Raw genomic sequence first — 288,358 nt, forward strand, 5'->3', positions numbered from 1 at the left:
ACCTTGGTGCCATAAAAAAGGCAGCAGGCCAACAACTGGCGACAAAACTGGAGTTAGTTTCCATGTTTGAGTATCGCCATCGTTCTCGTCCTGCTCTTGGCTGTCTGACAAAAATTTAAAAATGTCCTGCTGCTCGACGAGTTCAAAGTCAATTGTCATTTATATGGTAAAGGGCGACGCATTATGAATTATACAAAACATTTCATATAAATAAGCTCTCAACCTATCGTCTCGATTTTTTTACTCTGCACACAAAAAAGCAAAGATTACTGTGCTTAAACTTCGATAGAAGCGCAAGAGTTTTGAACTTCCTTTAATATCAAATATTATTCGATAACGTGAACGTTTAGGTTTAATTCTATATTAAATTAGTTAAAATTTGAAAATCTTTAGAAATTTAATATGATGTATAAATAAACAAATTAACTCGTTTAAAACTATCATATATCAAAACTTTCATAAAAAGTGGTTAATATAATAATTAAATTCATTGAGACTTCGAAAATAGTTATAGAAAGAAAAAAAATATGTAGGGTAAACTTTTAAAATTTAGTAAGAACAACTTAACAAGTAATTAATTAATATATTAAAATACATTCCGTAAAAATCTCTGTTTCGTTTTTTAACTTATCTTTAGATTTAAATCAAAATGTCAAATATATAAAAAAAAAGGTGTCAACTATTACCATCAGCTAATGCTTTCATACCACATCTAGTAATCTAAGAACTGAAAATTGTATTAATTATTTCTAACTCCATTTCATTTTCCAAGCTTTTCTCAGTTATTTCTGGCACTGAAGAAGGCAGCGAAATGTGTCTGTTTATCAGTCAAAGAGTCGACAAATTAAATTAAAAAACTGCTTTGCACATACTTTAAAAAAGGGCTAAAAAGAAGTAACGCTTGTTGGGGCTTATTACAAAAGTAAAATCACGTGAACTACCCTGAGTGAAAGACAGCACACTGACAATCCCTCATTAAATTCACTGTAAATAAAAACCCGCATTCTTTCCCCGTCCTCTCAAGTGGCATGCGTTAATCCTTTTAAATGGCTTAGGCGAAAGAAAAAAAGCCAAGGAAAAATACCCGAAAAATTGTTGGAAAAATATTTAAAAGAAATCAGTGCGCCAACTTTAGGCGATACCTTCATTATTTTGATGGTTGATTTAACCTGACGCCCGTCGACAAAAGCCTGTGTTCCTTATCAGGAAGTGGCAAGAAAGAACGGATCGAGGGAGAGGGTTGGTTTTTTGTTTTTTTTTTTGCTGGATGCTGCAACAACACGTTGTTTTCATTGCTCATTAGCGGCGACAGCGCGAGTTTAATTAGCTTTGACGTTACGTCTGATTCTCATTACGGACATTCGAAGGGTTAAGGCAAATTGCTGTTGGCATTTGCCAACGCTGCCAACTTCGAATTACTTCCCATAATTAAGGTCTACGGTACGTACCTTGAAGCCAACCAAACAAAACGAAAGCAAATCGAAAGCTGGCCGAAACAAGAAAAATGGCAAATGGCGCAAACGCTTTGATTCAATCAGCTGCTGCCCAAGTCGAGGGTTGCAAGAGCAAAAACTAATTGCCTTCTCGACATGCATTTAATCTCTATTAGAGTACCATCAAATTGATAGAAAACTTTTGCGAGCCACATGTGTGTGGATGTAAGCTCCCAGGAGGGTCAAGATACAACTTCTAGCGTACCTTTTGCTCTTTGCTGTTTCATAAATTATTAAGGGGTTTGATTTCCACACGCTCTTCGGTCCAGTCTTTTGTCCAGTTTTTGGCATTTAAAACAAATTGTTGTTCTACGCTAGTTCGATTATTTGCCCAGGGGGTTGACCGGAGTTTGTGTGTTGATAATGATGGAAGTCATCACGTCTGAGAATGGACCAGGCCAACTGATAGATGCCTTTGAATTGGCCCTCGAAGGTGTGAGCACGCTTCGTACATATCAATAACCTTGTAGTTTGTTGGCACACGTGGAAAGGACTTGCAAGGACTGCGATTCTCTACGCTGTGCAGCAGCTGTGTCGACTGCTGATGACCTTTTAATTGAAGTACCCCAACTCAAACTGAGTCTCAGTGTTTTGCTCTTTTGTTGCTTGTAATTTGATCAGAGAACATTCTGAAAGTTTGCTTCTCCCTTAAGATGCGCAGCCAGGCAAACACAAAAATGCAAATAAACGCGACTGGCATTCAATAAACAATTCGAAATCAAATTTTATGATAAAGCCACGGCCACGGGAATCCTTTAATAAACAGTTCAACAAATTTGTTACACAGAAATGTGTAAGTAGCCAAATTCCGCGCACCAAGCCACGCCCGCTCACCCCGTTTTGTTGGCTCGCAGGCATTTGCCGTTAATTAAACCCTTTGGCCGGGGCCAGTGTTGAGGCAAAAATCTTTTTGGCCAACCACGGCCAAAGTTTTTCCATTACGGCAAACGCCAGTTGAAGTTGAAGTTGGCTTTGGCTTTGGCCGCAAGGCAAACGAAATCAAAAAGTAAAAATTTATGAAGCGTTTAATTGAATTAATTAAAAGCAATAATACCTTGAAATAATTGCGCCTAATAGAAAAAGTTTTGCATGGATGGACTTGCGACGATACTGAGAACGATTTCTGGTCTCAAAACAGACAATGGAAAAACCTTTTTTAGTACGCATTTTTGCTCCTACACATTGACTTTTTGCCAGTGTTTTCTTCTGTCAGGATGAGCTAAGAGAGGTGGAGAGGGGGGTGGTGTAGAAGAAGAGTTCACGAGTTATGTGACAAATCCTGCGCACGCAAAACCCAAGCCATAAGTCAAAATTATCAACAAGATGGCAACGATGGCGTCTGCGGCAGAGCCGTGTGTCGTCCTCTGTGATGTCCTTCTCCAGCTGCAGCTCCAGCTCACTTGTGCCACAGGCAACTACAGGCGATGATTGTGACTCTGTGTGGCAGTGGCAACTGTCACGCACGTAGGCCACGCAACATTGCGAAAAATATGTCTTTGATGTCATAAATCAATTAGGATTGCCAGCGACACACACAGAGTGCTGGGTTCAGGATCTGCGCCTTAACAGCAAACAACTTGTTAGGCAGCTCACTCTCTCTCAGTCTCTGTGACTCCTTGACTCTCGTTTAAGCGCAGCGAATTGGACTTTTTTACCAACTTATTTTCAACTTTTAAACGTGACCAAATTGAGCGCTGAAAATTGCTACAAATACCTTGGATGAAATTCGAGGCAAATGAAGCGCATGAACTTCTAGCTACAACAATCCACACGCACAATTCCCTTTTCTAGCGTAATTATGTCACATAAGTGAGTAAAGAAGGAGGAGGAGTAGAAGGAAGCAAATGAAGTAAGATGTCGTCGAGTGTTAAGTATCAACGTGACATGTGTGGAAAAGTAGAAAGAAAAGAGTCTGCGTTTCCCCCGTTTCTTCGACTCCTTTTGTTGTGCTTTATCAAACATAATTAAGAAGTTCTCTCGGCTTGACAATAACCAGAAGTTTAATTATTTTGCCCAGAGCCAGAGGCAACTGATTAAGCCAAGGCTCACCTTTTGACTTATGATGAGTGTCGCTGTATCTGGCACTGGCTTGATGTATTGCCTGATTTATGACAGCTGACAACTGACAGCTGCCAACAGAAGCACACACCACACACACACACACTCATTCCATCAGTCAGTCAGTCAGTCAGTCATTCAGCCAGTTGTATGTACATCATTAAAGCCTGCCGAGGCAAGTTTTGTTTTGCTTTAAGCCTTAATTGCTGCCCAGGCCAAGTTCGCTCTGAACATTTGCGTAAATCAAACAATTAGTCATGCCGCCACATTACCATCCCAACTATGCGACCACGACTTCGACTTTGGAAACTACTTGTCCACTTTTCCGTAAAAGATTTTCTTTCTTTCTTTTGGCCATAGTTTAATGTGTCCCCGCGGTGTTGTTTTGTGTGCCTCGTCTTACAGCAACAAGAACTGGAACCCGAGGCGAAAACAGCCAAAAGAAGGTGTTGTCCTGCACTATTCTTAATTTATGCGACATTTTGTTAGTTTGCCATTTGCCATAATAACTTCTAATACACTCAAACCCAACAGCGACGACGACCCTTTGGGGGGTTGATCCTGCATACGCATCGCTTTCCCTTTCTTATTTCTCTCCTCTCTCCTCTTAGTCTCGTGTTCTGTGTAGTGTCCTGAGAACAACTTGCCACACGACGACACATTCATTAATTTATGGTTTTGGGTCTTCGAATTTATGTACTGTTCAAAAATACAAAAGTATTTGCTTTAAAATAAAATAAAAGGGGCAAAAACTCGAAGGTGACTGTCATCGCCATATGTGTGAGTTGCTTCCGAATGCGAACAAGACAGTTAAAACTTAAGTTCACAATGAAGATTGCATACTCTTGCGGAATAAAACATTTACAAGTTTTTTGAAGAGTAATAAAATACAATTTTGAGTGGGAGATTAAAGGCTATTACAAAAATCAAATTACGTTTACGAATGTTTATTAAAAAAAAAAATTTCGAAAATTGCATTATAATTACAAACCACCTTTAATATAAATTTGCAAGTGTTCAGATTTAGAAAATAAACTTTTATATTAAGTAACAAATCGAAAATTTGCCTAAAATTATGTTTTATACAGCTTTTAGCTTCAGTATATTTTCAAGCTACAAATTTAAGATTGCTTAACATTATAATTTAATCAAATGAAGACCGCAAATTATTGATGCTTTTTGTGGTTTTTCGAGATTTTACCTATTAAAAAAATAGGTTTTATAAAACTCGATGTGCTTCTGTATACGGAAGAGATTTTGTGCTTCTAATTATCAGCAAAGTTGAACTAAATAAAGCTTTTAATTTATGCAGCATTTGTCAAATTTAAAAATACTCCACTGAGCTGTCAATTAACATTGGCTTCCCATATTTATATTCTTAGCTTCATTTGATTAATTTCTACTCTAAAGTTACTCATTTTGCGGTAACTTTACGTCAGCTTTTTTATCAACCGCTAACATCGTGAGTTACAAAAAAGAAACTTAATAGTCTTTACAGAGAAAGAAGATAAGGTGTTAATAAAAAGTGAATTACATAAGCTTGTCTACCGGGTTTTGCTGTCCACTCGTTATGCGAGAGTTCGCTGCCCCTGCAAAGATATAGATACTATATAGATACAGATATACTGTTTAGCAGTTGTGCCTCCCCATTTGGGCAGCATCCACTTTGGCTGCAGAATTGTGCAACTTGTTCGTTCTAAATGGAAGAACAAAACTCGTTTGCGAGCCTCTAAAGCTCGTTTAAATTTAACATTTTATTAGCGACTCACACCTGGTGTGTGGTTCAATCTCAGTCGCAGTCGCCGTTGCAGTCGGCGTCGCTGTCAACGTCGTTCTGCTCGCTTTCGCCCGCTTTTCGCATTTGGTAATCACAACGAACTCAAAGCTGAAGCTGAACACAGACAACGAACAAGTTCAGTGCCCTCGAATTGTGTTGACTTGATTGGAACTGTGCGCGGTGCTTATGATGATATGTTATGTTTTCTTTCTTTCCACTGTTGACCACACGAATTTGCATTAAAACTGGGTTAAGCGTGTCCAGTTGCTGATCATAGAACCTTTATCGAGCAATCGTTGAGCATCGTGCAGCATGTTTGTTGCATGATTCCCATCAACTATATACTTTATTAATGGATGTTGCTTAATCGTCAGTTATTTTATAGACACACACACAACACACGTTGCTCCACAAATCAACAACAAGAAAACGCAATTAGGCGGCTCCAAAATCCGAAAACTTTGTAAGCTAGAAAATCAAATGTCAATCACGTAGCCCATGTGGAAACCTGTTAACATTTCAATGACTTTGAACTTTTGAGCGCGGCTCACATGAATTTTTCTTCTTTGGTGTTTCGATGTATTTATTTTGTTTTATTTTTTTTGCTGTTTACATTTACATATTGATTGTTTGCTTGACCCATTTTGTGTGGAGCACTCGAGCCCACGCCACTTCCACTTTCGTTGGAGCGCGACTTTCTTTAAGCCATGGCCAAAGCCGGGCCCTAACTTCTGTCTCCAACAAATGCGATATGCGATTGTAATTGTGTTTGAATTTGTTCGAACACAAAACGCCAACTTCAACGTCGACAGCGGCGTCGTCGCCACTTTGTAACCAGTTTCAATTCTCGACGTCGCAAACGATTCTTGGTTGGGCTTTTTATAAAAAGTCTTTGGCCAACTTTCTTGTGCTTCATTCGCGTTTCAGCCGCGATCGCACAAACGTCTCTCTCGTTCGAAATGAAAGCTGCAATCTTGCTGCTCGTCTGCTTCAGCAGTCAAATCTTCTCGCTTCCTTCGCCGGCCAAGGAGGAGCCGCTGCCCAATTGGTTTGCCAGCGAAGCCTCGCAGCTGATTGCCACACAGCTGCTCAAGTTCAACAAAGACATCGATGCCAATCAGGTGCACTCACCACTCGGTGTTGCTTCTATCTTAGCTGTGCTTGCCGAGGCTTCTGAGGGCGAGACCTACGAGGAGTTCGCCAAAGTCTTTGGCTTCCCCAAGGAGCGTGAAGCGTTGAGAGCCGCCTTCGCTGGCATCTTGTCTGGCTATCAGAATCGTGATGCTGCTGTGCCGTTGCCCTCGTTCCAGACTTGGTTCTATGTGTATCGCAACAACAGCGTCAAGGAGGATTACAAGCAGCTGCTGCAGCGTCACTACTACGTCGAGGTGAAGGACATCAATCGGCAGGAGTACGACTGGAGTGAGCCCAACACTTCCCTTCAGCTGGAGGGCAATGAGCAGGAAGCTGCCGCCAACACCGAGCCCAGCAACAGCAAAGATGTCATTGGCTTCGAGACGCTGAAACGTATCAAACTGGACGATGATGATGCGCTGGCGCCCAGCAGCGATACCTATGGCGAGGAAGTGCTGAACAAGGAAGCGTCCAAGTTTGATCGCGACATCGATGACAAGCAGTATGTGGAAAAACCAGTTGCTTTGGCTGAACGCGAGCGTGAACTGACCACCGAGGAGTCGGCAACGGCAGTCAACGATGCGGTGACAGTGGAAAAACAAGAAAAACCAGCTGATATCCCGCTGAACATGCTGGAAAATGCTGGCGATAAACAGCAGAACAAACGCAGCGAGAGCAACGAACAGAATCCCAATGTGGAGGAGAACGAAACGGTGCAGGAGGATGAAAAGCTAAACAAGCCGCTGATCGAGTTGAGTCCCAATCCAGTGACCGCTGGTGAACCCGAGAAGGTGCGTCTACCGCTGCAGAAACTGGAAAATGCCGTGAAAACCATGGTCAAGGAGGGAGCTGATGAGATTATGATTGCCCTCGAATCGCATCTTAGTTCAGTGGCGCGCGTAAGTTTCTCAATTCTTTACTTTAATAACTAACAATAGAATATTGTTTGATCATTCTCTTTTAAACTGTAATAGTAAAGAAAAGTATCTTAGAGCTGAAACTCTGTTGAGCAACATATTTAGGAAAAGAATTCTCATTTTTAGATTCTTTACTTTTAAATTAAAGTGAAGAGAGTCTCTTTAGTTAATGTCGAATTATGATTATCTTCATTTAACAGTTTAATTTTTAACATTCAAGATTTACTTTTATCTTGGAGATACTCAAAAATCAATTTACATTTTAAGTATGGAAATATTGAATTAATGGATTTTGATTTCATTAATATTTCACGAAGTAGTAATTAAAATAATAATTTACATATTCAATGCTGCATTTACCAGCTTCTGCTTATGTTAACTTTGCAGACGGCAATCTTTAATTAGTACTGCTAATAACAAATGTTAACAGTACAGAACAACTATGCCATGCTTACTTATTTTACTTAAACTTCTCTATACTCTTCGTATTCTCTCCCATCTCTCCCAATAGTTCTACAGCGGTCGCAGCTTGTTCCGCCGTGATGACATCGCCTCCGCTTTAAGTGCCAACTCCATCACAGGTCGTGCTATGGGCTCCAAGTCTAAGATGCTGCTCTTCAACGGACTCTACTATCGCGGCAGTTGGGCCCAGCCTTTCTATCAGCTGCGCGATGGCAGCGACGAGTTCTTCTTCATGACCAACGAGGATGCCATGAAGACACCGATGATGCATGCGCGTGGCAAGTTCCGTGTGGCCGAGCTGCCGCATTTGAAGGCGCGTCTGCTGTCGCTGCCCTACGAGAATGCGAGGTACAGTCTGTGTATTGTGCTACCCAATGATTCGGAGGGACTCAGCGATGTCATTGCTCAGCTGCAGCCCAGCGATTACAAATACGCACGCGAGCATGTGGAGGAGAAGGAGCTGCATGTGACGCTGCCCAAGTTCCAGGCCGAGGAGACATCGCGTTCGGAAGCAATGCTTAAGCAACTGGGACTGCAGCGTCTCTTCTCGCGCACCGATGCACAGCTGGGTTTGCTTTCAGATGACGAGGATCTGCATGTGGATGAGATTGTGCAGTTTGTCAATGTGCGTGTGGATGAAGGTGGCAGCAGTGCCAACTCTTTGTCGGCGGCCACAATGCAGGCAAGATCTCCAAATGCTGCGCCTGAAGATGAAGGTTTGCCCGTGCCCGAGCCTGAGCCAGAGCCAGCTGGTGTGGAGCGTTTCGATGTGAATCATCCATTTGCTTACTTCATTTTGGATTGCGAACAGCAGTTTGTGCTTGCTTCGGGCAAAGTTTATGCACCCGAGTTCAAGGATGATCTGCCACCCGTGGAAATCGAGGTGGAATTGGAGCAATCATAGATCATCATCTCAAGCACCATCGCATGCGCATTTATCTCATCAAAACGTTTAGCACTTAAGTTTCGTAACGAATTTTCACCGATTTCATAAATAAACAAGAATTTCATTTTTCCGAAAAACAACTTTTTGCTTTTTCGAATTGAATTTTTCCCAGCCACTTGAGCACAGACAACAAACGTTCAGCGTTCGTCGGCGCTCATTTGCTGTGCAATCAAAACAACAATTAATTCGCTTACTCGACTACAACAAGGACATACAGGAGGCAGGATATCAACCCTCAAATTGTCTGTCTGTAATATGAAATGTATCTGAAGCTGGGCATCGCTAATTTCCGTGCTGCAAATTTGTCATTGCAGTTACTTTGGTGGTGCTTTTTGTTGACTTAAGAGCAGCATCCGACAGAGATTTAGATCCATCCAAAAGTTCGAATTCTCAGGCTACTCAAGCGAAAGGCGCATCCGACACGTGGCTCTGGGCATCAAAACTGGCAGCCCTGGCGAATGAGTGAATGCGTGAATGCGAACTCTTCAAGTGGTCAATGGACTGCAATTAAAAGTCTCATTAGAATGCATGATGTCTTCTTCACAGCGATATTCCTGCTACTGTTATTCCCACCCCACAAAGGTGCTGCCAGGTCTCGGCATTGCGAATACTATGCTAAAATACAACACAATTTCCAGCTGAGTCTGAAGACCTCGTAGACGCCGCAAAGTCAAAGACACGAGAGGGGAAAGAACAAGGCGCCAAGCTGGCGGGCGCCAAAAAACCAGAGGTAAAAACAGGAGTAAATGCGTGCCATGATTATGGTGATGACGACTGCCACCCCAAGCGCACACAGAGAAAGAGAGCGAGAGCAGTGGTTGAAGTGGGCCAGACGATGATGTTTCATCTTTTCCACATGAAAACTCACGTAACAAAAATTATGATAATCATAACTTTTTTTCTACGATTTTTTTTCGCCTTTGCTTTGCCTTTGTGCAAATGCTTTGTTTTGTTAGCCACTCGGACAAAGGAGTCGCTGGAGCTGTCGCAGTTGCCCCTCAAGTTTGGCCAAGCCAAGGCTAAGGTATTTTTGGGCCAGGCTGGCGTCTAGTTTTTGTCTGGACGTTGCTCTATTTTTATGAAGTCTTTGCATATAAATCAATGTTTTCCCTGATATGCAGAGCACCCGCAAAAGGTATAAAAGATTTATAAGGCGCGTCTGCTTTACTTTTTTCTTGATACCCGGCTGCTTTATGGGAAAGCAGGGCTTTTAGCAAAGTGGCAAGAGTAAATACATATATGAAATAAGGTATAAAAAAATGTAGAAATAAAATCTCCCAATGATATCTTTACCAATTCTATGTACATTCGATAGTTATGATAACTTTTCTATTCTTAACATTCAAATGTTATGTAAACTCTGTTAATAAGAGTTGAATACATATAATACAAAAATTACTAATTACTAACCGGGTATCTAACAGCCGAACACTTCGGATGAAAACTTTGCTGATTTTTTCATTTTCTTCCAACTCGTTTAAACATTGTTTAACAAGATAGAAGTTTTGGCATGAATAAAAAGAGAATATAGATAGTACAGCAACTTGAAGAGATGCTTCTGCCCTTACCTCATACCTCCTCCCACACAAGTGGACAAGGGGCAGGGGGTAAGAGATCGCACATAAATAAGGCGAGCGACCATAAATCCATCCATCCAATTGCATCAAAGACAAACATTCACTTGATGGTATAGTAATTTCAACAAAGCGTCATGCTACGACGTCTTCTAAGATTTATGGCCTCGCTTCAAGTCTAATTACAAGTTAAGTTCGTCGAATTAAGAATGTGTCTGCAACAAGTGTGGGAAATCACTAGAAATTTTCAATCGCAACCAGCTGCTTTCTAAGAAAAATCTAAACCGAAACAAGTACAATGTTTTGAAAAATATTCGCTTTCTCCCCCAAAAACTCCCCCTTCAATGCGTTTGTCCCCTAATTTCGAAACATAGGGGACACTTGTGGCGTGAAAATGGAGTAAAGACACATGTGGATGCCAACTGGAAAGTGTGGGAGGCTGCTGCAGCTGGTGGGTGACAAAGAGAAACACAATGCTATAGCCAAAGTCTTTAGTTGAAATTGAAGACAAAACAAAATGCCAAAAAATAAAATTAAATTAATTTCGCAATTCTTCGATACTCCAATGTAAATACAATTTGCTTAGAAGTCTGCAAAGGCTTCCTCGTGTCGCATTGTTTTAGCCTTGGCCTTTTGTTTGCCCTCCGATTGCTTGTCAAAATTGGAAATATCCTCGGCATCTGAAATGGCGGGCAAATAAGGAGCTGGAACAGTTTGATTGAGCAGCGGTATCCAATCGATTTCCTTGAACCACTCGTGATCTTTGATGTCCCGGTTGCCATTAATCAAATTACCAAAACTGCAAAGCAAAGCTTATTTAAAAATGGTAAGAGAATCTATATTGAATACTTGCCGCTTTGATAGATCCACTTGCAACAGATGATCAATCAGATGACGCAACGCACCAGATAATGAGCTGGGCATTTTATATTCACCCTCACAGATCTTATTGTACATTACCATAACATCACGATTATGCGAGGCAAACGGCGAATGGCCGCAAACAAATTCATAGATCAAGACACCAAATGCCCACCAATCCACACTTGTGCCATAAGGCTTCGATTGAATGATCTCTGGTGGCAAATACTCAGGAGTGCCACACAGCGTCATGGTACGTGTTTCTACTCTCTAGAAAAGCATTAGAAAATATTAGAAAAATATTTAAAGAAAATTTCAAAATACTTCATGCCTTTGCAAAGCCAAAGTCAGTGACTTTCAGGTAGCCATTTCTGTCAATCATAATATTCTCAGGCTTAAGATCGCGATAGAGCAAACTGCAATAGTGCAAATACTCTAAGGCCAGAAACACCTGAGCAGCATAGAAGCGCGCTTGTTTCTCCGAGAATTTACGAGATCTAGAATAGAAATTTATAAGATTTTTAACTGCATTTGTCCAACACTCTATTTACTTACTTGCGATGATAGGTAAAGAGTTCACCTCCCAGTATAAGTGGAATAATTAAATACAAACTGTCGTTGTCCTTATACGACGCAATCAAATGTATTGTAAATGGAAAACGTATCGAGTTTAGCACTCGCTTCTCGCTCATCACATGCACAATCTGTTTGGTCTTCACAATTTGATCCTTGCTCAACTGTTTGGAAGCATAATAAGCATCGCCTTCCTTCTCCTTGATCAGCTGCACCTTGCCAAAGGAGCCAGAGCCCAGCGTGGCTTTTATAATGTAACCCTCGAGACCCGTTGTTGGCGATGGCGTATTACGTGAATATTTCTTGCTAAAGTCATCTTTCATCTTACTCAATATGACGGCATAATCAACTTTGGGACTAAAGTATTGCAGCTCAGATGCGGATGTTCGACCCATTATCAAAAGCAGCAGCACACGAAATTACTGAAGCTTGAATAAATATAATACTACAACAATTTCGAATTTTCAAATAAAAAAAACAACAACAAAAGTTTTAAACATTAAAACCACATTGAATCTGATGTTTAAATCTTTGATTTGCAACTCAAGGAATAGATGATTTAAAAAAAAAAGTATTTAACAAACCACCCAAAAGCTAATGAACAAAGTAAAAAGTATCTGGACCAACGTTTAAAAATTATTAAACAAGTCTGGATGGCGATTTATTTTGGACTTCACTTTCGATTTTGGTTCGAAATTCTCGAAATTTGACAAATCTTCAATATTTGACACAGTAGGAATATACGGAGGATTTATCTCCTGATTAAGCAGCACAAACCAATCAACGCCCTGAAACCACGGATGATTCTTAATGTCCGACGATCCTTCGACCGCGTTACCTAAACTAAAGCACAGGCTTCATTCCATTGTGAAATAAATTAGAATATTAAAACTTACCGCTTTGAGGGTTCCACCTGCATGAGATTCTCAATGAGATTCTTCAATTGGGCAGTGAAAAATGATGGCAAACGCATCTCGCCCATGCAGATTTTCGAGTACATCAAAATGACATCGCGATTGTGCATCGAGAATGGCGATTGACCGACAACAAATTCATACAGCAATACACCGAACGCCCACCAATCCACAGACTTATTGTACGGCTTCAGCTGAATGATTTCCGGTGCCAGATATTCAGGTGTTCCGCACAAAGTGCTGGTGCGATTATCAACGCGCTAAAAGGAGAGAAAAATAGTAGATAGGTAGGCAAAAGTTAGGAGATAAAAATGAAAACTTATCAACATCTTAAGAATACATAAAAGTTAAATGATTTAAAAACTCTAATATTAACGTACATAGCTCAAAATATAGGACTTAAATAAATATACTTGTAGTATAGGGAACCAAACTTAAAGAGGTTTATAATAAAGATACTTTTGGAATTACAAAAATTTAATCTGCATATAACTTAGTACAACTTCATCAAATTTTAAAGTCGTAAACCAAAACTCACCTTGGTGAAACCGAAATCCGTCACCTTGATGTAACCCTTGGCATCCATCAGTATGTTTTCGGGCTTGAGATCGCGATACACGAGATTCATGTGATGCAGATACTCGAGAGCAAGCAACACTTGGGCTCCATAGAAACGGGATTGCTTCTCATTGAACTTGCGCACTCTTGGGCAAAGGATTGAGGACACTGTGACTGTGTAATTGTGAAGCAAAAACTACTGAAACTACTAACACTCACTTGCGATGATAGGTGAACAGTTCGCCACCATTGACAAATGGTAGAACTAAATAGAGATAGTCAAAGTCCTTGGTGGAATCAATTAGATGCACCAGAAATGGAAATCGCACAGCACTGAGGACAGTCTTTTCGTTATGAACATGATTGATCTGCTTTAATCGAACCAGATCATCCTTGTTCATCATTTTGGCCGCATAATAATTCTTTCCATGCTTTTCCCTGACTAGCATCTGTTTGAATTTCATTTAGCAATTATAGATTGAAATTAAAATAAATTAAAGCCAACTTACAACGGTGCCAAAGCTGCCATTGCCTAAAATGGCGCGTTGCACATAACTCTCTAGATTTGTGTATGGCGATGGTTCCTGGTGCTGCCAACGTTCGTCGAACTCTGTCTTAAGATTATCGAGTATTGTAGTATAATCGTCCTTAGAATTGAAATATGGCTGCAGGTGCTGGTTACTCATAATCAGAACGCATCTTCCACAATGAGGACGGACAGACACGGAACGGGAATATCTGATAACTTATACACTTGTAAATCGATAAACTGTTAATTTTGATATTCATAATTTTGACGTTTCACAATCGTCTCAATTGGAAACAAGAAAATCAAAACAACCTTTGTCTCGAACTAATTTCAATTATGCGAAGGCTTTAGGAAATTAGGCCAAGGTATGACAAATATCCGTCTACTCCCCAAAAGTCAGACAGACAGACAGACAGACACCGTGACCACATGAAATGCCAATTTCCTGTGCTCAAACACACACTCAGACTCACTCACACACATGTCAAAGTCACCTCGACTTCTCGACGTGCTCTCCGGATGTTTGGACTTGGAAAAGTAAGAAAAATTGCAAAACGTCCACTTGATAAATGATGTTAACCAAGATTACATAAGTTGGTAATTTTCTAGTACATTTATTTCTACATGTCAACTAGTCAGTTGCTCGGCTCGAAACTCAGGACTCACTGGTATCGTGGACAGAGCATTTGCAGTTGGCATGCCGATGATGGACATGTGTGAGTGTGTGCCACAGCCTCAAATCCTGAAACTGATGTGGCTGCGAGACTGATGCTGATAAGAGCGATATGGGCTCCGGATGCTCCGGTTGTTGCCTGGCCGGCTTTTAAGGTAACTGTCAACGAAGGCCACGTTATTGGCCATTTCGAAGGCATGTGGCCACAGACTCTTGTGTACCCAAATTGACAATTAATCATTCAATCTTTCGGCAGAGCCTCTTCACTGTCTTTCTATCTCTATCTCTAATTCCATGTGAAAATTGCTTTCTAAATATGTTTTGGGTTGCACTAATGTGACGGCATTTATTTCTCGGCAAACTTCATTATTGATTGAGCCACTCACGAAAACGCACGACACAAAAGGGTCAAGCAGAAGTGTGTTCACATGTGAGGCAATCTATTTCTTAAATTGGTTTGAGTTGGGGCGGAGAGAATTACTAAATCAAGGGATTAAAATGTTATATATGTGTATATTTGTTTAGCGCCTCACGCTTTATATGCAAATATTGTTTTTAATTCACTTAAAATCATCCATGTAGTCACGTACTTAACATCACACAATTGCTTTCACTTGCACTCTCTCCCGTTCTCTTTTTAGGTTTTTTGTGTGTGTGTGTATCTCGCTTTGGGAATCTTACCAGTAAATTAGAAATCGTGCAAAAACTAAACAATATCACTTAGAACGAACCCAAACCAAGTCCAAAAAGCTGCGCTCATTTAACTTCTAGCCACAAAAGATGAGCGCGTTTTCTCCTCCTCCGCCTCCGTTTCTCCTCTGCTCACATCTGGCGAAGATAAACTCCAGTGGGCTAAGATATGTTAACGACTGCAATAAATAAGCGGATAATATCAGGCGTGCTAGGCCTTCCATAAATACACATATCCACGTCCGAATGGAACTGGAACTTGGTCTTCGTCGTCGTCTTCAGAGAGATGCGTTCGCTAAGCGTCCCAAGACCAGATTAAGTCATACGCACACGTTTCGCTTTTTGGCCGTTTTCTTGTGGCCTGTTTTTGGCAACACTTAAAATTCATTAGCTGTATTAGAAGACGTTCGTTGCTTGGTTGGCTTATGCAAAGTAATTGACGCCCCGATGAACTGTTGACACGCTTGGCATTTGTCTTGTGCTCGTATCCGTTTCTTTTTTGCCTCCCAGTTAGCTAATATTTGGTTTAGTTATCAGTGCCATTTTTCGAGCTTAAGTAGGTGAAAGTGAAAGTCTAACATACAACACACAACTCAACATGGAAAATGGCCAAATTCAATTATGCTGAAAGGTTTCCTTTCGCATCCCATTCTATTTTCCTTTTTTTTTTTTGGGTGAACAGCCCTCGCCATTAGCGATAATCTCACTAAGGCACAATCGCGAATGAATCATGCCACACACACACACACACACACACACACACACGCTTACGATTGATACTCGTTACATACTTGCCACATGGTGCTGCATGTTTGACCGGCAAATGCATTCAATGTGCACAGTTCAACGGGCAGCAACAATGTCGAAACGTATTCCACCGATTTCGTTGTGCAAAAGGTGTAACTAATCCGCAGGCCATGTGACTTTTGTCATGCGCCGATGTCACTCACATCTCGCCCCCTGGAAAACCCTTTGCAAATGCCATTGGTTTCCATTCGAATCCACCCCAAATAATAAAACGCAAGTCGACCTGACTGCGCCACCGTATTATTATTATTATTACTATATGTGGCATCTTCCACCTTCAATCATCGATGTGAACGATTTCTCTTTCTCTCTCCCTCTCTCCATTGTTATATAGTCAATGCTTCCGTTGTAATCCGTTGATTTGGCCAACGCAAGGATACACGGCGGGTGGCCCATCGTCCGACACTTTGCAGCTGGCTGACTTTTAATGCCTCAGCATCATCATCTAGTTTAAGTCGTAAATGCGTAAATAAATAAAAATAAATATATTTCACTAATATTAATATTTTAATGCGCATTTAGTTTTACTGCCAAAAGCTGTGTCATTTTCTTCAGGCTACCTTTTAAACGGTCCTGATCCTCATAAATCAGCCAGCGACCCATTGATGATATCTCGCATATAAATCAATTGCAAATGACATCAGGTTCTACTATGTGCAGACAAATAGCGCAGCACTTTTATGACGCATGCACTGCAAACAATTTTTAGTGGTTTACAGAATAAATGTAATATAGCTAAATATGGCACTAGCATTAACAACGCCATCAGCTTGAAATATAGAGTACGTATATGAATATTATGTAATTTCTATTAGTATGAAAAATGAGGAATTTGTTCTATTACTTATTTCGACAATTTCTAAGGTGTTTTCTAATTTAAACAAAATTCAACTATATTTTGAAAAGCAAAATAAAATAGTAAGGAATGTACATATATGATATAATTGAATTTGCCAAATTGTGTATGATAATAATGTTGGTGAAGCTTAAAATGAAAATCAGTTAAATATAAAAAGAATAAATTGGGTCTGTAGCTGAAATGAGTTGACCAAAGTAAATATAATTTATATAAAAAGATTACATATCAAAATTTTAATTTTATTATAGTTTAAAGAAATGTTTTATCATAATTTTATGAATATAAATAAGTAAACTATTCATAAAATAAATTAATATAATAATAATAACGAAAAAGTGGTAAGAATTCAAAAATATCTTGTAGATGATTTTTGAACACACCACTTTTTCTTGCAGTGCTTTTATACATATTCTAAACAATTTCCTAGCTGCGCTGAATGAAAACAAACGAGCATTGCGGATGCATTGAGCGGGTCTAGCAAATAGCTTTGGCAAATAATAAAACAATGCTGCATATAAACAATTGCTACAATTTTAACATTTTGCCATAAATAAACATGAGCCGGTGGCATTTTACAGTTGCAAGCCGAAAGGAAATGCAGAGCAGGGCGAAGGGGAGGAGAAATGGGAAAGGAGATTGGGCGAGGGAAATGCAAAATGCTGCACATTTTATTGAAATTCAATTAAAGTCGTATTTCAATAATTGGACACGCATGGTGCGCATTTCCGTGCTTTTCCGGTCCGATTTCTAAAACGCCGCTCAAAATTTATGACTTTTCAATTTTAGGCAATTGAAATGTTGCCACTTGGCCGCTGTCCCCTTGCTATTGCCTCCGTTATCCTGTTGCTGACTGGTTGTTGTTCTATTTTGTCCATTTTCCATGAGGGGAAACGGAAATTGGTGCAAAATTGTAGACCACTGCTCTCCCACTTATGAAACTCCATCAGAAAGCTACGGTGCATTAAGCTGCAAGTTCTTATCAGTTGCCTTCACCCCTATGTTGGCTACTCCCCCACCACTTCCCTCTCTACTGTCACCCTTAGCTATAGCTACTCTCACGTTAAGTGTGCAAAATTTTGCGTGATTTGTGCGAATTTCCTCTCATTGGAACTCTGATAAAAGTTGCTATCAAGCGGAGGGTGTCACTCTCTTCTGCCCTTTACTGGAGGGTTGGTTAGTTTCGCCTGTTTTCCGTTGTTGTTGTTGTTGTTGTTGCCATTCTTGTACTTTAATGCCATAAATTCTTTTTTACTTGTCATATCTGTCTCTCTATTTAGCCACAGCTCATTAAGTTTCCACGGCAGTTCGGCATTCTATCAGATTTAAAGACAACCCACAAAAAAAAATATAGAAAACTTCACATGTGTGCTCCATGGCACTATTATGACCATTAATAGACAGATTTATAAATATGCCGCTATTAAAATCTGAACTGCAATCTGCCATGTCTCCTTAGCATTGGTTTCGACGATGCCAAGTTTAATTAACGAGGCGTTGATTGAACATTGCCAACTTGAATTAGCTGGAAATCGATCTACAACGAATTCGTGTATTCCCCGAACTATTTGTAATCAATATTTTGAAACACAAATCAATCGACAGGAAAGAAATTAATCAAACAATTGAAAATAATGGAATACAATAGTAAGAAATTGTATCTATGCAAAGCTTAATAAATAAGTTTACAAAAATTTGATTCAATTCAAAGAAATTTTAAATTTGTAATTTAGCTCCGATTTTTGTATTCTGTTATATAAATAATATATTCTAACAATATTCAATCATAAATTATACTTATTAGCAAGGAGTTGGAAGAAATATTTAACCAATAAATTCGACAGACATAAAATGCAGACCAAATATTAAGGTAATTTTTCGAGTCAGTATAGAGGAAGCTGTCAATATTTATTAGAGTTCCATGCCAAAACATTTTCACAATTTTGTGCTGTGCACAAACTCAGCGAAAAAGAATTTTTCTAGCCAACAAATTTCCGAACTCTCAACCTGAGATGTGTTCAAAGCAAAACAAGTCACAAGCAGGATGACAACATATGAATGATGCTATCTGTTGGGATCCGATGGGATAGATCCAAATACATATAGAATTTTGCATCTACATATAGTATGTGTAGGCAGGGCGTCTTAACGATCGCCTTTAGATCTTCAGACATTATGCCACAAGATTGCTAGCGTGCGTGGTGCGGCATTTAGTTTTGACATGCGTGCGATTTGCACGCTTAATTGAGACAGGTGCCCCGCCAAATGGTGGGGCAAAGTGGTGGGGAGAGAAATGAAGAGAGAGAGAGAGTGGGGTGAATGTGGACACTGAGCAACTGCGACATGTGTTGCGCTGCTGTTGCACAAGCCGCAAGATTTATCATCATGCCACGTGTGTTAGCATTGGATGCTGCCACCGCTGCCGCTGCTGCTGCAACTTTTCACGGGAATAGCGAACGACGCACGCCAAATGCAAAATTAACAACCTAATTAATACCTAGGCCTGTCACACGGCACCTCGACATCGCCCATCCGCTCATCCGCCCAATTCCCCAACACACAGCTGCTCCAAAACTGTTTCGATTGCTGTTGGGTGGGCGGAGAGAAAGACAGAGAAAGAGAGACTGTCGAATTGTTTGCATAGCTGAAGTCGTATACTATTTGTATTTAGTGTGGAACCATGAGATTTTAATTGGTATCTATGGCATATGGTGGTTGGACATGTGCTGCATGGTTACTTTGTCTCGAACACTAAGTGAGCCAGCGAACCGCAAACTAACTAACACTCTAAAAACAGCCGCCGTTTTGCTGTCAGCATCAGCTGTTGCCCTTTCTACAACAACAACCAAAAAAAAAACGGGCTAAAAATGCCAAATTGACTGGGAAGCTGGTTCATATTGAAGGCGTTTGCGGTTGGCAAGCCGGACGTTTATTGAACATTTTTACTTGCGGTCGTTTGGCATCGGAAGATGAAGGTTCGACTTTGTTGGCTGGTTAGCTGGCTGGCACTTTTATTAATTTCGCAGCTTGCAACTCGTCTCGCACAATTTCACGGAGAGTTTAAATGCAAATACAGCTTACAGCTAGCAAAATGGGATTTGCGAGTGGCCCAAAATGTGCTGCGTTAAATTCAAATTGGATAAGAAGTCGTGTCAGACTACAGGCCACACAACTCGCTGATATTGCTGCATGTGGTTTGGTTTGGCCAACAAATAGAAGCACTGAGTATAAGAATAGAAGCAGCATCAGTGTTCAGGCTCAAGGATATCCGCAAGGATATCGCACTCGCATCAGCATCACATGACTGGCAACCGAGGCCGCCGTTTCGTGTTCGTCCAAATGAAAGCGGCGACAAAACTTTAAAGTGGATTACGTTTGCCACAGCCACACAGTTGCCCCTCCCCCTTCCCACAGCTTCCCTTCTCAAGTGAGATAGAGAGAAAGAGAGTCCTGTTATCTGGCAGCGTTTTGCAACATAAATCCGTGAGTTTTTGCGCGCAAATTTATGGCGCTGGCGACACTCTGCTCAAAACTTTGCATTGTTGTATTTATGACCGCGACATGACCTGCTCCTTCAGTGTGGGCTGAAAGTGTTGTACGTTGTACGCGTGTACGTGCAACGCTGCCTCAAGCCGCAAGTCTTAAAACTGCCGCTCGGAAATTGGATTTTCGTTTGGCGACCTAACGCGAATATCAAAATCTGCTCGCCTGTCAATTCTATTTTTTAAACTGAATTTATGCTGCTGCTGCTACTCTAATGAGGCAGCGAGAACAGCGCATTGGCAAGCACTCAAATTGAAGTTAATTATGTGGAACAGCTTGCAAAAATATATATCAATTCATCTGGCTAAGAAAACGAAATCAATTCAACCGGATGCATAGCTTCGACTGACCATTGACCAATCTCATTTTTCTTCACCCCTGACTTCGCCAGGATGTCAATTGTGATTGTGAGAATGCGACGGGCAGCGCTCGCGTTTTGCTTATGGCTGCAAAATCCAATTTGGCAACATTTTTTGCTGTGGTTGTTTGCGTAACGTCTCAGGGCAAATGGCAGCCATAATTATTGTTATGTTAATGGGCAAGGAGGCCGAGTTCGATCAACCGACTGGCCGAATGAAGCTGTCCAACTTACTTTCGGGGTGACTTTTGGCCATTGATTTTTACGTTATGTGTTTGCGCAGCGACTTTGCATAAGAATGGAACCACGAGTGACATACAAAAATATATCCACAAACAAACACAAAACTTACTTCAATTTGTGTAGGCTCATCACTAAAGCACATCTTGGTTGAGTACAGTTTTGTGTTTAAGTTTGAGCTAAACGCCTGCAAGTATGCTACAAAAATGTTTATTCGCTTTGCCATTAACAGCAGCCTAAGTGGGCGTGGCAATCGCACTCCTTTTTTACAATTCGCCACAGTTTTGGTGTCGACGCCTGCCGCCTCCTTCTTTTGCCCACTTCTAAGCTAACCGGCGATAGGTGTGACACATCGTGTGATTGATGAAATGTGGCAGCAGAGGAGGAAAGAAAGGCCTGCGGAGCAGCAACTAATTTCCACATTTTTCACATTTACGAAGACAAATTGAGGTGCGAACTTGGGTCGAGGCAATAAAATTGCCGAATATCAAAACAACAAAATCTTTGCAACAGTCGGCCATAAAAAAAAGCGCACAGCGAAAAAAGGGTTTGAGTTCAAAGAGGGAGAAGTGTTTTTTTGTTTTGTTTGTTGGGATACATTTGACACAGACGCTTCAAGAGCTGAGCTGAGAGCTGAGAGTGTCAGGCATGCGAATGCCAATTGTTTTTCGATTTTGGGCGCTTAAAAATGCGCAAATCCGTGAGCGGCAGGCGGAAGGACGAACGGATGGACGGCGCAGGACTTGGGCCCACTACTATAAAACTCAATATCTACAACAATAAATTTGAAGCGGCAGCAACACACACACACACACACACGCGACTTCAACGACTTTGACTGCACAGCTGGGGAATCGTGGCGAATTGATGCCGTTGCTGCTGCTTCTGCTTTTAGTTTAGTTTTCCATTTCATTTCGTTTTATGTGAGGCTCGCCAAAAGTTGTCAACAACAATTCGCTAGCCATAAACGTGGCAAAACTCTGCCTGTGCCTTTTCAATAAAACTCAACACCAGCCGCAGACAAAGTCTCAAACTCAAACTCACTCTCTCTTCCTTTCTCCCTCCCTCTTCCATCTCCCAAACACAACAAACTGCCATCATTTCTATTAGCATAATGTTGCCGTACACGCTTCGTCTGATCTGATTTCAGGACGCGCTACCATTCGATTTGTTACAATTTTATTTATTGTTTTTTATTTCGTATCTCTGTTTTTTTTTTCCTTTTTGCCCAGGACAAAGTTAAGCATTGGCTGCGCCTCGTAAAAAAACGAAATTACATTTTAAATAGTTCTTGTTTTATTTCTGCACACACATATTTTTTCGTTTTTACTGCTAATTTATGTGCATGTGCAAATTGAAAAGTTGACCACCAAAATGACCGACCTCAAACTTCAAAAACCCAAGACAAATAAATAGCAATGCTTTTTAATTAAAATACTTTCAATGTCGTGTCAATAAAGAACTCAAGCTACGTATACGCAATATATTCAGCTGGTCAGTGTCGAGCGCATTCAATGCCAAGTCAGCAGGCGACCTTGAAACACGACGTGTGCGAAACAAATGAGCTGGGAACCCATTATTATTTTGACGCCTCGATTTGTAACATTTCCCCAATTACCCAAAGAAGAAATTAATGCAAAATGTGGTTCAAGTGCAAACAAAAGGGAAAGACACAAATTGCAGAAAGCAAAAAAAAAAAGAATCAAAAATAGAACAGAACAAATCCAACATCTGTTTCGTATAAAAAACTGAATATCGAAATTGAAATCAAAATCCAAAAAAATTTTATTCAAAGCAGCCAGACAAGCACTTATCAATACTGCCCTTGCCCCTCATGGGCAACGGCTGCCGGCTCCACAAATTTATGAGCCCACGTATCGAAGAGGAGTCAAAGGGATCGACTGTTCCGATGCTGATTTGATATAGCAACGCATTCAATATGAACGGCAATTGTTCATTGCACTTCTGCATGCGCCAACAGTGAAAAACCTTCGAGTGCAAGTTGTGAGTATCGCCGTAAGTGCGACGATATCGCTTGATGAACACCTCACGGAAATTTGCATACGGCGAAGGTTGCAATTCATTTTTGGTCAGTGCCTCCCAATAGTAGCGAAACTTTTGCATTGGCTGCAGACATTCCCACACTTTCAGTTCCGGTGGCAAAGCTTTTTCTTTCGCAGTGTCCGAGTTGATAAAACGTGTGTGAATTCTCTTGGCGGAGGTCTCTAGAAACTTAAGACTTTTCTTACTAAGTTGTTCGCCTGGGCATAAAGCTGCAAAGGCATCGGTTAGTAGCTTATTGAGCTGCGCCCACTTCAATTGTTCCTTCCATTTGCGTGTCTCGAACTCATTATCCACGTCGCATTCGATTTTTGGTTTGCACTCTCTGCGAGGCGATTTGCAGGCTGCCTTCCGAGGTTTTTTCTGAGCGGTTTTGCACTTTGGTTGCCTGGTTCGATTCTTTTGGCTTCTCATTTCGCATTTCATCTGACAGTCATCCTCTTTATCCTGGTCACACTCTTCCATGTGGGCCTTTTTCTGCTTCACCTGGGACTTTTTCTCCTTTACCTGACAATTTTTTTCCTCTCTTTCTTCTTCTTCGCTCTGCGCCATCAAGAGTTCCACCAAGTTCTCATTTAGATCTGAGAAGCGTATGAGACGCGGTTCCCCAAGTTCCTCAGCATCGTAGGTGATAAGACGAGGTGGATAATTATGTCCGCTAGTTGTTGTTTCATTCTTCTTTTCAACGCTTTCTGGTTCATCATCGTCATGGAACAAATAGTTTACCAAGTCACAGAGATCGATACATAAAAATTTACATATTTTATCCATTGCAATAATTTTACTTAGTTTAATAAAATGTACAATATTAAAACTATACTTTAACCTCTCCAATAAAAATATGTTCAATTGTTTATTGCGTGCGGTAGAAAACAAATTCCCTGTCTCTTAAAGGGGGCGCCTACTCAGCATCAGCAGCATCTCATGCCACATCATAATTTAGTGTTCATGAAAATATATGGTCCTACATTATAAATGCGAAAAATAGTCGTTGCCGTTGCCGTTGCTGTTACCAATAAAAATATAACTTCGCGGAGGGGATTTAGGGGTATCAGAATGACAGCTATATTAAAAATGCTGCTGTTTGTGCAAAAAATAAAAGAAAACCGAAGCAGCAAAGCCAAAAGGGAACATTTGTTTGGATTTGCACATATTTCGGTTATATACACATCTATTTTTTTTGCCTTTTGATATTTTTTTCCCAAATGTATTTATGTTTTCGTTTGCTGCTTATTATCTGGCCAAGGTTCTCAGTCCCCAGTCACTGTGGCCTGTGCCGTGGCATGTTCATATTCATATTCATGTTCATATTCATTCTTCCGATTAAGCAGTTTTCATGGTCATCATTAAATATTTTCATATAGTCGGCGAGCTGGCTCAGCGAGGCAATCACTTCTGGATGGAGGCAAATAAAATAAGTGGCCTAAATAAAAATTGTTTGCCATATTTTCTTTTTTGTGCGCTGCGATGTTTACGAGTCGATGGCAAACACAACCATTTGCCATTGAATCGCGGCAATTATTAAAATTAATATCATTTATTACATCATGAAAATATCTAAACGTAGCATACGATAAAGCAACGTATCCCCAAAAAAAATTGCTTATACTATGTTTGCCACAAACTGTCGCAGCAATTAACAAGTGATGACCAATTTCTGAATATACGTGCTTTGCTCTCTTTTTCCTATCTTATTTTCTCATTACATGTCGTTCGACTGCTTTCATTGCGTATACGCAATTTCAAGTTAATAACGTTTCATTATAATCCACGTTTGATTTGCCATCGTTTTGTATCTCGCAATGTCCAATTTATCTGTGAATATGAATTTTGGCAATGTCAAAGAAATGAACAACAAATACCACCTATAAATATATGCTTTAATCACTTGCCTGAGAAATCTCATGAGTAAGAAGAATGAAGTGCACTTAAATCTCATAATATGTGGAAACGTTTGTCTATACCAACCAAATATTTATTAAAAATGGATGGATGATGGATGAGATATAATATTTAATAAACATATTCTCAATACACATTTTAAAAATATAAATTTGTATGTTTAAGTATAATACATTATTAGTATATTAACATTCCGCCATTTTGGCCACATTTCATACTCTGTTTTAAACGACTAATATTGAAATTAGTTTAAAATGTTAAATAAAAGTTTAATTATTTGCAAAAAATGTACTGTAATGTAGAATTTTAAGAAAGCTGCTTTAAAGATTCGTACAAGGTAATAAAAATTATATTTATATATAATTATAATGCAATGATGAATTCTGATATAATATTTGATGATAATAATAGAATGTGAATAGAATATAATAGAATAAAGATTTAAATACTTTAAAAACATTTACAGGAATATATTTAGAATTGGTCATCGACATAAAACAAGTTAGCCAGCGTAAATTGCTCTCATGTTTCTAGCTCATTCATTCATCACTTTCATCCACGTATTTGCCACGCAGACGTGCAGTTAATTCCCTTACTTATTTTAAGCTGTCTGCTTAGCCCCACCCTCTGCACACACACACATGTGCTGCCATATGATGAAGTAGATAATGTCTAGCAAAAATCAACGCCTTTCCCTCTGATGCTCTCAAAAATCGCATTCCCCAGCCCCGTTGCTTCATCTATTGGCACAATGCCTTGTGGCGCTTAGGTGAGCGGCGGCAAAAAATGCCGTGTAGCCGGGCTAATGGCAAATGCGTCGGCCACAAGCTCCCAGAACAATAAAATTCCCATTTAGACGCGAATGAAAGCAGCCAACAGCAGCAGTCAGCAGCAGCAGCTCCCCAGACTCTTCTCCCGCCTCCTGATCAGCCACTCCCAGTAAAGTGTAGCAGCAGCAGTTTTCTGTGTGTTTTGTGTTTACGTGAAAACAATTTTTATGGCATGTCAAAAACCTATTTTAATGCTTTTAATGAAAGCGAATTTTATTGCATTACTTTTCGATTTTACGGCCATGCCGCCAGGGGGCAAGGCGGAGGGTGACAGAGCGAGGCGAGGCGCCACCGGGCGTTAGCAATGTGTGTGTGCGTAAAAATGCACTCAACTCAAAATGTTGACAAGATCGTAAAAACTTTTGCACGGGAATGGAATTTGTTGGCACACACGACAACGACTTGAAAACAGGTGACAAAGCAAAAAGCGAAAGAAAAAACGAAAAAATCAAACAATGCATTCGGTGTTTTTCACATAAGAAAAGCCACTTAAAGTGCCAAATGTGGTTTGCCACTTGCCTGAGTCTCAGTTACTTCTTCGACTGCTGCTGACAAAAACAACATTTCCGCTGGCATTTTGCATAAATTCAGTTGGCATTTCTGTTGAAACGAGATGCGGCTCCCAAATGTATGCTAGATTTTTGAATTTTTGGGTCTGCTTTCTGCTTTGTGGGCAAGGGGCTTTCGGCTACCTTTGCCAAATTCATTTGACCAGAAACTTAAGTTATATTTTGGAATCGCGCCAACGGGACAACGGCAACGACAACGAGGAGACACGAGACATGTTTAGTGCCACGGCAGCGACAAAAGCTTTCAGCCATAAAGAGAGCGAGCCAGCGCACAGTTCGAGGACAACGCGATGTTCTCCATCTCCATCTCCAACTCCAACTCTCTTCGATGTCGTCGCACACGTCGCTTGTCGGAGCACTCAATGTCAGCAAAATGCACATGCAGTTCGACGGGTTTTTAGGGTAAAGAATTCACAGGGACAGGGGACAACTCGAAACAATGCCGCCACAGGCAACACACATGCATAAGTTCGAGTCTCAGTTTCAGTCTGAGTCTGAATCTGAGTCTCAAAGCGATTCCTGTAGCTGACAGCGACTGACATTACTTTGGACGCACTTTTGCCGATCCCTTGTCCATGCATTAAATATTGCATATGCACTAAATGGATTTTGGATCCAAAGTCGAAGAAATCGTAGCACCAACTGAGCGTATTGACAGGGTCAGTCATGCATTGTTGGCCGGCCAAAAACTGTCGACATGTCACGACACAAAACTACAAAAGGCAGCTCATGGGCCAAATTTCTCGGCTTGTCTTTAAACTTAACTTTAATCGCAACTCATCTTAGGTAAAAACTTCGTTTCACATTCAAATTTTGCAATACGTTCGGGGTTAGTTTACAATTAGGGGTTGACAATCGAACCAATCTATATGAAGAAAGCGAGTCACAAAGGTCTATGGCTTCTTTTACTGTGACGAATACTTGGACTGACAATAAAGTGTCATTAGGATATATTGGATGCCATTCGCATCGTAAAAACCAATGGTAAATGGCAAATGGCAAACGCAGCCCGCAAGTGCCAAAGTTACAACAAATTCGTTTCATAAGCACATTAAATGACAACAACAAAATGCAAATTAGCTAACGATGCGCCTTCAACACACAAACAACAAAATAGCATAACAAAAAAGGTGGAGCTGAAGCTTGAACAAAAAAAGCCAACAAAAAATATTCGCAAGTACATAATTTTCAATGGTGATGCATAAAAAGTGCTAAAGTTGGAAAGTAACAAGTGTTGACTGACTTTTGTGATACCCTATATATGAAAAGACGAAATGTATTTAATTATTTTTTGTATATATGGACATCTATTAATGACTTATTTCAATTAATTGCAGATTATTAAAGATAAAGGTAGATTTTTAAATATAAATAATACGTTCTAAGAAACTTTTATTATCGCAAGATAAATCATTAATACCCCCACAATATAACATGAGAAAGTTACGAAAAATAAAAGCAGAAATTCTATTATATTTAAAGCTCCTCTATAGATTCTGAAAACTTATTAAAATGTACATCAAATAATAGTGAAGATTGTAATAAAAACATACTTTACATATAACGCATACGCAGTGTATGTGCACCCATCACTTCTTAATCTATTCACAACTATCTTAATATCATATCAAACTTCTTATAATAAGTGTAAGTTTTTTATTAGACAACTATTAGGAAATAGGAAAACAAATCCCTCATTTGCATCATATCACAGAGGGTATTAACCGTGTCAGTTAGTAGACGAATCTTCTGAGACGTGGGGTTGTTTGACAATTGTGCGGGGTCGACAAAGAGAGAGATAGATATAGAGAGTGAGAGCCTGGCTCAAGAGAAGTGCTTGACGCAAAGGCCTGACATTGTTCTCGTTGGCATATAATTACAGTTATTTGTGTAGCTAATTAATTGCTAATCAATCATAGACCAAGACGCCGAAAAAGGACGCTGTCGCCTCGTTCCAGTTTAGCATTTGCTTTTGTTGTTGAAATGTCGCAATGTCTCAATGTCTCAGACTGCTGTTGATGCTGCTCCTGATGCTGCTGCTGCTGTTGATGCCAGTGCCAGTGGCACTTCTAAGGCGTCGTGCCTTTGTCCATAAACAAAAAACCCAGCGAAAACAAAAGCTTAGCAAAGATTGATCACAACGTTGTTGTTGGACGCCCAGCGGCATGAAGGCGGCACCTGTTCGCTTACTCACGGTTATTAGCCAGGACACGCTAAGGGCGTTCAGCATGCAAATGGTCGAGACAAGTCCTTAACGGCATTTTTTGCACCTTGCAAGGATTGGCTGTGTGTGTCGAGTGTTTGAGTAAGCCGTTTGTCGACTGTCGTCGACGCCTCTTGAATGACGTCTCTGTCGCCTGTCAGTCAACGCCAGTCATTTTGGGCAGGCTGACGTCAGCCTAGCCTAACAGTCGTTTATCCTTTTGCCTCACATTTTATTTTACATAATTTCAACATTTAAGACGTGCCTGGGCATAGCCAAGAGGCTTTAGTTTTAGTTTATGCAGCCAGGCTGTAGTTTTTTTTTTCCTCTCTGCTGCTGTCTTCTCCTTTTTATTATTAAAAGGCATCGCATCCTTTACGCCCCAGTGAATTTTATGGCAGCTACACCCCAAAAGAACGAAAGAACTACAACTCCTTGGACCTTGTGTGATGACTACTGAACGGGGAGACGCCTCTCTGACAAGCTCAAGGAGCCGCATTTTATACTCGAGTATCTCTCGTATGTACTTCGACGTTTTGTTAAAACTTGCACGTTTGCTGTTTGCCGTTTTGCCAGTGAAATTTACAGTTAACCCAAATTGTCGGCAATTTGGTCAACATGCTGTTTGGCCATGTTGCTTACTCTATGCCATTCGCAATTCAATTGTTTTGGGCGCTGGGGGGAAAGGGGGAGTTTAATACCAAACCAACAGTCTAAGTGATACTAAGAGTGTGCTCATAATGCTTTGATGGCTCAATATGAATTCAAAAATCCAAAAACTACATATGCGCCTCGCTTGTGGGAGTTTTCCTAGGGCTAGGCTCATGACTGTCATTTTTCCCAGAGCCAGACAACGTTTTGCTGGCAATGTGCAAATCCAACTTACTAAATCGGCAAATCGACAAATCGGCGAATCGGTAAATCTGACACCGTGAACTATGAAGCAGACCTTCCCTTCCCTTCCCTCTCCACTCCCCTTTTAGAGTTCGTGAGGTCGCGTGACCATGTCACAACTTTTCTGCCAAAGGGGGTTGGGACTCTCTAGCTATTGTATTGAATGATTGGTAATTCGATACAGTTGTTCGATTGCTGTTCCCGCTTTGTTTTGGTTCATTTGCAGCGCATCGCAAAAATTGACAACTTCAACCAACCCCCCCAACATTCATTCCCATTCCCATTTCAATTGCAATTGCAATTCTCACTAATTTTCCTGCTTGTCGCGCCGTGCGAAACGTATAAATAATTTTATATTTTGCGTTCACATCAAAACTATTCATTGCTAATGGATTTATGGACCGTCGTTCGATTGTGTATCAATATCTTTTCTATGTACACTTATCTTGCCTTGTAATCGCCACGTGTGCTGTCCCAGTTTCCGTATCTCCGCTGGGAGCATAAACAATTGTGCCATGCACTTTCCTATATGCGAAATCTATACTTATATATAGAATATATCTATTTCAGAGCTGCTTGGTGGTCATCTTTTGACTTGGAAAGCGGTGGCTTCTTATTATTCTTTAATTTCGGCAAATTGTTTTCGTTTTATGAAATTTCTTTTCACTTGATACATATATATTCGTTTTGCTTTCTTGTTATTCCTATAGGAAAAAAAGGTTTCCATTCCTCCTTTGCGTTTGCGTCTTTTAATAAATGTCCAAGGAGCAACTGAAGCTTCGTATTTCGTCTGGACGACTCGCTCAAGAAATATGCACAAATTAATTTTGTTTTATTCCAAGAGAACAGCACAAATTTAAATCAGCCAAAAGAAGGAGAAAGAAATACGTCATGTCCGCAGTGGTTTGGGTTTTTCTGGGGAGTCTCAGTCTCCGTCTCGGTCTGGGTCTGAGTTTGAGTTGGTTGCAAAAACAAGAAAAGGGTTTCAATTGCGTTGCGTCTACGGCCAAAGACAGGAGCAGGACACAACTGCCAACTGTTGTCCTACGACGCTTTTCCTATGAAATTGCCCTCAACTCTTTGTGCACCAGAGGAAAGAGCTCAGTTTTCTCTACGCCTCTTGATTTTTTTTTTGTAGAGGAATGAGGAGACGGCGACTGGAACTGGAACTGTTATGAATGCAAATTAAAAGTATACAAATCTAATAAGTTCCATTTAAGTTGCTTTAATTTTGGTGCTTCTTCGTTTTTAGCTTTCCGTTTTTGCCATTTTTGCATTTCAAAATTGTTGCTAATTGTTGAGCTTTTAGCCAGAGCATTTTTAATGCAAAGTGCACAATTTGCTAGTCGTTCCCTCCTCCCTCCTCCTCTCTCGTTCATCTCTTTTTAGACAAATGCATATTTATTAAAATTTTCGGAATACGAATTACATTTTCATTTCGTTGTGCAAAGCACTTGATGCACTTCTCGAGCAATCTTATTACACAAATTGCAAAAGATGCGAACGAAATATTTGTTAAATGTCCAAAGCTTGTTTAATTATTATTTAAATGGTTAATAAAATTTGATTTAGGCTCTTATAAACTGAAATATATTTATTATTAGTTAATGGTTACTAAAAAGATCTAACGAATTTCTTATTTATATGTTTATTGATTCTACAATTTATATTTTTATAAATATTTGTATTTTTTTTGTATAAAAAATGTATTTAGTATTACAATATTTGTAGTATATTCTATAATATAGATTATATTTAAATAATATGTCTTTATAAGATGTAACACGTAAGAAATCTACAGTCTAGAGTTCCACTATAAAAGTGTGTTATAAAATTACTATAAATAATATATAAATACAAAGTTGTGTGTTGCTCTTCAATTGTATATTCTAAGTTTATAAGTTGTAATGGTAAAAATTACAAATAAATATAAATAATTTAAGAATAAACAAGTGTTTATAAGTATATGTCTTTAGCTTCAGCTAGTTGAAACCTTCTCGAAGAGAATGGCTACTTTTGGCTAATGAGATGCATGCCAAAGTATGCAATGATTGACTAATAAAATGCTACGTGAGCTGATTTGAAAAAACCGACAATTTAACACGCCGCTAGGTAATTTCTTTTGGTTTTAGGGTTCTTTTTTGTTTGGGTTGCTTGTTGTTTTTGCACCAAAGGTAATTTCCACGGCAGACGACTCAGTTGACTCTGCGAATCCCCTCTTCGACCAGCTCTTGGCGTATGTGACGCACATACTTAAGCAACACTCGAATGTCCCGAGGGCAAGACGGAGAGTAAGAGACCGAGGCAGATGTCACCAAGGAACAAGTGTGTGTATATTTGTGGGCTGAATCATGTTGATGGCTGTTGATGATGCTGACAATGAAAGCGAATGTTCAAATGCGAAATAAACTTTCGAAAAACGTTGAGAAACGTTGAGGCAAGGTCTCTGCCATTTTGTTTTACTTTTGACCATATGTTGCCGCCGCAGGCTCGCCTAGGTGTAACTACATGTCCCATAAAGTAGTTGGGTAATAGACTGGCAGTCCACCTACCCGCCACCCTCCCCCTTCGATAACCTCAAGAAAAAGGGACACAACAGCTTGGACAACAGCACCTTTAAGGCGCTCATAACACCTCAGGGGCGATTTTGCTGAAATGTGCACAAATTTTCATGTGCGGACCCAAAAACCAAATCTACGTCAATGTCGTCACATTGTTCTCGCTCCTTGAGGGTGAAGAGTGGAAAGCTGTGTGGGTGTGTGTGTGTGTGGGTGTCCTTTATAGTTTTGTTCATTTCATAAATATACGTTTGTCCTTTTTACGGGTTTGGGTGACTCGGCAGCCTGCGGCTTTCATATATACAATATATAGTATATGCAATAACTTGAGATGGCCGGGCACACCTTTTAGCTGGCAGTCCTTAGTCCTGCCTGCCTCATGTCCTGGCCATAAGCAGATTCATAATTTGATCCTGGGGTAAATACATTTTATTATGATTTTTATGTATATGGCGAGCCTGCAGTTTATACGTTAGGCTAACCTTTCGGATGTCTCCTGCTAACCGCCTCCCACCTCCTGCCTCCTGTCAACCTTGGCACAGGTTGTGCTTGTCCTTGTCCTGTTTCTTGTCCTTGCCCGTTGTTCTCAGCTGCTGCTGCCTTAAGTGCAGACTTATGAATTGGTCAGGCGGCGACATATGCGACCCATTCAGTTTTGTTTGTCTTTAATATTTTGCACATAAACATAACATATCTTTATTTATTTAGGTCGATAGAATGCTACCTCGACGAAAAACACAAAATTTATTAAAATATTGGCCAACTATGAACTCTTGTTCGTTGTCTGCTGCAAGTTTTGCTTTTAACACTTTCACTTCAACGCTAAATTAATTTAAATTTATAGTAGAGAGAAACAAATTAAGTAGGCGTTAAAATAGTTCATATTTCATTTTGAGCTTCTCGCGTTTTTATGTGGAAAAGTCCAATGGCGCAGACAAACAATTGGCAAGTGTTGACAGGCAACAACAAGAGTCTAGGCCAGCCTCAGTCCCCAGACCCGAGTCGACGTATGAGTTCATTTGTGGCATTGCAACACAGAGAGAGAGAGAGACAGAGAGAGCGAGTGCAACATTCGATTCCATGCGCTCGACAGTGCACAACAGAGACAATGTAGCACCTAGCAAGTAGCACTTGGACACGCCTCGACTGATATGCTATATAGTTTTGATTAATTTCGCGCAGACAGCGACAATAGGCCAAATGAGTCAGACTGCTGTTGCTGTTACTGCATTAATTAATGCCAAAATAAAGTACTAGCCAGCTGCTGGCAAAAAGAAGCTAATTGGCAACAGAGACACAAAACCAAACCACAAAACACCTACTCAAGTGTCTATATAGATTGAGTTCGATATGAGCTGCACATCACGTAGTCAAATACTTTTGCACTTTCGCTTTTATTTCACTCCAGGGAGCTTGTTAAGCAAACGTGAGACGTGCGCAGGCCTTGGGAGACTTCCTCAATCATGATGATGCCGCTGATGATGATGTGGCAACATGATGTGTGTGTGTGTGCATTTTAAATTTGAAGCTTCTCTCGTGTTGCGGTTAAGTCAATAAAATTTTCATATTTATTGACCATTAGACGCGAAATTCACGCAGTGATTTCGTCTTTACCTCGGCGTCAGCACAGCTGCGTTTGCCACATTTGCCACGCCCATTTTATATAGTAGTCCGCAGCCCTTTTTATACTTTCGCCCAATCTTTCAGTCAGCCGTCAAGCGATTTGCCGCGCCTCGTCTGCTCGACAATGTGAACAATTCGCGTTGACATGTTGTCTGCATAATTGCAGTACACGAGCGACTGACGCCAGCTTGTCGCGCTGATGGACGTCTGTTTGCCACCTCTGCCTCGCCCCCCCCCCCCCTCCCCCCTCTCCTCTGTTGCATGCCCCATCGCCTAGGTGCGAAACTCCTCGAATCGCAACCTTTGTGAAACGAAATACCTAGGTGGCGTCAACCTACTTCGAGTTGCGAAAGTGCCTGGTGCCTTTTTTGTTGCCTGTCGAAAATAGACGCCAACTCGTCCCACAAAATTGTTCTTGTTTGCCACGCACAGGGTGTCTGCTGTCGTTTCGAAAACACTTGATGCCTTGCATTGACACCCTGTGTGCACAAAGGTGCAACCACTTAATGTGATGTTTGTTTCAATTCATTTTCTTCTTTTTTTGTTTTGTGTTTGGTTGGGAGGCAAATCGCTCGCATTTAGGTACGAATTTGTGGCCAACAAAATTTTCGTCGGCATTTTTGGGGCCAGGCACAGCAGAAACCAAAAAAAAGGAACGAAAGAGCGAAAAGCGTCTGCGTCTGGTTGGCGTCTTGCCGCCAACGTCAGCAAACGTGGGGCAAAATAAAAAAAAAACTGAAACTAAAATAAATGAAAAATCATTTCATTTCAATCCATTTCACTTAAAAATACGCCACACCGTTTCAATGCTCTCGAGGCGGGCAATAAATTAAATTTTTCTCAGCGCGCGCGCATTTAAAGCAGAAACACTAATTTCGAATTGAACGCACATTTCCTGAGAATACGTGAAAATGCAGCCGCACATTTAATCGAAGGCGATCTGCCTCCCCCAACCCCTCCGCACAAATCCTCTGCCACTCTGCTTGCCTCACCCACTCGGCACAAATCAAGCGCGCCGTGTGCCACACTTTTCTGCCAAAATAACAAGAAGAAAATCCAAAATCTCAAATCTCAAAAACCGAAATCCAAAAAGCCAAATCCACAACACGCTACAACGCCAAAAGATGAAGCATTTTTCAGTTTATTTTCAAATTCAATTTCAATTATTTTTAATGGCCAACGCACGCACGTCTAGTCGTGTCTATAGAGCCTACAGCTCTCTCTTTCCCTCACTCTCCTGCTCTGTTTCATTCTACCTCTTATTGTTGCTGCGAAACTCTTGGCTAATTAGTTGAAACTTTCGCAAAACTGACTGCGGCCTGCATCTAAAATTTCAAGCTCAACGCAAATGATGTGCGCCATTTCTTGGAGTAGAATGAATGTACTCACAAACAACATTCATACACTCATATATTCATAGAGACCTTGTTTGTTTACAGTTCTTGTTTTCACTGCTGTTGCTGTTTCATCAAAGAGGCAAAATTTTTATATTGGCATTTTGCTTTGACATTTTTTCAAAGCAACATAAACGAGCTCTGAATGAAAGAATGCTAAGGAAAACACCTTTGTGTGTTCTGTTGCTTCCACCTATAAAACGTCCAGTCTGTGTGCGGCAACTTTACGAGCTGCCCCTCCCTCCCTTCCCATCACAGTTGTGGCAAAAGCAAAAAGAGGCAAACGCAATTTTTATGCATCGGCGACTTCCACGAATTCCACGCCGGAAATTATGACCGCCGACGACCTCCAACAGGCGACGCAACGCAAAGCAACGCAACGCAATGCGACGCGTTGCGGGATTGTGAGACAACAATGTTGCCAAACATTAAAATATGAAAATTCACTTAAAAACGTAAACAACAAGCGGCGAGTGTAGTAGTGTATATCGAAAAAGCGGCATGCCAAAGAGGTGTTGAGCGAAGCCAAACGGAGGCCAACGGCAAAACACTTTACGATCGATCGTTAAATAAATTGGCCAAAATGCATCTAAATGAGGCATGGTCAAAACAAAACATGACTGCAGCTATGCATCTCCAGCTACGCAACAGCAGCACAACCCACACAATTATGCTGCCACAGTCAGCCGTGTGGCAAATAAATTGGCCAATGGCTGCCAGAGGCGTGACTCAACTCTGATTCGTTGTTGCAAGTGACGCAGAGGTGTGATGTTTACCTGTCCCAAAACATGGCGAACAGGTGCAGCGAGCAGTTCTTTCTAATTCCAAATATAATATATTACAAATGAATTTTGTTAAGCAGATTATACTGAAATGAATATTTGGGTGCATATTGTGCGATGATACAAATTAAAAATAAATAAAATCGACTTATAAGATTCGAAATTTATATTATATTATATTATATTATGCAAAGGTAAAGGTTTAACTCGTGAGCATAGACTATCGGATATTGTTCTTCTTTAAGCATCGTATTGCCCATATCTTAACAGTAATGAATTCTACTTATGTTATCGTTATTTTTATATTACAATTTCACTATCCTTGGTATATGTATTCAGCACTGTCAGCCTGTTAAAAATTAATTAAGTTAATTTAATTTATGACAAAGTTATAAATTGTGAAACAGTAGTTTCACTGAAATTCTGTAGAAATTTTTTTATTAACAGTTTTAGCGTGAAATCAAAAATGTCTTATTTTTGCTGTGAATAATATTAACGAAACGCCAATGACACAACTGATAAGAAACCTTTTCAAAAGCAAACAGTTGCTAAGTAATTTGGCAATCTTTTAGCTTCTGAAATTCCCAAGAATACGTACATGTGTATCACTTATATTTAATTGAGAATTATTTTAATATTTAAAAACACTTCTTACTTACTTTAGAGATAATACATTGGGAATTCCGTAATGTTATCATGACCTTGAAGTATCAAAATTCTAAGAAATATATAGCGAAATATGTTAGCTTGTTGTTTCTTTTAAATTCTGAGAATTGATTAGACTTCGGCAGAGCAATCCAATTGCGAACTGTGTTACTGGCACTTAAGAAACTTAATCTCAGTCACTAAATAGTTGAATATTAATGAACATCATTTTAATGGCGCACTTGATCGCTTTTATCACTTTGTTGATGAGGGGAGAGTGAAGAGCACACGGCACAAAGAGTCCTCATGCTGTCTATGGTCGTATCGCATCGTATTGGAGGAGGATTTTGGTAGTAAAAGCGAAAAAATCACTGCAGCAATTAAAGTGAATTTATGAATCTTCGAATGACAGATAGACGCATTGCTGCGTGGCATAACATCCTCCTTAACCTCGTGTCTCGAACTCTCAATATTGTATTAAAATTTTGCCATCATAAAGATTATTATTTTATGACAACATCCCAGCAATAAGTCGTAGTCATATGGACACGCGTCACAGGCAAATTCTAATAAATTTTTAATGCACTTCGTTCCTGTGTCACCCACACTCACTCAATCTCTTTCTCTCTCCTTTTACAGCGCACTTTTATTATTGATATTTACAGCATTTCACATATCGATGATGCATAATTCAATAGACGACTTTTGGTAGCATGTGGCATGACGTCAAGGACCCCAAAGTGTGTGTTTCCCTCAGGCAAAGGGCTCGCGCTACGTAATTAATGAAGCCATAAAAACTACAGTCAATTAATTAGAAATGCACAGAACAAGAGCAGAAGATACACAGAAAAGAGCAAGTGTTGTGTGTCCAAGATACAACAGCAAAACACAACCGTGTCGACGCGTTCGTCCAAAAGTTGAATGTGCCCAACTGTAAAATGTGTTTTACGAGCGATCTGCACTTGATGGCCATTACCCATTACACAGAGAGAAGAGACACAGAGAATGGAACTGGGAATGAGATTGAGTTGAAGTTTGTGTTTGAGTTTGAAATCGAAACGTTACCCTATCCTTAACTCAATTGGCCTGCTTCTAGCAAAATGGCGTCGGCCATTGTAAAAATTTTTATTATCCACTCGTAAATGTCAAATGTAATTTAAGCTCTCACACATGTGCTCTTCAACTATTAAGTTAACAGTTAGCTAAGCGCTTGATTGAGCTGCCTTTGCCACTGTCACTGCCACATTGCCACAAAACCAAAAAACAGAGAGAGAGAGTGAGAAAAAAAGAAACTTCCTACTAGCTGTCTTGAGTTTGTCAGCAAATGCAACATGTACCAAATGTTGCCACGGGGACAGGCCGTAGAAATTACAAATTAAGTGAGACTAAGCAAACAAAACTAAGCAACAAGCAACACAGTCTGGGCAATGCAAACAATTTACAGCAAACTAATCAAAATATTTAGAGATGTCGCGCGCAAGTTCTTTTTTGCTTCCTTGTGAAAGGTGGCAGACTGAAAACTGAAAACTGAAGAGTTTCTCTCATACATGAAACTTGTCAGCTGTCAGACATATGGCTACAGGTTAGAGCAATAATAAGAAATGCAACTAAAGTTCAACAGTAGTCATCGCGTTCTCACGCTAAGGCATTAATTAAATTAAACAACTAACAACAAAACGATGTAAACATCAACTCCCCAGAGAGCATTGGAGGGATGATAATGACACCTTCAACTCCGCACTTTACGTTTGCAACACGTGTCGCATCGAGATGATCCCAAAATTAAGCAGCTCTCGCCGCGTGTTTATGATGATGAGGCGAAAGCAAACCGTAAATTGTCACTCCAGGACCAAAAACAACGCATAGATTTCAAGCGAACGTGTGTCGAGCGTGTGACCACCAAAAAAAAGAAAAGAAATAGAAGGCATCACAGCTGGAAAACTCTCTCGAGAGCAGTTGACAACTACGTCGCAGCTTCAACACCTGCAAATATATATTGTATCAAAAGCCAAACCCCAAAAATATTATTTTTGATTTTTGCATAAATTTTCCACCCAAAATAACAAATATTTTCACCCCTTTGTTCAAGTGCTACTGAAATGTTAATGAGCTAGGGAAGAGAATAACCACTTTTACTTCGGCGCGGACTATGACGAATGCATTGACACAGCAAATTAATATTAATTTTTGTCACACGCGCCAGTGACACTTTTCTCTTTCGATTTCAGGCTCAGAAAAATAACACGAAATTATTTTCAAAACATTTATTTTAGGCAGATGATGATGATGTTGTTGTCTGTCTGCCTAACTGGCGTTCGGCTTCAGCTTCAGCTTCGGCTTCAACGTATCCTGTGACAGGATATCAAGTGAAATGATGCGCGCGTCCGACCAACCGTCGGACTGCTTGAGTAATTAGTTTGGATTTTGTGGCATTATAAAATCTCCACTTCCCTTTCTCCGCCATCGCACAAATATTTATTCAAGTGTTAAAGTGTCTGCGACGCACAAAAAGCGAAAGAACGAAAAAAAAATGTGTGTGTATTTTTGGTGTAAAAAAGAAATTTTTGATTGCGCTCGACAAACGCCGTCAATCTTTGTCGGCGATGAAAAATTAGACACCTTATGCATTGAGAGAGCGCCAAATACGAAAAATGAGCGCGAGAACTTTTCAACACTGAGCAAAAGTTTTTCCCAACAACAACGAGACTTTCATACACAATCAATCCTTGTAATTGGCCGTTACGCGCTTTTCTAGTTTTTCCCATGAAAAACGTAGCGCTAAATGAAACTGAGAACGAACGAAGGCAAAAAAATTGTAGGGGAAAAAAATAAATAAGTGAGCGAGAAGAAAATGCCGCCATTTTTTGCAGCCGCGCACAGAAATCAAAAGGCAAAAAGGAAATGCAAAAGAAAAGTTTAATTTTACTAATCACAGCAGAGTAATTACGTGGAAAATGAATTTTTTTTTTGCTTCTTGTTGTCCGTTCTTTGCTCAACTCGAGCAGACAAGCTGCGGGTCTCAGTCTCAGTCGGCGTCTCAAGTTTTTGTTTTTTTTTTCTTTTACAGGAAAGGTACCTCGAGAACTTCTCCCATTTTTCCCTTTTTTTTCGCTTTCCTGTTTCCCGCTTTAGCATGTCTGGCAAAACAAATAACTGGCAATTTGTATGTTTTAATTTTTGTGTGTTTAAAAAAAATGTTTCTCAATTTCATTTTGGTTATTAATCAAGCGGCCGTGTAAAGCGGCTAAACTTGGTTGACCTCTGAGACTTGCACTCCGGCTTAGCTCAGCTCAGTTCAGCTTGCACACTTGTTAGATGTATCTGTCAGATGTGCATGTGCATCTAATGTGGCTGCCGCACACACATATGGTAGGCAAAGTTTCCCACAAGAGGAGCTGGCACATAAATTGTTCAAAAACTAAACACGCAATTCAAGAGTCTAATAAAGTTACGCAAACAAATGATGCGGTGCCCCCAAACACACAAAAGTGGAGCAGCCGATTCGGATTGAGAGGAGAGTGGAGAACAGCGAAGGGGAGACACTGCCTAATGTATAGAGCAGATACGACAGCAGACGTAGCTACAGATACAGATACAATGTCGCATATCCGATGAGCAGGCAAAGGCAACAGCAACACTTTCCACCAATAAGTAGATTTTTTAATTGCAACGAGAGGCAAAGTGTTAAAGAGTTTATGTGCAACATTTACAGAGTGAAGCAGCAGCTACGGCAATGGGAATCGAAAAGGGGGCAAGCACAAAGAGAGCTGCCCATTCATTTCCCATGCGGCACTCACACACACTCGCTCACACCCGCTACACACATACACTCGCACTACACACAATTATAAACGCAATAAAATACTTTTCAAGCGAAACTCATAAATTTCCAAAAGCGTACGGCGACGTCAACCGACGACGTCGACGATGGCGACAAAGAAGCTGACGACGCGACTCTGACTTCGAGTCCGATTCCCGACTCCGACTCCGACTCTCGACTCCGATTCCCATTTTGATGCACTGGCTGCCGTGTGAATGAGTTGAGCACCTCCCTCACTCTTTCCCCTCTCCTCAACTGAGCAGCTGCTCCACCAATCGGCAATAGCTGGGGCGGCGGCGGCGGTGGCTGCTTAGGAGCCAACGGACTTCACTCGCCGTTTTAAGAGTTAATCACACCAGATGTTAATGGTTTTTATGGTCGTGTTTACTATGGCCCCTCTTCCCCCTCTCTCTCTCTCTCTCTCGCTCTTGGCAAGTGTGTGTATCTGTTTCTGTATCTGCTGTATAAGGTGACATCATCATCATCATAATCATCAGCGTTGAACGTTGAGCGACAGGCAGCCGCGTTTTGCGTGGGGAAATGCTTCAGGATCTCATCTCCCTTTGGCTCCTTCTAGGCACCGCTTATTATGCTAAGTTAAATGAGTTTAAATTCTCTGTCTGTCTGCCTGTTTGTTTGTTTCTGGCTGCTGAATGATTTGTGACTGTCTGGTTTCAAGGTGCAGATACAAAAACATACACACACAGTTCTGTTTCAATACTTATCGAGATCATAAAATTGAGATGACTAATTTAGGCAAGACTATTCCATATCGGATGTTTACCTATTACAAATGTCGTTCTAGAATCTTTACAAACTATGTTTTCACAATAAACACAATGTGTGTAAACAAATAAAGTAGATCTACATTGGGAATCACTTCAATTTTATTTCTTAAACAATTTGGTATATTACAAAAGTCTTCATAGAACAAATAAATCAGTTCTATAGTTGTTAGGTATATGCAAAAAGATTTTAAAATAATATTTTTTAACATATATTTTTATGTTATTTTATCATTCACCCACCACAAATTTATAGTAGTTACTTTTAAATAATTGTATAGTAATAATAATACAAGCAATTCATTTTCAAATTTGTAAACATGAAGACAAATATTGTTAAAAACCTTTGTTAAACATGTAAAATAAAATACTATTTCGAGCACAGAAGCACAAAATATTTTTAGCTTATTTTGTACAATATTATTTAATATTACTAATATTCTTTTCAGGGTTGTCTTAGCTGTTAACTGTTAATAATGAAATACCTTTACTGATATCTTTTCCAATCGCCTTTAAATGTATGTATGTATTTATGATAGAAGAAACATTACCAATTAATTCTTAACTTTGTTTACTAATAACGTACTCGTATGGTAAATATAATAAAATATAGGTTTTTTTTTAAATATGTAAAACAAAATTAGATTTTTCCTTTTATTTGTATAATAATAATTACTTATATTTATTTTAGTTTTTTCTTGGTTTATATTTCCCATTTGGAAATTAATACATTTTTGAGTAGAACAATATTGCTGCGCCTAGCAGATGAGCAGATGAAAAACCTTTTACAATAATACCTCAAGCATTGCTCATTAACTTCGCTGTAAGTAGGATAAGTACGACAATCAATTACTGCCCCACAATTGCACATGCACATGCCTCAAGTTGCACACAAGAACGCCTGCCTAAAAATAAATCTAAGAAAAGAAAACGAAACGAAAAAAAAGATAGAGAGAGAAAAGAAAACGTGGGCAGCGACAAACGGAACTGGACTGAGTGGAAATGAGGGAAATGGGAAAGGGAAAGAGATCTGCGGAGGCTGGCTGAGCACATGTCGCAGAAGGAAAATAAATTGCCAAACAAATATCAACATGACAAATTGATAAATTCATGTTATTATTTCACTGATGCCTGCTTATGTACGTACGCGTTTTGTAAGTAGTTGAGACAGAGAGACAGTTCTTTCCATCTATGCAGTAGTTGTTGTAGTAGTTGTTGTTCGCCAAGAAGGCATTTTCACACATTAACCAAATGAAAATTCGGTGTTGACGCATTTGTTTTACTCATTTGCTCGCCCCGCTCCCCTTGCCCGCCTCTCGCGCAGCGACAAATGAGCCACAGGCTGCGGCACAGCTGAAGCAGCGACAGTAATCACTGAGATGTGGAAAAGATGGAAAAGTGGACAAAGTGGAAACATTGAGCACGTTGCGGCATTTGTCAACCGCATAGTCTTGTTCCATATGGCCCAGTCACAGTCGCAGTCGCAGTCCCAATTGAAAGTCCCATTCCCAATCGGCATCATAGTTGTGTTTGCCTAACCAACTGCTGTTGGAATTTTAATGATGCGCGAAATGTTAATTTTTCATCTCGATCACTCAAAGATGAGGAGAGCGAGGCAAGGAGTGCGGCATGCCCCGCGTATGTGGGCGCGGCGTGGCAACCACTTAATGAGGCAAACACACAGAGCCGTCGCCATCGCTGAGTCAATTTCACTGTCTTTTGTTGGCTTTTAATTAACGTTGATCACCTCAATTGAAGCACGTCGCATCGCATCGCATCGCATGTGAGTCCCTCGCTCTGTCATCGTTGCTACTGCTGTTCGCTGTCACCAATTAAGGAGCTGAGCTCAAAGCTACCCTCCTCTTTCAGCAGTTGGCATTACATGTGGGCACTCAGTCTCCGCTTTTACTGCTGGTGCATTATGCTACTACAACTACTCACAACTTGGCCATCGTAATTCTCATTAATTGAGCTGAATTGGTTAGAGTCTTTGCTCAGCGATATTATGTTACAGCCGCCTCAACTGTGACGAGGTAACAGCAAGCAGACCACGCGAGTCGCGTGTTTAATAATAATTTCTTAGGAATATGCTTACACAAAAAAATATGTTTAAGTCATGGTCTAATTAAAATCAATTGACTTAATTGAAAGCACAACACAGAAACGGACTTCAACAACGACTTCGAATTCGACTTCGACATGAAGGTAGCAATTTGATCATACGCATAATTTATGACCAGTCAGAAGAGTTGTGTGTCCACCATTTGGAACCCCTTGCCAAACATTTCGAGTGCGGACGAGTGCCATAAATCAGCATCAAGCTGCAAGTTGTGTCTCTTTAAATTGGCATAAATCTACAGTTCAGCTCTACACTCGACTATTATAGATACTCTATATATCTTGCTCCCAATGCAATTGCTACGCTATAGACACGCAATGTTAATTTTTCAACAAAATTTTGCGCGACAGCTTTTTGCGCATGGTTTGGCTTTGACTTGTGTTTGGTAATTGGCCAGGCCCTAAACAAGTGGCCATATTTTATTGGCCTGCCACTCGAGTACTGTGATATATGGGGCCCAACACAACACAAAAATGATAAATCTCCACAACAAGCACATATAAGTTTAATTTGTTTCATTGTTTTGTATTATTTCTTGCTTCTCTGTTTATTGCACTCGAGACTGTCGCCAAAATTTGGAGGCTGTTATCTTGTGAGCCAAGTTAAGTTGCAAGCGGCACAAATCATCTAGCCAATTTTGAGTATGCAGCCTTGATCTCAAGGCGTGGGCTGCAACTGCATCATAAATTATGTAAATTATCGAAAAATGCGAGGCAATTATCAAAAAATTTGTTGGCAGCCAGAAAACGTAGTTTAAGAGATGCATAATAAAGATACAACCAGCGAATATATATGGAATATAACTATAAATATGCGAAAATATACAACCCCCAACTTTCGACTGGGTAATACTTTAAAGTGATAAGCATACCTCAAGGTTTGGCAAATGGTTCAACGCACTTACGTTGAGCAACAACGAAATGTGCACATAACATTAAATGGGTTCATATACAACCCGCATCATATGTGAAAAATGTTCAACAACAGTAACAACAACAGCACCAGGCTAAAAGCAAACAAAACAAATTTCAATTTAGCTTAAAGATTTTGCACATAAAATTTGTAACACTCAATTAGTTTAAACGACAACGAAAAACGAGAGCAACAACAACTGCCGTTGCTGATATGTGAAAAGGTTTTAGCAACCCTCGCAAAAACTCTCGTGCTGAAAGTAAATCGCATAAATGCGGCGACGTATGAATTTCATTTAATATGATTAGTGCGTGGGCCGTTCAAACACAAGTGCAGTGCTTCCACAGAGAGAGAAAGAGGAGGAGCAAACTTCATATATTATGGGTCATAAAAATATTTGTGCTGCATACTTGCGGGCGCTGCAGCATAAATCAAACCCTGGTCTTCATTATGACGAGACGCAAAGTGGAAATCGTGTTGAAAAGGTGGTGAAAACCGAGTATTCCGGGGTTGGTAGAGAGAGCAACAGCAAAAAAATGCTTGATAAGGGAACAAAATCGAAACAGGCACAACGGAAAATCAATTTAATTTCGCTAATGTAGTGTAATACTCGTACTTGAATTGCAACTCAAGCTGAAACGATTAACAACAAATGCTCTATTTGAAGCTGCTTAGGCAGATATATTTATGTACATTTACTTTTAGTATACCTCAGTGCTGTCCTTGCAAATGTAGAGTGTGAGAGAAAGAGCTTTGTCAGCGGGCACTAAAACAAAATCTTCATTAATTCTGATCGATGACCATAAATCCTTTTCGGTGTTTCACTTCTTTTGACTGTGTGCTGCACTGTTGCAACAATCAAATGATTGAACACTTACGAAAGCAACGAAAGCAGGAGGATGTGGATGCTGGAAATGGAAATGGAGATGAAGCTTTTCTGCTGACCTAAGACAGGATGAGCATGAGCCAAGGGCACGAGGCACGCGGCAGCACGCAGCAGCAACATCAGCAACAGCAAAAGCAACATCAGCTCATACAAATTCGACAGCTGAAAGCGTTTCCGGTTCCGTTTTCTTGTCTTTGTTTGTCCACATTTCTCGTTTTGCCACGCTCTTTACTTTTGCTGCCTCTGTCTCCGCTTTAGCCATTTGCTTTTGTTTTCTTTTTCTCTTTTTTTTTTGCCTCACTGTCCATCGATGCAGCCGAGCGCGTTTATTTGTTGCTCGTAATTTATTTACTGTCCGCATCGGGTTCGAAGTTCAGCTCAACGTGGATGAAACTGTAACTGCAACTGCCCAGGCAATGCTGTTGTTGTTGTTGCAACTTGTTAGTTAAATATTGCCACTAGCTGGCAAAACTCTTCTCTGCTGCTGTTGCTGCTGCCAGTTGCAAGCAGTTCTTGTTGCCTTTGTTGCTGCTGCTGATGCTGCTTGTGTTGCTGCCGAGTGAGTGATAAATTAATCGCTACATCAGTTTTTAATTCCGTGTTGCTGACGATTTATCTTGGCCCATGCGTTGGCGTGTGCCGAATCCCAAACCCCCCAAAATACCCCCAAAAACAATGTCTGAAATCGCAAGGCACACTGGTTCTAAACATTGCAAAAGGTGTAAATTTCAAAACAGAAAACTGATTACAATAAATTATTTAAGAAGAAAGATTATTAACTAGCTGGCGAGAGAAACATATCATAATTTTACAAATAAATTTAATAAAAGAAAAGAATAATAATTTGAAAGAATTATTTTTTTTATGTAAAGACTTTTTTCTCTAAAATAAATCTTCTGCACTATTCCTCACATTGTTTATCTCAATATTGAGCAATTTTGGTAGAAAAGTCCTAAACTCTTTTATTTAATACAAAGCACTTTTTATTGAAGTAATAATATTTTATTTCTTGAACTTGAATAATAACAGTTCACTAACAATTTTTTTCTATGAGAGGTACAAAGAAAATAGTTATACTAAAATACTACCGATACTGCTCAAATTATATTTTAATATAGAAATCTGGTTTATATTAGCAATTTAAATATTTTATATTTTCTCAATATTGGCAGATAACTTTTATTCAATTAAAAAAAAAAGTATTTTAAAATCATTAAATTTACTTTGCTCTCTATAGTTTTCTACTTATTTCATATTTTATATATATTGTCAAGTCAAGTAATTAGTACTTTTCTTTATTAGTTGTCCACTGTTCTGTTCTCTCACAGTGCATAATGCTCCAACTGGTACCCGAAATGACTCCGGTCCTGGCCCTTGGCCCCTTTCACTTACCTCCCTCTCCCCTCTTAGCCTTACATATATGCCACTTTCCCCCAGCCACTGAGCTGCTTTGCTTCAGTGGCGCGCACTGTTTAAAATGATGTATGGCAAAAATTTTGACAAATGTACAAAAATGAGTCATGAGTTCGTCGTGCAAACAAAACGCGGTAGTTGTTCTTCTACTTGTTGTTATTGTTATAGTTGTTGTTGTTGTTTTTGTTGTTGCTGATTCTGCTTGGTCTCACTATTTACAGTTGACTTTTTCATGTACTCGCCATCGTCGTCGACGTCGTCGTCGTCAACATTGCAGTTGTTGTTTTTATTATCCATAACACAAACAAAACAAGATGAAGCTGAAGCTGGAGATGGAGCCATTTGCTTCGCTGCTTACACATGTTTTGCGTGCATTTTAGCGAAAGGCAAAGAGACAAGTCAGAGAAGAGGGTAAAAGGGGGAAACAACACTGAGAGGCGCCAACATTTATCATTTATGATTTACCTTGGCTTTGGCCAAGTTTTTCGCTTTAGAAATGAAAATTTAAATGAGCGCCATAAAACGATAAACAGCACAAAGGAGATGCATGAATTATTACGAGGTTGTTCCTTGGCGCTAGTGAAAATAATTACAGAATTTTATAAATTGTATAAAGACTACCAATTTAATAGAGTACAAACTATTATTATAGCTGAATCTGGGAATAATTTCCTATTAGATATGGAAATTAAATAAGAGCCCTAAAATGTTAAACAGAACAATGTAAAAAAAATTATAATGAAGTTTTGGCTTGGTTATATTGTAATTAATTTAATAATGTTAAAAATAGTATTTATTATAGAAAAATATAAATATTATAAATATTACATATACCTTTTATTAGCTATATCTGTCATTAACAAAACTATTCAAAATTCTTCACATTGGAAAAGAAATTTCAATGAGCACCATAAAACTTTAAACAAAGTATAGATGCAAATAATTTTACAATTATATAAACTATGATTTCTCCTAAAATATTCTATATTATTTGAGCTACATCTGTCAAAAGTGTATCTCTCAAAATTCGATGGCAAACCCAAGTGTCATTCTAATGTCACTTCAAAGCGTCTGGAAATACGAGCTCCGGACTGATAAAAATTTAAATTGTTTACAAAGACGAAAGCTCGTAGGAATATGGCGGATCGGTCCAATAACAACAATAACCATAACAACCACAACTACAACAACAACAACAACAACGGCAATCATAATCATGAATATCGCAATTTCAATAATCGCAATCGTAACTTTCGCACTCGGAATCGTGAAGTGCCCACTGAACCGCCTTACATTGCATTTGTGGGCAATCTGCCCAAGGGTTTAGTACAAGGCGATGTGATGAAGATATTCAATGACTTTGATGTGAAGAATGTGCGATTGATCAAGGATCGTGAGACGGATGAGTTCAAGGGCTACGGCTATGTGGAGTTCGAGACACTGGATCAACTGAAGCGTGCTCTGTCCCGCAACGGACGCATTAAGCTCGACAATTTGTCGGCGCCGTTGCGCATCGACATCGCCGACAATCGGCGGCAACACAGCGCTGGCGGAGGCAACAATAATGGCGGCGGTGGTGCTGCATCTAGCAGCGGTGGCAACAATAACAACAATGATAATCAGCGACGCAACTATCGGCATCGTGATAACAGTGTTGGCGCTCAGAGTTATCATGGACAATTCTCACGCAAGCAACACAGTCCTAACAACAACAACAACTCGAACTATCACATGGATCGTAATTCAGGTCAGGGCAGTCCTCGCCAAGGTGGCAACTATAATCGAGGTGGAGGACGTGGTGGGGGTTTTAGACGTGGTCGCATGCAGCAAAATAATGAGGGCTATCACGGCAACGATGGCAGCAACAGCAGCGACTTTGGATCACTGGGCGGCAGCCAGGACACCTCTAGCTTGGGCAGTCCTCGGCAAGGAGTCGAGTCTCACATATCGTCCACTAGCTTCCAAAGTAGTCGCAGTTATCCGCACTACAACAACAACAACAACCATCGGTGAGTATGAAAAGTGTCTACATGCATCAGTAAGTGTCGCTCTTTTCTTTCAAAATGTGCTTAAAAACAAACTTCGTTTAGTGTCAGATATTTCACTTAGCGGTCAAACTTCAAATTTGACTTTAAAAGGAAAGCACGAATACGTTGTTTTACTTTTAATGAGTTTAATTCCATGATATACAGTTTTATAAGAGTTACACCTAGTAGCAAAACATTTATGACTCAGGGACCAAAATTAACTTCCTAATATTTTCATCTCACTTAACGATCACACAACAGTTCTACACAGAATAATACTGTTTCCATACTTAACATATTTGAACTTAACGTCCACTCTTGTAGGCCGCTAATCGAGGTAAAGTTCTAATCATACTCTCCTCTCCATTCCAGCTACAACAATCGCAACAATGGCAACAACTATGGACGCGGTGGCTCTCAGCGTCAGCGTAGCATAAGCAGCGACAGTGCTCGCTATGCCAACTTTGGTCAGAATCGCACTCGCGATCGTCGTGGCCACTACAATCCCAACGAACGCAACTCACAACAACAATCGGGTGGAAACAATCAATCACTCTCTTCCTACTTGGATGACAACGATCGTCCGAAGATTATACTCAATCCACGCACAGTTACCGAGCCCATTAATGCCTTGGCCAATACCAAACAGGCAGCCAGCATTTTTGGCAATGCCAAGCCACGTGAGGATCAGTTTGCCACATCAGTCACTGCTCAGGACACTTCGCAGGATACTTCTGCTGGCGGCAGTCAGCACTCAGCGGATCAAGATCCAACCTCCACATAGAAATTAAAATCACCTATGTACATAAGTTTCTAGCTTAAAATGCGAATATTACTTAATCACCTTTCAAACATGAACAAGAACAAAAGCTACTGGAAACTACACCAAACAACTCAGGACATAAATGGAACCCAAACTCGTATCTGTAAAGTATATGTTATTTATGTACATACGTATATTCTGACACTCTAAGCACACTGACCACAACTTTTTCAATTGAGGATTTCGATAAGGAAATAATTTGTTGAATAAAATCTATATGTAATTATTATTAGCAATTAATGAAAAATCTCGACTATACTTACTTGTAAGATTGAAAGTGATGAATAATAAATAAAAGAAGAACGAAAATATTAATTATTTTTTTAATACTAAAGTTTCTTTGTTTTGCAAACACCATTGAAGACAATTTGTCAGCATCTTTTTATTCCCAGTAAAATTCAAAGCTTTACTATAATATTTACAATGTGGAATTCAATTTGAAGAACACAATGTCAATGTCGTTATTCACGAAGCAAAGTATTGTCAGATTTTCACCATAATCTGCTAGATATCCGGCTCATTTCTCTGCGATCATTATGTAAATTAGATGAATTACTTTTTGAAATATAAAAATCTATCTGCTAATTATTGATCAATATAATCTGCTGCCACAAATACGCCTGCCATTTGCCTCAGGTCTAAGATGAGCCATAAATTTGAAAAGTTAATGCGCAATGACAAAAGTGTCCAACAGAGGCTCAACAGCCAGGGAACCACAAGAATAAAAGCTGAGTCTAAGGCCGAGACACCTAAGCAGCTGGCCACAGAAAAGGACATTCGCGTAGAAGAGGACACTTAGAGCGCGGCATTAACTAGTCAACTCGAACTAATTGAATTGAATGAGATTAAAGAATTTCACGCCGAAATGAAGATGTCGCCGGCCAAGCGAGACGTCGTGTCCTGAGCTTTCTTGAGAGCTCCTGGTATTTATGGGCCAAAGATTTACGAGCCACAACAACATCAGGAAGGCTGGCCACTTGCGTTGGTCGCCTTGAAATTGAGCCGCGAGTCCTTTGGCCAACAAGCAAATTGGCTTAATTTCTTTTTAATTTGCTTCCGCTGCTCCCAAGAAATTCAATTTGAAAAAGTGGATCGCCCCATAAGGACATGAGGTGAACAACTGAACAACTCAAGCTTGTTTCCATTTTACAATTTGCTGTTTTCTGTTTTCAGTTTACATTTTTCTCGTTTCTATGTCCGTGTCCTCGCGGCCCAAAGTCAATTTACGCACGAACATTTTCAATTTTCTTCGACGCACAAACCGCAGCCTACCCCGACTCCTCATCCTGGTCCTTCTTCCCCTGCCCCTTGAAGGTACTTACACCTCTCACACCGCTGAATTTGAACTGCTGCTGCACTTTATAGAAATCCCGCGGAAAAATTCACGGCATTAAAAGACTTTTCTTTCTTCATTTTATTTTTATTTCTTTTGAAGTTTCTTGCCCACTGCCCCCTCCTCCCCCCACACAACATTTTATTTGCCTTTTTCTTTAGCACTTTTCCGCGTTTTTCCCCTGTTTTTCTCAACCATTTTTTTCCAGTTTTCTTTTTTTTCGTTAATGTGTCACACGCACTTTATAAGCAATTGTTGTTGGCGTTTTGGACGCGGTGTTGGCGTCTGGCAAAAGTTGACGATGTCGACGCCCATGGCGCAATTATTATGATTATTAGGTACAGCTGCACTTGGCCAGCCAGAAGACGGAGACGGAGATGGATCCAGCGTCCCTCCCAGGGCGACTGCCACTTATAAACAAAATTGTAATTTACCTCAGCTCAAATCGCCCCGCCTTCGCTGCTGTTGCTGCTGCTGCTGTTGCTTTGAGCCACTTTCATCAGCAGCCAGCGCTGAAGTGTTGTCCTTGTTGTTGTTCATTAGAAGGAGCGTTGTATCCTGTACTTTTTGGCTCGCTGTGAGTGTCGCCTCGGGGGTCACGCGTTCATAATCGCGCTGAATGACTTCATAATGAAAATATTAAAGGTGTTTTTTGTGTGTTGTGTTAGCCCATTGCCAGCGGCCAGGATACATTACATTGCGACGGCAGGAGTCTTTTTCACAACCCAACACAAAGCAACAAAAGGCGCAAAGTTTATGTTTATGTCATGGGAAGGGGGCGGAGACCTTAGCTGCCCTTAGCCGTTTGCAGGGCTTAATTTAATAATAAAGCGCACTTTATTATATTCTTTTTTTTACTTCTTTTCATTAAATTGAAGTGCAGTGCAAACTGACAAAGAGTTGGATTAAATTGAAATCGTATATGAGAGGCAATATCAGCAATCAGATTGTATTTCTGTGTGCTTTCAACAGAGACCCGCAAGAAACAATTAAAGCAAAACCCCAGACAAGTCCCAAATACATGCAATATTTTAAATGTAGTTGTGGCTAATTGTCATGCTATCGACGATGTCTTATCAAGAGCAGTGGCAAGAAGCAATTCCAGCCAAAAATTTATGCAACACAAACGAGAGAAAAGCACACACAGCACACAAGAGCAGCACAGTAGTCGCACAGGACATGCACGATGGAGAGATAACACAAGAGGCAAGCGAGTGTATGTGTGTGTGTGTGGCAAAGGGACGCTGTGTGGCATGACCATATTAAGTCAAAAATGCTGCGTCTCTTGTGCTTGGGCTATTAAAATGCTAGCATTTGCAAGTTTATCTAAAGGCAGCAACTACCCAAAAAGTCGAGATAATGTATCGACAACCCGAGGAGGTGAGCGCAAATCTAGACGTGGACATTAATGAACAGGGGAGAGCAAAGCCAACGACAACGACAACAGCAGCAGCAGCAGCAACTGAAACTACAGTACAGTAGAGTCCATTAAAAAGGACTAAATGGCAATTAAACATTTGAGCTTGGCCTACGCAAGCTGGTCGACAACTGACCGTTGCCTTTGCTGTTTGCTTTTGCGCCACGACACCATAAAGAGAAGAGCAGGAGGAGGAATAGAGGAAGGCAGCAGGACAGTCAGCAATTAAGGCTCCCTTTTGCACTTGGGCCAAGGACACTTGGCAATTAAGCCGACAAAAGTTGGCGCTGCCAATCCCTTAGCGACAATTTCAGGAGACATTTTGCCCAGCGCTCTTCTGTCCTGTTATCCTTTTTACCTATCTCGACTGCAGTTCGCTGTGTATGCGCAAAACTTAAATGAGTTTGTTGTGCAGCCCCAAAGAGCATTTAAATGAGCTGAAGAACTCAAGCTGAAGCTGAAACTGAAGTTTTGATTGGCTCGCTTGAAAGATTTATCTACTTGGTCCCTATAAGTCACTTTCTCTATAAATTCCTAGCATATACCTTGCATCTATGTCAAAGGCTAACTCATAAAAATGCCTGGAATAGCGCAGCATATGCGAGGCACACACACACACAGAAAACACGAGGCAGCGAGTCGATATGCTCATTTAAAATAATTTATTGCAATGAGCTGACACTCATTGCCAGTTAAAAGTGGCATGCCACGCTGACACTTGAAGCGCGTTTGCCACACACGCATTTATAAATAAATACTTATCGAGTACTAGCTGAGAACTCGAACTCAAAGTCGAAGTAAAAGTCGATGTCGATGTCGATGTCGGCAAGATAAATTGCGCAAAATAGGAAAAATGCTCTAATTAAAATTATGCACAAACATTTGTGGAATGTCGACACACACACGCGACAAATGGAAGTAGAAATGGAAAATAGGAAAATCGGAAAATTGTAAAATCTTGAAATTTAGAATACTCCAAATCTCCGCCCGCTCAGCTGCCTGACTTGGCTTATTGATGGCGTGCCAATTAAAATTGATTGGAAATTCCTTGCATGCCACGCACGTGGGCGTCGCAATCTTTGTCTTTGTCTGTGTCTTGTGCTTGCTTCTCCCCCCGCTAGAGAAAGGAGTTTGACTTGCCAGCTGCAAGAATTAGCATATGTATATATAAATCTTGTTCAGACTGGCTTTTGAAGTCCTCGTTTGACCATCTCGCTTGACTGCATTTTGAAAAACTCATTTGATGCATTGTCAATTAACACTTTTGTTAAGTAAGCCATAAAAATAAAAATTCTGGGCCTCTGAAAACTTGCTGTTCGCAATTGCAGCAGATGTCTAAAGAGGCAGGCATTTAACCCTCATTGCTGCTAATGTAGCAAATAAAACGGTCACCTTAATGGATTTCTGTTACGCGGTCTAACTTCAAATTGGACAGAAGGTGACGTTCGCCACAAATTCGCAGTTCACAGTTCGCAGTCCACTTGCCACACGCTGTTGTATGTTGCACACTCTGCACGCTGTGCAGTTGATTGTCCTTGAATCGTTGAATCTCGTTTGCTGCCTGCCACTTAATCCAATCGCGCACATGTTGAGCTCAAAACAATGCTTCCTCCCTCGTGCCTCACGCGTACCTTAAGCGGCTTTCACCTTGACGTTGCATCAACCACCCAAACTTGGTAGCGGCTTGATTTTCGCACCAGTTTGCCTCTGCTTTTGGGGGTGGGAATGTGAGGAGAGGGGAGGATTTGGCTGCCTCTAAAATCCAAGCCAAGAACTAACAACTGTTGTGAAATTTTGTACGTGTGTTTTTGTGCATCGAGAGACTTATCACACACACGCACGAACAAACCAAATGAGGTTGAAAATGCTTGAATGAGTTTTCTACCTTGCAGGGTGTTTGACTTCAGCCTCAGCCTGACGCATTATGATGTATTAGTCTTCAAAATTAAAAGCACTGTCCATCAGGCATTTGACATGTCCTTCGTCCTGTTAATGTAGCAAGCACACAGCTCAATTCGAATCCCTTTTGGCTGCTCAGGTTGCCATTAATGAAGCCTTTGTTCGGCATGTTGCCTAATTAATGCCGCAACAAAATAATGCAGCAAGTCACGATTCTGACTCACTTGTCAACTTTCTGTTTCTTTCAGCAGTCCTCAGCAGTCTTTCTGACTGGCATTAACTAAAGACTGCCACTTGAAGCAAATTGTGTAAAAATTAAGCAAAATATGACACACCCGAAACCGAAAACGAAAAAACATAACAACTACAATTGGAGCCGAGCTGCAAATGAAACATCATTCAGCTGTCAAAATCATTAAGATATGTGAAATCGCTTAAATGTGGCCGCAGCCACAACAGCAACAACAACAAACTGAGCTTTCAAATTGTCGCCCCCCAAAAAAAATAAGAAATAATAAGAGCAAAGAAAAATTCAAGAATAATAATGAAACACATGTAGTGACTTAACCAGACACATGGCAAGCCATCAACTTCACAACCGAAAAAAAACCTATAAGCAAACAAGTAAGAAAGCTACAGTACTCGACTGTGAGATACCCGCTACCCATTTTGAATAAAAGAAATATATTTTGCGGTATTTTCTCAAAATATTCCGAATATACTGCAAAAATACTAAAAATATACCAAATGGTATATTTGGTATATCGACATAGTACCGCATTCAAAATATACCATAGACGGCACAATGTACCAGATTGTCGGCCAAAGCAAATTAGACCCCTAGTAAGTGGGCGTTTTTGCCCATACAAAAGTATTTCTTTAATAACTTCGACAATTTTTATCTGATTGCAACCAAATTTTCAGGAATCATAACTACTATAGTTATTATTGTATTTACCAAAATTTGGAACTCTAGCTTTAAAATTACGCTTGTTATTCGATTTGCGGGGGCGGAAGTGGGCGTGGCAAAAATTTGAAACAAACTTGATCTGCGTGCAAACATAACATATGCTGTCGAAAAAAAATTATAGCTCTATCTCTTATAGTCTCCGAGATCCAGTGTTTCATACGGACAGACGGACAGACGGACAGACACACAGACACACAGACGGACAGACGGACATGGCTATATCGTCTCGGCTGTTGACGGTGATCAAGAATATATATAGTTTATAGGGTCGGAGATGCCTCCTTCTACCTGTTACATACATTTCCTGCCGGCACAAAGTTATAATACCCTTCTACCCTATGGGTAGCGGGTATAAAAAAAAAATTTTTCAAATTAATGTGTGCCTCATTTCCACACTTGCCACACGTTTTTTGTTTTGCTCAGAGAGTGCCGAAACATTTTTATTGCGGATTCGTGAGTTTTGCCGCAAATAGCAGCTCGGCTTATACAATTTTATGCCGAGCATAACTCACATATTTCACAATTTTATTTCTTGCCCGCAAATCTAATATACCTACCATATATATGTATATTGAATTTATCTGAGTGAATTATTAGGTGTTGGTGTGGATGAAAATTAAGTTATGATATGTACTTAAATTTCAAATTTAATTAGGGTATTTGAAGGTCGATTACTTAAAGCCCAAGTAATGAGGATTACCTAACGATTATTTTAAAGTATTTTAAAGAAATGGAAAATTACTTTAAGTGTACTACTTTATGAGGAAGAAAAACTTTCAAAATTTTAAAAATGTCTTAGAAAGAAAATTAAATTTTAAGTCATTATTATTAGAAACCTAAATTAAATTTAATCTGGATATTTCAAAGGGGAATATTTTAATCATTTGCGTATTATTTCTTAGTTCATCAGTTCAGCATATTTTTCAAAAATTACGCAAACTCTTGGCAATAAAAATGCCCAAGCACTCCGAAAAAACTGTTCCACATCGAGGTTGTCCAATAGCTTCGCACTAAGCAGGGCAGCTGTTGTGATCAAGTCAAGTCAGGGGAGCTCAGTTCATTTCCCAGTATTCAGTATTTAGTTGGTCTCGCATGGCATCCGCATCCGATACGCCCATAATTGACGATTGTCTTACACACACTCTGGCACACTCGCAAATGGACGAAAGGCATTCAAATTTCGGTGCGTTTATTGAAATATGAACGACGACGATGCGAGGCGAGGCGACTTGGCGATAAAAGTGGCAGAGCGAACAAAATTTTCATATAAAGTACCTTTTGTTGGCATTTTAATGGCGCGCTTTATGGAAGGATTAAGCACATAAACTTGTCAATAACTCGAGTGCCTGAGAGTATGTACTTCCTTCCCTTCATTCCCTCATCTCATCTTTCATACTCCAATCCAATCCACTTCTTAATAATGTCACCGCAGACGCTTTGACTAACAAACACACCGAATGAGCCATTTTATTTATGAGCTCAACATTAAATTGCCGCCGCATATGGTGAACCCAAGAGTTGAGCGACTTATTAAGTACAAAGACAAAAACAAAGCCAACCAAAGACATTATTGATATGTGTGCGATATGTATGCGAGGCAAAGGTCGCAAATGCTTCAAGTGTGGGGAATGGAACACAAAAACCCGAAACCTATCTATTTCCCATGTGTAAAGTGTTTTCAATTGCTTTTATAGGTGCTGACTGAGTTGTGCTTAGTGAAATGTGGTTGAATAATCCATTATTATAATTATGATCTGATATCATTGCTGGCATTAGCATAGCAATAGCTATTTGTTGCTAGGTATATCCTATTAATTCTTCTTTTACATTAAGTTCATTTCTTACGATATTCATTTCCCAACAAAATTTACAATTTATTTATAAGTAATTATAAGACATAGATTTACAAAACTAGCTCAACTAATTTAAAACTTCATTTGAAACTATATGTTTTTCTTACCTTATAAATTTGCCTCATTTTATAGTCTCTATTTTGTTCAATAAGTTTTCTTTAAATTTCAACAGATTTTAATGATTTAATGAATTTTAATGTTTGGTTATTATTCATATTTATATATAATTTTGACAGTGAGTTTTGTCAACGTGATTCAATAAAATAAAGTCAAGTTTCGATGACATATTAAATACTAGACTATTTCATACATTTATTTGCTTATATTCTTAATTTAATGTATTGATTGTCTTTTTGTGTACTTTATACCAAAGTATTCGGTAATTTGTATTGTCGACTTAAAAGCAAAACTATTTTATTTCACTTCACTTCTCTCACTATATTTTCGAGGAAATTCGAAGCGTCCCATCTGCTTTTCGTTACTAAAACTGTCTCTACTCTAACAATCTACCTTGTTAATATTGCAGTTGGTTGAAGTTATGTATTGATTTCTAAACGTTGCGAAACTCCAAAAATATTTTCACTCTACACACATCCGCTGAAACAGGACGCTGCTTAGCAAAGCTTTTAGGATCCAGACATTCTTTTTTTCCCCAATTTCTATTTTTTCGTTGCTGGGTACCAAGCGAAACGGAGGCAACCAAATTGCAAGCCATCCAGAAGATTACATGCCCCGCGGCAATTATTTTACGATGCACAAAGGTATTGTTAAAACGCCAAAAAGAGAGGAGAGAAGAGCAGGAGAGAAACGACGAAGCACAGAACAGAATAAACAGCACAGGCAAACAAGCAAAACAGCCAAGCAAAGTCAAATATGTTGAAATGCGGCCAGCCAGGATTCAGGATTCAGGATGAGCCGGGGCGGATGGGCGGCGAACAAAGTCGAAGAGCTCGCCGCAGTTCAATATGCAGCCGGCAAGGCAATATTAAAATATCTTAAGGATATTATGTTATTACGCACACATTACACAACGAAACGCTGACGGCAGAGGAACTCTAGACGAAGGGCAGAAGTGGGAGAGCAACTCCACTCAAATGAGATAATTCCCTGTAAAATAATAATAATAAAATAAGCAGCGAGTGAGTCGAGTCGAGTCGAAGCGACCTTCCCCAGTTTTTATGATATTCATATTTTCGCATGCTGCATCCCCCCTCGAACATGTTAAGTGCTTTTCAATATATTGTATGAGGAAAATGCATTAAAGGTATCGCCGAGGCCAGCGAACGTCCACGTTGAGTTCGCTGGGATTTATCTGGCCGCCGGCCATGTTGCCCAAAAGGAAATCTCAGCGAGAGGAGAATGAGGAAAGTGGGAGGTGGGGAGACTGGGAGTAGGGCATGGCTGACGCATAAGTTAAGGGATTTTCTTAGTAGTATTAAAACAAAACACAATCGTGCTGCAGGGTTGCCGAGTCAGCAGACAGTAACAGAAATCGAGGACAATTTTTAGTTTTGATCTAAATGCGTCAATAAATTGTAACACTTTCAGTCTGCAAGAAAAACAACAAAAGTCATTTGGAGCTAGCCAATAAAAAAAGAGCCGCTTTAACATTTTCTTCGTTTGTCTTTGAATGTTCTGCTGTTTTTTTTTTCTGCCACCTCAGCGATTCTGGTCTCTTATCAATGGGCTCGTTTTAAAATCAACGCCTGCTTATTTACGACGGAGCGAGCGATTCACTCGCATTTCGGGCTTTTGTCTAAGTTTCTCATTTCATTTATGGCTGCGAATGAGCTTCCAACTTATCACACAAGTCGCATCTACTTGGCTATTACAGCACTAACTGAGAGAGTTGGGCCACAAAAAGGGGGAAAGAAACTTTGCCACACGGCAAAGAGTTGTCACAGCATTTTCGCCACTGAGTTTTGCTCCACGACTAATCCAACAATCATTGCAGTTTGTCTCGCTCTAAAGTGGATATTTGTCTACTTGCTCTCTCTATCGCTTGCTATGTGTGATATTTGCCTGTGTGTATGTGTGTGTTTGCAAATTTATCGCTGCTGATAAACGTTAATAAATTAATTAGAATTATTGAAATGCGTGGAGCTCTAGTCCTGTGTGCCTCGTCCTGTGTCCTGTTTACTGCTGCCTGTTTCACTTCGTTAGCTGCAAAATGCAAACACAGTCATGCCCTGCCATTATGCGCTGATTTGTGTTGCATGCTTTGCGGCGTAGCACAGTGCATAACACACACAGTTGATACTGCACGGTGGGATAAATTGCAATCTTATTCTATATTCAAGGAACAATCGAAACAACATCACCATGATGGAGTTAACCGCTCTTAAGCTTAACTTTTCCAAAAACAAATCATGCGACATTAAATTATGATAAATTTCAGAATATTTTTGCACTTTTTCATAATTATTCAACATGTAAGGCATATGTGTAGCAACATTATAATACTGGAATTAACAACTGTTACAAACGCTTTGAAATGATAGTGAATTATAAATAATTAACTAATAATATAACATTACTAATTATTATAAGTTAAACAAAAATTGTGATACTATAAAATATCTGAAAGCGTAAAATAAAAAAAAGCCTAAAACCCATATTCAATTTCAAAACAAAATTAAATATTATTAGAAGAATTATCTGTAAGCCGAAATCAAAAAGAATTACTATATATTCCTCATAAAAATGATAAATATGTAAAGCAGATCAAGTCATTAATGTGAAAATATTTACTTCAATAGTAATAATGAAGATCACGTAAAGGTAAACGAAAATTAAAATCAAAACGATGATAAATATATAAATTTCAAATTTTTTAAATGAAATTCGATTATACAAATCTATGTAAAACACATTTTCTATCAAGTTAAAATCTTTAATAAATCAACCAAAACAAAAATATCAATTCCTTTCTTAAACTGTTTATTCACCCCACTGTACACTGAACCAACTCACGCAGTCTCTCCTTCTCCTTTACTCACTTCCTGTCTCACTCGCTCTCGGAGTCTGCGGCACATTTGGCAGTGGCGCACTTTGAATTAGTTTGTTTGAACTCGACGCTTATCTCAAGTTGTAGATTTTGGGCATTTTGTAGTCATTTTTGGCTGCCTCGTCAGGCACGCAGCGCATTTTGCATTTGCATTTTGGCCCGAAAAACTAACCAGCAAAACTGCTGGGCAAACGAGTGCAACACTTTTATCAATTAAATTTACGCAACGCATAAAAATATTGTCAAATGATTTATGCGTCAGCCACAAATACGACGAGGCATCGCTGCAGACTTTGACAAACAAATTCAATAGCCAAGTTTGCAATCGCTTTTTGGCCACCTTTTCACGTCAGACACATACAGAAAACTCAAAACTTAAAGCGTCGCCGTTTCGTTAGGTATTTTTTCTCCTTACTTCTTCCTGTTAATGCCATTAAAAGTTTTGCAGTCCGCTTTTAGACAAAGTTTTGTGCACTAAGGTGCCTTTTTTATTTGGCCAACAGTGTCCAGACGTGTTCGCCCCGCAGGAATTTGGCTCAAGGTGCTGTACAAAAAATAAAAATACAGCAGGAGCTGCGAAAAAACGCAACACAAAAAAATAGCAGCACACAAAAAAAAATAAAAATTGAATAAAAGTTTTTTAGCGCACAAATGTTTTGCTGCTAATTGAAAATATCTGTTGGGTTCAATTAGACGACGACTTTTGGCGGCAACAAAACCTCACGTCGCGTTTCCTTGCACCGTGCGGCAACTTGAGCTAAGCGCTGCCCACATAAACCGCTTCGGCCAGAAACTTTGACAGTGTTGAGCAATGACACAAAAAAATAGACGCTGATTTAAGCACTTTTTTTGCGAACATACAAAATACCCTAGAAATACACGAGAGAATACTGAGAAAAATAAACTCGAATGCATTTTAAAAAATATAAATTTCCATAATATATAAAATATCACGGAAATATTGTGTGAAGTAAAAAAAGAATACAGACAAAATATCTTAGTGTAAATTAAGTTATCTGAAAGAAATTATTTAAAGAAACTATAGCAACAAAACTCTTAATTTAAATTAAATGAATCAAAAGAATAGATATCTTATATAATTGTTATTATATTAATACATATATATTTCATGAATGTAAGCTAAATTTTATTTACGTTCGAAAAAAAAATACTTTTTTAAATTGAATTAATCAAACGAAAAGATGTTTTTACTACAAAAGACCTTACATTTCAGAGTTAACTTTTAAATCCTTTTCAATCCCATTTGCAGGGTATCTTCTAGTCACATATTACTTAAAACTATTGCAGCTTATTTTCACCATCGCTTTTAGCACACTTCTCTGGCATTGTATTTGGCCAACTTGCTGACTTGTTGAGGTTTTGCTAACAGCCCTCTTGGCTGATTGAGAGCCATGATACGATTCGATACGAATTGTTAGCGCAAATTAAAAGTTGCACGAACTTGTGGCATACAAATGAGTTTCCAGTCTACCTGCAGCTAAAGATGCTGCAAGCGATAAAAAAAACTTACCGACAAAACTTATAAATTAAGAAACTTAATTTGAATAACTTGAGAAACTAAATTTAATATGCATTTAAAGTACATGGTATAAAAGTTGATTCAATTAACCTTTAAGCAATGAATCAAGCAAGATTAAACGAACATGTTGTGGCCCTTTTTGGCTATTAGCTGGAGAGTATTAAACAAAATCAAGCGTCAGGCATCAAATGCTGAACACAAATTGTCAATTAAAAGGTATTTAAACATAATACCCAGGTCACAAGCGAGCCGCACACACAAGCGTTTAATCCACGTAAATTAGTGCAAAAATCAAGTGGATACCTTTGGCCGTCGCGTATTGCTGACTCTGCCACCACGTCATGCCACATGCCGCCGCCGCCCCCAAAAATGTTGCAAGGCACGGAACGGCACGGCAACCGACACCAATAAAGCCAACAAAGCGTTTTTAGGGTTAAGTCCATGTCAAAGTGTCAGTTTAGTATCGGTATCATGTCATGTTGTTCCACAGATTGTGAACCGAAGGGAGGCAGGCTGAATGTGTGTGTGTGTGTGTAGTGTGGGGTTTTAATTTCGTGTGCGGCAACATGATGCCAAACGTGTGGCAGTCACGGCCTGTCTCTCAGAGGAGGCGGAGTTGTAGCTGCTGCCTGTGCGTTGAGGTGCAACGTTTTACTAATGAATTTAACAAGGCTTTTTTGGACCGTGTCTGCAGTAGCAGGCATTGCACGTTGCACGTTGCCGGTTGCACGTTGCCGGTTGCACGTTGCATACTCATTAAAATGTCAGTGCAAATGAAGTTGGAGTTGGCCGCCGTAAAATGGCGACTGGCATCAGCTGCAGTTTGTTGCCGTTCTGTTTATCCTGCCAACATATTTTTCAAATGTTCCGTTTGCATAAGTGAAAGGCCAAAAAGGAAGATAACGTTAGTCGTTGCCGTTGTTCTTGTTGTTGTCGTTGGCCATGTGGCCGGGACACACACAACATTGGCGTCAACAACAACAACAAAAAGGGGCAACAATGGCGCGCAAATTTACGGCTCACCTACGCGACTAGAAGCAGGAAAAGATGGAAAATCTTCTGCCCCGGAGTTTGGGGCTGAACAGCTGCCCATGTGTGTGTGAGAAGTGGGAGAGTGTGTGTGGCTTATTTAAATTTGTTTTTATGCGCCATGGAGCCAGTCGACTGCCAACCAGGCAGCCAGGCAGCCAGGTTGCTGTTAATCCAATAAAATTGCGTAATTAAATTTGTGCTTCATTTGGCGATTGTCATGGACAGCATTGTCGTTGCTGTTCATATTGTTTTTCGCCCACTGTTTGTTGTGGTGACAAATTTAAAACCTGTTGTGTATGTGCCTCACCCTTCTCTCTCTCCTTCTCTCTGTGTGCTTCAACTAAGGCAACCCTTCAACAAATCGCAATGAAAACAAAAAAAATAGCTGTACACGTAGTAATTTTTCAATTGCTGCATAATTGAAGGCAGCCAACATGAGAGGACAGCACACAGGACAATGCCTCACGTGCCGCAGCTGCAAAGTATGCTACACTTTTTTATTCGCATGTGCGAAAAAAATGAGCCACACAAAAATATTGGCAGTCAATGGCAAATTGTCGAAGAGTGGCACAAAAAAAAGACCTTTTGTAGGTGTGGACGCGCTTGTTGATGTGTGGTTTGTGTTTGTGTTCGTGTGTTTGAGGCATGCAACTCCAGGGAAAACGCCAGTTGACTAGCAATTGTTGTTTGCCGCGTTTTTTAATTGTTCAATGTTTGTGACCAGCATAATGCAGGCGCGCAGTTTGACTGATAACCGAAGCGGTTGATAAAATATGAAATGAATGGCGAAATGAAATGATTATATGTTAATGCAGAGACGGTGGTGCACGGTGCAACACACAAGGCTTCCGCAGGAAGTGTGTGGCAACAACGCAGGGCGCAGATAACAACACATCACGCCAGACGCTGAGGCTGCAAGTGCCGCCAACCCAAAGGGCCGCTGACTTTGCGGCGGCGTCGGCGGCGATAAAGTTGATGTGATTTCACTGGCTTCATGCGGCAAACTTTAAAGTGTGCGGCAAGCAAAGTGCGCAGCACAAAATATCTAAACGAGTAAAACTAAAACTTGAGCACTGACCAATCATTCAGTCAAGTGCCAAGCACGAAGCGTCGTCACTCGTTGCTTGCTGCTTATCAGCTGAGTCAGATGAGTCTTCTCTTTATACGAATGTTCTTGCCTGAGCATTTGGGTGCGCTCATTTTTTGCGGGCAGCTTGTACATTCAATCAGCGCAGTCTGTCGCATAGAAAAAAACCGCCTCACATCACAATTTTTTTATATGCATAGTATATATAATATTTTTTTTGATAAGCGAAACTGCGTCTGAGGAGAGTAACGATGTGCCAGATTTATTTGTGTATGGTTTATGCCTTTTGATTCAGTCAGCGAGTGATTAAAAAAATAAAAAGCGAAGAAAAATAAAGGACACGCTATACGTTGCGCTGATGAAATGTAATTTAGCACATTTGAGCTTTGCTTTCGGCTCTGCTGTCGCCATCTCAAACGAAAAACGCGAGAAACGCCATTTCGCTTTTTGCTTTGACTTTAATTAAAAAGTTGTTGCGTTTTGCCCAAAAGCCATTCATATATGCATATATTATATGATTAAAAAGATATAGAATGAGTGAGTCAACTTTAAGCGGCAGCTGTTCGAGTCGAGATGTAAAGCCAAAAGCCAAATGCACTATGCACAATATTATTATGTATGTGCAAGATATTAACAGCATATTTGGCATAACAATATGGTCACAGCCAAGCACAACATGGCAACAGGAAACAATTTTTCATAGAATTCCAGTTTTTATTAGCCACTCCACCCACATACATATAAAACAAGTACTCAGTACTCTCGTTATATGACTATGCATAGTGGCATGCTTGCATTTTTGCTTAGCTCCGGCTAAGGATGAAGCCCAAGACCAAGACATGACCAGAGAGAGAGAGCTTCATAAGACAATATAAAGTATGACAGCCATTTGGCAACACTTTGCTTCTTGGCCAAACCCAAGACCAAGAGAACGTTCTTTTTAAATTGTTAATGTGCGCGCTCAGACAAAAGAGCTGTCATAATTCGCAGCAAAATATTGTCACCAACGCACAGCACAGAACAGAATAGAACAGAACAGTTCTCATATATGTGGCGATGTGGATGCCAATTTACAGCGCCGCCTTGGCAACACATTAGCCAGACCATTATTGCCAGTCTTGGCTTCACTTGCCTTTCTCTGCCCGGAACTGCGCGCCATTTTCTAATATTGTAACGGATGTAATTAATATGTGCAATGAATTGCCCATTCCAACTCATTCCATTCCATACTGAGAGTGAAAGAACTCTACGCTCGGACAGTTGGCCTAATGGTAATGACTCTTGGGACAGTATAATAACAGATAATCAACGGGATAAGCAACAAACAGTTGCTCAAATGATAGCTAAACAAAAGCGGTATAAAGCGACCACTACAGTGGTCACTAGGCAATTAAGAACTGCTTATTTTAATTGAAAGGGCGAATATTTATCACTTTTATTACCAATTTTTAAGCATAAAGCTTTCGAATGTCCTGAAAACCTGATGATGTCTAATACTGATAAAATACAAATGCTACATTGATAAATTCGCCATGGGAAGTATTATTAAATTTCCGAATAAATTAGAAAAATAATCAAATAACCAATCAAAACCTAAAATTTGTAAGCATTTTCTAATTAAATAGTTCCTAAATGTGAACCTTTATATTTTACCTTCATTGTTTGTCAGAGTTCTCATCCTACTAAATACATCTAGTAAAACTGTTATGCAGAAAATATATAAAAATAATATATTACCAAAAGAATACCAGTTCAATTGCAAACTATTGTGCAATAGTTGGACGAATGCTTTAAAATCATTATTGCTACGATGGGATTAGGTAAGTTGAATAAATATAATTGAATATTACAAATTATCAAATTTAATATGTATATTCCACGCTTTCTTAGAATATTGTTTTATAAATCTAAGTTTAATTTCTTAATTTGTCATTTCAAATGTGTTTTCGTTCTATTAAAAAGTCATAGTGTGTAGTGACAATTTAATTTTAAAAATTATATAAAAATAACAATATTGCAACAACATTTCCTAAGCTAAAATATTTACCATACCAACTTTAAAACCATGTCCTATCCCAGCAAATTGGACAAGTCCATGATTGTGAAATACAGTGCTGGATTTATGTTCTACATAGAGAAGCACAAGCTGATGGAGATTATGAGCCGTGTGCTGGCCGAGTTGTCGCTGCAATCCGTGCCAGATGTGCGTCAATGGCTAGGTGAAAACATACGTCGCATTGCCCAAGATGTGTACTCCAAGGCACTGAATGCCTTTCATCTAGGCATAGCCGGAGATTATTACCAACTACCCAAGAACTTCTATCATCGAATTGTGATGCACGGTCGAGCAGGTTCGGGACGTCGCACGTTGGCTCATGCGCTGGCCGAGCGATGGAATCTGCTCATCTTGGATGCAGACACTCTCGCTTATCATCACATCAATGGCCGGCGACAGGATGCGAATGCTTTGCAGCTGCAGGCTGGCATCGAGCAGGATAATGTTGTGATGCGCTCCGAGGCCATAGGGAATATAATACAAGCCCGTTTGCTCAAGGAGGATGCACTGCATCGCGGTTGGATACTCTACAATTATCCGAACAATAGCTGTGAAGCTCGTGAACTGTTCGAGAACTTCACAGTGCCTCCAAATCGTTTCGTCTTCCTACAGATCGATGAGCATATGGCGAGAATGCGTCAATTGATGCGCGCCTATAAGCCAAGTCCGCAGGATACAATGCTTTATTTGGATCGCCAGATGCAACAGTTTCGCAAAAGTGAATCGCTGCTCAACTCGTATCTTAGTCATCGCCGTGAGGTGCTCTATGTGGATGCCACAGCTTGCTTTGAGAATGTCAAGTGCGAGATCATGTCGCAGTTGACCAAGACGCCTTATGTCCTCGGCTGTAAATACGGCGAGAGCAGCGCTCACGATTGAATGACGTACTTGATTTTCTGCTTCTCCAATTACAATTCTCCAGTTCGGCAATAAATTATGAAATATGCGCGCTACAAACTTGCCGGGCAAAGAAACCCGTGTTTTCATAATTTCGTTTGTCATTTGTTTTTGTTTATTATTTACTCAAGTGGTTGTTGTTTCATTTTTTTCTTCTCTTCTCTTTTTTTTTTGGGGTCGTGGCACAAAAATGCTGTGCTTATCAGCTTTCTTTCTCGTTCGACAAAAATTCAAATAGTCTGACGAAAGAACGAAAAAAAAAAGCGTAAACATTTTCTCATTTAGGTAAACACAACACACACACAGAAAAAATTGAGAGCAAAAAAGTGATTTAAAATTATTGCTATTTGAATTTTCCACCACTGCGACAAGCGGCGGAAAATGCGTAGAAAAAAACAATAAAAACAACAAGAAAAACAAATGATTTTATGACCACAAACTTAAGTGCTCAATTTTTAATTGTTTGACGACGCTGATAAGTAGCCGAGACAAAAAAAAACTGTATATACAACGTGGCAAGCAGAGAGACGGGAGGGAGAACAGCCGTTTTTATGGCACCCAAAAGTTCAATCAAAGTTTTTTACTCCCTGTTGATTTAACGCTGCCCCGAGGCCTTGGACATTGTTTAATTAGCATTGCAGGTTGATGACTATGACGCAATACTTACGCTTAAAACCCCCAAGAGAGTCGTCGAAAGAAATAATAATAATCAAAAGAAAAACGCACATAATTGTTTCGGTTTCACAAAATAAAGCAAATGCATTTAATATTCGCAAGTACACGATTTCTTTTTTTTTATCTCGTCACCTTGATGTCAACGGTGAAGCAACAACGCTTGCCACTAACCGGATCCTTGAGAGCCCAGCGAATGGTATAAGGACTGATGGGGAACTTCGATTCGATGGGCACAACCAGCGAATAGGTTTGCTGCTTGCCAGCTTGCACGGGGCAAGTGGTCGACTTGCAGGCATCACGCTCCATTGAGATCAGCGGCAACTCTTCGGTGTCGCTCTTGGCCCAGCCGAGACTCGCCTCCAGACGCTCTGCATCGAATGAGGGCGTGAAATCAAAGCTCATCGTGGTCGGACGGCGGCGACGAATGTGGCAAGCGGCGCGGGTTGCGGCCTGGGGGCAGGGATCCACACGCACCTGATTTATGGGGCACACATCGACGCTGTCGGGACAATTCTGAAAGTTGACTATCTCGGCGCTGGCGAAGGCGGCCAACAGCAGCAGCAGCAACGACGTTTGATGCAACATGGCGCGTTAAAGGTTGAAAACGAAATGCGACGATCGCTGGGATGATCAATCATATCGTCGACTCTAGTCGCTGGCTGCGTTCTCTCATCTCTCATCTTTCGCTTATCATCTGCAGGTCAAATATGTGAACTATAAACAGCGTCACTGATAAGTCGCTACCGAGCTCTGATGCATGCACGCATTCATCGAACAGCGCAGATAAGGACACTTGAGTTATTGAGCAGCAAACTGATTAGTCGATGGCGCGTAGTCCACGTTTTACTCCGTTGAGTTACCTCAACTAATTGCCCCCGGCAAGAACTATTCATTAGCATACACACAATACTGTACAGACTCGACTATTTGTCTGTTGACAGGCTGACACTCGGTTAGACGTTTGTCAGACCTACACTAGGCAACAAAGTTTTGGGTTTTGGAAGTGAAGAGACATCGATATTGTTGCCTTTAGCTCAAAAGAAAGTTTTAACAAATACTTTTATTGATAACTAGTTTTTGTTCGATCTTGATGAAATTTTCGGCATAGTCAGAAAAAAGAATATGAATTATACGCTAAATTTCTAATTTCAATTTTTTAAGAACATTTTCTGTAATATATTACAGCAGTTAAATAAAATATTTATGTATATGGCAACTAGTAAATGTTGGAATATCTGAAATATTTGTTTTTGCGTTAATAATATAAAATAGAATATACAGATTATCCGCAGTTTCCGAGTTTTTGGATCGAACGAATAGAAAACAAATTACGAATTAACCTAACTAAATTTGTAATAACTTTAGAATCATTGAAAATATTAAAAAATAACTGTAACAACATCAATTTATTTATATACATTAATATTCTTTAATCTACGAACTGAGATAAATATTAATATTTAAATAACGTCCCCAGCTTTTGCTGCACAGTGTAGACTATCGCTTTAATGGTTTCTTTTTTATTTATTAAATCTATATTAATACAATCTAACTACTAAATTGTGTTTATAGTTGCAGCAAATCTCAGCTCTATCTTTGTTGCACAGTGTAAGCTGTCTCTCCTGTGTGCTCCATACGGCACGTATATCGACACGCTTATCAGAGGCAGAGAGACAAAACATGGGGCAACAGTCACATGGAGACGGTCTGACAGAGGGACAGACTGACGAATAGACAGACAAAACTGTTGTCAGTCACAAGCTGTGCGCACGTCGGAAATTTGAGACAATTCCCGCGAGAGAAGTGCACTTCAATTCCTCAATCTTGAATGCATCGCAGCTTGTAGTTGAAGATGCAGTCAGAGCTAGAGAGATCTGTAGCTGTATTGACAGGCCACGACGAGGCAATTGCACGGCTCATTTGCGGGCACATATGTCAACAAAGCAAACGGCAACAAATTTGACTACACACACAAGCCAAAAAAAAAAGTGACAACATTTCAAAGAATACATCGTGTCAAATAAAATATGTTTACCCCCAACTACAATCTCGACCCCGATCACGACACACTTTAACAGGGCACTCGTCGTGTAAGTGTTGCAGCAATTTGATGCAACATTTTTATCATGCCCAAAGGAGGCAATTAAATTTGGGGAAAAATAATACATAATATCATCCAAAAGTATCAAATAAATATTGAAAATGTTTCGAATGCAAAACATGTTATTTTAACGCGAAATGCTCAAAAACAAGTTTCACCACACACAAAAATTGATAGAAAAGTTTTGCGGCAAGCGCATAATTAAGCGAGAGTCCAGTCAAAGTTGATGAAAACACGTTTTCCGCTTTTCCCCGACTGTGTTTTTTGTTTTTTCCGCATAAATTATGAAAACAGAACTTTTATTTTTTTATACCCGCTACCCATAGGGTAGAAGGGTATTATAACTTTGTGCCGGCAGGAAATGTATGTAACAGGTAGAAGGAGGCATCTCCGACCCTATAAAGTATATATATTCTTGATCAGCGTCAACAGCCGAGACGATATAGCCATGTCCGTCTGTCTGTCTGTCCGTCTGTCCGTCTGTCCGTCTGTCCGTCTGTCCGTCCGTCCGTCCGTCCGTATGAACACCTAGATCTCAGAGACTATAAGAGATAGAGCTATAATTTTTTTTCGACAGCATTTGTTATGTTTGCACGCAGATCAAGTTTGTTTCAAATTTTTGCCACGCCCACTTCCGCCCCCGCAAATCAAAAAAATCGAATAACAAGTGTAATTTTAAAGCTAGAGCTACGAATTTTGGTATATATAATAATTACTGTAATAGTTATGATTCCTGAAAATTTGGTTGCGTTCAGATAAAAATTGTGGATGTTATTAAAGAAATACTTTTGTATGGGCAAAAACGCCTACTTACTAGGGGTCTGAGTTGCTTTGGCCGACAATCTGGCACATTGTGCCGTTTATGGTATATTTTGAATGGTGTACTACATCGATATACCAAACATACCATTTGGTATATTTTTTAGTATTTTTTAGTATTTTCGGAATATTTTGAAAATGATACCGCAATATTTTGCCTTTATTAAAAATGGGTAGCGGGTATCTCACAGTCGAGCACACTCGACTGTAACTTTCTTACTTGTTTTTCTTTATCATTTCCCCGCGTTGTTGCGTTGGCCTTTTTATCGGACACGACTTTGCGCCTTTATCAAAGTCCACTGAACGGTGAATCAACACAACACAGAAAAAATCCCAAAAGCAAAACCAAAACAGAATTAATTCATTAAAGAAATATGCAAAACATTATAAAAAAAAAGCTATAGCTGATGGGGTGTATAACGATAAAAAAAAAACGAAGTACTGCAAAGATGGAAAAAAATGAAATTTATGTTTTATTACTTAATGAACTTACCGCAAATTAAGCCAAGGGTGGCCGAGGACGACGACGACGACGACGACGTTGCCTTGTCTTTCTTCAATTAATATGCAAAAAATGTCAACACCAGCGGCTGCTGCTCATCAGCCAAGCAAAAGAACTGAGCACAAAGTTGAGAGAGTTGTCCACAGCCTGAGACAGGCGAGAAACAGGCAGAACAACATGCCAAGTGTCCAGTGGCAGTTGTGTGATGAAAGCAAATTGGTTTGCAATTAACGACAAGTTTTTTAATTGAACACGTGTTAAAGCAGTTGACCAAGGCGTGAAAAGGGTTAATTAAATGGTGGATAATCGTGAAGAAAGCCAAAAGAAAAAAAACTAAATTTTCCAGGCAAGGAACCGACAAAAAATTAATAATAATGAAAAAAAAAAAAGATATATAAAAAAAAATAACTCTAGCAAAGCAAAAGTAATTTTTTGACTTATTCAAAAATTTCTCAGAATTCTAAGGCCAGGAAATATGCATAGAGATTGGAGAGCGATTTCGGAAGATGAAACCTTAATTCACAAAATTTCAAGCTTAAGAGTCACTGCTTCTCATTGACGACAACCGGCTGATAAGAGAGCTATTTTTGATTATACAAATAAACACAAAAACAAACTCAATATTCACTTAAACGTAAAATGATCTCATTCAGTTGTTTTGTGCGGTTGCCTAAGAAAAGAGCATGAGACTATCGGCTACTCAAATTTGGCAGCTATTGCTGTTAGTTGTCAACTTGAAGCAAGTTGTGCTAGCGCAGGGTAAACCCGAAAATCTATTAAAAATAGTTCCAACTATTAAACAATAATTCACTTAGCAGATGAACCGAATTGCGGCTATTTGAAGGAGGCGAGCTTTGCGAATCGCAGCAATGTTGTTGACTTGAATGAACATCCCTGGATTGCCAGAGTGGGCTATGAGAGTATGTTAAGATGACGGATACGAGCGAAGAAACACTCTCATTATTCTTTATCTCTCTCTCTCAGCGGATCGTGGCATTGCCTACAAATGTTTGGCTATCTTGATCACTCGTCAACATCTCTTGGCACCTGCCCAGTGTTTCAATGAAGTAGCTTTGAAAGCAGAGCCTGTGCGTTGGGTGCTCTTGGGCGATTGGAATCCTACGAATCCCTTCGTGGAACGCGATTGTGATGCCCGACAAAATTGCAATCAAGAGCCGCTGCTCATGGCCATCGATGAGATCATTATACATCCGAACTACGATGAACGAATGTTGGCGAACAATCTGAGCATCTTGAAGCTGATTCAACCCGTCACATTTAGCAACTTCATCAGTCCGATTTGTTTGCATGCTCGCAAAACAATCACGTATAGTGGACAATATTTTATTTACGCCGGTTTCGCTGTGGATGAGAACATTGGTTACAAGCTGAAGGCAGTGACACAATTGCAGGAAACGATGCGTTGCCGCGAGACGTTGATGCGACAAAATTATGTTCGTGCCGCATTGGCATTTACGGTGAATCCCCTCTGTGGCAACAGCAATCAGACCACGCCCCTGGTGAGCGGCTCTCCGCTGATGGGCGTGAATGTGGAGAGCGCGAAACCGCAAAGTTATTATCTTGCTGGACTTTTGCAGACGATGACGAATCAGAATAATTCTCTGATTTTCATCAGAGTTCAGCCGCACATCGAATGGATCGAGAAAAGTACGAGAATTGAGACAAGCACGCTGCCAACGATAATTCCCGCACACTTGGTGCGATATGAGAAACACTCAACGCGAATAGTGAATGCAAAATAAAATATATTTTCAAATGAATTTTGTTGTATCTTACTCAATTATATGTAGCTTAGCTGCACAGGTTCTTAGCTTAATGTTTTGTATCTTGGCTAAAAGCTGGCCATCATTTGTGCAGCAAATGTAGCTTGTGATTGTGCAAAACGCTAATGTCAAACTTGTATCCACGCCCCCTTTTCCTTGCCTTTCTAATGGGGGCGGCGAACTTTTTCGGGGCCAAATCACCTCAAGCGCCATAAAAAGGCAAATGAAAGCCATGAGAGCCGCCAAAGACAGAAGTAGTTGAGAAGCAAAACAGAAAACGAAAAAATAATGAGTACTCAAATGGCAAAGGGGAGCGGGAAAATGAGTGCTTCAATGTGTACTCGTATCGTGAGGATTTTTATTTCTTGGAATAATCTGGTAGCGAGCACACGACTAATCTTCATTTAATTTCATTTGCGCCAGCAACTGAAATTGAAACCGAAATCGCAATCGCAACCAACAACAACAACAGAAAAAAGTCGAATAAAAGCTGAAGGAGCTCAGCGAGTAAAAGAGAGAGAGAGAGAAAGGGAGCTACCTTCTGACTCTGAGGCAAGGACAACGTAAGGACATTGGCAGACTGCTTTTGCAACATTTCATTGGCTGTGCGACGTTGGCGGCGTCAAGGAGATCAAAAGTATGCGACACCGTGGCTTAATTCGATTTTAACAATTGCATGGCTGCTCGCACAGCCAATGGCAATGGCCCAAAAAGCATCACCCACACTCTACTCACCCAGTCCGCCTCCCCCCCTCCCAATCTCTCCCCCCCGGTTGACTCTAATTGAACGACGCCAAGGGAAGCCAACGACGACAGCGACAAGGAGAACGACAAACGGAGCCAAGGATCGTCCTGCTTGGCGCACATAAAATTAATCCGACGTGTGGCGCCGGCATCTTCGTCAGCGTCTTGAACAATTTGAATTTAAATGTCGCCTTTGCTTTTTTTTATTTCTATTTTTATTTGCTTTGTTAAGCTAAATATAAAAAAAAAAAATGCAGAGAGCAAAAAAAAAGTAAGAGAGCCAAGGAACCTTTGCGAATTGAATTAAAAGTGTCCCTGAACGTGTCCTTGTCCTTCTCTGACACGTGCCCCAGCTCCCAGCTCGCAGCTCTCAGCTCATGTCTTCGCTAGCTGCTTTAGGTGTCGACGACGTGACCCCAAACCAGCTCAGTTGAGTTCAGCTTGCCTCATGCCACCATGCAGAACAATCTACGCATCTATTGAGAATTTTATTGCCTGGAATAATTAGCTGAATTAAGCACACAAATTAATTGGCGCCACAAACGGAGCATATGTGAAAAAAAAAACATAGAAAACACAAAACTCAGCTAAAGAATTGCCACAAAGAAATACTATGCACATACATATATAAAAAAAAACAACAGAACAAAATAAAACCATCAGGCTGATTTACTTTTATAGGCATTCCGAGGCTAAACATTCGAGCTCAAGTAGATTTATTTATTGCATGAAACCTTCAGATGCGCCTCTGAGCTGATAAACCCAATAAGAAATTCATATGCTTCGGTTTGAGCTCACGCAGTATTTCTTTGTTGCTCATAGAAAAATACTACGGGTAGTACTATTTTTATCACTAGTCTTTGAAGTGTAAGTTACTAATAGTTGAAGTAATGCATTTTTATCAGTTCTTTTCACAATGCTAGCCCGTAATATTTCTTGCAAAGAATTGCATGATTAATGAGGCATTCTAACAATGGTGGAAATTATCATTTAGTATTAAATATGGTTCATAACAAATATTTCTTATATAGATTTATCTTAATAGGTTTCTATTTTATTTAGTATCCATTCTATTTAATATATATTTAGTGCAATACTGATTTAATTTATTCATATTATTGTTATTTTCAAAAATGCTTATTAATGTTATTCCCTAAAAACTTATATCTTGATTACCTTCATTGATATTATTCATTTTAATTCTTATTTTACAGAATGCTTAAAATTCTTTCATGCTTTTCCTATGTGATAAATATTTGTTTTATAATATCCAGAAATAGGGTTTTCTAATTAGTTAAAATTTTAATAATGTTTAATTTTATGTGAGACACTTTTTTATAAAAAGAGATATATGAAATATGTGCCGTGAAATCCTAAAAAATGTTTGCCTAATGAAAGTATTTGCTACGGCATTTTTCACTGAATTTATTTTATTATTATGCCACAATTGTTCCAAATTTTTGGCTACACTCAAAACGAATTCAAACTAGTGCTCTAAATATGTAATTAAAAATCTCAAGGATTCCTTGTTTTAATCATTATTTAAACTGCTAAACATGACTTTTTTCTCTGTTAGTTTTCTGCAACTGGCAAAGCGCTTGCAATATGTTGCAACAGCAATATCAAAAACAACAACAACAGCAGCCAGCATAATACTCGCATATAATAGCAACAAAAATATTTCATGCAAAAAGGTTTTTAATTTAAATTTCTCGACTTGACGTGTGGCATGTGCCGTCGTCGTCGTCGTCGTCGACGTTCTCTGCCTTTGTCCCTGGACGTTTTGCATCTGCAGAAATGTGGGCAACGTCTCCGTGGAGCAGCAACCCACATACAGATAAAACCCATACACACACACACACATGGAATCCTTACACACACATTTGGCCATGCACAATTGACGCTTACATTGTTCTCGAGAATTATTATGTGGTTTCCATCAGGGAGTGTGGCACATGTGGCACACATACACACACATACACACGCCCCCTTTTCTTTTGGGCCGCACTTCTTGGCTTATCAGCGAGGCAACACTTAGGTGAAGTACACACACACAGCGGTTACATTTTGAATGGAAAAACTGTGAATTTATCAGGCAGGAAAGCAGAAACCCTTTTTCTCTGCCCAGATGCGGGATAATAGCTTAAGTAGTTAAATGAATCAGTCCCGGATTCGTGTGTGTGTGTGTGTGTGGAGGTATGCCTTAATGTCTTCTTGGCTTGCGGTCCACTGTTTTGGAGCAAGACAAATTTCCTTTGCTACGCATTTTGTCGACCACAAGGCAGCCGTCTCTCAGTTTTTGGCAATTAATATAAAGGCAACTAAAACTAAGACTCTCCGCTCAACTCATGTGTGACCCATAAATTTCAATTTTATTGGCCAAGGTGTTGCGTTGTGTTGTGGGCCGCACAAAACTTTTAATTGTAATTAATTTCAAACTTTTTAGGGCAGCCAGTGAGAAACAACAGTCGGAGGCATCTTCTTCGCTTGCCACTGGGTGGTCTGCGGTGCCTTCGATTTCAAGTGCTGCCAACATAAACACACGGATCGGCTATTTATGCCCGGCCCATGATTGAAACATTGAAAATGCGAATGCAGCAACATTTTCGTTGATTCTCCCAAGTTTTTGTGCTCCGTTTGCCATTTTTGACTGACGTTCTGTTTGTTTTGCAAAAAGCCAAACACTCTGGGTGGTCGAGGCGAGGTTGCCATTTTAGCGTATTTCTCGCTCATCGCTCATCTCATCTGATCTCAGCGCCAGTGCTCGGCATCGTCTCGAGGTTAGAAACGTGGTCCAAGGCGCGCCCCCGACTGCATTTTTGTGCCAGGTGTAAACTAATAATGCACAAGCATTGAACTTGGCAAGCTGCAAAGTTGCTGCTGTTTCTGTGAGGCAACAATGTTGTCTGCACTTTGTTGGCAGCTCAAGGACATATAAGATAAATGCATGTATTTAGTAGATAAATATTAAAATAATTTAAAATAAATTCTGTAATTCATACAAATAAGGCAACAAATAGAACACGGTGGACATAGATATAGAAAATATAATTTCTTATATAGTTTTCTTATTTATAACACATTACTTCTTAAATACATTTTTTCCGCATTTACTATAAGAAAATTAAAAGATTAAATACATATAATACAATATTAATATAATAAGGTAACCATGAACATACTATATTATTATTGCTTAATTGAAGTTTATATAAAAAAAAATTTCTAACATTAAAATCTACATTAATTTAGACAGTAAAAGACAATCTTGTGCAGAGAAACAAACAAAATATAAATATGTTTTATGAAGTAAGAAAATGTATAGTTAAATGTATTCACGCTATTTATATTTTTCTATGAAATATTCTTTGTTTAATAGAAATATTTTCTATATTAAATATTGTTTTCAAATTTAACTTGATCAAATCTATCGTAAAATTCAAAAAATCAAAAAATTTTCAATAATAAAATATTAAATTAATATAAGCTTATCATCTTTTATATAGTTTGTCTTATGCGCTTAAGAAAATAACAAGTTTAAATATATAAGATATTATTTTGAAAATAAGTTTCTCATACTTATTATATAATAAATAAATGTCATGTGTTTAGCAACAATTTTCTTTAAATAATGAATTCAACTTGTACATTAAATTAACAAGTTATTAACAAGCTTAAATATGCTTCTTGTATTACATTAAATCTCTAAATCGATCAACATGAAAATCTTCATTAAATATGGCACTACAAGTCAATGTTGGATTGAGAAATACACAAAATTTAAATATGTTTTATGTGTATTAAAAGTGTAATGAAAAAACATATTTCTTTCTATAATTTGTATACTTCCTTCAGTATTTTTCTTTGTTTAGTACACACGTTTTATATATTACATATTTTTTCATATACTCAAACAGAAAGAACAAAAGATGAGGGATTCATTGCCTTTAAGCTGATCTTGAATCCCAGACTAAAGTATTATAGTATAATACTTGTAGGCGTTGCAGTTCAATAAACCAATGAAGTGGCTGATAAGCCAGCAGGTAGCTGCAGACGAAGCAAGATTACAATAGATGTCCATTCCAAAAATACATGTGTGCAGATAAGAAAGAAATGCTTGCTTACACTAAGAAGTGAACGAAAGATAACAAAACTCTATCGTGTGTGAAAGGAATAAAAGGTATACTAAAATATAGTGCTTGTCATATCTGAAACACTCAGAAAGCGCACTCGTATATCATGTGAAACTATTGGACTAAGAAACCTTTCTATCTCAATTCCCCCGCCATTCGACATTGCAGCATCCCATATGTAAATGAGACACAGAAAATGTTTTGCTGTTTGGCATTCGGGTGTCTTTATCACTGGAGAGTTTGCTTGCTACTCAGTTGAAGCTGGGGCGAAAAGTTGTCTAATAAGTTTGCAGGTCCCGCAGGGAACTTGAAGGCAGACGACAAGCAGCTCACAAGTTGCACAACAAGCAAATAAAAGGATTAGAATGGAAGGGGAAAGGGAAAGGGACAGGCGAGAACGTGCGTTTTGGGTTGAATTTCGTAGTGACCCAAAGACAAATATCTTGAGCTTAAAGGTGCGCCTCATATGTGTGGACTAATTTATAAAATTTAACTGGCCTCCATTAATGGGCCCAGTTGCTCGTTTAACTATTAAGACTAATGAGGGTTCTCAGATGCAAATTTATCTCAATGATTTCATTGCACTCACACATCCACACAGCTGTCGGACATCATCTGCAGTCGAACATGTGTGGGGGCGTCTGTCAACTGTATCAAATGTGGAAGGTGCCTTTTTCGGGCTTCGCATTTGTGAATTCAGAATTCATTTGCAATGCCAGCAAATTTTGAGCACGTTTCACATTTCGTTCTCACTTGTTTGTCTTGTGCTTTCCGCGAATCAAGTTTTTTGGGTGGTCAAAATAATTGAAAACTGAAAGCTGACGGCATCACAGAGATACTTATTTTTATTTTTTTTTTGTTTACGAATCGAATAATACTTGAGGCTTCAAATTGAAGCTGATGGCACATATATGAAGTAAGAAGTATATACAAACATATATGGCACACACACCTCTTGGCCGCAAAGTGTTTGAAAGTTCTTTAGGGGACCCCCAAAAGCAATTTGCGGACGTGCATGAAAAACTTTTACTGCCAGAAAATTGAAATTAATGTGAAGTTTCAGTAAAAGTGGCTTAAATGCACACACGGGCCGCATTTTGGGAATTGCACGACGACGTCGACGACGAGGAAAGTTTTCGTCGACTGATGCCAGAGTCTATGGCCACAGATACTTATGTTATTTTGAAATACTTATCCGCACACACACACATACACACACACTCAGATATTCGAAATAGTTTTGTGGGGTTTCATTTTCATTGCTGAGTTTTAAGCCGCCAAAGCTGTTGATTATAAGTTCTGCTGTGGGGCAAGCTTAAGCAAGCTCATGCAACCACACAGAATCTCTACTTTTCTCTGTCTCTTACTCTATATATTCCCTCTCTCTTACACTTTATATTTCCTCTCATCTTTCCAAGACAAACAACCAGCTGCAGGCTGGGAAGGTGAAAGCAAAGCTTTCGCATTCGATTTGTGTGTCTGTGCTGGGAGAGAACGAGTAGCTAACGATTTGTGAATTGCACTTCCTGTCGGTAAATAACAGAGAACTATAAATTCTGACAAAAATTTGTTCTCCTTGAATCCTTGAGCACAAAATTTGCATGCGTGCCGCCTCATATGTGAGGTGGCTTGCTTAAGAAACCGAATCGAAATCGGAATCTGAATCTGAAACGGAATTGGACTTGGAATCTCTGCTCAAGTTTTCGTTGCCTGACTGGCTGGCGTCTTCAGCTTGGATGTGTGTTTGTCTTCGTATTTGTTAGTTTAACAGCAAAAGTTTGCCTTTCAAATCGAAAACTAGAAAAACGTTGCATTTTATGGCGATTTTGCACAGTGTGGATTGAGAGTCTGTTAACTGCGGAGGTGGCAACGGCACTTCAAGGACTTTAAAAGGCAATTTGCTTGAGAGTTTGTCATCCAAACTTAGATGCTTTGTATTTTCGAAAGTGTATTAGTTTCAAATATCATATATTTCGATATTTCAAAAACGGATTAAAGAAACTTTACAAAAAATATGCTAAAGATACAGTTTTTATTACATTAATTTTAAGTATTCAAAAAAGTATAGTATGTTTAATATATTAATTCTGTCAAAGAAATTGTTATAAAATCGGGATTAATCTTTAAGTATACTATAAATTAAAGAAGCTTGTTATTTGTGATAGACAAGGGTTTAATAAATCAAATCATATATAATTTCAAATACAGTTCAATAGAAAAAAAGTATGCCTAAATTCGTTAAAATATTTATATAGACTTTGACAAGCTTTCATGCCAGGTAAGACTTTTTTAAGCGCCTTAATAATTTTTCTATTTTATTACTATTTGTCTGCCATTGAAATAAATGTGTCTTTAAATATAATTTAAAAGTCATCCAAATAAATATTTAATTTTATTAAAACTATATTGTCTATGATTTATTCAATCGTTTGTTTACATTACATCAAGGGTTTTTAATATGTTCACAATTTCAAAGTCACCTTAGAAAACTATCAATGTTATTAGTATACTTTTGAAACTATTTTCTTAAATACTAATCTAGAGTGAACAAAAAGATGTCTTACTCAATTGTAGTAATGATAATAATGAAGGAACACTAGTACACTCATTGACTAGTAGATTATTTTAAAATCGTGTAAGAAAATTACTTTAATGGAATGTATCTTCCGTATTTAATTATTGAGTTTATTAATATTTTTTTCTTCCCTTTCTTTAAATACTTTGGTAATTGGTAAATTGTTTTACTATTAATCTTCTTGATCATTCAAAAAATGTTATCGTTAAAGTACAGCTTTCTCACCTAGTAGAGCATTTGAAAGTCGTGAAAGGTAATTCACTCAACAGCTGCATCGACACGTGGCAACTGCTTAAGCCATGTGCCACCTTGTTCCATTGTTCAATGCGTTGCCTGTCAACAGGAGTTGCCCCCCTATCCACACACAACGAATCCTGTTTACTGAAGCTACTGCTGCTGCTGTTGCTGCTCTTGTTGCTGCTCCTGGCTATATCCTGCCATTTATTCCGATAGCTTCTCAAAATATTTCGCTATTTGTTTGGCTGTGAGCTCAGTCATTGAATGGATGCGATTGGCTGGCTCAATGCATGCAATTTTCTTGCGCATTTATATTTGCATTTAATATTTGTTTGCTTGTTTGTTTGTGTGTTTGTTTGTGCATAACGGCAAAAAGTGTTTTCCACAGGAAAAGGCAAAAAGGAGAGTTTTCCTTGCCATCGCTCTCTGCTGTTGCTGCTTTGTGCGTTTTCTCTGCTGTTTGTTTTAAGTGAATAATGCAAATTTTATGCTCCTTCTATAAAGAGTAAAACTTTTGCACATCAACATGGAAATATGTATGTAAAAGACACACACACACACACACACACACATGTGAGAACTCCCGCTGTTGAAGAATGCAAACTTTTATTGTGGGTTAAAATGAACTTCCGCTTGGTGCAGCCCGGAAGTTCATAATGTCAGCTGATTTGCAAAAGTTTTGCCACTTTTTTCTCTCAGCCCTCAGCAGTTCATAATATTCTGGAATCTGAAGTCGCAGTTTTTGGCTGTTTAAGCTGGCAATTTGCTTGGCGCTGTTGACTGTTGACAAAGACATTTGCTGGCCAATTTTGAGTTGCTGCGCGAGGCGAAAAACAACAAACACGTCCATTTGATTTGTTTACACAAAGGACGCACTGAACTCTAAGGGAGACAGGAGAGGAGGAGGCAGGAGAGGAGAGACAGCAGTCGACAGCAGGCAGTGACCAAAAGGCGTAGGTACACACAATCGCATCTACTAGATACACAGCTATACACAACAGCATGCTCTCAACCTCAACCTCAACCTCGACATCGAGATTTTCGGGCCTTTGCACTCCTCGTGACAGGCAACGCAGCGCGGTGGCTGCCACATTTTGGTGCACATGTGTTTGCCAAATGTTTGCCACGGCATGTGAAAAATCTACCCAAGCCGCCGATACGGATGCGATTGCTGTTTGGCTTGGCTTCGCTTTTGCCTTCTGTGTCGGCAGAGGTGTGATTCCTCCCTCTCCCTCTTCCCTCGCTCCCTCTCTCGGTGTCTCTACAGCAAACGGAAATCAAATGCAGACATAGCGCACTGCGTCCCTGAGCTCACAACATCCTAATGCCTACACACACACAAACACACACACACATCCTTTTGCCTGGCATTTTCTACATTTTTATTTTAGGTAAAAATTTCACACATTTTTTCATTGTTGTTGTTATTGTTGTTTATGCGGCCGCCTGCCGTGCCCAGCCGTGTCCAAAAGGCGTTACCGGCGCTATCACTGACAATGCTAGAGGGCATTAGGCATTCAGAGCTATGAGAGTTATGAATGAAAATGTGAGCGCAGCATTTAAGCAAACACTTTAAAGTGACCTTTAAGAACGTGCCAAATACGGTTGAGGTGTGTTTCAATACAGAATTCTATCTCAGTGGAGTTCTAGCACTCAAAAGATCGGTGTTAATAACACTTAATAGAGAAGAATGCAAAAAAATTCTAAATCTTCTTTGAAAGTTAATAGGTCAGTATTAGATTCCACTTTTGTCAAAGGAAAGTAAAAGCTTTGCTAGCTTCAAAGTGTTAGGTTATTGTGCTTTGAGCTGACGAAAGCTTCATAAAGCTAAGTTTGATCAGCAGCTTACATTAAAGTTGTATTTATCATAAAAATACCCATCTTAGTTTAATGTACTTGTCATTTATTTATTTGAAGCGGCAGATAATATGCGAAAAGTCCACCCATGCAATAAGAGCCTATCCACTTTCTTAGAGGCATAAGTTAATCTATACTTATGACATTTAAAAGCGTCTTAAAGCTTGAGCTGTATGTTAAGCTTTCCCATATGAAAAGCTGATTAAAAGTTACATAAATAACATAATCTGAGTCATCTTGTTCATTATTCATACATAGGAATCTCCAACTTCTACTTTTTGTATGTGCTTTCGCACACTGAAAGCTGTTTAAAGCTATCGATCCTCAGCTGTCTTCAGCGTAGACTTTGCACTCAAGAATATTACTGGACAAACGCTTGTGAGTCATCATTGCGAAAAAAAATTGTATGAATAAAAGACGCACACACATTTGACCCAGTGGAAAATGGAAAATGCACTTCCCGTTGTGGTGCAAAGTCCGCAAGCGTAGCTTTGGTATTTCGCAATTAATTAGACATGTTGTGCATATCATTTGTCTTCATCAAAAGATCTGTTGATAATATCATTTAATATGTGTGCAAAGAGTAAGCTGTCATTTTTTGGCGCCAACAAATGCATTAAATTGCAATGCAAACCGAATCCAGTTGATGAAGAAGATGCTGAATGATGATGATGATGATGTCCGCCTGCTGCCTGCAGCTTGATGCCTGATGACAAGTGGCGCCTATTATAAGTTAAACAATTAAAATTATGGCAAATGTGACAAGTGGCTGGCGCATACCTCAATTAGCATTTGAACAAACAGTTAATAGAAGAAGCGATCTCACACTCGACCACTGAATGCATCTCAATCATTAACGAACGACGCGTCTAATTACAACATTTACAACACACGACCGACAAGTTATACGCATTTTCCGGCTATTTTTAGCACAATGACGACATTATAACCGTCATTACCCCCTGGCAAAAATGCTAAAACAAGTAAGAAATGTGCAGTCGAATGTGCTCGACTATGAGATACTCGCTAGCCATTTTTTTATAAGACCATATTCTAAAAATATACCGAAATATACTGCAAAATACTAAAATATACCGAAGGTTATGTTTGGTATATCAATAAACCATTGCGTGGAAAATTTGTCAATACTAAAATATACCGAAGGGTATATTTGGTATATCAGTATTGCATTAATAAAAATATACCATATTCTAAAAATATACGAAAATATACTGAAAAATACTAAAAATATACCGAAGGTTATGTTTGGTATAACAATATACCATTACGTAGAAAATTATTCGATGCTAAAATATACGGAAATGTATATTTGGTATATTAATATTGCATTATTAATATATCATAGATTATAAAATATACCATATTCTACAAATATACCGAAATATACTGCAAAACACTGAATACACCGTAGGTTATGTTTGGTATAGCAATATACCATTGTGTTAAAACTTTGTCAATACTAAAATATACCGAACGGTATAATAATAATATATCAAAGATTATAAAATATACCAGATTGTCAACCAAATCAACTACAACTCGTCATATGCGGCAATTTTTGCCATATAAAGTTATTTCGTAAAAAACTTCTTCAATTTTTATCTAATCCCAAACAAATCGCAGCTCTATCTTATATTATATATATAGTTTCCAAAATCTAGTGCTTTATTCGAAAAGACAGACAGACAGACAGACATGGCTATATCGCCTCAGCTGTTGACACTGATCAAGACTTTTTATATCTATTGCGTTCATTTCCCGCATGCACTAACTTATAATACCCTTCTACCCTATGAGTAGCGGGTATAAACAGTCGAAGTCGAGTGTCAAATGGTGTGTCCAATTAAAGCTCCAGGACATTGACTTCTTTTGCAGTGCGAGTGCAGCGTGAAGTGGCCGCTGTTTGTGTCCAAGTGTCGAGTGAGTTGCGCTCGTGGAATTTTTACACGATCCAACAACGACGACGACGACGACGACGAGAGCGACAACATTACACAACAGTCAATTAAAATTAATAACTTTTGCAAATAAACACAAGCGAAGAATACCAGCATACATAGTAGAACACACACACAGATACACACATGACGCTTCACATGTGTCAGTTGAACACAACGAAAATGTATCCGACAGATACGCGAAAAATGTTCTGCACTGAGCTGAACTGAACTGAGCTGCGCTGCGCTTGAGGCACGCACACGCGCGTTTCGTTTAAAGCCCATTTCAAGTTGTTCTCTCGGCTCTCGGTGTCTGTTTTATTTTTATTTTTATTTCATTTATTTAATAATTTTAGCGCGACATTTTATGAACTGCTGCAACGGCAGAAAAAAAACCCAGAAAGAGCGGGGAAGCGAGACAACTCTTTGACGTTGAGCGCTTTATTAGTTACGAAACGAAACGAAATGAAATGGAAAACTGAATGGAAGCCATAAATCAATTTTCGGTAAGCTTATTCGACAATTCAATTGCGATCAGCTGGCAAATAAAGATAATATTTGTTTGGGGGAACATTTTTAAAAAGATCAGCAGCAGACATTCGACGACATTAAACAGCGAATAAATGTAAGCAATAAATAATTCAAAAATAACAACTCTTTAAATTTTAAAAGATAGTATGATCCGTAGGGATTTTCAAGATATCAACAAAAGATATTTAGCAACATTACGCAGCGAAATAATGTAAGCAATAAATAACTGATAAGTTTATGTTAAAAGATGTTGCGATCCATAGGGAAATAAACATTATATTACAATTCTCAAGAGATGACCAACAGATATTTAACAACATTAAACAGCGAATAAATGTAAAGCAATATATAATTAGCGCAAACATTGATAAATAAAACATAACATATAATAATAAAACTGTGTTTAAAAAGTTTTGAAAATGGATCTCGAAGCAATTTGAATTCAAAATTCTTATTTATTCAGTAAACTATTTAATAGAATAAAATGTAGACTACATTATAATATTAAAAAGATCTTTGGTTATAATAAGCTCTAAAGTATTTCAAATTTAGAGATTAAATTTAAAGAAAAATGACGTAAGATACTTTGGCTTGAAGAAACATTAAATAGTTTTTAGAGCATTTAAAAATCGTAAACTTTAAGTATATTCTTTTATATTAATCATTAAGGAACTATTTATTGAATCGAAATTTAATATAAATTTGGTAAATATAAATAACATAAAATTATAGGTTAAAAAATTTTAGTAAAAATTACATTACGAATGCTATTTCAGTTTCTGAATTTATGATATTTTTTTTTTAGGTCAAATCGTACTTTTTACGTTTCCTCGTAGTTTATGTTAAACCCATGTAAATTTAGATCATACTTGTATTATTTCGAAATTAAACAAGCTACTTTACATTTATGTATATCATGATCTTTTTTTCTTAATATTAAATGTAATCCAATTTTACTTCATTATCAAAAGTCATAGCTAACAATCTAGATCAACTTTAAGTCGCATCAATTCACATTGGTTAAGCTTAGCTGCAACTTTGGCACATCAACCTGCAACAAGCGCAGCTGCCACCTCGTGACGTTACAAAAGTTGCGCTTCATTAAACAGAAGCCGCATTATTTACACCTTGGGCTATACAGCGAGACGAGCTAAGAGCACTATGAGAGCAACAACAACAGCACAAAGAATAAGCCAATACAACATTTTTTATTTCGCTCGTTGTAGTTTTTGGGAACGTGGCCCGCATGCAACAAACTGCGACAGCATCAGAGCATCAGAGTATCAGGGATGCCTGTCAGTAGCTGAAGCTGAAGCTGAACCGAAGTCTGCCTCGCATTTCAATCAATTAATCTAATTTAAATTTTCTTTTGTCGCCGTTTTTTCTGCATTCATTTTACGGCTTTAGCCACCACCATTAAACAGGTTTAGCATTTTGTATTTCACTTGAATTTTTTTTTTCGTTTTTGCAGCATCATCATCATCATCATCAGTTCAAGTTGAGCTCGTGCCACGCCAGGTTGCAGCAGTGGCAACTTTATAGAGGGTTGTACCTCTAGAGTAGAGACAACCCCAAATGCAAAAAACGTATTTCGAAATGCAATTGAGTAATACGAATGATTCGATGTCAGAATGTTGACTAAGTTGAAGCCAAACCAAAAAAAAAGCCAACGGAAATGCGCTTTAAATGCCATTTTGCTGTAGCCAAAGTGCAATGAGCCATTTCCGGTTTGCAAAGCAAAAGCAACAAAAAAAAGTGAAAAAGATTCAAGCGAAACTACACCATAAATGTTAAGCAAAACCACAGACACGAATGCGGACATTGAGCTGCTGTTGCTACCGAAAAAAGCAAATAAAATCGCAGACAAAACCAATCTGCTAGCAGCCCAAAAAACTGACAGCTTCTCCACGCCCCACGCCCCCCAAACACACAACTCACATGTGGCAACAGCAAAAAAGGTGCAACAAAAACGTAACGTGTAACGTGAGCCAAAAAAAAAAAAAAATAGAAGCAAACGTTGCATGCACAGCTGTCAGTAGCCAACATTCAAACGGGTTGAATTCGAAGCAACTTTCGACTTTGGTTATGACGGGATTTGTTGCTGGATTTTTGCGCTCTGCCACTTGACTTGTTGCGGCTGGCTTATGGGCTTTGTTACACCTTCGTTGCAAAGCGATGTTAAACTCATAATTCATAAGGCATAACATACACCCAGGCCTGGGTAGCATGCTCTGACCATCAGCTGAATCAATCAAATTTGAGCAGCGTGCCGGCAACAACAAAATGTGGACTAATAACGGCTCCCTCCTTCTTCTGGGTTGAATACCTCAAACATGAACAGCAACCCTCCCAAAACAGCGAGGGCAATCGAACAATTGAACAATTGCGAATCACCCAAAAGAGTAACAGAAGGATTAATGCTGGTTCTGTTCTGGCTGCTGGCTGCAAAGGTGTCGCTGCTCTTCAGAAACCTCCGTGTCGTGTCGTTTTGCAACCCTAAATTGCATTTTACGAGCGATGCGATGCGAGATTCCTTTTCAGATGCGGTGGCGTTTGCCATCATCAGCACTTTTCATTATGCTAAACCGTAAATGAAGAGGGTTGCTTCTTCCACATGGGGTGTACAACTCAATGGTGTGGGGTAGGTGTGCCTTGCACGCGCAGGTAAGCCCTCGAATGTATAGCTGAGTATAGGTGAGCTCAAGCACTAAGCGTGACAGATTAGTCTGCTGCAGAATGCTGACATACGGGTGGAGAGAACAGAACAGAACGACAGAGCAGGCTGCATGAATGCGGGACGCATTTTGGCAATCGAGGTATCTACACTTCTCAATCCACGCACTCAACTGTGCCAATTGGTCGCAGTTGAAAAAGTCATTGCATACTTTCAGGCAACTTCCGGTTGCTGTCGCTTTCAGCTGCCGATTTTCGTTCGCTACCTTTTGCATTTGCGGCTCGTGCCACACTCAACAACATCGAAATGAATCTCTACTGCGCCGTGTTTATGTTTACTTTTCATATCAGGCAGCAGGCAGCATTTGCTGCAATAAAGGATTTTCCTCAGTGATACCCTTTGCATTTATATTTTTCATTATTTGACATTAATTAATGTAAATAATGCGCGTTTTTGACTTGATCGCAAAGTATATTATAATGTTTGCATAGTTTTCATTGTATTTCGATATACATTTATTTTACAATACGTAATTACCTCATTCAGATTATAGATATTGACCTAAAGATTTACAATCAAGTTTTTGCCTAAGCAGCTAACATTATAAGTTGGGCTGCAAATAATATGCAATAATTCTGTTTATATTTCAAATTTAAAAGTAGATTAGGAATTGAGAATCGCATATTTAATAGACTTCAATTGGGTTATTTAGAATACATTTTTATTGCCCAAGGCGATGCTGCCAATTTAAAAAAAGAAACTTTCTCCAAATGTTAAATTTAAAAATAAATACATTTTTAAGATACTTAGCTATGATAATCTGAACATAATGAACACTCATCGTGTATAAAAAGTATTTGTCTATATTGAAAAAACAAAATTTAAAGGTTTTAGAAGCTTGGCTAAAATGCTATCTAAAAGGAAATTTATTGAGGTTTGTCTAAACATTAAAAGCAATAAACATTCAGTTATTTTAAATGATAAATCATGTAATATCATTAAATTGGAATAAACTGAATAATATAAGAATTTTCTTTACATTATAATACGGCATAACATAATTTAATCAATTAATATTACAACTAAAAGTAATTAGATGTGCAGTAGCGAAAATTCCGTTCAAATTTCAAGAGTTCCAATAATATCCACATAAATATATGGCAACGAATTGGTGCTAGGTTAATAACTTTTTAGAAGGGAACAACATTTTCAATTGGTTTTAAATTAATGTCTTTGCAGAAGAGAACAAAATTTGTATTTTAATTATTTATAAAATGAAATAGTTGCCATTTATTATTTATGCCTTTTCGCTATGGCATTTATTTACTATTTAAAACATAAATGTAAATTTCTTTGCTTTTTCTTATATGTAAATAATTTGTAGTTTAAATTCTTAGGATGTTTAATTAATATTTTATTTTAGTAGATTTATTTTATCATAAAGCAACGAAATAGAGTGAAAACACTTAACATAATAAATAGAATTCATTAATTGTACATCGTTTCATTCCCTTCTGCTTAAAGTAAAAACTAATTTAGACCGTAATCAAACGAGGCAGGCTTCACAACATTTTGCATCCACCAGATACAGATTTCTATCTATAGTAGCTACAGCTGATCAAGGCAACTTATGTCTGCGTTCCATTTGATTCATTTTTGCAAGGCCTCAAGTGGAGGGCGTTTGAAAGGTGAACGACAGCCGGTCAAGGCACATTACAGTGGCTGTTTTTGCAGCGTTAATCATTAAATCTCAGCAGGCACACACACACACACATATGCAGAAATCACACACACAAATGCACACACACACACGCAGATAGAAGCGCAGAGCAAAAGTCGATAAAGGTGCACGGCATTGGCTTTGTATTGTTTTTGTTGCGGCTGGCTTCGCAGTCGCTATCATACACACAAACACACACAGTCTTACACACACACATACACACACATACACACTCACACACACACAGTTACACTCTCTTTCTACCATTAACATTGTGCGTCAAGGCAAACGGCCTGGAAGGTGTAACAAGCAGTGAAAGCTACCCCCAAAAAATGTGTTTTGCCGGCCAAGTCAGAGTTTTTGGCTCTGGCCACGTGGATAGCGATTTCGCAATAATTTCGCCCAAAAAATCACAAAATAGCAACAACAATGAGCAGCCAGAACAGAGGACAGCAAAGAGCATAATGAGTAAACGTGGCGTGGCTGCTGCTGCGATGACGCACATGTTGTCGCCAGTTGTCCTTGACGCCTCCCCGTTGCTGCCGCTTTCGTTGCCGTTGCTGATGATGATGACGGTGATTACTTACAACAAACAGAGGCAGCAGCAGCAACAGCAACAACAACAATCTACAGCCGGCGGTAGCTGCAGGCGCTTTTCGCACAAATGAGGGCTGCAACCCCGATGCGATGATATCACCGAAATGCGCGATCCCAGCGCAGATTGAGGTGAAAAAAGAATAAAAGATGTGAACCCGATGAGCAATTGTGCAAAAGGTGCGTCGCACATGTGACTGCCACAAACCACCACCAGCAACAACAACAACAACAACATCCATAGCAGCAACATCAACAAACGAGAGCAACTCGAAGCTAGTCGCGAAACTTGTTTTTATGTATTTGCCTTTGATTTTGCTGCTCGATTGCTCAACGTTCAACGTTCAACATTCAACGTGCAACGTTTCGACGCATTGAATCCTTGTGCATCCTGTGGTAGGTCGCGTGCCGCAATCTCGTTTTCTTTTTCATTCGTTTTTTTTTTTTTGTTATTATTGTGCTTTTTCGGCGCGCGCGTTCATTTGCTTATTTGTTTGTTCACTTTTGTGCTCGTCTCTCTCTTTCTCGGCTGCCGCATCAAGGTAAACTTTGTTCAGCCAACCTTATCCTTCCCTTTAGCTGCTTTTGTTTTTGTTTTCATTGTGCGCGCCGCCAGCGTTATGGGATTTATTATTATTATTGTTATTATTTCATTTTTTTTTTTTTTTTTGGACTTCTCTCGTCTTATACATTAAATATTGTTTCAATAAAATCTGAGAATTTCATTTCATCTCATTCCGTTATCTGTTGTGGCATCTTTTTGGTGCTTCCATATTGCAATTGGCTTCATGCTTCTTAGCCCTTTTTTTGGAGCTTGGCACAACCTTTTAGCGGCTAAAGTTACATCAATCTCGAACTCGAACTAAACTCAAGTATTTATTTGCGCAGCTGCGTTTCGAAAACGCGCATACTAAGCAAATGTATCTCTGTATCTCTTTCAAATTTGATTAATTTTAACTAGAGATGGGAGCACGTGACACGAGTTTAGAGTGAGCTAGATTAGGAAAAACCAATTAATGGAATGTATGCGGGTGAAATTTTATGGAAAGTAATCAAAGATATTCTTCAAATATCTGAGAAACAAATAATATTTATTTAAAGAATTCAGAAATATTGTGAGAAGTCTCCAAAGAACATGATCTACTTAATATTATCGTTAATATTAGTCAATATTTTACTAAAGTGAAGCTTAGAAAATTAATTTAACTTTCAAATATTGAATATTATTGTCAAAGATTGAAAGAGAAACGAAAAAAAAGAATTTTGAATATGTTGAAATAATTCGGAAAGTTTTGAGAAATCTCTACTAATCAACATTATCTTATAGTAAATAGAAATCTGGACTGAAAGTGTAGTAACTTTTGACTGAAATTAATATTTTTTAACATTTGTACTTGAAGATAACTAAAATGCTTCTTTGATCATAAAATATTAAATTTAAATATTTGATTGAAATATGGAATTATTTTAAATTAATTGAAATAAAATTGTCTGCTTAAAATCTTTGTTATTTCATGCTCATCGTTTTCAAAATGCTGTATATTAAATTCACCATAAATTTACAATTAACAACAATGCAAAAATTAGGATAAAACATTAAATATTATATATATGTTTTATTGATTATAAATTAACTAAAATACAAAAGATTCTTCTCAAACTCAATGAAATTTCAAAACTATTAAAACTTTGTCGTTTCTACTTTTTTTAATTCTTTCTCAAACGCAATGAAATTTTGACGATATTTCAACTTTATCGTTTCTAAATCGTGTTCTTAGCCATCACGCACCCATCTCTAGTATGAAATTCCCGGCTGTCAATGTAAATGATTTTTGCGTAAAGCAAACAACCGTCTAAAAATATTGAATTACATATCGAAATGTTTTCGAGTGCATTTGAAAACGGTAAAACGGCTCGAATATGAGGGCAGTTTGTGTTCGCTCTCTCTCTCTCTCTCTCTTGCTGCCTCTCGCTCTTCTCCCCTCTGCACAAAGCAAATGCAGGTAAAATCGGGGAGAACCGCAAAACATTTTTTTGTTTCGTACATTTTCAAGTCAAACCGCTGCCAGAGAACAGCACGTGCCTAGCTCGTGTCTCGCTCTCTCGCTCTAACCCAAGACAGCTGCTGTCTCGCTCTCTTCGGGTTTTGTGAATGAAAAACCGGTGACAAAGAAAGGGATAATTTGGCATGCCATTCAAATGCCGTTGCCTTTGCCGTTGTCCTTGTCGAGTTTTGTATTGTTGATTCGGAGATCGATGTAAAGTCAACAATTGACAGTTATGAAAACAGATGACGATAATGATGATTCTCGGTTTATGCTGCTGCTGTTGCTGCTGCCACGCGTTGCAATGACTTTAAACAGACTCAGAGCATTGAACTTCTGCAACATCGATTGCAAGTTGCAATCGAAAGTCAAGTCAACACTTTTTCACACCACACACAGAAAATCTTCCCACACTCAGAATCTTGCACTTGACTACATAGATATCTTCCCCCCTCATGTTTTGTGCCCCAATCCGTTTCCACCTCCTCCTTCCCCACTCCCACAAATACAACATGTATTAGAAACAAAAATTTGACATTTGCCTGCACTTAACTGTCACATAAAGTGTTAAATGAAATGAGCAGAAGCAGCCACAAAAACGCGCCGCGACTCTTGCAGCACTTGAGATTCAATAGGGCAAAAGAGAGGGAGAGAGGGAGGGATAGAGAGAGGGAGAGAGAGACCGACCCCAATTGTAAACCACCAAAGCAAGCACCACCGAGCACCACAACCACCAACATCGATACCAAGACTGCACTCAGGCAACAAACACACACAATGCATGCCACATTCTCATTCGTACCACTGGCAACATCATTTAGAACGCCAAGTAAGTATTTATGCTGTCATTACATTTGGGTTCGGTTCACTTCGGTTTCGAATTGTTTAAATACCCTGCATATCAAAAGGGTGTTTGAAAGGGTATACTGTGCTAGAAGGTCTAGGCGAAGGCTACAAAAAGATGGTATAAGTTATAGATACATTTTAGAAATATATTCTTTATGAAGATAAAGAAAAATAAAATCAAACAAGAATTGAAATATTTATATTATTCTATTTTTAACCTTTATTTTAATTATTTTATGTAAACATGTTTAACTTTCACATACTTTACACAAAAGATAGTTCATTAAACTTATTTACTTTTCTAGCTACGATTGTTGTTGCTATTTTTTGTTATGTATTTTTTGAGTGCAATACAAATTGTATCTTTTTCGTTGGTTTACTTTTTGATCTATTATATTATTATACTTCAAAAAATATTGCAAGCAAGATAGCTCATTAAACTTCTTCTCTTTTCTATGGAATGAAATAAACTTTGTATATCTTTTTCTTTGGTTCACTTTTTTGAGCTATTATATTTTAAAGATATTATAATATAAACAAGATATTTAATTAAACTTCCTCACTCATCTAAGTAGAGAAGTGTTGCGATTTTTTCAGAATGAATTTGTAATACATATGTTATATGAATTATTTCATTTAATTTTCACTTTTTACACATATTATAAATAGATCATTCTCTGAAATCTATTATTTCCATACTGATTATAATATTTTTCAGCTTAAAACCATTGTTACCATCTTATATCAAGTTATACTTATAACTTTGTTTACTTATTTTGATAAATATATAAAAATAACATTTTAATAGGTATCTCTTAGTCCATCACATCCTTATCACACAACTCTTTAGTTGCTTATTTTTTTGGTAAAATGCCGCGCAAAGTTTACTGCTAATTAAAAATTGTAGAAACGAGAAACATGCATGCAATTCAATACCCAGAAACCGAAACCGAATCTACGCGTCGCCCGCAATTGAGAATGTTTAGATGAAGATATCTCTAAGTATGTGAGAGCGTGGACAGATGTGTGTGTGAGTGTGTGTGTGTTTGAGTGAGGAACCGCCTTGCAGCCGTAATGTGTGAAAAATGCTGCGCCCTTATGCTGGGGGTCACCTCTTAAAAGGATTGCAAACTATTCTCTCGCTCACTTATTATATTTTCCCACCGATCGAGAGAAGCCCCGAGATGGAGAAGAAGGAGAAAGGAGAAACGAGGGCTGCTCACTTTTAGGTTATCCGATGTGTACGCGTAATTATAAAGTGAAATAAATTGATTGCTTAACGGCAAAAGTTAATGACAGCTATCGTCATCGTCGTCGTCGTCGTCGGCTTCCTTCCTTCCGATGACGTCAATCCCTGAGAGAGAGCGAGAGAAGTACAAGAAGTGCGAGAGCGAAGTACTCGCATTTTATCGCACTTTTATGTGGGACCCGCAGCAACAACAGCAACTGACACGGCATGAAACTGCAATTACAATTGCATAGAGCGAAACATCGATCGAGAAATCCAATTTAAATTAAGAACTCACTCGATATAAATGTATTTACTTATGTAGGTACCGCTTATGAAGTGGGTCGATTGTGAAGTCATTCTCACGGTTAGTGGGAGGTTTTCTGCTTGGGAACTAAATCAAATCAAAGCGAATGCTAATGCGGGATTGAAACTGCAAAAAAAAGAAAAAAGTAAACCACCAAGTGTGCTGCACACTGCCTTAGAATAGTTGTGCCACATTATTGGCAAATTGAAAATAAGGGCAGCCAACCAAAAAGTTATCAAAGCTGCACTTCGGGTAATTCACGCGGTCAACGGGAATTTGATTACAACTCGCATACGGGGATTATTATTACATTTCATTACTTAACATTTGCTTTAATTAGTCACAATTCCTTCACATTGCAAAGTTGATAAATCAATGAAAAAGTACACAATTCAGTAGAGTGTTTAACTTAAGATAAAAATATATTTTAATAGAAGAAAGAAAAATCTAAAATATATTTAATATTTTCTTTATTTTTTGGTAAAATGTATTTAAATAAAAAAAATACAATATTATAAAATGGATACCAAAAAATAATCTAATGAGCTTAAAAACAGGCTTTGAAGTACAAAATTTATAGCATAATAATTACATAATTTTTATAATTGAAATACTAAATACAAAATTTATAATATGATAAACAAAACAATCTTTTTCCTTAATCACAAAGCAAATAGAAGTATTTAAAATCATTTTGTTGCCTTGAAAAAAAGTTTACATTGTATATGTTATGTACAATATATCATCATTATCACATCATCATAAGTTAGAACACAAAATAATAACTACAATATTTAACTGTTTCCTTAATTTCAAATTAAACTTAAACTCACAAACGCTAAAAGATATTAAATACATATTTAGGATACCTGCACAATTTTTAAGGTTTATAAAGTTCTTAAAATAAACTACATGGATCTAAGTATTGTTATTGTCTAGCAAATTATATAAAAATATAATTTATAATGCCTAAACTTAAATATTTTATATTAAATACGTTACACCATATCATTAATATAGTGCATATAACTTTAACATTTCTAATAAGCAATTTTAAATATATAAGAATTTATATAAATTTACTTAAAATAGATTTGTTCACACACTTTATCGAACTATTAAAACCTCCATACTCGTACTTATCGTCAATTATTTATGTAGTATTTTTATATAAACAAAACTTTCAAGGCAATGAATAAAATTAATATATAAACAAATTTGGCATAGCAATGAATAGTTTTTTGTTCTGTATATTTATCCATTGAATAACATTAATATATTTACAAATTTGGCATAGCAATGAAAAGTTTTTTGTTTTGTTAGTTAATCCATTATGAAATGTTCGTTCAATGGCCGACGTCGCAGTCGCCGTAGCCGTGAAAATCGTTCGGCAACCAATGAGGCGGCAACAGGTGCAAAGCGACCAATGCCAGCTGAGCAGCTGAGCAGACACCTATGTGTAGTAAACAAACACCTCGCTCATTAGCACACCCACGCAAACACACAGACACACACACACACTCACAAATGCAGAAACGTATACACACGCTGACAATCGTGCACACAAATAGTGAAGAGCGAAAGCTAATTAACATACAAAGTGAAGGCGGCGAGCGGCAGAAAACAAAAACATGAAATGAGGGAACAACAAAAACACCAAAGCAAAAAAAAAAGCGTCAAGCGCTCACAATTCTCGCGCTGCTCGGCGTCGCAGTTAGCGTTGGCGTCAAGTGAGAAAAATTATTGAAGCTCCACCTTTTTACACACACACACACGCATACACTTTTAAAAGGCAGCTGCGGTTGCGAGTGAGGGACTGCATACGTATGTGTGAGTGTGAGTGAGACTGAAACTGCATGTGTGTGTGTGTGTGTGTGTTGTGGAGGGAGAACACATGTTAACCGCATTAAAAATTAATGTACAAATTGTTTATTATGTTGTTGAGTTCGCTTTTTTCGCCGTCGGGCCCACACACATGCATACGTATGCGTAAGTGTGTGTGTTTTGAGTTTTGATGACTTTTGACTACGCAATATTCATTGCAACAGTTCCAGGATTTTGTTTTTTTTCTCTCTCTCTCACTATTTTTCGCCTTTGATTTTGTTGGACGCTTTCAACTTGTTGATTGAGAGTCGAAAACAATATTTATGCTTCTTTCCCCATTTTGTGTTATTCGTATTTGGAGCATTTCTTTTGAATTTGTTGCGTTGTTCAAGTGTTGTTTGGTGTGCTTTTCTGTTATTTTTTATTGCCTGTTTGCATTCTTGATGTGCGTGATGGACATTCTCAAGAACTTTTGCTTCTTGTCAACGTCAACACAAAATGTCAAATGTGTTGCAATCTCTGTGGCGAAAAGTGGCCACATGATATTTTTAAGCTGGAACTTCTAACAAACATCAAATCAAGCAAGTGCAAATGAATTATTTCCACTCTTTGGAATAATAAAAAAAAATTATCATCAACATTTTTACGAAATGCTAATTCAACATAATTTAAGAAGTTTTTCTTCTTATTCAGTTTGTTTTTAAATGCTTTAAATAACAGAAAAATTACTTTAAAATAACTCGTAAATAAAAAATACAACAAAAAATTTCTTAGCTTTTCGTAAGCAATTATTACTTGGAAATATATTCAACTACATATTTGTAATATTTTTAATAAACTGACGACTACTTTTTATTTACATAAATGAATAATTATCATTGTCATTATCTTTGCTTTAATCTACTTTGTATGCGCAAACATTCTTTAATGAAATAGCAAAGTGATTCACGTTTTTGCTGCTGTTATGTTCTTAATAATATCTTACTAAATATTCTCATAGAGAAATGTAATTTTATTTTCCTATTTTTTGAATTATCTTTCCAAGTTAACCATTATTGTAATTTCCCGTTTCTTGCTAGACTTCTTACTGCTGTTCTTCCTGTTTGCTTTGCAAACGCCCATTAAAATGTCGTTGTTACGTCAAAAGCGAATATCGTAACGTAAGCAAACGCTTTGACAGCAGTTTAACAGCAACAGCAGCTATGTTAACAGCGATACGATACAGCACTCGCCCCAGGCATAAACAGCGCTCTGTTAGCGACGCTCCACAGTGGGCGATTTGGTCCCGCTAGCGGCATTTAATTCAAATTTTCAAATTTAAAAATCCGTTAATATTTTTTCACATATCGATAGCAGATGCTTTGATTAGATTTTTAAAAGCTTTTTGAAAGCTCTACGGTCAGCTGATCATCAGCTGTGGTCGGTCAAACACACCATATGATTTCGCAAAGAGCTTTACACAATTTTTTCTCTTTGCGCGCATGGAATTTGAGTTCCTCGGAAATTTATAATTTTTGGTGAATTTGTTAGAAGTTTGGTTTTTTATAATATTCAAGGTATGTATTTTCAAAAAAATCAATGTTTGTGACCGGTCTATATATGTGTAGCTCATAAAACGTAGTGGTAATTCAGTGTATTAACAACTAGCCCGGATTAGCGTACACCTGTCTTTCGTGGAGTAGAACTTAATTTGTTCAACTAAGTCCAGTCTAACTCCTTTATTAGCCGAAAGTGTGAATCAGTGGCGTCCAAAAATGTGTAATATCAACTGCTATTATCTGCTAGCCTTGAAACTATGGTACTTTTTAGACACAATGTTAGTACCAAAAAGGGATCTTTTTTTAGTATTGCACTCAGAAGTCATCCCATTTTTTTCCATCATCCCATCATTTTTTAGGTAAAGTTTATATATGAAATATGTTAATTGAAGTTCAAATAAAATAAAAATAAAACAAAATTTTAAATTTAAAAAAAAAATTTTTTTAATTTAAAAAAAAAAATAAAAAAAAAATTTTTAACTTAAAAAATTCTATGATTTTTTTCTGATCAGTGAAAAAAAACCGACTGAAGATATCTATTTTAGTTTAGAAGTTATTAATTAAATGCCGCTAGCGGGACCAAATCGCCCACTGTGCGCTCTCTCCAATTGGAGAGCACCGCACACTCGCACACACACACAAGCGCATGTGACTTTGGTTGATGTGGAGAGGGGGTGTACTTATTGTATGAGTGCTGCTGCTAGCATATCACCTCGGCAGCGCTGCTGACACACACACACACACGCGCTCGCCATCAACAAACGGTGCACCGTTACACACGTTTGCCCGTTCGCTTATATGCCCGCTGCCTGTTATTGGTGTATTGGTGACACTCACACGCATACACATATACTGTAAGGTAACGGCACAAACTACCACATAACAAAAACGCGCTCCGAGAGAGCAAACGAAATGAGTTGAGTGCGTTCTCTCTCTCTCTCTCTCTCTCTGTCGGTCTCTCGTGTAGTTCTTTTTGCCTTACGCCTTTGTCGTGACATGGAAGCACCCTCACACACACGTTTACGCACACACACACACACACGCAAACAACGAGCGAGCGTAGAAATCAGTTGATGCTGTGCGGCAGAAAGTAGCAAACAGAAATGAACATAAAGCGTTAGTTGAATTCTAGACGTCGCGTCGGCCGCACACGCGCTGCTCCCCCACAGCGCAAAGCCAACGCATAGAACAACAAAAGCATTGACATCAAAAACCGCCGAGTCGAAAAAACACACACAAAAATCAGAAAGAAATAAAAAGTATCTCACAGATACGCCAAAACAAAACACGTTCTCACAGTGTTGTGCGCTCGGTTCGAAAAGTGTAAAAATGTTGAAAAATCACTAAAACCAAAACCAACAAAATAAATTCAAAAATATAGAAAATAAAAATAATAAACCTCAATGGCCGCGACACGTGTGTGCTTAAGAAAATCACTCGCTTAAAACAAACTATCGAACAACACAACAAAAAAACGCTGGTGAATTGAATTGTACACAACAAACAAAAAAAAAAAAACTAATTGTATTGTATAAAACCACAAAAAAAGAACGAAAAAAGCATTCCAATGTTGTCCTGTTTGGCGCCATCGTCTTCACGTTTTGGCCAAGAGGATAACATTATACAGCAGAGCATGCCATCGTCCACAGCCTTCTCCATGCAGTGTAAGTCCACAACATTGAGATCAAGCCTCGCGATGACTCATCGAAATTGAATTGTCTAGAAATTCTGTTTGCATTATCAGCGCAATGCAATTGAACTTTGAAATTGAATGCGAGTTAGTGTTTGAGTGTGTGTGTTTGCAAGTGTCTGTTGATTGCTTATGAATTGCCTTGTCTTGTCTTCTCCCCCACCCCCCACACACACAACAATTCATTCAACTTTTTTGCAAAGCGCGCCAAAAACAAATCTGTTTCAATCGTCGCCTCGCCGCCATTTTCAAATCTTCGCTGTGTGGTCCCCAATTCGAAATTCACCTTAAAGGCGACACAGCAAAAAATAATACTAATAAAAAACACAACACAGCACAGTTAACGATCGTCGTTTTGTGCTGTGCTGTGTGGCATCGGATTTCCATTTACCTCCTACGCAAAACGTTGAAGCCACTTCACAACGATCCCCAACAACAACGTTCAGCATAAAGCAACATCGAGTTGAGAGCGATCAGCATGCCACATGCAGGCACAGTTTAATCACCTCCAGCTACAGTTTTGAAAATAAACACCTTTTAGTGCCCCGCACACTCAGTCACACACACACACACACTACACACTCATACACTAATACATAAAGAGTTAGGGTCCTGTAATTGCAAGCCAGCAGAAAATTTAAAGATCGTATAAGTAAAGTACTATAAGACGACGTTTAAATGCTCTTTCTTTGTTAAAAAAAATATGATGTTATAGTGATTCTATACAGAACTTCAAGATCTAAAAACTATCTTAAAAAGATGATCTGTAATATAGAAAATTATTACTTTACAAACAGAGAAAGAATTATATTTTGAATTGAATCCTTATTGGATTTAATTGAATATTAATAATTTTAAATCATAAAGAATAATATTTTAAGTCCTTATCCTTATTGGATTAAAATTATATTAATAATTCTAAATCAAATCCAATAAGATTGGTTATTGGATTGGATATTGAAGTACACAACAATTTTGTCAGTACAAATTTTTATTTATCTTCATCAAAAGAGTATGAAGATAGTCCTTAAAAGACTTTTAGATCGTTACCAATACAATTATGCATATATTCATTATATATTCACAACTAATATAACTTCAATAAAGATTTACAATATATTCCAATTCTTCATAATACTTCATATGACAACACAGAAAAAAATCATTAAAAAAAATTCTTCAAATTGAAACACAGTCAAAATTTATTACAAAAAATCTTCCATTCCTATTCTCAAGACTAGTCGAAACATATCCAACTTATATCGATCGCGATAAAACTATCTCAAATCCAATTCAGTTGCAACTGAGTTACACACAAAAAAAAATCGTATCTTTGGCAAGGAAAACACTCTATAAAAAAGGTATTTCAAGCATCTCGAAACGTTGCTGAGGGTCGTCACTCAAAACTGGCAGGCTCAGATTGCATTTTACCTTTATTTTTGTATTTTCTTTCGATAAGACATTGTATGAGTTTCTTTTTCTTTCTTATTTTTTTGTTGCTGCTGTGTATTTTTGTTATACTTATATTGTTGATTATGCGGGTGCTTGAAGAGCTTTTTCTTTTTTTCGTCGACCAATTGCAAACGCATTCGAATTTGATTTGTTGGCAGCTGTTTGGCAGCCGTCGTTTATCTTTGGCTGTTTTGGCTGTAGTTGTAGCGGCAATCCGTAAGATACTTTCGCTTTGACGCAGGTAGAACAGCAAACACACCGACTACCACCGAAAATGGCAGCGAGTCAAGTGCAGGCGCCTCCTACAAAACCACAACGACAGCAACAGCAACAAATATAAATGACACCACCATTCAGAAGAAAACCCCGACGATGAGGAGGAGAAAAACTCACCTGTGTGTTTGACATGCGCAACACACAGCGCAGGTAGAAAACAGTCGGCAACAGTCGCCATCTCAGTTGCGCAGCCATAAAAAACCTGGTTAACCTGTTTTGGCCTTGTTTGACTTGGCCAACAACTTGGCTGGCAAATGGCAGCTTGTCGCCCTCTTGATTGATTGACTGTGGTTTTTTTTTGTTTCGTGTGGTTTGCGTTTCATTTCGATTTTATCGTCATCGTCGCACTTTTAGTTATTGTTCAACACACACGCTTCACACACACAAATTTTTATATGAAATGCCCGAACAGCCAATCAAAGTGTAAACAAAACATAAAACTGTCAGTGGGCGCAGCTCATCAACCGATTTTCCCCCTTCCGACCCCTTCAAACTAAAGTGAAGGTGTTAACAAAATGCAACGCGGCAAGAAATTAATTTAATTTTCGGGGCGAAATTTCTTTAACTGGAAAAAGTGAAAATCGAAAATGAAAATGAGCTACAAATTTATGGCGCAATAACATTATAACCCACTGCCCACATGCCCTAAGACTTCTCCTCCCTCTCTCCCCTCCTCTGTCCCCTTCTCTGTTCCCCTCTTTTCACTACACAAAGCGGTGACAATTAATAAGCAGCGCTAAACATACGGATTAATTGCACATGTTCACAGTCGAGTGTCGCGGCAACCACTGCATATAGCATCATGCTAATGCGAGGGCAGTTCCTAGAGTTCACTTCTTTATGTCACATTCTTCAGAGAACATCATAAAGCATTTCAAAATCTTTGATTTCTACGAAATTCTTATTATTTATTATTAGAAATAACTAATACATCATCTATATAAAATTTCAGCGGGTTTCTTTGTGGGGTTTGCTTAGGAATTTCGTTTACAAAAATAATATAATATATAAATATTGAAATTTTCGGGTTCTATTAATGTAACTTTGAAATTGTGTAATATTATCTTTCATTTTATTTAAAAAATGTTTTAACAAAGATTTCTATTATATTATGTTCCATTATAAAGTTGTACAAATATTGAAAATCTAGTAAATATTTTCTTTTAAGCATTCTATTATTTGTACAACATTTTAATTTCTTTGGCCCATCACTTTATTTTATTTGCTCATTAATCTTACAATAATCTTCAATAAATTTTGCATAAACTTTTTCGTGATTTATTTAAACGATCTAGTAAAGCTAATAAATAATAAAAAAACTATATATAGATTTATGCTTAGAAATTATTATGGGAAAATTTTGAAATATTCCAAATAGAAATCAGACATATAATTTATTTTTTTTACTATTCTACTTTCGCATGCAACTGCAGGAACATTTTTCGACACAACGTTTTTATAGTATTTTAATTAATTTTTGTAAAAGTGAGCAGAGATTTAGTTGAGCATGAGATCTAAGAGGCGACTCTCGTCTTTCGTCTCTCGCAGGCCGAACAATAAATTATAATTTATGGGCATTTAAGTAGCGCCCTGTGTAAAGTGGGCAGCGGCAACTTGTTGTTGTTGTTGTTGCTGTTGTTGTTGTTAGCTGGATCGCTGGCTAAAAGCGAAGTAGACAGCGCAGCTAATCGATCGATCAGACAGACAGAAGAACACTGAGCACAGGTTGCCCCACATAAAAATGCTGCTGAAGCTACAAACTATGTATAGACAGATAGATAGCTGGCTGAGATACAAATGTATCTCTGCTATGTGTGTGTGTGTGTGCCTTTTTCCGGTTGTTTGTTGTTGTCTGGGCCGCCTTTTGATGTCACTGGGCAGCTGCGACCGCGATGTGTATTAATCGCTGCTACATTGAAAACGCTGTTCACTGTTTGCTGTTTGCTACCTTACGCTCTGCGAAACTCGTCTGGCTTTTTTGTTTTTGGGGCGTGCGTGTTTGTCGCGTTTCGAAATTGCTCCAAAATGTCATAAATCAAAATTTGGTAGAACAAGCAACAAACAAGCAAAGAGCTCAGGCTGAAAAAACCTGTTCGTCTTTCTGTCTGTCGTCGTGTTATCACCTACACACAAATTATTTGGGTAACGCCCCCCAACCTGGCTGGCAGAGCTTTTAGTCTGCCTCGTGGCCACTAAATCAATGTTGAACGCTGTGCTAATTTCCCAATTTCCTCAGCGAAAAAGAGAAGAATGAAAGCAGACTATATGATTAAAGTGATTTTGTCTTCACACTTTTAGACTCTGGAAACTGGAATGGGATTTTCTTTATACTATAATTAGAAGCTGCAAGCTATGTGACAAAGATAGCAAAGCAAATGTGTCGAGCTTAATTATTTTTAATGTTGAATATTTAAATAGATATTCCCTTAAATGCTTCTTACTTTTTCTTCTGGTCAACTTAATTATTTGAATAAAAGATATTTCCTTAAATTCTCTTTACTTTCTAGCACTTCAAAATTAAATATTCTCCCTATTTTAACTATCATCATTCAAAACAATCTAAGCTATCTAAATCTAAATTATCTACAAAAAATTCCAATTTAAATAGATTTTATTTTCATACTTTCTTCCACATCAACGTTAAATATTCTCGCTATAATTACATATATCTATCTATTATTATTTTCCTCTCCCGAGCTTCAGCATTTAATGTTCTTGGAACGAAGAATATTTAAAAATGTTTTTTATAATTCGAGTTCTCAGTCTTTCCTTTAAATTCTCCTCACTTTCCTTTAAGTTTTACCTTCAATATTCTTTTAATGTAAATACTAAATATTTAAATACACAATTTGTAATTTGAATTCGCATTGCTTCCCTTAAATATCTTCTAAAAATGTGTCACACTTAAGTATTTTAATTCAAAATATTTAAATACATATTCCTTTAAATTCTTTTTACTTCCCCGCACTTCATCGTTCAATATCCTTCGATCGGTTTTCACCTCATAGTGTCATTAATTTATCTCTCTCCTTGTTTAGTTCTCTCGTTGCTGTTCATTAAGCAAACAAAATCCTTAAGGGGGCATATTTTCAACACACATTCAACTTGCGTCCAAAAACTTGCTCTATCATTTATCTATGCTGTCTTGACTTTGGCTTGAGTTTGAGTTGAGTTTTCTTAAGGGGCAGCTAATTAATCATGTTGTGCCGTCAGTGAATGTCAGTTTTATATGCTGGTGCTGTCGGTGCTGCCATTTATATTTGCTACCTCGACTTCTCTCTCTTCCAGTCTGTTGACATACGTTCTTGGTTCGCATCGAAATTAAGCAAACTTTCGCTTAACTATTTGCAGCAAAATGATTAATATGCCCAAAAGCAAAGCTTAGACTCCAGACTGATCATATCTAAAAGGTGAAAGTTACGATATTTTATTGAAGCATTTGCTTTAAAGGCGCATTTCATTTTCAACTCAAGACAATAAATCAATGAAGGGGGCGGAATTACTTTGATATCCTTGCTTGCAACCTGCCGCAGCTTTGTGCAAATTATTTTGCCACATTTTGTACGTTTTGTGCCTCGCAAGTAAATTGTTTGCCAATATATTTTTTGTGTTTTTTGTTTCTGCCTTTGTGCATACAATTGTAACAAAGATAACTTTGAAACAGTTGTAAAGTGAAAATTGCACGGAATGTGCTCAAACTCCTTTCCTCACTTCTCTTTCTCTCTCTCTATGGGTTCCAAATGAAAATGCTGCCGAAAAAATGGCGTTACAGCTGTTGTTATATATATTTTTTTGTTGGTGTGTTTTTTATTTGCTTATTTATTTAATGCCGGCCACACGACGAGACAACAGCGAAAAACGACAACATAAAGCAGCATCCAAAAAAATAAGTCGAGGCGCAAACAAAGCGAACGCGGCCAAAACCAAAAGGTGTAGCCAAAGGGCATTGCAAAATTGCAGTCGAAGAGGAGTAGGAGAGGTGGCTGAGGAGGGGGAAAGGGGGCAGGGGCAACACTCGCTGGTTGCACAGTTGTTACGGGTGGTTGGAGTCGATATTCAAACTGCTCTTAACGGATGCCAGGCACAATTTAACATGTAAACGATTTTTGTTAACTGCTCGCTGAGCTGAGCTCGTCGAGGAAAGAGGAGAGAGAGGGGGAAAAGAGGTAGCAAGAGGGGGGCAAAGAGGGGGCCCCCATGAAGTGCTTCGGATTCGTATTGGTTACACTCTGATTGCCGTTCAATCGCAATAAATTTCGCACAATTGCACAATAATTGTTAAAAGTTTAAATAAACAATACGAAAAAAATAGGCACAACAATTGCACGAACCACAGCAACAGCAACAACAACAACAACAAGGAAGTTGCAACTGTAAAAAAAACATTTGTATTTGGTTTTGGCAAGCGCTCAATTTATTATGTGCTCGAATATCAATTAGCCAAACAATTTGCATTGCATTTTAAATAGTTGTCATTAATTTAATGCAGATTTAGTTAGCAGCAATTTATGCGATTATTTATTATTGTTTTCATGTGTGAATATGAGCACAAAAGAGTATAAATTAGCTACAAGTATGGAGGTAAATAATGCAGGTTGAGTAAAGGTTGTGACTAAACTTTTAATGGGAAATTAAATGTATTTTCTTCTAGGAATTAATAGGCACAGTTGTGATTCAGCTGACCTATTTATTGACTTGTTTTATTAAGTGGATAAAGGCACATTACGCAAATATACTTAAGAAATTTGAGTTTAATTTATTCAATATTTTACCAAGAAAGGAAACACTAAAAACATTAAGAACTTCTAGTTTAGTGTATTTAATACTTGGCTATAAAAAAATCCCAAAAAACTTATTAAACTTGCAGTTCATTTAATATTTTAACACATAATTATTTTAGCTTTTTTTAATTGTAGCTTTTTCTAAAAGATTTTCTAATTATTTGGACTAATTTACCTACTTAAATCTGTGACATTTTCTTATTAATATTTTACTTTAAAAAGAACCCAAACAACTTATTCAATTTACAGTTTATTTAACACATTTAACACATAACAAATTTACCTTTTTTAAATTGTAACTTCTTCTAAAAACTTTTCAAATTAATTCAACTAATTTACCTTTTTGAATTTGTGACACTTTCTAAGTACTTTTTAATGTTCTAAGTATTTGAAATTGAATCTTTCGCATTCACAATTTAATTATGTACCTTGTCAAGCGTTCTATTCTCAGCTATTACATCTTCTCTAGTCATAGATACTTTCCCTTTGAGATCACTTTACTTTGGCATACAAAAAATGAAGTGAAATTTATTCGTATAACGTTTTGCTTGCTACAACTTTATCTATATATATTCATACACCTTGTCGAGCAATCTATTCTGAGACAAATTGCATTCGCTCTATAAGTAGTTGATAGTTTTTTGCCTAATTGCTGGCTGCAAAAAGCGACAAGCAGACGCCTACGCAGCACCAGATGAAGTTGCAGTCGCAGTTGCAGTTGCTGCAGATATTTTCAAGGTAAAACACAAAAATAGGTTGGAAATTGCAGACAACAACAAAACACACACACATGACTCTGACAGAGGACACACATATGCCCCAGCAGCAACAACATCAGCAACATCAGCAACAGCAGCAGGAGTCGAACTACGTTCGGTGATGGACACGGCTCGGTTGGCTATTAAAATTTCACACTCAGCAAAGCAAATGCTACAAATAAAATCAACGTGGCAGCAACAGCAACGCGCTGCACAAATAAATACAAAACTAAAAGGGCAAAAACTCCCTTTTTGCTCTCTCTTTCACTCTCTTGCGTCTTTCAGCCTTTCGTCTGTCGTATGCATTTCTATTTATAGTAAGAGGCAATGCAGAGTGTACTCGATTTTTATGTGTGTGTGTGTGTGGCTGCCACCTTTGGCATTGCCATCGCCATTGGCACTTGAGAGGCACAGTTGCACACTCTTTTACCTAAGCCACCTTTTGTGGCATGCTGCATGATGCATGTACCTCGCTCTCTCTCCTGCTCATCGTGCTGCACCTTTAAGTGCCCTTTTTTGTTCCCAGTTCCAAATTTAGCACGCCTTCGACGATTATTACTTAGCATTCATCTGAGTCTGAGTCTGTCTCTGCCGGGCATATGGCTTTCATATGCGCATCTCTCAAGTGCCCCACTTGAGAACTCTACTAATATCTAAACGAGTATGCGATTCACTGACTGACTGACTGACTGCTTGACTGATTGACTGACTCTGGAATGTAGAAGAGTTTCTTTCGATATCAACTTTCGCACGATTTGCAATCACAATCGGCATTTCATACACCTAAACAAATTGAACCTTCCCACAGGTTTCACATTTGCCAAGCCAATTGAATCGTTTCCAATTTGTGTGTGGAGGTGTCATTTACATCGACTCAACTGGACTCGACGAGTCGACTCGCCTCGATAGACTCGACGACACGCAATTAGCTCAACTTTTGTGTGTGTTTATTGTCGAGTGCCATTTGCAGCTAATTTCATTGAAATTTATTTAATAAATATGCTAAAAACGTCACGAGACTGCAACTGAATGCAACAACAGCAGCCACAACACAAGAGTTCCGTTCAGTCTGTTTATAATTAAGTGCTAAAATTTATGTTTATATATTTATTTACACTAACTAAAAAAAAAATACAATACTTTGTGTGTCTAGCTTGGGTGCGACGAAGTTTAGATACTCTTTAAAATTGTAAAGGAAAAATATAAAGACTGAAATTTTACTCTAAAATATATTGGAATACTTATAGTATACCAAAATATGAAAAATATATTTGTATTTTTCCATAATCTTTTCATAATTTGAATGTGCTATAATCTAATTTCCTTTTGATCTTTCAATAATCAAAGCATATTTTAAATTTCCGACAATCCAATTTACTTCTTGAATAAAATTATTGCGATAAGCATTTCACTATGGAAATTTCCCTCAATTTAGGTTCATAATTCGACATAAAGATATGTATTTATATTTGGACAATCAATTTATATTTTATAATTACTGCAATTCTATTTAAATCTAAGATGATAAACTTTTAAGCTCTGATTTTTTTACTTTTATCATTAAATTTCTTTTTTCAAAAATTAGCTGACACTTTTTCTCAATTAAATTTTATTTAATATGTTCTTCAATTAACTTTCCTTCTTCAACTTTATGACATATTCATAATACTCTCACTTAAGAGTATAAAACGCAGACTGTCATTGAAAAAAGGCGCCACCTGTCGGCCATTTGTCTGCAACTGCGTCAGCGCTTTTTTTCTTCAAATTATTATTTGTTTTTTTTTTCTTGCGTTCATTCTTTCTTTAAAGACACGCTAGAGCAACAACAATTAAACAATTAGACAACTCACAAGTAGCAACAAATTCCCTTCACCTGAGTTGGAAAATCTAAAAAAAATATAGTATATATAGAATATATACTCGCACATAGAAAGAAATGTCATCGGTTTACATTTCGCTCGGAGTGGTTTGACAAGCGCCTGTCATTGAAATATTAAAAACACTTTAAAAACTGACAACCAAATGAGCATGAGAAATGCCCCGCAGATCTTTGAGCAGGTAAAACTGTCCGTCTGCAACCGCCGCCCATAAATTAAACGTGAAAATCATTTTCTCTCTCTCGAAAGAAAAACAAAAAATAGAAGAAAGGGAAAAAAGTAAATATAATGATGGCAAAACGCGAATGAAACGAAATAAATAAATTTGCATTAACCGAGCTTAGCTGAAAAATGTCTGGCTAATAAAAGTTGGCAATAAAAAGCACATAAAATTAGTGCGGAGGCACACCAACTACACACATAGATCCGCGCAGATACAGATACAAAACGCACACAAGATACAAATGTATCTGTCGCCTTGCACGTTAGCACAAATGTATTTTTTATTGATTTTCGCTGTCATCTGCCGCGCTTTCTTCTCACATCTCTTCTTCCCCGTATCTCACAACATATTATTTATAATAATGTGCCCCTTTCCCCCCGCCCCCGGATTGCGTCTTTAAACTATTTGTGGCCGCGCGTGTTGCCCGCTGGAGGTGGCACAGGTGAAAAACTGAGACAGCAGCATTCAACATTGACACCAATTCCCTTGGCTGTTGGGCAACTGAGCAATATATAGTATATTATTATTATTATTATTTTTATTCCATTCAGTTTTTTTTGTTGGCAAAACGTGTGGCATAAATTGTCAACAGCATAGCTGTCAAAATATTTTTGCGCCTTTGCAACAATCTGTTAACGTTCTTTCCAACATAATTCGTGGCCTGTAGAAAAGCACATAAATGCTGGCATTTTTATATCTAATGGCATTATAATTTGTACCCAAATTAAATGTTGATTAACAGCGCACTGTTAATGTGCTGTTCATCTTGTTGGCAGCTGATAAAAAACAAATCGGAGAAGTACAAAGAAAAACATATAAACATAATATAAATAACATTTCACTTTTACAACTATAAAGATTTGCTTTTTGTGCTACATTATGTTAATGTTACTAAGAACATGCTGTTAACTCAATGTTAAAAAAATGTTAGCTAACAGCACAAGCTTTAATGTGATAAATATCAAAAGAAAATATAAATATACTTTATACTACCATAAATATTTACTTTAATTGCCACATTGTAATACTGTTAACTCAATGTTAACTCCATGTTAACTTTCTAACAGCTGCTAATATATAATTATAACAACTTGAAGCAATTGAAATTGAACAGTTTGACAAGATTAAGCTCCCCTTTTTAATGCTAACATAATATTTCCATATGATACGCACTTCTAATTCTATATATATCACTCGTATCTTTCTATCAATCAAGTTCAATTGGGCTGCGTTAAGCGCCAAATAGTTGTGCCACCAAATAGCAACAGGGCAGCAGCAACATCAGCAATAACAATTGCAGAGTAAACAAACAGAGCAAACATTTGATGCGGCTATCAAAATTCGTTATTTGTTATTCGGGTTCGCACAAATTGAAATTAATTTGCGGACAGTTTCAATATTTCAATACCGTTTACATACTCCGTCACATATCTATAAAAAAACGAGATGACAAAGACACAAAAACAACAACAACAACAATGTGAAAAAGGCAACGTAAAAAGTGTAAAAATGAAACGGCTTTTTCCACGTTGCGTTAATAATTTCTGTTATGAAAAATTGATTGAACTAAATGAGCTGGTGACACACTTGTTGAGTGTTGAATGTTGAGTGTTGAATGTTGAGTGTTGAATGTGTCTGAGTGTCTCCCCCTCTCTCTCCATCTCTCCCTCACCCCTTTCATTATGATCATGATCATCAGCATGGCTGATGAAAAGAGTCATAAAATGTGTTTGGTGTTTCAGCAGAATTTTTTTAATAACTTGCATATTTTATTAAGCTGAGCGACTGCGAGACAGATTCATTTAATAAAAGCGTCATTAAACTGGCAACAAGAAATAAATTTTCACCCAAAAAAAAAAACAGAGAAATTATTAAGTTGAAACCATTTTAAAAGCCGTCGTGCTGTAATACCAACTGAACGACAGCTGTTTGCTTTTTATGGTATTTAAAATGGGGCAGCGCTGATCCAATTAGAAGCGATTAGAAGGTGAAGAAGACTTGCAACAGTTGCAAGAGTCAAAGCAAAGCAAATGCGGGCTGAGAAAATTGACGACCCGCATTCGAAGCGCTGAGATGCAAATCAAACTGTATCTGAATCAATTAACAATGTAATATCAATAAAAAAAGAATTCTGAAATAAAAGCGAAAGTAAAAATTGAACACGTTGAACTTTGCTTGATTGAAAGAAGTAAAAGATATAGTAGCTACAAATGTAGCTTAAAGGTATGACTATTTGTGAGTATTAATAAAGATAGATATATATAAAAGAGAGTGAGATAGAAATGAAAGCTATGACTGTGCCCCTATGAGCGCCGCTGTCTGCATGCGGTTAATTGGCTTAAATTAAGGTAGCGATCAAATAGCAACAACAGCAATAAACTGAACAACAACAATGAGCTGGCATTGTCAGCTTCATACATACATATATACAGACAGAGCAAAGTGAATCGAAGTGAAGCGAAGCCAGGCGAGCGTGCAACTCCATTTTGTACCTTGGCGGCAGCTACAACAAAGTTGCTTATTTACCAAAGCGAACAGACAGCGGCCATAAGTGTTTCACACACACACACACATACGTAGTAAATGACTCGCTGTGTATGTGTGTGTGTATATAGCAATTGGCTGACCCTCGGCATCGACATCAGCATCGCCAGCGACGTCGTCATTGAACAAAGCAATCTTCAAGATACTTTTGCTGCTTGTGGTTGCTGCTTCGACTGTTCTTGCTGTTGTTGTTGTTGCTATTGTTGTTGTTGTTGTTGCTATGGCATTCGTTCACGTTCTTTATGATCTCCCTTTTCGCATGCTTGAACGCTTTTTTGAACTGATTAAGTCGACTCTTCAACCAGTTTTCAGTATGTGTATCTCGGACTCTGTGTGTTTGTATCCTCAACTGTGTGTATCTTTAGGTATTTCTGTGTGTGTTTGTGTGTGTGTGAAAACCAGTTCCACTCTTTTTTATATTTCTTGGGTTATTTTTTGTTTTTTGCTTTTGATTGGCGCATGAGATCATCGCCTTTTACGTGGAAACGTTGCGTGAAGGCAACGCCAACAGCAACAGCAACAGCGATGGCAACCACAAAAGCCAATAAACCACATGCGGGGAAGGGGAAAAGAGAGGGACGGGAGGGGAGCATCGGCAAGGGCGCGGTGCGATCCACGTTGAAGTTGATTTGCCACGAAATTAAAGTTGATCTTTGAGCCGCAGTCGCAGTTGAAAACGCTGCCTGCCACACGGCATCTTTATATGTGTATCGGTGTGTGTGTGTGGCATTCCATTGAAGTTGTTGTTTGGCTTATCGCTTGCTGCAGATCTGGCAGTTAATTTGTTTTCATTAAAAATGCGAAACACTGGCAAATTTTTTTGTATACTAAAAACTTTGTTTCACTTTCTTACAGTTCCCTCTTTGGCGTCCTCTTTGCACCACCATCAAGCACACAGCAAGCCCAGCAATGTGGCTGCCAGTGAAGAGCATGCCACGCATGCAACCAGCGCCACAGCGAATGCGGCAGATGACTATTTGGTCAAGTGCACGCAGTGCCACAAACGCTTCAATGAGTTTCAGGTAAGCAGTCTTAAAAAATACTTATAAATAAATGGTTATAATAGTTATTTCAATGAAAATAAAGTAATAATATCGTCCAACGCGCAACAGCCTCCTAGCTACTACCGTCTAAGTTTTGCGTTCGTATTTCAGTGAAGAAGTCAGTCAAGAAATTTATTTGTAGAGTTTAGAATTACCTTGAAATTTCTATTACAGTTTTACAATTTATTTGATATACTATTAATAGAACACGAGCAACTCCCAGCTACTACCGTTTGAGTTTTAGGTTAATAGTTTAGTCCAGTGAATCATTCCGAATAAAGCATTTCATATGTTGCTTACTTTTAGTATAATAGATTATTCAATATAATTTCAATGGCATTTAAGTAAATAAAAAGCTTGCAACTCCTAGCTACTACCGTATAAGCTGTGCGTTTATATTTCAGTGAACATGTCAGTCAGTCAAGAACAAGTACCTTATTTGGAATGTTTACTATTACCTTGAAATTCCAATTAGAGTTTTACAATTTAATTGGCATACTATAAATAGAATTAGAGCAACTGCTAGGTACTACCGTGAGGGCTATGTATTAATAGTTCAGTCAGTAAATCATTCAACACAAAGAATTTTATAGAAATATTAGAATATTATCGTAAGCATAATAAGTTACTATCGAAGTTTCTTCAATAGAACTTCTAAGAAACCTAGCAACTCCTAGCTACTACATTTTTAAATGTGTTATGAGAATTGAATGAGCAAATCAGTCAGAACAAACTAGAATAGAAAACAAATAAAGTAACAATTTCTTACTCTAACTCTTTCCTTTCTCCCCTTCTTCCTCCACTCTCTCTACAGTCCCTCAGCGAGCACATTGCCCGCGAGCATCCGCACGACAAGCTCAACTATGAGCCGCTGCGTCAAGCTGGCGCTGCGCAGCCCGAGAGCGATGCCGAGGAGGATGAGCAAAGCAATTTGAGCAGCAGCAGTCGACGCTACAACAAATCGCCCTCAAATAACAACAACAACAACATTGAGACAGCCAAAAATCAAAACAACAGCAGCCAACAGCAATTGACATCGCCGCTCTGTTCACCTGTTGCCCAAAATCAACAGCAGCAGCAGCCACCGCCACCGCCCAGCGATCTCTTTGCCCATCTGCCGCATCCTCCGCCACAGCTGCCCGCACATTTGCATGCTCAATTCATGGCCGCCGCCGCCTTGGCCATGCAATCGGCACGCTCCGCCAGCTCACCCAGCCACCCGCTACACCATCACCAACAACACCAACAGCAGCAGCAGCAACACCATCAGCAGCAGCAGCAACAGTTGCCACAGCAAGCGGGACAGCTGTTGTTGCCGCCACCGCAAACGGGCAGCAACAGCAGCGTGGGCAGCAATTCAGCCTATGAGCTGGATCTGAGTGCGCCACGTTCAACTTCGAGTCCGGGCTCGACAACGGGCGATCTCAGCGCTGCCTTTCCCTGCATGCAATGCACGGCGGCGTTTGCCACACGCGAGCAACTCGAACAGCATCAGCTGCTGCACTCGCCCACAGGACAGCAGACGACACAGAATGTGGCACAGGTAAGCAAAGTTTTCATTTATTTCGATTATTCAAGAGCAACTACTAGCTACTACCGTTTGAAAAGTGCGTTGATATTTCAGTGAGTTAGTCAGAAAGCACAAAGAATATTCTATATATTATTACCTTGAAGATTAAATTAAAGTTTCATTTATGTAAAATGAATCGAAACTAGCAACTCCTAGCTACTACCTTTTGAACTGCGCGATATTTCAATGAATCAGTTAGTCAAAATGCACAAAGAACTTTATTTATATAGTTTAGTGTTACCTAGAAGATTCAATTAAAGTTGCATTCATGTAATATCAAAGGAAACTAGAAACTCCCAGCTACTACTATTTGGATTATAAGTCGAAAGTGTACTCAATCAGAGCAAAATACGTTTTTTTAAAAGTGTTATTAAAAGTTTATACTATTTTAAAGATATTTAAATGAATAACTAATAAAACTAGCAACTCCCAGCTACTACCGTTTAAACTACACATTAATATTTCAGTGAATAAGTCAATCAGAAAGGTTACATTAAAGTTCCATTTACGGAATATGTAAAATAAACTAGCAACTCCTAGGTACTACCATCCAGTGCGTAGGTTAGTCAGTCAGCACAGTGACTCAGTAAAATTCTGCGCAGCTGATTAAAAATAAAAAGTCGCTTTCTTTATAAGAAGACGCACTTGTTGTGAGCGGGTTTAAAGTTCATGATCGTCAAGTTGTTTGTTGCTCTTTGATCAGCACAATGCGCAGTCATTGTTTAGCCTTTGAGCAGTGCGAAGCATTTATGAAAAAAATACAAGAATATGAAAACCAGTTAAAGGCAGCTTTACGTGAATCTATAAATCCGTCTGCCCATCTGTCCACCAGTTTACAATCCTATATCTCTGAATCTAGAAGAGCTGGAATTATAAAATTTGTTGAACTCACTCTTGAAGTCCCTTAGCATATTTGGTTTATTTTAAGACGGAGCCAAGCCTTTAAAAATTCCCCAGAGAGCGATTAAAGTTTGGAACTACGTCACACATGATTAATACCTTATATACAAACCAAAAAATGTAGTTATGCAAAAACAACAATTTATGAGCCAGTATCTTACTTGTTGTGCTTGGCTGTGCTTACGGGAAGTGGGCAACGATAACAAAACAAAAAAGCACAAAACAAAATAAAGATGAAGAAAATACAAATAAATAATACAAAAAAATACCCAAAGCCAACCTTATGAATGTGCCCACGTTTCCTGTTGACACAATATGAATTTGTTGGTGTATTTTTTTTTATATTATTGTTGTATTTCATATATGGTAAATGCGACAATATATCGACAACAAATGAGAAAATAATTAAGTGCAGATAACAAATACAATGTAACGTAGCATTTCATTACTTTTCGATTTCATTTTTTTTGTATGATTCGTTTTTCTTTCTTTTTTCTGTGAGGAGATAACAAATTATTTATGCTTGAGGTTTTCCTGCGCTCAAGAGGTTTTCTTAAAGCATTGTTTTCAACATGCTTACGTAAAGTTTATCAGCAGCAGCAACAAACGGCGACAACAGCAACAACAACAACAACTATAAACTATGATAAGCAACACCGTCATAATAAAAAACTGAAACAAAAACTGGCATTAAATAAAACGTAGGCGTTTACCAAAGCACACACAAGCAAAATAAACCCAATGACGAAGAAGAAGAAGCAGAGAAAAAAGTAGGAAAGAAGAAAAAAAAGTATTATCAGGGGAGCATTGAAGGAGCGCGCAAGAGCGAGACAGCGCTAGCGTGCCTCTGTCACACAGTGAGAGCCTATCATAAAGACTTTCCAAAGACGTCAGACTGAGCGGAAGAGAGAGAGCGAGAGAGAGAGCTAGCGAGAGTGAGTGAGTGAGTGAATCTCGGGTCGTGGCGTAGTCATAATACTTCTGGGTTGGGGATCTGTCAGTCACACGCTCGTAACTCCCAATTGTGCAGTTGTTTTTTCTGCTTCTTCTCTTGCCCCGTGTGATAAGGCATTAAAAGAAATGTTGCTACAGGCAGCCAGCTGATAAGACACACACACACACAGTAACACTTACAGCCTACCCACACTTTTAGTCTGAACAATAAAAAAACACAGAAAGAAAAAAGAAGAAACTGGTCTGCCTCAGACTCCAGCGATAAGCAAGTGCGTTGTATTTGAGGGAGGCAACAGAGGCACACACATGTAATACTCACACACACATGTAATACTCACACACACACACATACATAGACTACACACTCTCTCTCCCACACACACACACAATTGCACCTTTTGGGCCCAGCCAGCGGCTATTAAAGCCACATAAATTATAATTTTGCTGCATTTGCTGCCCCTTGTTGCAAGCGTATATTTACTGCGACCAGGGGGCGTGCCTCCCTCCACCCCCACCTCCCTGGCTGCGACGCAACAACATTTTTACGCCCCCATCAAGCGCTTTGGTCATAAATTCATATGGCTAGTTTGACTTGTTTTGCTGCTTCTCTTTTTTTTGGGTCGCTTCTATTTGGAGCATTTTTTACCTTCAGCGAAATGAAAAAGTTGGCAAAAGCTCAACGAGGCTGCTACAGTGATAAGTGACTAAGTTGAACTTAATATTGGAGATAAATAATCTGTCAAACTAATGAGTAACTTTTGCTTCTGGGTTTTGCCTAAAAACAAACATGAAATCAGCTGCAGAAATAAGTAAGAAAATTTAGGAAATATTCTCAGAAGTTCGACATTTTAATAAAAGAAATTAAAATATAAGTATAATAGGTATTCTTATATCTGCTATAATAATAGATTAAAGAGAACAAGCTTAATCAAATACATTAAAATATGACTAGAATATTTAAAACATTTCACTTCAGCATTTTTATCTAAATTTATGATAAAACTAAAGTAAAAAGCAGCTAAATTTCAGCTCGATTTCCCACTTAGTCAGAGTTAACTGTGGCTGCTGCAACTTTTTGAACTTTTCTGGCATTATTAATATTTACCTAAGTCGTCAGAAGGCTGCATCAAAAAAGCTAATAAAGCTTGGGGTTCATTAAGCGTTGCATGAAGCTGACCCACACTCAACATTTTTACACTTTTGTTGCATGCCACACAGCTGCTACTACTGCTGCTGCTGGTCGTGCAATAATTTACGGCTTTTGTTAATGACATTTAAACATTGAAACACATGCAAAGTGTACAGAGGCAGACAAATGGCAACAGGATATCAAGCCGAAAAGGCCAAAAGGCTGACATATTGCAACTATGGCCAATACGCATTTATTGACACATTTATTATTGATGATGGGGGAGAGAGAGAGAAGAAAGGCAGAATTACACGTGTATACGCCGTATTAAATTATTATGTGTGAAAACAATTAATTATGCCAAAAACAATAACAATAACAATAACACGTTGGCTCATTATGAAAATCACGCGCTCGAAAGTAGGCAACACATTTTTTGCTGCATGCTGCTATTGAAAAGCCATTTAAATTGGCCGCAGACGTCGTCGCGTGGTCACTTTAAAGTCAACATTGTAGAGCGAAAAAAAACACACATATAACATACAACGTTAAAGGTCAACATCATTAACAGAACACAGAGCGAGAGAGAGGGAAAGAGAGAGAGAGGAGGCCGTAATTGTTGAGCAAATGGCAGCACATAAATTATTGGTCAAACTCAAAATGTTGGCAAAAACGTTGACGTTGGCAAACTTTCAGCCATAACAACAGAGTGCCAGAAAAAGTGCAGCAATTAAATATTTGCTTAACTGCGCTTCACACACACACACGAACACACGGAGTTGGACAATCGCTCACACATACTACAAAAATAAAAACAGTCGCAACTTTTTGGCCACAATTCATTTGGGTCGTGTGCCACCTTTTTGGCCGTTGCTGCCACACACAACAACAACAACAACAACAGAGAGAATGGCCCCGGTTCATGTGTCTGCACACGAAACATTTGAAATTGAAAAATTATATGCACTTTAGGTGTCCAACCGCAGCTCCAACTCCAACTCCAACTCCAACTCTCAACTCTGTGGACTTCGTCGTCGACGTCTCGGCGCCATTCGCCACTTGACGAACAACGTTGAAAAATTAATAGCAATTTATTTACTCCACTCGCATTCCCCGTTTTTTCTCCTGTTTTATTTTTATATCCCTGCGTAAGGTCAACTCGGGGCTGCCCTTTGACCCGCAGACACAAAAGTTTAAAAATTATTTGCAATTAAAGCAAACAAATTAAAAAACTTTTACGCGCATGTTTACAAATAATGAAAATTTATTGAAATTTATAACGCAAAGTTTGCCCAGCATTTATCACAATGTATGTACTCTCAATTTATGTATGCATATAATGTAAGATTATGCATGTGTGTGTCTGTTTGTATGTGTGTTGATGTCATATAGTTTATTCAGCTTGACACATGTTTCAATTAATATGTCACATTTGGAAAAGTGGACTATTTATAAACAGCCAACTACAAATTATAGAATGGGAGTTAAATTTTGAATAGAGCTGTAAAAAAAATTAAACTAGGAATTGGGAAGTAGATTAAAATATACTGAAAATTACATAAGCCGTATTTAAATTGATTGCAAATACTAAAAAAGTTGCTGACAGTATTTAAATTGATTAAAATACTAAAACTGTTTTTTAGTATTAAATATTTTTAGTTTTTAAATTGATTCAAATTACTAAAAACGCGAGAAGCAGTATTTAAATTAATTAAATATACAGAACATGGTTTTAGCAGTATTTAAATTGGTTACAAATACTAAAAATGTTGTTGACAATATTTACATTAATTTAAAATACTAATACTGGTATTTAGTATTGAATATTTTTAGTACTTAAATTGATTAAATATACTGAAACTAGTTTCAGCAGTATTTAAATTGATTAAAAATAACTAAAAATTGTATTAGCAGTATTTAAATTGATTAAATATTCTAAAAAATGGTATTACAATTGATGGAAATACTGTTAATGGTATTTAGTATTAAGATTTGAAGTATATTTTTTATTAAAAACAATGTATCTAATAGTTAAAACAGTCGGAGTCAAAATTATTTTAATATAATTCTCATGCTATATTTGTTAAAGTTAGTAATAACTGAATATTGAATATATTGCATTGCAGTATATTCCCAAATTAGTTCTTCAATGTCTTTCTTTCACCCAAAAATTTCAAACTATTTTTGCCAGCAGCAGCCGCAAGTCTTCCATCATTTAGAGTCCCCAAGCAGTTCCCCACAGCTCATTATAATTTCTTTTTATGCGCCTGCTCGAGAAATGTCAGCAGCTACTTCCTAGGACTCCCAGGACTCTTCAAATAGCTGGATTGCTTTCCCTTCACTCACAGCACCTGCCCATTTTTTACCAAAACACATACCAAGTTTGTTCGTTTTTCTCCCTGCTGCTGCTCAGGATATTTCCGCACAGTTTTACCTATTGGCTGCTCTTGGGATTCGGATCAACTTTCACCGTGCACATCATAAATAATGAGGGAGTCCCCCGAAAACCGAAAGACTCAGTGCATTTTTCTCTTACATGGAATTTCCTTACTTGCTCCGCATTTTTTCCCCAGGGCTCTTTTACTTTTGTGCATTGCGTGACGTTTATTGTGCGGTTGTGTCTCGGAAAATGTTTAATGAAGTTTTGGGAGAGATAGAGAGAGAGACAGAAACCCGAGCAGAGAACGCCCAACTTTCGAATCCTGTGCTCCTTACCTTGCTCCAAAAAAAAAATAAAGAAATTACGTTTGAGTTGACATATTTTTATGGCTAGCGGCCAGCTTGTTTAACAATAGTTTTTATTAGTTGATTTTTCAAATTTGGGGTCCAAAAGTCCGCGAGTCGTAAAAAGCAAAGCATAATAAAAGGAATGCAGAGAAAGAGAGAATTCGGCAGCTGTTGTCTCCCGGGCGAGCGATATCTTAAAGCCTTTCAAAAGACATCATTTTTCATATGATGAGATCTCTTTGATTTGGCAACAATTTTGAAGGAGCTTTTATCAAAAGTTATAAATTAAATTTATTTTGCGGCGGCGCCTAATTTATGTTTTCCTAATACACAACTAATTTCGCATGTTTTAGACGGATTTTTCTCAAACGAGCAAATAAAAGAAAATAAATAAAGACAAAAAGCCGACTCGACCGAAATATACTTGTGTCTTTTGCATATATGTGAAAATATATCTCGAGAATCTCCCAGCACAAAAAAAAAAAAACAGAATCAACCCCACGCATCATTGAGCAAAACGTTTTATTTATAAACAATTAAATTTGATTTGTCGTTTCGCTGGCAGCCAACGAAAAATGAAAATGTTCCAAACGAGTTTCCGCTTGTCTTTTGAAACAGAAATGTGCTCCTATTATTATTCTTTCTTAAATACACTTCTATGAGGTGTAAAATTGAAACTAATTACAACAGTTTGATATTTAAAAACAATTATTCAATTGAGCACGAGTATTTTTTAGTCGAGCAACATCACAAAAACAAAATTAAAAGATCTACGACTTGGTTTCTTTTTTGTTTTTTTTGTTGGATCTTTTTATCAGCTGCATCTGAGGAATCCGGCATAAAATATTGAAAAATGCGGCAGCCCAAATGAATTGCGAAACGTGGCACAGTGCTTAAAAGTGTTTTCCTGTTAATCAATTTGTTTCTCTTGTATTTCTTTTAAATTAAAGACAAGCAACAACTGCCAAAAGAAAAAAAAAGCTGCTGCTCACAAGAGACTCATCGACAAATGGCGACGGATTTTCCATAATGTTAATGAACTTTTCAGAAAATATAATAATAATACACACAACTAAAAAGTGTTTCAGTTACATTTTGTTTGTTTCGTTATCTCGTCCACTTTGGCGCACCTCAATGTGAGGTTGCTTTCCTTATCGGTGGTGTGGGGTTCAAAAACCCTGGTACCTATGCTTAAAAAACCACTTTCGATAACCCTAATCGAACCGAGTCACAACGTGTTCTGATTTAATACGAGAATATGTAGTAGTAGTGGATTATCATCAAAATAAATAAATAGACATAAATTATTGTTGATGTTCTTGTTGAGAAGGTACGTCAATGCTAACTGGAAATTCATTCATTGCTCTAATCAGCGCCGCCTTATAAAGCATATTCTACTATATACAATATTATACACATTTTTCACTTTTTGTTTTCTTCTTCTTTGGCAGCTGTCGTGGCGATAAGCATTGCAAATTGGGTCGCAGTTGCGACTATAAAGCAGTTAGACATTAGTTTCTTTTTTTTTTGTTGTTGTTGTTTTAATTTAAATTTTATTTTCCTAAACATTTATTTTGTGGCGTCGTTAATAATTTTTGTTGGTTCTGCAGCAAAGCAGCAAATTTGTTTAGACTGACCTCAAAAAAAAAAAAGAAACACACACGAAAAGAAAGAGAGCGAGGGAGACAACAAGTTGAGCATGTCGCTTGTTGTTATTTTTGTTTACGCATTTCCACAGGCGACAGGTGCGTTTTTATATGTATTGTGTATTGTGTCTCTGTATTTCCATGATGACATTTTGTCAATGCCTTTGAGCTTGTCACTTTAAAAAGCTTGTTGTTCCCCCTTCTTCCCTTTACAGCCAATTATGTGCGCTATTATGGCCAAATTCTCATGTCACTCAAATGCATAAAGCGTTCGTGAAATACTTTCACAAATTAGCGCTATCTGTGCCCAAAACACATTCACACACATACACACACGCACACACATTCATCTATTTCAGTCTGCTTTGACTTGATTTCTCTATTAGTACGCTTGTCTTTTGCCTTCTGCCTTTCCCTTCTCACTCTCGCCCATTCATGTTCATTGGTGCTGTCTTTTGTGGATTGGCGCCCACCTACGTTGCGTTATAATTATATAGCAAAAAGGCTTCTGTCGTCTACAATTAAACGACCTGCTGGACGGCGTTCACTGTCAACTGCATTTAGCTTGATTTATGCTTTGAAGCTGCCTGCTATGACTTGGTGTGTGGTCACCAAATGGCAAAAAGTTTCCGGCTCGCTTTGGGTTTTTGCAAGGCGCGCTTTTATGTGTACTATGTTATATTTTTAAGCTGATAAGCATAATCCGTTACTGATAAGCGACTACGACACATTCTATTCTATTTGTGTGCACTATATATACACACGAATTGTATATCAGTGACATCATTATAATCTCGAAAATTGTGTGTGTTAAGTGGCAAATTTACCGCCACGAGGCAAGACAAAAAGTGCTGTACAAATTTTATTAATTAGGCAAAGTATGTGTATGTGTGTGTAGACATAAGCCTTTGACCGCACACATGCTTGTGTTTTGTAGCAGTTAGCATTTGTGTACAAGAAAGCGGTAAAGCTGTGTATCTCTGTTAGGCTGATTGATCTGCGAGAACATATACTGAAATTTAAGATGTTAACATTTATTTCTAAATGAATCAATTTCCTGCCTTCACTCTCGTTAAATAATATTTCCATGCTACACAGACTAAGGTTAAGTTCCACGCGGTGCCAGGGCATCTTCGTGGGGCATTTTCCATTATTAAACTAAAGGTAGCTTCAATTGGCATTTCCGCTCGCAAAGCGACGCATGACGAGCAGCAGCGAAAACAAAATGAAAAGTGAAATGCATAAGAATTGAACTGACTCAGCAGCGCAGCTCACAACAACTCTGTTGTGTTATTGTGTTGTTTACCTTTTTGTAAAAATGTACAGTTGCTGCGGGGTAGCGCTGCCATTTTGATTTTTACATTTAATTGATAACAATAAAAATAACCACAACAACAAAGCGAGTTAATGTGTCCACGCTGCACTTAAGCAGAAGGTGGGCGTATAATACACAAACACACACAACACACAGAGACGCGGCTTACACAATAAACCATACACAACAAAGGTGGAGAGACAGAGAGAGCTAGCGTGTAACTTCAACAGCAACGCGATAGCAATATAGCGATAACGAGTTTGTATTTTGTGTTTGTGTGAGCGCAACAGGTAGCCATGCTGAGAGCATGTTAAAACTCGTTTGTTCGTTCGTACGTTCGTTTATTCATGCTTGCTCGCTCTAACGCTCACCTGCAAATGGCGACTGTTTAGTCTGCCATGACGTCAGCTAGGCAAAGAGCAAGAACGAGAACATATTAGATGTGATAATACAACAGGTAAAACAACATGCTTTCTTTTAGGCTTGCTTTTCCCATTCCATCATAAGCAGCGGAAACGGAAATTTATGTTGCCGCCCTTCCGTTTCGTCAGCTGACGGCAGCCGGCGCTTCACATACACATATCACTCAAAGGCAAAAACGAATTGTAGTTTCACTTAAGAAAAACAAAACAAAAGAATTTTCCCCATTGATTTTTTTATGTGGCAAACTGGCTGCTAAACAAACAAATTAGGCCTGAAAAACTGGCCGCGCTTTTTTATGCCCGTAATTATTGGGCGTATTTTTTTCTCTCCACTTGCTGAACAAATAAACACAATGTCAAACGTTAATGTACAAACTAATTAGACTGGGAGAGAGCCTAATTTACATAAATGCTACAAAAACACAAATTTGAAGCCTTCATATTTTCGATGACCATGAGATGATTGTGATCTCATGTCAAAAATACTCATTTCTGCTATGATCGGTATAAATTGGTTTTGTGTTGAAATAATGACTAATGTCTGAATGAGAGAGCACACACTCAATAGATATATTACGTATTTTATTTATTGTACGTTAATTGAAATTCATGCAAAGCTGTTTGCTGAGTAACGCGTCAAAGTTTAAGCTCGGGCAAACACAAAATTGTATTTGCAAACACAATTTTAGCAGCGTGCTGTTAATTACATACGCACATGCAAACTGTTAACAGAGGCTGTTAATCATACGCATACACACACACATTTATAATGCATATATTCTTCAATTAATGGCGTATTAAGTAAACGTTTAAAACTGTTAAATGCTGATAAACAATTAAAACGATGTCATGAACTTTACAACAATAAAAACAGTCTGGCGTATTTTATATATTTAAAATACACACAGCTCTCTCACCTCAGTAAATGCAGCAGCAATCCAAAAAGTTCAACGGCAGCACGTAAACAAGGCTGTACGAAAGAGAGGGGGAGACGAGCAGGCGATCCATCGATTCATTGCAGGGGCTGGCTGCTGTAACACGTGTTGCCATCTGTTCTGTTCGGAGAAGGCAAAGTGAAAGTGCCGCAAATCTTTCAGCGCTTCCACTAAGTGCCCCGTTGCCGTTGCACGCAACCTGTCAGTCATTTACATAGCTTTTGCTTTCATTGCGCACCTTTTCCAACAAAGTTGCATTCGATTATATATTGATGCGTTCAATTTGTTGCCAAACAAATCCAAAAGACAAACAATACGCCGCACATTCAATTTTTGATTAGCATCAGCTGTTGAAACGATACGTAACCGTTTCAATTTGATTTGATTTCCATTTCAGTTTTCATTCCGTTTGTTTATTTCTTCACTTGCCGGCGTTTGTTGTTGTTTATGTTGCCATTGCTTATTGGCGCTTTGTCGCAATAAGCCCATTGAAGTTTTTTAATTTATTTTTTCACGAACATTTTAATGCAACGCACGCTGCACACGCCATTAAACCGAAAACTGAAAGGGGCAACAAGATCGCTCGATTACATTGGGCGCTCAAATATACAATCGATAGTTCTTAACTATCATTCGCAAGCTCATTGCTATGTTAGCGCCAAATTTCACAATTCGTTTTAGTTGAGTTTCTTCTTTGGCGCTGTGCGCATTTCACTCGCCCGCGTTCTTTTTTTTATACCGAAGTTTCTATTATTATTATTATCTTGTATTGTTGTTGTGTGTGTGTGTTCAAATCAATTAATCAAACGCTTTTAATCTGCTTGCCAAACGCAACAGTAGCAGCAGCAGCATCAACAGCATAAAATTCAAATTATAGGCAAACATTAAACGTTAAAGAGATAGAGAAATGGATTTTTTTTGCTTTGTGGTCATTTATTTGTTGGTTTTTGCTTTTGCGGGCCTTGAAACAAATTAAAAAACGTTAAATTTCAAACAGGCCAGCAAAACAAATAAATACGCACACAAATTTTGTTGTTTTAAACAGCTTTTATTACCTGTGCCTGCGTCGGCGTGCATGTGTGTGTGTTTGTGCGTGTGCGCACTTGCTTTGCGCGTGCTGCGTATGAGAATGAAGCAGAAGAAGAGCAACAGCAATAACAACACAACAACAACTGTAACAATGTCAGCTGCTCGGGTGCTGGCGTACAATAGTGTGTTGGAGCATGGACATGTAAGTTAGAGCGAGATGCAGCGTATACACAGTACCTGTCTCCGCAACAGTGTTGGCAACTTTTTTTGGCAGTAAAAAGCCGGATTTTTACCGGCTTAAGGATTGTTGCCCGATTTAGTGGGAAAAAAGATTTTAGATTAAAAAAGCTAGATAGAAAACAAGCTTTTAATGTAAAATGTTGAATTACTTAATTATTTTAAAAAAAATTAAATCTTAGAATTACTCCTTTTAAGATGCCATTTTAACCTCTCCTCTTTCCCTTTCTCTTTCTTTGCAGACTTGCAAAATATGCAACAAGGCATTCGCCAATGTCTATCGACTGCAGCGCCACATGATCAGCCACGATGAGTCGGCGCTGCTCCGCAAATTCAAATGCGGACTCTGCGAGAAGGCCTTCAAGTTCAAGCACCATCTGAAGGAACATGTGCGCATTCATTCCGGCGAGAAGCCTTTCGGCTGCGACAAGTGTGGCAAGCGTTTCTCGCACTCCGGCAGCTTCTCCTCCCACATGACCTCGAAGAAATGCATCAGCATGGGCCTCAAGCAGAACAACGGCAACAACAGCAATCAAAACAACGGCAACAACTCGAATTCCAATTCGCGGCAATTGCTCAAGAGTTTGGATAAAAACGGACGTTCGCCCACAGATCAAATGGCTGGCAAACGTGGCTGCAAGTTGCCACTGGAGGCGACGAATCCTCTCCTGCCCAATCCCATGAACTATTTCGCTGGCGAAGCACAAGTGCCACAAGTTCCGGCTGGCGCTGGAGCTGCGGCCAATGCGGCTGCGCCGCCTTTCTATCCCAACTACAGTGCCATGAGCACAGCGTTGTTGGCGTTTCCCAATGCCTTCATGGCTGCTGCACTCGATCCACGCATGCATCCCTATAGCATACAGCGACTGCTGGAGCTGACAGCCGCACAACAGCATCAGCAGCAACAGTTGCACCGCGAGGAGCAACAGCAACTAGAGCAACAGCAGCACTTGGAGCAACAACAACCGTTGTATGAGCCCAGCAGGGAGGAGGAAGAAACGCCCGATGAACCCAAACTTGTGATGGATCTGGAGGAGTCAGAACTGAAGCCAGCCAGTCCAGAGTTGCCTGCAGCTGAACCCGTTGTGCCGCTAAAGCAGGAGCCAAGTCGCGAGGCGACGCCAGCGCTGTTAGAAAGTGCGCCTGCCACGCCCCAAAACATCAAGCAGGAGGCCCAAGAGCCGCAGGAGCAACAGGAGCCAGAACTGCAGCTGGAAGAGCAAGAGGAAGAGCAGCAGCAGGTGACGACGCCACAAGAGTTGCGCTGCAGTCGCTGTGCCAAGCAGTTCAATCATCCCACAGAGCTCGTGCAGCACGAGAAAGTGCTGTGCGGTCTGATCAAAGAAGAACTCGAGCAGCACTATCAACAACAACAACAACAACAACAACAACAACAACAGCAGCAGCAACAACTGCAACAGCAGCAACAGCAACATTCAAGCTTTGTGCTGCCCAGCGATGCTGAAGAGGAGGAAGAAGATGTGGAGGAGGAGCCACGTTCCATGCAGGATTACAACGCCGGAGGCAGCAGCGACAGCGGGGAGCGCAAAGTTCGTGTTCGCACCGCCATCAACGAGGAGCAGCAGCAACAACTCAAGCAACATTACGCACACAATGCGCGTCCAAGTCGCGACGACTTTCGCCTGATTGCCTCGCGTCTGCAGCTCGATGCCCGTGTCGTCCAAGTGTGGTTCCAAAACAATCGCTCACGCGAACGCAAGATGCAGAGCTACAACAACGAGCCACAAGTGGCAGCCACAACAACAGTTGCACCAACAGCAGCTGCAGCGCCTTCCGCTGCCGATCAGCCGCTGGATTTGTCCGTCAAACGCGATGCTTCTCCGCTCTACGGACTTGCGCCACAACCCAGCGCTTTGAGCGTGCCCACAGCTGATTTTCCCGAGAGCATGGCCATCAATCTGAGCCGCAAGCTGTCCAGCTCGGCCTCGATGTCGCCGGCCTCGTTGTCGCCCTGCTCGGGTGCCTCGTCGCTGCAACAATCGGCAGCTGCTGCAGCCGCCGCTGCTTTGTACTTTGCGCCGCCCTCGCCACCGAGTCATCTGCATGAGGCAGTGCCTCCGTTGGCGCCACGCGGTCAACCCTTTGCCAACTTGCCGTCCTATCTGATGCCCCGACTGCCCATGGAGGCATTGTTCCAGATGCGTCCCGGCGGCGATTATGCGCCCAATCCGCTGATGAACAGTATAAAGCTGCCCGACTATCGCGGCACCAGTTTGAGTCCCGGTGGCAGCGAGAAACGTTCGTGGCGCGACGACGATTCGCGCATCTCGCACGACGATGATTACGTTTTGGCAGCCGCAGCGGCAGCTGCAGCTGGAGCAGGTCCGGGTGGATTGTTGCCACCGAAGCCGAAGCGTGCCAAGGCCGAGACACATGGACATGCGGGTGATCCTGATCTGCCATTCGTGTGCGATCAATGCGACAAGGCGTTTGCCAAGCAGAGTTCCCTGGCACGTCACAAATACGAGCATTCCGGTGAGTCATCAAAAACAGAACTTTACTCCCAAGTAAACCTTAAACTAATCAGTGTTTTATTCAATTTGTAGGTCAACGACCCTATCAGTGCATGGATTGCCCCAAGGCCTTCAAGCACAAGCATCATCTGACGGAGCACAAGCGTTTGCATTCCGGCGAGAAGCCATTTCAGTGCTCCAAGTGCCTGAAGCGCTTCTCGCACTCGGGCAGCTACAGCCAGCACATGAACCACCGTTACTCCTACTGCAAGCCATACAGGGAATAGGTAAGCGACACCTCAGTGCCGCCCACCTGCGTCGCCAACAACAACAACCACGGCAACAACAGTAGTAACTCAACGCGTGCTCGTCGCGGTCCAAGCGCCGCTCGAAGCAACAGCAACAGCAATCACCATAGCTATCCACATCAATTGGCTGCCATGGCGGCATTTCAGCAGCATCAACAACAGCAGCAACAGCGACTGCACCATCACCAACAACAGCAGCAACGTCTTGGCTGGCCAGCGTCTGGCGTCATGTTGCCACCAGGAGCAGCAACAGCAGCTCAACCTCCGCCACCTCCGCTGCTCTCAGCCAGCGCTTACAATCAAGCAACAGCTGGAGCACAACAACAACAGCAGCAACCACCGCCGCCGCCTCCTCCCACATTCTTTGCCAGTCCGTTGCATCATGCGGCATTGATGGCGCCACCGCATCCACATCCGCATCCATTGCCGCTAACGCCGCCAACGTCGGGGCCCGCCTTTAACTATTTCAATGCCAAAATGTTGCTCAACTAAGAATCGTCGACTAACAGCGCTCTAACAGTGAGTTAACAGCGCGCTAACAGTGCACTTAAATGTTGTACTTAAACACACACTCGAAATAAATCTCAAATTGTGCAGGAACACAACGTGAAAGTCAAGTCAAGTGTTGCACAACAAAAGCTGGCAGCCCAGTCTCGAGTCTCCGCGAGAGCAGATCAAATATTTTTTATAGCAATATTTTTAATGTGTCATTTGAGAATGAATCGAAAAACACAAAACACAACAAAAAAAACACCTAAAACAAAAGAAAAAAGAGAAAACCTTTCGTTTCATCGAATTTATTATTATTATTTTTTAAGTTTTTACCGAGTATTTTTTAAGTTTATACATATTTCTTTTACATATGTATGTACATTTAATAACACTTTTACGTTTAGTCGATAAGAGAAACGTCCCAGTACCAAGTGCTGCGAAATACTCAAAAGCTTTCATTATCAAAAGGAAAAATGTGTGGCATGCACCGCATTCTTATTACATGTTATATCATTATTATTATTATACTTTTTTTTAATCTTGGCATTATTTACAATATTAACTACGCTCTAGTTTCTTTACTTTATCATTTAAAAATGTAACTTTATGGGTTTTACAAACGAAGAAAAACAAAAAACAAAAACAGCAGAAAGATAAAAATGTTAACTTGACAATATCGTATGATGCCGAGCATGATGCTCTCTCGCCAAAGTATTAAACAACATCCAACTGTATTAAAGTCAGAATACAACCAGAAAATAAATAACTAACAAATAGAAACATTAAATACACACATACATACACAAATTGTTGCTTATGTTAAATGAAAACCCACCGCTTGCTGCGCGTTTCATATATAAACAAGAAAAAGAAAACAAATTTGCGCTTGATTCAGATCTGTTTAAATTTAATCTTTTGTATGAAAATCGACAAGTTTCAATTAATTATTTAAATACTAATAATCGAAAGAACGAACAACAACTATACGATCATTCCATTTAGCTAGAGTCGCGATAGAAGAAGGTGCCCTCCCCATGCATTTAAACCTTCGGCAACTTGAGCATAGAAAACCAAAATTATAAACAACAAAACATAAGAAAAATACACTAAAACGTTTTGTAAATGTAATGCTTAAAACAAACATTAATAATATTAACTTTAACATAAAACTAATATTTAATATACCTATTATATATATATTTAAAGCTAAAGCGCATGAAAAGAAAAAAACACTTAATTTGGCCTTATTAAAAATTATTTAACAATTAATTACTTACAACGGTGAATGGATGAAAAGAAAAAACGAAAAACTAAAAGTAGGGTTAGGCTAACATTGTTTAAAAGCAAATTAAATAAACTTAGCATGTAATAAAAACAGAAAAAAACGAAAAAACAAAACACTTTTGGAAAAGTCTCTAAAGAAAATTATTAGCTAAAATTTCAATGTGCGTATTGATGTAAAGATTAAATAAAACAAAAGAAAATCCTCCTATTAAATAAAAAAAAAATACACACACTATTAACATTAACTATTGAAATGTTTAAAAAGGACAATAAATTTCTAAATAACTTAGAATGCTTTCAATTTTTCGCTCAGAACTTCAATTTAATTAATTTAACCAGCAATGAAACAAAATATTAACGATGAGAAATTAAAAGGTTTCCAACACAACGAACTCATTTATTTGTAATCTCTTAATTAATAACCACTCAACAATTTGTCATGTTATCATTAAACTTAATTTTCTTTTGCTTTTCCAAAGAAAAACACAACAAAAAAAAAAAAACAAAAATATTACACACAAAAAATAATGCATTTATTACTTAATTAATTTTTATATTTGTATTTAAAGAAAACAAAAAAAAAACCAACTCGATATATACATAAATATAAATATATGAATATATTTTTTGTAAATTATTTCGCAAGAAACAAAAGCTAGAGAATCCAAAAGAACAACAACAAGAAAAACACGCGCAAACTGTTTAAACAAATACAGCCAGCACTCGTTTAGCATAAATTAAATAATTCATAAATTAGACTAGTTAAACATAACTTTATAAATGTTAACTTAAAAAAAAAAGAAAAAACAGAAAATTGAAAACTAAATAATAATTAATTATATTTAAGCGCAAATATTTTAATTGTGATGGAGATGCCAGCGATAATATTTGCACTCTAGGGCCTTATATGAGATACACACACATACAAACAAACACACACACACACAACTCTCTATAAACATTGTTAGTTATGTTAAGATCCATTGCTGAGCCTCCTCCCTAAGTTACAACCCCCCTCAAAGCCAATCTCTTGTATTTTGTACCCTCTGTTAAAGTTGTTCATACATATTATATATAGACCCCCCCGATATAGACCATAATACTTAGGATCGGTTTGGATCGAAATGTATTATTTGTTTTATGTTTTACCAAATAAATAAACTCTGAATTACGTTTAGTTATATGCATCAAATGTTAATTGCTATACACAAAAACGAATACACAACAAACAACAACAACAACCATAAAAAATAAAATGAAAAACAATTTAAACAAAACAAAAGAATAACTTATATTTCAAATATTACGCATAAATGTATTTTAATCAAAATAAGCAAAAACAATACAAAACAAAAAACCAAAACGGATAAAAACACTTTTTGTCTTGATAAATTTACAAAATTATTATAATTATTAAATTTACAATGTGAAATAAAAACAAAAATTATTAAAATTCAAATTTTCCAAGGAGTTCTTATTATGGGGAGATGAAATTTTCAGAGATCGTTTTCTGGGAGATGGAATTTATTTAAAGAATTTTCAGATATCGTTTTCAGTGATGGAATTTATTTAGCTAATTTTCAGAGATCTTTTTCGGATATCGATCGTTTTAGAGATGTCCGCAGGATTGCTTTTTTGATGTTGATAATATTTCATTTTCTTTTTCCAAACACTTAAGATCCTAAAAAACAAATAATATTTTAGGCAATTCTCTAATTCTCTTTAAAAAATGCTGAACATTATAAAACTCTATTAAGATAAGTTAATTTTTCCTTCCCAACTATTTTGTTGATCTTTCCCGCTTCCCATAAATTCCCTTTTCCACTTAAGATCCTAAAAAGAAATAATATTGTAGGTAATTTTCTAATTCATTTAAGAAAATTCTGAAAATTATAAAATTGTAATGAGACAACTTTATTTTTCCTTTCCCAACTATTTTGTTTTTCTTTCCCGCTTCCCATTAAAACTTCCGAATGTTTAAAATTTTTTACATATTTTGCTTTCCATTTATTAATTTGTTATTGTAAATGAATTGGCCAAGGCACGCTCAGTGGTTATTTGTTTGTTTTGTTTTTGTTTTGATTGTCAATTAGCTTAACTTTTACATTTGTTAAAGAGAAACACAAAAAAGAGCGAAACAAATTTCCAAATCGCATTTACCAAAACGGATTTAGCAAAAAACAAAAAATAGAATTTCCTTTTTAATGTACTTTTTGCTTAGACATGAAAATTACACTAATTTTTATTTGTTAGCGCATTATAAACTAAAAAACATCTTAGCACTAGAAATTGTATTGCATAAGTGTATAAAACTATTACAATTTATGTATATATATATGTAATATTTATAATATTTAATCATTTATTTATGTAAATAGATATCAAGATATATATATATGTATATGTTTTTATGTATATTGATTTATTTGATAATTTTTTGTATTTGTTTTTACGTGTTTTCCATATTTCTTCTTTAGAGAATTTCTGTTGAATATTACAAAAAAAAAAACAATTTCATTTGGCATTCAACAAGTTCGTCTAACATTGCTACATTAATTAGTTTAGTTAATTATAGTAATATGTATATGTATATGCATAGAATCTATACGATAGATACAATATAGTTTGTTCTTTTTGTTTTCTTTTGGGGGTGTTTGATTTTGCTGTTGTTGTATAAATTGTTGAGGGCGCGTAATACGTTCATTATAGAGCAGATCGTGTGTGTATGTGGGTGTGTGTGTGATATAGTAGGTGTGATAAAAAACGCGCCCCGCGGGCATTACATAGAAGTTGTTTGTGTTGTTTAGATTAGGCTTATAAGACCCGCTTATATCGCTAACTTGGTGCGATTGCTGTGTTCTCTGTGCGTCTAACGAGATCGATCTCATCTCGATCTCTTCGCACAACATTGATTTTTATTTTCATTTTCATTTTACATTGTCAAGCTCAAGTTTTCAAGTCCTTTTTTCTTTTAAATGGCCAACAACTATCCAGCCTGCTGAGATAGTTTATAATTTGTTGTTTTTACCATTCTTTGTTATTGTTTAAATTGGTCGTATGTGTATGTGTGTGTATGTGTAATGTGTGTGTGTGTGTGAAAGTTGTCTAGGCTTAGTTAAATTCGCTTCTCCGTTTTGTAGTTGGCTCCCTCAAGGCATCGATTTTTGAGCACCAGAAAAAATTGGTTCGATTGGTATTCCAAGTCTATATAAATTTAACATATTCATAGCGTACATAACTACTTGTAATATATATATGTGTGTATAGGTGTGTGTGTGTGTGTATGTGTAAGATCTTTAGTTAACAAGAAAATCAAAAAAGTAATGACTCTTTTTCATTTAAATTTATTCAGTTCATGCCATCAAGCATATATGTGTGTGTGTGAGTGTGTATATGTGTAGTCCCTTTCTAACCATTTGTATATAATTTTTTATTTTTTTTGTTCTTTTTCTACGTTTTTTTGTATATAAATATTGATGTGTGTGTGCCAGTTGCAATAACGACTACATTTAAAATATAGATATGCCAAATTGTAAACATCATCTTGCTCATAAGTGCCTCAACTTTTCCTTTTTTGGCAACAAATTCCACTAAAAACGCTAAATGAAAAATATTTCATATAAAAAACTGAAGACTTTTAACAGCGCTGCTGTTAACATATGCAGACAGGCTGACTTAACAGCGCAGCTGCTAATGCGCGCTGTTAATCTAGTGACTGTTAAATGTCTGACTTAACAGCGCTGCTGTTGCAATGTTAACATGTGTGTGACTTAACAGCGCCGTTGTTAACGCTTGCACTGCTTGCAGTCTCTGTTAACATGCTGTTTTCTGTTCCCAATGTTTCGTTTTGTGACTATTTGACTAACAATGATTGTTTGTATGTATGTATGTAGTATAGGAGCAAGATCAGACATAGACCGGCGCCTGATCATCCGTCATGTCCGGCTGCTGCCGATCATCGAAAAATCGTCTAAAGGTAAATTCGAAAAATCCATGGAATTGCCTATCATTCAGATCGATATCATCGCCGCTGCTCAAATTGGAATCATTCGAGCGCAGCTTATCTGGATCAACGGGATCAAAGTTGGACGTATCCGTTGGATGTTTAATCTCCGGTATATACGGTGCTTTCTGCTTGCGCATATCGGCAAAATCAATGCCCTTGAAGAACTCGTGGCCCTTCACCTCGTCCACACTCTTGCCCAGCCGTTTATCCGACGAGGCGCAAAGCCGTCGTATTAAATCCGTTGCCTCCCGTGTGAGTTGCGCCTGCGGTGGTATGTGAAGCGTCTTTTCCCAATTTATGACCTGTAAGCATCAAGCATATTTATTAGTCAGATTCTGTTGGAGAGCATTACGCTTCCAATTGATCACCTTTTGTTGCGTCTCCATTGGGCTGTTGGCCAGAAAAGGTGGCTGACCCACCAACATTTCGTAGAGAATGACGCCCACACTCCAGTAATCGCACAATTGCGTATAACCGCTGCGTTCCAGCACCTCGGGTGCTATATAGTTGGGTGTGCCGACCAGCGAATGCGCCAGAACTCTTTGGTGATCGCGCATGCGTCGCCTATTTAGATAAGAAATACAATAATTAATAAATATTCTCAATTAAATAGCAAATTTGAGGTAAACACACCGCTCCAGCACTGTGGGCCTGGGTCCATTCTCCGAGTATTCCTCCCAAGGTTCCATTGAGTCCTGTCGCGAATGATTGCCTATAAAACAATAAGTAATTAGTGAGTGAAATTGAATTAAATTTAATTTATTAAGTATAACTAACCGTTCTCCTGATAGTATTTGGAGTTGTGCGTCCATCGGAAGCCAGTGCATAGACCGAAATCGGTGAGCTTTATGTGTCCATCCCGATCGATGAGTATGTTGTCAGGCTTGATGTCCCTGTAGTAGGTAGAATAAATAATATAGATTATTAACTGAATAGTCTACAAATTAAATATATCATTTAATCTCAGATCTTAGCAACCAGCACTATATAGCAAGAACTTAACTTCATAATATTTCATTTAAGTTGATTGTAAAATAAAGAGATAACTATTATAGTCTTTTATCTAATGGCTTCGACAATTTAAATTGCTGTAAAGAATTCCTTACAGTGTAAATATTAATATTATTCATTTCATGTTTAAAATATATAATTATTTAACAAAGATATTTCCATAATCGCAAATTCTTAAATACAACTCAGAGAATATAAAAAGAAGATCTATCAAAAGCAGCTCTTTTTCAATGTAGTAAATTGAAACAGCTTTCGGAAGACCAAAAACTATTTCAAAATAAGTACAAAGAGTTCAGATATTAAAGATTAAATACTTATCACAGAAATAGCTATAAGTAGTCTAACTAAAATAAAGTTGAATGCAGAATCTGGCATTTCCGACCTTATCAAAGATGTTTGTCAGGTACATATTGACATGGCATGATGTATGTTTTGCTAAATCTCTATATCTTTTTGTCTTTCTGTAACATCTAAGGCAGCTAAATTTACATTGCCTAGTGTTTGTTTAGAACTTTCGTAGATAGCCAGCGTCGGCAAATAAACATAATAAACGCCGTGACGCACCTGTGGATAAAGCCCATTTTATGGACGCTGTCGACGGCGCAGGTGACCTCAGCGATGTAGAAACGTGCCAGAGGTTCCTCAAAGATGCCCAGCTTGATGAGCAGAGACATCAGATCGCCACCTGCAAAGGAAATGATCAGTTAATACAGATGTTTGAATATAATATGAATTAATACTTACCGGGTATGTAATCCATAACGAAATATAAATTATCCTTATCCTGAAAACTATAGTAGAGCTTGACAACCCAATTGTTGTCGGCCTCGGCCAAAATATCACGTTCGGCTTTCACATGCGCCACCTGATTGCGCTTGAGTACGTCCGCTTTGCGCAGCGTCTTCATTGCATACAAATGATTCGATGTGTCGATTTTGCGCACAAGCGTCACCTCACCAAAGGCGCCCACACCAATTGGTTTGATCTTGACAAACATGCTCTTGTCCATCTTGGCACGCTTCAAGCGTATGTAATTTGATTCCTTCTGATTCAGCATCTTACGCATCTCGATTTGTGTCTCATCCGAAAGTCCCACTTTCAGCATTTCCTTCTCCAGCTGATTTTTGCGGAACGTCCGCTGACGATACGATTTGATGACATTCTCAATGTGCTGCTCCATGAAGAACTTGAACGCCTGCGGCGAATATTGCCGGATGCGAAACTCTTTGCGCTCCTCTTCCTTCTCCTTGGAGATTTGCTTCCTTTCGGGTATCGGCGATGCATGTTTGATCTTCTTGCAGGCGGCAGCTTGGGATGCATTTGTCGATCCATTGCTGCCACTCGAACTGTTGCCGTTGCCACTGCCACCGCTGTATTTGGCTGGCGGTATTGGTGGCGTTGTGGCCAAGTTGCTGTTGCTTATCTGTATGTTATTGTTGTTGCTGTTGTTGTTATTGTTATTATTATTGTTGGAGGCGGATTTGAGCTCAGCTGGTAGATTGTTGTTGCTGCTGCTGTTGGCCAACTCGGGCGTCGTGACGCGTGCACTTTGATACGGCGGCGGAGGCGGCAGCTGTCGATTCACTGCCACATTGCCATTGCTGCTGACCGACATCGATTGCTGCAAGCAAAGTGAAGAAATATTAGTTGCAGTCTTTGATAAAGTAATTACAGGGAATATCGGTTATATCCTACAATTCTTTCTTAAACTTGAGTGCAACTTTTTCTATTATTAACTGTATAATTATAAAGAACTGTGTAAGAAATAATGAAGAAACGATTGAAACAACTATGTCTGGGGTTCAACATATTAATCTCCTTTTCATATATTAGAATGTCTTATTAAAGCGTAATTAAAAGTAAAAAATTTAATGACTTTAGAAGGGTGAAATCTAAACCAGAAATATCCAGTTAAATATAACATAATTACAAAGTGTAACCTTTTCTTTTATGGTTTAGTTTTTAGCGTAATCAATGTAAAAGAATCAAATGTACTTTTATTCTAATGAATTTGATGAGAAAGCAATTGCTTATATGAAAAACTGAAAATCTTTTTAGCGCAATTATTGCTTAAAAACAACATAAATTCATTTCATGAAAAATAAAAATGGAATTTTCATGAAAAGCTACAAAATATTCTGAACTAGTAAACTTCATTAAATTTTGATTATAGTTGTAAAAAGAAATATTGTTTAAATACAACATAAATTGTAGAGAACTAAGAACTCTTTATATTTTCTTTTTATCGCAATTATTGCTTAAAGGCGATATAAAAAATTGGTTTGAAAAACTCAAGAATAAAAATGGAATTTACTTGTAAAAGTTACAAGAAATTCGGAGATCTTTTTATGATAAGGACTATTCAATTTTAACGTGTTTTCATTGATGCAGAAAAATTATTTAAATAGTCGAAACTCAATTGATTATTTTTTATAAACTTTCAATTTTAAACTAAATAAAATTCTATTCACTTTTTCCAAACTCATTTCTAAAATCAATAAATTCCTATTCCCTTTTTCAACTTTTCTGTAGCATATAACCGATATAAACTTTACTTCATTTACTTACCTTTTGCTGTTGCTGTTGAAGTTGCTGTTGCTGCAGCTGCTGCTGCTGTTGTTGCTGCGCCTGCAGCACTCGCAACGCCTGCAACTGTTGCTGCTGTTGTTGTTGCTGCTGCTGTTGCTGCAACTGTTGCTGTTGTTGCTGCTGCTGCTGTGGCTGCGGCGTCGTGGCTGCCTTGGCCTGCATGCTCTTGGCATACGAAGGCGGTTCCATGCTTCCCCCTTTACCGCCCACCACAACAGCACCATTCAAGGCGGCAGCTATCAGTGGCGGTGTTGTTGGCGCCGGCGGCTTTACGGCACCCTGAACCACAATCGGTTGCGGTGCAACCAGCTGTTGAGCGGCAGCTGCGGCCTGCTGTTGCTGCTGCACCACGGCAGCCGATTTCTGGGGATACGAAGGCGGTGCGGCGAGCACATGAACCGGTGAATTGCTCGCCGAGGCGCTGACCGGCGATTGAGGCGCCACTGCGGTTTGCAACACCGGCTTCTGCACTTGTGTCGACTTGACGCTCTGCATGATGATCGGTTGCTGGGTGCGTGCCTGATACACACGTGGCTGGGGGCGTGCCACGCCCGCGCTGGCTGGCAGAATGCCGCTGGCATTGCTCACGGTGATGGGACTCGGCGATCCCGCCGAGGTGGCCGAATAGATGCCGCTGCTGGGGGATTTGCGATAGTCCGATTGCTGGGATTGCGTGGGCGATTGTCGGGACTGCATCGAGGCGGTGTAACTGGGCGGCGGTGGTGCGGCATTCACCACCACCGTGTTGATCATGTACGGCGGCGGTGGCTCGGCGCCGACAGCTCCACTGTTGGCGCTCTGCTGCTGCTGTTGCTGCTGATACAGGCTGAGGGCCTTCATCTGTTGGCTGAGCTGCTGTTGCGTCGTCTTGCCACCGTTTTGCGGTATCACCGGCGACGTGCCACGTGTGGCAGCACAATTGCTCGGCGGTGCAATGGCTGCGGGTCGATTCAGTGCTGGCGAGCGACGTTTGAACATCTGATTGCTGCTATTTGGGGGCGGCGGTGGCGGCGTTGCCGAGCTGCTGTTGCTGCCACCGACGCCGGTGGGATTGCGTGGCGGTGGCGCTGGCGGCGCCGCGTCGCTGAAGCTGCTGGGCGAGGGCGAATATTGGCCGGTGCTGCCGCGTCCGCTCAACTGCTGATGCGTATGCGAATGCGGACTGTCCGAGCGTGAGCTGCCGGCTCCGGAATCGAGCGCTGGACTGCAGCGTAGATAATGCGTTTGGGTCTCACGCTCGATGCTCGGTTTGCGTATTAGCTTGGGCGGTATCAGAGCGTTGATTATCTTTGGCACATGTCCGTTGGCCGAGGGCAGGACGACACCGACACCGACGCCGACGCCAACAGGCACGGGGCCGGCGATCGATGTTGAGGAGGCGGGTACGATGACATCGCCCGGTGACGAGGGTGACGCCGACGCCAGCGGCTCCAGTGCCAGCTTTGCATGGTGGTAATCGGTTCCATCGTTACGACCATTCGCGGCGGTATATCGCAGAGGTGTATAATTCTGTAAAGGAAAATGGAGAAGGGATCGATAAGTCATGGAATTAAATTGAAGTCAAGAAATAAGCCTCAATATCATTAAATCTTATAAAATATGCTAATAATTGGAAATACTAAACTATAGACCCATCATTTTAAATGAGATTACTGACAAACTAAACGTTCTTAGTTATCGATATGTCGATAAGTTTCATACATCGCTAATCGATTACTATAATTTCAATTATTTTAATATTTTACTATGGGTTAGATCGATCATTTTAAATGAGATTACTAACAAGCTAAACGTTCTCAGTAATCTATTGATTACGATAAGTTACATACATCGGCTAATCGATTACTATAATTTCTACCCCTTTCGTTCACACTCTACGCCCCTGGCACAGGGACAGCATTCCACACTGCTGTGAGAAACGTTTGCTTGTGTATTTACATACGCCTGAGCGCATGTGTGTGTGTGTGTGTGTTTGGATCTGTTCGAAAACTAAACAAAAGGCGCGCATACAAAATAAAAACAAAAATGCGAACAGCGCCTAAAACAAAAGGCACAAGAAACGCCGCGGCCAAAGCAATGAAATCAAATTCTTGCCATCGCTGAGAAATTCCTAAAAGTCAGGAGCACACACAGGCACAAAAGATACTACACACAGGGAGAGAACCAGGCAAAGAAGAGACACAGAGAGAGAGTGAGAGAGCGTGAAGCAAACAACAACAATGGCAGCAAAGCGATCGCCGGCTGACAGATTGCAGCAAACAACAGAAACAGAGGCAACCTTCAGTGTGAACGAGTGTGTGTGTGTTTGTTTGTGTGTGCACTGTGCTGCTGCTTTTATTATTATTGTTGTTGTCGTTGTTGTTGTTCTTGTTGTTTGTGGTGCTGCTACCCGTTTTACGCATTCTTTTGATGGCTACTACATCATCGTCTCTTTCTTTTTGTGACTGATCCTCACAGTTTGACTCTGCCCGCAAGGCAACAGTATTTTAATACCAAAACGTATAGACGTATGTATGTATGTACAGTAGGTCACAGCTTATTTCAACCACCACCAACCGACAACTTTGAGTTAGTGTACTGGCCAAACTAAAAGAGGTATTAACTTTATTTAAACGCAGGATTTTAGTTTAATGTTTTAACATACAAGATACCTTTTCATTTATCCTCTAATTTTTTGTTTACTATATAAAATTATTGAAAAACAAAAAAATGCCAAAAAAAAGTACCACAGCTTATTTCAACCAGCTGAAAATAACTAAATATAAATATGTTAAACTGTGTATTTAGAATTTCGTATGACCTCCTTCTTGGTTAATAGCTCCTTCCAGACAGTTTGGAATAGATTCCACCAATTTTTTTGTGATGTAGGGGCTAATTTTGTCCCATTCTTCCGCTAAAGCCGTTTTAAGGTTAGATTTGTTGGAAATTGGCCTTTTTCCGATGTTCTGGTCCAAAATGGCCCAAAAATTTTTTACAACATTTATGTCAGGTTACTGAGCTGATGGTTTCATGACATGACGACAGTTGCACATTAGCCAATCTTGCCTAATTCCTGCCTTAAGCCTAGGGTCATTGTCTTGGTAGAAGCGGAAATCATCCTTAATACCCAGTTTATCTGCACTTTGGATCAAATTGACATTCAGTACCTCTAGGTATTGAGTCTAGTCAATGGTCGCGTCAATAAAATTGAGTTTTCCGACTACGGCTGTGGACATACAGGCCCAAACCACGACGCTACCACCGTAATGCGTGACTGTAGGCTTTAAATTTATGTTTTGAAGCCCGGAATTTGGATTCTGACCGACATATGGAGCTCCAAGCAAGCCAAAAATGTTGATTTTGGACTCGTCCACAAATATGATTAAGTTCCAAAAGTTTTTATCCTTTCCCACATGCTCCTTGACAAATTTCAAAGGAGCCTTTTGATTCGCGCGCCTTATAAACGGTTTCTTGCGCCTTGTACTGTCATTAAAGTTACTTTCCCGAAGTACTCTCGAATTGATTCTGGGTGGCACGCCTTACTCAATTCCTCCTCTATAACACTGGCAAATTTTGGTGGCGAAAATTTTGGATTTTCCCGATTTTCCGGACAATATAACGCGCGTCGGTCTCATTAAAAAATGCATTGGGTACATTTTTGCCCTTCTCATGCACTATAATTTCGCGAAAAAAACAATGAAATGATTCTTTGCACAGTCGAAACACTCAGATGCAGCATTTCATAAATTTTTGGACGGGAAAATCCATTCTTTAAAGGAGCTATGACGTCATTTTCCTTCTCAATTGTGGTTCACGGACCCATTTTGTAAAATACGCGTTTATTTCGAAATCTAAAGCTTAAAATGTCGAAAATCTAACTTCTATGTATTGAAAATACTATACACAAAGCAATAGATCCATAAAGACCAGTTATTTTCCTAGAAAACTGATCTTCGCACAGCTGGAAAGTTGCTGGTTGAAATAAGCTGTGGTACTTTTTTTTGGCATTTTTTGGTTTTTCAATAATTTTATATAGTAAACAAAAAATTAGTGGATAAATGACAAAATATCTTGTATTTTAAAACATTAAACTAAAATCCTGCGTTTAAATAAAGTTAATACCTCTTTTAGTTTGGCCAGTACACTAACTCAAAGTTGTCGGTTGGTGGTGGTTGAAATAAGCTGTGACCTACTGTACGTATAATATACCATTAATGGTCACACTGTCTGCCTGACTTTGTATGACTGATGGTCGTAAATTTTGTGATGGCAACGTGACAAGAGATAATGTATGCACATAAAATAATCACAATCTAAAGCAATGTTGTCTCATGAAGATTCTTAACATTACACTCGCTGTTAATCTGCACAAAAAACGCCCATAAAGAACTATTTTTATTTCGATTTTAGAGTTTTCGCAACTGATTAAGTAAAATTCCCAGAATTTGCGCCGCTTTCGGAATTGATTGAGTGACTGACTGGAAGATACTCAGCAAACAGATTTATATAAATCAACTCTTTATTTCTTATAAAACTAATTTGTTTGTTGATTTTATTTAGTCTCATCCACCTCATTACCTAGAAATACATGCGCAGATGTTTATCTGTGTGTTTTTTATATCAAGTGGGCGTACGTTTAATGCGCGACCCGACTAATTAAAACCAAGGACGTCGAAACCCAACAAAAGACCCCCAGCAGACTATTCGACGCGTTTATGTCGTCTTCATCTATCCATCGTCGTCTTACAAGCAAACCAATTGACGGCAAATTAGCGAAAGCCAATGGGCGCACTAAATCAGCTGTTAGACATGCCTCCCCAAATCTCTTTCCCTCCGCCCTTTCTCGCAACACAACACAAAGTTACGCCCACGGGCAGCACAACAAAATTTGCAACGCGAAATCTTCAAATGAAATAAAATAAATTGGATTTGTGGTGAGGCGACGTTTGAGGGGAGCGGGTAAACACTTTCGCTAATCCACTTAAGCGTTTGCCACTGCAATTGGCCATAAACCAAAAAGAAGAAAAAAAAACAGGCATAGAAAAAAATAAAATAAAATACACAAGGGCCAATTTATCACCTTGACCGAAATAACTTTGAACCTGACAATACTATATATACAGATTTATATATGTATGGTACATACGTATCATCTCTCTTAGATGATAATATCTAACTTGTCCGCGGGGGAATTTGGAATATTTTTGGGATTTTCTTTTGGCATATACATAATTTGGCCAAAAATCGCGCACAACGCCAAAAAATACATCAAAATTCTTGGCAACTGCCAAATAGACACATACAATACATATATATATATAGATATATATATATATCTGTATCTGTGTATACTTTGGGGAATGCTATACCAGAGAACAGTCAAACATTTTGCTGTTGCTGTTGCCTTTTGTTATTATTAGAGACGGGCCAATGTTCTTTTTTGGTCGTTTGCTTTTGTTGTTGCAGACTCTTCCACTGAAAATGATATATATGTATGTATATTTATATATAGGTATGCATATATTTATGTACGTATTTATTTAGGTGAGAATTCCTAGTAACATAGCGACACGTCGCACCGAAAAATCGCGTAAATTAGATACAAATTGCACCCCAGGGAATCTTTTGCGAAACGCATTATGCAAAATCTGGACAGTCTCCAAAATTGGGAATTCAATTGAAACTAAAAATGAGCACGATTATTATAATAGATTAGCATGAAAATTATTGTGGATCACTTTCGAGTGGAAGCTGTTCGACTGAAGAGTTTATGCCTCATAAGGAAGTCCATTATTTAATGAATATATTCAAAAAAAGATAGAACATTGTAACGCCTTTTAAATAAAAGAGATATTTAAATAGCTTTATAGATATAACATTCTAACGCCCAAAATTGCTTTATAAATAGAACCTTCTTACGCCATTAAATAAAATACATATTTAAATAGCTTTAAAAGAATTAATCCTTCATAATTTCAGCTCGTACTTTGACAAGGTTTCGAAATTAATCATTTAAAATAAACTTTAATTCTAGATATTAAAATTAATGACTTCTAAATACGCAATACTTAATTATTGACATAAATATTAAGCATTAAAATGTTGTTTACCTTATCATAACTTCAAAACTAATTCCAGGAATAGCCATAAATGAAAACAAACATTCAATAGGAAGTCGATATTCTTTAGCTTAGCTGACTCACAACACAATGCATACCGCAAAATTGTATTTTAATTAAACGATATCAAATGGAACGTGGGAAAAACTACGAATCGATCAACGCAACGTAATCAATTTATGCTTGATCAACATACATTTCGTCGATGGCCTTCTTTTTCTACACGTACACATACTTTTCGTAGACATTGTATGCGCGATTTATAAAAATAGCTTCAGGGCTTATGACAACCAATTAGGCTTAAAGGCCGGATTACATATGTATACGTAATACCCTGTACAACACGAGTCGGTTACGAGTCAGTCTACACCCAAAATAAAATAAATAAATATAAAGCTGATCACTTGAGCTGAGCTGAGCTTTGCGGAGCAAGGGAAGGCGAAATACATTGTTAAGGTTTATTGCTTTTTCGTTTGGGGGCTCTGGCTAATTTATTTATGCATATTTCTTACTGTGTTAGCCATATTGATTTTAATTTTTATATTGTCATTTAGCCCACTGTCGACGACGCTGGCGTTGGCGTCTCACAAATATTTATCTTGATCGTTTTGTTATTTTAATTAGTTCTACGTAAGGTTTTTAACCAAAATACTTTTAATACCCTGGGATACAGCACTCAAAAGGGGTATGATAGTTTAGTGGAAGTGTATTTAATAGAAAATTAGATTGAATTTTTGAAAATATTGGATTAACGGAAAACTTTGTGGCAGTAAATAGAAGTTCTTGGTTTAACTAAAATCCTGTTTAGTTAAAATTTGTTAATTTATTCATCCGTCTGCCTGTCTGTCCATCTGCTTAAAGTCACTTTTCTCGGTCAATTTGAGAGCTAAAGACTAGAGATTGGACACTTAGCTTACTTTTTAACATTCTCTTATAAAGCTAGTTTTAAAGTTGGAGTAAACTTCTATAAATTGGGAAGAATTAGGAACACAATTAATGTATCAAATCCGTTTATTTAAGCAAGGAAATTCTTCTTAAACCATATGAGAGCTAAGGATCAGAGATTAAGAATGTAATTTATTTTTTAATATGCGTTTCTTAAGTAATTTTTATCTTATGTACCCTTTCAATGAATCAGGAAATACGTTTTCAAGCTAAGAGTTTTGATTTGGAGATTTTCATACACATTTTTTACCCAATGTGTTTTCTAATTTGATCTTAGATGATATTGGGGCTATTTACAGGGTATTTCTTCGTCTAATTTTTACATATTTCATCAACTATTTTGTCTAAATTTGGTTTGAACTCGTGTTGGGCTGCGGCTGCTTCATGTCTGCACTAGACGCGCTGCCATTTGATATTTATAGCATTGTCAAATGCGGCACGATCGCTTTATGGTAGCCGCCGGCGTCTATTGCGCTCCCGAGCCAACAACGATGATGATGGCTAAAACGCCCGTCCGTCAGTCCGTTTAAAAGAAGCGTGGGCGTGAATATGGCCGCCGAAAGTGTTGAGCGAGCCATGAATAAATTGTATTTATTTATTGTTTCGCCACATATGGCATGGGGCATGCCACAATTTTGTGCTATATATGAGCAGATGATTATGCGCCTGTGACTATTTAGTGTGTGCAGCATAACCAATTAGCCAAGCGGCCACAGCGAAAGTTGTTCGAAAATGTGCAAAATGATAAATGCAAAATGCCCCTGAAGGCGGCACTCGATGGATATTTTGGCATTAAATTCCAACTGTCAATGCATCGAGCCTGGTCATAACAATTTGCCGCATCCCGTCAGCGAAACATTTTTTATGGCCCAAAAGACTTGCGGCCTGCCTCCTTCAGACTCGCTCGCTCTCTCTCTCTCTCTCTCTCTCTCTCCCTCTCTTTCTTTCTTTCTTTCTCTCACTCTCTGTTGGCTTACGGTTAGAACGGTTCGAGAGCCGCGCTTAGCCGCAGGAATGCTGGCTAATCGTATGTTGCGGACGCTCGATCATAATTTACAATCGCACAAACAGTAGCTGGCAGTGGGAATCGTAAAATTTTAAATTAATGACCCGTCAGATCATATTTAAGCATTTTTATTGCTGGCCAGCCATGACGCTGCCTCTTTCTCCCTCTCTCTCTCTCTATCTCTCTGTCTTTCTTTGCTGCACTTGCCTAGCTCGAGGCGTTTGCAGCCATCGATAAAGCAGAGAGCAAAAATCGTTTATAAATTATTATATTCTTTTTTTTGTTTGCAAGTTGTTGCCAAATTAAAAATTGTTTAACAAATGCATAACACGCTCTTTGCATTTTCGTGCTCTCTTTGTTTGTGCTTTTTGCTATGCGCTCTCTTTTCGTAATGTTCTCTCATTAACACGCCTGTTGGGAGCTTTTGAAGGCTGTGACGTCAATGCTTCATATCCAGGGTGATCACACACACACAAACACATGCAAAGAGTGCGAAGAGAGAGAGTGAGAGAGCGACATGGCTGGACATGATGTCTGCCAGAGAGCCGCCCACTCAACTGCCCGCTCTCATGTGTGCGTGTGTGTGTGTGTAATGGCAGAAGGTCAATTGCATTTCGTTGGCAGTTCATTAATTTCATTTCAAGCTCTCTGCATTTATATTTAGCACGTAGAAAACACACACACACATACATAGAGCGACACCCACACATCTTCTACTTTGGTAGCCAAACAATTTTCAGTATTTTTTTTTCTGGTTAGTTTTTTTCTAATTCAACTCCTGTCTCACCCACGCCATTTGACAAATGTCTTGGCCAACATTGATGTATTATTACGTGTGCATCAGGTGAACAACTTTTAGGCCGGCTCGTGCCACCAGCTGAACTTGTTTTTGTTACTGTTGTTGTTGTTGCTGTCGCCCACGCAGCTGCTGCTGCAGCAGTTTTTTCTGTTTCTGTCTCGCTCTATCTTTATCTAGCTGTTAATTTTTTATTAGTTGTCGTGTTTTCTTCGTTGTTTTTTTACTGTTTTTACAAGGCCCGGAAAATGTTGCCGCATCATTTGTAAAGCACTAAAACAACTGATAACTTTTTATGTAAGTTATGATGCTCCCATTCTCAGTGTTAACGTTCTTTTGCCTTTTAAGGTATTTCTATAAGTTTTTTATTTTTTCCCCTAAATGAATCATCGTAGTCTTAGCTTTGTTTTACGATCAGCTTAAACATGCGTGGAATGTCTGTTAAAATTCAAAGCATGATAATACTAATGGGCTTTCCCAACGGCTTCAAATTCCCCCTTTTTTTCGTAATTGACAGCTTATTTATTGGGTTCAAAATGTTGATATTCACAAATCTCTCTAAATAAAAAAAAAAGAGGGGGAAAAAAAAGTGTTGATATCTCAACAATTATAATTCGTTGGAAGCACCATATTTATTTATGAGCTCTACCTTATCACTAAGTAATTATTGTGGCCACAATTTAAATTGGTAATAAATCTAACAGAACCAATTGGCAGCTATTAAAATTGTTTCGCACACGAAACTAGTTCATTTGTAGACCTGTTCACTTTAAGGAAAAGAGTGAAAAGGGTCGATTAGCTTTATAGAAATTGAAATCAAAGAATGAAAATGTGGAAATTATACATATTCTGAATCAGCAGCAGAATATCGTATCTATCTGCCTATCCGATTATATTCAAACCTGAATGTCAGTTACATTAAAAGTCAAAGAAGTCAGATTGAAGATATCGTTGTTAATTTCGACTTTAAAGAACAACTTTTAATGAAGGAATAGGTATAATTGGTTTCAATTCAGTTTTTTCTCTGCGATTTAACTATTTCATTACAAGTTTTCTTTCCAACTTAATCGATAACTTTTCTTTCATTTACATGATCGGTATTTTTCTTTCATTTGATGGTAATCGATTTCCTTAAAAATAATGGCCACACTATTTCGATAGCTTTGTTTTAAAAATATTTTCGTATGACAAACTATAATTTTTAAGTTTAATTGTAGTTATGATATTTACCCATAAATAACTATAGCAAAAAAATAAACATATTTTCTAGAAGAGCCTAAATACTTCAAGAATGGATTTGAAATATAAAAAGGGTCGTTTGCAGTCAATACTTGACTTTAACTTTCCTACTTTCTAAACTTTGTCCGGCACGTTTTGATCACCTGATTATTTCTAAGATTATTTTGTACTTCGAATACAGAACGAATTCATATCATATGTGAACGGGTCTTTTGGAGTCAATACTTGACTCTAACTTTCTTATTTGCTAAACTTTGCTCTGCACGTTTTGCGTATTTATTTATTGACGAAACTCACCTGATTATTTCTATGATTATTTTGTACTTCGAATACCTAACGAATTCATATCATATCTATCTATCTAAAGAATTCTTATCAAATGTGAAAGGGTCTTTTGCAGTCAATACCTTACTCTAACTTTCTTAGTTGCTAAACTTTGTTCTGCAAGTTTTGATCACCTGATTATTTCTATGATTATTTTGTACTTCGAATACCTAAAGAGTTCATATCAAATGTGAACGGTTCTTTTGCAGTCAATACTTGAATCTACCTTTCTTACAAGCTAAACTTTGCTCTGCACGTTATGAGTAATTTATATTGACGAAACTCACCTGATTATTTCTATGATTATTTTGTACTTCGAATCGGGTTAGATCCTGTTTAATGCTCTCGAGCGCTTCCGCTGTGTATTTATCATTGGGGCGACCGCCCCTTTTTTCGCCCGCTGGATGCATTATTATGCTGCTGCTTCTTCTCGTTGTGATATTTAGAACTCATATCACAAAATGCTCCACGCTCGCACACACACACTCACTAACACGGACACTCACACACACACAGCACACACACACACGCAGTCTGGCACACACACGCACACCAGAGCACAACACAACACTCACTCTTAAACAGCAACAGCAGTGATTGTATTTAAATAAATACTTGATCTTAATATATTTTTTTTTATTTAGCTTTGTGTGTGTGTGTGTGTGATTGAAATATTTGCTGTTGCTTCTTCTTCACTTTGTTGAATTTGTTGTTATTGTGAACTATTTACTTGTCTTGATTTAAGCCAAAAGAATGCTTGTTATTATTATTGCTTTTGTTGTTGTTGTTTTTGTTATCAATTAAGATAATTGTGTTTGCTTTGTTTTTTTTTTTTTTTTGTTTAACACTCGCTAAATTCTTCACTAAGGCACTTCATTTGCATTAGAATAGCACGCGAACGAAAAAAAAAACATTTGTGTGCTGCACAAATTAAATACAACAATTTATTCACAGACACTTGCAGCAAAAGTCTCTGTTTTGTGTTTGTTATAAATCTTCATACTTATTTATTTTGTTTTTCTTCTCTTTTGTATTTCACGTATCACATACACATATGGATTTTCCATCAGTTTTGTATTTTATCACAATTTGTGGCACTTATCCACGTCATCATGATCATGTTTGCAATATAGCAAATTAATATTTTGGGCGGACACTGCAAGTCGCTCGATGAATGAATTTGAATAATTGAATACAAATATTTTTTATTCGTATTTTCGTATATTCGTATTTTGATTTTATTTAGCCCGCACTCACACACCGCACCGCTTTGCTTGGCTTGGCTTGACGGAATTTTAATTAATAATATACACGATCGATGTCGCCAACTTGCTGAAAATAGACACAAAACAGAAGACACAAAATCACTAAAAATGTGAAGATGAGGACGACGCCAAAACACACACACACACTGAGAAACAGAAGCCGAGAGGCAGAGGCAACCAAAGTCAAAGTAAGAATGTTGTAGGCATCGAAACAAATCAAAGTGATCGACATAAAGATACCAATCTATTATTAAGATACCAATTTTATTTTTTTAACATGTAAAAAGATGCACAAACTATGTATACATTTTTTTGGTTTGAATTAAAAGACAATTTGTAGAGAAGGTAAGAGCTATTAAATAAAAAGTATTTTTAATTTAAATTTAATACTTTTTCTTTAAAAAAATAATCGAATTTAAGAATCATCAAAAATATACTAAATGTAGTATAAATAAAAAGTATTTGTAATTTAAATTTAGTATCTTTTAGAAATGAATCGAATTTGTGAATCATCAAAAATATACTAAATGCAGTATATATATAAAACATTTTAAGAATCATAAAAAATACTAATACTGTATAAATAAAAAGTATTTTTTATTGAAATTTAGTACTTTTTTAAAAAAGATTCGAATTTAAGAACAAAAAAATATACTAAATGCAGTATAAATAAAAAGTATTTTTAATTTAAATTTAGTACTTTTTAGAAATGAATCGAATTTAAAAAATCATAAAAATATACTAAATGTAGTATACATAAAAAGTATTTTTTATTGACACTTAGTACTTTTTTTATAATAATTTCTTTAGAAAGGAAATTCATCGAGTTTGACAATTAAAAAAAAAAAAACCAAATTGTTTTTTGATCTTGCAATATATCAACTAAGATTCAGATAAGATATATAAATTTTACATCTGAAATTAATTTGGAGCTCTGTTTACATGTCGTATACGTATTCTTCATAGCACATAATTCATTTTTATGTGTACATATCGTATACGTAATGTTTTATCAAGTATACGCAATCTTTATTACAAACTTTCTTCAATGAAAATATTTCGTTTTAACATTCGTTAACATTGTTATTCCCTACTTAGGCAAAATTTTAATTAAAGGGTATTTAAAATTGTCACACGCTACGCAGACGCGACGCGTTTTAAAGGCAACTAAACTGCTCCATCACTCATGCACACTCACATACACACACACACATACACTCACACTCTTACGCACACTCATGCACTGCTCATTTACATGCCGAAGACGTGAGTCAGAAGAAAGAAACGCAGACAGCCGCAGAATTGTGTGTTGGACACTTTGTTACAGTTGTTTTTGTTGTTGTTGTTGTCTTGTGTCGAGTTGTGTTTTTGTTTTGTGTATTATTTTGTTTGGGAATGTTTCAGACAATGGGCAAACGGCAGTAAACGTCATTTTCAGTAAGATGATTTGCACGGCGATTTGGCAAACAAAATGACTCCACTTTAACAACCTTTTGCCTTCCGCGTTGCAAAGTTTTGAGTGTGGAGACGACGACGGCGCCTGCTCATAATTTATGCGTCAAGTAGCGCATTATGTCATAAGCGTATTCTGGGAAACCAATAAATTGAAATTCCCTCAAAAATCAGTTTATGACGAACCATTAACAAACTCACACACAAAAGGGGGGCAGCAAGGGATGGGCGTGTGCACACCTGACTATGAAAATGACCATCGATAGATACGCGGATAGCAGCAGAAGATAGATAGATAGCCAGATACAGATACATAGATACATGTGTATCTCTATGTATGTAAAGCACAGCGAAATTTCGTGTATGTAAACAAAGCAGACACACACGAAAATGCCGAAAAAATTCGCCGAATTGTGCCAAGTGCAAATGAGTTAACAGAATAGCAATAACAGCAACAAACACAAACACACACATACAGAGAGACAGCTATGTAAACACATACATACGAACGGCATTCTAATGAGCCAGAAAAAAAGCTTGACAAGGAGAAGGGAAGAATTCATTACAATCAATATAAGAGACTAACTTGTAAATATGAATTTTTAAGTTATTATTTATCTATCTTAAAAACAAAATATATCAAAAAGTTTGTAAAAACCTCGTCAGATAATATTAAATTTCAGTATTGATTTTAAAGTATTTGTTTGCAATTAAAATTTCGAGTATTATTCAATTTAAAGTATTCTAACGAGAAGCGAGCATACTCTAAATATTAATTAGCAATAAATACTTTAAAATCAATACCTAAATTTAATATTTATTTGTGTTTTTAATAACAAAATATTCAGCAAATAATTATCACTATTAATCAACTATTTTAATTCAAATTTGAATGTTCAAAAAATATTTTTAAAAAGCTTTAAAGTAGTCTGGGTAGCTAAGTTAAAAATAAATTCACCTTTAAGTTCAAAACAAATATTAAAGTTTAAGTTTTGAATACAAATTTTAATTTCACATTTATCTGATTTTTCTACACGAAAATCAGCAAATAACTATTTTAAACTCTCTCTTTTATATTTACTACAAAACTATGTTATTAATAGTCCCTGTTAAAATCTCCAAATTAACTCTGAATCTTTTTTTATGTTCACCTTTTTTTTTTAATAATATATATATATTTGCATTTTCTGTGTAGTTACATTAAAAATACATTCACTTTAAACAAGAAATTTTATATCTCAATTGCAAACATTATTTTTTTTAATGTACAACACGTTTGCTAAACTTAATTGCCAAAATACTTGTTCAGTTAATGTAATATGCAAATTTAAACGTTTAAACTTTAGATTTTCCATAACTTTATTGACTCTTTCGGACAACAAATAAACCTCAATTCAGGTTTGCTTTGTGCAACTGCAAGTCATAGGTCAGCACATAATTCAAATTGTTGTTTTATGCGCATGTAGCTTGAGGACACTTAACAGTGGCGTAACAGTTAATGTTATTATGTTAGTAGACAACAGACATTGGAATGCGACACATCAACTCATGTTATATGACAGTAGACAATAATGTTGGCAATTTTTTTTGTGTGGGGCCCCCGTAAATTTGTTGTTAGCTTATGTACATATTTTTGCACCGACAAGAGAGTTTAATTATTTTGTTGACAAAAGTTGACTTTTGCGCCTTGTTTTGTTGACGCTACGCATTTTGTTATAGTGCTGTGGAATGCTGAATTTAGAGACTTCGGATGTATATGTATATGTATACACACACACACATAAACGTATACAATAAGAGATAAGCAACGAGTCTCTGAAGGTGCTTGGGATGATAAACAAACACGCGCCAAATCCAAATGTCAACAGTCTTGGCCCCCAGAGCTTTAGTGAGCTTGTGCATGTGCCAACCCGTCGTCACCCCCTCCACACACACCCCCTCCTCCGCCGTAACACCAACAACAACAGCAACAGCAGAAACAACACCCATTCCCGTCCCGCCTCCTTGGCGAACAGTTTTTGTGCCAATTTTGGAAATTTTCACATTCCACGCATACCGCAAAAGTATTTTTGCGTGAGCAACAAAAACAATTATATATCTCTATGTGTATTTATTTATACATATATTCAATAACTAATTAACAATACAAACAACTCAGATCGACTGCAAAAGTGTAAGCTCAACTAACAAATACCCTGTTTAGCATCAATTATTTGAGTTAAATGTCAATTTGAATTAATCTTTTCATACAATTCTTTGAAGTGATTTACTGACTGAACTGTCAACGCACATACAAACTGGTAAGAGCTGGGAGGCTGCCAATTTTACATACGATAGTTCACAAACAACTTAGCTAGGTAAGCTTGCAGATATCTTTGAGCGATATTAATAATAATACTTTGAGCTGACTCATTGACTTCAATATCAACGCAATGTAAATGGTAAGAGCTAGAAGGCTGCACGTTTCATTGAAGATATTTTACAAGCAACTCGACTATATAAGCTCAACTAGCAGATAATTTAAAGCAATATTAATAATAATAATTATTAATATATTATTAATGAAAATTCCTTGAGCAGACTCTTTGACTTTAATATCAAAGCACACTAAATGGTAAGAGCTAGGAGGCTGCAAGTTTTACAGAACATAGTTTACAATGAATTCATCTAGGCAACCTCAACTAGAAGATACTTTAAAGCAATATTAATAAAAATTCTTTGAGCTGAGTCATTGTCTTCAATATCAAAACACAGTAAATTGTAAGAGCTAGGAGGATGCAAGTTGTACAGAAGATAGTTTACAAACAACTCAGCCAGGCAAGCTCAACTAGCAGATATGTAAATTAAAATTTCTTGAAAATTCCTGTTAAACTTCATTATAAAAGCACACTCAAAGGTAAGAGCTAGAAGGCTGTAAGTTTATCATAACATTTGATACTGGAATAAGCATCAGTTGTTTAAAATTGCAACTACCTCTATTAAAAACTATAAATTTCAATTATTAAGCATATTTCTTCGATAAGTTCAGCTTAGACACAAACCACAGGCTATACTTCTTATGCTTATCAAAGTCACAAATCAATTGTAGCCCTCATACGAATTTAAACATTAGTTGGCTACAAATATTCAAATTTTTCCTTTTTTGGGCAAATCTAATATACCCCTTAAGGCACTTGGAGTCCAGGGTATAAATAGCCATAGACAATTCACTCACATTTCTGCATGTGTCTGTGCTTGAGAGCGAGTCAGCTTTATAGCCAAGAGACTGTGAGGGATTTTTTTGATGCGTTATTAAGCGGCTCGTTGAATGCGACGCTATTGGAATTTTTAATTGTTTAATTGCGGCCAAATTTTTGCGCGGATGACTTGAAAGACAATATGCCGCATTGAGACACATTTTTATGAGCAATTATAAGCAAAAGCATTCAACATTAGACTAACACACATTTTTCCATGTGTGTGAGTGTGTGCTATAAATAAATTGCAGCCCATGCTGTAACAGCAGTAGTTAATAACAGAGAGCTGTTACGATGGCCGTCCCTCTCTCTCTCTGTCTGTGTTAAGCATGTTTTATGCTAATGGGGCGCATGTTTAAAGCCTATTTTTAGTTAGTTTCTCTATTGCCTAAACGTCACTAAAAACGATCGTAAAAATACGTGAGACTGAGAGTGTGTTTGTGTGTGTTGATGTGTGTGTGTGCGGGGGAGTCGCGTGCGCTTGTAAAAAGCATAAGAAATTGGCCATCAAAATGCAAGGCAAGTGCAAAAGCAAATAAAATACATAACAGAAATGCCAGTCGGCTGGCGCAAGAGAGCAATGCGAGTGAGCGAGACAGAGACAGAGAGAGTACGAGATCAAGTGAGAATAACAGGCAAAGGCAAAAGCAAAGCAGCCTGCAGGGGAGCAACAACACACTCTCTCACACACACATGCAGATGCAGGGAGAGTCAGGAGCACACTCTCACTCACACACATACACAGAGTGAACGCAGCCTCGCGCTGGGCAGAAGATAAAAATAGTATTAGTTGCTGATTATTATTGCAAAAATGCGCATTCCTCGGCGACTTATCCCCACAAGGCGGCTGCTGCTGTTGCTTTTGCTGCTCCATTCTACGCGCGCTCTGCTCTCGCTGCTGGCTGCTGCTGCGGCTCTGTTTTCGTTTCGTTTTCCCTTTTTTCATCACACACACACACACACACACACATTCGCTCATACGCTGGCAAACACGTACAATGTATGTATGCAAGCAGTTGCAGCAGGCATGTTTCAAAAAAAAAAAAAAAAGAAAAAAATTGAATCAAGAAGCAAGAAAAACGAGCTAAATTGCATTTTCGTCGTCGTCGTCGTCGCTCGTCGATTGCAACTTGCAGCAGCCAACGACTACGACGACGTCAACGAAAGCAGTGGCGGCGAGAGCAAGGGGGAGACATGGAAAACTATCGATGGAACTATCGAAATGTTGCCTAATTGAATATTTATGTAATTACAATTGATGGAATAATCAATTTAAGATTATAATTAAAGAGCAGTTCTCATTATATATATTTTTATAAATTTCAATTCTTGTTTAAAACTTAAAGTAGAAATAAACAGACCAGTAATAAAAAGCTTTCATTGAGTAATGATAACTCCAAAATTATGATAAATTTATACTTGAAAACATTTAAAATTTAATGTTTATTAAATATAATGAACAATTCTCAAAGCTATGATCAATTTAAAAATGCAAAGCTTCAGATAATAATTAAAAGTTGAGATTTTAGAATTCTAACAATTATAATTTTCTCTAAAAATGGTAGTAGAATTAAGAAACAATTAAAGCTGAGTTATGTGAATGCGAATTAAGAACTTCAATACTTGATTTTTAAAATTAAAATCTACATTAAATTTGGATAATTAAAACTGAGTTTTGTGTATGCGAATTTATAACATAATTTCAATACTTGATTTTTAAAATACAAATCTACAAAATCCAATTTGCACAAACTAACATTCACTATCGATACCCAGTACTATCGATAGTTCTCCATCTCTACTATGATGCTGCTTGCTGCCATCAATGGACAACCGCCCACCACAGCGCCGCGCCCCCAGTTGGCCCACCAACAACAAACTAGCGAGCAGGCAAGCAAACTAGCCCCGGCTTGACTTGACTTGGCCAGGCCTGGTCACTTTTTATCGTTCATTTACTTTTAAAAAGCACCAACAGCAGCAGCAGCAACAACAACAGATCACTGTATTTATTGCCCTGTTCATGCCTGCATCTGTATGTGAGTGTGTGTGTGTGTTTTTGGAATGCACACGATCACATGCACATCGCCTCACCTGTTTAGTCGCTGCCTGCAGGCGGCGCAGCCCACAACAGCAGCAGCAGCACTAGTCACAACTACAACTACAATTCACATACACAACACACACACATACATACGCATACTCTTGCACTATAATCCACTACGAATTGCATGCTGGAATGTGAATGGAATCTCAACAATTTTCAGCCTCGCTGACGATGACGCCGTCGTCGCTGACGTCGACTGCGTCGCTGTTGCTTTTTGCTGTTGACGTCGTTTGGCGCAACTTTTTGCACGTCAAATCAAAAATACGAATCAAAATAAAAATACAAGTAACATTCAATTGCAAAACATTTACAATTCATGAATGCACACAGTTTTATAGTATAGTATAGTTTTGTATGCAAATAAATAAAAGCCACTTAGTTGACAAGTCCCCAAAAACATAAATAAGCTGCCTGAGAAATTATTGTCGCACTGACATTGAGGCGCATTTTTCACAGCAGCCGCCGACGCAGTCGCCTCTGTCTCTGCCTCTGCTGGCAGAGCAACGACTGCAGCAGATGCCAAGCGACGACGTCGCTGATGCCTCTAATTACAAGCGCACCCGCAGTTTGTTGTTGTCGTTGTTGTTGTTTGTCTTGCAGTTACTTGTGCCACATTTTGCATCTCTCATATTTACATTTGCATTGTACAAACGTTGTTTTTCTTTCATAATATTTACAATAGGGGTATTCCTCTTCTTCTCTCGCAAGCAAACTGGCAATAAAACTAAAACATTTGCGGGCAATTTTGTATAAATGGGACAATAATATGAAAAATTGAATAACTTAGGGAAAATTCATATTTGAAATAAACCTAAGAATTTCTAGAATGACATTATTATCTTAACATAATAACCCTAATACTATTTTTAATAGTCTCAAATTGATAAAAAGTTACCTAGAAAATAAATAAATATCGTATTTTAAAACCAACCCAAAGTACGACAGATTAAACAAACTCAATTGTTTAGTTAAAACTATTATCTTACAAAGACTACTGAACAAATAGATTCTAATAATAGATACTAGTTTATTTGCGAACTATTTAATATGCCTACTTTACTATAACTATGATACTCTTCACAGATTTACTATTTCAACATTGTTTTTCAACACATCTTATAAAGACTACTGAACAAATAGATTCTAATAATAGATTCATGTTTATTTGCGATCTATTTAATGCCTACTTTACTATAACTATTATACTCTTCACTGATTTACTATTTCAACATTGTTTTTCAACACATATGACACTATTTTGACAGCTGAGTGAAATAGATTTATTTTTATTTATTGCAGACTTTGCAAAAGTAGTCAACTACAATAAACAACTGTCTTTAGAAAGGAAAACAAGATATCAAATGAACAATTGCTGTTTAAACTAAACTGCTACAAATTGCTTTATAATTATTTGCTTAGAAAACCTAAGAAAGTGTGACTGTAATTTAAGTAAAAAACTTGGGAGCACATCTTGAATATTGTAAAACTTGTAAAAATTATCTTTAAAAAGGTGTGAAAACAAACAAATATATTTCCTGCGATTAATATGATAAAGACTAATTAGAAAACACACTGAACATTCTTAAGAGCTTAAAAAATGGTATTAAAATAGAACTAATAAGTGTTTACTTTTAATTAAAGCTAAGAAAGTTAAACTTAATGAATTGCCAATGATGGTTTTATAATTTCTTTAAAATTTGCTCTCATTTAGTAATCTTTCTTTGAAAAAGCGACTGAATCACAAAAATATTTTTAAACTTCCAAATTATGATGATATATAATTTGATTTTTCTTTAGTCACAATTAGCGAATACTTCTTTGAATCGAGCTAATAAATTTTAATATTAACATGAAAATGAAACACAATATTCATTTTTAAAAATTCATAAATTTTCTTAAAATTATGATATCGAATTTAGAATTTCTGCTCACAATTTGTGAATACCCCTAATATGCAAATTACCGCTGCAGTTGTTCGTCGCGTTTTGTCGCCTTGCCGTCGTCGTCGTACTATTTGTTGTTGTTTTTGTTCTTGTTTTGCCTTTTGTTTGCTTTGATTTTTCGTTTTCTAATTGCAATTTGCAATCGTCGACGTCGACGTTGACAGCGACGTCGCTGTAATTGTCGCGCTTGTTCTTTTATCAAATTGCACGCGAGAATTTGAGAAACGCCCACAACGGACGCCGTTTTGACACCTGAATTATTACGGTAATTAGCTGCAGCTGATGACGTTCGTGATGAGTTAAGGACAATGCGGGGGAGCGCAATTCAAATAAAGAGGGGGGCAGGGGAGAAGGAAGGAGGCTTGTCATAATTATGTGCATACAAACACACACATGCATAGAACATTGAGAGCAGCTAGAAAAGGAAGCAGAGAAGGGAGTACAGAGCGAGCGAGAACGAGATAGAGAGAGGGCAGCCTAGAACGAAGCAGTTGCAACTGAAGAATTTAATCCGATTTGTAGTAAGTAACGAGCGCGCAGATGTTGTGCGAGCGAGCAACGACTTCGGTGGGGAGGGGCGCTTGGTTAGGAAAAGCAACACACACACTCACTAACGCACACACACATACACTTACGCTCCTCACTGGGAACTGGGGAAATATTATAGTGAGAAGAGAAAAATATGTAAATACTTGAAACTGTTGCATGCATTTGGCATTTTTATTTTGGATTTTTCACACTCACACACACACACTTGCGCGTTTGCTTGCGTTTTCTTTATAGATTTTCTTGCATTTTTTTTTTTCATTTTTCATTTTTTTTTTAGAAAGAGAAACAGAGCCAACCAGCACAATTGGAAATACATATGTACATACACGACACACACACACACATACGCTCCACTCGCATTCACATACACACTCGCACACTCTAAAAGAGACACACACATACGCACGCACGAAACAGAGAAGTACACTGAATTTTCGAGCTAAAAACACACGTCTCGCGCACAGTTTGCACATGCAATCGTTGCGTTTTTCATTAAATTTACCTTTACGCGCTGCGATTTTGCACTTTTCACAATTTTTCCTCCACCTCCACGCGCTGCGTTGTTTTAATTAATAATAATAATAATAGATGGGCGATATCGTGGTGGCCGAGCGATAGACTGACATTCAGCGTGACCGCAAACCAGAAGTTCAAAATGTACAAGTTTTTGGTCGAAAAATATACCAAGAACCGTTCCTGGAAATGGTTACACTTTTATTTGCTGACAACATAATTAGAAAACAGTTTTCTGCTTCACAAATGAGATTTCTGATAAAAGGCTTTTATTATTTGGAAAAAAGAACATAATATGGTTAAATTAAAAACTTATACACGGTACTAATAAGCTTTCAACGTATATCATGATCGATATTTAGTATTATTCGGTACAAAATACTACAAATGGTCTTACAGTAATTTATGATAGTGGTTACCGTTCGATAGTCAAAGTCACAGTATTGTTATTCGCGGAATTATCGATAATACAAAGAAAGGTTGGCAGGTCTAAAAACTGAGCTTGTATACGTTAGCAAGCTGATTGCTATGAGACTATTTTACAAAACCGGGTAGAGCATATTTGAAAAGTATTTGACAAATATTATTATTATTATTGGATTAGCAGAAAAATATATAATTATTTTTTAAAGAGCCGTTTAAGTCTGTAGTTTAATAAAAACTATAATCATTCATCATGTATCAAAGTGTAATACTGCCCATAATCTCTGCAAATCTGTTATCTGACAAAAACTAAATCGAATAATTTAAAAAAACGAGATTTGATTTTATAAATATATAAACTGAGTAAAAGATGACTTTTGAGGTATACTTAACGTATAATTTGATTACAATTTCATTATAGATAGCATACATAAACTTGGCAGTAATTTGTGGTATAGCGGTTAGTATTTTCGGTCATTCGTTATGCGGCCACACTTGCCACCTTGTTTGCAGTAGTCTGCGCGCACTTTACATGAACGCTTGTTGGAACGGTCGCCGGAGTTTTTGTGGCCCTCTTTTGGCATTTTCTTGTGTCGTTGTACGTTAACAAAAAGAGTTTACTTGCAAAATAGTGAGTTTTGTTGGTTATCAAATTGTGAAAATCAGCAGACGCTTGATATTTCGGGCCAATTGCAATAAGGCAATACATATGAAGATGCTTACTTCCACTAGTCTGTGAGATGGCGAAAATCAATAACAAAGCAAAGTAAATAAAACGCAGGCGAAAAGTGCATATACGAAAGTGCGACGACGACGAAAAAGAAGAAGAGCAAATAGCCGAAACGAGCGGCGTTTTGTAGTGTAAATGTTCTGAGTTGAGTGCAATAGCAGGCAGCTTGAAGACAGGCTCAGACACAGACTCAGGAGTTAGTTGAGTTGTTGCAATACACACACATACATACAAGTACAAGTGGATCGACGTCGGGTCGCGTCCGCAAGCCTTTTTTTTCGACGTGACGTGAATTTCGTTAAGTGTGCTAGTGTTAGTGTGGTAGTGTGTGTTGTTGTTCTTTTCGCTGCGTCTGCCTTTGCATTTGATTTCGGACTTTTTCATTATACTCTGCTATATATTTGATGATGTCTATGTATATATTTTAATTAATTCCAATTCTGGTTCTTTAGCTGCGAATAAGGTCAAAATAAAGCACGCAAAAGCGCTTCAATTCTGGGTATTATTATTCTGCTCTAAACAATTTTATAAAGCGCTGCGTGTCACTGTGTGTGAGTGTGAGCCCGCGCGTGTGTCAGTGTGTGTGTGTGTAAACAGAATAAACGCGCGTGATTCATACCTTTAATACACGGCGACGGCAGACAGGAAAAGTCGTTGGCCAGACAGAGACAGCGAGAGACAAGAGAGTTGTCCGTCCATTGAACCGCCGACTGCGACTGCAGCAGTGGCAGCAGCAGCAACGCAATTGCTTCCTGGCAAAACGGCAACAACAACACCAACGGCAACATGGACAAAAGTAAGTAAGATGACAAAGAAAGAAAACTAGAAGAGAGAAACATACAACAAAAAAAAATACATGTTGAAAACTATAAAATTTTGTGACTGCTGCTGCAGTTTTTTGTTTTTAGGGTGGGTCCATCGCTGCTGCTTCTTCTTCTTAACATTTATCTATGCGTTTTGCGCTCTCCGTTTTGCACTCGCATTCGCATTGTTGGGTGTGTCACAGGGTGGGCGTTAAAAGTTTTTTTTTTGTTTTTTTTTGTGTGTCGCCCAAGGACAACGTTCATTGTTGTTGTTGCTAAATGAATTGAGTTCTTATTTAAATCAGAAGCGACAAACGACTTTTAGGATTTTCGCAATCAAAATAAAAGAAATCCAGTGAGATACAAAAAACCGGTTTAACAGTTGTTCTTTGTTTTCTTTATTTTTGTATTTTACTGTTGTGTTAAATAAGAATTTCTTGATGATTTCATAAGCTTGTTTTGTATTTTGGGTTGCGAACGTGAGGGACGCTCAAAAAGATTTACAATACTAGATCAGAGTAAAAACAAAACAAAAAAAGACAAAGAAAATTAACAGGTAAAAAGTTTTACCTCTTTCATGTAGCACTTTTTTTTGTTTGGTTTAATGAGAATTTGCAGAAATTTCTCAGCACATTTGCACAATTAATCATTTCTTATTGTCAAAATTACGCTTAAAATGTTGCTAAACTTGAAATAGTGTTAAAAAAAATCTAATTGTTCTCTTCACAATAATATAACAGTCTGTTGCATAAATATGTGTGCGAACGTGATTATTAATTTATGGTCATAATAAATGTGCAGAAGTGTGAATTAAAGAACGAGTTTAGTTTAACTAAATTTCTCTGCAAAGTGAAATGTTTTGCTGTGAAAAATGTTTAAAGTCTACAATTAAGGTCTGCAAATGTTAAACACATATTATTTTCTTTTACTTTGTTATAAAATGAAGAAATAAGCAAAAAGTAGAAGAGAAAATATCATTAAATTTAAAGGAAACACTTTATTTTACTTTTACTGAAAAGATTAATACTTATTTTTAACTTCAAAGTAGTAGAAACTAAAGAAATATAAAAGATTAAGGTCTGCAAAATATTGAAATGCATACATAACTGGGTTTTTACTATGTTTACTCATGGAAAAATATCATTGAATGCGGGGGAAATATTTTTGCTATATTTAGTGATAAACTTTCTTCAATATTTAATCTTTTCTAATTCGCAAACAAGTTATTTTTGTTGAGCAATGATGAATAAGAAATGTTTCCCACTAGTTTACATTCTTTCTGCAATATTTAATCCTATTCAAATTCCAAAAAAAAATTCTTTTTAATCAGCAATGGTGAATAAGAAATGTTTCAGCATTTTGTTAAAGAGATTTTTTCCTAAATTTAATCTTTAAACATACAAAATGTGGCTTAAAAAATTGTGCAAAATATGCACATTTAAACAGAGACAAATTCCAAGCTGTTGAACAAATAGCCGGAAAAGCGCCTTTAACATTTTGCGATAAGAAAAAGACTTTTTGCATAGACTGTAGTTACAGGAAAGAGAGAGGAGTCTAGGAGCGATAAGGAAAGCTAAAGAGAGTAAATGCCTTAATAAATCTTGGGTTTGGTTTCTTTGTCATTTCCAAGACGATTTCTTGCATTGTTTATTGTTGTTGTTGTTACGTTTATTGTTGTTATTATTGTTGATGGTTTCGGAGATAATGTAGCTGATTGGTTGCACATTCATTTGATGATGCTCCAAGCCAACGTCCCCGCAATTCAATCATAATGTACACAACTTACGTTTTTTTTGGTGTATTTTCCACTGATGATTTCTTTTGATGAACTGAAATGAAATGCTTTTGTCTGGGTCGCATTTGCATGGCGAACAAAAGACGCAGCAGCTTTCTTCCGCTCTTTAAGTGATTCCATTTTGAAAACTAAAAGTGAAAAATAATAGCAATAATAATACACAAAAGACAGCGAGAGAGAAACACAAAAAACCAAGACCATTAAATGAGCTGATGACCAACAGGAAATGCCCTCCGAAAAAAAAAAACAACACAAACTTGAAATCTTTATTAGCTTCTTGCACAGCTCAAAATGTGGCTTATCAAAATCCACAGCTACAACATGTGGCATATCGTTTGATAAATGAGCTTAAGGCGTTGTCGACTTTATTATTGCGGTGGGTGTGGCCAGATTATTGGCAAATTTCTTTGCTTAACTCGAGTCTCAACTCATTTGCCTACGAAAACTTTCAACGTATTCGAATGAATCATCAGTCATCGAGCTTTGTTTGCTGTGAGTGTTATTGCATTTTTTGCATTGAGTCAGCGGCCAGTTGAATCTCTCTCTCTCTCTCTCTCTTTTAACTTACTATATTTACTATATAAATAGTTGAAATAAATGCGGGTACTTTTATTTGTTTAGCTGCCTGAAAGTGCTTATCTTATCACTGGCAAAGTTTTTTGGAGCTACTCAACTTATCAGCATTCGTTGGCGACTATTCACAACGAATAAAACTATAGAAGAAAAATGTATCGAGTTTAAGCGACAAAATAAAATAAAAAACTATGCCAAGTGCAGCCAGAGTTTATCTTGTGCAATATACAAAAGTATCTTTGTATCTGTATCTTGAGCTCGATTGTTGTTCATGTTGTGTTGTGGCTGTCTTATCAGCTGATTGTTTAGGCGTCATTAATTCTGGCTGCAAACAAGCAAGAAAATGCGGGCAAAGCGTCTACCAAGTCATATAAATACTCACAGCACTCACATACATTCACTCACACACTCAAATACACTCACTCGTTGTATATCATTGAACTGATAACGCGGCAACTGAACTCAAGGCCTTGTCTTCATTGCTTCAATAGAGTGCGACTGTCGCAATTGTATAATTGAAACCCAATAAGGGAAGTAACTCTTGTTTATTCTCGTTCAATTCGAGGAATTCTTTTAAACAAATTGAGCACAGTTATTGCACTGCAAAGTAGACACTTTAAATTGCAGTTCATCAAGCAAACAAACTTTTATAAAAAGTGGGTTAAATAACGCATTGAAATTCAGAAAAATTGTACTTAAGAAGAATCACTTCAAAATTAAGTCTACTCAGATTTATATTTAAATTAAAAATTAGTATATTAAATCACTTAACTAGAAATCTTATGATTCAGCTCAAGTTAAACAAATCGTACTTTTTTTTTAATAAAATATGAAATAATTTGCATAGCAAACACAAATGTTATTTTGGGCTAACTCAACTCGAATCCTAAACAAACAATTTATAACCACACAATTTCATTTCCAAGTATTACTTTGTTTTGTTTGCAAATTAAATTTGAATTTAAAATGATAGAAATATTAATAGAACACCTAAAAGGCAGCACTTTTTAATCAATTACATTTAACAGCTATATTTTTAACTATATATGGTAAATTTGCATTATTATTTATTAAATAATTTATTGCCTTACAAGACCAATTGCGATAATTGGTTTCTTTTGTTCACATTGCTCTTAAGATTAATTTGAAATGATTGAAATAAAAGAAAATTGTTTCTCACAAATTATAAACTTAAAGGTAGAAAATTGACATCAAGTTTAAAGTGAAATTTGCTGAAATATTCTAAGGTAAACAAAGAAAGAAAATAAATGTAAATTCTTAAGAAGAATACTATAACAATTTAAGCAAAAGAGTTTTATATATGAGGGAAGTATTAAAATATGAAATCACTTAAATATAAATCTTATTAAGGCAGCCAAATTCAAACAAATCTATTTTTTTTAAGTTACATGAAATAATTAGCAAAGCACAATTTTTTTTTAATGATTTTTCATCATAAATTATAAGTTTATTAGAGCACAAACTCAAAATATTACATAATAGATTCTCACAAATATCAAACATAAAAGACCTCAAAATTTAAATCAATGTCAAAGCAAGTAAAGAATTTTCTTTTTCTTGTTTTTTGAAACCATATTTATATTTTAATTTTAAAATAAGCACACAAACAGAAAACATACAAATTCCATTTTTATTTGGGGGAAACTTAAATTATAAATCAATTTCAATTGTTACAGTCACGTTCTTTGTACAAAAGGTTCTATTTAAAATGAGTTAAAAATATTAGAAAATAGAGTCTCCCAAATAGGAAAGATAAAAGACATAGAGCATTTTCCATTTCTTATTTTATCGAACCATATTTATATTTAATAAATAATACAAAATTTAAGCACACAAACAGAAAACATACAAATTCCATTTTTATTTTGAAAGAACTTCAATCCTAAATCAATTTCAATTGTTACAATTACGTTCTTTGAACAAAATGAAGCAAAGGTTTCATTTAAAATGAGTTGAAAATATGTATTTGAAAGCCATTAAAATTTAAATCAATTTCCAAGCGAGCAATGCAAAGCATTTTCCATTGCTTATTTTGGGCAACTTCTATCATAAATCATTAATTTATTGCCACACAATTCAATTACAATTGCTTTCTTCTGAAGGCTTCGCTTTAAGTATTTCCTAAACATTCCAGCTAAAGCATTAAATCATTTAAAACGTTCCATTGTAATTGCCCATCACTTTAAAAGCGCTATCAAAAGAAAACGAATAGGAAAACTTTAGATAGGCTTTTCATTTTGTGGGAAATGCATTGCATTTGGAAAATTCAATCAGCGAGTGCCTCTTGCTTGGCAGTTGACCTCTGTGTTTGGGGTGAGGCCAATTCAATCAACATGCACTATAAGCATATGCATATGTCTGTGTGTGTATGAGTGTGTGTTTGTCTGTGTGTGTGTGCTGCCTCGTTTAGTCATTTAATTTTATGGCTGAACACTTTCCATCGTAAAGCATTTTCAATTAAACAGCAGACGCAGCAAATGTATCGAGTCGGGGGAGTAAAAGTGTCTAACCTTGATAATGAAAAGCATAAGCTACAGAGATGTGGGCGCATTGTTTAATATTTTTGTGGGCATGGCCCTGAACGAATGACAAATCACGCTTGGCCATGACTTAATCAAATTGCTTGATAACAACTGATAAGACATTCTTTTTTTTGACAATATTATCGGATCGATTTCAACGCCTTCACGGCGTGATTCATACATTTGCCTTGTTAATTGGTCAAGTACACAAAACAACAAAAAAAACAGGGAGGAAAAAAGGTTTCAGTTACTTTGTTCACAATGTCAACAAAAAAAAAATTGCGTTTGCTATGCATTCGACAGTTTGACACGCAACATTTGCGGTCTCAATTATGGCGACCTTGTCCCTGAACTTTACCAATTATCCGTTACACGACAGTCACGTAAAAGGCCAAAACCCAAGCCAAGCCAAGGTCAGCAAGGTTCAAGGACGAGACAGGACGAAGGATAGGCTGAAACTGCAATAAATTGGGTTCACAGTGTTGCATGTGTGTCGCATATAAATGGCTGACAATGACGATTTAATATTTACAATAAAATTCGATTTATTTCTGCAGATATGCTTATCTAAAATTCTGAAACATTGAGAGCTCAATGACAACAATTGATTGCAGGCAATGTAAATTTACTTCTCAATATAGAATTTACAAAATTACATCTCTTTTTGTAATATACAAAGTTTTGGCTTCGATTTAAAATTCATTAAACGTTTTAATTTAATAAAGAATCATTGAATTTATTTAAATTTGTAATGCAAAGTTTTATCATGGATTTTGGATATAAAAAATATTCAGAATGTTATGAATATAGATTTAACTTAAAAAATATCAATATTAACATTTTTTGAAACTATTTGATACAAATGTTGACTTGTAATTAAATATATTTTACGGCATTTAATAGCAGATCATTATATTTCACCTTTAAAAACAAATAATAAAACCCTTTGGAAACTATTTGAAATCTCTTTGATAGTTAGAGTTTTGACTTGAATTTAAAATTCACAAAACTCGTAACTAATGAAATATATTTAATGGTATTTAATAGCAGACACTTTGAGAAATAAACTTAAATCTCGCTGATAAGCAAAGTTTCAACTTTAAAATTAGAAATCTTTGCAATAAATAAAATAAATTGTATGAACATTGAAGGCAAACAACTTGAATTAAATTTATAAAATAAGGTCTAAATACTTATTTTATAAATTTAATTCAAGTTGTTTGCCTTGGGAGCTATTTGAAATGTCTTTCATAATCTTCTAGGATTGAATATTTCTTGAGCTTCGAAATTGACATAAAATAATAACCATATATAGATAAACTTTGGAAGTTTCTAATTGGCAACAAAAGTCACATAAAATAGGCAATGAATTCTGGCCAAGTTTGTAAACTTTTTTGCCCATTGGCATTTACAACTTGATAAAAATCAATAAAACAAATATGTTTGGCAGCAAACGAAACTTTTCAAATTGTTTTGCGCTGGCAATTTGTGAATTTAATTCACGTAAATTTGTTTTTGAATACATTAGTGTATGTGTTTCCACTTTACTGAACTTTGTTTTCATTTGAAATTTTATTTGACTTGCGCCCTCTGACCTCAGTAATAAAAAAAAAACGAGTTACACGAACTTTCATGTCTTTTTATACGCTTGGAAAGTAAACAAACCGAGTCTTGGAAAGTTATTAGCATATCTCTTAGAAGTCTAAGGCAAATTAAGTGTGTGTATATAGATTTATTGCTCCCAGTCACGCCCCCAACCCACCAAAAAAACACAAAAAAAAATAAAGTAAAACTCACGCAAACGCAATTTAACATTTACGGTTCACATGGCATCAGCAAAAAGTCAAAGACAGCTAAAGCCAAAAACTGATGGTTAAGCCAATTAGCATGGAATTGTTGTAAAGAGAGAGAGAGAGGGAAAGAAAGAATGAAGGGAGATAGGGAATACATCATTATATACGCACACTCTCAGTCACGCACCTACGCAAGGTGTTGGTTGTGTTTTTTTTTTGTTTATTCCCATTTCGAAAGGTGCTGCAGTTGATCGGGAGGCCGCACCTTGCCAATGGGGCACAAGAACCGGTTTCATGTTGCAAGAAGCAGCAGCAACAACATCAGCAGCAGCTGCGCTTTGTTTGTTTGTCAAGCTCCCGGGGCAAGTTGACTGCAAATTGATTCATTTTGAATGCCCACAAGAAGAGTAAGAGTGTGTGTGTGTTCAGCTAGTGGAACTGTGGCTAACACCTCAACAATAAAAACGGGCTACTTCGAAAGGTCAAAAAATCATTCAATCATTCGCATAAAGTTCAATAATCCCAGCTTATGCTAGTCTGCAATCAAATGGCAACAATCAATTAGTTAACTATTATGAAGTTTACCGAACATTTTTTGCATTGTTTCATTCAAATAGTTTTGCTTCGCTTTTGTCTTTTGCATTCTTAATGAACTCTTGAATGAATCTTGAGTATTTCATTGTCTGGGAATTTAGTTTTTATTCTTTTCTAAAAGATAAGTTAAATTAAATATATTTGTGTGGCTCGTTTAGAAAAATAGAGCGTGACAGAAGCTTTGAAATGACTTTTAATTTGAATTAATTTAAAGGTTAATACTATTATTATTATTTTATTGAAATAACAAATGCAATCCTTAAAGGTTATTTTTTGATAATGCAGTTTAATTTGTAATTAATTTCCACTTAAAATAATATAAATATTATATTGTTGTGGTTTGCTTAGTAAGAAACTGAGTGGGTTTCATATAGATTCATTTTTTAATCATAGTTCTTGGTTTTATATATTTAAATTTGTAATTTATTTACTCCAAAGCTTGCGCAACAATTTGGTTTCCAGTTATTTAAATTTAAAATTTATTGATAAAAATACATATTTTTTTACATTTTATTTGATTAATTCCAAAGCTTGTACAAAAATTTGGCTTCAAATTTTTCAAATTTAAAATTTATTTATAAGAATAAGTTATTTGTGTAAATTTTAAATTTTATTTTATTAATTTCAAACATTTAACACGAATTTCAGTAAACATACATTTATAAATTTCAAATATATTTTAGATGAATCATTCTATGATTTTTCTTCAGTTTTATTTTAATATTTATTTGGTATTTCTCCTTGATCAACAGCTTTAATAACATTTGCTTTATTATATTATTATTATTTTTAAATATTTTAATTAAAGAATAACTTATTAATTCTTTAACTTGCTTATAAACGCTATCTTCAAACTATGTGATTTTTAAATGTATTGTAAAAAAGTTGATCAGTGATTTTTCCTTGAGTTTGTTTATTTTTTTATTATTAACTCCAATATTTCAAGTGTATTACAAAATGTATTCTTTTAGGTCATAAGCTGTAAATAAAAATTGCTTTATATATAGATGCTCTTCAGTTTTTCGTGCTTCATTTTATGGAGTAGATTTCCACCCACTTCGCTTCATATTTTCAATACGTAAATTTGCATATTTTCATGGCGCTTTGACATTGAATTTGCTATTTAAGCCATGTGGAGCTTATCCATTAAAAGCTAAAGCCACCCACTCCCCTTTCCCCTTTTCGAATCGTGTCGCGTTGACTTTGCTCTTCGTCATTTTCTTCAATTTTTGACACATTTGCACGATTTCCCAGTTGGTTTTTAATATTTTCGCTGTATTTTTCTGTTCACACGACACCGCTTCGAAGTCGAAGTCGCCTCATTTTTTCCAACGTCAGTTGTTGTTGCTGTTGCTGTTGATGTTGCTGTGGTGGTAGTTTTCACCACTTAATGCTGCAACTTTTCACCATTTCTCAGCATTTAGACGAGGCGCGCCTCATTTCACAAGCAACGTTGTTGTTGTTGTCTGCATGCTTCCCATTCTACAATGTCTTATACATAAGTACAGCTCTATCTAAGAGTGTGTTAGTTTGTGTGTGCTTGTAGTGTATCTTTGTTAGCTGCCTTTTGAGCTTTGTTGTTGGGTTATTAAAGCGCACATTCAGATGCGATGTATGGCCAAAAGAGTGAAAAGCAAAACGCTCGAAAAGAAAGAGGAATAAAACAAAAAAGAAAAAGCAAAAAACCACATTAAAGGTTCATTTGGTTGTCGCTTTGTTTGACTTTGGCTTTTGAGCCGTCGCGTAGGTTAAACTGTAACTGAAATACGGCCGTGTTGGCCCAGTTACAAATTGGCGGATACTCAAAGAGACGACGACGACTTTGACGTCTGCCTCGATGAGCAATGCTTGCAGCACTTTTGCCACTTCTTTGCCACTAGTCTGCTCTCGTTCTCTCTCTCTCTCTTTCTCTCTCTGTCACTCTGTTTGGACTTGTGCAACTTTTAATGCTGTCTGCAAATAAAGTGAAATTATTATGTGCGACACAAAAGCAGCTTTAGATTGCTTTTTAGCTGCTGCCAACTTCAACGTTGGTGGCAAAACCAGCCACAAATGAAAAGCTTTCGACTCCAAGTCGCACGACATTTAACAGCCACGCCGCGTCTTAATTGTTCATTATCAATACTACTACGAGTTGGCATCCATTTAGCTATTACACGTCGCTAAACAGCTTAAAGGCTCCAAGCCATTCATTCGATCGGCTCTATGACAATTTCATTCTACTTCATCTCTTATTCTCTCTCTCTCTTTCTCTCTCGTCATTCATTTAGACGTCATTTATTAGGCCTTTGCTCGTTCGGCCATAAAAGAAGACCAAACATTATTGACCCATATAAAGTACAACGCATTTACTGATAGTCCTAATAACATCACGTATCATTGGCATTTATTTGCTTTTCAAATACCCTGTAATAGTCCAAGAATGGGAAGTATTCTGATTATACTATTTAAGTGTCAGAATAAGAAAGTAAATTTGGCCTAACCTATATTAGTCTGACTTTAAGAAATGCTTGAAATTATAGCAGAAAAATAATGATTAGAAATAATATTGTTATTTTATAAAAAACAACAACTAGATTAAATATTAAATTCGAAATTAAAATATATTTATAATTGACCTAATAATAATACGTCACACTCATATATAAATGAGTTCTATTCAAAAGGGCGATTTGGTATATTTTATTTACTTTAAAAGTTTTAATTAATATTTTAATTTTCTATTTTAACTTTAAGAGACCAATAAATATCAAATCGGAAAAAATGTAAAAATCTTTTATTCGTATACATTTTTGATATATTTAATTTTCTTCTTAATTTATAGCTATTTATTTTTCAAATTTTTAAAATTAAATCCATAAAAATATAAAATTTCAACCGTATTTGCGGGTATCTTTTATTTACTTTTAATTTTTAGTTAATCTCGCAAATGGAATCCTTATTGCAATTTATTTACATTTTTTGGGAGATTTTTCTTTTGATTTTTAAAATATACTTTATTAAACATAGAAACAGTATTTAAAAATGTATTCATCTATTTTTGGTATATTCATCATACTTTTTTTTGTTGTATTTTTCTTTTTATCTTTAAAATATACTCCGTTACATACCGAAACAGTATTTCAAATTGGTTTTGATTTAAATTGTTGGTATATTCAATATACTATTTTGTTATATTATTCTTTGGAGCTTTAAAATATACTCCATTAAATACCTAAACAGTATTTAAACGTTTTTCAATTTATATTTTTGGTATATTCAACATACCTTTTACTACATTAAATACCGAAAGAGTATTTAAATGATTTTCAGTTTACATTTTTGGTATATTGAACATACGTTTTACTCCATTAAATACCGAAACAGTATTTAAAATTGTTGTCAACTTAAATTTTTTGTATATTAAAAAAACTTCAAACTTTAAGCTTCCTTCCCCGTTTTCATTTAACTGCCTTTGCAGGGTATTTTTAAGCTACAGCTCACTTGATATTATCTTCTTTCCCTGTTCATTTTTTTGTTTACTGTATTTTTCACTTCTTGTCAGTTGACAATGTTGTAACGCAGTTTCGTTGCGGTTGCCGGCTTTCAATCTATTCCACCTCCTCCTTCTTGACACGGCTCTGCTAAGCCAATAAACGTTTCTATTTGTGGCTCAGTTTGGGCCACTTTTGAGTAGCGCTGACTCTGTAAAAATGAAACAAAACACAGACACATCTCATATAAGTCAATGAGTCAATCGTGCGGGGGCAGCAACCTCAAATACCAAATACGGATGGTGTTTGTGTTGTTGCTGTTGCTGTAGTTGTAGTTGTTATTTAAATTGGTTCGAAGGCAAGCCAGGCAAGCAAAATGTGACGAGCTTTTGGAGAGCAACAACGCTCAAAAGTAATTATGGTACCGGTATTGTGATTGTTGTTATTATTATTGTTGTTGTTGCATGTATAACGCGCTATATATGAAGTGTTGCCCATGGCATTGTTGTCAATATGCGTCATGACATATTGTTTTGTTTTGTGTTTTGTTTTTGCCTTTTTGCGGTATATAGAGGGAAGTCGACAATAAACGACTGTGAATTGCGCTACGTGTGAATTGCGGACTAAAATAGTCATAATGAATACACATCTACTAGATGGGTGAAGCAAGATTATCAAGATATCACTCATCTTAACTAAAAATGTAGCTTAAGCTGAGCTTAACTTATGTCTTCCGATTAAGCGAGGGAAATATTGAAATTTTGTAGTTACATTCAGTTAAGATTAACTTGAATGAACTAGAATCTGAAATTATAATTTCTACTAAGTATTACAATGAATACTTCAAGAAATATCATAATAACAAATTATTGAACATTTCTGTACTTGAGTTAAATTAAACTCTTACTCAAATTCTATATGCGATATGCAATCTCAAGTGTCGTATACTTCGATAGCAGATGTACAAACAAAGTAATATTCATTTTGCAATTAATATAATATATAAAGCAAATAAATTTGCCACAAAACGTGTACTTTCTTTGGTAGGAAGTGTGGATATAAAACAATTACTCATCATATCAAATACTGAGGTACAAAGCCAAATGACATCACTGCAACGAATGAACAAACGAAAATAAAAAGCTAAATCTCGCGTCACAATTATATGATAAGAATTATGAACGATAGTGAATGAAAATAGCATTCGGAGGTTAAATAATTCAATTGACTTGGTCAACAGTGGGAGCGAAAAAGCAGTAACCCAATTTGCAACGCCTAGTTACTATATATTAAACATTCCCACTCCGTGCGTAGCTCGACCCAAAAATGGGTGACAAAGAGCGTGTCATGTAACTTTTACTTTTTAAGCATTTTTATTTTTCGGTTTTACGGTTTTTCAAACAATATGTGAACGTCACGTAGCCAAAAGTGATGGATGGGAGAAGCGTTGCGAGGAGAATTGCGCAATCGAGGGGAGGCGGACAATTGTAAATATTTGCACTTGGACAGCGTGCCATTAAAAATGCGCGTGTCCCATATAAGGTTACCCTATTGGCTTACTAACTCTATAGACAAAACACTCTCGCTCTCTCTCTCTCTATCTAGCTTTTAATTCTGTTACTTATTCAATTTATTTCTCTCTCTTTTGCAGCAATCTGTGCAATAGTGGAATACGAGTATGCAGCTAAGGAGCCAGATGAGCTGGATCTACAGAAGGGTGCCATCATACATCGCATCAAGCAGATGCCCGGCGGTTGGTGGCAGGGAACTCTGAAGGCCAACGGCGTTACGGGCATGTTTCCAGATAATTTTGTGCGCGTCTTGGAGCCGAGCAGCAATGGCAACCACAGCGATGACAGTGCGGCGGTGCAGCTCAGGTTGGTGACGTAATACTGCACAAACACAAAATCACTAAAAACACTAAAACACAGCCCCAAATGACACTAGCTGAAAATATTGATTTCATTTTATTGCATTCGGAAACGATGTTTTGCTGCTGGCAAACGGGTTTAGCTGCAGCTGATAATAAAATTCACTTGTGAAAGAATTTAATTGAAAATTGGATTATGAAATGCGTTTTTATGAAATATAAGTAAAATAGTTAGATTTTAAAAAGAGAAGAAGCTCTGCTCAATAACTTCAATAGAAGCACATTAAAGCTTTTTTAATTATTGATGAAATATAAGGAAAATAGTTGCTAGATTTTAAAAACAAAAGAAGCTTTGCTCTAAAACTTCACTTAAAGCACATTAAAACTTTTTTAATTATTTACAGTTTTTAAAGTAAACCTTTCAAAACTCATTTTTAGTAAAAGTATTTAATGCGTAGTTGAAAAAACGCCTTATAAATGTGCCATATTAAAGTTATCAAGATATTAAAGCTCATTAAAGCTTTAGTAGCTACCAATAGCTGTTATAATAAATTATATTCATATACAAATATTTTCATGCAACAATATTATATTTAAGTTGTATAAAAGAGGCAAGTCACATTAAATCTCTAGACAAGGAAAGTTATTAAAGCTCATTAAAGCTTTCATCATATGTTAAATTCAAAGCTCTTACATCAAACATACTTGAAATATAATAAAGCTCTATATTTTTCTACCTCTTTTTTATAATAAGACTAAAGATAAAATACTAAAGCTCTGAATGCTCTACATTTTGTAAAATGCTATTAAAAAAGTAAATGGAAATACTACAGCTCTATATTTTTCCAAAATTTGATTAAAGAAGTATTAAATTTGCACAAAATTAAACGCTCAAACGCATATACAAATATTTTATAATAAACCATTATCATTAGCGAAGCCCTTGAAAACTTTGAATCATTATTCTTATCGCCATAAAAACTGAAAGCTCAATAAATCAAGTCAAATTACATACTGCGGTTGCCATCTGCTACAGCTAAACATTCGTACTTACACTTGGCACATTTATTAGCGAACTAATTGGAATTTTTCAGCTGTTGTCATTTTTCGTAATCAATTGCAAAAGTTCTCGTACTCGTCGCTCTCTATCACATTTGCCACTCTCTTTAAGCGAAATACTTATGATTTGAACTCTCTTCTTTTATTTTTTCGTTTTTGTTTTTGTTTGTGTGCGTTTGGCATTTTTGCTCTCAGGGAGAAATCAGCGACATCGAATCGCCGCTGTAAAGTCATCTACAGTTACACACAAGTCAACGACGACGAACTGACGCTGGCCGTGGGTGATGTCATTGAATTCCTAGGGGAGGTATGTAAAATATATATGTATATACTTTGGCCACAGACCGCACACACATACATACGCATACATATGTGTGTATGTGAGTGCCCACAACCCCCATTTAACCTCTTGCCAATAACTAACAACAACTATAGTGTGATGAAAATAACAGAGAATATGAAACTTATTTTGCTTATTCTTCTTCATTTTTCGTTTTTGTTCGCTTTACTCTCTGTGCGGCTTTTGTGCGAATCGCTTGGCATTTAGGTCGAGGAAGGCTGGTGGCGCGGACGTTTGCGCAGCAAAGTTGGCGTTTTTCCTTCAAATTTTGTGCAACATATCGAACCGTCACCGATATTGGCCTCCAAACGGCCGCCAACGATTGGTGCAACGGTCACGACGTCAGCGCTGACAGCCAAGGCGTCCAATATTGCAACAGCAACAACGCCAGCAGCGGCAGCAACCACAACAACAACAGCAGCAACAGCTGCTCCTGCGGCAGCAACAACAACGAAACAGCAAACTAAAAGTAGAGTCACGGCATCAACAGTGGATGCAACAACAGCAGCAGCGGCAGCAGCAGCAGCGGCGGCAGCTGCCACAGCTGCGGTGCCAACGTTACCACCGAAGCCGCAACGCGACTATTGCCGCGTCGAGTTTCCCTATGCGCCGCAGAACGATGATGAGCTCGAGCTCAAAGTGGACGACATCATCAGTGTCATCAGCATGGAGCTGCCCGATAAGGGCTGGTGGAAGGGTGAACTTCGTGGCAAAGTGGGCGTGTTTCCCGACAACTTTGTCAAGCTGCTTGCGCCCTCCGATGGTAAGTGAACAAACAAACAACAACAACTACGAACGATTAATTTTCCCATTCATTTATGCTCACTCACATGAATGCACACTCACACACATACACACACATCTTCTCGCTAGTGAGTTTTGATTTGATCTCGTGTCAATTCATCAAAGTCGCATCGTCTGCATCGTCGCCTCACTTTTTAATTGGTTGTGTCGCCAGTTTTGCATTGTGCAAAATGTCAATATTAGTTGTGTTGACTAATTGAATTCATTTTAAAAAGTGTTTCCCCTTTCCTGAACCGTGTGCAGTTAACTCAATGCTACACTTTATCACACCTTAGATAAGATTGCTCAATTTCAAGGAAAGCAAAGCTATCTTGCACCTCGATATGCGGCTAAGCAGAGAGCTTAGTCTAGTCGACAGCTGCAATTGATTCACAACATTGAATTCACTTTATTGGGAAATTAGTGTTTTTCGAGTAATTTTAACCAAGAATCAATCAAAGAAACCATTTTAAAATAATAACAAATTTGTATATTTGAAGAAATTTGTTTAAGAATACTTTGCAGAATAATTTAAAGTGATACCAACAACGAATTTATCAACGTAGTTGTGAAATATAAGGTTTAATTGGTTTTTCTTTTTTATTAAAACAAGTGTGAAAGCAATAATATACACTTTATATATCAAAATATACCAGTTTATACCAAAAACTACATCTTCAAATAATACCAATTTATACCATCTTCAAATAATACCAATTTATACTACAATTTAAACTACATCTTCAAAAAATACCAATTTATACCAATAGTTACTACTGTGGGCAAAAAGTAGTAAGACTTTTAAATTTATATTTCGTGCGGAAATCCATTCGTCGAAATATTTTGTTTCTAGGTTGGCAAGACTGTCAGTAACTTCTATGCCAAATATCACATCAAAATAATCATTAGTGTTTAATATATGCTTGTTTTTCTGAAGTACAAAAAGTGCATTCGGCGATTTTTACAATGAGTGAAATTATTCACCAAAGAAGTTCCATTAAATTTTGTGTGCGGAATCAAATTTCGGGAGCAGAAATGTTCCAAAATGTTGCAAAAGGCCTTCGGTGATTCTATCATGTCACAAAAAAATGTTTATAAGTGGTAAAAAGACTTCAAGGAGGGTCAAGAAAGAGAACATCAAAGTCGTTCAAAAATCAAGGTCATGATGACAGTTTTTTTTCGATTTTCGTGGTGTTGCGCACTATGAATTCCTTCCATCCGGCCAAAATGTTAATAAGGACTATTATTTGAACGTTATGCGTCGTTTTCGTGAAGCAATTCGTCTAAAAAGACCAAAATTATGGATCAACAACTGTTGGTTTTTGCATCACGATAATGCACCGTCGCATACTGCATTGATTCTTAGTGAGTTTATTGCCAAAAATTCAACCAATATCGTTCCACAACCACCGTATTCGCCTGATTTAGCTCCGTGTGACTTCTGGCTGTTCAGAAAACTCAAACGATCGCTCCGGGGAAACCGTTTTGAGTCAATTGAAGACATTAAACGAGAATCGCTACGCGCATTGAAGGCTATTCCGGAAATCTACTTTAACAACTACTTCGAGGATTGGAAAAAACGTTTGCAAAAGTGTATTGTGGCCAGGGGGGATTACTTTGAGGGGGACGAAATAGATTTGGCCGAATAAATAAAGAATTTTAAAATTATGAGCAAAGTCTTACTACTTTTTGCCCACAGTATTACACTTGGTATTCAAAGAAAATACTTTTAAAGTAAATCTATCAAGTTTGCAGTAAAACAACTTTTTCAAACACAATCTGAAGCATTATTAATAGTAAAGCATTAAGTGAATTTCTTAATACTTAATTATAAACTCATTACTTGAGATGAGTAGTTGCAATAGTGCACTCAGTAAGAAAAACTTTAAAGTGTTTCTAACGTCAATGTTCTAGAATCTAGATTGTCAATTTATGAGCTGATAAGCTTTCGCCTATATACTTCTATTTCCGTTTTAATGGGATTATAGTTTGTTTACAGATTGTGTATGTTATGAAATTGTAACTTTTGGACTTCCCAACACACACTCAAAAGAAATATTTCCTATGCATTACGCTGAATGCACTCTAAGAATCACACACACCACACCACATCACATCACTTCACATCACAACACATCCCGCAGACAACATGCAGACAATTCACAATTGATTTCTTCAAGATTATAATGCCCGAGTCATGCAATGCAACATCCCATTTTGAACGTCCCATATAGTAATCGCCTCATCGTCATCGCCATCGACATATCGATTTATATTTATGTTGATTATTACTTGCATTTTGTTGAACGACTTTTATTGGCATTTTGTTTACGTTTCACTATCGCTCTTATGACTCTTTTCTCTCATTTTATTTACTTTATATCTTGATTTGTTGTCGTTTTTCTTTCTCCTCTTACTCTTTTGTATGCATATTGTATTGTATTGTACATATCTATATATACGTATACTACTATATGACTTGATGTCTCTCGTTGTCTCTCTGTGTAATTTTCCTCTACACTTTTCTCCTTCTTTTCTTCTTCTACTACTACTACTGCTCCCCCACTCCTCGCTCCTCTCCACAATATTTCGTGTGTAATAAAAAAAACTCTTCATTGCAACGACAACGACGGCAACAACTACAACACATCCACACACTCTCCACTCTTTGACTCTCCACACTCTCCACTCTCTACTCCACAATCCACACTCCTTACACTTTTGGACTCCTCACACTCTTTACTCCTCACACTTTTGACTCCACACCACCAACCAAAACAACAACAACAACCACAACACTGTGTGCACCGATGTTCCGGCAGCGCCTCTGCCACCGCCGCCTCGTCCCCGGCCACGATCACGCTATGGCAATGGGGGACCGCAACGCGGCGGCTCTTTCGAGTTCTTGGGCGCTCGTATGGCCAGCTTTATCACCACGATTTGTATGTAAACGAGTTTTTCCAGTGAAACAACAAAAACGACGTCGGCAGGCAGCTACCAACAACAACAACAGCAGCAAATGGCAGCGCCTGAGGCTTAGTTTTTCTTTCTTTTCTTTTTTTTCGTTTTCTTTCATTCGTTTTTGGCCAGTTTTCATTTTCCTTTCTCCTCCGGGTGGCCCCCGGGAGGGGCGTGAACTGGAAAATTTGCTTTGGCTCTTTTTGGCCATGTTCATAATTTCTATGATTTATTTTCTGTTTTCATTATTACACTCGCATTTATTCGGCTTTCTTTGGCGCCGGCTACAAAAAAAATTGCTCTCTAAAATTTTGTTGGCGTCTGCTCTGGCGAGAAAAGTCTCGGGAAATCGCACAAATGAAGCTGCTTGGCGTCGATTTCCTTTGCAATTGCAATTGCGGTTTCGCTATTTGTAGTTTTTTTTTTTGCTTTTAGTTATCATTTTGCATGGCGAATAAAAACTAGTTTTCCATTTGGTTGTTTACATTTATTATGATCGTTTCTGCCTTCTAGCGATTTTTTGTGGCGGTTTCTGCGCGTTTCGTGTGCTGTTTTAAACGCTTGACAGTCGCTTGACTTAGTTTTGCTTGCTGTCATTTTACGCATTTTACTTTTCGTTTTTTGTTTTTTTGCATATTGACATTCATGTTGACTCAAATGATGTTGATCTGAGTTGTGTTGCATACTTTGCGGTTGTGATTTTAAATAAATATTTACCGGAGAGTCTGTTTGCATTTAATTGTTGACTTTGCATTGCTTATTTTGCGGTTTATGCACATTCAAGCGGCTCTATAATTTAAACGTGCAGCTTGAACGCCTCAACAAAACTCCATTTATACGTAGTTTCCATTAACGTTTGCAACGTTTTTTTTCTTCCTCTCTCTCGCATAATCACATAAATTATCAGCTTACAACTTTATCGAGCATGGTTTTTTCTGCATTCTATTTGAACTGTAATCATATAAAGTATTGAAAGGCAATTTTCGAGTCTTGAAATAACTACAATTTTTATTAATCAATAATAATAATATTTGGAACTTTGAATTTTGAAGAATTATCAGCCAACTCTTTTTGTTTAAATATCTCAAAAGTTAAGGATAACATTCCATCATCAAATACTTAAAGTTTATAATCCTAACAAGTAATTTTCGAGTGCTGAAATAATTTAAATTTTTAATACAATAATAAATAATACAATATCTGTATTATATCAATAGCAATATCTGCTTTGAATTTTTGAAGCTATTTCCATTTAAATATCTGATAAATTAAGGAAAACATTTCATCATCAAATACTTAAAGTTTGTAATTCTAATAAGCAATTTTTGAGTGCTAAAATAATTGAAATTTTTAATAAACAATACAATATCTGTAACTTTTTGAAGCCATTTCATTTAAATGTCTCAAAAGTCAAGAAAAACAATCCATCAACAATGTTTAAAGTTTTACTCTTCGGATCATAATCAATTTTGAAGTGTTTAATCAGCTCATTTTTTTCATTACAAACAATACATATTTATAAGAATTATCAGCACTCACTTTCAATTTAAATGCTTCACATTTTTAAAGTAAATATTTTATTGAAAATACTAAAATATTTGATTTGCAGATCTCTTATATTTATTAACATTATAATAGGAAACTTTAAAACATATTACATAAAGTTTTTACAATATTTTTACACTAACTTTTATAATAATAAATTCAAAACTAGAGTTAAATATTTGACATTCTACTCGGGTCCGGAATTGTCAATAATCAATGCTGATGTTATCTATGTAGAGTAAAGAGTATTTAGCATTCGTTGCACTAAATTCAACTTGCATATAAATCAAATTTTTACGAGCTGTGCTTTTGCTATTGCCTTTTGTCAACGTCGCAGTTCCACAGTCGCAGAAACAAAAACAACAACAAAGACAAAAACACCTTCGACACAAAAACCACAAGAACAACAACAACAACAATAACAACAGCAACAAAGTCGAGCAGTAATATTAAAATATAAATATCAGTTGTAACTGGTTTTCTGCTACGTTTATTGTTTTTTGTTGCTGTTAATACAAAATATTTGTGTCTTGCTCTTTTGTTATGCTTCTCTTTGGCGCTCTCTTAGCTCATTATTAGGCTAAGGTTAATGATCATCGTGGTTAGCATTAAGTTTTGCTTGTTATGATGAGCTGAACTTCATTATGGGCGCACATTAGCGGCGATTATCAAGAGACGAGCCCCGAACACAACAAAAGCGCGCTTCCCTTGTTGTTGACTTCCCCCTCTCTTTGCCCCCCTCCTCTTACTGTCTGCTGCTCCATTGTCTTAGCAAATGTTGCCAGAGAGCGCGTCTGAAGTGTCTCTCTCTCAGACTCTCACTTCATTTTCGCTCTCTCTCTCTTGGTATTTGTGTTTCTCGTTCGTACCTTTGCCAGCAATTTTGTTTACCTTTTTGGCTCAGTACGTTTTGATTTCTTGACCATTTACGTTATTGAAAACATTTTTGGTGCGGCAGACAAAGTTTTTGTGGTTCTTCTCTCGGTATCGTTGTTGTTTTGTCTTTCTTATTTTTTCATTATTTATTATTTCGCTTTGGTGGTGCGTGTGCTACAATTACCGTTCTTGCGGTTCTCTTTCACGGCTTTTTGCCAACTGCAATTGCACATTACACATTTGCCACATGGCCCACAAAAAATGAAGAAAAAGAAAAAGAGTTTACATTCACTAATTGGCAAACGCAGTGCTGGGACTCTTCAGAGTTGTCGCCTAAACATATAATTATCAAATACAGACGTGTGTGAGTGTGCGTTGTGTGTGTGTGATTAATGATTAAATTGTTAAGAGCTGAAAAAGTTAAAACGCAACGCAGTCATCATTAAATTAAAACGGGCAACCCAAGTTTGTTGCCTAAGTCTTTCGTTTTGTGATTGTGTACGCATCGGCTCGACTCGACTCGGTTCGGTTTTGCCTGCTGGCAACAACAACAATGACAACACTCAATTACTCAATACTTAAAAACATAAAAAATAAATAGATAAAAATATATATGTATTAAATTCCAATTCGCGCGCCACATTCAAAATTGTTGTTGTTGCTTTTGCTTGTTTGTCATTTGGCAGCAGTGAAAGTCGTTGGCGCATTCGTTTTTCTTTCTTTTTTTTGGTGTTGTTGCCATTTTTGCAATTATCAACGGCTTTGGCCAACTTGTCTATTCTATGGCAAACTTTGTGTTGGCTTTTGTTGTCAGTTGGCCATTTGCTGTCTCTCTGTTTTGTTGTGATTTGTTGTTATTTCATTCACTTGACCTTTACACATTTAAACGTTACTCAATCACTGTTGTTTGCTTTGATTTCTATTGCCATCACCATTTATTGGCGTTTTTTTATCTGTCTATGTCTGCATGCGCCTGTCGTTTGCTCTTTTGTCGCTTCGTGTCATAGAGATGACAGACGAATGGGATTGGGATTGGGAATGGGGCGTGTCGATGATAGCACGAACAGAATGAGTTTGCAAACATGGCACTTGCTTGAGAGCAACGCTTTTTGATGTTCAGATGCGAGAGAGCTTACAGGAAATGGCAAGAAATTAGTTGTAGTAATAATCGTAGGAAACATTATGAAAATGTTGAGGTCATTATGATGAAGAAAAAAACTAATTAAATTTGTTTATAATGGATTTATTCATTTGGGCAGGTATTAGACAATCGTATGTAATATATTTAAAAATGATGTAATATATTGAAAAAATAGACAAAGAATAATTAATAAAACATTTTATAAGAAATTAAAGTGTAAATTTATTTTCAAATAAAAACAAATCAATTTTAGAAAAATATAAAAGAAAAAGCAGTTTAATAGAATCACTTCAAGCACTAATAAACGCTTTAACTATAAATTATCAAGAATATATACTTATTTATTTTATTTAGTGTGGCATTAACAATTAATTAATTAGTTGAACACAAACACATTGGTTACTTTATTTTAAGGAAAATAATTGAGATTGAGTTTTCAATTCACTAGCAGTTTATCATGAATGGGAATACGAATTTAGAATATCAGTATTGTTATGAGTTTATCTATCTATAGATTATCAATATAACATATACTTCTTTTTTTTATTTTAGTACGACATTATGTTAATAAATTTAAGAAAAATAAAAACTGACTCACATCAAGAATTAACAACACATTGGTAACTTTATTTTAAAGAAATTAATTGAGATGAAGTTTTTAATTCTCCTTCAGTGTTTCCTAAAAAAGTATTCCGAATCTCAATATTGTTATCAGTTTATTTATCTATACATCATCAAGATTATATTAAATCATTTATTAATTTTAGCTTGACATTAGTTTAACTAAATCATTTGTTATTTAGTTTTAGGGAAATTAATTGAGATAAAGTTTTTAATGCTTCAACAGTTTTTACTGAATGGGAAAAAAGTATTCAGAGTCTCATAATCTATAAATTATTAAGAAAATATTTATTAATTTACTTGTTTTAGCTTGACATTATATATATCAAATTAAGCAGAATAAATTCTTCAACAAATTAGTTCAACTAAATCATTTATTGCTTAATTTTAGGAAAGTTTATGGGGATTAGGTTTTCAATTCTTTTTTTTCCTGTATCGAAAATGAGTATTTAATGTCTCAGTATTCTCTATAGATTAGCAACATTATGTTTACCTATACTTTAGTAGTATGTATTTCCTATTCCTTAGTTGTGTTTATTCATTGTAAATGTCGTGACACGCTGTCGTCGCTTGTAGCTCGGTTGTAGCTTGTGTTTTGTGTTGTGTCGTTTGCATTTTACGTTAACGCTCCTACGCTTGCGCTTTTGTTTGATTTCCATGTTAATTTATTGACATTTGGCAACAGTTGAGCAGCAGCGAAACTAGTTTGTTGTTTGCATTAACTCTCAGCTCAGCTCTCAACTCAGCTGTTGTCATTCTTAGCGTTAGTCACGCCAACAACAAAAAAAAAAAACAGTGCTCGAAGTGCGCGCGACGTGCTCATCATTTAATAATAAACACAACTTGGCTGAGCTCAACTCAAGACGCAAGTCTTCAATCGACTTGAGTTGAGGAACTTGAGCTTGTGAAGTGTGCGTAGTGTAATTGTTAAAAGAAAAAAGCGCAACCCACACACACACACCCAGCGATTAAAAATACCAAAATGCCATTGTTTACGATATTAACTATGCGTTTCTCTCTCTCTCTCTTTCTCTCTGTGCCCTTTTTGCAGTCGCGCCCATTAACGAACCAGCCGCAGTAACCACGCAGCAGCAGTCACAGCGCAAGATCAGCAACACGAGCCACATGACCACAACGAATGCCAACAACAGCAGCAGCAGCAGCTCGACCACCACGACGGTGACGCAGCAGCAGCAGCAACAGCAGAGTAGTGCTTCAACCACATCGAAGGTTTACATCAAGAAGACGAGCAACAACAGCAGCAGCTCGTCGACATCGGCGGGACGCAAAGAGAGTTTCGGATCGCGCGATTCCCTCAATGATATACTCAGCGAAACGGGATTGCCCATCGGCACTGTGGCCGCCCAGCGTAAATCGTTGGAGAACAAGAACCTGGATCTAAGCAAACTGCCCGGCAACAACAGCAGCAAGCAAAGCAGCAACACAACCTCAACAGCAACAGCAACAACAATAACAACAGCAACATCAGCAACAACTAACAATACTTCAACGTATGCAGAACTGCGCAAGAGTCTGGACAATATGGATGAAAAGATCAAGTCACCGCCACCGCCGGTGCTTGGCAAAAAGCCCAGTGTGCCGCTTAAGAAAACGCCCACGGGCAATGTCACAGGTTAGGCCATAAATTGTAAAATGTATTTATGACGTCGTCTGTGGGCTACAGCTATAAATAAAGCCAGACTCCCGATAAGACGATGCATGACTCGATATATTCATCGACCACAAACGACGCATAAACTCAAATTAATTTAACTCTCAATCATAGTACTAAACTGCTTTCAATTTCATTTTTCAGGTCACATTCTGAGCGGTGGCATTAAGAAAAAGAGCGGAGCGGACAGCAAACTAACCAGCGCCATGTCGCATGATGTTTCCGATGGTTTGGCTGGCAGTAAATTGGTTGGAGGACAGCTGCCAGATGCTGGAGTTGCAGGCAATGTGGTGATGCGACGTGCTGCAACAATTGCTGTGGAGGACACGGACTTTGATCGCGTGGAACGCGGTTCGATACTGCAGGATATGCGTGCTGGTCGCGTCAAGGCGCCCAAACGTCGTCCGCCCTCGGCGGCAATCAATGTGCTCGGCGAGAGTAACAACAATTCGGTGTATGTGAATGGCAGCGGCATGGCGAGCAGTGCCAGTGAGCTGAGCGAAGATGGTGGCCAAGGCAAGCAGGCGACTGCATCCTCGGATGACAATTCAACGGGCGAGGAGCCGCAGCTGGTGAAGCCCAAGCCAAGGGATTGGGAGAAGCAAAAGGCGCCGTGGATGGAGGAGTTGAAGGCATCGCAGGTGGGACGCAAAAAGACCTCACCCAATGTGGAGCCACGTGGTGGCGCTGTCTCTGTGGCTGAGCGCACTTCCAAGCTGTTTGCCAGCGAACAGGTGACGGCAACATCCAGTGTGTTGACCACCAGCGCCACGAGCAGCACCAGCAACAACACCACAACTAGCAGCAGCAGCAGCACGAGCAATGCGACAACAGCAACACGTGTGCAATCGAGTGCGGTGACCTCTTCGAGCATTATGCAACAGTCGATGATTGTCGAGAGCAGCAGCAGCAGCAGCAGCCAAAGGAAAGAGTCCAACAGCAGCAGCAGCAGCAGTCAAATCATCAGCAACAGCAATCACAACGATGCCATCATGTCAAAGAGTATGTCAGCAGCGAAGCTGACAAACCCAACAGCAGCAGCAGCTCCAACACCAGCTTCGACAGCTGCCAGCAGCGATGAGGAGTCACGTGTGGTGCGACCAAACAGTCTATCGATACGCAATCGCAGCGTTTCGCCGCTGGTGAAGACCACGAACGAGAAGAGCAACAATCTGAGTGCTCACGATGGTTCAACTCAAATGCAAAACAATCATCATCAGGCAGCAGCAGGAGCAGGAGCAGAGTCAACGCCAAGAGTGCAACAGCTGGAGGGTCGTGTGGACAAGTTGGAGGCGATGGTGCTGACGCAACAGCGCACGATCGAGGAGCTTGTGCGAACGCTGCGCGAGGAGACGGAGCGTGTGAAGGTGCTGCGAGGCGAACTGGATAAATATGCGCAGTGCGTGACGCAAGTTTGAAGCAACAACAACAACTAAACAACTACACACAACGAGTTCAACTCAGTTTCCACCCCTCCACCCTCTCCTCCTACCTACTTCATACATAGTTCATAGTCGTGCTTGCACTTTGATTATTGTTTTTGTTGTGGCCCGCTTAGCTGTGCGATTAGATTTCTGTAGTTAAAGTCAATTTTAGCTAGCTTTAATCTATATCTATATATTTGTATCTAGTATATATGGTTTCTCCCAAAAACTGTGGCATCATCACGATACCGAATACAAAACACATTCCAATGCTTGTCAAACTGTGTGCGGCAAACCAAGACAATCCCAACATACTTTATATAGAAGAAAACACTCTACTACAACTTTGTACTTATCAGCGATAACCTGAAGAGCCAGTTCAACATGCAGAGCTGCCGCTTTCTTTTATATTTACAATTCTTATCTATATCATATATGATTATTATTATGTTATATTGATAATTTTTGCCATTTTGTTTTAAAGCAAAAACCATAACTAAAGTTGGTATAACAAATTGCATGCAGTAACTGTTTCTTTCAGTTTCAACATATTTTTGATAAGTATTTTTACAAAACAAAAAAAAAAACATTTCCGATAAACTTTGTGGGCATTGTGTGATTATTTCTTTTAAATGAGCTGCGCTTTAGCATTTAGCATAAGCATAATTCAATTACAGTTTGTTTTGTTCATATGATTATGATTATTATTATTTTAATGATGTATTAAAGTTATGAAAAAATTGTACTATAAAATATTACTAAAACAAAAGTGGAAAACATATAAAAACCCATAAACATATATTATACGAGTAAATAAATAAAGTTCGATGAAGTTGCCGTAAGCGTTAAGTAATCCAAATAAATAACTAAATATTATATACTTAAATGTTTTTGTTTTCAATTTTTCTTTTATAATGCCATCATATCATCATGTCAACTAACTAAAAAATTCATATCATAACTGAAATCCCCAAATTTCCAATTTTGATACACATACTAAAATACCCTATCATATAATCATTAAATGTCTAGAACTGTAGATGATTAGCATAGTGTTCACCTAGTGACATTTTAAAATTATCACCAACCATCTAATAAATGGCTTTCAATTCTTTTCCGATACAGACAGCAAACACGTCGTGGGAAATTTGATAATTGGATGTTCTGAAGCAACAATTACAATCTAATGTACAGCTATTCCTTTTCATTTTGTGATAAGCATTTTAATTCCAATACAAAATATTGTGCATTTTTGAAACGTTAAATCATTGAAACGAACAATATAATAACGGCTATAACTAGGCAATAAGCGTAAACATAAAGTCCCTCAGCCCAATTACTAGCGAAATGTTGCAATTGATTTTGATAATATTGCATTTAATATTGCTTGTAAATACTGTAAATCAATAATGCTTGATAATAAATATGAACGAATGACTTAATCGCATAATAATAATAGAATTGATATATCAAAAACATGTGCATATTTCATTTTAACCTTGTCATTGCTTCACATTCACGATTCAAAATACGCGCCCACAGCAAAAGTTATCGACGAAAAATTGCGTTCGCAGCCAACTTCACGCACTGCTAACTCCCATTAACAGTTTCATGTTAACGCAAAACTGCGTTAACAGACACAAGTTTGAACAGCTATGATGCTAACTGCCGGCAATTATTTTAAACTTTACAATATAAATAAACTTTATTAAATTACAGTTAATTGTTAACAAAATAGTCCTTTAACTATAATTTGAAAAATTGCTGTCTAAAAAACAGCCTTGGCTGTAAATCGGCTAAAGTGGCAGCACCAATTGCACTGCTATCAACAACTTTGAAAGCTTCGGCTCTGATGACCGATGGTCGTCGCGCACACGAAGTTCACACGAAGCCGACTCTTGGACAGTGACACCGAACGTTTACGTTCTTTTATGAGCTTTTATGAGTTGGTGTCTTGTCCGCAATGTTAGACCATAAAAGCTTGCGTTCTACGTCATCAGATCAAGAAGCAAATCAGCTAAGCACGTCGCACCTTGGTCCATTGTTTCTTAATGAGGCGAATTTTTATGGATAACATAAAGAGTTAATAGTTCTCGATCTGCGTGAGATAATAAATATAAAAATAAATGTGAATTAAATGAGAATAAACACTGTAACGAATCACTAGTGTAGTATTCGTCTGGTGCTGGTGGAAGGTTTACTAGTGTGGCGTACGCGCTGGCTTCTCCGGGCTTTGCTCAGATAGCATGGGGTTCAAGGAAAGGGCCAACTAATAGGACGCACCACTTATAACAATAATACATTTAAAATTCGCGTACATAAGGGAAAACAGAGAAGGAGTGCAATGGGAAGGTTACATGAAACAATAGTGAAAGAGAAGAGAAAGGGAAGGAGAGGAAGGTAGGTTAACAAAGAAGACGGAGCCACTCTCTAACGCAACACAGCTGTTATTGTGTGCAGACGCCCACCCTACCGTGATCCTGCATTCAAATGCCAAAAACTAAAAAGTTGGCAGGATCCCTAAAAGACGTGGTTCGGCTAACCTACTCCTGCTTGGTGATGCATGGTTCCAAATAAAAATAGGCACTTAAGCGAACATACTTAATTTATTAACAGATAACAAAAATACTTTGAATATTAACAACATTATGAAATGACAAGAAAAAAAAAATGACAAGAAAAATAAATAAATAAATAGATTAACGGACTAACATGGTAAGTGTGTATGAGGCGGGAAATTATAAATAAAGCAAAAAGAAAAAAAAATAAATAAAGAAAAACTAAAAATAATTAACCTATAAATATAAAATATGATCTAGCATAATTATAATATAAATAATTATTTTTGCATTTTAATGTTGTATAAATTAAGAGAAGGAAAAAAATTAGCTAAAATGAACTAGTTTTGGGTTCATTTAGAAATGCAATGTTAGACCATTACACCAACTATAGGCAAACACTAGATGCAAGTAAAAATGAGGATCAGCTGATGGCTGTCACTCAGTGAAATGTTTTGCTATTGCCAGTCTCGCAAGGTCACTGACCGCTGGGACTGCAGACAGCTGTAGCAGCGCTATGGTCAGATGGACCACCAGCAAAAGGGAAGCTTTAGCTATAGCTCATGTATTATTAATTAGTTAGAGTGAAACAGACTTACATACATTAGAGACTCCCACGCAGAAAGATCTTTCCTTGTGTTGGTGCCTGTCTGTGGTGTATCTGTGGGGAATAATAATAATTGCGAGCTTTTGCGCCTGCATGAAAGCTGACTGCTATGACCGGTAGCGTCGATCAAATCAAACATGCATACATACAAATGTATGCAAGTATGGTTTTACATGCTTTTCAGGCAATACAAAAACATTAATTTTTATAACTAAATTCAATTTTACAAAGATAATTTGCCTATATGTGTTGCCTTACATGCATTCTTAAATGATTGTCACTTCTATTTTTATACAATAGTACAGCGGTACTTGTATTATGAGGGCCCAAGAAAAGTTGTTGGTTCAACTTTCTCGCCACATCATAGTACACTTACAACATTGACGGACTATCACTTATAGATGCATAATTGGGACAGAACAACGTAACCTAACAAGAATCAACAAACAAAAAAAACATAAGCTGCTATCCAGCTGTTCGCCTTTCTCCTGGGTGTCGCATATACTCGGCCTCGAAGCCACCACAAGTGCGGAACAACCAGTAAACGAAGAACGCACGGCTGGCAGACGCAGGTGCTTTCGGCAGTAGAATCACAGCCTGCAATTCTCCTGATGCTCAATGAGCGTCTGAAGCTAACAACCGCTCAACTGTTTGTGTTGTCCAGACAGCTGATCTGGCCAGCACAGCTGCGACGTGGAGCTTTGGGTGGTTGGCCGTTAATCAAGCAGTTGTGTCTGTTGAAGTTGCAGTTTAAATTAATTTAAAATTCTACCGCTGGGCTATTATATAAAATATGGCTGGGTTTATATAAAATATGACTGGGTCATTAGAGTCAGTTTAATACCAGGTTTTATATAAAATATGACTAAGTGCCGAATCTAAAAATAAATAGACAAAACTAAACTTAGAACAACGAAAAACTAAACATACGTTCAACAAATATTTACCCTAATCTGGAAAACGGCACTTGGTATGGGAGGACAAACTCCTGCAGTGGACAACCATCTATTGCATGTGTTGGGTTGACGGCAAAGGTGCACTTTTGCGAGAACAAATACCATTAATATATCAGTATAACAATTATACATTGCAGTATCATTGTATACTTACAAGTAAGATATCTGCATCAGGCTTCGCCAACCACTTCACTGAGATATATACTTTTTAGTCACATGCACTTGTACACATTTTTTCAGGCTCGGCACATAACCTGCCAACCATTTTTCTTCCAGCCAAAACCAACAACAAAAACCTTTTTTTCGGAAATTTGACAATTAATCCTACTCAAAAAGGTAATCGCTTGTCTATTTTGGTCTGGACTTCACACGATCAGCTGATCTAGCAATTAATGCTTGCATGTATCGTGGTCCACCAATAGATGGCGCTATTTCTGGAGCTTTCAGTATCATTTGTAAATAAAGCTCCGCTTCTAAGCACAAAACACGACAAGACATTGAGTACCATTTTCTCAGACTACAAATTATGTTATACAACGAAACAAATTAAATAATACAAATTAACTAGTACAATAAACATATAAATAAATAATATAATAAATAATAGGTAGAAATATGTATGTGTATAGAAAAAGAACGAAAAAAAAAATGTTGCATACTTTTAGGCTTAGCTAATTTCAGATACGACAAGCGGCCTATTACACATCCCCCTGGCAAAATCACACTTAGTCGTTGTAACGACAAAGTGGGATACCCGCTTGGAGGTAGCTTAACTGCAATGATGCAAGATAAACGATTATTGCCTAAGGTCCTTCGTATGAAATTTGCCAGTTCTGTTTGTTGCTCCGATGTCAACTCGAGTTGCTGCGAATTGTCAAAGGTAATTGAGGCAACGCTGTCAGTCTGAGCCGGGTGCATCAAACATCTTGGCGAAATTAAGTATTTATAAATTGCAAACTAAACAAAAAAAAACGTATGAAACACAAAACAATATTAAATAAACAAACAATAATCGAAATCAAACTCAAAAATATAAACCAATATACCATGAATAAATTTGGAACCATGCAACACTTATCGAAAGAAGAGTTGCTAACTAATAGTCGAAAACAGATATGGATGAAAAAGGAAATAGGAAATTTAAGAACACAGATAGGTTTTGGTTGCATCACTACCACTTACACTCGTATCCACGCAGAAGATAACGACCATGCTCATGTGTAGTGATTAACCCAGAAAAAAAAAGATATTGAAAAAGAAAAGAGGAAATTCGAAACATTGTTCCAGATACAGATCGATTTTGGCTGCATCACTATCACTTACACTCGTATCCACGCATAAGATAACGACCATGCTCGTGTATAGTGATTAACACAAAAAAGAAGTATATATCGAAACCAATGAAAATAGGGAATTCGAAAAAACATAGTTCCAAATATAGCGGCAAGTTAAGTAGTTCGAAACCACTTACTTGTTCCAAGCGAATATTTAGAACCAATGTCCACCTACAGATAGATTTTGGTTGCATCACTACCACTTACACTCGTATCCACGCAGAAGATAACGACCATGCTCGTGTGTAGTGATCAACACAGAATCAAAAAGCAGATATCGAAAAAGAAGAAAAGAATAGGAATGAATGGAAAAGGATAGGACTAGTTGCTAGATAAGCATACCTTCAATTAGTATGACGAGAAAGCAGCTCTGAGCCACGATCCGTTTCAAACACTAACTGAAATGTGAATGCCCTAACAGCCACTAAAAGAAAAGAAATTGGGAACAATATAAACATTCATAAAGCTTCTGCCTGTTAATAATACCAACTTTAAGAGCAATTATTTCAAAACTATGTATAGCATAATAGCGCATGCAAACCATACTCAGTCGATAATAGATCGCCTAATTAGTAATATTACACTGTAAACTTTTATGATCGCTAAAGACGGACAATAAACAGTACTAAACACACTAAGCTGACTTGCGCCACCACGGGACTATGCAACCCCAGTCAATGAGTTTAACTGTCAATTGCTGAATTAATTTTGTGGTACTACTTTATTTCCATCGTTTTCATTAGGTGTTTTGCTTACCGCAAGAGGCAGATCTGGTCCACGAACTTTTTCAAAGCAAGCTCTACACCTTAAGAAATACGATAGCATATAAATGACAGTAGACAGTTTGACCGTTTGAGTATAAAGCCATTTTGAAGCTATTATTTTCGAAAACGTCAACCACTACCGTCTTGGTTAAGTTCTTTTGTCCTGATTTGATGAGGTATTACTTTCTCACTAATAACACAGACACAAAGAGACTAACCTAGTACACAATTATGGAGAAGGACAACAAAAAGACTTGAATCACTAGATGTTATTGATTCTAGAGCATATATAATATTTTTAAAGGCCATGTTTAGATTCTATACAAAAACAGGCCACACGATTGGGCGCCAAAATATATTATTAAATTATAATTATATCTGTAACGAATCACTAGTGTAGTATTCGTCTGGTGCTGGTGGAAGGTTTACTAGTGTGGCGTACGCGCTGGCTTCTCCGGGCTTTGCTCAGATAGCATGGGGTTCAAGGAAAGGGCCAACTAATAGGACGCACCACTTATAACAATAATACATTTAAAATTCGCGTACATAAGGGAAAACAGAGAAGGAGTGCAATGGGAAGGTTACATGAAACAATAGTGAAAGAGAAGAGAAAGGGAAGGAGAGGAAGGTAGGTTAACAAAGAAGACGGAGCCACTCTCTAACGCAACACAGCTGTTATTGTGTGCAGACGCCCACCCTACCGTGATCCTGCATTCAAATGCCAAAAACTAAAAAGTTGGCAGGATCCCTAAAAGACGTGGTTCGGCTAACCTACTCCTGCTTGGTGATGCATGGTTCCAAATAAAAATAGGCACTTAAGCGAACATACTTAATTTATTAACAGATAACAAAAATACTTTGAATATTAACAACATTATGAAATGACAAGAAAAAAAAAATGACAAGAAAAATAAATAAATAAATAGATTAACGGACTAACATGGTAAGTGTGTATGAGGCGGGAAATTATAAATAAAGCAAAAAGAAAAAAAAATAAATAAAGAAAAACTAAAAATAATTAACCTATAAATATAAAATATGATCTAGCATAATTATAATATAAATAATTATTTTTGCATTTTAATGTTGTATAAATTAAGAGAAGGAAAAAAATTAGCTAAAATGAACTAGTTTTGGGTTCATTTAGAAATGCAATGTTAGACCATTACACCAACTATAGGCAAACACTAGATGCAAGTAAAAATGAGGATCAGCTGATGGCTGTCACTCAGTGAAATGTTTTGCTATTGCCAGTCTCGCAAGGTCACTGACCGCTGGGACTGCAGACAGCTGTAGCAGCGCTATGGTCAGATGGACCACCAGCAAAAGGGAAGCTTTAGCTATAGCTCATGTATTATTAATTAGTTAGAGTGAAACAGACTTACATACATTAGAGACTCCCACGCAGAAAGATCTTTCCTTGTGTTGGTGCCTGTCTGTGGTGTATCTGTGGGGAATAATAATAATTGCGAGCTTTTGCGCCTGCATGAAAGCTGACTGCTATGACCGGTAGCGTCGATCAAATCAAACATGCATACATACAAATGTATGCAAGTATGGTTTTACATGCTTTTCAGGCAATACAAAAACATTAATTTTTATAACTAAATTCAATTTTACAAAGATAATTTGCCTATATGTGTTGCCTTACATGCATTCTTAAATGATTGTCACTTCTATTTTTATACAATAGTACAGCGGTACTTGTATTATGAGGGCCCAAGAAAAGTTGTTGGTTCAACTTTCTCGCCACATCATAGTACACTTACAACATTGACGGACTATCACTTATAGATGCATAATTGGGACAGAACAACGTAACCTAACAAGAATCAACAAACAAAAAAAACATAAGCTGCTATCCAGCTGTTCGCCTTTCTCCTGGGTGTCGCATATACTCGGCCTCGAAGCCACCACAAGTGCGGAACAACCAGTAAACGAAGAACGCACGGCTGGCAGACGCAGGTGCTTTCGGCAGTAGAATCACAGCCTGCAATTCTCCTGATGCTCAATGAGCGTCTGAAGCTAACAACCGCTCAACTGTTTGTGTTGTCCAGACAGCTGATCTGGCCAGCACAGCTGCGACGTGGAGCTTTGGGTGGTTGGCCGTTAATCAAGCAGTTGTGTCTGTTGAAGTTGCAGTTTAAATTAATTTAAAATTCTACCGCTGGGCTATTATATAAAATATGGCTGGGTTTATATAAAATATGACTGGGTCATTAGAGTCAGTTTAATACCAGGTTTTATATAAAATATGACTAAGTGCCGAATCTAAAAATAAATAGACAAAACTAAACTTAGAACAACGAAAAACTAAACATACGTTCAACAAATATTTACCCTAATCTGGAAAACGGCACTTGGTATGGGAGGACAAACTCCTGCAGTGGACAACCATCTATTGCATGTGTTGGGTTGACGGCAAAGGTGCACTTTTGCGAGAACAAATACCATTAATATATCAGTATAACAATTATACATTGCAGTATCATTGTATACTTACAAGTAAGATATCTGCATCAGGCTTCGCCAACCACTTCACTGAGATATATACTTTTTAGTCACATGCACTTGTACACATTTTTTCAGGCTCGGCACATAACCTGCCAACCATTTTTCTTCCAGCCAAAACCAACAACAAAAACCTTTTTTTCGGAAATTTGACAATTAATCCTACTCAAAAAGGTAATCGCTTGTCTATTTTGGTCTGGACTTCACACGATCAGCTGATCTAGCAATTAATGCTTGCATGTATCGTGGTCCACCAATAGATGGCGCTATTTCTGGAGCTTTCAGTATCATTTGTAAATAAAGCTCCGCTTCTAAGCACAAAACACGACAAGACATTGAGTACCATTTTCTCAGACTACAAATTATGTTATACAACGAAACAAATTAAATAATACAAATTAACTAGTACAATAAACATATAAATAAATAATATAATAAATAATAGGTAGAAATATGTATGTGTATAGAAAAAGAACGAAAAAAAAAATGTTGCATACTTTTAGGCTTAGCTAATTTCAGATACGACAAGCGGCCTATTACAACACTTAGGAAGTGAACTAAAGAGAATTTGTTCTTAGCTCTTTGCATTTTTAAAATATGAACATAAAAATAAATGCGAATTTAATAAAAATAAATAATAATTTATATGTTTTTAAGTACTATATAATGAATTCATAATTTGAGTACATGCTATATTTTATGTTTTCACTCTGCAAGCTCCACTGTGCGCCTGTCGATGTAACCGACTGCGAATGTGTGCGTGTTTGCACGTGCGCATGTGTGTGTCTCGACTTGTGCTTTTGCCTTTCTTGAGCGGCGGCGATGTTGCTGCTGTTACTGTTACTGTTGTTGTTGTTGCCTTGGCACTTGGCGGTGGCTTCGACTGGCTCTGAGTCTGACTGAGTCTTCGAGTCTGTGTCTCTTGGCTTACTGAGCTTTTTAGCCAGCCAGCCTTCTTGGGCGCTAGCCAGCCAAGCACTTATCAGTTTTCTGATCGCTGTGGGAATTCAGTTAATTGTGGACGCTGTAGCCAAACGGACGCACGGCACAACCTGCACAACTCAATATATATTCTCTCTATATTATATATATACAAGAGCAACTGAAAAAAAAGAAAAACAAACTCATTTTCAAATACGATTCTCGGAGTCGCCGATTTATTTGTTGGTGGTGTTGCAGTTGCAGTTGCCGTTGCGTTTGTGTGTTTGTCGCTCTGTCGTGAAAGTCAAATTTGCCAGGCACTGCCACTGCCACTGGAAACTGCAAGTGGAACTGGAAGTTATACTGGAAGTGCACACTAGAAGTATTTGAATAAGCAACCACAACAACAACAACAACATTCGCTAGCAGAACACAGCTGAAAACATATTTAAGGACAGTACTAAAAACAAATTCATCATACGCCGCGTTGGACGAGTTGATCTAAATACAAATGCAAGCTCATTTCGACAAAGTCAGTTAAATATAAAGTTTTCAGAGTGTGTGAGTGCGGCCCAATCAAATACAAATAAATTAAAAAAAAAAAAATAAAAACGAAAAGAATAAAATTATAATATAAAAACAACAACAACACAAAATATCAACAAGCTAAACAACGTGAAAGAGAAAGAAAACAAAGAACAGAATAAAAACCCGAAACTGGTAAAAATAAATTTGAAATTAAAACGAACTCATATTCTAAAAGCCATAAATAATTCGTCATTAAATACATATCGCCTATATATGACGCGCGCCAATATTGCTCCAATTTTAAATTGAGTAAAAAAAAAACGGCTTAGCAACAATTGCACTGAACAATAATAATAACAGATCGAAGTAACAGCTCGTGTTATAGAAAGCCAAAACAATCAAATACGAAATACGAAAATCAAACTTCGACAGCAGCAGCAGCAACAACAACACGGGATTAAAAATCCAGCTACAACCACAAAAATAATAACAGCAACAACAAGAGCGAGAACAACAACAACAATAACAACAACAACAATAAATGTGGTGGGTGCATTGGTAAGCTCAGCGGGTTAAAAAACAAAGTAACGGTTAATACATAAAGAATAACAACAACAATAACAACAGAAACAACAACAACAACAAGCAAAATCGCTAAAAATTGGCCAAAACGTTTTTTATGCGCAAACGCGTTTTTATGCTTAACATTTTTTTTTTTGCCTGCCTCGATGTTGCTGTTACTGTTTTTGTTATTGTTGTTGTTATTATTGCCGTTTGTACTCGAAGTTTTAATTTTTGCTGCCTTGCTTAACGTATTTTGTTTTGGGTTTTTGCTCTCTTACATTTTGACGGCTATAAAGTGGATTTGTCTTCAATTGTGTTTAGAAATCTGCACAGCCCAAAGTTACTAACAACATTAAGTTGAGCTCAGTTTGAGCTAAAAAAGCGACTGCAACTGCTCTGAAAATATGTCGGCCAAAAAAGGTGCAGAAAACAACGAAGAAAAAACAACAACAAGCAAATAGCCAGTGAATTGCCTCAAGGTCAGCGATGAAAGTGTGTGTTTCCATGCAAGTGTGTGAGTGAGTGTCTGTGTGTGTATCTGTGTGTGTGTGTTAGCTGTTATTTGCCTTACAGTTAGCCTTTGTGGCATGCATTAACGAACAACTTCAAAAGGCTTTTTCAGAGGGAAGTCGGATAGGGGCAAGTAGAAGGGGCAGGGGGCAACTGCCACCTTTTGTCTCCTGCAATTTTGATTGACAGCCGTGTAGATCAATTTTGATTGAGCAGATGTTTATCGCGTCCCTCGCCAGAGATTGCTGCAATCAAATATAATATCTATCGAACGTGGCCCGCCCGTTGTGTGAACCAAGTATTAAAGGTATTCAACATTTTGTTGCGTTGATTTGATAGACAGACGAGAGACGTCCGACATTTTACTTTTTTTTTTTTTTCGTATTATATTAGATCCGCCTAGTAATTTAGTAATTTGGCAAGCTACATTGCAGTACATTTTGTTTTGTCATAATTAACGGTTAAATGTAATTGACCATTGACGTTTGTTCAACAACAAAAGGAAAAGAGGCGGTTTTTTCTCTAATCGGGGAATATCAATTTGTCTGCCGATATTTGACTTTCTCGCTTGGCAACTGTTTACTTAATCGATCCCAAAGTAAAACAATTAATACTATTTTTTTGTTGCTGTTATAAATAATTTGTGTAATTTTCTGCTGCTGCTGCTGCACATTCTATGCCAAATTGCAAAACGTCAGTCAGCCCATTGCCAAACTCGTTCAACTATTTTAATACAAATTATTATTAAAAGCTTAATTGCACTGCAGTCGGCAACAACAATAAAACAACAATACTTGTGAGCTGAGCTTTGGAGCCACAATAATTAACGCGGCTAAAGCAAAAATTAACAAATTGTTTAGGCCAAACTGGTTGCAATACGATTTATATAGAGTGTGTATATATTTTGTTTTTTTTTTAAGTTTTTACCCTCTCCCCTCTTGGTTTATGCTTAGAGCACTGCAATGGCACTCGACGCGTCTCATATTTGACAATCGTAATCATAAAAGAAGTGCAATAAACTTTTAACAAATTCCATGGAAATATAAACAATTTTATGGTCGCGGTCGTTTGTGTGACTTTGCTTCAGTTTCGGTTTCTGTTTCAGTTTCATTTTTGGCACAAGCAACAACAACAAAAATATAACGCATACGTCGTGTGGCCTCTCCCTTGCTTGGCTTGTCTCGTCTTTGAGCCTTGCCCGTCCCTCAACTTGCTTTTATCAATTGAATTGCAATTGGCAGCATTTGATTTGCTGCCCCACGTCTCTCTCTGTATATCTATCTTTTGTATTTGAGAATGTTTGACAATTTGTCACATAGTCCAACACTTTGCGACCCATTTGTTCCACACTCCACTTCACTTGCGAACAGGTACTTTATTGTATCTAGATATATAGACAAGCGTACTTACTAACGATTTATTTGCTGCGGCACTTCTGGTTTTTTTTTTCTATTTCTTTTTCTTGTGCTTCAATTCAATCAAGTTTATTAACCGGAATTTGTGTGCAATGCATTCTATTGTGCGATTATTGTCTATTGATTTGTATTTGTGTAGTTTTATTTTTTTTCTGGGCGTAACCATCAGCCATCGATTAGCATTCTAATTTATATACTAACTGCACAAATTTGACGCCAATGGCCATGCACGAGTCAAGAGCAAGACTTCACTACACACAACTGCACAACTGCACATTGCCATTGCCAAGTGACAAAAATTATTCTTACTATGTTACTACTCGCAACTCCCACACCCATGGCAAACTAAACTATATCATACTCCTCTATTACACTGAAAAAAAAAACAGTTTATTAAATCAGGAATATTCGTTTTAAAAGTAAACTTTATCATACTCCTCTAGACCTGTTTCCAATATGAAGTATATTCATCCTAAAAAGTAATCTATACATTTTAAAAGTAGACTTTATTACACTCCTACAATACACTGAAAAAGAAACAATTTCTTAAATTTCTAAAAGAAAAAATAAGATGAAATAATTAAAACTAAGAACTTTTTACTTCTCACTTCCAACGTCAAGAATATTTTTCTTAAAAAGTAAACTATATTATTCTTCTCCCTTATTCACTGAAAATAAACCATATCTAAAATTTGTGTGTTTAAAAAGAAGATTAAATTATTAAAACTACGAACTATATTATAATCCATACTCTAAAAAATTACTAGTTTTAAGAATCCAAAATATTAATTTGAAAAATGTTGTTCTGAAAATAAGACCTAATTATTAAAAATTCAAACTCTGGAATCTATCGAAATTTTTATAAAGTTTTGTACAGATTTTGCTCATGACTCAGTCGAGAAGCATTCTTCATTGTGGTCTGATTAAGAAGTCTTGGGTTCAAATACTGCCCCAGATTTAACAAATTCCTAAAACTGAAACTTAATTCTCTAATTAAATAAACAAAATATGAAATGAAATGAAATGAAATATATTTAAATAGTTTCTATATATAATAAATTACTACTTTTTATTCATTTAAAATGATTTGTTGTCTTAGTAGTAGTATAAGATTTGTGCTCTTAAGAACTTAGATTTTTACCAATAGATTTGAAATCAAGTTTCGATTCCTCTACTTTAAAATATTTATGCACTCGACGCATCTTTTAAGATTAAAATTCTTGATTTCACAACTCTTTTTTTATCCGTGTATGATCTCCTTGATTCAACTGGGCTAAGTATGAAGCTGCTAATACTCTTTCTAGTTTTTTTCCCCTCTTGTTTTTTTTGCTGACTGTCTGGCTGGTTCCGTTTCTGGGTGCAGCAGCACACAGACCAGTTTTAAGTTACAGAGACTAAGCTGAGAGACTAGCAGAGACTAGAGAGCGCAAAGCTGGTTTCTAGCCGCAGAGATAACAACGACCTTTAGATGAGCTTGGGCACTTTTACTTTTCGGTCTGTTCTCAGCTCAGCGTTACATAAGATAAAGATAATAATGATAACTAGCCTGGCAGCAGGTGTCAAGCTGTCAAAAGATAACAAATCATTGGAAGCCATGCGTCACACAAAAGAATCGAAAAAGAATTTCCATAATTTGAAGTCGTTTACTCTGGCTAAAAAGTTGGTTAATTAATGAGCCAAGTTTAACGCGAAAAGAGACTTTCATTTTTAATGAGCGCTGAATTTTTGGCAGTCATAAACATATTGTTTTGGTTTCGCTTCGTTTATATGTATAGCATAGCAAGATTCCTGGGTAATTAAAAGCCATTGAACGCTTGAACGCTGCCTGGCGTTTGACTATGAGTAATTATAGCAGAAGGCTTGATAAGAACTCTATGCTAAGAACTGGTTTTTATAGTCAGGCTTCTTTTATATATTTAACTTTGTGTTTATTATTCTTTAGTCGCATTGGTTTGTTTTTATATTTTAATGCCGCATTTGACTTTGCTTAGTTAGTTTGTCGGCTTAATTACATACACATATATGATATTTTTGGCTATTTTCTATTGGCGGAAATGCCTGAACTTAAGTTGAAGTTGAATTTGAGGATGCGTGAGCGCTAATTACTTGCGAGGCTTTAATTAAATTAATCTTTGATTGAAGCGTGCATAAAGGGCGCCACTTGCCAATAAAATAATAAAGCCAAACTTAAAGGCTAATGTGCGCCTCGAGCGCGCCACGAGTTGAATGAGATGAGTATGCCAAAAAAAGAAAAAGAAGGCGAAAAAGAAGTCTGGCTTAAATTCGTAATACTTGTGTACAAAAAACATTCCCAAGCACAAGCCCAAGCACAAGCCTGCGCCGATGCCAAACTTCAATGACATGCCAATTGTTGTGGCTATCAAAATATTTGTCATTAATTATAAATATGTTGAAATCGGCAAGCAAAACACAGCTAAACAGCTTAGCATCTGCTGGCTGCTGACATGGCTTGCTGCATGGGCTCAAAACTGCTGCAACTTGTTTTTGTCTGAAGATGTTGCCTTCTGCCTTACTTGCCCCGCTTGCCACCGCCATCGCCAGCTGTGTGCTAGACAAGTTCAATGATTCTACTAGCCGTGACTCAATCGCATTTGGCAACTCTTAAAAATTAGCTGCAAAATATTTCTCAGTCTGTCGGTCTATCTATATTTGTATTTAGTATTTCGTATTTAGTATTTGCCTCGCCTGCCTGCCTGCCGCAGCTGCCTGCCCCAAACGGCTTTGCAAGTGTGAAATGCACCTTGACATTTGAATGTATATTTTTTTTTCTCTCTTAATATACACTCGCATATGTATACTTCTTATATGAATATTTTGTTTTGCTGCCGCTTATTGATTACCGATCGCAATGAATTTGTTTTGGCTTTGCCAGCTATAATGCCAGCCAATAACTTTTGCAAAATTATGCATCAATTTTTGCAATTTAGATGTTCATTCGGTAATCATTTTAATGTGCTTGCCCCCACCACCAACAACAACAGCGAAAAAACAAGTAAGAAAGATACCGTCGAGTGTGCTCAACTGTAAGATACCGGTTAGACATAAAGGTAAAGCAATACGGTATTTTTAAAACAATATACCAAATTTATGTTCCAAAAATACTAACAATATACCGAAAATTCTGTCGATATACCGAATTGACATACCAAAAATACTAGCAATATGTCAAATTTACGTGCTGAAAAATACTAGCAATATACCAAATTGATATACCGAAGAATGCTATCAAAATACCATTTTTATATACCGAAAAATACTAAAATGCACCGAATAATACTGTCGATATACCAAATTAACATACCAAAAATACTAACAACATACCAAATTGACGTGCCGAAAAATACTAGTGGTATACCGAATTGATATTCCGAAAATTACTAATATTATACCAAATTTATATACCGAAAAATACTAAATGTACCGAAAAATACTGTCGATATACCAAATTAAAAAACCAAAAATACTGACAACATACCAAATTGACGTGCCGAAAAATAAAAGTGATATACCGAATTGATATTCCGAAAATTACTATATATATACCAAATTTATATACCGAAAAATACTAAAATACGCCGAAGACTATATTTGGTATATCGATATACCAGAATCGCGTTAATAGCTTTTAAATAACGATTTCATTCGATACTTTAAACTAGAATACTATTCTCTTTTTAGAAAAATATACCGAAAAAATACTTAAGTATACCCAAGACTTTATTTGCTATATCGATATACCAAAGTCGGGACTCTGGCTTTAAACTTACGCTTGCCATTCGATTTTTTCAAATTATAATACCCTTCTTCACTTTGAGTAGCGGGTATAAAGACCACTTAGACCAGACAATATTCTCGTACTCGTGCTGGATTTATGGCTGCAAGCCAAGAAGATTACCAGTATTTTCTGTTTGTTCATTGAGGAATTTTGATTGCAAAATTAGAACTTGCAAAAGTCAGCAATTGTTCCAAGAACTCAACGCTTTTTATTCCACTTATCAGCAAAGTGTTCTTTATAGATTGAATTTATAATGACAGCCATATATTAATCTCGCTCTTTATTGCCTTAAAGAATTCAGCAAAATTTATCAACGCACTGTTTAATTGCTTGCTTCTGTTCTTTAATTTCAGTCATTAACAAAAACACGCAACACACACACACACATACACACACAGAAAGAAGTCAGACAGAAAGAAGAGCAGAAGACAAAGAACTAAAAAGTTGACCCTGGAGAATGCTTCCCACTTTCAGCATGATTCAACTGCAGACAAGACAAACGGCCAAATGAATCACTTGGCAAAGAAAGTGAGCTTCAATTAAGAGGAACTCCGAATAAAAAGTGCATACAAATAACTACGCCGGATATTTAAAGCGCTTGATTGAATCTGCTAATTGAAGGCAGCGTAAAGAGACGCCAAGGAGTCGCGATTGGATTGGATATCATAATCCAAGCCAGCAAGCACACTCAACACTCTCAACACGCACTCATGGCACACCTTTGCTGGTATCTCCAATTGGTCTTTCTACTGTTGGTAAGTGAAATAATCATTCTTAATTGATTTGAGGCGTAAATTATTCTTTTGTTGCTAAAGAGGAAGTTTATTTCAAGTGTCTGCTTATAGAGTTATTGTCATCGAGTAAGTGGGAATTCCCCTTTGGGCTCTTGGCATTTAATATTCTTATTAATGAACAATTGAGTTTCTAGAAATTTTTAGGAGGAATGTCAAATAATTTTCAAAGTACATTTTTAAACTTCTAAGAAATTTGTTATATTTTAAAAATAAATGAACATTTCAAGTATTGTATATTGTTTCGTATCAATTAATGAAAGCAGAGATAAATAATTTAGTACGTCATTCTTCAAGCTTTTAAAAATGAAATATTATTTACAAATAAATGAAAACTCAAAATTTATATTATTATTTTGTTAATTTAAAGTACATCGTCAAGCTTCTAATTAATATGACATTTATGTTAAATGAAACGAAGGTCTTGAAATGTCATCAAAGTTTAGTGGTTAGTCTACGACTTTAAAATTTGTTATTATTATTTCCATTTATCTAGTTTTTGATTATACTCAAAACAATATTACGAATAAGCAAATAACTTTTATTGAAGTTATTTCGCACCTTGCAAATAATACTTAAAATGGGAATAATAAATTTTAATTTATGTTTTTGAATGTCTAATTATTTATTTATTTATAGTCCACACATAATTAAAAATGAGAAACTAACAAAGATCTTACAAGCAGTTAATTTAAAAATATATTTTCGAGTAACTCTAGAAAAGTATGGTCAGGATTCAAGGCAGTTTTTATTTATCGAAGATTCACTTTCAATTTAATGAAGTCTAACTTTCGATAAAGTGACTCTACAAACTCTCTAGACTGTATTCTAAATTAAATTAAATTAAAATAAGTCCAACTTTCAATAAAGTGGCTCTAGAAACACTTCTCAAACATTCAAAGCACTCAAGATGTTCCATAAATTTTCAATAATTTATTTCACTTTTATTTCTCTTCACTTAAATTAAAAGAAGTTTAACTTTCCATCGAGTGACTGTAGAAACAATTTGCACTCAAAGCACTCAAGATATACCATAAATTTGCAATAATTTATTTCACTTTTATTGCAATCTCTTCAGTTCAATTAAATGTAGTCTAACTTTTCACCTTTACCTTAAAAAACTAGATTAAGCTATTTAATTCCCAGACCTTGAATGCTAATCAAACCGAAGCGTCGGTGAATCAGCAAAGAGAGATGTTTTTACTATCAGAGAATCCAGCATAAGACAATTAACTCGATCAAGCAACCAGTTGAACAGGGTATAGAAAAAACAAACAAACAAATAAACACTTAAAGTTTGCTGCTGCTTTCTGCTTCAAATCATTTTTCAAGACTCTCATCGTTGCCTCTATAAGTTGTCGGTTTCCACGGTTTTCAACTACTTTCGAGATGTGGGCCAAAAACAAATAAGAAACAACAAAAGTTTCATCTTTATTCTCGACATTGAACTTTCAGTGCAGATGCTGGGCTGATGATTTATCACGCATACGCAGCGTTGGCCGCAGTTTATGCGGGAGCTCATTGTAGTCAAAATGCGGCGAAACGAAATCGATTCGAATTGGTCAACCCTTTTGAAGTTAATGCACGTTTGTAATTTGCTGGCAGTTGCTGGCCACTGTTCAATGATTTGGCCATAAAAAAAAAATTTGCAATTGCAATTGCAAATGTCTTGCAGAAAACTGAGTAATAAATGGATTAATTGCTAGAGCTATTTTTCTCTCTCTATTTTTTTTTTTTTTGTTTGTATGTCTACGGTGTCGATTGAGCTCACATTTATTGGCCCAAATCATCCATAATGCGAGTTGGCTTGCAGTTTTTACTATTATTAATTTGAGCCCAGTTGGTTAATGTTAATGTGTGTGAAGTGGAGTGCTGGACACAATGAGTGTGCAGTCGAAGCCACAGCTGATTGAGAGTAAAGTCGACTACTAAAGTGAAGTTAAGCTAAATAATTGCACGCGATTTGCGCTCGGTTATGCGAGACTGCAAATAGCAAACTGCAAAATGAAAATGAAAATGAAACTGAACTGAAAAACTTAAAACTAAAGCACAAAACTGCCGAGAGTCGACGTCTCAGTCGTCGTCGTCGATGACGATGGCAATTTGCAAATTATGCGCAGCGGGCGGGGATGTTGATTGAGCAGAGCGGAGAGCGGAGACCGGTGAAGGGGGGCAGGCAGTAAAGTGGGGTGCGGTGCAACGTCGCGTGGTGCAACAACATTCTAAAGCCAGCTTTTCTTTCATGTGTGTGTGATATGCATATGACGATTAGCAAAACTGCTTGTAGAATTGTGTATGTGTGTGTGTGTTTGGCGAGGAGTGTTAGTTTGTCTGTTGTTTGTTGTGCTGTGTAATTAATAAATGTGTGTTATTAACACAGACTTGGAGAGGGGAGACAGACAGCGACTCACTGAGACTGAGACTGAGACTGCGACGGAGATGGAGATTGATTTTGTGGCATTGAGCAGCCCTAATGTGGGCCGCACTTTAAAGCGAAGATCAATGAATCGATAATGACAAGACGAAGTTGCAAGTAGAGCGCGTGGCGCGTTGCACGCTGCACGCTGCACGTTGCACGTTGCAACACTGGACAGCTTAAAGAGGCTGCGGGTGGTGGCTGCAATTAAACAATGGTCGCTTGGCAACAAGACGCTGACACATTCACATTGTTGCAACTGTGCAACTGCAACTGCTGCTGCTGCGGTTGCTGCTCCTTTCAACGTTGCAACGCCCACTACAGCAAACGCTTTGGGCCACGAACAAAACGTTACAGTTACAGCAAATAAAACAAACTATGCGGGCACTGGCCAATTCTTTGCAGCCAAACATGGACTATCTGCCTCTCTTTCCCCCCTCCTTTCTCCCTCTCTCTTGCTTTGTTATTTTGCATGTTGACCAGACGAATTTGATAAACGAAAAAGTTTTCATTATTACAGCCTGGCGACTTTTTCCGTGTTGTGTGTGTTTCAATGCAAATCGTTTAACGGCGCTGTGTGTGGCTAGTTCGTGTCTTGAGTCATTCGTTTTTATGCAACTTAAATCCTGTTTTCTGTTTTTTATTTTTCGAGCTGCCACCGCTGCTGCTGTTGCCCGTCACATCAATCATGAAGCGACCGCCTAATTGATTAGTGCCCAACTTCCGAAATTTGCATATAAAAATTCAATTCAAAAATGAAACATAAAACGAATTGAAATTGCTATTGAGAAGAATCGAATTCGAATTCGAATTGAAAGCGAAACGCAATTGAATTTGTCAACTTGTGCCAGACAGCCAGCCAATAAAATTCAAAGTCATAAAAGAACACGTTCGTCTGTTTGGATGATGGGATCATTGTGGCTAATTAAAAAAAAAAAAGCGTCGTCGCTCGAATCGTTTTTTGAAGCGGCACTTGAAAGCGCACAAGTACACGTAAGAGCCGTTCATTAAGGCGTGATTATTGCTTAATTGTTAAATGTATAACAACAGGTCTATTGATTTGGCTAAGGCGGATATCTCATTGAGTTTCACCGACAGCGTTTAGAATTTCAGATCAATAGACTTCAATTTCAGAGTTCGATTCATATGCGGAGCGCCGTTGTCGTTTTTGATTATGAAATGAAATATATGGTATTTGAACACACATATTTGACACTTCCGCTAAGTTGACAGCCGTGAAAATTGTCAACGCTGTTGTGAAAGGTGCAACAATCGAATGATAAATGATGAAACGACGCTATACGCTATAGTTCCAATTTTTGTACCCGTTTTGCCAGCTAAGTGCAAAAGAATGTCTAACAGGATTATCATTTTGCCAAATTGTCAGCCTGAGCTGATAAATCAATCAAGATTAGGATAAATGATTGCCTATCTATTTTTGGGGTTAGCCTCCGTCTCCAACAGTAACAGAAACAGAAAGACACTAAACTCATTTCGATTTTTGATTTCATTCATTAAACTTCGTAATGGCACTGACCAGTCGGTTCAAGTAACTCTGCACAATGGAAAGGAATGTTGCTGTTGCTGCTGCTGTGTGTGAGATTGCCAACACTCGTATAATGTCAAAAGAGAAACGAGTTTTTGTTTGTGTTTGTGCTTGCTCGTATTTTTAGAACGTTTTTGTGGTGTCTTTTGTTTTTAATAGCAGAAGGGAGCGACAATGTTATGGGGGTAATCAAATATACATGACATTACTAAACTCAGCCCTAGAGACACTTTTCGACTATTGTTCTTAACTATCTGCGCTCGCATTGTTATTAACTTTCAGCAGCAGCAGCGGCAGCGGCAAACAATTTTTTGTGTGTCAATGTTAAATGCTCATTCACTGGAGTAACTTCTGCAATTTTAGACATAAAAGGCAAGGCGAGCCGCCTCACTGGTGACTAACTCCGGTTGACTGTGGTAACTGGCCACTCGCCCAACTGCTTACAGCTTACAGCTTACATCGTACAGTTTACAGACTTGTGCTGCGCCTGCTCGCCTGCCTGGGTGCTTGCCTGTAATTTTAGCACATGTGCGAAGGTGTTTTGGTTGCTCTCGCTGGTGCTGCTGCTGCCAGCAATTGTTAGATAGAATCGCTTAAATATGATCTAGAAATGTTCATTTTGAACAAAAACAATAACAACAAACCAGAGGCGACAGTCGACAGCCGACAAACGACAAGCGATCGGCGCCCACCTAATCCCAGTTGTTGTTGTTGTTGTTGCTTTTGTTGTTGCACATCGTTGCGCTGTCAAGCAATTTGCAGTTATGCTCGAAAAGCTGCCGGATGTTGTTGTAGTTGTTGCTGTTCTTATTATATCATATTTTATACAAAATACTTATAGTTAAGTTATTATTTTCAGACTGACTTGCATGCAAAAATATTGTCTATGTCGTTGTTTTGTTTTTGTTGTTTTTCGTTTTTCGTTTTCAATTTGCGCCTTTCCAATCGCATTAACTTTTATAGCTCCATAGAAGTGTCGAGTGTATGTATGTGTATCTCTGTGTATGTGTGTGTGTGTGTGTGTGATTTATCTCAATTACAATTAGTTATGCTGATTTCGCCAAACGCAATAAATGTATTTTATTTGCCATTTGTCTGAGCTGCTCAATTGGTTAGCTCGAGAGGCGTTGCAGGGCAAGTTCGTGTCCTAAGTCTTTTGTTTTGCTTTATAGATTTCTTTGTTTCTTTTGGGTTTTTATCTCTTGCCAACAACGGGGCGGAATTTCTGTGTTGCCTTAAATTGATTTATAAATATCTCCAGCTTAAAGCCTAGTTCAAGCACAGTTCAAAAATACAATATAATGAGAAAAAAGAAAGGATAAATAGAAGGTCAGCGAACAACAACAACAACACAAGTTTAGAAACAATAAATTAACTGATATCTAGCTGCTGACTATTGTGTGCAATAATTTGCGAATTTTTATGTGTTAAAAGCAATTTTGAGATACTTTTAGACTAATTCTTTAAATATGCACAAGTACATTTATTTAAATAAATAAACAGACTTGAATTCGCTGAGGTTCTTTTGGTATTTCCAAAGATCTTTCGAGTGAAAGGCGAAATTTCTAAGAAGTTAAAGATATTCAGCGAATGAGTCAGAGTGATAAACTACTGAGATTATAGCAGCTAAGTGTGTCAAGTAAATTTAAGTCTCAATACTCAAAGCAGAACAGTTCTTCAATAAATTAATATTTATTAAATGAAGAAGTTACAAAGTTTACTTAGCAAAGTTCCAACTTCATAATTAAGTTCTTTGTTTATTTTTATTACAACAAATACAAAATATTGTGTATCATAAAGTCAAGTGCAAATGTTTTCCTTATAGTCTAATGCGCACCTCAATGCATTGAGCCGAGTTTCCTGCAGCGGCTAAACAAAAAAGATTAAGTGTCAGCCATTTATATGTTGTCTTCATTAGCTGCCACTTGCCACCACTTTAAGTAACCATTTGTCAGTTTTGCCCGCAATTATGACGTTTGACCAACGAACATGCTGATCAAACGTTGCCGCAGCGCATTCCATTGATGTGTTAATAAATGCCCAATACACTTGCTTGTAGCATTATTCAAATGTCATGCCATCAGAGCATGACTTCTAGAGCAGCACTCGTGCCGACGACGACGAGTGAAGACAGCAGCATATCGAATGATATTTTAATTACGCAAATATATAAATAGATTGCTGAGATAAGCTCTGGGGCACAGTGCATTTATGCATCATGTGTGCCCCACTTGATTTGCATAAAAATCCCATTGACACGAACTACATCATTTCTTTTTCATTTGTATTTTTTATTTTTTTCATATTTGCAGATGTTGTGCTGCGGTTACACGCGCTCTGCTCCAGCACCCGCTCCTCGCCCAGCACCATCGTCAGCCGGCCGACAGAGTGAACTCATTGCGGGCAATGAGTTCCTTAAGCTCTTTCTCGATCACAACGAACAGCAGCGAAGTCTGCACAGCGGCGAGGATGATTACGAGGGCGCTGGTCGATTGCATGGCGCTCGAAGTCTGGAGCATAAGACACGCTATCGCAATGCGAATGGACAGCAGCAATCGGATGCGGAGGGCAATAAGCAAGTCGTCAAACTGGTGACCACAGGCAGCAAGATTGTCTTTCTCGAGGATGCACCGAGCGTTGATGGTGTTGCGACCACAAAACCAAATGCCAGCGATGAGGTCAAGGTGGTGGCTGTGAGTGTGAGCTCGTCCAGCAAACGTGGCAGTCGCATAAGTCGCACGCATGCGCCGGCAGTGAAGCAAAGTTATGGACAATCTGCTGGGCATACTTCAGTTCCTTCCTCAGCTCATTCTTCAGCTCATTCTGCAGCTCACTCTCCAACTCATGCTTCAGTTCACTCCTCAACTCATTCTTCAGCTCATGCCCCATCTCATTCGCATTCTCGTACTCATTCCCCTACTCACAATCACATCCACACCCCTGCCCATCGCAGCAGCGCGCCCAGCGCCATCGGCGTGGACTTTGTCAATCGTTCGCACAAGAGCGAACTCTCCATCGAGGAGACCGAGCCACGCTTGGCTGCCGATGCCATGGACGCGGAGAGCGATTCACTGAACAGCGCCTCGAACATACAAAATGTTTTGGCATCGCCACTGCTGGCTGCGGCCGCCTCCAGTCGCTCCAATTCGGTGGCGTCATTTCGCAGCGTTGCGTTGCCCGCCCGAAATGTCAGTCGCATAAATCAGCGCGCCAACGATGCCGACACACATGCAACAGCAACAGCAGCGGCAACGGCAGCAACCGCAACAGCTACCGACGACAAATTGCTGCCGTTCCAGACGGTGATCTATCACGACACAAAGCAGGGTCACGGGCCGCAGTCAAGATCAATATCATACAGTTCCATATCGCAGAATGTGGACGATTTGCAGCTGCCGGGTGGCTGGCACAAATCCGCTGGCATCTTGGCCGAGGCTCAACGCAATGTGAGCGACAGCTTGAAGCCGATGCCACGACTGGCTTCGGAGCCAGCGAAATTCTACTCTGTACCATCGAAAATGTACAGTGTGCCCTCGAAATTCTACTCGGAACCAGCGAAAGTTTACTCAGAGCCTGCCAAGATGTACGGACAACCAGAGAAGGTTTATTCAGAGCCAGCTAAAGTCTATGGACAGCCATCGAAATTTTACTCGGAGCCAGCGAAAGTTTATTCGCAGCCATCCAAAGTTTATGGCGAGCCGGCGAAGACTTATTGGCCCACAGCAACTGGCACGACCAGCACGCCAGCAGCAGCAGTAGCAGCAACCACAACAACGAGAGCAACACCAACAACCACAGCAGCGGGGGCGGGGGCAGCAACTGTAACTGTGCCACCGGGCGCTGCCCCAAGCACCTTTGTGCCCTCGCGTCGCCCAGCAATTGTGTCGCGCATTGCATTCGGCGAGGCGCAGACAACAACCACTCCGACGTCGACAACCACGACGACGACAACGAGCAGCGGCAGCAGCACAGCGCCCACTGCTAGGCCAAGCACTTGGCAGCAGCATTATCACAATGCGCATAATCATCAGCTGCAGCAGCAACAGCATCATCAGCAGCAACATCAGCAACCACAACCGTCCACGGCGAATGCGGGCAATTCGCAACCGCGTCGTGTACTCTTCAATTTGGATAAATTACCTTATGATTTATTGAATGCACCGCAATCGCAGTTGCAGTTGCCGTTGCCATTGCAGTTGCCAGAGCAGCATCGCCATCTATTGGAGCCCATTTTATCAAAGAGTGCAAGTCCATGTTGGGAGCAACGTCAGCATTCATCACTGTCGCTGCAACATTCTAATCAAAATGCCAAAGGATTGCCCAATAGAGGTGAGTCGTTTTTGTTTTTTTCTTGTGCTCTCAGTTTTTTGCTCTGCTCACTGGGTCACTTCACGATTGCCTAGATTATGAATGCACTGCAATTAGTTGCTGCACCAAAACAACAACAAAAATCAACAACAAACAACAATTTCCAAGCACAGTGTAATTATAAAACATAGACGCGTCTCCCCAGAGAGCGAAGCAACTAATCTTGAACTTATCAAAACGAAGCAACTAACTGTTTATTCTTCTTTTCTCCCCCTCTCTTGGCAGATCTAGTCAAGTGTGTTGCCAAATTTGCGCCAGCCACAGCGTCCGGCAGCAGCGCCTACTCATACAGTTCCAGCTCGAGCAGCTCGTCATCCTCATCCTCGTCATCCAATGTGCAGTTGCCACATTTTACAACCGAACGCGCCGAGCTTTACACACCGACCCCAGAGCAAAATTACGAAATTGAAGAGTCCGTAAGTGTTATGACAAACGGACGAGCCCATGGCCTGCAGGCTGGCAACGGCGGCGGCGGCGGTGGCAGTGGCAATTCGGCTGGCTTCTCGCTGGTCACAGCCACCACACCAGCCAGTCCAGCAACAAGCACTACAATACCAACAACAACAACAGCAACATCAGCGGTGGCATCTGCAATAGCAACAACAACGCAACGCGGCAATCGCAATCGTGGCATAGACCGGGGACGTGGTTCAGTGGTGTACAACGCCAACGCAAATGCCAACGACTATGATGGCAGCGATGGCAACAACGACGAAGACAATATAGACGAAGACGAAGAGGCGGAGGAGCAGCAAGAGGATGCTGAGGGCAGAGGCAACAGCAACAACAACAATGAGTCAGATGATGATAAAGTCGCCTATGTGGTGGAGGGACGCAACTATCGCAAGTATCGCGTCGAGGAGAAAACCGACGATGGCTTCATCGTTGGCGAGTATGGCGTTGTCGACCACAACGATGGCAACCTGAGCGGCGTGCGTTACACCGCCGACTCGACCATTGATCGTAGTTTGATACAAAAGGGGCTGTTGACATTTTTGAAGCTCAAGTAGTAGTCGCAGCAGCAGCAGTCATAGTTGCAGTTGCTGCCGTAGTGACTGTCGACAGCTGCCGCCTGCCGACTGTCCAGCTGCCAGCCAGCCTGCCTGCCTGCCTGCCTGCCCCACACAGCTGCCACACAGCTGCAGTGGCATTCATTTCATACACATGTGATCCAAGTCGTATTGTAGTTAGTGTAGCTTAAATTAATATAAACTAGCCTTCATTTATTAAAGCCCAATGACACTGCCAGAAAGTGACAGTTGAACAATAGAATTGTTCTACAGCGAATCAGCAAACAGCATAACAAGTTTTTTTACAAGGGAATGTGGCAGTTTTTCAAGAAGCTTCGCGGATGCCCTTTTGCAAATGAAATAAAATATAAATATACAGAATATTGCAATACTAATAAATCATATTTATTAAAGTTTTCATGTGCTTTCGCAGTGCATTAAAGCATAAGCTTAGGCAGCTTAATCACATTTAATACTCACTCAATGAATTTGAGCAAAACTAAATAACTTTTAATATTCAATCAATCCATTTTCGCAAAGCTTATACTAATGTGCTTCTGCATGCACATTAAAGCACAAGCTTCAACAGATTTGTTTGACATAAATTAGATTTCAAATTCAATACATCAATTTAAGTTCAACTAAATATGAAAGCTTTAACGTGCTTTCATATGGCTCAATATAAATTATGAAATTTTCATAATATGCTTTTAGCGCAAGTTTTTTTGCCTGTCAAGCTTAAAGCAAATGTTTGACTGTCATTTTCGGCTAGTGTCACTGGAATTTAAGTACCGCCTAGTTAGTCTTTGTCCACACATAACATTTACATATCCACAATACTCTGTCCTACTTAAAAATCCTACGCCCAAAATCAGCGAGTGTGTCTGTATGCGTCATCAGTATCTGTAACTATAAATGTAATTGTAATTATAATTGTATCTGTGTGTTGAGTGTGTCTGTGTGTGTGTATAATCGAATTTGTTTAATGTGTAGATAATGTTTTAATTAATTTATTGTAGTTGTTGGTATTGTAATTAATTTAATTTAAATTATAACTGAATGAAGAGCAAAATTTTGACCTAGCAAACTTGCCATAATTTACTCATAACACTCTTTTGGCCAATTATCCAATTTGGCCTTAAAGCACGTACGCACCTTAAAATGCATCATAAAACTATCCTAATTAGTGTCCTAAGTACGAGTAACTTTTGCAATGTGAACAACGAGTATATGAACAGAAACTAAAATAAAACATACATAAAAAATATAAAGTAAATATAAATGAAGTAAATTAATAAAGAACACTGAATGAAATTGTAAATGGTGTAAATAATAAATGGATTCACAGCGGGCGGCGAACACAAACATACTGTAAATATCAGGCAAAAAAAATGGGGGAGAGAAACAGGTCCGAAGGAATAATGTAAATAACCATTTAAAATTGATTAAAAACATGCTGCCTACGGCGATCGAGCGACCGACAATATCATTAAACTTTAATTGATATGAACAAGTGACAAAGGGCTGACGATCAGCAACATCAACAACAGCAACAACAGTAACAACAACAACAATAAGTGCTATCAGTTTCGACAGCGAAATGCGGAAATGGTAAAAGGATCGAAATGGATCGACTTCGGGGGATTGAGAACAAAGTCAGGGCTTTTATAGGATGCATTTGGTCAATTAAGAGCTGATGGCAATGTCAGATGGTCGCTTGCTCGTTAACTGCTGCAAAATACAAAAGCAGAGAGAATGCACAGATCAGCAAAAGAAGAAGAAGAAGAAGAAGATGATGATGATGGTGCAGCAGCAGCAGGACCTGAACCTGTAAAATCGACAAAACGAAGGTCGCTGAACGGCCTTGCTTGCGGTCGCCGGACGTGTTTGGCGTCTGCGTGTCGTCATTTGGTTTTTATTGCCCACAGAGGGATTTGCGAGAATTGCGAGAATCGAACTCTTGGCAAATTCCACTGATTGCATGCGCCACTCTCTGTATAGAAGAGCCCTACTAGCGTTGAGCTATTTATAAATTGCTGCTGCGGCCCCGAAGACAATCGGGTGAGTGTATCCACAGCAGCAGCAGCTTTGGTATGTCATCTTATCGCTGGCCAGCAATCAGTGCCAACATGCTCTGTAAGCAAAAGAAGGGGCCCCAAAGCTTTGCAAAGCATCGAAGACGCAATCTGTGTGAAATACTATGCATGCTGTGCCCATAAACTTGGCGAAAAGAGAATGTGCCGCGCAGATTTAATGCGAGACTGCCTCAGACTGGGACTGAGTCTGAGTCAGGGACAGGGACAGGGCTAAGATGACGATGCCATGCCGTGCTCTGCTCTGTTCTGCTCTCTGCTGTGCTGTGCCGTGCCCTCTGCGGTCAGCTGCCTGATGGACAGCTAAAGGAACTGGTTATAGTTATACCGTTGCAGGCAATTACTGCCCCCCTTTTTTTTCCAACTGTTCTGCTGCGAAAATAATTTACAATGCTGCAGGAACTGTGTGCCTAAAAGTGTCTGTGGAATGATGAACGTTAAGCGAACACGTTCGCCTGCGGTCATACTTACTTATTGTTGTTGTATGACCACTCAGGGAATCTGCTGTGAAACTGAACCTCGCTTGAATCGGGGAATCTGTGTTGGCGATCTGTGTTGGGGGCGTTTGGCAAAAAAAGCCAGGCAGGCAGGCAGTCAGTGCGTGTCGACAATAAATTTGAAAACTACACGATTATTTCAGTTGCCTCCCTCGAAAGTCTCCCTCGCTCTTGCTCCTGCTCTCAGTCTTTTGGCTACACGATCTGACAGGTTGAACGACGCTGGCAGCACGCCTTCACGTCCTTTTAGTTGCTTTTTAATATGGTGGGCGTGCCGCCTGGATTGCCATTCTGACAGCTTTGTAAGCAGAGAGTTTCGCGTTGGCTTTATTAAATTGCCTTCGGCCCGAAAACTGCAACTGCAACTGCAACTCGAACTCCACCTGCATTCGTCCGCCTCCTTTTTGCCTTGAGCTGTTGACGTTGCTGCATTTGTTATTTTCCACTTGAGCACCTCCCTCTCATCTCATTTTGTTGCCCCTTCCTGGCAAGTGTCCTCTTCTTAGTTAATTACTGCAAAAATGTTCCTTAGCTCGCGTACTTTTTATTTCTTGTAATAAAGTTGCCCGTCCGCTTCCATTTTATTTTTTTTCACTCACAATTTATGAGCTATTTTATTCAATATTCCTGTCTTTGGCCTGATCGATCGTGCATTGAAAATTTATGACATGACATTATAATTGACCGATTTGTCATTATAATTAGTGAACATGCTGTGCACTGGACCCAGCCACCATAAGATCAGGGCGTATTTAAATCATCCGGACAGCATCCTTTACGCGGTTTTGCAATCAATTTATGCATATGCCAGGGGACTATTTATAGAATATGCTCTGCTACAATGTTGTTGTTAGCAAGAATGTTGGATTGTTGCATGCATTAAGCGTATAATTAACTTAATTCTATTTATAAACATTTTTTAATAATAAAGTTGCTGTCATTACTGCTGCTGCAATTACAGCTGAAAAATCATTCCAGTTATATTAAGTAATTAATGGACCTAAAATTGTATTATTATGAAGTCATCAATCTACAGCAAAGTAAGTGATAAAGTTTTTGCATTATTATATTTTGATATAATTTTATTAATCAGCTTGACGTTTTTGTTTGATTTTAAAAAAGATTATCTGAATCGCCGAAACCCGCCATCTATCGGCCATGTTTTGAATAGTGAAAAATGCTTGCCTGAAAGTAGGCAATGATTTTTTATTTGAAATGTTTGCAGTGGCTGTAAAACTGTTCAATGTGATAGTTTGGATGTCAGTTGACGAAAAATAGTGAGTGGTGAACATAAGCATTATTAATAATAATTAATATTAATATTATGTTATATATTATTTAGTTCAATGGGTTATATTTATTTATTATTTGTATGCTTTATATATTAAATGCTGCAGTTTAGCCATTACTTTACGAACATTTGAAATAGTTCCAATAAAATTGCCAGACTGCTTGGCATTCTTTGCTTAGTTTTCCACCAAAATTCATAATCTCATTAATCGCTCTAGAAAATGCTTGAATTTTGCTGCACATTGCAGTTTTTAGTTTACTGAGAAGTTACTCCTACGAAAGATGAACCGGATGCGGATTGAAATTAACCAAAAGTCATGAATCAAGCAAAAAGTTAATTCAAGAAAAGCAAATGAGAATACAAAACACGGGACACATGTGCCAGCAAAACAAAAGGAATGCAAATCATTGCGTGTCCCTCCTTCGACCCCTCTTCAGTCAATGCAACTGCAAATGCAAGTGACCTCAGTGCAAATGTGAAGAGAAGTGGTAAGAGGAGTATATGGGGCAGAACTAATTGTGAGCAATTAGCAAGAAATATATTTAAAACTCAACACTTTACTAATCTGCAAGTGTCAAGCGGTTGAAGCCGATGCCTTAACCTTAACAGATGCCGGCATGCTTCTGCACAAGCCACACAATCATCATCAATGCTGATGGTGATGGTGGTGGTAAAGGAGTTGACGAAGGCAGACAGACAGACTGTCGTCCTTCGGGGTTGAAGTGTGCGTTCCGAGTAAAAAACAGACGTTGTCGCTCAGCACCAGCATAGAGAGAAAGAGAGCACACGGCGGAATCAAAATTCGCTTGAACTGAGCCAAGGGGTTGTTGCGGCAGGCTGAGATTGGAAGTGGGACTTGAACCTGGTTGATGACAACAGGTCGCTTTTTATTATGTGCTGCACTGGCTGCTGTGGCCAAACAATGTGTTTTTGGTAGTTTCTTTGCAATCTTTTGTGTGTGTTTGCTACCTTTTCGCATAATGAAATATAAGTACTTGAGAGATGCTCCTACAATCGTTTTGATATCAAAGGACATTTGATCGCTGAGCATGCAACATGCGCTCATTGCTGCGCCTTCGACATCGCCTTCATCTTCTTTGTTAAACGTTTTTCTCGTATTTATGCCAAAGATTACATGTTGATCTCGCATATCTTTCATCTTGACATGCTATAGATGGTAGATGGAGCCGGGTCGTGCGTGCTTCCCACGTCGTTGTCATTCGATATGAGCAGAAAATAAAATCGAAATCAAAATGCCGTCAGTCAGTAGCGCAGCTACAGTTAAGAGCACCAAAAGTCATGACAATGCATTAATTAATTCGTAAAAGATATAACATTGATGTGGTATGACTAAACTAGACAAATTTTTGTAAATATTAATGCAAGATCTGAAGTTTTGCTGAAATCTTGATAGAGTTGTTGACACGTTGACAAGTTGCCCGCTTCTTTGGTAGTCTAAACGGGAATTTCTGTCTATTGTGCCCACGCATACGAGATGCTAAAAAATAGATAAGATATGCTTTCTATTCATTCATCGAATCAGGCAGTTAGCAGCCTTTGATGAGGGTTCATTTCATAATTGAAACAAAAATGAAAAACGAAAAAAAACATATTGCGCATGCACAATTCAATTTCAATCGAAAACTGTAGATTGATCGCTGCTTCATTCACTTGTCTAGCGAAAAAACCCTTTCTCCTAGACTATTTTTTATTCATTGTACCTGCAGCACATTCTTGAATACTTTCTTGTATTTACGCTGAAAAGAACATTTCGTGGAAGTTAATTCTCATATTTTATTTTTGCCATTTTTTGTTCTGTTCGTTCTTCATTTTACTAGCCTTTTTTTTGTTCAACTTGTGCACTATATCTCCCGCATGATTGCCTCGATCGGCGCCCCCATCTATAGAATTTCTCTTTGGGGGCAACTCAAGTGTGGAATCAATTGTTGTATTGAGTTAGCAGTTAACGCATCAGGTGCCGTCATATTGTGTAGGATAATGTGCCTTGAATTGCGTTTGCGCCCTGTATTCAATAGCAATCAGCCATGTATCCTTGAGTGGAAGCTTACATTGCTCTTCCCACGGCATTTGAGATGAATCAAAAAGGCTCCCATGGAAAGGTAAAGGTTAATGATCTTTACAACTACAGAGCATTGAACTCGTTTTAAATTTCTGGTAATTGAAGAGAGTTTCACATATGTAAAGGACTATTTTGATTTCATTTTTAGTAGCGAAACTATAATTTCTAAAATCATATATATGTACATTGATTATCTAACACGATTAAAATTATTGTTTTATATTAATATTTCTTATTACTTTTTTAGAGTTTTCAGGTTGATTACAAATAAAAAGAAATTATAGGATAAAATAGTTAATATTGATATAAATAAAAATTTTGCATAAATAAAAGAAATAACACTTCATTGATTTGCATTTCATTAAATTTAAAAATTAAAAAATTGTAATACTTTTGTGTCTAAATGAAAATTTTGACTAAATGAAATAAAACACGCTGGGTTCCTTACTTGTTGCTTATATCGAACTAAAATATTCTCCTTTCAGTCTAATGAACAGCAAATAATTATCTGTTTCTTTTGAAAATAGATACTTAAATAAGTTGCGAATATTCTACAAAAGTATTTGTGCCATCTAACCAAAGTGTCTTTTTCAACACATCAGATTTCATGCTGCCAGCTAAATTTCAACAACGTTTTGCCGACATCCTGTCGTAACTGTCTTGGAGGGAGTTTGTTGTGTTAATCTAATCAAAGAAAGTTACCGCTGCTAATGCAACTATCTAACGATCTAAGAATCTTCACAACCATAACACGAACTACTTTTTGCGACACTTTTAGCTGGAAAGCTGTTTAGATGACTATCATTTTGTTAGGCAAGTGAAAGAACAAACACGTTGGCCTAAAGGTGTTTACAGGAAACGTGTAAAATGAGCGCAATCATTGGCTGAAATCGGAAACTGGCCAAAAACAAGGTGAAGGCGAAGACGCAGGCGTGAGAAATGCTACGCAATGGATTCAAAACTCAGCTAAACTAAACTCAACTATCGTCTATCGTTGGCAGCAAATCAAATAATCTGCGCATGACATAATCTTAAGGCTTAGCCACATGCAAACGACTTACGGCCAAAGGCGAGGCAGAGAAAAAGGCAACCGGAGAACAGCAACAGGACATCCTACTTATTGCTAAAGCAACAACAACAACGAGAGCAAAAACAACTACAGCGAAATGAGGAGAAAAAATCTCAATTCTAAAAAAGGCAAACAAAAAGTCCTTAAGTTATGTTGTGCGTCATTTTGGCTGGCAAATGAAATGAAAACAATGAGCCAGTTCTCAGGGGAAACAGGAGCGAGGAGAGAACGAGAAGTGAACGCGAAACTCTTGAGAGAACGCAGCTAAAGGACAAAAGAACTGGCTGGCACTTATGCAAACCTTCGCTTCTTTTTTTTATTTTACTGGACCAGGACATAACAATCAATTGAAATGGAAGCAGCGACTTCATCACTTGTTTCCTCTGCGCGCACTCCTGTTGCATAAATTGCGAGCGCATTGCACACAGTTCCTTGAAAGAGGACACGCTCAGATATCAGGTTAACAACAACAGGAATAAAGACTCCGAACGAGAACGAGACCGAGACGATGATGTTATACGCTATTACTCAGACTATATGATCTTTGGAGGTGTGTCCCATTGTTTTGGGTAGCGCTTCCGTGGCAGCTATATGAAACTTATCTCAGCGGATGCCTTTACTTTTGCACGTGCAGCTCTGGGAACCGAGTCCTGGCTGCTCCTTCTCCTACTCTACTGTCAAATCCCGACAAAAGTTGCTCAACTTTCTGCCATCGCTCAGCTCCTACTTTACGCAATTCTCTGCGACATTTGAGCACTTTAATTTCATGTTTGCATGAATTGTTCACATGATTTCTCATGATCAGATTGCTTATCTCTCTGTGTCTGTCTCCCTAATATTATTTCGTCGCTGCTCTGATTCAATTTTGTGCACCGCGTAATTATTGCGCTTTTTGTAGTTGTTGTACCTTTTAGGTTTCGTCAGCTTCGTCAGTTTTGTTTCTTGGACTCTAATAGTTTACTTCCTGGGTACTCGCTGCTTAGCCATTTTGACGTGATTTCTGAGTCGTTTCCTGTTGATGTCTTCGTCGCTATCGCAATCGCTTTTTTCTTAACGTACCCTCGTTTTCCCTCATGTTGCTCTTCCTTTTGTTCTGCCTCTTTGGGGACTTGTTGTCTGTTTGTACTTTTGCGATTGACATGCTTTTTGCTTTTCTGAACTTTGCTACTCGTTTCAACGGAAGTTAACGGAAGGGTTCTTCATTTCCGCACATTCAATGCTCATTCATTAAATGCCAAAATTTACATAATTTGTGCGCCAAAAAATACAAATATCATTACAATTTCTATTTATTTCAATGATAACAAATTTAGCGCGCCAAAATCGGCAATAGAAAATGCAAAAGGGATCAAGTTGTCAGCAATTATTGAGATGGGGACTATTCCATTGAAAAATAGTCCGTAATTGCATCAAAGAAGATCTTATTTTAACAGTATCCGGTGATTCAAATATCATTGAGGACCTATTAAAAATATAATGAAGGTTCAAAATACATATATGATATAAGAACAAAATTTCGTTTTGGTTTTGTGATTTGGAAGCGATATAAATAATATCGCTTTTTCTTATATCAAATTATAAATATAATACAATATTATATAATATATTTTCTGTTAACTGATTTCAATATTTATTAATAATCATTGAAAATTTTTTAAACTTTACATTAAAGAGAAACACAATTTTTTAACTTATGAATCATGAGAATAAGTTAGTTAGTTAGTTTAAATGTTTGAAATGATTGTTTTTAATTTCACAAGTTCAATAGTTTTTTATAGAATTTTCAGCAGTAGATATTTGTTTACTAAAAACAGGATATCGACAGTTATCTCAAAATTTAATTTAATGAATGGGCAGAAGATCCCAAACCAGAAAACCTTTGCTTTTGTTACCTATGTTATGATCTTTTGCTTTATGGTTACTCGATTTTTACGTAATGAAACTGAGATAAATAGTGGAATTTTTGAGGCTACTGGTTGCAGTTTTGACACGTGGAAGGGACGGTAAATATAATAAGAGAGGAACACACAAGAATTCTTATCACCAAAAGAGTAACACATCGTACATTGAGTGAAACACGTAGAGTACATGAGCCATATACTATAATGATTTGTACCAAGCCATAAAACGAATACAAAACGTTCACCTAATGACATTTCGGGACTTTCCCATCAAAAGTCTGGCGCGATTCATAATGATGAGTGAGGAGAGAAATGTGAGGGAAACAGCCGGCGTTCAGAGCCGAGCTGCTCAATGAAAAACGGTGGCAACTTTTGGGCCATAAACGTAAGACAATGGCACATTTAAATTTTTCCACTCTTTGGCACAAGGCAAATGAACAAAATTTCCCAAATATTTAACCCTTTCGGTCGGTATTCAGCATTCCATCATTCGGACGAAGTGTCATTAGGACTGTGGCGTCGCCGTCAGACGCCTCACAACAATGTCAGTTGTAGTAGCTTGGCGATGTTTAGGCTCGGCTAACCCTTTCGGGTCAGTTCAGATAATGCGTCGATTCATAAAAATGTAGCGAAAGTGCCAATGACGCCCATAAAAATTGACCTGTTTACCTGCGGCCCATTCTTGGCATTCTTCGAAGACAAAAAAGGTGCTAACTACATTTCTTTTTTCGACATTATCATTAGCCTCAGTGCTGGTCAGGCGACAACGCGTCCGGACTACCTATGACACCTTCCTATCGCTTAACCCTTTCACTTTCCAGCCAACTAACTAGTAAAAAAATCGAACCTGCATTTGCTGAGCGGAATTTTTGGCAAAAAAGTCAGATGCCTATGCGTGAGTTCGCGGAATTAGTCGATTCGCTTTTTACGGGCCATATGCATATAGAGTTTTATTCGCTGTCATATAAAATTACCTGTGACCCTTTACCTGACCCTGTTTAAAGACTTGTGGTGGATTTAGCGCTAATCCGGGGATTAGTGGAATTAGAGGGATTAGCGGATTGCTGTTCAGCGGCGTCACGAGTTTTCATTAAGCAAAACGGGAGCTGTACTTCACTTGAATGAAAATAGTAGTTGAGTTTTTCCTGCAAATTTCCCTACTGCAAAAGTGAAGTGGAAATGGGGAAGACAATGTTTTTTATTTTAGGTTTTATTTACTATCTATTTTTAATGTAGTATACTTTTGGTGTATCGTAATTATTGTGAGAAAGTTTTTTATAGGAAAACAGAAGTTGAGTTTGCCGCAGCATCAGCTCATTTAATATGCAAGCGTTCCCACGATGAAACTCCCTTGACCACTGACCAAATTCAAATATTGATATGTCATCGTCATCTGGTTTACTAGAGCATCATCAACGGGATGGCAGCTAATGATGAACAGCGTTGCAGGGACATAACTTCACATCTCCCAACACATTGCATCGCATCACGCAAACGCATTCCCATGCTGTGCACCTGAGTGAAGCCACTGCTGAGAGGGTGGCGTTGGTGTCAGCGGCGTCAGAGGTGGTGGTGGGTGGCTGGCAACGCATCCTTTAGTCAAACCGACAACAAAACGAAATGAGCTGCAAGCAACCCTCAGCATCAAGAACTTAACAGCGCGGGGTTGCTATTCTAATTAGACCCTTAGCGAACTAGACCCTCGCTCGCTATCATGTCAGCAGCATTTTATTGATCAAGTTACGCATCCGTAATATGAATCGAAATATAATTGCTCATTTTAAGTGTCTTGTCATACATCAACACGCTGTTGCCTTGTTCATGCCTCATTCCATTCCACTCTCTATTTGCATTTGAATTTTCGACATTTCTCATTTCCCACGTAGTCTACCCGGATTGTGTGGACAACCCCTCCTCGAGAACATCGGGCAACGGGCATCGGACATCGGATCGCTAGGCGTTCAGTTTTAATCGCACCAGACTTACGGGATCTTGCTTAACATTATTAAGTACAATATTTTTCACCTGAATTCCATATTAAGCGCTTACTTAAGAGCAATCGCGCAGATTGAGAATGCCTGGGTAGCTCTTTTCGTTGTTGATCCTTTTGTTGTGTTGCGTTTTTGCCTCTGCGAAAAGCTTGCTTTAAATTATTTGCCCTTGGCTGATCTTGCGTCCCCGAGTCTGCGCTCTCTCTCTCTCTTTAATCTGCTTAAGCGGCACGCGATTAGGCTCCTTGCAACCTCTGCAAGTGCCCCTAGCTTCTGCTTCGGCTGATGCGGCAGCAGGCTTAGTTAAGCGCGTGGCGATTAAAACTGCTGCCACTTGAACTTAATTCGAGAGAAAAGGCAGTTGACTAAGCCAGCTTAGTTAGAGGCAAACCAAGAGGCTAGGGTGGATATGGATAATACTTATATTTGCTAGTCTATTGATTTGTTCAATCAATCAAACAGTCGATTAATAAAGCACGCTTGCATCATAAACTCGCATATTGCTCAATAGATGAATGAAGCGCCCTGCTGAACAACCCTTGCCTTCGCCTTTGCATTGCCGCTGTCCAGAGACAAAAGCAGCAGCTACCCACAGGTACTTCACACACAAATCAGACAAACGTAGCGGCCATAAAACGTCCAGCCATGCCAAAGGATGTGCTCTGAGCACACAACTTTCATAAGGAACAGAGGAGAGAGAGAGAATGAGAGCGAGAGAGAGCAGGTAGTTTACTCAACGGAAAAAGACCATAAAAGACCCCAGAGCCAAGAGTTGAGAATGAGCCGCTCGCTCTGTGTGCTCTCTCAATGAATTTTCGCAATGGCAGCTCGACTGCCTGTCAGGATCAAAAATCTCTGCCTGCCCGTTAGAGGCAATGCGTGCGAGTGAGCCGGCGATAGAACAACCCCTCTCTGTTCTACGGTGGCCAACGACCAATAAACGCGCTCGTCGAACTACCTAAGGGTGATCGACTGAATGGTGAGCTGTGCGAGCGCAGGACTATTAAAACAGGAGCTGGGTGGTGAGCAGACAACACAATCATCCGTGATCTCAACGAGTCCACTTCGCCCAAAAACCGTCGCTCGTCTCGTCTCCCGTGTCGTCGTGTCGCAAGCAAAGAAACTCAAACCAAAATCGAAACTGTTCTTAGTGACAAGCAATTGATTGAAATTGCAGTGCAGTGTCAAACAACCAAAAAAAGAAAAGAAAGCAAAAAGAAATTCATTTCTTCATCCATAAATTGTGCCTATTAAATCGCCAAAATTACGCCCCACATCGGTATGCAGTCGTCGGAGGGTTCGCCAGATATGATGGATCAAAAGTACAACAGCGTGCGCTTGTCGCCAGCACAATCCAGTAAGTATACGCAGCGTTTAACAACAGCTAAAACTATCTTGCTATCTGCTCTTTTAAATGGCAATTGAAACTAACAAAATAATTTTCTTTTTTCTGCTCTTCCAGGTCGCATACTTTACCATGTGCCTTGCAAGGTTTGCCGGGATCACAGCTCCGGCAAACATTACGGCATATATGCCTGCGATGGCTGTGCCGGCTTCTTCAAGCGCAGCATACGCCGCTCTCGCCAATATGTGTGCAAATCACAGAAACAAGGACTCTGCGTCGTGGATAAAACACATCGCAATCAATGCCGCGCTTGCCGTTTGCGCAAATGCTTTGAGGTTGGCATGAACAAGGATGCAGTTCAACATGAGCGTGGACCACGCAACTCGACGCTGCGTCGCCACATGGCCATGTATAAGGATGCCATGCTCGGTGCCGCCGAAATGCCACAAATCCCACCAGAGATACTGATGAACACGGCAGCACTCACAGGCTTCCCCGGCATGCCCATGCCCATGCCCAATGTGCAGCGCAGTCATCATCATCCCGCCCTCGGTGCTGGCTTCCAGCCACCGCCGCCTGCCGCTGTGCTCGATCTCTCAGTGCCCCGTGTGCCTCATCATCCCGTGCATCAGGGTCATCATGGTTTCTTCTCGCCCACCGCTGCCTACATGAATGCCTTGGCCACCCGAGCACTGCCTCCAACACCGCCTCTAATGGCTGCCGAGCACATCAAGGAAACCGCTGCGGAGCATCTGTTCAAGAACGTCAACTGGATCAAGAGTGTGCGCGCCTTCACCGAGTTGCCCATGCCCGATCAATTGCTGTTGCTCGAGGAGTCGTGGAAGGAGTTCTTCATCCTCGCCATGGCTCAGTATCTGATGCCCATGAACTTTGCCCAGCTGCTGTTCGTTTACGAGTCGGAGAATGCCAATCGAGAGATTGTGGCCGTCGTCTCTCGGGAAGTGCACGCTTTCCAGGATGTGCTAAATCAGTTGTGCCATCTGAATATCGATAGCACCGAATACGAGTGTCTGCGTGCCATTTCGCTTTTCCGCAAATCGCCGCCGGCTGCCAGCTCTACTGAGGATCTGGCCAACAGTTCCATACTCACCGGCAGCGGTAGTCCCAACTCGAGTGCCTCGGCTGAATCTCGTGGCCTGCTCGAGTCCGGCAAAGTGGCTGCAATGCACAACGATGCTCGCAATGCGTTGCACAATTACATTTCACGCACTCATCCGAATCAACCTTTGCGCTTCCAGACGCTGCTCGGCGTCGTCTCGCTGATGCACAAAGTGTCCAGCTTCACCATCGAGGAGCTGTTCTTCCGCAAGACCATTGGTGACATCACAATTGTGCGTCTGATCTCTGATATGTACAGTCAGCGCAAGATCTAAAGAATTGGAGTTGAAGGTCGCAAAGTCTGAAATGGAAATCGAATTTTGCCGTCGGCAAATATTCGCATCCTCATCGCACTTGAAGTGCCTTCGTAGTGCTGGAAACTGTGATATCTAGTGTCGAAGTCGGAAATGAATCTCCAGAACATTGGACAATATTCAACAGTGAACTGCTGCAGAAAGCTTACTACTTAAATACCCACTATACCATATAAAAAATCTCTCGGAGTTGAGCCTTAAAAAAATGTGTATTCAATCTATCCACAAACGTGATTCAAATTGCATTCCGAAAAGTTGAAACTTTTTGTTGTATACTCATATATAGAATTAATCTTAATTAGTTGTAAGCTCATATCATATGTTTAACACACTTAGAATAGGAAGTACTATAAAGAAAAATGTTTAAATAAATACATAGCTAAAGCTTTATAAAAAATAACTTCATTTGAATTTAATATTTCTTAGGATGAAAATGGTTTTATAGTTCGTTAAACATATTTTCGCTTTGGATACTATGGTTAAATTTGACGTTTGGCATCCAAAAATATTTTTAAAAAAGGAAAAAATATATTATTATATGATATTAAAAAAAAGATCAAAAGATCTAGGTTTTTTTCAGTGACTAATACAAATTAATCAAAATTTACATTATACAATTAGATGGATTATAATTTGATTACTTATTCATTTACAAGTTTTTAAAATGAATATTTTACAAACACATATTATATGATTACATTATGTGTTTTGGAAAACAGAATGTGCTAATATGTGAGTTATTATATTATATTAATAATGAATATTGAAAGTCAGCGAGTCATAAAAATTGCACTTTATTTTCATTGCATAGCTCAGTTAAGAATACGTTTGCCATATTTGCCGAAGTAAGCTTAGTTTATTACGTTTTTTATATATACAAAATTTTATATTAAGCAGACTCAACTATAATCGATATTTATTTATAATAGTTAGATATAATTTAAGTTAACACTAACTTATTTCTAAAGGGCTGGCTGCTTCAGCTTTAATCGTTGTTTCTTACATTACAATTTATCTGATGTTTATTTAGTAAAATTAATTATACTTGGCTGTTTTATAATGTTTCTCGTATTAAAAGAGGAAATTATATATTTTAGCAGTAGTCCAAATAAGCTTGATTATATCTCATTTCGTAATTTATTTTAAATAGCAGTTAACCTTTTTGGCGACCTTTTATTTGGCGCCTGTAAACGGATGAAGAACAACGTCAGTTTGGTCCTATGGACGAATCACAAAATGCATTATGCAAATCCTGGAACAAAAGATGCTGCATTTGGCATTTAACATAGAATCCGACAAATTAGCATAGTTTTTCCGCATGAACAAAACCAAAGTCGGGATTAATTCGGAATGGCAGTTGCCATGAATCGAGAATCCAGAATGGACGCTCCAGTTCGAATGTCCCTCAGCTGGTCTCTCGCTCCCTTACGGAGAATTCAAAAAGTTAAAAAGCAAAAATTCACTTTTGATGACTTTGTCGAGCGTTGATGTTGTGTGGATCGCTGCGAGGACAGACAAAATAACAATTGAATCCTTTAACAAAAGCGAGAGAGAGCACCCTATCGACGACAATGGCAAATGGATCCGGGCTAGCCAAAAATGAGTTGTTCCATGGGCAAGGCTGAACAAACAAAACGCGAGGCAAAAACACAGTTGCCAATCGGCTGCTGCCGATGCTGCTGCAAAATTGTTGAAATTGCGTTGGCCAAAGTAAATAGAAATGTTGAATGCATCACTAGAGAGATAGGTTGAGTACGTCTATATATGTGTGTGTGTGTGTGTGTGTTGATGCCACTGACACACATCTAGTAGAGGAAACCTACCCTAACCCATAGCACCCAGAGCATCAATGCTTGCGGGGATTTAGAATTAAATATGCTTCGTTGCTGCTGCCATTTCGACTTTGCCAAGGTCCACACACTCGCAAACTCAACTCAACTCAACTCGACTCGGCTCGGCTTGGATGCTGTTCCTGCTCTGCTTGTTGTTGTTTCTACTGCTGATGCTGCTGCTGCTGGGTTGTTGAGCCCTTTTAAGTCCTAATGGCCCTTTATTATCTGCCTTTAGACTTTTAATAGACTCAGAGGCGACGTTTCATACAGCTATATCTGTGTATTTGTCTCCCTCTCTCTCTCTCTATTTGCAATTGTGGTTGTTCGTCCTTCGTCCTTCTGTGTTGGTTTAATCCTCATCATTCTGTCATCAGTGACGTTTTTCTGCACATTGTTGCCCCTTGCCATTGTTTAGTTCTTAATTTGTAATTTTCCCTTTTTTTCGCAGTTTGCAAAAACGCCATGAAACGTATTTTCACTTTTTGATTTCGCACAACTTGTAGACTTGGGTGTGTGTATTGAACTTCTGAGACTAACTTGTACAGCAAAATCAATCCATGCTCTAGAAGTAGAGCCCCGTTGAGTCCCATATAGTCCCATCTAGTCTCGTCTCTAGTCTGTGGGTCAGTGGGTGTGTGTTGCTCTTAAGCCAAGCTCAGCAGAGAGCACAACTCTTCAGCTCAAGTGGTTTTTCGTCAGAATCCTGTGACGGATTTTCAGTAACACTTTTAATTCATAGATTTTCGTTGATTAAGTAATCCGCACAGTCCGCTGATCAATGAAGGCCCATGATTAACGCAATTCGCGTAAGACGCATCCTTGCAGATGCCTCGCGACTCATTCGCTCTACCTCCTTGCAGGCAGGTGTGGAAAGTACACGTCTCGCTGGCGACGGCAGGTTTTCTGTAGCACACAAGCTTAAGCCAAGCAAACAGGTCGAAACCGAAACCGAGACCAAGTCGAAGCCTTGTGGATCATTGCGTGCAATTACCTAGCGAAACAAAAACGCTGAGTATGCAAATAGATTTTAATGGGCTGGATTACCCTTTTGCTAAATGCTCAAATCCTGCCCGGGCGGTCTGCGAGAGAAGAGAGACAACGTAGAACGTAGAATTCTAGCAGCAAAGCAAGCGTTTTGCCCATTTGCTTATTGTTTTCAAATATAATGAGAATGTCTTTAAGCCAAAATATTAAACATCCGTTTGATCCTTGGCCAAGCAAGCCGATGCAAATCCGGCTTCCGTTTGGCTCATTGTTGTACCTGAAGTCAGTTTGGTTGAGAGAGAGTGAAAGAGAAAAATGTATAGAGTGTGTGAGAGAACGGGAAACAGATAGAGAAAGAGAGCGAGAGAAAGATCTGCACTGAACTGCAGCTAGCAAAAGTCAAAGCGAAACGACGTCGGCGGTTGTTTTTGTAAATTGAGTAGCTCGATTTATCGCCAGATCAATTTTCTATATCTGCCGCCTAGATAAGCAAAAGAGACAGAGAAGTAAAACTAACACTCTTACTCCTTCTGTAAGCATTCTAATTGTTGTGTGGCTTATGCTAAGCCTTAGCCGCTGGCTCTATAGCTATGTTAGGATAGTCAGAAAGGTAGCTCAACCCGCAGCAGCTCGGCAGCTTAACTTACTTTAGTGGGCAAATGGCAGTTTTTCGTTTGAAAAATTCGTTTACATAGAAAATGGCATTGTTTGTGCCGCTTAGCTCGATAATTTGGCTTTTGGTTCGATCTAATGATGATCATTAGTAGCAAAATGCATTCGATTAAAGCAGCTGTCAAAGATCAGCAAATCAATTTCATTTAGTTTCCCAAGATCAGCAGCAGTTCATTTTGATCAGTTTCCCAAGTGACAATAAGGCGCAGACTTTTGCTTTAGGGCGGACAATCAAAAGCCAGTGAAGCGTCTGCTAATTGAAAGTACTTAGTCGACAAAGATCTTCTCGATCGTTGCTTGCGTCTTTTATGCTCTTGCACCAGTACTTGATGGCCCAAGTCTAAGTCTATCGTAAATCCTCAGTCTTCTTACATTTTTTATTGTTACATACTGCGAAGCGAAGGGACAATAGGGTAACGAGGGCAGCTGATGAGTGGACCTCCTGGAGGTGAGAAAAATAGTATTGAGTGCAAATCCGTAATGTTGAACAATATCCCTTGGTTGCCACTCGAGCTCAAGTGCAACTTGCGTTTAACCTCAAGAAAGTTGCAATTGCCCGCATGTTTCATTCGCTCGAGATTCGCTTGAATTTCTCGGCTAACAAGTGTTATGCGATCGTCATGTCATGAAAGATTACGAAAGCTATCGAGCAGCGGGATTAAACAGGACCACCAGGACGACAGATCTTTGTGTGTGTTCCGAGCATAGGGGCAAAGTATGGGAAACTTTAGACAACTGTTTGCATTTGCCAGGATTGAAAAAAGGAAGCAGGATGCTGCTTCTGTCTGTTGATGTGGCTGCCTCGAGGCATTTTGTGATGACGTCGCAATCCTAATTGAATTTGTTGCCTTTCACATTTGATGTTGTCTTTCACTCTCTACTTTATATCGTTATCATAACAAAAGCCGACCGCTCACTGGCCCCCCAGGCGTTAAAAGCGACTGCGCAGATAGTTCATTAGGGTAACTCTCGGAAATCTGTCGGCAAAAAAAAAAAAAGAAACAAGGACTCATTCTCATCTCAAAATGGCGTCACAGCTGCAGCAGCAGCGGGTAAACTATTAATTTGATAGGCAACTACTTGATATTATTATGTTGAGTTTTGCCTTTAATTAAGTTGTCGCACGAAGCGTCCCCATTCCCAATCCATTCCCCCGTGTTTTGTGGGGTTGGAAAAGTTTGAAACTTTTCAACTTCCGGTCAATGCAATGCAGGTGGTCATCATCAGGTGCATGGCATGGCGCATCCGTGCTTTCGATGAAGCCATTATCAAAGCGGGGAGACAACACGCAAGTCCTGGGAACTGTGACTCAAGTTGACCGACAACGGCAATAAGTGAAAAGCAGTCGCGTCATTCTCGCTCAACTCCTCGCTTGCAATGGAGTGCACCACCTTTTGGCCTCGGGAGTTGCGACATTAACAAACGACATCATCATCATGAACCTCATCGATAGGGCCATATGTCAAAATAACAAGCAAGCAAGCGATTCACCCCTGGGCCGTAACGGTAATTTACTACAAGCAATGCAACCCTGCACGGCTGCATTCCAAAGCAGCGCGACAATTGACGAGAGTGCAATGCAAATATTGGAACTGGGCAAGGAGAATGGGGAGTTGGCAGGGAAAAAAGAGTGGAGAGTGGAGAGTGGGAAGTGTAACGGTAACGGTAACGAGCTTTGCCCCCTTGAGATTGTAACAAATCGACTTTGACAAAGCTTCTGTGGGCACACACGGCGTATGAGAACGTTTGGGCGTGGCTGGGCCACTTCAGCGCCCAAGTGGCCACTTATCACACGAAACAACTCGAACAACCGTCAACCGTCGCAACACACACACACAACCACACACATTATTAGTTTTGCATTTGCGCGCTCCCAGGATATCGAGCGAAGAAACAAAAAGGGTTGCATTCTTTTTTGGGATATTGGCAAACCAATTTTCGAGAGCTTTTGTTACGTTGAACGACGCGAGTAAGCCACAAAGGATCAACAATGCTCGAGAATTATTTTGTAGTGCCAGCAAGCGAGGCACTTTAAAATTAATTTTCTATATGCGGTAACTTTGTTTCCAACTTGGCGAAATTTTTTGCACAAAACTGGCGACCGAGTTTGTTGGCGTCTGAAGTGCAGCGGCAACTCGCAATTTGTTGCACCTTTGAGCGCAGCTGTCAGTTTTTGCCACACAAAAACAAAAACCCAACAAAATCAACTTCAATTTTATGATTATGTTCACAACCACAATAAATTTCCTACTTTTTATCGCAGCCATTTTGTCAAATAAAAGGGATTTGTGCACTAATCCGCAAATGGGTCCAAACTAGACTAAAAAAAAAAAGAAAGAAAAAAAATGGTTTGGCCACGAGTTACTTTCTCTCTCATCGAGACTGATCTGTGTGACATAGCAATTGATGCAGGGCCAGAACAACAGCTGGTTAACTGACTGCTGTTGACAGCAGAAAAAAAAAGAGAGAAAGAAAAAAACGCTTACAATCGAAATTTGCGCCAGCAGCGAGATTAGCGAGCAATGAGAATTTTCCCCTCTCTCTCTATGTCTCTTGCAATTTAAACGCTTACATGGGAACTAATTTCTGAAGTGCCCTTGAACACTTCATAAAATACATAGACGACACATAGACACACGTATGTATTTGCATCATTTTGTGGCAAGCGACGCGACAGCCCGCTGCGGGGATTAGCAGTTGAGCAAACATGGCGACAGTCAGCCAGAGAGACAGATAAACCGAGAGAGAGAGAGAGAGAGGAGGGAACATCTAACGGATCGCGTTAGGTGGCACTGACTTGGCATGGCTTGTCAGCTTCATGTGGGCTGCAGCCCTTTGGGGTGGCAATCAAATGTAAACAAGGATGCGCATGGTCTGTGGTCCAATGTTGCTGCTTCCGCCGCGTGTTGCTGATGTTGCTGTTGCTGCTGTGACTGAGTTGAGCTGCTTAAAAAAGTGCCATGACCCGTCACTATTTACCATTCGGATCACACTCGAAAACCGTTGACAAAACTGTTAAGCTCACGCAAAGCAATTGCCATGCAGTTCACACAGACAACAAGGATGCGCTACAGAATTTAATTTAGTTGCGATTCCTAAGCGTAGCGCACTCAATAGTTGTCTACAACGGGTTCAAAGTGCGCCTCATTGTGCGTTGGCTCGTTTAATTTTAATGAGTGGCACTCCGACTCGCTGTCTAACTGTTTTGTCTGACTGTCGCAACTGTTTCAGCTTTGTACTGGTTCCGTTTTCAAGGGGTGTCTCTCTCTCTCTCTCCCTCTCTACCATATTTAGGGAGGGAGGAAGCGACAACCCCGCTCGATTTGTCTGTTATGTAAATTGTCACATTATTGTCATAATTCTCAGGCTCTGGATATGGAAATGTGGAAAAACCCATCAACATGAAAATACTTATGACATAATTTGTGCTTTGTTGTGGTTAATTGCCAGTTTGCTATATATGGGGCGTGAGATTAACGACGCGCCAAACAATGCCAAACAACTTCGCTGCCTTAAGCACTTATCCATCAGGTTTGAGCTGAGCACATTTTTTGGATAAATATATTAGGAAATTTCGAGCATAAGCAAAGTGGAAATGTGGTAACTATTAGACTGAGAAATAGATTGCAATTAGAGAGGAATTGTTGAAAAACAATCTGGGAATCGTTTGAAAGTAATGCAAATGATTTAAATATATTGGTAAAATGTGAAAAATTAAAAAAAAACAAGTAAGAAAGCTACAGTCGAGTGCACTCGACTGTGAGATACCCGCTACCCATTTTGAATAAAAGAAATATATTTTGCGATAATTTTCTCAAAATATACCGAATATACTGCTAAAATACTAAAAATATACCAAATAGTATATTTGGTATATTGATATAGTACCGCATTCAAAATATACCATAGACGGCACAATATACCAGATTGTCATCTAAAGCAACAACCCTAGTAAGTAGACGTGTTTCCCCATACAAAAGTATTTCTTTAATAACTTCGACAATTTTCATCTGATCGGAACCAAATTTTCAGGAATCATAACTACTATAGTTATTATTATATATACCAAAATTCGCAACTCTAACTTTAAAATTACGCTTGTTATTTGATTTTTTTGATTTTCGGGGGCGGAAGTGGGCGTGGCAAAAATTTGAAACAAACTTGATCTGCGTGCAAACATAACAAATGCTGTCGAAAAAAAATTATAGCTCTATCTCTTATAGTCTCTGAGATCTAGGTGTTCATACGGACGGACGGACAGACACACAGACACACAGACGGACAGACGGACATGGCTAGATCGTCTCGGCTGTTAACGCTGATCAAGAATATATATACTTTATAGGGTCGGAGATGCCTCCTTCTACCTGTTACATACATTTCCTGCCGGCACAAAGTTATAATACCCTTCTACCCTATGGGTAGCGGGTATAAAAACTCCAAATTATCGAAGCTAGAAACCTAATTCAATTTATTATCTTTTAATAAACAGTACATGTTTTATCATGTATTTATTTAAAGAATATTCTTTCTTCTCAGCTTGTGTAATTTTCATTAATCACTAAAAGGCATATGTAATATATGCAACCTTTTTAATCTATACTCTCTCAGACAACATTTTAGCTCTTACGATGTTTACCATACATTTATTAAAGGGCACAAGGAATAAAAATAGGACGACACATTTTTCCTTGGATTTATCAAGTATTTCTTTGCTCTTAATATCATATGTGCATACATTTTATTTACTTATCCTTTTTGTGGGCATATTTCTTTCTTAGTTATGGCTATGAAATATTATATACGCATTTGAAATTTTTGTGATTCACATTTGCAAAGTAATCTTTACTGATCAAGTTTACATTAATTCATCCTGCTATGGGTTTATGAAACTATCTGTTGCATGAAAAACTCTTATTAAATAGAATTTTAAACTTATGTTTTAATGGGACAACTGCTTTTTTAATATTGAGTAAGATTTTCAAATTACACTTAACATAAGGGCATATAATATAGATATTCGACAATTTCAAGAAATATAATATAATCTAAAGAGCAAATAACATATATCATATGTAGGTTGTCGACAGTTTCAATAAATACTTTTTTCTCAGAGATATCAAGCATCTCTTAGCTCTCAATATCTCCCCAGTAGCCTCAGCCAATTAACTTGAAATCAATGAGCTGTAAAATCGCGCAATGCCAAAGACGCCGTTTGGAACAAGCAACGAGCGAGCAGAAATTCTGCTGGCATTACTTTCAACATCTTAACAGGTATGTAAAAGATCTGGTCTTTGGTATGTGTTCGCAAACCCGAAATAATTGAAACCAATTAGTTTCGAAAAACCTTTTAATTGTGTGTGTGTCCATGTCCATGGCTGTGTGTGTGTGTGAGTGTTTCAATGCCCGTCGAAGCATGTGTAAATATTTTCGTAGACAGCGGACAATGAGAAGAATGCAATGAAACGGGCAAACATGTGAGAACATGGCAATGACCAAAATAATCCAGTTGATGAAAGGAAAATGCAATGCGTTTTCTTTTCGGACAAAATGGTGTAAGATATTGCCAAATAATTTTGGTCCAGCTACTGAGGCGAAGGCATAAAGACAGAAAATCAACCACAAGACTTTTGTCTTCGAACTCAAAGAAGACTGACAACAAAGAGGGAAACATTTGGCATACTCGTAGTTAAGTTGTTGCTGGTTCAATTGTTGCACGTTGCACGCTGCTTGTTGCCTGTTGCCTGTTGCCAACTGTCGACGGGCTGTCAAAACTGTTTTGGCTGCCGCAAAGAGATGCGCAGGAAATATTAACAGAATACGCAACATACACAACATTATATAAGAAGAATGCAGAATGCATTGTTGATTTATTTACTTTTTGATTTTACGTCGGCTGCAGTTAATTGGACCCAATTTGTTGCTCAGCCGGGCTAAAGATCAGGCCTAATGCTGAGGCTGTGTAAACAAATTTGAATTGCGACATTCTCATGTAATCAGGATGTGATTAGCTACAGTTTGGCATTAGAGTTTTGCGATGGGAAATCTTTCGATGAAATAAAAATCGGTTGCTACTTTAAGACCTTGCCGAAAAAAACAACAGCAGCACCTTTTGCTCCAAATTCCATAGCCATAATTAGCTACAATTTGTTGGTACGAAACGAAAAGAAGAAAAAAAAACAATTGAATTTTAATTTGATTTGGATTTGGATTTCCAAATGTTTCGCTAATGCCACTTTAAATGAAATCAATAAGCAGCCCAGTCCAGCAGAGCATGCTAATTATGATTGGCATATCATTATTACTCGTACCACAAGCACTCCTCGACTTCAACCAGTCTCTAAGACAACAACTACCAATAACCAACTAACCGGCTAATTAAGCAGTCGCAATGCTGCCCGCCGTCGGCACTCTAATCACCTGTGAAAAAGGCTGAAAAGTGGTAGACGAAAAAACACAACAAATGCGTACCGAAATAAACACTTGAGTTAAGAGTCCAAAAAAATATGAATTGACTTAAGAGTTGAGTGAATGAATGTGTATATAATATGATAAAAGACGTGTCATGCGAACGGAACTAACTGAAACTTTGGAACTGGTTCAAGTGTTTGTCTGTTTGTCTTTTCACTCACTTTATTATTATTATTATTATTATTGCTGTTGTTGTTGTTGTTGTTGTTACTGCCTGTCAAATTCTTGCACTTTGACTTCGTTTCAATGATTGCAGCAGGTCCGGTAAACACACACACAATATATTTTTATACACAATAAACAAGACAGAGAGAGACCAACCTACAATGGTGTACAATTACTCGCATTTATTGGCCATTTGTCGCCGTTGTCGTCGTTGTTGTTGCAATTAATAGTTCACTTGTTTGTGGCACGTCACAGCGGAGACTCAATCGGCTGACATTGAAATTGTGATTATATTCAAAGCAACATGGAAATTATAACATAACATTTTTTTAATCGAATTTTGTCAGCTTGGGTAATTAATGTATGTAATGTGACTTTAATTAATGATTCACATCGTTGACCTTTCAGCGATGACCCACAAAAAAAAAAAACAAAACGAACAAAAACAGTTGTCATTCAATTCGCTTGTTAGCCAAATCAAAGTCTTTTAATTGCGAGAGCAAGTATTGTAATAGTTGCCACTTAAATTGAACAAGTCTTCTGGTCTTGATATCTTGCGGCTTGATCTGCATGCAAGGAGTTCAATACACGTCTCAAGGTTGTCAATTTGGGGCTGTCAAACAACTTTCGAAATTGCAGCAGCAGTCAACAGTCAAGGCCAAGAGGATAATTTGCCTGCCTGAGGATGCCAGCCAGCACAAAAACAAAGCAAATCTCAGACTTGCAGTTTCCAGTTTTCCGCTTGCAATTTTTCCACACTGTCGTTTTTTTTTTTATGCGGAAGTCTGCAGTGCAATAAACCGCTACGCATGCGCCAGTTAAACCCGTTTCTGAGCCAGGTCTAGTCGAGTTTTGGCCCGGCCCAAACGCGCACGCACTTGTCTCGAACGCAATTCCATCGGGCTGACGTTATTGACCTTGATATTGTGTGTGTCTGTCTCTGCCTTAGACTACTTGGCGGTGGGGAAGGGGACAAAACTGAAGTGGGAACTGCAAAAAAATAAAAAGAAAAAACTGGTCCAGTGACACTTAAAGCCACGTTGCGGCAATTGCGTTTGCGTCTAAGCTGCAGACAAAAGCAAAGTTAAATGGAATTTAAATCGCAATGTAATAGAAACCCCATTTTGTAGTTCAGTTCGGTTCTAGTTCTGTACAGAAATTATTGGCAGATGCGCAATTAACGCTACATGCCCTAATCGCAAAGCAGTTCTCAAATTACAAATGATTGAAAACTGTCTGACTTTTAGAGTAAAATCGCTGTCGGGTCATTCATGAGTCAGCGTTGAGTTTGGCTATCAAATCACTCATCACCATCTCTTGCTGTCCTCTCTCTGAATCCTGTGAATATCTCTGGGGCTTACCGGAACGCAAAAACTCACTCTTCGATATTCTTTGCTATATCGTATTTCTCAACAAGTTTAGCGAGTTTCAGTTTTGACTTCTGGGCGATCATATGGCGCTGATAAGCGTTTAGAATAGATTGTTAACCTTCGTAAAGTGAAATGTGTGTATGTCGAAGGTACATCAAAAGTACATATATGGCGTATGTAGAGCAGAGAGCAGACAATGCCAAGTCGAAGTTCGAAGTCGAACGCTCGACTGCATCTTAAATTACAAATAATCGCAATTGTCTAGCAAAAGGTTGCTTCCCTTTATTTTGTTTTGTTTTTTCCAGGGTGGCAGCTGAAATAATTGAGAGACAACGCAAAATTAACAGAGATGATATGCTGTAGTTTTGTGAGTTTTGCATGCAATTTGTATGCGACACACAAAAACATATACAGAACGGACTGAGCAACCCCTCAACCCCTGCTGTAACCCGCAACCCTCATTATCATTGTGATTAACTCGCCAGAAGTGAAAGCATCAAAATAAAAGCCTTTTTGCCTTGCGCACAATAAAAACAACAACGAGGCAAATCCAAATCCATCGAGATGAGTTTTAGCGACAGAAAGACAGAGAGAAAGAGACGGAGAGTCAGATTGAGATTGAGAGGGAGAAGGAGAGAGATTGGACAGGGTGCCAGTATCGTCACATCGGCACATCAGGCAAACGCCTCGAAATCAAAAAGGCAGCTCGAAAGAACTTTGCAATAGTTTTGATCACAAGGGCCACAACAACCCTCCCAATTACACACACACATACATAGCATAGTAGTGTATGTGTGCTGCACCCTCAAGCTAATCCAAATGAACAGAAAAAATGTTGAAATGCCGTTTTCTAGCCTTCTTCATCAACGCCATTTGCTGCTGTTTCTCCCCGCTGTTGTTGTTGTTTGTCAACTGATTTAATTTCCTGGACTTGTTGTTGCTGCCACTTTTCGTGCCCCTCCCCTCTCCTCCTTATTTGCAACACACTCACACACTTGGGTTGCCCCGCTGTGAGAGGGCGTGCACTGTTTCTGCTGTTTCTGGTCACACTAATGACAATAACAACTACGATGATGATGATGATGGTGTCGACGATGACGATGACGACTTGCAAAAGGGCAAATCCTTTTGTCGCAATGCTGTAAATATGATGAATGTGTTTTGTGTTTTGTACTTGAAAATTTGTCGACAACATGCGGCTGCTTTGTGTCAGTCAAATGGTTTTCCAGAGTGCGTATGCTAAGCGATTGCTCATTAAAATGTGGAAAATCGTTTAGATCTTGCAATTAACACCATAAGCACTAGATCTTGTTCCAACACACAAACACACGCACACACACACACACGTCGCATAGGTGTGCACGTGTCGCCACAGAGACCTCAATTCGAACCACTCGAATGCCGTTGGCCATAAATTATGCAAATGCGAAAATGTGAGCGATGCATGGCTGAAAGACTTGCGTTTGGGCTTGGGGCTGAGGCTGGCGTGGGTGGGCGCTCCAAATGCACCACAGCAATACCAACAGCAATAACATCAGCAACAACAGCAACAAACAACCAATACAAGCCATGCAACCAGCTGTTGGCCATAATACAGCTCAAACAATGCCTTTTACTGACGGCATTTCAAACACAATAAATTATTGAAGCCAAGCGCAAAGTCAACAAGTCAAAGACATTACACCAACAACAACAGCAACAACAACTACAACACTTACAGCAATATATTTATTAACTGTTCTGTTGCTGTTGCCAACCGCTGACCACACCACAGAACTGCTCGTGATATAAATCAGCATTTGAGACGGTTAATGCCTATTTATAATGCTTACTTAGCAGTTAAAAGCGAGTGTGCAACTTCAAACTACAACAGCAACAGCAACAACAACAAAATACACCCGCGCTTGTTGCAACTTATCGCGAATTTCTTAATCTTTATCCGTTTTCCAGCTCGTCAAATATTCCAATCGTTCTGCTCTGCAATTATTGAAGGCTCGCAATACTCTAGGCGCAAAACCAATAAAAATTCACTTTATCATCGTCTTGGGCAATTCACTAAAATGTAGAAAATTATAAGTATTAACCAAAAAATGTATTTATAAAAAAATTCATTTTCTTTTACACACATATTAATAAATATCTACATAAATAATCATACAAATAACTTACTATTTTAAGAGCATATTAATTAATTTATTTTAAAAAGTTTTCCAATTTTCTTGGTATACATACTTAAAACAAATTCTTTTTATGAGGATATTAATTAATTTATTTTTTAAAGTTCTCAAATATTCTTCGTACATTTATTCATTCCTCTTTGCATTATTCCTAAACACAATTTTGTATATAATTCAGTTATTTTTCAAGTTCTAGATTAATATCAATATTTTTCTTCCCTAAGATTTCAATGCCATAGCTCTTATTTCGTTATATTATATTATAATTTTAGTTAATTGTATACATAATTTTCAATAATTTAAGGTAAGAAATGATATGATTTCAATTAGCATCAATAAATACATAATATAATTATTATTGGCTATTTATTGAATATAAGAATACTATTATGAAATGAAATACGCAAATTAGCGCATAAACTATTCCAATGGATTATCGAATTAAGAAAATCACCTTAAATTTGTTTTGATTGTTTGACAGCGTCAGTTTTTTTTTTTTTTTTGGTTTTGTTTTTGGGTTTGGTCATGTGCAATTTTGATTGTATGCTTGGATTGGTGAAACAAGTTTTGTTGGCCAAATAAAATGCATATTGCATCATGCAAAGCGCTGAAGAGAGAAGAACATCATGAGAGGGATGGAGATCAATTGGTCAAATCGAATTGATATGGATTTATGGGACTGCAAAGCACATGAGAGATTTTAAGTTAAATGTAAAAATAATTAAAAAATAGTTGCAGCTCCCCTAGCATAGAAAGCAAAAGTAACCGCTAAAAAGCGAAAGAGCGCAAAACTGGTAAAACAGCTTGCTGTCAGAGCAACCAGCAGCAGCAGCAACTGTGGCAAGGCAGCAACAACAACAACCAAGTTGACTTACTAGAGCACTTAGCTCAATTCTTGTTATTGTTACTGTTAATAATACCAACACAGGCAAAAGCCGCAATTACAACAACAAGAGTAACAAGAGCAGCAACAAGTTGGCCAGCTACCGCATAGGCGGGCCATGAGTTTTAGCCCAAGCCCGCGTCGCAGCGTCGCGTCGCGTTTGTTGTTCCAAGGTTTTCCCAGCTTTGCGTTTTGTGGCACTATAAAAGCTTGGGCGGCACCATTGCGGAAGGCAGTTCACTTACAAAACCCATTGCCGTCGGTCTGGCACTCAACTGGTGCAAAATCGTCGTCTATTTGTCTACCCCCCCTTCAATCCGCAATTAAATTCCTTGCTGACGGACTTCCATCGTAAAGGCTTCAATCGCGTGTGATTCTCGAGTGCGCAGTTTACGTAGTCGCTTTTCAAGGATATCTCTTAAACAAAATGTTGCGCTTTGTGAGTGTTCTCTCCCCCTCTATATAGTGTGTGTTTTTGATTTACTGAATTTGAATTTTGAATGCAGCTCGCATTGACACTGCTGGCAACCTTGGCTGCTGGCCAGAATTATCATCAGGATCCCAAGACGGCGGCCATTATCAGTGAGCAGCGTTATTTGTCGGGCGATGGCAAATTTGGTGCCGCCTACACACAAGAGGATGGCATTAACTTCAAAGAGGAGACAGATGCCGATGGCACGCGTCATGGCAGCTACAGCTATGTGGATCCCTCAGGCGAACGTCGCACCATCTCCTACACGGCAGGCAAGAATGGGTAAGTTGACCGAGAATGTGATAAACCGACTTGCATTAATCAATCTTATATTCTCTAGATTCCAAGCATCGGGTGACCATTTGCCAGTGGCTCCTCCAGCTCCACCACAGCCCGTGCCCACCTCCGGTTATCAGCCACAGTCGCAGTACCAGCCACAGCAACAGTATCAGCCACAACAGCAATATCAGGCTCCCGCACAGCCACAGTCCTCGTTCCGCAGCAATGATTACGGTGATGATGGCTCCTACGATCCTCGCTACAACGATCCCTCGTTCGGCCAGCAGCAGCAGTCGTATCAGCAGCCCGCTCCTCAGCCTCAGTATCGTCCCGCTCCGGCGCCACAATATCAGCCTGCACCCCAGCAACAGAGTTACCAGCAGCCACAGTATCAGCCACAACAGCAGCCCAACTATTACACCACAACCACGCCCAATCCTCATCGTTTCTCGCCACCCGGCAAGCTGTCGCTGAACCGCACGCCTGATGGCTTCACCTACTCCTTCAACAAGGTCTAAGCGGTTGGAGAGAGAACCAAATAGATTGAGCTTGTTTCTATTTTTGTAATTTAACACTCTTTCACTCTCTTTTCTCTTTCTTCTCACTATTCTTCTCTCTCACTCTGTTTCACATTTCTTCTGCATCTCACTTTATGCATTTTCTTTCACTTTTTTCACTGTTCTATCGCAGTTCTTGACTTCATCAAAACTCTCTTGTGATATGTATAAGAAAAGAAAGAAAGAAAACTGTTGCAACAAAAAATCGTATCGTAATCTCCTACTAACTAACTATATATGTGTTATGTATAATGGAGTACACAGTTTTTGTTTGTAATTTATATATAATACTTCCTCAAATGCTGTTAAATCCCATTCTACTCTCCTATTGTGAAGCGAAACCAATAAACTTGTAAGTGTGTGCGGTTGAAGACGTTTAAACGAAACAAAATGAACTCTGCATATGTCTTTCAATCCACCACGGGCCACGGGACGTATACGCAATAACAAAAAAAAATATTGTAACATTTAGCTGTTAACTGTATATGCACAATTTTTTGTATAGACTTTTAAGCGAATATACGAAAATATTCAGACGTATCCCCAACAACAAAAACAACATCAAATTATTATCTTTCTTTCACTTTATTTTTTGCCTCGCTGCTTCTCCTGCTTCTTGGTTGCAACAAAACAAGTTTGGGTGTGTTTGGCGAATAATTTAATTTTGAACAGATTTGTCTAAACACCTTGCCCGGGAAACGCCCCCAATGCATATTGCACAACCAACTTTCAATCTGCTTAAGTGTTGAATAAGAAAAAACACTCAAACAAGTTTTCGGGTTGTTGGGGATCCAGTTCAATTCTATGTAACAAACAAGGAAAGATACGAAACTGGTTTGCGGCAATTGTGCAAAAATGTAAAATAAAAGACTAACTGAATTCCAATTGAAAATGAAAATGAAATCAAGTATCTATCTCCCTAAATCAAACACCCACAACTTTAACACTAAAGAACCGAACAAAATTTGCTGTCTGGCGTGTGGGCTGAACCGGAACGCTATTCACATTGCGATCGCGAATACTCAATGTATTCATTCTGCAATAATCCATGTTCAATTTCGGATTTGTCACGCTTCAATTGTTTGATTGTAACTTTGCTGTTTCATTAATTATGCGCTAATATTTTGAGTTCTCTGCGTGTTTGCTCAATTATCTGCCCCATCGATTTGCCATGTCGAATTGCAACTCGCTACCCCAGCTGGGTTGCCCTCTTTCCCCCGTCTTTCTGCACCCCACAGTTTTCCCCTCTACGTCAAACAGGTGTTGTTGAGTTGAGCCAAGTTTAAGTCGACTTTAGCGCTTACTTTCCACTTCTCTTGCGCACATTCTTATGGGGTTCGGCTTTGTATTCGTTTTGCTGCTTTCAAGGTCAGCCTCCGACTCCAGCTCGATGGACTCGTGTTTCGACTCGTGTTGCTGTTGAAATTGTTCAGTCAATTAAGAAAATCATTTTTTTCTTGCTTTTTCGCTTTTGCTTTTACACCCAGTTGTGTTGTTGTTATTGGCAATCGTTTGGCTTGCTCAATTGCGGATTTTCGATCACAATTTGCGAAAGAGGTAAAAGCTAAGAATTTGTTGTGACCACATTTGGGATTGTCTGTGATTGAGTGCCGCCCATTCAAACAGGTGTCATGCTCATAAAAGTTCATTCTTATACCCAGATCTATAAATACATTCTGTACGACAACATTGACTTTGAATTAAATAAAATTAAATGTATGCCAATATTTTTAAACCGAATCTAAAGTGGAAAAAAATACAATCAAGTTAGAAGATTGCGATTAGAGGCAATAAACTTAGAAGATTATGGAATAGAAAAAACTTTATGCTGAAATTAAAAACGCTTAACACAAGTAGATTATACAAAGTGGATTTTTCAATAAGGGGAAAAGGGATGAATCCACTTAACATTTATTACGTTCGCCGGATAGCTTCTTGAGTCAATTTTTAAGGGTGCGATAACACAATAAACGTTGCCTAAGTTCAAGGCGCAGAAATTGTAAACATACTTATAAATACAATATTAAGTCCATAGAGTTATTTCCAATTTAGATTTTTTAAGTTAATCAGCTTAATTTTCTTTTTACTGTATATTTTATGAAATATGCACATTTGAGGGAGAAGGAATCGGATTTACCTCTGCTATATATCTCAGCATATCTTATAATGATTTCCAAGTTTAATAACGTAGTCTATGTCCATGGACGGAATTGACTTGCTTTGTATAATTAGCGCCATCTGTTGTTGGCTAGCAACTGTCACAGTGAGCACTACTGAGTTGCTGAGCAGCTGGGCAATAGATGGCGCCAGCAAATTTGTGCTGCCAGATTGAAAACTAGCGGAGACAACAACTATTAACTTCAAATTGAAATCTAACAAAATATACGAAATTTGTTTTCGCAATATTCTCTGAAAAGTAACTGAAAAATATAGAATAAAGGATTTACTATATTTACATAAAAAAGTCTATACAATTTAAAATACACAACTATTTTAGAGTTAGTTAAATAAGTAAGCATTAGCAAACTAACACTTAAATGCACCACGAATGCTCACACATTAATGACCAGTGCTGTTGATCTGTACTTTCGTTTGGGCTTAATAATGCGCTTGGACTTTGGGGAACGCTTCGGCTTAATGCCTGGCGGGCGTCTGCGTGATCTGCCCTTAATTACTGACGGTGGCGGATGATCGACAATGAAGCTGTTGTGCTGTGGCCCAGGACCACCCGCAAAGACTGGCGGGAATGTCTCAAAGTCTTCAATGTCTAGATCGGGTCGCACCTCATGCGAATCGTGCTTCAAATACTTTTGTAGTTTGGGATTGTTGATCAGCTGCAGTTTGATAGCTTCGTCCAGCAGTTCTTGCTGATCTTCTAGAAAAGCTTCGATCTGTTTCTTGGACGCAACGCTCTTATAACGGTCGTGACTCTTGGGCCGCGTGGGCACATCGTACTCCTCGTGATCGGGCTCAAACACTCTGTAAGCGTGGCTCGAGGCAGCCGTTGCCTTAGGTGGCGGTACCAAATGGAATGGATCTGCCTCCGATTCGTACGATGCTGGTGTCCACTTCGAACCTTTCGACTTTGGCGGCTCGAGAGCATGATCTTCGCCAGAGTCATCATAGATTGGACGACCGCTGCTCTTGTAAGGAGTAGGTGAAGGATACTTATGCGGCTTGGAGTATGTGGAGCTAGAGCTGGCCTTCTTGGGCACCGTGATGGGATGCTGGACACGTATCTGGGTGCCAATTGTGTACTCACGACTGTCATGAGGTGCGTCACCCGTATACTCTCCCGAATAGCGTTCGCTGGAAAAGTCATCGTCCTCCTAAAAATGTCAAAAAGTTATGATATATTTTGGTTAGCTTATTACTTCTACAACTGACCACTGAGAAGGGTCTATAGTGTGTCTTCTTGGGGTACTTCTTTGCCACATCGCGTCGGTTGCTTTCATTGGTTAGCAGATCGCTGCCATAGCTCGGCAGTCCACTAGCTGGTGGCGTTAAGCGTACCGGGCCAGGTGGACCAACCGAACTGTAGAAACTGCGACGAGAATAAGATCTGGGTGGCCTCAAACCCGACGTGACCGAACTGAGCAGCAAAGCAGCCGCTAAGAGCTGCAATTGAATTGAGAACAATTTTAGAGAATATCACTCAAGTATTCGATATGCGATTGAACGCTTACATTCAAACAGCACCGCATTTTGTGTATAGAGTTTTAGGGGTTTTATTTAATTTGTGAACTTCACTCGCAATCACTTGCAGTCACTCGCGTTATTACCGAATCCGTTATGAACTTTCTGTGTGTGTGGCTCGAAAGAAACTGAAAGTTTGAGCAATAGACGCAACAGTTTTATGCCAACTTCCTTCCTTCTCTTGGTGGCCAAAGACGACGACGACGCTGCTGGCGCAACACGTTTTGCAACTCTGCCAAAGACGACTGACTACTGAACGAAGAGCACAAGAGCAGCGATTGAAATCTGGCAAGTGTTGAGGCGCACTCACATTACAAGTTTAACGCATAGACTTGGCTACTTTGCTGGCTGCTTGCCACTCTGCGTTAGTTGTTGTTGTTGTTGTTGGAGGAAACAGAGGCCCCAAAAGCAACAACAGTTGGAGCACTTGAAGCCGCATCATTTGCATATCCATGGTATAGGAAATGGAGCACGCGGCATAAATAAAATGTTGTTTATGGCTGTAATTGCAAATAACCATTACCATTTGTTAGTTAGCTTGCCAACTGGCAACTTTGTTGGCGGAGGTGGAAAGACGATTAGCTGTGGCCGCCAACAAACACACACACAGAGGGAGGGAGGCATGACTTTATGTCTGTATCTAACTGTTAGATCTCTTTAAGCAGTTTACAGCTAGTAAGCTGGCAACTCGTTTCTCACTTTTTTCTTTGGCTGAAGATGTTGCTGTGGCTGTTACCCAATAAAAGTTGATGGCATCCACTTGCACTTTTTTTTGGTGGCCAAACAGTCAACAGTTGGTAGTTGGCAGTTAGTTGGCTGGACTGAAGTTCAGGTTCAGTTTGGAAGCCAGGAAATGCCAGCTACTTCCAGCTTGGCACATGTCTTGGCCTTTTGGTGCGCATGCTTGGACTACTTTCTATGGCCAGGATGCGGTTCACAATCACGCTCAGATTCCAAGTCAGCGAATCGAAGTTGGAGTCACCGTCGATGTCAGTTGCAATGCGGAAAAGTTGTCGTCGATGTTATTTTCATTATTTTGTCTTGTTTTTTTCTTGTCTCGGCGGTGGAAATGGAAATAGAAATTGGTTGTGGTCATTTGCTATGTGTGTGTGTGTATTTTAAACAACAATTACATAACATTTTATCACGCACTATTTGATCAATGTGTTTTCCGTTGCAGCCGCTTATCCTGTATGTAATTTTTTCTGTTTGGCCACCTATGATCAGACTATCTCGCTCTGGTATCTCCCAACTTGGCTGCAATTAAACGCCGTCCCCTAATTAAATATCTGCAATTTAATGATCACTTTGATTGACGACTAATGCCCGCATATATGCATGCATAATTGTTCAATTTGTGCCAATTAATTGCTAACCATACTCGTATTTGTTGTGCTGTGCATTTTTCATTTTTCCCTCTTTTTCCCATTTCCATTTCCATTCCCAATTTTCGCAAGCAAGGTCAAGCTCAAGCTCAAGTTCAGAGAGCGTGACAATTGTTAGTTAGCTGGCTATTTTTACATGCAACATATCTTGTGGCAGCCAGCACACTCGATTGTCATAATTTCCGTTTTCCTTGTGAAAAAACACACTGCAAAAGACAATCTGGCCGCAGCTGAGAGGTAAGCGAGTTTGTAAGTTCCGTTAACAATGTATTTATAAAACAACAATACAAGTTCAGTCAACGCAATTTTAGTGAAATGGAAATTTTGGTGAAAGGCTTTACAGTTTAGCCTGTGTTGAAGATAAAAGGGGAAATATAGCCTGGGGAATTCCCTGACTGCCTTAAGCTCAGCGTCGATTAAGTTGCTTTTTTTTTAGATTTGATTATTTCCCTTTTACAATAAGTTGTATTAGCAAATTGATTATCGCTTGCTTTCGACTATAATTACAAATTGCAAATTTATTTATTGTTTATTACATTAAATTGTTGAGTGGGCAAAAAGACAGTCTGACTAATGCGACATTTTTATGCAGCTTTCCAAATAATTGATTACTATTTATTATTGTTCACACCTTCGTATTACTTACTATTGTCAATTATACTTTTTATAAAAGCATTTATAATTTCTACTTTCAGTTGTAAACAATAATAAATTAAAATCAACAAAGTGGGCAGCTCTATCAAAATGTAGTAAAGCTTTAATTATATTTTTCATTTCCGGAGTAAATTCTTTTAAAGAAAAAATCAACTTTAAAATTCATTTAATTTTAAACCTATTTATATAAACCGTTTAGGCAAGTTTTTCAAATATGCAAAATGCCAAGTCATTAAATATTTAATCACCTGCTCCAAGATTTATTTGCTTCAAGTTTTGCTCTACTTTTCTTTGATTGCTGCGACCATAAAACCAAAAAGAAATGTAAATTTTTACAGATACACATTTTATTTATTAGTTTAGTTGTGCACAATAAATGCTTAGCATACAGATAGTTATGTGTATTCTAAGTTAGTTCGTTTGTTTTTAGCTCAATTATGAAACTAAATTAATACATTTTGGCTGGCAAACAACAATGTGTGATTATCATAATCTTTTTTTTTTTTTGTTTGCCTGGCATATTAGGCAAGATCATTAGCATGCTGCTTAAATTATTTATATGCCATCGATTTGGCTGTGCGATTGTGGGTGAAGTCGTTGTAGATGATGTTGATGATGTTGCTGTTGACGTCGCAGTCGCAGTCGCTGCGGCAGGTTGACGCATTCAATTAAGCTTGCACGACAGCAGCAGCTCAGCATTGAGTTGCATTCAATCAACAAACACACACAGTTACACTTGGAAAAATATCAAATAACAAATAAACAAAGCACAAATAACGACTTCAGTCTGGCAGCCCGACGCTGACGCGTTGCCCAGCAGAGCTGCGACGCGCCAACGCCACTGCCGACGTCGACGGCGCTGCGGCACCCACATCGACAACCAAAGCGTCGCCGTTGAAGCAGAGGCTGCTGCGCAGGTGCTTGCGTGGGTCAGAGGGAGATGGCAGCTGCTCCAGCATTGACACCTCTGCGGGGGCAACTGTTGTTGCTGCTGCTGATGTTGTTGTTGGCAGTGTGTCATCAAAGCGGCGACTTCGCTGTGTTGTTCTAGTCGCTGATGTTTCCAGCTCTGGCAATTTTGGCAACATTTTCCGTGGCGAGCGCAAGCTTAGCTCGTTGTTGTAATCGTTGTTGTTGTTGCTATTGTTTTTATAATTATTATGACTCTTTTGATTATAGTTGTTTAATGATTTTGTATCGCGACCAGTTTCCACATATGGACCGCGCTGCTGTTGCTGCTGTCGGCCACTTCCTGTGCGCATATTTGGCTGAGACAGCGACTGCCTCAGCTGTCGGCCCTCGGTGGCTGCCTCATCATAGTAGGCATACTCGTCGGCCTCCTCGTTGTAGGTAACATGCTTCTTCAACGGCGCCGGACTGCGCAATTGCAGCTGCCGCATGCCATTGTCTATGTAGTCCTCCTCGTAATCCTCAATCCAAGGCTGCTGCTGACGCTGTTGCTTCAGTATTTTCTTGGGCAGCATCACCGGAGCTCGTCTCATCGATTGCTCCACATATTGCTCTCGCTCCCAGTTTGGTCCATCATTCAGGGGCTTCTTGGTGACCATGCGTGGCAGCTGCTGTTCACGCTCCACGCTCAGATGCCGCATATTATGCTTCACCTGCAGCTTGGGACTGTTCTTCGAGTTGAGCTCCACTTCACGCTTGTTGTTCATGTCCATTTTGGGACGTCTGTTGTTGTTTGGCATGGCGTCGCCTTCGTTGACGTTGACGTAATCGTAGAACTGTATCTTCGAGCTGTAGGCTTGCTTGCGTCGTGCTGCACTCGGATCCTCCTGCTCCACGTTCTTATGTGGCAGCAACTGACGTTTGTCTGGCTCCACATCCGTCAGCTTTGGCGTCACCTCGCGACGCATGCGCTGCAAACGCGTTTGATTGCTGCCGCTGTTCGGTTGCAAGTTGTCGTAGAACTGTATCGATGACTTGGCAAACTCCTTGTGAAACATTTGGCGTGTGTTCACATCTGGATTGTCGGATTGTCGCTGTGTTTGGAGTGGAGCTGGGCCAGCTTCGAGACTGCCTCGACGCTTGACACGCGTCTCCACGGCGCTGTCGACACGCGTGTCGTCGGGCCAAAAGAAATGCGACTCCTGGCGATTCATACCGTTGCCACTCTGACGCTCCACCATTTTGGGCGGCAGCCCTGTGTAGAACTTTCCATTGAGCATCGTGGCGTGACCGATCAACTGCGATATCCGACGGCGACTGTTGAACAAGAACACAAAAACCGAATCGATTTCAGGTTGAAGTCGCTGTCGATGTCGCAGTCAACGTCGTCGTCGTCGTCGTCGTCGCCATAAAGCGTTGTAGGCGTTCAAGTTGGCGGCGAAGCGAGCTCAACTAATTTGCAATTCTTGCGCAAAAAAAAAAAAACAAAATAAACACAACTTGAAAACATTTGAAGTATAAATTTATTGGAAGCTGCGACGTTCGCTGTGACAGCGACGTCGACTGCGACGACGAGTTTCCGTTTAAGGTCAACCTGCCGCATTTTTCATTTTCGTTGAACGAAAAGTTGTTTTTCGTGAGCTTCGGCTGACCAAATGTCTGAAGATCGCCAGAAACTCGCAGTCTTGTCTTTTCTCAATTAAGCGAAACCACTTCGATCGAAGCTGCAAAAAGTGGCTTAAATTTTGTACAGCATTTTGTTTTTTTTTGGCAACGCAATTGCTGAGAACAGCTGCCAATTATTGTGTGCTCTTAATACACCGATTTGGCAGCGAAGTGATTGTGTGTCAACATACGCGTCGTATACGTAACAAGTGGTTGTTGCCCTGCATAACTCAAATTTGTAGTAAATAAATAGAAGCAGCCACTCAAAAATTGTTAAATTTTATTTGTTAATTTAATATATATATATTTTTTCAATCATTTGTTCACATTGTTTGCCGTAGTTACGTGTATGCTTTCGCTTTTGTTTTATTTTATTTTCTTTACTTTTTGTATTTTGTTTTTTTGGGTGTGAGTATCATTGATGGACACACTACTGAACTACTTACATAAATTGAAGTAAGTACTTGAATTTTCGGTTTCACTTGTAAGACATAAATATTGTTTATCGGTTTTAGCGTAATTAATTATAAACAATTGATTTAAACGCGTACTATACAAATACAAATATATAAACACAAACACATTCATTTTGTTTCATGCACATACATATTATTTTGGTTTTTACTTTTCTTTTTCTTTTGCTTTTGCTTTGCGTATTTACTTATTTCCATTTCAACTTAAGATGAGAAAACGAATTTTGTTTCTTTGGGAAATTATATCTCAGTTTTATGGCTGTTTTTTGTTTTTCATTTTGAAATGGGGACATTAAATTGATAACGTTCTCAGCGTCATCATCAATTTGTTAATGGATATGTAAAATTACTTAGACTAATTAGTTAATGCGGTTTCATTTTCATTTCATGTATTGCAAATAGTTTGAGTTTGAATCGAATTGAAGCATTTCATGCGTCAACTATTCGTAAAGATCTCATTTTCATCTTTTTCATCTTTGCTAACATCGGCTGACATTTCGTATTTATTGAATTCTCTTACACCTAAACATAGACTTAAGAGTTTTCGTACTTTTTTGGTTTTTCATACTGATTCTTTTTTTTTTTTTTGGTTTTTTTGTTTGTAGTTTTTTAAAAACTTTATTTACAATTTGTATTTATAGCTGCTTTGCAAGCGGCGGCTGATTGCCAGCTCTTGAAGACGGATGTCTGAGGATCCTGGGGGCAGCGAACACACTTTTTACTCCACTTCACTTTACTTCACTTCACTGCAGCCATCAGCAGCCAAATGCCTTTCTCTGCCAACGCCATCGCCATTAACTGTCGTTGAGGATATTGGCAGTAAAGCATTTCCCGCCAGGGGAGATTTCTAACTGCAATTTTCCGCCTCATTTTGTCAGTACTTTGAACATAATTTGCAAATCATGATGTTGCTGCTGCTGCTTACTATTGTTGCTGCTGCTGCTGTTGTTGCTGTTGTTGCGGGGGCAGCATGGGCGACATAACGATAATGTTGGTGGTGGTGGCAGCGGCTGCAGCGTTTGCCTGGCCATAGTCCAGCGGCAGCGGCTGCTTCTGCTGCATGGCAATGGCATCGTTAGCATCGGGGGCACGTGTAATGACACAATACTGATTGCCATTATAGGTGACGATCGGCATATTCATGTTGCCGGCATCGCTGACACCAACATTTACGGTTGTTGCTGTTGTGTTGCTGGCGTGTTGCAGGCCAGTTAACTGCGCCTGCATGTAGCTGGCTGCTGTCGGTGAGTTGGCAATGAGGTGCGAGACGGGCACAGACACCTGGGCGGAAGAGTTGGAAGAGGATGAAGGGATACAGTGATAGTAACAGATACAGATACAGAGATACAGATACAATAGAGACTGAGTTTGCAATTTGTTGGTTGATTGTGACATAAGATTTCATGCTGATGGCGTGTGCTGTTGCGTGTTTTTTTTTATCGTGTTGTTGTTGTAGTTATTGTTACTGTTGTTATGGTTGTTCTGCTTGTTGTTGTTGTTAATAGTTAGTTACTTCGTGTCCCTGAAGAGTGCCGTTGTTATTATTATTATTGTACATAGGCGCGCTGGTCTGTTGCTGTTGTTGCTGCTGCTGTTGCTGTTGCTGCTGTTGTGGTTGGTGGTGCTTTCTGGCCGCTTTCTTGCCGCCAGCAACATGTTGCTGCTGCTGTTGCTGCTGCTGTTGCTGTTGCTGCTGCTGATGGTTGGCGTTGAGGATCATCTGATTTTGTATGATTATCTTCTGGCTGCGTTGTTGTGCCTCCATTTGCGGACTGCTGTTGAGTATTTGATTTTGGTTTGCATCCATTTGATAGCCGCGATTATTGTTGCTGTTGGTGTTGTTGTTGCCGTTGTTATTGTTGTTGTTGCTGCTGTTGTTATTGCTGTGACTGTTGTTCTTAACGATGGCGACTGCTGGTTTTGTGGACTCTACGACTAACCGTTCCTGTTGTCAATACTGCATTGATAGATAGATAGAGAGATTTGCCAGTTTAGAGCCGCCCCGCATAAATACCAAAAAATACTTTTGTTTTTCGCCTTTGGATGCCTTAGGCCCCGCTGGACGGATGGCTCAACCGACATTTGCTCACCTCCAGATGACTCTTGGCATGAATGGACCACTCATCCCGGCTCGAGAACATGCGGCCACACAGCTCGCACGTCCACGACAACTGTTGCTGATGGTGCGGTATTATGATGCCCGGTATTGCCGTTGGCGCCCCCTGCGCCGACTGCACGATGATATTCTGGGCGGCCACCTGCACAGCCTGCTGTTGCAGCTGCAGCTCGAGACTCTGCTTGTTATCCTCCGGCGGCGGATCCGGTTGCTCCTTCTTCTTCACCATGTTATTCAGTCGCTTGCCCAGCGGCGCTATATTTGTGGGTGTCACATGCTTGAACTTATTCATATGTATGACCAGTTTATCCCGCCTTGCGAACGCTTTGTTGCACACCTGCAAGAGAACAAGAAAGAGAGAGAGAGAGGGCGAAGAAAGAGTGTGTTGGCCAGGCCAAGTGAAATTGCGAGGTTAGTGCCAAGTGTCAAGTTGAGGGCGAGCAGACTGGCTGCACATAAATTTCAATGATTGCTTATACTTCACAAATATAGGGCTTCTCGCCGGTGTGAATGCGCATGTGTATGGTCAGCTTATCCTTGCGCGCCAATCCTTTGCCGCAGACCGTGCACTCGAACGCCTTATTGGTGGCTATGGGGGGAAGAAGAAAGATATTATTAGTCATTGACTTAATTGGATACACTTTGCTCTTGCTTAAGATGATGATATCGGTCTAACTCGATAGGAAATTCTCTTTCCACTACTTACAATTTTCATAACTTTATACAACCTAATTTCGTTGATGCTTCTTAAATAATTTAGTAACATTTAGGATTCTCCAATTCAAAAACTTAAGTGCCAATTGTTATTATTATTGTCTACTTAATTAACAAAATAAAAATATATACAACAAATATAATATGAAATTTAAGAAACAAATTACAAATATCAATTGTACATATAACCAATAAGAGGGTTTAAACTGATACGTAATATTTAATGGTCCTCTACTAAATATAACAAATAAAGGAAAATTCATGTTATTCTGTTAATGAAATTACAATCAATCAATGAATTTTAAATTATATGTACAAAGATGCTTGGAAACTTTCTTGAAGTAGAAATATATCTAAATTAATTTAGAATTGGAAAGATTTTACTGTTTTTCTTTAATTCTAGACTCTCCAGGAACTTATCCCCTAATCTAATTAAGACCAACTGTACTAATTTTGTTTACTTACACTTTGAGGGATTGGTTTTGCGCACTCCCGAGGAGGCTTGTTGCACCTGTTGCAGCGCCTTGAGTCGACTGGCCGGATGCATGGAGCCACCCTCCACATATGGCTCGGTGAATGGTATCAGATTCGGTTTGGGTATGTTGTAGGTGAGTTGTTCCCCCGCCGACCAGGTGCCCAGACTCTGGAGCACTCGGACGCCTCCCTCAAAGCCCATGCCGTCGTCGGGTACCGTGAATGTGCTGTCTCCGGCTGCACCGCCAGCACCGCCCGCCGAACTGGAGGAACTGATCTGTGGCACCTTGATGGTGGCCGCATAGTGTTGCTGTTGTTGTTGCTGTTGTTGCTGCTGTTGTTGTTGCTGTTGTTGTTGTTGTTGCTGCTGTTGTTGTTGTTGCTGTTGCTGCTGTTGTTGCATGTTGCCGTTGTTCTGCTGGCTGTTGTTGTTGTTGGCTGTGGGTGAGCTTTGCTGTTGCACGGAGCTCTGTTGCTGCTGCTTGAATTGTATGGCGGCCTGGGCCATTTGCTGTTGCACGGCCATGTGCGCCTCCAGATATGCGTTCTTCTGGGCCACCGTCATCTTGTCCATGTTAACGGTGCCGTCCTGTGAACAATGCACACAAAAACACTAAAACAAACCGGCAATGAAACAAGACACCAACTACACTACACATCACTCAACATGCGCGATTCCCGTTTCGATTTCGTTTTCGTTTCATTCCATTCCGTTCCGTTCCGGTTCGGTGTGTCTGTTTTGTGTGCCACCCCTAAAAGGCGCGCAAGTGTTGCGAAATTTCAGCGAACTACACATCAAACCTACCCCCCGCAATAAAGACGTAAACTCGTAAACTCGTAAAGCACTCAAACCGTTTTTGCCTGCCCTTGCGCAAAAATTTGCGACTTGAGCTTTTGGCTCGACGGCGGGCGGATTTTCAATGCTACCGCAAGCCGAGCAGCTCTGTCGATGTCGCTGTCGCTATTGCTATCGCTCTGTCTCTGAGCTGAGCTGCCCCTTTATTTGCCTCTCTGTCTCTGCCTCCGTTTTTTTTGGGGGTGGCTGGGTTGAGGAAGCCCTTTTTGCCGAGCTGTGCCGGCCGTGCTCCCTTTTCGTTCGCTTTGGCGGCGTTTTTCACTGGTTTGAGGCTTTTCCGTGTCTGCCTGAATTTATTTTAAGCGCGTTCGCTAAATTTTACACAACAATTGCCCCGAAATATAATTCGCTGTTTACAACGGCTGACAAAACCGTTTTGCTATCGCGAATTTTTACGTGTTTCACATAACACACACAAACACACATAGAACGCGCACTTTATATTGACATTTTCAATTGGCTTAGTTTTTTGGCCAGTTTTCAGGTTTTTCTGGACTTTTGCAATGTTTCCCAGTCTCTTTCTCTCTCTCTTTCTGCAATGCAAATGCCTTACCACAATTGAAAATCAATAAAAACGGACGCCGCACTTTTGCGTTGAGTTGGAATTTGTGCTGTCGATTTAGTTCTCTTTGCTTGCGTATTTTTTTTTTCGTTATTTTATATATGTACAATATAGTATATATATATTATTTGGTATATATAGTATTGCTAAGCACAAAAATGTTGTAGTTACTGCTGTCGTTTTGTCGTTCACTTCCTCGAGCCAAAGCCCAGCGCCTTTTGTTTGTGTATGTATTGCGAAACTGATTTTGGAGCGTCGACTCTCAGTCGCAGTCGCAGTCAACGACGACGACGACAACGGCAAAGGCAACGAGCACAATTTGAGTAATTATTTGTTATTCTTGAACAAGAAGCAGGAACGATATAAGAACGATGACGACAACGACAGCGGCAGCGACAACGACGGCCAGACAGATACTGAACATTGAACTGAACTTGAGTGAGTAAAGCGGAAGCAGCAGAAAGTATTGCATACAACGCGGCGCCAGGGCTGAGATTCCGTGCTCTCTTTTATTTTTCTGTGGGGGGTTGTTTTGCCAGCCAGTCGTGAAACGACTTGGAATTGGAACACGAGCCGAGGCGCAGCAAGTGTAACTTTGACAATGGCAGTCACGAAGGCCGCTTATCACCAGCAGCAGCAGAAGCAGCAGCAGACGACGACGAGACGTTGCAAGTGTTGCACTTCATAGTACTTACCTCAAAGTCAATGGTGGCACGCACCGTTTGCTTGGAGGCGGCATAGTTACGCAGCAGTTGCTCGTTGTGCATGCAAATCTGTCGTCATTCGTACAAGTGTTCAACGCGATCCAAGCACAGCTCGCATAGAAGCTGCGGCAGGTAATCATCCTTGCTTATCTACCAAGTGATAAAAACTAAACACTAAACTTGCCACTCAATGAGCTGCAACACTTACATTCACCTACAGCAGCAGCTTGAGCATCAAAGATGTGCAGCTTCGCAGGTGTATTCCGCACAGTCTACACAACTCATCGAAGCTGCCAAAGTTCAGCTGCACCTCCGACTCCAACTCCAACTTGAGTTGCTGCTGCTGCTCCAGTTCATGTGCCTCCCGGGGGGTTGTGTAAATGTGGCTGCCATGTGTTGCATGCTGTTCTAGTTGTGGCTGCGCGTTGTCTGTTGTGTGCCGATTGCTGATGTGCAACATCGCGAAATGCGCGCATTTCAGTTTCTTACTTGCAACCAATCGATACACACTAGCTAAACTAATTGCGGTGGCTAGTTGTCCCACCTTTGCCTAAACTACTTCAAAGCAACGAAAAATCGATGGTCAAAAACCATAAAAAATAGTGACAAATAACATTAATATAAATTGCAGTTGAAATTGTATTTGCTCGCTTCCCTGGAACATACGCTTTGCGCGCCCAACTGACACACTTGCCACACACATCCGTTGCTTGTTTTCCACTTCTTTTTTATTGACCGCAAAATAACAAATAAAAAGAGTGCAGCTAATGCAAAGTGCTCGTCCTGTTGCACTGCCATCTGCCACCTGCCACAGTCCTCTTGGTGAGTGTGAGTGAATTGTGCCAGTGAGTGAAAAGTGCATGCTGCGGTTGTGCCACCTTGCCACCTTGCTGCTGGCCATGGCGAATGCGCATTGCAGCTGCCTCAGTGGCAACAAAAAGTTTAGAGTGAGGTTTTTTGTGCTACGTGTGTTGGTTTAGCATGTTTGACGTTCTTCCTTCGTCCTTTCGTTTCCTTTTTTTGTGTTTTTTTGTGTACACCAGCAATTTTTTTTAGATGGCCAACGAAAACAAAAATATTTTGCAAAGCATAAACAGGGCAACAGGTGCCAAATTAATCCGCCACCTTCTTCTGCTGACTGTTGCGCTTTGTTTATCTACTATCTCTATTTATCAGGTTCTTCGGCAGGCGGAGCGGGTTCCTCTTCGGCTACTGGAGACGGTGGCTCTTCGGCAACTGGAGCTGGTTGCTCTTCAGCAGCTGGAGCTGGTTCTGCAGCAGCTGGAGGGGGCTCTTCTGCAGATGGTGTTGCTGCTGGAGCAGCTTCCTCCGCCACTGGCGCTGCTTTTGTTGTTGACTCAACTGCTGATACCACAGGAGTGGCAGCCACTGCAGGTGGCGCCTCCTCTGATGCCGAATCCGTTTCAACAACTGCTACTGGAGCAGCAGCAGTGGGTCTTTCATCACACTCTGAATCTGAGGCATCATCATCGCCTGCACGTCCGCCCTCCTCATCCGGAATAGCCACTTCGCTCTTATGCTCCGACTCCTCTTCGGGCTGCACCTCCTCATAGACAACAATCTCCTTCCATATAATCTCCTCGTCCACGCATATCGGTTCATCGCTTTGCGGCTCCACGCGTTTGTTCAAATCCAGTTCCGATATGCACGGCTCTGTGCGTTCAAAGCCACCGCAAGTCACACAGGTGGATGTAGTCAACAGCACCGACGAATGCGGTTCGCTGCTGGACAGCAAAGAGCTGCTGCTCTTCGACTTCTCCTTGGGCTTGGCTTCCTTTCCAATGGTTTTGTACGTCATCGTTGTCTGCTGGGATTTCTCCTGCATGCCCATGTCAGGCGCAACTTGACACTGATTGCTGATCTGCGGCAACGAAGGATTGCTGCGCACCAAATAATCCGAAATGCGACGCTTCCAATCCTCGGGACTGCAGTCAACATTCTGCAAGAGGTCGTAAATCTCCGAAATTAATGGTTTTATCATGGGACGATTGCAGAAAAGACTTTGATCAAACATTTGAATAGGCTCGTGAATATCTTTAAAATTTAACGAATTTTAATAAATGTAAATAAAAAGGTTTTCAATGTTAATCGCTGTACTTACAATTTGGGAAAATAAATGTGATCTCGCGAGCCACGCTTTCGCTATGCTTGGTTACATGGATGTTACGCTCCAGCTCCGAGGCTGAGCCACTAGAGGTCAGTCATTTTAACCGCAAGAAACTAGTTGAAGATCGAGTGTTGAACTTACAAGTAGCATATCATGGTGTTGAGCAGATCTTGCACTCCATTCTCTTTGGTCAGTATAAATGCCTCCGAGATGCCCTTGGACAACAGAATAACCTCCAGCATGAAACCCTTCTCATCCACATAGTCGGCATAGAACTCGGCTGCCAACTCTGGTGAAAAGTTCAGCCTGCGACTACCTTGAATCTGAAACCCAGCGGCAAGCAGCTTCAAGAGCACAGGACGCCGCTTGTGCATATAATCTGATTTGATAATGAGCAGCGAATCCTCAAACATTGTTGGGTAATATAATATTAACTTTTGTTTGACACTATCAATTAAATTTTATTTGTTTTAAGTTGCCGACTTATTCTACTTTGGTGAATGCATTCTCTCAGGCTGCTTCGTTTTATGTTTTGAATTAAGTCACGTATTGTTTGATATTTCATTTCCTTCTTTTCATCGAAAACAAATTGCAGTTGCATAGAAAAGGGCGTGTCCATACATGTTTTTAGTCTTTTTATTGTATTTGTATTCATTTTAAAATTACAGTTTAGGTTTAATTGCGATGCCCACTTCGCGTACGCTTACAGAAATCAATAAGTTTTCAGTTTCATTCTCTAATATTTTCTCAGTTAAACTATTACCACATTTCCATCAACATCAGAATTCAGCGAATCATAAAGTAATCGAAAATAAACGAAACGTGCAGAAAAAAGTAAGTAGGTTTTTCGATAATTTACAGTCACAATGGATTACAGAATGTAAACAGATAAGTAAGAATATATCATATATATATATATATAAACCATGGCGCCAATTGCGACACATCACAATGCAATTGCGACTCTTTCAATCACGGCTGCATCTTAAGCTGCAATCGAATAAATTAAAATATGTTAGTTATTAATACATTCTGTTTACTTTCAGCTTTGCAGATACACACCTGAAATTCTGGCAAAGGCCAGAGCGGACTTCTCATGGTCAAAGCATTTGCCAATCTCGGCACAGATGTGCGATTGATCCATATACGAATGCTCAGACAAGCGCATCATGCTAATGCCATAAATGGAGATCATTTCCGAGCACTGAAGAGAACAATAGAAACCAATTAATAATATGCAAATATTAAATTCAAGATGCGAGCGTATCTTACAATGTTATAGTACTTGGCGGGCAAGTTTTCGCAGGCCATGGAGACCATGTCCTGTGAGCTGACATTATCATGGTCCTTCTGCGAACGGAAGTAAGGCAACAGAACTTGAGAAGCGCCATGGCAGACGCCGCACTCGATGACCTCATCGTTGACCACCTCGCTGAAACAAAGCTGCAGTTTTTGGCACACTTCCTTGGGCGGAACTGTGCTGGCCAGGCTGATAATAGCCGCAGCATAACCCTCCACAAAGCTATCGCACTGCTTGCGAACGGTCTTTGGCAAGTGATCGCAAACAGAGAGCAGAGCCTTCTTGATCTCTTCCTGTTCGGTTTTGTTCTTCAGATCGGCCTCCAGCTTGGTCATAACAAACTCGCAAAGCACACAAGTTGGTGGCTCATTGACCTTTGAGCTTTCCAGACGCGCCAATTTACCCTCATTGTTCTTGGGCAGCACAATGACATCATACTTCAAGGCCTCATCGACTTCAACTGCGATGTGTAAAAGATAATTAATTTGATGTCTTTAATTGTCCATTATTTGGCATATACTTACGATCATCCTGCTCGTTAAAGAGACACATGCCCAGTTCTGCGCAAATCAATTTGGGATCCATTTCCTTCAAGAACAGCTCGGCAATCTTATCACCGTACTTGTCAATGAACTTGTGGCATTTGCTGGCCACTGGCTTCTTCAGCTTGTCGCAAGTGTGTTCCAGGGCATCCTTAACGTCAGCCTTGGTCGGATGCTTGCCCAGTCTCTTCTCCACAGTCTTGACGACCTCTTCGCAGAGCAAACAGTTGGGTGTAACGCCAAAGTCCTTATCGAATCGCACTTCGACTTGTTCGTCTGAATCGATATCGTTACCAGTGATTTCCTCACTGCTGGATGACTTATCATCCTCATCGCTGCCAATCAACACAATGCCCATTTCGTCCAAATAGTCCTTGGTCTTGGGGCACAGCTTCAGTTGCACACAAATCTCCTCGGGTTTGAAGTCAGTGATGAGCATGTCAATCAATTCGTTGGAGTAAGTCTCCACAAAGTCCGTGCATTCGGCACGCAGTTTGCTGGGCAGATGCGAGCAGAGACCATCCAGAACCTTCTTGATGTTATCCTTGGACTTGTTGTCACGAATCTTGATCTGAGCCTGCTCCACAGCAAACAAACAGAGTGGGCAAGTGGGCTTGTCCTGTTCGTCGCTGTGCACAGTCGTCACAGGGTTGAATACTTCAATGTCTTGCTTATTCTCAACGTTTTTCGGGCACATCTGCATCATGGGGCAAACGTTGCGTGGATTCAGGCCTTGAATGAGCAATGCAATCACCGCATCGCCATACATCTCCACAAAGTTGCGGCATTGACCGGCGACACCCTTTGGCAACTTGGTGCAAATGTTTTCGACAGTATGTTTGATCTCATCGTCGGTAGCTGGCGTGGCCAGCGACTCCTGAATGAAGTGCAACAAATACTCGCAAATGGTGCACATTTCACCGCCCTCCACCAGCTGGTTGGGATTGGGAGCGCCCATTAAATGATCAATTGGCAACTGCATGTTCAAGATTTCTTGCTGGCTGAACTTGGGTTCGTTGGCACCCAACTTCTTGATGGTCACCTTAATGTCGGCTGGGGCAAGAACTGGCAGCAGAGGCATGATTGGAGCTTCGTGGTTTACACCAAGCTGTCCCTTGGGGCAAACGCCAATGATGGTGCAAGTGCCGTTGGCATCCAGATTGTTAACCAAAGTGTCGTAAATGATGTGATAATACTGATCCACAATGCTGAGGCACTCGTCCTTAAAGCCACGTGATTGTTTGCAGAAGCCCTCGAGTACTTGCTTGAATTCCGTCTCCGTGGTGTTGGCCACCAACACATCGCGCAAATGCTTCACCAGCTGCTCGCACAGTGCACAGGGAATGTCGTCGCTAACACCATCCAGGGTGGTCAATGCTTCTGGCTCCTGAACATCTTCCTCATGCTGGTGGTAACGTGCCACACACACGCCAGACATGTGGCAAGGACCACTGACAGCCAAGTGTTGCTTAACAGCATCGTACATCTCATTGAAATAGGTCAACACCATGTTTGCGCAGGCATCTGAGAAGCTGGACATGCCGCCGCACACATGCAACAGCTGCTCAACCATATCGTCGCGATCGGTGGCTTCGAATTTCTGCTGCATCTTGCGAGAGAGCAGATTGCAGCTGCCGCAGGTCAATTGTGCAACGCCAGCAGGCTTCTTCTCCACCTTGGCAACAGCTCCCTGAACATCCACATCTTCCTCCTTGAGCGAGCCATCCAAAGCAGCCTGATAACTGAGCTGCATCAGCTCATCGATTTTACGGCTGTTGCACAAACCGGCCACGGAGCAAACTTGCTATAATTGCAAAAACGAAATTCAATTAGTTGTCAATATGATCATAATAATGTTCTACTCACATCGGGATTCATTTGCGAGGACAGAGCCTCAATCAGCTCGGGTATGAAGTTGTCGGCCAACGTGATGCATTCCTTCTGCACCAGCTTTATGGGTATGAGCTTGCAGGAGCCCTCGAAGACCTCCTTCATTTCCTCTTCGGTTTCATTGCTGCGCAGTTGATCGCGCGCCTGAGTCACCATATCCTTGCATATCTTGCAAATCGAATCATCATCGACGGGCACAACGCGCTTTTCCCACACGGTCTGAATGCAATGACGTGTCGCTCTACAGTCCTTTGAATTGCTGTCGAAAAAAGAAAAGATTAACACTTAGTGCGTTGAACAAAGCAAGCGGTCATAAAATAAATGATTGTGCTCTAAAGCTATGCGACACTTGGGGAAACTTTACTGACTAGCAGACGGTGATTAAACGTTTCGGATCAATTAAGGTAATTGTTCAATCTGATTGTTATTCATTATATGGGTATAATTCAACCTAGTTAAACCGGCTAGAATATCAAGGATGAAATATGTACAAATGGATATTGAATGTGCTGAAATATTTCTAGTTGGCATTTTTTGGGAACCAAATGGAGACGCAACCCTGAGGGTCTTCAATTAGAATTCTTTCCTTCTTCATGGCAAGTATAGTCAAACAGCAATTACTAATTCTTAATTCTTCAAAATTGATTAGCTTGATAATTTTAGTTTAGCAAAACAACTGGATCAAATGACCCGCATTCACAATCTGAGTCTGCAGTCGGCGGATTGTTATTCTTTAGCAGATTGAAAGAGCCAAGTCAGCAGAGATCAGAGTCCGAAAGCGTGTGTCGAGAACCCTCGCATGAATATCATGAATACCATGAGCCAGTTGAATGTACCCGCTGCACAACAACTTCAACATATATATGAGGGGATTATGTCCAGTTCCCCTCGATAATCTGATATTGCTGATGCATACATTTCGAACATCCGACAAATGAAACTCACAATGTTTAAACAGAGAGCCCAACACTAATGTGCTAATGGCAAATGATAAAAAACACAAACAACACTTACATATATAGTAAGTATGTATGTGTGAGAGAATGTCGAATTATTTTAGAATTTTGCTGAGGCAGCCAAACAAAGAGGTCCGCAATAAACAAATTAATAAACAAAGAAAGTAAAAGTATGCGATTAGAAGCTATCCTAATTATATTTACGCTTGTAATGTAGACCTATTAATCATTATTTTAATTTAATGCCTTATTATAATCGACAATTTATTGCTTGAAATAAGTGTCATAGTAGTTTAAATAGTTGTATATATTACTACTGCACTGGTTTTTGATTACACAGAGAGAGATTGTTGATAAGAACGCGAATAACAAACTGTCAGCTGATTATGGTGATACTTAGCGACAAACAAATCTATTATGACGAATGCTTAGCTTGGACATTTGAGTAAAGAAGATATTTGAGCTGCTGGACTTAATCGAAAGCCTAAGGCGAAGGCGAGCCTAACCGATTAGTCATTTGCAATCTGCTCAACTGATGAGTGTGTCATGCATAAGTATTTGTAACCATCGAGAGCTTAGCTGTTAATTTAATTTAAAGCGGAATCGAAACGTAAAACAAAAGCGCTGCATGAACAAGTGAAAGAAAGAGAGCAGGGGAGAGATAAAGAGCGAGCGCCATTGCGGAGAGAGTGCAATGTGTAGTTGTATTAGACGATTACAAAACACACACGACACACATACAAAACTATTAGGTGTGTGCGAAAAAAAGAGGCAAAGCGAGGATGGGGAAGAGAACTGAATTAGAGCAACTGTAAAAACCCATAACAAAGGTTATCGATAGACTAAGCAGAATGGCGGCGCTGCTGCCGCAGCCGCTGCTTTGCCTTTTGCGCTGTCGCCGATTGTCTTATCAGAATTGCTTCTTGCGACAATTGTTGGTACACAAAACAATGAACTGAACCGCTGCAGAAACAACGGGAACAACACACGCAACGACGGGTTAATAACTGCGTAGTGGGCATTGTTATTGTGCTTGCAGTGGGCGAGAAATACGAAGAGGGGCCCGGGTATTGCATATTTTTTGACTATGATGACAAAGCGTTTAATTGTGAATGCATTCAAGACATTTACCTGAGATTTTCGCACCAATAGGAGGGGCCCCAGGTGCATTTGCTTCCTCCAACTAGCGGCTGCTGAGCGACTGGCGTTGAGGAAACGCAAACGCCTGAAATAGAATTATTATATGCATATTATTGTCTTTGTACATTGAAAAACTTCTACGTATATGTATTTGACATTACGAAAAAACAAACACGCAATATATTCACTCTATCGTCGTCGTCACTTACCGCAAACAAACACAGCCAAAATGGCCAAAAGGCCCGCATCACGCATTTTGTCTGTTTGGTTTTATTATATAGCAAACACTAGAGTAAATTTACTACAATTTTACTTAATCTTGCACTTTTAAACACTCCAGCTGCCCAGTTGCAACTGCACCGAATGACTTTTTGATGATTAATGAAAAAAATAGAATTGCGTTACTTTGCTTTTGTTATTGTACAGTAGAGATGGATAAGTATCGATTACACTATCGATATATCGATATTTTAAAGGAGTATCGCTTTGTTTTTAACCACACATCGTTCGTTTTTAAGCTAAATTTTACAATTAATTTAAATCATTTATGATTGAAAATATTATACGTAGCAAAAGCCTTTCATCGTATAAAATATTGTTTAAACCTCTTTTATTGAATGACACCCGTGTTGCAAAATTTCGATGCAATAGAGAAATACCAAAAAGTATATTTAACGGTGTCTGTGCCACTATGCTGTGTAGTTTTTTAAATCAATGATGTGTACTATATGAAATTTATTAAACTTAAAGAGCACTTCAGATTGAAAAACTTGTCTGACAATTTAAGGAAATAAAAAATATGAACTATAATTTAACAATTGAAACATATTTTATGGAACACTAGACCGACTCAATCGCATGGAGAGCTGCCACATGTTTGAAATAAGAAGACCAGAGCTGCCACTCTGATACAAAAAATTGTGTGACTTTAATTGAAAAATAATTACGGGGTCCCGAGTTCAAGCGTCAGAAATTTCAAAACGAAACTATCAATTTTGTAATTTCCTAAATGGACTGTATCGCACTTTTCGAAATTTTTTTAGAAATTAAGATATGATTGTAGTTCGAGATGCATAAGGCTTATGGAACACTTTGGTTGCGAATATGGGTTTAAAAATTGTTACGCGCAACTGAAATTATCGACAATTTAATTGATATCAGTCTAATGTTTTTTGATTTGTGATTGTAGAGGTGGCGTCGTTAACGAGTAAAAGCACTTTATTTTCTTATTCTCGCACTTTTTATTGGCACTTGTAGCAAATATGAAAGGTTAACAGGTGGTGAAATTGTAACGACAAATATATGTGTGTACATTGTACAATATACTTAAATTAAAAATAACTATCAAGTCAGACATTAGGTCATTCACTTAAAGTGAGTTTTGTTTATGTTTTTTTTTAAACTAAACTGACTTTGGCTACTCGAGCTAAAGTGTTTAACTCTCACAAGTGCTTGGGTTAATATTGCCACAGCATAAGTCAATTTTGCACTACGATTCAGTTACAATTACCAATAAAGCTTTGAAATATTGGTTTGACAATTTTTCGATTAAAGACAGTTTTGAAAATTGTTTATCGAAGTGCAATTTTCGAATTCTATGCGCACCTAAATTTCATCAAGTTTGTTATTACATAAATCGCACTTTTCGAAATTTTTTGAAACTAAAATTTAATTATAGTGTGCTTATGGACCACTTTGTTTGCGAATTTGGGTGTAAAAATTGTTATTACTGAAATTATCGGCAGTTTTATTAATATCGCCGGGCTAATGCTTTTTGAGTTTCATTTTATATTTAAATTCCTATTAAGTCAGGCATTTAGTCATTTACTTAATGCGAGTTCTGTTTTATCGCTATTAAATGGCTGACTAAACTATGGCAATAACCATCATTGTATGTTCTTGAACTCGGGCTAAAGTGTTTAACTCTCACAAGTGCTTAGTCAAACACTTAATATTGCCCCAGCAGAAATCAATTTTGCATTAAGATTCAATTGTAATTATCGTCAACGAAGTTTTCAAATACATAATTGATTTATGATGTTGACGTTTCAATTCAATGTCGTCATAGTGTAGCTAGATTTTTTATGAATAGTTTTGATAAAAGGGAATCTTGAGAATTTCCCATTGGAATTACTTCATTTTTTCGCACAGTTAAAACACAGATATATGCTTAATGCGATGTTTATCGATGTGCAATTTTCGAATTGTAAACATATAATATGAACAACTAAATTTCATGTGCGAACTCCACGCAATCAAGAATGTTTGAGGCACTTGCAGCTGTGGCTGCATTGCGACTAGTTGAAAGTCGAGGCCAGCTAGTGGCTGCTCGGTTGTTGGTGGTGGAGCTTGCCACCAAAATGCCAAATGCAGCAGCCACCGATCTAACCAATATGGCTATAAACTGTGTCAAGCCGCCGAAGGAAACTTGAAACAAGTCAACGTCATGAGGTATGGCCAAGGTGGTCGGCTGCTGTTGCTTGCCAGATTTAATTACAGTGCTACGAAATTAAGAATGCACTTGACCACTGACAATGACGCGTCGCGTATGGCCGACTTTAAGAACTTGACTTAAGCACAACTCAACTCGGCCCGCCTCGAAAATGCGCCCACACATTCAAGTTCAGATTTAATTCAAGTTCAGTTGTAACGAAAATTAATTTTTCATTTGTACACAAATTAAAAACGCATAGAAATTGTGAGGGAACCATCTCCAACATTGTTCACACGGTGAGAGCACGTTCATTGCCAAATATTACTACTTTGGATAGGGGGGACAGCTTTTTGGATGACTTATGGCGTGACATAGATACGAACTTAGAGTGTATATACTCTCCTCTATAGTTAGCGACGGGCAGCGAGAGATTGTCTGGTTGTAACCCTAATTACGTGCGTAATTACGAGTGGTTGCAACTACTTTAGTTGTGGCAGCGAAACTTAAAGAGTGCGTCACATCTAATGGTAAATTGTTTTATTGCCCCTCGTTTGTGTCTTGTCGTAAAACTTGTGCAACTTCCTTGACGTGTGATAACTGTCCGAAAGCTGCAACACACAACACAACACAGCACAGCATAGAGTGCCAAATAGCAGTCATTAACGATCATTCTTTTCGTCGATTGCCCATTGACCAAGATCAGTCCGATGCGGAAATGAACTTGACCTTATCGGTTAAGCCAGCCCCAAAGCGCCACCAACAGCAGCAACATCAGCAGCAACAGCAGCAGCCAAGAGCTGAAGTCGATTTAGCGGTTATACGAACGGTAGAAAACAAAACATGAGATAATAAATTCAATAGCAACAACAACATTAATGCCATAGATCTGTGAGTCAAATGGTTACTTTAATGATAATAAAGCAACGGAACCAACCAACCAACCAACCAACCCAGTAACAACAGCCACTATTGTAATAGCTTTGAACGTGATCGAAGACATCTCTTCCGCATGATCGGAAGATCTAGTTCAAGTATCTATCGAAGCTAAACTCCAAGTATCATCGTTGGACATCGATCCCAATTCACGGTATTGTCTATACCGGCTTTATCTATACAGTTTGCTTTGCATCTTGAATCGATGAATTGATGAGCGATTTATCACTTGATATTCTACTTTGCATATTCCACGTGTAAAGTTTTACTTGAGAACTTTTGATTCACAAAACTTTAATTTCCTGTAAGTTATAAAATACATTTTTATTACCCTGTTGAAGCTTATTAGAAACAATTGGGAACCTTCGCTTTCAAAATGCAATAATACTCTTTGTGCCCTTGTCCATAATAATACAAATCTGCAGCTATCGCAGCCGTCAATCAATATTTTAACGAGCTTATTACTCTGTAAACTCTAATTTAATGTTCACTTCCCAAAACATACACAATTATTTTATCATATCTCACAGAATTATAGGTCTAGTCTTTGTTTTGGCCAACGAATCTTGATTTAATTTGAAGATAGCCGCCAAGATACCTACTTACCACATTATTTATTCGTCTATCACTTACGTTTTTCTCGTTTTTATGAGCGCAACATTTGCTGAGATACAAATACAATTTTCGACAACTGAAAATAAGCTGCTAACCTTCATCTACTTTGGGGTACATTAAACATAAAAAAAGAACCGAAAAACTAGTTAGGCTTTAACTACTACTTCTCATAGTTGTGCAATTAGTTATGGCCCCTGTCAAATTAAATAACGCAAATTGGGACAAATTATAGCAGCTTTCTTCATAATACGAGGAACTCACGCATATCTCATTGTTTATAACTAGAAGAAACTTATGTTAAATTGTGTTGCAATTTATTAATTATTTCGGGACGGCGCGAACGCCATTCCCGGCTACCAAAAATTACACGCACGAGTTATTCACATTAGGAATAATCGCAAAGGTCAACTCAGCCGAAGTGCAATGGCCAAGCCTCGCTCCGGAGGAACCGCCTTCGTGATCACGGTTAACCTCTACGCCAGGTAAGTATGCTTTCTTCTGCTCTGGATCAAGCTACTCAACCAAACTGCGCTAGAACCATTTGGGAATCCGAAAGTGCAAGCAGAAGAAAGTGGAACAACAACACAAACGAAAGCAGGCAAGGCCAACTGTGTGTATGAAATGGGGTGGATTTCTATGCTACAAACGTAGTCACTTTTAGGGGTTGAAATACAGTGAATAACTTCACGTTGTGTATGATGTTATACCCTGTCTTATATTATTAGGTAACAGCTTAAATCAGTGAGATACAAGATCTTAGATTTTGAATGCAAGAGAATAGGTTTGCTCTCGACCAAATTAACATTGTACAACTGCTAATGAAAGATACATTTTAATTCCAATAAATTTATTAAACCATTTATATAAATTAAATTAGATTTAATAGCTTAATTTTAGTAAATAAGTTGTTATATAGATATGTAGGTTGATTTGATTTGCAGCATTTCCGGGTAGCATTAAATATATCTCTGTGGATAAATTATCAATTCACACTTTATTACTGAAAGAATCCGTCAATACCTATTTTGCTTGCGATGCGTATACGCATTGCGCATTTTTCGCTTTCGCAATGCGAATTCCGCATACCCTCCACAATTCTGCTTTGTAGTTGCGAACGAACTCTCGCCATCCCTCTTATCACATGCTAAATTTACCACAAGCAAGACAGACACGCAGTGTGCTGTGCATATTGGCAATTTCACAGTTGTTGCCCTTGTAATTCCCAAACGGTTCTTGTGCTGTCGGGTTGGTCTGCTTGCTTCAGAGCAGAGGAAAGCATACTTACCTGGCGTAGAGGTTAACCGTGATCACGAAGGCGGTTCCTCCGGAGCGAGGCTTGGCCATTGCACTTCGGCTGAGTTGACCTTTGCGATTATTCCTAATGTGAATAACTCGTGCGTGTAATTTTTGGTAGCCGGGAATGGCGTTCGCGCCGTCCCGAAATTATTAATACATTTTCAATTTAAAATAGAGTTAAAGCCGTATCAACATGTTTTTATTAGAACTCCTAGCAGATATGTTGATATGGTATAGATTTGTATTTCAATTAGCGGGTGATTAAAAAGATGCTATATGCTTGTATTTATTTATACCAAGAACTTGGCGATTCTGTTTGGGTTTTTTGTGGTGCATTTATTGTAGAATACAATTTGAGTCGACGTTTAGATTCGTGCAATAATATCAACTCGTTAAAGAAGTCTTGGAGGTGCCTCGCTTTTTTATTACGTGCAAAAATTATGTCTCAATTATGCTCGCTTCAACGAGGTACTTGATCGTAATGCTCTGCGGGGAAGCCCGTTTTGATCTTTTGGGTTCTTTTTTTTCTTAATGGTTCTTGTATGCTTTGCTATGTAGATGAAGGCAAGCAGCTTATTCAATTGTGTGCCAGTGTAGTAAAAATTATGTTGTTTTGAAGCCCATAAACAGAAAAGCGAAAAAATATACGATATTATGGTAAAGGATTAGTATCTCTTAAGTGCTGGGAAGTGCTGAACGCACAGTGACTTGCTTCTTTTGGCTAGAGCCGCTTTTTATTAGAGAAGCTGTTAATTTGTGTCTAATTAAAGAACGATTCACTGGCCCAGCTGTTACTTCCTAGATATGTGTAGACATCAACAAAGACTTCACTTTTGTATTTAGAGACGTGATAGAATAATTAAATGTCGGGGAAGTGGACATCATAATGTTTACAGATGCGTCTGATACTAAACACCATTGATTTGGCGATTATATAAGTTATTAAAGCAAGGACAGATAGAATAGAAAATTTAACTATGTTATGAATAGCAGAGTTCTTAACTAGAAAGTAATTAACATAACTCAATATGCTAAACGTGTTTAGGAATTTTGAATTTTAAGTTGTAAAATCAAGTTTTTGCGCCATTCTTCTTTTTATTATGTCAGAAGTTCTATTGAACCCAATGCTGCATAATTAATTTGCATTAATACGAGTCTTTTAAATAGTTTCTATTTGAACGAACGAAACTAAGAAAAGTTTTCAAGAGGTTCTCTCACATGCCTCTTGGCCATATCTTGCGTGTGTTGAACAGGTTCTGTTGAGCTGGTGAACAATAAATAAACTGATCGAACAGCAATCACAAAACATAACAAGGAAAAAAGAATGCAATAAAAACAAAACACCAACTAGCATATATTTAAATTGAGATGATGTATCATCATGAAAAAAGTTAAAAACTAAACAAAAAAATTCTTTTCGGATTGTTAAACCTTCTACCTGTTAGAAAGGTTTACAGGGTATAAAATGACATTTAATTTGCTAAGAAGGAACACGAGTTTAAGCATCAACATAACTTGATTACCAACCCATACTCAGACCCAACCCAATACAACCAAACGACTTGGTATTAAAATTGATTCAACGTTCTATAGAATATCATGCGGAACCAGTTATATGATGATTATTCTGTGATATCTTTTGTTTTTTTTTCTGCGGTCTGCCAAGTCAAGTTGAAGCCGGCTGCCATGACCATGAAAATATTTTCCATTAGATGGATGCTGTGCGAAGTACGAAAGTTGCCATTGACCTTGAGCCACATTAAAATTCGATAATATTCAGAATTAAGAAATTATATTTCACATGTGAATGCTAAGATTCTAAAATTGACCGCCAACTCGAATTTATTGCAAAGTCGCAATAAAATTTTGTGTGTATATTTTGCATTGCAATCTGAAGAGCTGAATTTTGAAATTCTGACCACTCAAATTAAATAACGCTCCCATTTTAGCGACAGACTCTTGTCTGGCGGACATGACACAGTAAAGTTTGTTTTAATTGCACTCATATAATGAAATGTGTATCTGATGTTTACACTTTACACACTTTACAGCTTTACAGCAGCGTTGACTGTTTTTAACGGCGACCAGCGTATTTTATTAGAATCAAGCGATTTCATCCTCAAAAAACAAAAACACTTGCTAATTGCGTACTTAAAGGCCGAAGAGGAAAACCCAAAAACAAAACCAAATGCAAAGTTAAAGGCAGTTGGCAGGAGGAGAAGGCCCAAGAGAATCGTCTAGCAAGCAGCAAAAATTGTCTGCACTAACATATTAACTGCATATGAGTTTGAGGCGAGATACAAATACAAGGGCAGCAATCACAGCCGAAAAAATAAAAATGAAAATACTCGCATAAAAATAAAAAAAAAGAGAAACACTCGTACAACAATTTGTGTCGGGCAGCCACGAAAAATAGCAACAACAAAGCGCCGACTCATGTTGCTCATGACAAAACATTTGGCAGTTGCCACTGTGCGCAGTAAAAATAGTTGTTGTAGTCGCTCATTTAGTAGTAGATTTTTCTACTGCCTTTTCACAGCCAGCCAGCAATCGCGATCGGCTTCATCTCCGAGTAACACACACACACACATACACACAGTGGCTGAGGCCAAGCCGAGCTGAAAACCCGAAACGCCAGCCGAAAATTTAGCACTTCTTTTTAAATTTTTATGCAATCTCAAACTTTTTGTTAGTTGTGTGTTGGAGTTCGCGGCGTTTGTATCTCGGAGAGAGTTCGAAAACTCACAACTAGAGATCCGCTGATCGGGATTTGATTTTTGTGCGTGTTTCTTCGTTGTGAATGTGCTCAAAGGATATGTTAAATATTGAACAATTATAAGAACATAGAGACTGCTCGCAAGAAAAAAAAATGTCTTCGAAAGTATTTAGTTCACTGATGGCCGAGAGCTTATTGCTCTCGAAAGCTGCTCAAGTTGTTTCGGGCTATTCGCCTGTTACAATTTTTCTTTTGGCTGCCATCACAATTTTCTTTGTGGTCTACAACAAAAGGCGCGCGCGTTTGGTGAAATACATTGAAAAGATTCCAGGACCTGCTGCTCTGCCATTTTTGGGAAATGCCATCGAAATGAATGTGGATCACGATGGTGAGTAAATCGGTGCTACGTGATTGTGAATCTGTGTGATATAAGTACTCGATCTGATGTATGTTCTGTATGTGACCCTGAGTCATTAGACTGCTCGCAATAGATCGATCTGATTGATTTGGCTAACAAAGCAGTGAATGATTTTCGCTCGCCTACTAAATAACGCGTATACGTACGAGGTGCTAATTAACTGACAAGCAAATATAATCAAATACAACTCGATGAGTGCCAACGATGCCTGAGATTCAAGTCGATCACTTTTGCTGGTGTTAATGAACTTTACATTTCTCTCCACTTTTTACTTTCATTGGCCCACATCCAATTAGAATAACTATTTACATCCATCGCTAGAAATATCTATTGATTACGTGACTCAAAATGAATGTCAAGTGCAAGCAAAAGGTGCTAATTGAAAGTCAGTCACTCATTTATGAGGTGCAATAAACAATATTCGAGCACAAAGAATTGCATTATAAAGAGTTCAAAATCATTCCTTTCCTAATTCAATTTAAGCAATTTACGTCTTGCTGCATTTAAATTGCTAATGCGATTAGCAAACACATATTACAAATAATGCGGCAAAAGTGTTAAATTGATTTGTAGAATATCATTTCATTACCACTTAGCATCAACATTTGGTCACAATCTATTAAAAACTTGCAGAATAAAATCAGCATAAACTGTGCCAAAAATAGCACGAATCATGTTGTAATAACTAAATTCATCGTCTGACCTAATTCCCTATTTGAACTTGATGTGTGTCGCAAAAATAAACTGGAAATCACTTTCGCTACCAAAAAAAAAGTAAAATAAACATAATAGGGTAAAAGTGTTGAAATTTACACGAATTCGTTGCAATTGAAATGAAATTAGCTTTAAGACGAAAAACTAAGCAACTTTATAAAGAACCAGCGAAGAGAGAAACAAACAAATAATAAAAAACGGTAGCCGCTCATAAATGAGTTAAATAACAAGACCAACAAAAAACAGAGAAAAACCACTCGAAGTGTTATAAAAAACGGTCATAAACTTCAAAACTCCAAAAGAAGAAAAGGTCTCAGCGGCGGACGTGCCGCAATCGGGAGTGTTCAATCTTTTGGTCTTGGTTTTGCTGGTTTGGTCTGTGATCTTGATCTTGACATTCAAAAAAAGCAGCATTCAGCATTCGTGCAGCTTTGCAGTTGACGTAAATGTTTGATAAAAGCTCAAATACGATGTATTTTATTCAATAAATCTTTGGATGATTAATTCACATGCTTATATAACAGTTCCGCACCGAAACTACACACAAAAAAGCATAGACCAATTAACATACATACAATGAGCACACAGCAACAACAACAACAACTAGATATTTAACATAAATGCGGAAACGTTGCAAGAAACACAGTCCGATGGACAGACGGTTAGATCGATAGATTGATTTTGTATCTTTGGTGTTGTGACTAAAGATAAGCAAATTTAAGCACATGCTATGCGACCTGCAGCTTTAGCTTCATTTTCGACTTTAGCCTCAGCCTCAGCCCCAATCTCATCATCAGTTCAGGCCAAGTTCAGCTGAAGATGTTAATCGTGCCATCGAAAATAAATAAATAAATAATTTTTCAAATATTATTATTCGATGAGGGGATAACACAAAAAAAAAAAAAAATTGATCTTGGTTCTTTGTTCTGTTAAAGATACTACTTCTATGAAGTGGAGTAAAGTGGTTTTTCTGGCTAGATGAGTTTTTATTCACCTTTATTTTTAGTGATTTCGGTGATTTTTTCTGTGTTTTGTTGGCAACTCACTTCAATATGATCGCAAGCAATTGGAACTGTCGGAAGTTGGCAGCTGTTTTTTTTTTGTGGATTGCTTCAGGGCAGCAAAATGTTAATGCATTTGATTTGAGATTCGTTGGTTATTTGCGGCGCAATCATAATAAAAAGTTCTACTAATTGTAGCTGAGAATGAATACAAAATAATTAACTTGCACTCAGCCAAATCCAAATCTATTGTTTGTCTTAGATAATCATCTAGATGTCTCTCAATGAAATTTTTGGGTTATACTACTGGTTATATTATAGTTTTTATGGTCTTTGAGGAATGGAAATTTTTTTTTTTTCGAACTTTTGCTTTTATTTATTGAATCTTCTTCTTAATTTTGAGACTGACAATAAGTTGACGAATCTTAACATTAAAATTAAACTAATAGTATGCTAAAACTGCATTCTGGTTGCGCGTCGCTGGGTGGGTAAGTCATTGCGTCGAAGACGTGATTGGTTGCTTAACCTTGTTAGACCTCTCGCCAGGTGGTTAGGGTGCAACAATAGCTTTGTAAAGTACTTTTCCTTCTGTTCTGCGATCACTTCTTTGACTGGTAGAATGTTTAAGTCGCGATCTATGTTCTCGTTGCGAACGAACTCGCTGGACTATATCATTATTGCTATTGCTGGCATTTCCCCATAACTGGGAGCCATACATCCATATATTTTTAGTACCGAGTTATACAGCAGGACTTTATATTCAAGGCTAAGGGGAGACCGAGCGTTGATAAGCCAATGAACGCTGTTGGCTTTTAGCTTTAGGTGTGTTCTTTTAGCTTCATTATGCCGGCGCCATGTGAGTCTTCTGTCGAGGTGTACTCCTTAATATGTCACTTCGTCTGCTTTCGGGAGTGGAGTGTTGTTTAACGTTAGCGGCGGGCAGTTTTTCCCATTCAGGGTGAATGTAACGACCATAAGAAGAGCTAGCTGCCCAGTTGCTTCTTTCGGGCATTTTGAGCGGGTTAGAATAGCTGTATCATCATAAAACGTAGATGTTGTTATGGAATGAACATGTATGCAAATAAGTATATGCTTTAAGCTTCGTGGAGAAGAAGAAGTAATAATTAATTTTGTACCCATTTGACTTTTTGCCGATCTGCAGCGCTCAGTTCAAGGCAATCAAGGAACAGCAGCCACAAGTTGTTTGATTATGTTTGTTGTGTGGCATTCAGTATATGATTTACGAATGAATGACTTGAGTGCAAATCAAGCGACAAAAGCAGTGGTGGCATCCACATGAATAGTATGATGCTGCAACAATTGGTTGAATGCTAAACGCTAAACGCCCGAGGTCAGTCAGATTGTCGTGTTTAAATGGCCCAAGTGCCACAGCCAGAGCCAGGCCAAGCCAAGCTAAGCCACACATATTCGAATCGTAATCATAATTTTGCCATGCAACATCGCCTCAAGGCCCTCCTCTTCTCGGGTTTTCAATTCAAAGTTAACATAAGAACATTTGGCAGTCAGTGTCTCGGTTATCGTGTTGCCACGGTTGCAGTCTCTGTATCGTGGGTGCTTGCTTTGTTGCGTGGCATTGAAAGTTCGCGAGTTTGATTGACATCAGCATTAACAAAAACAACAACGATAGCGACATCTAGTATGTCTATCTACCACATCGACAGCTCACTTGCCAATCGTTGTAATTCGTAAATTATTTTTTAATGTGCAACTATTAATGCCACAATCTGTGGCCAAAATACGAATATGAATACCAATCTGAATCTGAATCCGAGACCAAGTCCGCCCAATGACACAAAACGCGAGTTGTAAGCGGCACATAAATTATTGCAAATTGTTAACGCAATTTGAAGCGGAGCTACAACAAAAATTGTTGCTGTTTGTCAACGCTGTCAACCACAAAAAGCAATATCAGCAGCAACAACAACAACAACAACAATAAGGAGTAGCTATAAACCAATTTCAAAGGGAAATTATAATAAAAGCCGGTAAAAATTGCCGAAATTTTGTTTTGTTTTCTTTCTCTTTTTTTGTTTTCTTGCCATTTGTTTTTGTTGTGCTTTTTTTTTTTTGTCTTGCGCGCCACAAAAATTTGCTACCCATTTTTGATTGTGGGTCTTTTGCGCGGCATTTAACATGCAAACTTCCGACCAACTTGGCAACTTCAGCAAAAAAGAAGCCAAAGAGCAGCCACATACTTCGAGATGGAAGGCGGAGCAATGTTGTTGTTATTATTATGTTGGGTGTTGCTTCGCGTTCACGCTCAAGTTTTGGGTTACATAAATTCATTATTAGACATCTTCAAAAGCGTGTGTGTTTGTCATCATTTTAATTGATGCAACGCGAATGGCCGGCTAACCGGGCGTATGAGCAACGTGCGACTGCGCATGCAATAAACCAGAAGGAAAGAAAGAAAGATACGACAAAAGTAAAAACCCTGAGTTGCTGCTGAGCTCATTTATGTGTTTACCTTTGTGATAAACAAGTGTAACATATTAAAATTAACACAACGCTTTACATGATGACGACCTTGATTGTTTTTTTTTCTTCTCACTCGAATATGTTGTTATGGTTTTTCATCTTTAATTGATGTCGCAAACTAAATTTTCACACGTGAAGCTGCAACTGAAACACAAAAATTGAAACTGAAACTGGTAGCTCAAGAGCATTTGACAAGCGATTTATTGTTTGGTCATTTATTTATTGTTTATTTGCACTTTAAACGCTCGTTAGCTGTCACAATTAAGCGAGTACGTCTCTTAACTGGTTTTTAATTTGGTTTTTTTTCCTTATTTTTTGCTTTTTTGCAGAGCTCTTCAATCGTGTGATGGGCATGCAAAAACTGTGGGGCACGCGTATCGGCATCAATCGTGTGTGGCAGGGAACCGCGCCTCGCGTGCTTCTCTTCGAGCCGGAGACAGTTGAGGTAAGTTCGAGTGACAGCTGATGTCAGCAACTTATTTAATTTAATCTTTGCGCCTTTGCAGCCCATACTGAATAGTCAAAAGTATGTGAACAAGAGTCATGACTATGATTATCTGCATCCCTGGCTGGGCACAGGGCTGCTCACCAGCACCGATCGCAAATGGCATTCGCGCAGAAAGGTAGAGTCCATGAAATTGCCAACTAATTAAATTAATTACAATTACACATTACACCTTAATCAATTGCAGATTCTGACGCCCGCATTCCATTTCAAAATCTTGGATGATTTTATTGATGTTTTTAATGAGCAGAGCGCAGTGTTGGCTCGCAAATTGGCCGTCGAGTTGGGTAGCGAGGCATTCAATCTGTTCCCCTACGTCACACTCTGTACTTTGGACATCATTTGCGGTGAGTGTCAATGTTACAGTTTGTTATAACATTGTTGTTGGTGTTGTGGTACTCTTATATCAAATGACAACCGGTTTTCCATTTCTAATTGCGTCACAGAAACTGCCATGGGTCGCAAAATCTATGCACAGAGCAACAGTGAATCGGAGTACGTGAAGGCGGTTTACGGGTAAGTGGAATCAAGAGTATTCAAATAATATAATATATTTATTAATTAATTGAGATTATTTGAATGACGAAAACGTTGTGGTTTTAAATTGATACTTTAGAGAATGAACCAATTTAATTTGAATGAGAATACGTTGGTGATTAATACAACATGTTGTACTGAAATATAGGTCAGTTTAAAGTAGAACTGGCACAAACGAAACCAGAATTCAAATATAAAAGTAATTGAGATGAAACAGCCAAAAATTACTATATGAAGATGTTAACAATGAGTAACATTTAAAAACACATTTCACACATTCAATTTCTGAAGCCGAAATATTTTAAAGCGAACAAAAAAAGTTGAGCTGTTTATCAAGTGAAAGACATCTTTGATATAAAATGATATAATTAGAGCACATTATAATTCGATTTTTTTTGTTCACAATATTTGTTATAAGTATGCACTGTTAAAAAAGAGTTTTAAAGTCAAGATTTTGTTCTTGGTATTAAAAATCTTAATTTAAAAACTGCATCGACAGCACAAAAATCTTGATGTATGAAAACGCATCTTGTTAAATATTCTTTTTTATAGGCAACAAATATGAGAAAATGTGTCAAAGCTTTAACAAATATAATACAAATATTTGTAGATATTAAGTTAGCATACTTCAACACTTAATAGAAATAATATACATTAAACAGAAAATAAATGCCGAAGTTAATTCAGTATCTCCGACAAATGTAAGTTACAGTCTGATGTAATAATTATTCAAGGGTTTAACATTCAATAGTGTCAGTTAAATGAGCAAAAAGGTTATCAACTTTTGTGGGGTGGGCAAAGGTAGAGGGACAGCTGTGTGAGACATTGAGAGCTGTCAGTGCAACTGGCGGTGGGTGTGGCACATTCACATTCACACACACGCCCTTACCTCCGCCCTTGCCCCTGCACATTATTTGGGGTGCGCTCCGCTCAAGCGCAAAATATGCGAGATTAAGATGTCAATGGGATGCTGCTGCTGCTGCGTCTGTTGCTGCTCTCGCTGATAACATGGCTCATAAAGCACACAGATATAGATACGAATATATACTATACTCGTCGTCTACTGACAGCAAAACACTTGACTAACTTTCAATTTAATGCAATACTTTCCCATCCATTTGCACCCTCATTTCCCCCCCCTATTCTACGCCATACAGCATTGGCTCCATTGTGCAGAGTCGTCAGGCAAAGATCTGGCTGCAGAACGATTTCCTTTTCCGCCTGACCGAAGACTACAAGACACATCAGAGTTACATTAACACGCTCCATGGCTTCTCCAATATGGTGATACGTGAGCGCAAGAGCGAAGTGGCCAATAATAATAACAACAATAACAACAACAATATGCCCGATGCCTACGATGATCTGGGCAAAAAGAAGCGTCTGGCATTCCTCGACCTGCTCATCGATGCCTCCAAAGAGGGCACAGTGCTATCGAATGTGAGTTTGACTAACATTACCTTAATAAATTGTAATTAAAAAAAAAACTTCACTTTATTAGGAGGATATTCGTGAAGAGGTTGACACGTTTATGTTTGAGGGTCACGACACCACTTCGGCAGCTATTTCCTGGACCTTGTTCTTGCTCGGCGAGTATCCGGAGTATCAAGAGCGTGTTGTCGAGGAACTGGAATCCATATTTGGTGATGATAAGGAGACGCCAGCCACCATGAAGAATCTGATGGATATGCGTTATTTGGAGTGCTGCATCAAGGATGCGCTCCGCCTGTTTCCCAGTGTGCCAATGTGGGCTCGCATGGTTGGCGAGGATGTCAAAATTGGTTAGACTTTAAATTGATTTATCTAGTTTATTTTCAATACTAACAATTCTTAATTCTTAGGTGACAAAATTGTGCCCGCCGGCACTCAGGCTATCATCATGACCTACGCTCTTCATCGCAATCCACGCATCTTCCCCAAGCCCGAGCAATTCAATCCCGATAATTTCTTGCCCGAGAACTGTGCTGGACGTCATCCCTTTGCCTACATTCCGTTCTCTGCCGGACCACGTAATTGTATTGGTCAGAAGTTTGCCATCTTGGAGGAGAAGGCTGTCATCTCCACGGTGCTGCGTAAATACAAAATTGAGGCTGTCGACCGTCGTGAGGATCTGACCTTGTTGGGTGAACTTATCTTGCGTCCCAAGGATGGTCTCAGAGTCAAGATCACGCCACGTAATTGAGCTGCTGTCTAGCGACTTGAGCTAAAGTCGTTCCAAAGTATTTAATTTGTAAATAATTAATTGTAGTCGTAGTCTTTAAGTCTGTACATTTATATGCTAAATTAGCAAATAACACTTTGACCTCTGTGCAATACATATTCGTGGTACCTTTAAGCATTCAACTCAGTGACTTGTCCTTCATCCATTATTGGGAATATTCAAGCGTCTTTTTATTCAAATATCGAAAATCATTGCAGCTATACCTTAAGTTGACTTTAAGTTGAAATACATGTTTTCTTGCCAATTCTATTAAATTAAATTTACATACGTTGTTTTATTTCTACGTAATGATCTTAAACAGCATTAAAGATTATGATTGAATAATTAAGAATGAATGATAATTATTTACTTTCATTCTCGATTCAAATTATATACACAATTTATTCAAATTCATAATATCAGGTTATTTGATTAATTTGGAATTGATAATTTGTTCTTAATACAAAATTGCGAATTAATGACTTCAGTGATTTATTTTCTTAAATCATTTAATGTTTTGCTCATTGTTTTTCAACTTCACATAATTGTACAATCAGTCTCACAGCATCTTCAGTATGCCAAATGTACCAATTGTGTCACTATTTTGGTACTTTTGCACTTTTGGGTGCATTTGCACCCCGCTTAGCTGAGACAACAACCGCTGTAAAGATCAGCGAATGTGGCTGCAAAACGATTACTCGCTAGATGGCGCCACTGGTAGCGCCTGCTTGGCAGCTCGTTGACCATGCTAATTAGCATGTTGATGGCAATCACAATTTACCTGACCAGCGGCACACGGCACACGTTTTGTTGAAAAATGAACAATCATCAAGTCATCAAGGAATGGCGCCAGCTGGCTGTTGGCCTGGTCAATGTGTGCCCAGTGCACACTACATACATACATACATACATGTGTATATGGTAGAGTGTATCTGGCAGCGGCTGTGGCCCGTTTTCCTTCTTTTCGCAATTGGAGCGGCGCCAGGGCTTAAAAGGAACTTAAGTGCGCTTACGCTGTGTAATGCACAAATAAAAAAAGAACAACAACAACAACAAATCGAGCGAGTGGGGTGAGCAGGGCACCTGGGCAGCAAACGATTGGTTATATCTAAATGGATATTATGAGCATATGTACTCGACTGGGTCGACTGTGGGGCTCTGTGTGTGTGTGTGCGTATGTGTGTGCGTTAAGTAACTCCTAGCTGGAATAGATAACTAGATCGATAGGTTGCTCAGAGACACAGAGATAAGCAGACACACTGCAGACTACAGACAGAAGGAGACGGAGTTGGTGGTGGAGGTGGAGGAGGAGCAGGAAGAGCAGGAAAAGCGGGACGACAGTCTGTGGGTTATGCGACGCTGGCGGCGAATGGGCAAACAATCAATTAGAATGGCAAAATCTTGCTAAATAATAGTAATCCACAAAACGCAAAAGGGTCTTAAAAAGTAATTCCCGAGCGAGACAAGAAATAAGCAAAACATGCGATTCAAAACGCGCTGAAAAAAAATGGCGAAAATGATTTGTAAAAAAGAAAAAAACGCGCAGCGAGGAAATGCACTTAGGCAGAAACTATTATAGAACCAAAACTCGAACATGGTCAATTGCAGCTGGCAGCTTGGCAGATTGGCAATTGGCGATTGTCGCAATAAATCGATTGGCAATTGCAGTTGCAGTTGTTATATTAATTTATGAATTTACAATGTCAACGATTACTATTTATTTTAGTTTAACGATGGGGGGGTTAAAAAGCAATCGATCACAAACTGGTTTGATTGCCAAAGGCAAAAAAGAAGGAGAACAAGCAACCAGCTAGCGACAACAATCAAATGTGTCACTCGAAATCTAAAAACTGGATATTGACACGAACATATGCTACTCCGAATCCAGGCGCCAAAGGCCAAACTCCCCAAACACAACGACTGACGACCGACGACAGGCCAAAGTAATTATTGTGATTCTGTGAGGAGGAGAAAGAGGATTGTGTCTTTGAGCTCACTTAAATGGATTGCTATAGCTGGCACATCAAAACAAATTGCACTCCCCTGTGTAAACACACACAACTCACACAAATCTGATTAGAAAAACATTTACAAAACGCAAATCGCAAGTTAGCAAGACGCAGACAAGCGGAATGAGAAATGCTACAAAACATCCCTTCAACACCAAACAACCAACCAAAAAAAAAAAAAAAGAGGCGAAAGTTGAATGTGTGAACTTTGGCACGGCGAATGCTCGACCTAATTTGATTGACGTTGACGTCAACGCGCAATGGTAAAATGTGGGAACTCGAGTGAGCAAGTGAAAGTAGCTTTGGCTTTGGCTTTGGCCAGTGGCTTTTTCGGGCAGGTTGCCAAAGCAGTTAGAAAAGAAGAAAGAGAGAGAGAGAGAGTAGAAATGATATCCAAACAAACTCAATTTTTTGGTGGTGCTGCCAAACGCGTTTTGATAGATTAGCAACAAGAACGAAAGAGGCGCGACATCGACACGTGACCAGCGCAGCGATGACGTTGACTGGACCACGACGGACGCAAGGAATTGGAATTGGAATAGAATACAGCGGTGTGAAGGGTGTGAGTCAATGTCAGCTAGCATACGAAATTGATTTGCTCGTTGCACAAGCAAAATATTTGCCAGCCTCTTGCCTCCCATTAAAACCAGCTGCAGAGGCTGTGGCAGCAACTAGGACACGTGCCGCGTTCTGCACTTGCAGTTGTCACTGCTGCTGCTGTTGCTACTGCCCGGCGACACGTGACATCCCGGCAAATTAAACAAGACCCCCAGGCTCGATGTAGAGCAACAAAAAAGTTTAACAATGCAGAAAATTGAAAAACAATCAAAAAGGAAACAGAAACACACACAACCACATCCGCAACTCCGAGGGGCACAAAAGGAAACCGTTGCTCTTGCCGAAAGTTAAGTGCTGGCATCCACAAGCAGTGGCAGCATATCCGATCTACATCCTTCCCATTCCCCCTTCTCTTGTGTCTTCTTTTGTTTGATCAGAGCGTGCGTTTCAATTCGTGTCGCTTTATTTGGGCATAATTAGCTTAATGCGCGACGCAAACAAGCAGGACACACTCGTCCAGCAAGCAGGACATGCTCGTTGAACAACCAGAACATTCAGAACTCCCAGCTTCGCAGCACAAGGAGCTGTTGCCGTGCGTGTCCTTGCTGCCAAATTGCCAGGCCAATGGCAAAGCAAACAAACGTCCGGCAAACGCAACAGCAGAAAAATAACAAAAAAAAATTATGTGCAGGCCATGACGAATAATTAATACACTAATTGAAGACTAAACATATTTAGAGGTGAAATCTACAAAAGTCTCTCATTTGAATATATGTTACATTACTTAAAGTTAAATAAATAACAGATGACAAACCTCTTTTATGTTGCCTAAGAAATGCAAAAATGTCCAATCAACATGCTCTTCAAAGAATCTTAGTGGTTTTCATTTTAATTCCAAGTGCATTCGCAGTTCTATAATCTGAAATTTATAAAGATAAAAAAGGAAAATCACATAACTAGCAATATTTAATTTCTCATTCCTATTACAATAAAATTTAGTTGACAATCCTTTAAACAGTCATTTGACAATCATTTAACAACCCATTTGACAATCCACTTTACTAATCATCCATATTCTAATTTGTAATACGATGCGATAAAATCAGCAATCCTTTCAAAATATATGGGTATTTCTATCAGACTAGATTCAAACTGGAAATTAAATTCTTTTTTCAGCTTAAGTAATTAATAATAATAATATTACGAATAAGATATTTCATGCATTGTCTTAACTTTCTTAATATTTAATTACAAAAAAATAAATCAGCATTTCTTTCAAGCTTATTATATCTTAATATTTAGTATAGATTCAAATTTAAACGCATATTTTATGTAAATTTGAATGTACCAAGTTATAAATGACAAACCACTTGACAAGTCGCATATACCCTAAGCAACTGTAGTGCAAAGAAAGTTAAATCAGGAATCCCTTAAAAGGTTCTTAATCTGTGGCTACTGTTGCTGAATTTTGTTGCTTCATTTGCGAGCTGTGTGTGTGGCGCTGTGTCCCCCCTCTGCTCTTGTCCCCCCCATTGCGATGTTACTCATACGCAGCGTTTGCCAGCGTTAGTCGTCTTCTTGAGTCTAAGGTGCGTTTCTCTATCAGGTTGGTTTTTTTTTTGTTAGTTTTTGGCAAGAGCTGTGAGCTGTGAGCTGTCAATGAAGTGTCCGGCGACTGTCATCTAGAATGAGTCGTCGTCATATGACCGCCAATCAGCTGCCAAATTGATTTGTGTCGTGTCCCCAGCAAATGGCATAATGAATTTTGGAACTGATTTATTTATATGCCCCCAAGTAGTCACGGGTAGTAGTAGAAGTAGTAGTATTAAGTAAGTGTATGATCAGTGAGCGCAAATGCAATTGCTTAGTATAAAAATTATTGACCCTGTGAGACGCAACAGACACTCCAGACGACAACAGCGACAACAACAACAACAACGACGACGACGACGACGTCAGCGCCTGTGGGTCATAAATTGAGCAAACATTTTGTAGTCGTCGTTGTTGTCGTGGTCGTTGTGGCGTTCTTCATCGTTGTCGTTGTCGATTGCGTGCAATGCAATGCAAGTTTTATGGCACTTTCAGTGATAGCAGCTCCGAGGCTCGAGGGCAAACAAGAGCGCTTTATGACAGTCACACACAAACACACACAAAAACACAACATGCAACTGCGAAAACAGCAGAAAAATTTCAGCGATCAATAGCTAAAGGCTAACAACGACGACAAAACCGGGGGCAATAAGCAAAATGTAAATAATTTTACTGTCCCCAGTGAGAGAGAGGAGAGAGAGTGAAAGAGAGAGAGAGCAAAAAAGTGGCAAACCTGACGCAAATAAAATAATAAATTTTGTACAAAATTGACAAGCTGGCTTAGCCGCAGCCTGTTTGCTGATAGCAGAGCCAAACCAAAACTGGCCACATTGCAGCCACAGAGCACATGGAATCATTTTACGAGTGTGCTCTAGAGAGAGAATGAAAGAGAGAGAAAGAGACAATATACACTCATACACACAGTAGCCAAATTGGTAGTTAGTGGAAGGCTTAGGACGGGCTGTAAAGTTAAGCACATAATTGTGAAATTAAAGACAGCTGACGGTTAACCGCCAGTCTACGAGGTAAAAAGATTGTGTAGTGTTCTATTGTAGTTGTTGTTGTTGTTATTATTACCTCGATGCCAAGCCATTGATGTTGCCAATTCCCACGCCTCGTTGTCTGCGACACAAAATCAAAATGAAAACAATGGCACAAAACGTATGCTACAATTTCTAAAAACAACTACAGCCAGTTGCCAAGTGTCTGCCACATGCCACAGCAACCAAAGCAACAACAACAGCAACCAAACCAACAACAACCGAAGCAATGACAACGAATTTAAATTGAAATTATTTATTTTTGCATTTTAAAAGCGCTCGCGCGTGTCAAGGATTCTCACGCACACGGGACCGCAACCTCCCCCCGCCACTCTCTCTCTCACTCTCTCCCCCTCTCCTCTCCTCGCAAGCCAAGTGAGACAACAAAGCCGCTTGCCTTTGCTTTTATAATTTGAAAAATATAAAAATAACAAAGTGCCAGAGCAGCAAAAGTATGCGAGTATCCGAGTTTGCCAAGCTGATTTTCAAATGTCAAAGTTCCCCCAAACCGAAGCAACATCCCTGAATATGCCACATCATTGATGCCTCCGCACCGAAACTTATTTGCATTGTCAGTCATGTTGAACGTAGGGACAAAGTCTGTAAGACATCAACCTACGCTTTTAACTTCTAGTTTCCTGGGTGCCTATAAATGAAATTTCAAGTTATAACGCAAGACTTTCGAACGGATTAAATAATTTATAATTAAGAGATGAAATAATTGGCATTTCTTATGATTTAGTTTTACAGTTTTAAAAATGTAAAAATCAGTCAACTAACATTTCTTAAATTAAAAGCATTCATAAACTTCTTCCCTATAAAATATGAGCTAAGAATTTCCCTTTTACTTTTCCAAACAACATCAGCAGCTTTACTAATTTTCTATTAATTGTATTGATTAAGCAGTTGCTTTAATGAAATGCTGAAAATATTTCCTGATTCTTTAGATACTCAAATTCATTAAGTGGATCTTCTTGGTGTCTACAAATTTAAATCTAAGCAACGACAAACAACTTCAGTGAATTAATTTTGGGATTAAAATGCATTTGCAGCAAACTGAATGAATTATTCCTTTATAAAATAGAGCACAAATATTAAAAGCTTACATTTATAAATTATTAAAAGTAAAAAGAAAATTTGACCTCCAAGATATAATTCAACATTTTTTTCTTTACTCTTTTAAATTATAATACTAAATAAAATAAAATGTAAATAATTGCAGTTCATACTTAGTGCAATACTTATTAAAATTACATTATTTATACTAAAAAAATAAATTAAATTTCTGTTTATATCATAATTTACTGATTTTGCTCTTCACTACTAGCATTTACTTATACATCAATCAGTTCTGAAATGTTAACTACAAGCAAAAAGAAAAGTCACCCCTTCAAAATATAATCTTGAAATTTACCTCTCTTCTCTACTCCACTAATCAGCTGCTTTAAGTAATTGTTGATAATCTTTACAAATATTTACTGACTATTTAACTACTCAACCTTTATTTTTGAGGTGGGTTCTTAACACCGTTCGTTGGATTCCCACGCCCACGACAGACCCCCAAAAACTGATCCCAAGACTGCTACTGCAACAGTTTTGGCTTAAAACATCGTTCGATAATCCCAAAAACCACACAAAATTGTAAACTAAATAAATAAAAAGTTTCCCCTTCTGCAGTGTGAGAAAGTGCAAAGAAAACTGCACCTGCCTGGACTTCAAAATTATGATCTATCTATAGACCACCTTGCGATAGTTTCCCCCCCAATAACTTGAAACGAAAAAAATGGCGTTTTGATCTGGCCAAAGCCCAAGAGGCTTACAAAGTTGAACCACTGGACTAAATCGGACTAATATTTCTCACGATAAATTGAACATATGCCTAGGAAATGGAAATGGGAAATAGGAATGAGAGAGTGAAATGGGCAAAAGGGATTGTGGATCTTACTTTTTAACGTGGGGGGAAACGACGACACTCTTGGGCTGGATGGGTAAATATCACAACTCACTGAGTGTGAATGAATGTGGTTGTGGTTGTGATTGTGTGTGCGGTTGTGTGTGTGTGTGTGTGTGTGTGTGGCGCGGCTGCTGTCTTTTGGTCGTTATAAATCATAAGCAAACATTTTGATATTGTAATCCCCATTTTAATTCGAGCGCATAAAAAGCCGAAAATCAAACTTTTCGACATTGGCGGCGGTGTCTCTGATGTGCGGTTGCAGCTACTTTTTGCTCGTTCGTACCGAAAATTGATGGATTACTCATTGGTAGCTCCAATGTGTTGGCACCTCCCTTCTAGCCCCGCTCCCCCCTCCACTCTTTGTCTGCTCCTTGCAACCAATTTCATGGCAGCCATTTGGCCGACAGTCTGATAACAAACTTTAGCATTTTGTTATTGTTGTGGTTTTTTTCTTTTCATTTTTGTTTGCCTGATGATGATGAATATTTACTAATGCTTACCTTTGATATTGTTGCTATTATTATTTTTGTTGCGACTGTTCTTGATTTATTAATTAATTATGTACAAAAGTGCGGAAACTGCGGCAGCCGCCAAGGAAAAACCGACATCAAGCAAATTCCGACTCTTGTATCACCGAAATCGATACAGATATCGAAATTGAAAATAGTTTAGATAAGTATCGCTGATATACGCATACGCTTATGAAGTGCATATGTGTGTGCTTCTGTGTGTGTGTTTGTCAGCCATGGCTGAGATCATTTGGGCCCTTTGCTGTTTTGTTAGCGGCAACAGTTGAAAGTCTTTTTTTTTACGTTCTGTTGCGTTTTTGTTTTGCTTTGCTTTTTTGTTTCACTTTTACTCTTTTGCGCGCTTTTGTTTGATGTTTGGCATTTTGGGGTTGAGTTAAATGGAGTTGAGTTGGCCTCTTTGGTTGCTTCGACTGCTGACTGGTGGGTGGTTGCTTTGGGTCAGCTTTGAAGTACTGCCGCCCATATTGAGCAATGGCTGGAGAACACGAGTCTAGCAATCTAGCTCAGATAACACACATTTTCGCCATATTTAATTAGGAAAGGTGATCAATCGAAAAATGGTTGCATTTACCGAGAACACCCTGGAAACAATTAACATATTGAACATCATTTGAGTATTAGACAAATCTGATATCAATTTGTCAAATCTTTTGAATGCTATAAATTTAAATATGCAATTTTTATAAAGTACTTTATTTACTAAAGTATAGTACTACTATTTTTATTGGTTTTGGTAAATTTATAAATTGAACCTAATATTATATTAAAGTTTTAATATTAAATAGTTTGAAATTCAACTGATCATACCTTTTGACAGAACTTAATCTTAATAAAAATAATAATAAATAAAAAATAAAAATAAAAAATTTAAAAAAATTCTAATATACAAAATGTTTGACAGTTTTAAAAATTAATTTTTATCCAATTTAAAAAGTGTATATAATCCAATTTCTCTAATTAAATGATCATATTTATATTTATCAATAACAAACATTGTCTGTTATACTTTAAAGCTCAGTTATACTTAAAATTTAAAGTACTTTAGTTGAATTACATACTAAGAGCAGCGAAATTAATTTTGTATGTGAACAATTTAAAACATAATCCGAAAAATGAAAATGAAAAATATAAAAAATACAAGTTGATATTATGTCAAAAAGGAAAAATAGAGGAAACAATAATGTGAAGTAAGGAATCATTTTTTTTAATTCAATACAAATAAATTAATTTTAATTTGGACACCAAAAAATAAATTTTGACAATACAACTTAAACCCCAAATTCACTGTGTTAAACCCATTTAATCAATTTCTATATCTTATTACCATAAAAATTAAAT

At 38.4% G+C, this 288,358-nt stretch overlaps 21 protein-coding genes, 2 long non-coding RNA genes and 2 other non-coding genes across 41 annotated transcripts; 12 read left to right on the plus strand and 13 right to left on the minus strand.

Moving 5' to 3' along the window:
- The first annotated feature begins 6,230 nt into the window (after positions 1-6,230).
- Positions 6,231-8,875, plus strand: LOC117576331 (uncharacterized). Its single transcript, XM_034261003.2, has 2 exons — positions 6,231-7,361; positions 7,891-8,875. Exons 1-2 carry the CDS (start codon positions 6,288-6,290, stop codon positions 8,743-8,745), a joined length of 1,929 nt encoding a protein of 642 aa, XP_034116894.1. The 5' UTR covers positions 6,231-6,287; the 3' UTR covers positions 8,746-8,875.
- Positions 8,876-10,835: 1,960 nt separating this feature from the next.
- LOC117575816 (cAMP-dependent protein kinase catalytic subunit 2) lies at positions 10,836-12,315 on the minus strand. The gene is made up of 4 exons (XM_034260211.2): positions 11,778-12,315; positions 11,554-11,719; positions 11,215-11,492; positions 10,836-11,160 (listed from the first exon to the last, which is right to left on the minus strand). Exons 1-4 carry the CDS (start codon positions 12,188-12,190, stop codon positions 10,944-10,946), a joined length of 1,074 nt encoding a protein of 357 aa, XP_034116102.1. The 5' UTR covers positions 12,191-12,315; the 3' UTR covers positions 10,836-10,943.
- Positions 12,316-12,423: 108 nt separating this feature from the next.
- Positions 12,424-14,080, minus strand: LOC117575817 (cAMP-dependent protein kinase catalytic subunit 2). 4 transcript variants are annotated; one of them, XM_034260212.2, is made up of 5 exons: positions 13,777-14,080; positions 13,487-13,716; positions 13,248-13,413; positions 12,692-12,969; positions 12,424-12,638 (listed from the first exon to the last, which is right to left on the minus strand). In XM_034260212.2, exons 1-5 carry the CDS (start codon positions 13,951-13,953, stop codon positions 12,425-12,427), a joined length of 1,065 nt encoding a protein of 354 aa, XP_034116103.1. In that variant the 5' UTR covers positions 13,954-14,080; the 3' UTR covers position 12,424. The 4 variants fall into 4 exon arrangements, with proteins under 4 accessions (XP_034116103.1, XP_051863130.1, XP_034116105.1 ...); XM_034260213.2 differs by having other exon boundaries at positions 12,532-12,633; XM_052007170.1 differs by lacking the exon at positions 13,777-14,080 and having other exon boundaries at positions 13,248-13,411; positions 13,487-13,661.
- Positions 14,081-14,101: 21 nt separating this feature from the next.
- On the plus strand, positions 14,102-15,053 carry LOC127565989 (uncharacterized). The gene is made up of 3 exons (XR_007955323.1): positions 14,102-14,333; positions 14,391-14,624; positions 14,726-15,053. It is a non-coding gene; the product is annotated as an uncharacterized LOC127565989 (long non-coding RNA).
- A 7,671-nt stretch (positions 15,054-22,724) lies between these two features.
- On the minus strand, positions 22,725-23,896 carry LOC117574257 (uncharacterized). Its single transcript, XM_034257988.2, has one exon. The coding sequence runs from the start codon at positions 23,793-23,795 to the stop codon at positions 22,749-22,751; it is 1,047 nt and encodes a 348-aa protein (XP_034113879.1). The 5' UTR covers positions 23,796-23,896; the 3' UTR covers positions 22,725-22,748.
- Positions 23,897-47,408: 23,512 nt separating this feature from the next.
- On the plus strand, positions 47,409-49,434 carry LOC117576075 (probable serine/threonine-protein kinase clkA). The gene is made up of 2 exons (XM_034260612.2): positions 47,409-48,368; positions 48,759-49,434. Exons 1-2 carry the CDS (start codon positions 47,497-47,499, stop codon positions 49,168-49,170), a joined length of 1,284 nt encoding a protein of 427 aa, XP_034116503.1. The 5' UTR covers positions 47,409-47,496; the 3' UTR covers positions 49,171-49,434.
- A 15,916-nt stretch (positions 49,435-65,350) lies between these two features.
- On the plus strand, positions 65,351-66,358 carry LOC117574490 (adenylate kinase). Its single transcript, XM_034258328.2, has one exon. The coding sequence runs from the start codon at positions 65,413-65,415 to the stop codon at positions 66,280-66,282; it is 870 nt and encodes a 289-aa protein (XP_034114219.1). The 5' UTR covers positions 65,351-65,412; the 3' UTR covers positions 66,283-66,358.
- A 672-nt stretch (positions 66,359-67,030) lies between these two features.
- On the minus strand, positions 67,031-67,595 carry LOC117576127 (MD-2-related lipid-recognition protein). Its single transcript, XM_034260686.2, has one exon. The coding sequence runs from the start codon at positions 67,558-67,560 to the stop codon at positions 67,096-67,098; it is 465 nt and encodes a 154-aa protein (XP_034116577.1). The 5' UTR covers positions 67,561-67,595; the 3' UTR covers positions 67,031-67,095.
- A 3,308-nt stretch (positions 67,596-70,903) lies between these two features.
- LOC117574423 (CLIP domain-containing serine protease B9-like) lies at positions 70,904-72,169 on the plus strand. The gene is made up of 3 exons (XM_034258261.2): positions 70,904-71,156; positions 71,216-71,317; positions 71,382-72,169. The coding sequence occupies exons 1-3, from the start codon at positions 71,081-71,083 to the stop codon at positions 72,158-72,160; spliced, it is 957 nt and encodes a 318-aa protein (XP_034114152.1). The 5' UTR covers positions 70,904-71,080; the 3' UTR covers positions 72,161-72,169.
- Positions 72,170-98,367: 26,198 nt separating this feature from the next.
- LOC117574712 (zinc finger protein 1) lies at positions 98,368-128,372 on the plus strand. 2 transcript variants are annotated; one of them, XM_034258631.2, is made up of 5 exons: positions 98,368-98,656; positions 111,449-111,615; positions 112,451-113,179; positions 124,743-126,996; positions 127,068-128,372. In XM_034258631.2, the coding sequence occupies exons 1-5, from the start codon at positions 98,560-98,562 to the stop codon at positions 127,259-127,261; spliced, it is 3,441 nt and encodes a 1,146-aa protein (XP_034114522.2). In that variant the 5' UTR covers positions 98,368-98,559; the 3' UTR covers positions 127,262-128,372. The 2 variants fall into 2 exon arrangements, with proteins under 2 accessions (XP_034114522.2, XP_034114523.2); XM_034258632.2 differs by lacking the exons at positions 98,368-98,656; positions 111,449-111,615; positions 112,451-113,179 and adding an exon at positions 123,975-124,465.
- Positions 128,373-131,034: 2,662 nt separating this feature from the next.
- LOC117574501 (serine/threonine-protein kinase Warts) lies at positions 131,035-147,963 on the minus strand. The gene is made up of 8 exons (XM_034258345.2): positions 147,360-147,963; positions 136,644-138,173; positions 134,820-135,696; positions 134,640-134,760; positions 133,842-133,957; positions 133,698-133,776; positions 133,433-133,628; positions 131,035-133,366 (listed from the first exon to the last, which is right to left on the minus strand). Exons 1-8 carry the CDS (start codon positions 147,480-147,482, stop codon positions 132,965-132,967), a joined length of 3,444 nt encoding a protein of 1,147 aa, XP_034114236.1. The 5' UTR covers positions 147,483-147,963; the 3' UTR covers positions 131,035-132,964.
- A 325-nt stretch (positions 147,964-148,288) lies between these two features.
- On the minus strand, positions 148,289-158,270 carry LOC117575828 (uncharacterized). Its single transcript, XR_004572908.2, has 2 exons — positions 158,124-158,270; positions 148,289-148,404 (listed from the first exon to the last, which is right to left on the minus strand). It is a non-coding gene; the product is annotated as an uncharacterized LOC117575828 (long non-coding RNA).
- An 801-nt stretch (positions 158,271-159,071) lies between these two features.
- Positions 159,072-186,035, plus strand: LOC117573882 (serine-rich adhesin for platelets). Of its 4 annotated transcripts, none has more exons than XM_034257362.2 (8): positions 159,072-159,188; positions 159,740-160,083; positions 172,513-172,738; positions 173,986-174,097; positions 174,338-174,893; positions 177,736-177,855; positions 183,106-183,687; positions 183,871-186,035. In XM_034257362.2, the coding sequence occupies exons 2-8, from the start codon at positions 160,074-160,076 to the stop codon at positions 185,142-185,144; spliced, it is 2,880 nt and encodes a 959-aa protein (XP_034113253.2). In that variant the 5' UTR covers positions 159,072-159,188; positions 159,740-160,073; the 3' UTR covers positions 185,145-186,035. The 4 variants fall into 4 exon arrangements, with proteins under 4 accessions (XP_034113253.2, XP_034113252.2, XP_034113260.1 ...); XM_034257361.2 differs by having other exon boundaries at positions 159,074-159,323; XM_034257369.2 differs by lacking the exons at positions 159,072-159,188; positions 177,736-177,855 and having other exon boundaries at positions 183,871-186,033.
- A 1,268-nt stretch (positions 186,036-187,303) lies between these two features.
- Positions 187,304-193,956, minus strand: LOC117575124 (uncharacterized). 6 transcript variants are annotated; one of them, XM_052008059.1, is made up of 4 exons: positions 193,710-193,949; positions 193,607-193,640; positions 188,308-188,369; positions 187,304-187,419 (listed from the first exon to the last, which is right to left on the minus strand). In XM_052008059.1, the coding sequence occupies exons 1-4, from the start codon at positions 193,848-193,850 to the stop codon at positions 187,351-187,353; spliced, it is 306 nt and encodes a 101-aa protein (XP_051864019.1). In that variant the 5' UTR covers positions 193,851-193,949; the 3' UTR covers positions 187,304-187,350. The 6 variants fall into 6 exon arrangements, 2 of the variants coding, with proteins under 2 accessions (XP_051864019.1, XP_051864020.1); XM_052008060.1 differs by having other exon boundaries at positions 187,304-187,435; XR_007955473.1 differs by lacking the exons at positions 187,304-187,419; positions 188,308-188,369; positions 193,607-193,640 and adding exons at positions 188,559-189,193; positions 189,263-189,354 and having other exon boundaries at positions 193,873-193,956.
- A 1,813-nt stretch (positions 193,957-195,769) lies between these two features.
- LOC117576031 (uncharacterized) lies at positions 195,770-213,046 on the plus strand. The gene is made up of 4 exons (XM_034260540.2): positions 195,770-195,887; positions 201,968-202,369; positions 208,680-210,696; positions 210,961-213,046. The coding sequence occupies exons 2-4, from the start codon at positions 202,325-202,327 to the stop codon at positions 211,743-211,745; spliced, it is 2,847 nt and encodes a 948-aa protein (XP_034116431.1). The 5' UTR covers positions 195,770-195,887; positions 201,968-202,324; the 3' UTR covers positions 211,746-213,046.
- A 10,614-nt stretch (positions 213,047-223,660) lies between these two features.
- On the plus strand, positions 223,661-225,765 carry LOC117574886 (protein tailless). Its single transcript, XM_034258918.2, has 2 exons — positions 223,661-224,024; positions 224,130-225,765. The coding sequence occupies exons 1-2, from the start codon at positions 223,949-223,951 to the stop codon at positions 225,404-225,406; spliced, it is 1,353 nt and encodes a 450-aa protein (XP_034114809.1). The 5' UTR covers positions 223,661-223,948; the 3' UTR covers positions 225,407-225,765.
- A 14,459-nt stretch (positions 225,766-240,224) lies between these two features.
- Positions 240,225-241,702, plus strand: LOC117576147 (pupal cuticle protein Edg-78E). The gene is made up of 3 exons (XM_034260714.2): positions 240,225-240,438; positions 240,506-240,753; positions 240,812-241,702. Exons 1-3 carry the CDS (start codon positions 240,427-240,429, stop codon positions 241,266-241,268), a joined length of 717 nt encoding a protein of 238 aa, XP_034116605.1. The 5' UTR covers positions 240,225-240,426; the 3' UTR covers positions 241,269-241,702.
- A 2,035-nt stretch (positions 241,703-243,737) lies between these two features.
- On the minus strand, positions 243,738-245,136 carry LOC117576343 (uncharacterized). Its single transcript, XM_052008057.1, has 3 exons — positions 244,994-245,136; positions 244,695-244,925; positions 243,738-244,636 (listed from the first exon to the last, which is right to left on the minus strand). Exons 1-3 carry the CDS (start codon positions 245,009-245,011, stop codon positions 243,860-243,862), a joined length of 1,026 nt encoding a protein of 341 aa, XP_051864017.1. The 5' UTR covers positions 245,012-245,136; the 3' UTR covers positions 243,738-243,859.
- A 2,235-nt stretch (positions 245,137-247,371) lies between these two features.
- On the minus strand, positions 247,372-249,403 carry LOC117576107 (putative uncharacterized protein DDB_G0290989). Its single transcript, XM_034260665.2, has one exon. The coding sequence runs from the start codon at positions 249,229-249,231 to the stop codon at positions 247,825-247,827; it is 1,407 nt and encodes a 468-aa protein (XP_034116556.1). The 5' UTR covers positions 249,232-249,403; the 3' UTR covers positions 247,372-247,824.
- A 476-nt stretch (positions 249,404-249,879) lies between these two features.
- On the minus strand, positions 249,880-255,867 carry LOC117576755 (GATA zinc finger domain-containing protein 10). 5 transcript variants are annotated; one of them, XM_034261792.2, is made up of 6 exons: positions 255,507-255,672; positions 253,385-253,982; positions 252,685-252,794; positions 252,180-252,542; positions 251,603-252,034; positions 249,880-251,370 (listed from the first exon to the last, which is right to left on the minus strand). In XM_034261792.2, exons 1-6 carry the CDS (start codon positions 255,576-255,578, stop codon positions 251,014-251,016), a joined length of 1,932 nt encoding a protein of 643 aa, XP_034117683.1. In that variant the 5' UTR covers positions 255,579-255,672; the 3' UTR covers positions 249,880-251,013. The 5 variants fall into 5 exon arrangements, with proteins under 5 accessions (XP_034117683.1, XP_034117680.1, XP_051864013.1 ...); XM_052008053.1 differs by lacking the exon at positions 249,880-251,370 and adding an exon at positions 255,724-255,867 and having other exon boundaries at positions 251,943-252,046; positions 252,104-252,542; positions 255,507-255,665; XM_034261789.2 differs by lacking the exon at positions 249,880-251,370 and having other exon boundaries at positions 251,914-252,046.
- Positions 255,868-256,499: 632 nt separating this feature from the next.
- Positions 256,500-258,091, minus strand: LOC117574424 (fibrous sheath CABYR-binding protein). The gene is made up of 3 exons (XM_034258262.2): positions 257,785-258,091; positions 257,638-257,726; positions 256,500-257,570 (listed from the first exon to the last, which is right to left on the minus strand). The coding sequence occupies exons 1-3, from the start codon at positions 258,054-258,056 to the stop codon at positions 256,681-256,683; spliced, it is 1,251 nt and encodes a 416-aa protein (XP_034114153.1). The 5' UTR covers positions 258,057-258,091; the 3' UTR covers positions 256,500-256,680.
- A 173-nt stretch (positions 258,092-258,264) lies between these two features.
- LOC117576754 (uncharacterized) lies at positions 258,265-263,856 on the minus strand. The gene is made up of 7 exons (XM_034261788.2): positions 263,681-263,856; positions 263,463-263,556; positions 261,352-261,634; positions 259,468-261,289; positions 258,916-259,403; positions 258,706-258,847; positions 258,265-258,633 (listed from the first exon to the last, which is right to left on the minus strand). The coding sequence occupies exons 1-7, from the start codon at positions 263,724-263,726 to the stop codon at positions 258,629-258,631; spliced, it is 2,880 nt and encodes a 959-aa protein (XP_034117679.1). The 5' UTR covers positions 263,727-263,856; the 3' UTR covers positions 258,265-258,628.
- Positions 263,857-267,778: 3,922 nt separating this feature from the next.
- On the minus strand, positions 267,779-267,943 carry LOC117577013 (U1 spliceosomal RNA). Its single transcript, XR_004573008.1, has one exon. It is a non-coding gene; the product is annotated as a U1 spliceosomal RNA (small nuclear RNA).
- A 787-nt stretch (positions 267,944-268,730) lies between these two features.
- On the plus strand, positions 268,731-268,895 carry LOC117577014 (U1 spliceosomal RNA). Its single transcript, XR_004573009.1, has one exon. It is a non-coding gene; the product is annotated as a U1 spliceosomal RNA (small nuclear RNA).
- A 2,671-nt stretch (positions 268,896-271,566) lies between these two features.
- Positions 271,567-279,599, plus strand: LOC117575862 (cytochrome P450 4c3). Its single transcript, XM_034260283.2, has 8 exons — positions 271,567-271,853; positions 276,427-276,542; positions 276,604-276,720; positions 276,790-276,949; positions 277,049-277,118; positions 278,297-278,579; positions 278,641-278,920; positions 278,981-279,599. The coding sequence occupies exons 1-8, from the start codon at positions 271,619-271,621 to the stop codon at positions 279,319-279,321; spliced, it is 1,602 nt and encodes a 533-aa protein (XP_034116174.1). The 5' UTR covers positions 271,567-271,618; the 3' UTR covers positions 279,322-279,599.
- The last annotated feature ends 8,759 nt before the right edge of the window (positions 279,600-288,358 follow it).

Source organism: Drosophila albomicans, chromosome 2R (assembly GCF_009650485.2).
Source record: "Drosophila albomicans strain 15112-1751.03 chromosome 2R, ASM965048v2, whole genome shotgun sequence".
In the NCBI taxonomy this organism is placed as follows: domain Eukaryota; kingdom Metazoa; phylum Arthropoda; class Insecta; order Diptera; family Drosophilidae; genus Drosophila; species Drosophila albomicans.

Coding starts and splice junctions, on each gene's coding strand:
- LOC117574423 (XM_034258261.2), top strand. CDS start 71,081: ATGAGACTATCGGCTACTCAAATTTGGCAGCTATTGCTGTTAGTTGTC. Junction 71,157..71,215: donor GCAAGTTGTGCTAGCGCAGG/GTAAACCCGAAA, acceptor TTCACTTAGCAG/ATGAACCGAATTGCGGCTAT. Junction 71,318..71,381: donor TGCCAGAGTGGGCTATGAGA/GTATGTTAAGAT, acceptor TCTCTCTCTCAG/CGGATCGTGGCATTGCCTAC.
- LOC117574886 (XM_034258918.2), top strand. CDS start 223,949: ATGCAGTCGTCGGAGGGTTCGCCAGATATGATGGATCAAAAGTACAAC. Junction 224,025..224,129: donor CTTGTCGCCAGCACAATCCA/GTAAGTATACGC, acceptor CTGCTCTTCCAG/GTCGCATACTTTACCATGTG.
- LOC117574257 (XM_034257988.2), bottom strand. CDS start 23,795: ATGGATAAAATATGTAAATTTTTATGTATCGATCTCTGTGACTTGGTA.
- LOC117574712 (XM_034258631.2), top strand. CDS start 98,560: ATGTTGTCCTGTTTGGCGCCATCGTCTTCACGTTTTGGCCAAGAGGAT. Junction 113,180..124,742: donor CGACACAGAATGTGGCACAG/GTAAGCAAAGTT, acceptor CTTTCTTTGCAG/ACTTGCAAAATATGCAACAA. Junction 126,997..127,067: donor TCACAAATACGAGCATTCCG/GTGAGTCATCAA, acceptor TTCAATTTGTAG/GTCAACGACCCTATCAGTGC.
- LOC117576075 (XM_034260612.2), top strand. CDS start 47,497: ATGGCGGATCGGTCCAATAACAACAATAACCATAACAACCACAACTAC. Junction 48,369..48,758: donor AACAACAACAACAACCATCG/GTGAGTATGAAA, acceptor TCTCCATTCCAG/CTACAACAATCGCAACAATG.
- LOC117575124 (XM_052008059.1), bottom strand. CDS start 193,850: ATGTATAATTGTTATACTGATATATTAATGGTATTTGTTCTCGCAAAA. Junction 193,641..193,709: donor GTGCCGTTTTCCAGATTAGG/GTAAATATTTGT, acceptor ATTTATTTTTAG/ATTCGGCACTTAGTCATATT. Junction 188,370..193,606: donor CATATTTTATATAAAACCTG/GTATTAAACTGA, acceptor TATTCCCCACAG/ATACACCACAGACAGGCACC.
- LOC117573882 (XM_034257362.2), top strand. Junction 174,894..177,735: donor GCTGCTTGCGCCCTCCGATG/GTAAGTGAACAA, acceptor ATGTTCCGGCAG/CGCCTCTGCCACCGCCGCCT. Junction 177,856..183,105: donor CAGCTTTATCACCACGATTT/GTATGTAAACGA, acceptor CCCTTTTTGCAG/TCGCGCCCATTAACGAACCA.
- LOC117576147 (XM_034260714.2), top strand. Junction 240,754..240,811: donor TACACGGCAGGCAAGAATGG/GTAAGTTGACCG, acceptor TATATTCTCTAG/ATTCCAAGCATCGGGTGACC.
- LOC117576343 (XM_052008057.1), bottom strand. Junction 244,637..244,694: donor ACTATAGACCCTTCTCAGTG/GTCAGTTGTAGA, acceptor TGACATTTTTAG/GAGGACGATGACTTTTCCAG.
- LOC117576331 (XM_034261003.2), top strand. CDS start 6,288: ATGAAAGCTGCAATCTTGCTGCTCGTCTGCTTCAGCAGTCAAATCTTC. Junction 7,362..7,890: donor ATCTTAGTTCAGTGGCGCGC/GTAAGTTTCTCA, acceptor CTCTCCCAATAG/TTCTACAGCGGTCGCAGCTT.
- LOC117574490 (XM_034258328.2), top strand. CDS start 65,413: ATGTCCTATCCCAGCAAATTGGACAAGTCCATGATTGTGAAATACAGT.
- LOC117576754 (XM_034261788.2), bottom strand. CDS start 263,726: ATGCGTGATGCGGGCCTTTTGGCCATTTTGGCTGTGTTTGTTTGCG. Junction 263,557..263,680: donor TTTGGCTGTGTTTGTTTGCG/GTAAGTGACGAC, acceptor ATTCTATTTCAG/GCGTTTGCGTTTCCTCAACG. Junction 258,848..258,915: donor CCGCCAAGTACTATAACATT/GTAAGATACGCT, acceptor TGTTCTCTTCAG/TGCTCGGAAATGATCTCCAT.
- LOC117576107 (XM_034260665.2), bottom strand. CDS start 249,231: ATGCTCAATGGAAAGTTCTACACAGGGCTGCCGCCCAAAATGGTGGAG.
- LOC117575817 (XM_034260212.2), bottom strand. CDS start 13,953: ATGAGTAACCAGCACCTGCAGCCATATTTCAATTCTAAGGACGATTAT. Junction 13,717..13,776: donor ATGGCAGCTTTGGCACCGTT/GTAAGTTGGCTT, acceptor AAATTCAAACAG/ATGCTAGTCAGGGAAAAGCA. Junction 12,639..12,691: donor CAGGTGGAACCCTCAAAGCG/GTAAGTTTTAAT, acceptor CCTGTGCTTTAG/TTTAGGTAACGCGGTCGAAG.
- LOC117576031 (XM_034260540.2), top strand. CDS start 202,325: ATGGCACACCTTTGCTGGTATCTCCAATTGGTCTTTCTACTGTTG. Junction 202,370..208,679: donor AATTGGTCTTTCTACTGTTG/GTAAGTGAAATA, acceptor TCATATTTGCAG/ATGTTGTGCTGCGGTTACAC. Junction 210,697..210,960: donor CAAAGGATTGCCCAATAGAG/GTGAGTCGTTTT, acceptor CTCTCTTGGCAG/ATCTAGTCAAGTGTGTTGCC.
- LOC117574424 (XM_034258262.2), bottom strand. CDS start 258,056: ATGTTTGAGGATTCGCTGCTCATTATCAAATCAGATTATATGCACAAG. Junction 257,727..257,784: donor AACACCATGATATGCTACTT/GTAAGTTCAACA, acceptor ACTGACCTCTAG/TGGCTCAGCCTCGGAGCTGG. Junction 257,571..257,637: donor CACATTTATTTTCCCAAATT/GTAAGTACAGCG, acceptor TAAATTTTAAAG/ATATTCACGAGCCTATTCAA.
- LOC117575862 (XM_034260283.2), top strand. CDS start 271,619: ATGTCTTCGAAAGTATTTAGTTCACTGATGGCCGAGAGCTTATTGCTC. Junction 276,543..276,603: donor TCGAGCCGGAGACAGTTGAG/GTAAGTTCGAGT, acceptor GCGCCTTTGCAG/CCCATACTGAATAGTCAAAA. Junction 278,580..278,640: donor AGGGCACAGTGCTATCGAAT/GTGAGTTTGACT, acceptor TCACTTTATTAG/GAGGATATTCGTGAAGAGGT.
- LOC117576127 (XM_034260686.2), bottom strand. CDS start 67,560: ATGTTGCATCAAACGTCGTTGCTGCTGCTGCTGTTGGCCGCCTTCGCC.
- LOC117575816 (XM_034260211.2), bottom strand. CDS start 12,190: ATGGGTCGAACATCCGCATCTGAGCTGCAATACTTTAGTCCCAAAGTT. Junction 11,493..11,553: donor CTGACTTTGGCTTTGCAAAG/GCATGAAGTATT, acceptor ATGCTTTTCTAG/AGAGTAGAAACACGTACCAT. Junction 11,161..11,214: donor CAAGTGGATCTATCAAAGCG/GCAAGTATTCAA, acceptor TTTGCTTTGCAG/TTTTGGTAATTTGATTAATG.
- LOC117574501 (XM_034258345.2), bottom strand. CDS start 147,482: ATGCATCCAGCGGGCGAAAAAAGGGGCGGTCGCCCCAATGATAAATAC. Junction 135,697..136,643: donor TTCAACAGCAACAGCAAAAG/GTAAGTAAATGA, acceptor CTTTGCTTGCAG/CAATCGATGTCGGTCAGCAG. Junction 133,629..133,697: donor AGGCCCACAGTGCTGGAGCG/GTGTGTTTACCT, acceptor TTATCTAAATAG/GCGACGCATGCGCGATCACC.
- LOC117576755 (XM_034261792.2), bottom strand. CDS start 255,578: ATGCACAACGAGCAACTGCTGCGTAACTATGCCGCCTCCAAGCAAACG. Junction 253,983..255,506: donor GTGCCACCATTGACTTTGAG/GTAAGTACTATG, acceptor CATTGTTCACAG/GACGGCACCGTTAACATGGA. Junction 252,795..253,384: donor CAAAACCAATCCCTCAAAGT/GTAAGTAAACAA, acceptor TTCCCCCCATAG/CCACCAATAAGGCGTTCGAG.